We start from the raw sequence: 222,302 nt of genomic DNA, 5'->3' as shown, positions 1-222,302 counted from the left end.
GCAAGAGAGAGATCGAGAGAGCAAGAGAGAGATCGAGAGAGCAAGAGAGAGATCGAGAGAGCAAGAGAGAGATCGAGAGAGCAAGAGAGAGATCGAGAGAACAAGAGAGAGATCGAAAGAGCAAGAGAGAGATCGAGAGAGCAAGAGAGAGATCGAGAGAGCAAGAGAGAGATCGAGAGAGCAAGAGAGAGATCGAGAGAGCAAGAGAGAGATCGAGAGAGCAAGAGAGAGATCGAGAGAGCAAGAGAGAGATCGAGAGAGCAAGAGAGAGATCGAGAGAGCAGGAGAGAGATCGAGAGAGCAAGAGAGAGATCGAGAGAGCAAGAGAGAGATCGAGAGAGCAAGAGAGAGATCGAGAGAGCAAGAGAGAGATCGAGAGAGCAAGAGAGAGATCGAGAGAGCAAGAGAGAGATCGAGAGAGCAAGAGAGAGATCGAGAGAGCAAGAGAGAGATCGAGAGAGCAAGAGAGAGATCGAGAGAGCAAGAGAGAGATCGAGAGAGCAAGAGAGAGATCGAGAGAGCAAGAGAGAGATCGAGAGAGCAAGAGAGAGATCGAGAGAGCAAGAGAGAGATCGAGAGAGCAAGAGAGAGATCGAGAGAGCAAGAGAGAGATCGAGAGAGCAAGAGAGAGATCGAGAGAGCAAGAGAGAGATCGAGAGAGCAAGAGAGAGATCGAGAGAGCAAGAGAGAGATCGAGAGAGCAAGAGAGAGATCGAGAGAGCAAGAGAGAGATCGAGAGAGCAAGAGAGAGATCGAGAGAGCAAGAGAGAGATCGAGAGAGCAAGAGAGAGATCGAGAGAGCAAGAGAGAGATCGAGAGAGCAAGAGAGAGATCGAGAGAGCAAGAGAGAGATCGAGAGAGCAAGAGAGAGATCGAGAGAGCAAGAGAGAGATCGAGAGAGCAAGAGAGAGATCGAGAGAGCAAGAGAGAGATCGAGAGAGCAAGAGAGAGATCGAGAGAGCAAGAGAGAGATCGAGAGAGCAAGAGAGAGATCGAGAGAGCAAGAGAGAGATCGAGAGAGCAAGAGAGAGATCGAGAGAGCAAGAGAGAGATCGAGAGAGCAAGAGAGAGATCGAGAGAGCAAGAGAGAGATCGAGAGAGCAAGAGAGAGATCGAGAGAGCAAGAGAGAGATCGAGAGAGCAAGAGAGAGATCGAGAGAGCAAGAGAGAGATCGAGAGAGCAAGAGAGAGATCGAGAGAGCAAGAGAGAGATCGAGAGAGCAAGAGAGAGATCGAGAGAGCAAGAGAGAGATCGAGAGAGCAAGAGAGAGATCGAGAGAGCAAGAGAGAGATCGAGAGAGCAAGAGAGAGATCGAGAGAGCAAGAGAGAGATCGAGAGAGCAAGAGAGAGATCGAGAGAGCGAGAGAGATCGAGAGAGCAAGAGAGAGATCGAGAGAAAGAGAGAGATCGAGAGAAAGAGAGAGCGAGAGAAAGAGAGAGCGAGAGAAAGAGAGAGCGAGAGAAAGAGAGAGCGAGAGAAAGAGAGAGCGAGAGAAAGAGAGAGCGAGCGAAAGAGAGAGCGAGAGAAAGAGAGAGCGAGAGAAAGAGAGAGCGAGAGAAAGAGAGAGCGAGAGAAAGAGAGAGCGAGAGAAAGAGAGAGAGAAAGAAAGAAAGAGAGAGAGAGAGAGAGAAAGAGAGAGAGAGAGAGAGAAAGAAAGAGAGAGAGAGAGAAAGAAAGAGAGAGAGAGAAAGAGAGGGGGGGTTCTTTCAGAACACAGCAGTAACTGTAAGTTTAGTTTCTCCCCTTAAGCACATGGCTGTATCAATCAACCGAATCAAAACCCTACTCTGAAACATCAGGGGAATAACCATATAAACAAAAAAGCATTCATTCAAATTAAAACAAACACATCCCTAACTAAAGGGCCTATTCCTGTGTTGTAATTTTCTTTGTCCTAAAATCAATCATTCGCCTGCATTGTGAGCTGCCTGATGCTCAGACAAATCTGCATCGTGTAAAACAGAGCTGAATTTTAAACATACCAAACAAGAAACATGATATAAATACATCTGTTAAAGACACAGTATCATCACAAGAGTTAAAACATTTTGGTCATGCTTGGTCCTCTGCTCTTTGTGATTTTTATTAATGACTTAGAGGAGGGGGCTGAAGGGTGGATCAGTAAATTTGCTGATGACACCAAGATTGGTGGAGTAGTGGATGAGGTGGAGGGGTGTTGTAGGCTGCAAAGAGACATAGATAGGATGCAAAGCTGGGCTGAAAAATGGCAAATGGAGTTTAACCCTGATAAATGTGAGGTGATTCATTTTGGTAGGACTAATTTAAATGTGGATTACAGGGTCAAAGGTAGGGTTCTGAAGACTGTGGAGGAACAGAGAGATCTTGGGGTCCATATCCACAGATCTCTAAAGGTTGCCAGTCAAGTGGATAGAGCTGTGAAGAAGGCATATAGTGTGTTAGCTTTTATTAACAGGGGGTTGGAGTTTAAGAGCCGTGGGGTTATGCTGCAACTGTACAGGACCTTCGTGAGACCGCATTTGGAATATTGCGTGCAGTTCTGGTCACCTCACTCTAAGAAGGATGTGGAAGCGCTGGAAAGAGTGCAGAGGAGATTTACCAGGATGCTGCCTGGTTTGGAGTGTCGGTCTTATGAGGAAAGGTTGAGGGAGCTGGGGCTGTTCTCTCTGGAGCGGAGGAGATTGAGGGGAGACTTAATAGAGGTTTATAAAATGATGAAGGGGATAGATCGAGTGAACGTTCAAAGACTATTTCCTCGGGTGGATGGAGCTATTACGAGGGGGCATAACTATAGGGTTCATGGTGGGAGATATAGAAAGGATATCAGAGGTAGGTTCTTCACGCAGAGAGTGGTTGGGGTGTGGAATGGACGGCCTGCAGTGATAGTGGAGTCAGACACTTTAGGAACATTTAAGCGGTTATTGGATAGGCACATGGAGCACACCAGGATGGTAGGGAGTGGGATAGCTTGATCTTGGTTTCAGATGAAGGTCGGCACAACATCGTGGGCCGAAGGGCCTGTTCTGTGCTGTACTGTTCTATGTTCTATGTTCTATTTTTTATATTAAAAACAGTACTAGTATTTCAGACCTGATATTCATGACTTTATTCTGCATCTCCTGGTTTATCTTCAGATCGTCAGAAGGCCCTGCCTCTCTCTGAATTGGTTCCGTTGTTAGACCCATCACCCAGCCTAAGAACCAAACATATAAATAGCAAATAACAACACAACAGACATTAGCTATTAAAATAATAATCCTGGTGCAAACATCCACAAACAAACTCAAGCTCAAATTTATCAAACATAAAACAGCCACTGATAAGAATTCTAGGGTTCAGTTCAAAATATAAAATCTATCATTTTTTATAAATGTATTTGGCAGGTAGTTGCTCCAGTACTGCAACTACTGATTTATCTGGGGAAAAAAAATAGACTTCCAAGAGGCAATACACATAGGTGTGTTAGATAGGTCTATTTCTCTTGGTCAATTTTACCTTTTCATTTGATCAAAGTAAGGACATGCTGAACTAAAAAGAAACATTACAAATCAGATATTGTGCATTACTTCAGGATGAATTTAGCCCACCAAGCTTCTCCTAAGGTTTCCTCACCCCAGCTTGGACTCACATTTTTCTAATTTATTCCTCATTTCCTCACCAAATCCATCTTGCCCCTGAGACCCACACTTCCAACTCTATTCTCACTAAACTGCTGACCACTCACCTTCACTTCCTGTTCACCATGCTAGCTGATATTGTAAATTATTCCAACTTCCTAAAATCAGCTTTTATCACCCCTTACTCAAAAACACACTTCCAGTTCCTCTGCAATATAAACTATTGTTAGGGTGCTGGACCAGAACCCCAAGCTACCTTAGGGTGCCAGACTACACCCCAACAATTTTTCTATTTTGGCATAAATGTGAAGATAAGATGGTTCACTCCAGGAGTAATTCCACTGACAAATTAGGGATCTTTTATGGCAAAACAAATTTTATTTAATAACACAGTTTAAATATAACAAATGAAGCAGCTTAACTATTAACAGTTGAACAATATTTAAAAATGTAAAGGAAACAACTTTAATTTCTAACTTATCACTGTTTCAGTTCCAAATAAGCAACATGCCTCTTACAGACTTAAATGCTACTTAAAATACAGTTAGCAACCATAAGTATACTTGCTATAATGAGTGTAGACAGTCTTAAAGCTTTCAGAGAGAAAAAGAGTAATTCCAAGCCAGAACTGCAATTCTAAACTGCAGAAGCCTCTTTCACTCTGCTACAGACGCAGGACTGCATATAAACCACATCATCGCATGACTGTTAATCACTCTAATCATAAATCCAGGGGAACCTAAGTAAACAAAAATCCATTAACTACTTAAAATAAACACTTGCAAGGCTGAAATGTGTAATCATCCTGCTCTCCCAGCATCTGAGATGCATTCTATCCAAACATACCGACTACCTGTAGAATAAAGCTGAATTTTTAAACATTCTTAAACATAAAAAAACTATATCAATTGCACTATCATCACAGTAATATTGCACACCCAATTTCCAATTCCTCTCCAAAGTACTTGAATGTGTGATTGCCTCCTAATCCATGCTTAAACATCTACAAAAAGATTTTACCTTAGCATAAAGCTGAAATGGCCCTTACCAAAGTCATAAATTGCATCCTCTTGGACTGTGATATATTATCCCGTTTCATCATTCTGAACCTGTTTAAAGCATTTGACAAAACTATCCAGTTTCCTCCTCCAACATATTTCCTACATTTTCAAGCTAAGTTGGTATTGTCCTTGCTGGATTTCATTCTTTCCAATTCAGTTGTAGTTACAAAATATCCTACAATAGTTTCTCCCCTCACCCTACAGTATTATCTTTAGAGTTTCACAAGAATTGATCCTTGGCCCATTCATACTTCTCATCTGCATTTTGCCACTTGGTGACATCAGGAAGTCAGGATTCACATATATACTGATATATCTCACTGATTCTATTCTACCTCATTACCTCCTTGCAACCTATCCACTGCCTCTATGTTGTCATACTTTTTATTCAACATCCAGTTCTGCATGAGCCAAAAATAATATTGTTTACATTTAAACAATATTAGAAACACTGAACCCTGCAAGCTCCATTCCTTAACCACCAATTCCACATTTCCCTGGGCACGATCTCAGGCACAACCTAACTCATACTTAGTCACAATTACCATTCACCACTGTGCTCACTGGCACAAAGCCCACTAGCGGATTGATTGAGAAGTTCTCATCCTTTAATTAAAGGCCCTTAATGCCCTTCATCCATCCAAATGTGTAGCCTGCCCAGCTATATAATCCTCCTGAGAATTCTGCATTCACCCACTCAGGCCATTATATTTCACCCACTTCCCTAACACTGGTGACAGTGCCTTCAACTATCTAAACCAAAACTCTGGAATTCCTGTCTAAGCCGCTTCACTTCTCTCTACTTTAAAACCTAGATCTTTGATCAAGTGAACAGTCAATCATGTCCTAATTTAGTCACCTCTCCTCCTTTAGTTCAATGTCAATTTTTGTCAGATTACAATTCTGCGAAGCACCTTGGTATGTTTTATTGCAACAAAGACACAATACGAATATTGTTGTTGTTTATATTCTCATCATTTAAAACTTTAAAAGTTTATTTTGGAAATAATATTTGTGCCAAAAAAGACGGGTATTATTAGTTGCTCGTTTAATTTCTATTATTGCCAAACTTCTTGACAATCTTAACCAGGAAGAAACCTATCCAAATAAAACCTATACAGCTAAAAAAATAAACTATTCCTCAATTTCCTTTTCTTTAGGCAAAGAGTTATCTGAAGGTGCAGTTCTACAATTGATGACTATATCATGACCATTCTTCATACATTGATTTAATCAGAGTATCAGCAGACTATTTCATCATTAGAGATATCATTACAAATCACAATCCTGTCTTAGCATCAGCTATGAGGAGAGGTTGGAGAAACTTGATTTGTTCTCACTGGAGCGACAGAGGTTGAGGGGAAACCTGATAGAAGTCTACAAGATTATGAGAGGCATGGACAGAGTGGATAGTCAGAAGCTTTTTCCCAGGGTGGAAGAGTCAATTACTAGGGGGCATAGGTTTAAGGTGCGAGGCAGATTTTTTTTTACACAAAGTGGTGGGTGCCTGGAACGCGTTGCCGTGGGAGGTAGTGGAAGCGGATACAGTAGTGACTTTTAAGGGGTGTCTTGACAAGTACATGAATGAGATGGGAATAGAGGGATATGGTCCCTGGAAGGGTAGGGGGTTTTAGGTAAGTCAGGCAGCATGGTCGGTGCAGGCTTGGAGAGCTGAAGGGCCTGTTCCTGCACGCGCACGCGCACACGCACACGCGCACACACACACGCGCACACACACACGCGCACACACACACACGCGCGCAATCAGGAATGGGAAGCACAGCTGATACCTCATAGACCAGGTAGAATGAAGCCAACTGTGCTATTGCTCCATTGAAAATGACTTCAACCATCAAAATCTGATAAGTTTCGGATCTATGGTTCAGTACCACTTTAGCTAAAGCATTTGGACACTGAATCACTGAAGTAGTTCCACAGATTAATTTTTGTTTCATTAAAGTATAGCAAATTCTAAAAATGGAAAACAGTTAATTTATTTTCTTACCTGTATATGTGGCAGTCAAAACTTCATCATATCCCTCTTTTCCAACACAGCCTCCTTGAATGGAGGTGATGCTTTCAGACAAAGTCTAGAATGCACACAAAAACATTTAAATATCCATAAATATTTGAACTTACAGCTTTTTATTTCCTCAAATAAATACAAAAATATATTTTTTACAGTTTAGAAGCTGTTCTCTTCAGGATTAGTTATCCATTTCCCCTTCCACGGAAATGGTCAGCAAACAACCCATTTCAATGTCTCTAAATGTTAATGAAAAGGAGTAGCTTGAACATAATTCCATTTGTCACATTCCCTCCCAACAGCTAGGGAAATTGGCGTGCAGCTACAAAGCATCAGTGACTGAGGGGCTGGACACTGAATCCAGTGGCAAGGGTGAACAATTGACCCGCCTTGTCCTTTCAGGTTTCTTTAGTATTGCTGCATCAGCACTCATCCAGACAAGTGGCGAATATATCAGTACATGCCTAATTTGAGCCTTATAGCTGGTGAAGAGGTTTTCGGGATCAAGAAGTGAGGCACCCACATCTTCTGATGATGTTCCCCAGGTCACACAATACAGATTGTAAGCTCATAGGTTGGGGAACAGTAAAGCAATGAACTGAACTCCTGTGAACCAGAAATGTGAAAGCAGCAGCTGACAAGGTGGTGTCAACCACCTTTCTACATCTCCTGGGTTCTTGCATTACTTTCCATTTTGTCAGTTTCTCTTGCTACTATTTCTATCCAAGTTTCACCAAATTATTCTTTCAGTTACTCTGTCTCTCAGCATCTCATATTTAATGTATTTCATTATGTCTCCCATTTTCACGTTAACTCCACTTCAGCTACTTAATTATCATATTTTCCATTTCTCACGTCATTCCATCACATGAGCAAGAGTGGGAACATGTGAAAGTGTGCATTTTTGCTCCCACCTTTGTATTGTTCCTTTTTAAATGCTGTTCATCTTTAAATTCTTCCAATTTTGATGAAAGGTCTACACATTAATCATGAACTTATCTGTTCTCTAACACTGATGCTAACTGACCTTCCGGGCGTGTCCAGCAATTTTTGCTTTATTTTCACAATTCCAACATTTCAGTTTTGCTTTTGGTTTATATCATCTTTTAATCTGCATTACAGTACTTTACTATACTTGCAGTACACAAAACTCAGGAAACTCATGAAATGAACACAAACTTGGTTATCTAGTGAATCTTTTACATAAACATTGAATGTTATGTAGTAAGCAATCCAAGTTGAAATCTAACCAATAAGAATAATTAGTAAGAAGCAGCCACAATGATTTTAAGTTTATGACTCATTAAAATAGTATTATAGTGATGCTTTTTTGTATTGTTCAGTGTAATCCAAGATGAGTATTTATCCTCATCCTACAAAGCTCCTTGAAAAAAATATACTTTCACATTATTCCTGATTTTAGATCTCTCCAAAGTTCACATCGGCTTTATCTAGCACCTATCTGTAATAAAGCACCAGTTGTTTAATGTGATGTGCACTCCAAATTTAACTTTGCCCTTTGTTCTGGGTAGGATCTCACAAAGCACACATAAATCATCAACGTCAAGTTGAGATCCATGTTACAGTGCATTCAAAATTAAATGCATCTTGTCATCCCAAACCTAGGCAATGGCCTAGTGCTATTATCGCTAGACTATTAATCCAGAAACCCCAGGTTCGAATCCCGCCACAGCAGATGGTGGAATTCAAATTCTACAAAAATATCTGGAATTAAGAATCTACTGATGACCATGAAACCATTGTCGATTGTCAGAAAAACCCATCTGGTTCTCTAATGTCCTTCAGGGAAGGAAATCTGCCATCCTTACCCAGTCTGGCCTACCTGTGAATCCAGAGCCACAGCAATGTGGTTGACTCTCAGCTGCCCTCTGAAATGGCCTACCAAGCTACACAGCTCAAGGGCAACAAAGGGTGGGCAATAAATACTGTAAGAAGTCTCACAACACCAGGTTAAAGTCCAACAGGTTTATTTGGCAGCACAAGCTTTCGGAGTCTCAGGCTCCTTCTTTCAGGTGAGTCACTCCGAAAGCTTGTGCTGCCAAATAACCCTGTTGGACTTTAATCTGGTGTTGTGAGACTTCTTCCTGTGCTTACCCCAGTCCAATGCCGACATCTCCACATAATAAATACTGGCCAGCCAATGACACAGTAAGGAGTCTCACAACACAGGTTAAAGTCCAACAGGTTTATTTGGTAGCAAATGCCACCAGCTTTTGGAGCGCTGCTCCTTCATCAGGTGAGACTCACCTGATGAAGGAACAGCACTCCGAAAGCTAGTGGCTTTTGCTACCAAATAAACCTGTTGGACTTTAACCTGGTGTTGTGAGACTTCTTACTGTATTTACCCCAGTCCAATGCTGACATCTCCACATCATAGCCAGTGACACCCATGTTCCACAAATTAACAAAAAAAAGTTAAGATTTTTTTTCTTTTTTTTGCATAGGAAATAGGAGCTGAAGACCATATGGCCCCTTGAACTTAATCTGCCATTCAATGATCATGGCTGATCCACAGCCTCAATTTCACTTTCCCGCCTGCTCCCCATATCTCTGTAGATTCCCCGAGACACCAAAAATCTATCCATCTTCACCTTAAATATATTCAACAGTAAGAGCATCACAAACTTCTGAGTCATACAATTCCAAAAGATTCACAATCCTTTTGAGTAAACAAGTTTCTCCTCATCTCAGTCCAAAATGATTAGCCCCTTACTCTGAAACTCTACAACTCTGCCTGTGTTCTAGATGCCCAGCCAGGGAAGCAACTTTCAGTTAAACATTTTCAAGAAGCTCAACAGTGATGTTCCCTCAGGGTCATTACCAGGAGCAAGGCTTTACTTGATAATACATCAAATGCTACAGGCCCTGAATCATCACAATTGTTGTACTGATGACCTGTGTTCCAGAACTAGCCACGCCCCTAGCCAAGCTAATCCAGTACAGCTACATCATTGACATCTACCCACAATTTGACATTGCCCGGTTGGCCTGTCCACAAAAACTTATCCACTTGCCTGGGTAAGTATAGCTCCAACAACACTCTAGAAGCTCAACACCATCCAGAACAAAACAGTCCACTTGATTTTCAACCCATCCAAATATTCACTCCCTCCACCACCTGTGCACATGGTAGTGGTGTATACCATCTACAAGATGTACTGCAGCAACTTCCCAAGGTTCATTCAACAGCACTTTTTAAATCTGTGACCTCTACTACCTTGAAAAAGGAGGTTGCAGGTACATGAGAACATCAGCACCTGTAAATTCCAACACAACATTGTGACTTAGAAATATATCACTAAGAGGGTGGCTAGCCACCATGTTCTCAAGGATAATTAGGAATGCTGCCAGAGATGCTCACATCCCATGAATGATCAAAACAGACAAGCCGATGGAATGGGCGGATTAAATTTAACACTCTGAAATTATACATTTAGGTAGGAAGAAGAAGGAGGAATAGAAAGAGTGTTCAGGAAGAGTGACCTGGGAATATATGTGTACAAATCATTGTAGGTAACTTGAGAAAGTTTACAACGGCATACAGGATTCTGGGCTTTATAAATGGAGGCAGGGGTACAAAAGAAAGGAAATTACAATTAACTTTTATGTTGACTCGGCCTCAACTGGAGTATTTTGTCCAATTCTGGGTACAGTACTTTAGAAAGAATGTGAAGGCTTGAGAAAGGTTGCAGAAAAGACCAATAAAAAAAATGGTTCCCGGGATGAAGGACTTCAATTTCCTGGTTAGATTGGCGATGTTGAGGTTGTCCTCCTTAGAGAAGAGAAGATCGAGAGGAGATTTGATGGAGCTGTTCAAAATCATGAAATGTTCGGACAGAGTAGAAAGAGAGAAACTGTTCCCATTGACAGAAGGGTTGAAAACCAGAAGAAATTTATAAAGTTTATTTATTAGTGTCACAAGTAGGCTTACATTAACACTGCAATGAAGTTACTGTGGAAATACCATAGTCACCACACTCCGGTGCCCAATCAGGTACACCGAGGGAGAATTTAGTATGGCCAATGTACCTAACCAGTACATTTTCCGGACTGTGGTAGGGAACAGGAGCATCCAGAGGAATGTGCAGACTCCGCACAAACAGTGACCCAAGCCGGGAATTGAACCCGGGTCCCTGGCTCTGTGAGGCAGCAGTGCTAACCACTGTGGTTGGCAAAATAATCAATGGTTACATGAGAAAAACCTTCCTTTTTTAATGCAGAGTGAGTAGCTATGAATGGCGATGCAGAGTTTGAAGGGATGGGGGAAACAGATTTAATCGTGGCTTACAAGATAATTGGATAAGTACTAGAAGGAAATATAAATTGCAGGGCTAAGGGGTAAAGGTTGAGGTGTGGGGCTAGCTAAATTGCTCTTGCACAGGTTCAATGTGCCACAAGCCCGTCTTCTGTGCTATAACTATTTATGATTCTGTAAATGTGCAGCACAAGGATTGCATAGATTAGAGAAGAATATTAATTTTGCATTATCCACTCTTTCAACTGTTAATATTTCACACTTGCATTAATCATTGTCAGTGGACTCTGTCCACAGTTATATACACCTTTTGGGATGTCATGACATTTGCTCCGTATTAGGAATTGTTGACAAATTACATCATAGGTTTATAGTTCTCTCATATAACCCACCTCCCGATACTGTCATTTAAGTACAGTGGAACCCCGATTTTACGCGCCCCGATTTAGCGCGAAATCGGATATAACACGATGAATCATTGGACCCTTTTTTTTTTGCTCTTTCCGGTTTAGTGATTTAGCGCGACCCCGATAACATTCGCGATAACATTTTATGGACCCCAACCATCGTGTTAAAACGGGGCTGCAATGTAATACAATGGCTGTCATAGGAAATAGTCTTTTTAATTTAGCTGGCCAAAGTTATCATGGAAATCTGGTGCCCTAAATACACCAAAAGAATGAAAACAATATTCATGGCAAAGACCGAGAGAAAAATTTGCAGTAACAAGGGACAAAGGCAGAAAGAAAAGATAAAAACAGTACCAGAGAAAGACCGTGTAATGAAAAGAATGACTATATCAATGGACAATTCCATTTCAAAACAGGAATTTATGTGTGTAAATTCATTCTTTACATTTTGGAGTTCATTTATCTATATCCAGTATCCTTTTTATTTTCTCAAGGAATGAAGACTTACATGTTCAAAGCGAAGGACAGGCTCATTGTTGTTATCAAACCCATAGATTTCCACTATTCCATCATCACGGCCAACAAGTAGTTCTTTGACTCCATCTCCCAGAATATCATAGTAGTCAACACACAGAGCACCTACAGTCCATACAAAAAAAAGTCAATTTTTCTCCCTTGCAGAATTATTCTTTGCAATTTACCAATTATACACACAATTCTGCTTCCCAATTCTGTTTCAAGTATCACACCATTCTGATATTGTAATCCCTTCAAGAACCTAATTAGGATCCTCGAATTTTATACTTAACACACTGTGGAAGCACATTCCCACCAAATACTGCAATAGTTCAGGAAGGTCCATCACTACACCTTTTCCAGGCAACTACAAATCCAGGCTTTGCCATGATTGTCCACATTTTAACAAGTAATTTTAAAAATATGGACCTGAGATCTGATGTATTTACCCAACTACACAATAAGCTGGACAGGTCAGCCAGAAATTCCCCATACTGGGCCATTTTTCAGGAGGCAGATAGGGCGGGGTGATGACAACTGTCTTCAAGCTGGTAGACAGCTTGTTAAAATAGTTGAAAGGTCTATTAAGGTTGATCAGAGGCCAACTAGAATTTTTTAGTCTCCCTGCAGTATCCAGAGGCCAGACATGCCTGGAGGCAGCCTCCCAGCGACCATGGAATGGTGAGGGCAGCGCACCAGGACCAATTTAAGGACCCCCCACCCCCACAGCCGCCATACCTACATGGTCACAGCTGCAGTCACAATGGTGTCCAGTAGCTATAGCTATTTCTGTACAAAGTGCTGAGAAGGCACGTCCGCTCATCATTTCCTGCATTTTCAGATTGCAGCTCTTTCAGTGCTGGAGAGTATACCATTGGCTCTTCAGCATCAGGCGTGGAAATTTGGCATGTCAGTCATGACTCTCACCAATTTTTACAGATGCACCATAAAAAGCATCATTTCTGGATGTATCACAGCTTAGTATGGCTCCTGCTCTGACCAAGACCGCAAGAAACTACAAAGCATTGTGAATGTAGCACAGTCCATCATGCAAACCAGGCTCCCATTCATTGACTCCATCTATACTTCCCGTTGCTTCGGAAAAGCAGCCAGCATAACCAAGACCCCACACACCCCAGACATACTCTCTTTCGTCAGGAAACAGATACAAAAGTTTGAGATCACATACCAACCAACTCAATGGGACTGAATCCCCCAGTGACTGTCAGCATTTGTTGTATATCAGACTTTTGAATGGACCTATCATATATTAAGCTGATCTTTCTCTATACCCCAGCTGTGACAATAACACTGCATTCTGCATCACCTTCTTTCCTTCTCCCCTATGTACTCTATGAACAGTACGCTTTGACTACATAGAAACAATACTTTTCACTGTATCCCAACACATGTGACAATAATAAATCAAATATTGTCTTTAATTTTTTATTCATTTGTGGGACATCGTTGGCTGGCCAGCATTTAGTGCCAATCCCTAATTGCCCTTGAGAAGGTGGTGGTGAGCCGTCTTCTTGAATCACTGCAGTCCATGTGCCATGGTTTGACCCACAATGCCATTGGGGAGGGAATTCCAGGATTTTGACCCAGCAACTGCGAAGGGACAGCGATAAAGTTTATTTATTAATCACAAGTAAGGCTTACATTAACATTGCAATGAAGTTACCGTGAAATTCCCCTACTCGCCACAGTCCAGCGCCTGTTCGGGTCAATGTACCTAACCAGCACGTCTTTCAGAATGTGGGAGGAAACCAGAGTACCCGGAGGAAACCCACGTAGACACGGGGAGAACGTGCAAACTCCACACAGTGACCCAAACGGGATTCAAAAGGTCCCTGGCGCTGTGAAGCAGCAGTGCTAACCACTGTGCCACTATGCAGCCCCCAAGTCAGGACGGTGAGTGGCTTGGAGGGGAACTTGCAATGGCAAGAAAGCTCCCTAGTCATTAATTGGCCATGCTTTTGAAAATCAGGTGAATACTTATCACACAATGCGGAGTTAGTACCTGGATTTGATTCCGACCTCAAAATCCTGACCCCCATTGAACCTGAAACAACTTTGGCTATATTGGCATGAAGCTCATCCAGCTATTTAAAATACAAAAAAAAGATAAAGATGGAAGGAAAAACAATACTGAAAGGAACCCTTTAAAGAGCTGATGAAATGATTTGAAGCATACATGCCTAATGCTGGGCACTTCTTGCCTAATATTGAAATTAAATACATATTTATAAGATATCTAATTGCTTTATCCCAGTTTTAACCCTAATATTCCTAACAGTCTCCACACTTGATTTGAAGTATCTTTGGTTCCCTTGTCGAATCTCAAGTGATGGAAGATGTACTATATGCCAATAATGCAACCACTTCCCTTTCAGGGAAAAAATAACAATTAAAACAAAATGTTTTAACAATACAAAGCAGTCCTTGCCTCCTCTTTTTTTCTCATTGGAGATTTCCCAACGATGCAATGAAGAGCTTTTTGTGATCTGGACTAGTCCTAACTTCCCATCAGATGTTCCATACAGTAGGTCCTCCCCAGAGTCTCCTAAACAAATGGAATAATAAGTCAATATTACAGTTTACTGTCCTTCAAACATAACAATATTTACAAAGAAAACTGATTTAGTCAAAATAAACACTTCAATGGAACAATTAAAACAGATACTGTTGGGAGAAAATACACAACTTGACTATTCTGGTCAAAGACACAACATGAATAATGATCATATTGCCACAAAAAGTAATTACTGGACACTAATTGAAAGTATTTTCCTCTGCTGTCCACATACAAAATGTTTCCTGCTGGATATTATCCATTACGATTGGAGACTAAATGGTAATTAGAGAAAAATGAGGACAGATCATTTGAGCTCATGACACTCACATTGCTTTATTTACGGCATGAATTTAGGAATTCTGCACTTGGGAACATCCTATGTATAAATGCAAGTTATTTCATACAACATTATTTAGTTGAATATTATGTAGGGAGAAGCCATGGCTAAGGCCATAGTTCTGCCAGTCTTCTCAAGTAGCTGGCAAAGGACTTCGGTAATATATGTGCATACTGTATGTAAAGCACCATATAGTGAATTTGAGTAAAAACAACCAGTTACTGCGGCTGCTATTGGAAATTATTAAAGTACAATGATCATGCCTGATCTTGCAATTTACACCCCAACTGTACCACTGCTGCAAGATAAACCATAGTAATAATCGTACAAAACACCAAAATCATACTTGCCCCCATTTCCATTATGTAATGCCAGGACCTTGGGTGCTCCAGATACCTCCACTTCATACAACAGGTCAGATCCCTGGTAAAATATATCAAGACTATCAAATATGCTAACCATGATGTAATCAGAGACAATTTTAAATGTCATAAATGCACCAGCTTCTATTTCCACAGATCAATAAAAAAATGAAAATGGAACAAACTGTAATTTGCCAATGCTCGAGAATCAAAAAGATTAAAATCCTAGAACTGAAAAATACTTAGTCACTGAACCATAGGGGTTTACATCAAATAAGGCCATTCAACCTCCAATATTGATTTTTATTCAAGCAATCCAAAACTAATCCCATATGCCAACCTTCCCCTATAACCCAGTGGCCGGAATTTTTCCAGCTCACAGAATGGAATTCTCCGTTGGGCTCAGGCGGGATTTTACGAGCCTCGCCCAAGCGAGGTTGTAAAATCCATCCAGTATCCTTCTCAATTCAAATATTCAGGGTAACTCTTATTTTTCCTTCAGTATTTTTCCATTATTCATCTGCATCCAAGCTATGCCCCTATCATTTAACTATTTTTTAATTTTATCTAACAGCTTTCTCGAAGGTCAACCCACAGAAAGCAACTGGCCCGGATGAGGTACCCAGACGAGCACTCAGAACCTGCACGGTTCAGCTGGCGGGGGTATTCGCAGACATCGTCAACCTCTCTTTGCAACAATCTGAGGGTCTCTATCGGCTTTAAGAATATGACCATCATCCTGGTATCTAAGAAAAACCAAGCAGCGTGCCTCAATGACCATCATCCGGTGACTCTGACGTCCATCATTATGAAGTGCTTCGAAAGGCTAGTCATGGCACACATCAATTCCAGCCTCCCGGACTGCCTGGATCCACAACAGTTCGCCTTTCACCGCAACAGGTCTACAGCAGACGCCATCTCCCTGACCCTGCACTCAACTCTGGAACACCTAGATAACAAAGACACCTATGTCAGACTCCTATTTATTGACTACAGCTCAGCCTTCAACACCATTATTCCTACAAAACTCAGCTCCAAACTCCGTGGCCTGGGCCTCAGCTCCTCGCTCTGTGACTGGATCCTGAACTTCCTAACTCACAGACCACAATCAGTAAGGAAAGGCAGCAACACCTCCTCCACAATCATCCTCAACACCGGTGCCCCACAAGGCTGTGTTCTCAGCCCCCTACTATACTCCTTATACACCTATGACTGTGTGGCCAAATTCCCCTCCAATTCGATTTTCAAGTTTGCTGACAACACCACCATAATGGGTCGGATCTCAAACAATGACGAGACAAAGTACAGGAATGAGATAGAGAATTTGGTGAACTGGTGTGGTGACAGTAATCTCTCCCTCAATGTCAACAAAGCGAAGGAGATTGTCATCGACTTCAGGAAGCGTAGAGGAGAACATGCCCCTGTCTACATCAACAGGGATGAAGTAGAAAGGGTCAAGAGGTTCATGTTTTTAGGTGTCCAGATCACCAACAACTTGTCCTGGTCCCCCAATGCCAACACTATAGTTAAGAAAGCTCACCAATGTCTCTACTTTCTCAGAAGACTAAGGAAATTTGGCATGTCAGGTTTGCCTCTCACCAACTTTTACAGATGCACCATAGAAAGCATTCTTTCTGGTGTTGTATCACAGCTTGGTTTGGCTCCTGCTCTGCCCAAGACCACAAGAAACTACAAAAGGTCGTGAATGTAGCGCAATCTATCATGCAAACCAGCCTTCCATCCATTGACTCTGTCTACACTTTCCGCTGCCTTGGCAAAGCAGCCAACATATTTAAGCACCCCACGCACCCCGGACGTTCTCTCTTCCACCTTCCTCCGTCGAGAAAAAGATACAAAAGTCTGAGGTCACGTACCAACCGACTCAAGAACAACTGCCTCCCTGCTGCCATCAGACTTTTGAATGGACCTACCTTGCATTAAGTTGATCTTTCTCTACACCCTAGCTATGACTGTAACACTACATTCTGCACTCATTTCTTTCTCTATGAACGGTATGCTTTGTCTGTATAGCGCGCAAGAAACAATACTTTTCACTGTATGCTAATACATGTGACAATAATAAATCTAATCAAAAATCATTTGTCTAAACTCAATTCTACAAGAATGCAGTTACATATCACAACACCAATTCTTATTTACTTGGCTCAGGTAGTCTGTCCTACGCAGAAATATCTCCAACATGTATTGTTCATACTCTCTCTGCAGCTCTACACTAGTTAACCCATTAAACCCTTTTAGTTATAAAACAATATTGATCTGTTACATTACACACTATTCTACATCCTCATTGCCGAGTCACCTTGCTTGACAAACAAATAAATCCTAACTATTTTCTTTCAAAGCCTGGTCAAAGATTGTTCTCACAGCTTTCCATATACATGACATGCTTTCCATGACAAAAAACAGAGAGTAGGAAGTACCAGTCATTCTTAGGTTGGAAGGCTGTGACTAGTGGTGTACTGCAAAGTTCAGTGCCTGGGCCCCAGCTATTCACAATCGATACCAATGATGTGGGGACCAAATGTAATATTTCCAAGTTTGCTTATGACACAAAACTTGGTGGAACACAAATATAAGTTATGAGAAGATCTCAGAGAGGCTTCAAGGAGGTTTAGACAAGCTTCGTGAGTGAGCAAGAACATGGCAGATGGATTATTATGTGGAAAAAAGTGAAGTTATCCACTTTGGGAGGAAAAAAACAGAAATGCAGAATATTTCTTAGATGGTTAGAGATTGAAAAGTACTGATGTTCAAAGGAACCTGGGCGTCCTTGTTCATAAGTCACTGAAAGCTATCATGCAGATGCAGCAAGGAATTAAGAAGGCAAATGGCATTTTGCTCTTTATTGCAAGAGGCATAGTGATTAACACTGCTGCCTCACAGCACCAGAGACTCGGATTCAATTCCAGCCTTGGGTGACTGTCTGTGTTGAGTTTGCACATTCTCCCCATGTCTGTGTGGGTTTCCTCCGGGTGCTCCAGTTTCCTCCCACAGTCCAAAGATGTGTGGGTTAGGTGGATTGGCCATGTTAAATTGCCACTTAGTGTCCAAAGATGAGTAGGTTAGGGGGATTAGAAGGCTAAATGCATGGGGTCATGGGAATCAGGTGGGGGTTGGAGCAGGTAAGATGCACTGATGGACAATCGGTGCAGACTCAATAGGCCGAATGGCCTCCTTCTGCACTATAGGGATTCTATGATTGGAGTACAGGAGTAAAGACGGCTTGTTGCAATTGTATAGAGCCTTGGCGAGGCCGCACCTGCCGTACTCCTTACCCAAGGAAGGATATTCTTGCCATACAGGAAGTTAACAAAGTTTCACCAGACTGATTCCTAGGACAGCTGGATTATCTTATGGAAGAAAGATTAAGGAGACTGGGTGTATTTTCTGTCATGGAAAACACGGAAATCATGTCACGTATGTTTGAATAACAAGTGATCTCACTGAAGCTGTTACAAGACCAGATTTACCTTTCCGTCGGACAACTTTCAGCATGCCCTGGGAATTTCAGCACATGCGCAGGCCAGGCTGATCATATGACCCAAGAGTAGAACACCACAATCGGAGAAGAGTCGTCAACAGAAGATAGAGAGACGTCCCAAAGTGAGACTCAGACCCCAAGTACAGTAAGAGCTCGCATTTAAAGAGAAATAACCAAGGTAGGAGCTACCAGGGGGTGGAGCAAAGGAAGAAGGGGCTCAAAGCAGAAAAAAGCTGCAATTAGCACACTATTGAGGGTATGGGGGAAGCCCTGGAGATCGAAGAAGGAAGAAGGTTGGTAATTCTATGCTGCGGGCCGTTAGGGCAGTTAGCATGACATCTGTTGTAGGGAAATTGATGGAATCCACTATTAAGGAAGTTACAGCATGGCAATTAGAAAATCTCAATGCAAAGGGAAATCATGTTTGACCAATTCTTTGAAGTAGTCGCATTCTGTTCAGCACAGCTTAAGAGCTGAAATTATGTTTGGTTGTTGGTGCTGGAGTGCAACTTGGCAATCCAGAGGAATGGAGTCTTGGAAGATGAGATTGAAATCCTGCAAAGTGCACAGTTATTGAAGTGGTCCAAGACAGAGGGACTATTGGAGGGAATCCAGAGATCTTTGAAGACTGGAATCCCTTGAGAGGGGGATATAGGGATAGTGTGAGAAAATGGCGTTGACGTAGGTCAGCCATGATCTAGCTAAATGGTGGAGCAGGTTCAATGGGCCAAATAGCATTTCCTATTCTTATTTGTTACGTTCATATGTAAAATGTGACTTTCGGTTTTATCATCCTGTGTTCATGCAGGGAGGGAAGATCTGCTAAGAATATCCATGTTATATGTCCAGGACCAGAGACTTCTCAATTTAATGTGTGTAGAGTTCATCATTTGCCAAGGCATGCTAACAAATTGCTTATCATTTATAGAATCATAGAATACCTACAGTGCAGAAGGCGGCCATTCAGCCCATCGAGGCTGCACCGACCACAATCCTACCCAGCCCCTATCCCCGTAACCCCACAAATTTACCCTGCTAGTCCCCCTGACACTAAGTGGAAATTTAGCATGGCCAATCAACCTAACCTGCACATCTTTGGACTGTGGGAGGAAACCGGAGCACCCGGAGGAAACACACGCCGACACGGGGAGAATGTACAAACTCCACACAGACAGTAACTCAAGCCGGGAATCAAACCCAGGTCCCTCATGCTGTGAGGCAGCAGTGCTAACCACTGTGCCACCTTGCTGCCCATTTATAATTGTTGATGAAATAATTTCAAAGCTTAACTCATTATGATTTTACCAATCACTCTTCTCAATGCTTTTTATCTAAACTTATATGAATATGTTAAAAACTGAACATTTAAAAGTAACTATTTTTCCAAATCCAAACTGTGAAAAAAGGTCAAAAATTATACAATAACAAATCTGTCATATTACCTTTAAAACTCTGAGTACCCGGTCTTGGCAGGCTAATATCGGTGTAATATGATCTACTTTTTCCACTGGTAAGCAGATTATATCATTGATCTTGTCACTAGACAGGTAGTAGTCCTGATCTTTACAATCACAGTAGTGATTATAGATATAATTGGCACATAAGAAAAGGTCTGCACCAGACACATACCTGTAAAGAATCAATATGCAGTGAGAATTTTTTGAATATTCTAAAGTGAAAAGGCAATACAACATGAACAAACACTTTTTCAGTAGAACAAATTAAACAAAACACCATATTCTGTATACTGGTAGTCTTCTGTTTCATAGAAGATGAGTGATGGTCAACTCTGTGTTAAGCATTGCCTAGTGCAGCTCAGGCGCCTGACACTGGCATGGGAGTTTCTGCTGCACAGGAAGACAGTGAGCTCACAAAGCACAGGATTCACAGGCCTCTGTTTTCGCTGGGCCCTCTTCGCGGCCAGCTGAGCTTTCAGTTTCTTTTCCATTAATGCATTGCTTTTGATTTTCCAAAATGCCCTAGGTTCTGGAAAGGTCTCATCAGATTGGAAATAGTGAATTTGATTTCTCTATTCAAGAAAAAGAGACAGAAAGCAGAGAAATACAGGCCAATTAGCATGACATCCGTTGTAGGGAAATTGATGGAATCTACTATGAAGGAAGTTACAGCAGGGCAATTAGAAAATCTCGGTGCAATCAAGCAGAGTCAACATGGCTTTGTGAACAAGAAATCATGTTTGACCAATTTGTCAGAGTTCTTTGAGGAAGTAACAAGCAATATGTATAAAGGAGAACCAGATTTCCAGAAGGCATTAGACAAGATGCCACATCAAAGGTTACTATATATGGTTCATAATATGGGTAACATATTATCATGGATAGCTAACAAAAAGCAGGGAATAGGGATAAACATATCTTTTTAGGGTTGGCAAGATGCGATGAGTGGACTGCCACAGGGATCAGTGCTGGGGCCTTAACTATTACAATTCATATAAATGACTTGGACGAAGGGACCAAATGTATGATTGCTAAATTTGCTATTAACACAAATAGGTAGATAGGTAGGAAAGTAAATTGTGAGGAGGGCAGAAGGAGTTTACAAAGGGACCTAGATAAGTTGAGTGCATGGGCAAAAAATTGACAGATGGAATATAATGTTGGAAAATGTGAACTTGTCTACTTTGGCAGGAAGAACAGAAAAGCACCATATTATTTAAATAGAGAGATATTGCAGAACTGAGAGATAGAGAGATCTGGGTGTCTTGGTACAACAAACGGGACAAATTAGTATGAAAGTACAGCAAGTGATTAGGAAGGCAAATGGAATGCTGTTGTTTATTGCAAGAGTAATGAAATATTAAAGTGGGAATGTTTTGCTACGATTGTACATGAGTATAGGGTGCTGGCGAGACCACATTTACAGTACTGTGCACAGTTCTGGTCTCCTTATTTAAGAAAGGATATAAATGCATTAGAAACAGTTCAGAGAAAGTTCACTCAACTGATCTTATGAAGAAAGATTGGACTATCTCGGCTTGTATCTGTTGGAGTTTAGAAGATTGAGAAGTGATCTTATTGAAACATGAGAGATCCTGAGGGATCTTGACAGGGTGGATGCTGAATGGATTTTACCCCTTGTGCGAGAAACTGGAACTAGGAGACACAGTTTTTTTTTTAAGAAAGGGTCGCCCATTCAAGATGAAGGTAAGAGGAAACGGTTCCTCTCAGAGGTCATAAATCTCTGGAACTCTCCTCCTCAGAGCCTGGAAGCAGGATCAACAAATATTTTTAAGGCAGAGGTGGATAGGTTCTTGACTAAACAAGGGAGTCAAAGGTTATTGGTGTTAGGCAGAGTGTGCAGTTGAGGCCACAATCAGATCATACACTATCTTATTGAATGGCAGAGCAGGCTCAAGGTGTCAAATAGTCTACCCATGCTCCTATTTGTTTAAATACCCCTCCAAACATTCAGGCTCCAGAGGTCACAGCCATCGGCGGCTGTCTCTCAGTTGTTAGTGTCAATGTCCGCCATTTGCATATCTTGCTTACAGGTGTCCAATGAACATTGTCAAGACAGCCCAGATATTGTTTGCTTAATAATGAGTGTATGGAATCAGCACACTCCAGGACCTCTGAATTGGTGACCTTGTCCTGCCAAGAGATGCCGAGGATATGTCCAAGATTGTGAAGGTGGAAACTGTTTAACCTTTTCGCTTGTCAAGCACATTGTCCAGGTCTCACCAGTGTGGAGGAATGCACTGAGGATGCAGGCTTGATAGACCCGCAGTTTGGTGTTCTCAAGTCAGGTTACTGTTGTTCCACACTCCTACTCAGCTTGGACATGACAGCTACAGCTTTGTCTATTGATTTCAGCAAGTGACAGATCATAGATCATAGAATCCTACAGCACAGAAGGAGGCCATTCAGCCCATCGAGTCTGCACCGACCATGAACCCACTCAAGCCCTATCCCATAATCCCATGCATTTACCCTAGCTAGTCCCCCTGACACTAAAGGGCAATTTATCATGGCCAATCCACCTAACCCAAACATCTTTGGACTGTGGAAGAAAACCGGAGCACCCAGAGAAAACCCATGCAGACACGGAGCGAACGTGCAAACTCCTCAGACAGTGACCCAAGCCAGGAATTGAACTCGGGTCCCTGGTGCTACGAGGCAGCAGTGCTAACCACTGTGCCACCATGCCGTAGAGTCTAGATGTGTGGAGCCTAGATATGTGAAGCTATCAGCAATCTTCAGTTTAATGTTGTTAATGCTGATAGATGGCATACATATATTCATTACATATCTTCAAATGTAAATCCCTGAGTAAAGTACGTGGCTGCAAGATAAAACAGTATTTCACACTTCTTCTAAAACAGAATGGAGGGCAATTAGTGCTTTCCTCAAAAGCATCATGTGGGGAAATTGTTGGTGGAGAGGAAGAGCACATATTCCATTAACACTTGGACAACAATCACTGAAATGCTGTGTGGAACAGCAAGCAGTAAATCTGGAGAAGGATGCCTTACTTCTGAACAAAAGAAGATGGGCACAATTCATGGATGACTTACATAGCTCGAATGATTTCTGTAAGGTTAGTTTCAAATGACAGGAACTGCTTTCCCTTCTTAGTGAAGCCTCGCACCTCTGAGCCAACACTTATAAAGATTTTCTCCTGTGGAGTACCAATGGCTCCTCCTAGCTCCAATCTGGAAACTTTTTGTCCTGGTAAGGTCTTGAACACTGGCTGTGTACAAGTGAAATTACATATTTGACTTCCACCAACACAAAAGATTTTTGCAACTTACATTAAAGCACATTAGCATTTCACTTCTTGGGGACAGTTTCAAACAAAATTTACATTATAAGCTATTTTAATGAAATTACCTATAGTAAAAAAGCAGATTAGTTGAACAACATGTGCCCCACAACAGCAATGAAATTATAGGTGTGCTATAGTACACAATCACTCCTCATGCTGAAGTAAAGAAACTTTGTCACCGGTTCCAATTGAAAGAATTCTATCCCAATCAGAGTCTTTCATGTTTCATCCAAAGATAACTTCACTGACTCCAAGTAATCAAAATAAAAGTCTACATGATGGCCATGTTACAAACATCATTTAACCTAAAAAAAATCTACTGTAAATTAACATTATCAATTATAATGGGGGAATTTTAACCCCCCCCAGAAAAAGTGGTGGGCTTGGGATCAGGGTTAATTCTGACCCTAAACTACCCACTTCCAGTTTTTATATTTTATTTCAAAATATTAGAATGAATCCACATTTTAATTCACTATTTGAAATTCAACCCTGGCCAGCCGTGCCACACCCCAATGTTTGTGCATTCTAATCAAAATGAAAGAAAAAAATCAGCTGGTTTAATTTTTCAACTGAGTGGAGAAACTGGGGTTATACATGGGGTCATTACATGGGGATGGATGGAGCTTAGTGAGAATCTTTGTTTTGAGTTTATTTCTGTGAATTCAGTTAAGACCTAGCCATCAGGCAAGACTGGTTGAGAAAAGCACCTAAGAGACTAGCTTAGCTTCAGATTTTATGTAATTATAGCTCAAAAGGTAAAATAAAATTGAGTGGCTGATATTCAGTACAAGAACAAAGCTGGAAAGGGGAAAAATGACTGGAAGATTTGTTTAACTAGAAGCTAAAGGAAGAAATCTACTGTAATCCTCAAAAAAGGCAGTTAACCTTGTTGCAATTGGAGTTGTGGAAGTAATCAGCTTGGTTGCATTTTGAAATTGTCTGGAAACCAAAAGTGACTTCCAATGTTTTAAGCCACTGCACAGGAGTCGCAGGAAAACCCATGTTGGAGCTGTGGAATCCAGAGTTATTGAGGTTGGTAAAGAAGCTGGAGGGTCGCTTAGCCAAAAGCTAATGAAAAGACCCCCATGAAATTTTGTACCTTGACTAATAGCTGGAGCATTAAAGAGAAATCAGAGTGAATTCTGGACAGCGGTGATATACCTTTGGGTCAATCCCTGGAAGTGAACGAACCTTAAAGATTTCATAAGATAAGGGAACTCTTGAGGGGAGTTAAAAAAAACAGAACTGAATTTATAGCATAAGCTGTAATGTTAAGTTAACAGAGCTTACTTTGTTTAATTCTGATATACAATCAATTTTGTTTAAAACTGTGAAATCTTGTGGCATAGCTCTGTCAGTTAATTGCTGGTTGTTTGGATTTCTTCTTTAAATGTTAATGGTCTCTAACCAGATCAGAACAGTTAGTGAAGAGTAATGACTCAAGGTTCGACAAACAGAGGGCACAGATGAAGGTGTTTGGGAAAAGAACCAGAGACAACATTGTGTGTGTTATAAAATGAGAGGTTAAGATTTAGAGTGTATTGCCTGATAGGTGATGGATAAGGATTCAGTAATAGTCTTCAGAAGGGAATTGGATAAATACTTGAAAGAGAAAACAATTACAGGAATATATAGGGAAAACACTGAGAATAACTGGATTGCTCTTCGAAAGAGCCAGTATGGACTCAGTAGGTTGAATAGCCTTCTTCACTGTACCATTTATGCTTCTATGCAAAGGCATCTTTGAATTAACAGAAATATTCTTTATCTCCAACATTTTTTATTTTTATTAAACTGATTTTTTTTAAACTGCATTTTACATTTTATCCAGTCATATTATAATTGGGAGAATGCCAGGCTTGGCACAGATACAATGTTAATTTCAAATGTCCAATTTCTCAATGCCACAATCTCGCTCCCAAAATATTGAAAAAATACTGTAAATCGTAACCTTGAGCTGATACTTACAACTGCCTCTCCCTTTTTAATACCGAAACAAGTAACCACTCCATCATGATCTGCAATTACCACCTAAATGTTCAAAGCATAAAAACATTTCAAAAAACTAAATAGTATCGAAGATGTTCAAAACAACTGTATAAAAATAAACATAAAAGTTCTAGCAAAGTGCAGAAATGCTGGCATAAAATTTAAGGCGGCCAGGAAGGCTAAAGTTTTGATTTTCAATAATATCACAACATACAATAAATTTATCTTTGCTGAGAAAGCTTGGTCAAGGATAGGACTTTTTTTTTTCTCCTCTTCTTCTTTCTTCCACACTTTTGCCTGGAACTAGAAAAACAAATGATCATTTTGATAGGTAGGAATTAACCTTTTGGATTGCTCTGCGTCCTGATGCAGGTAGAAGCCGCATAGTCTTTTGGGAAGTCACTCCCACCTAGGATAAAATAAAAGGGAAGAGGAATTACAGCACTATCACAATAAAGACATGCTAATTATCTAATCTATGAATCTTACTCTAGGATGGTCAAAGGAAAACAAAAAGTCAAACTATGGTAGTGTACTAAGAATCTTATATTGAAATTTAGGACAACAGTGCACTGAATGAAGATCAAGGATACTACCTTGGCCTACAACACTCTACTAAACTCTCACAAGCCCATTATAGACATGGATGTCCTGTTGCCTTATTCTAATTCACTCAATCAAAAAGAAGCATTCTTCTGAAGTGATTCCAAAGTTTTTTCATCCAGTCCAAGGGCGGAACGGTGGCACACTGGTTAGCACTGCTGCCTCACAGCACCAGGGACCTGGGTTCCAATTCCGGCCTTGGATCGTTGTCTGTGTGGAGTTTGCACATTCTCCCCATATCTGCGTGGGTTTCCTTCGGGTGCTCCGGTTTCCTCCCACAGTCCAAAAATGTGCGGGTTAGGTGGATTGGCTATGCTAAATTGTCCATTAGTGTCAGGGGGATCAGCAGAATAAATACGTGTGGTTATGGGGATAGGGCCTGGGTGGAATTGTTGTTGGTGTAGGCTCGATGGGCCAAATGGTCTTGTTCTGCACTGTAGGGATTCTATGATTCCATGAATATCCTCACTGAAATGTCCATGTCATGTATTCATCATTATGTGTGAAGAACATCCTGGCACACATCCAATTTGCACTATCAGCACAGTAATAAGACCATAAGACATAGGAGCAAAATTAGGCCATTCAGCCCATCGAGTTTGCTCCACCATTCAATCATGGGTGATAAGTTTCTCAACCCCATTCTCTCACCTTTTCCCCAGGCCTTTGATGCCCTTAGCAATCAAGAACCTATCCATCTCTGTCTTAAATATACTCGAAGACCTGGCCTCCACAGCCTTCTGTGGCAATGAATTCCATAGACTCACCACCCTCTGGCTGAAGAAATTCCTCCTCATCTCAGTTCTAAAGGGTCATCCCTTTACCCTGAGGCTGTGCCCTCGGATCCTAGTCTCGCCAACAAATGGAAACATCTTTCCTATGTCCACTCTATCCAGGCCTGTCAGTTTTCTGTAAGTTTCAATGAGATCCCCTCTTCATCTTTCTAAACTCCATCGAGTACAGACCCAGAGTCGTCAAACTCTTCTCATATATAATTGCAACTTTTGTAAGTAGGAAGTTAAAATAGTCCATGTATGTGAGAAATTTAATGGTTGGTTTAACCACAATGTTGACAAACATAACTACAGTTTCAAATTTATACCACTTAGTGCACAGTGGCTAGCACTGCTGTTTCACAGCACCAGGGACCTGGGTTCAATTTCCAGCTTGGGTCACTGTCTGTGAGGCGTCTGCATGTTTTCCCAGTGTCTGCGTGGGTTTCCTCCGGGTGCTCCAGTTTCCTCCCACAGTCCGAAAGACATACTGGTTAAGGCGCATTGGCCATGATAAATTCCCCCTCAGTGTACCCGAACAGGCGAGTAGGGGATTTTCACAGTAACTTCATTGCAGTGTTAATGTGAGCCTGCTTCTGATGCTAACACATAAACTTTAAAGTTTGACCGTTTTATCAAGTGGACACAAGAGGATATCTATATATAAGTGATAGCAAACTTCAACATTCATATTTGAGTAATGGCTAATGGATATCGCTCAGGAACAGGAACTTCAACTGTCCAAAGTCAGTGAAGCCAATTACAGTGACATTGTCATCCTGGCATGATCATGTCAGTTCAGACTAGGGATCACATTATCAGGAATTAATTTACCCAAAGCCAAAGGGAGGTAGCTTCAAACAGACTTTTTAAGAATAACCCAGCTGAAGGTCTACGCTTGAACTTGTTTACAAGACTCTGTTCTATTGGGAATATACTGGCTGGTTTGTTTCTAACCCCCAGATGACGGAGTTAATTCTCATTTACTGGATTTAAACCGTCCGATTTATAAAACAAAAAAGCCCGGTGATGGCGGAGTCCACTCTCCCACCTGCAGGTAGTCGACGCGGTTTAGGTTTAACTCCATGGCCGCCGCGGTCTCCTGTGGAAAATCGGGCGGAGCGAGGGCCGGATCGGCGTTAAAACGCCAGTAAAGAGTCAGCACCGCGCACAGAACTCATGGCCGAAGCTGCTGGACATTCAGCGGGCCGGAGAGAGGGAAGGAGCCGTCAAAACTAACAGCTGGTTTATTAATTTAAACCCGAGCCCAAACCAGGCCCCGCCAATCCCGTTACTAAGGAGACTTTAAGCGCCTCCTAACACCGCACACCATTGGCTTCCGATAACCGCACCGGCGTTGAAGCTCAGCGCCCATTGGCAGCTGGAGGAGCCAGACTCTCTCCCTGGACTGAGACATCCTTTCATCTGTATAGCGCCTCTCACAGCTACCAGCCCCCTCAATGTGCTTTACAGCTAATCAAATGTCGTCGCTGTTATAATGTAGGAAGTATAGGAGCCAAAATATGCCAAGATTCAAGATCGAGGAAATTTGGGCGCAAATAATTCATTCTGTATAATCTTTTGCATCCTCGCCCTTCCCCCCTTTATGGAGAGTGCACATCTCCTGTATTCAACAGGTTGTGAATTTACATCTAAAAATTTTGGTGTTGAAGCCGTCATTGCATTAATAATTGAAAAGCTTCCATGATAATATATATTTTTAATCTGCAGTAACTGATTTGCATAAATTGTCTCAGACTTTAATGTTCATATAAAGAGAGGGAATATGGTTTAAATTCCACACATTCCTTAGCCACATTGTTTAGGCTGGTTTCTGTTTACTTTTGATTGTTGTTACCTTCTGGTGTGAATGGTATAAATTTTGGTATAAATATCTGATGGCAAAATTGGCATAAATGTCAATTTAAACACTATTATGTTTCTCAGTAACAGTTCGTAAACATGTTTGCGACACAATTCATCTTTCTCCTGGTTAAGCAAAAAATAATCTATTTATTGTAATAAATTTGACATCACTTTAAACTGTTCAATAATTGAAAGCTGACTCCACATTGGTAACAGTGATGGTTTTTAGTGAATCACGACTGAGACTAAATATTCAGAGTACTCGAGCAGCAGTTTACAAGGACAGTGGGTGTAGGGGAGGGGTAGCACCACTAACAACTGCTCTGTTCAGAGTGGCTCGTCCTGTATTGGTCCTCACCTTCACACGGCTCTCACCAGTAGACCTAAGTAGTAGTTGGCACACGACAGCTGTTTTGACAGTGATACCACTGGTCTCCGGACGAGATCCACTAATTTGTAAATTCCCGAACAAGACCCCAATTTTGTTAAGCTCCGGGGTGAAGAGGAATGAGCTGGCTTCCCTTCTTTATTCAACCCCCTTGGTTAGTCACAACAAGGTTAATTTAAATTGGGATCCCTTCCCTTCCTGGATACCATTTCCCAGTTCAAATGTATTATTTTTTAGATGGAGCCAATTTAACCAAGCTTTTTTGAGTCAAAGAAAGAATAAGTTTAATAGTTTATAAACACCTGAGAAAAATAATAATAATGCAACACACACACACACAGATCAGAACTGAGAAGTTAAGAGTCCAAATATAAGTTAAAGAGAGTATACAAATCAGTGCTTGGCTTGACTGTGAAGCATCAATGATAGTACACTTAAACAGCCATTAAGTTGGGTGATTCCAGTAGAGGTGACTTTGGTAGTTTAATAGTTAGTTTGGAGACACTGCATTCTGCAGGGTGGCTGAAAAGCTGTCCTATTTCCTTCAGCGTGTGGCTTTTATTGAACCACGCTCACAGCAACAGGAAGAGATCCTTCACCTGCTTGTCTCCACAGGGGTGACTGGCTGCTGTGTCTTCTTGTTTCAGTGTCACTCACACATTGGCACACCAGCACTCGAACACGCACAGATCAGGCGTGCAGCTAGTTTTTGATCCATCACAGTGTGTATTCCTGAAAGGGAAGCACTATGACTCACAACCACAGTCCATGTACTTTTCATCTCACATGATTCATACATTCCAAGTTATAAATCAACAGGAGATGGGGTTTGGATATCTGCTAAGATGTGCAATCAGTCTTTTGACTTCACAATCACAGGAGATTAAAGTTCAGCCTTCTGCATTTTTCCTATCTTCCTTTCAAATCTCTGTTTGAAGAAGTCCAGGACATATTTTTCAGGTGTAACATTCCATGTTCTCTCAGGATTAGTCAGTCAAATATAATCCACATAGGAATTTTCCAGAAAGTGTTCACTGCACATTATAAGCAATCTTTTGCTCACTGTCTTTGAACGGAAGATCTAGGAGCAGGAGTACACTAAGGAAGAATTTAGCATGGCCAATGCACCTAACCAGCACGTCTTTCAGACTGTGGGACAAAACCGGAGCACCCGGAGGAAATCCACAGAGACACGGGGAGAATGTGCAACCTCCGCACTGACAGTCATCCAAGTTGGGAATCGAACTGGGTCCCTGGCACTGACGGAGCAGTGCCTCTTGTATTTCTTTAAAAATCACATCTTCCTTTAAAAGTTCAATGTGCCCACAAGCAGCTTGTAATTCAAGGCTGTAATTCACTGCTGCAACAATGGATAGGCCAAACCACGTGAGACAAGCTCTCTGGTATCCTACCCCGGTGACTTAGCAACTTATCTACCCTTGCACGCAAAAACTGATTCCAGTGGACAATGGTCTTGAAGGCAGTTCAGTGCAGTGTTGTGGAACACAAAGTTTGACAAAACACTGAAGATATCCTGGTCAACCGTTGCATTGGGATCTGTCTCTAGCAATCTAGACTCGCCTTGCCACTGGACCAAGATGGGTCAGGACGAGAGAATGAAACTTATGATGTACACCTTACTACAATCCAATTCACATGCAAGTCATGTTCATAATCTTTTATCAGTCATCCATCATCTATCTGTTACAAGACCTATGGCAATGGGTGAGTAATGTAGCAGCAAGTGTGGATTCACTGAAAGCTGCAGCCATGAACCTGTACCCAGGTGGCTCAGGTCATTTTTCACCATAATAAAGTGAAGGGAGGTGAGCAATGTGGTCTTGAAATATAAGGAAGAGGCTAGACAAAGTTCCTTAAAAATTGTCTGCTTTACCTCTTTTGCCATGAACCATTTCATCCATATGAGTGTTAATGATTGTGCTTAATGATGGTGCTTAAACTCCCCCTATATGGCAACAGACAAGCAAATCTCATTTTGTATGCTCCAACATGACCAAACCTGATGAAAGCAAGAGTAAATTTGATGATGTCCTCAAGTCCTTGAATACTACTGTGCTAAAGTCAGACACACTCATCAATCTTGGTGACTTCCACACAAGTGTTAATGCAGATCACCAGGAAAGGAATAATTGAAAAGAATGGGGTTGGTAGTTGTAACAACAATGTTCTCCTCTTTTTGAAGATGTGTGCTGAGCATTAGCTCTTAATCACCCACGCAGTTTCTTACAACAAGACGTCTTGGATATGCATTCTATGCATCGGTACCTAATCGATTATCACTAGGCAGAGGGAGAAACAGGATATGCATGTAATGAAAGCAAGTGCCATGTTGACTGGTGGAGTAACCATTATCTTATAAGTTCAAAATTAAACACCCCTTAAAGACCCTCAGGGAAGTTGCAGAAATATCCCAAGGCTCAAACAGGCAGCCATGAAGGAATCTCTCTCAGAGAAACTTGTTTAGTAAAATTGGGCACTCATTGCATAGTGTCATAATGATGGAGGAAAATCCCAAATTATGTACAGAAATATGGAACTTTAAATAAGACCTGTGGTTTTAAAAAAGTACATACAGGCCAAAAAGGGCTGAGGATGTAAATTCAGTCACTGGCTGAATTGCTGGTGAGTGATATTAAGAGACAGACAATGGAACCACTGGCTTGCTTTAACCTGGTGTTGTTAAACTTCTTACTGTGTTTACCCCAGTCCAACGCCGGCATCTCCACATCTTGGCCATAGGAGACAGAGGGTAGTGGTCGAAGGGTCTTTTTCCGGCTGGAGGTCTGTGACCAGTGGTGTTCCGCAGGGCTCTGTACTGGGACCTCTGCTATTTGTGATATATATATAAATGATTTGGAAGAAGGTGTAACTGGTGTAATCAGCAAGTTTGCGGATGACACGAAGATGGCTGGACTTGCGGATAGCGAAGAGCATTGTCGGGCAATACAGCAGGATATAGATAGGCTGGAAAATTGGGCGGAGAGGTGGCAGATGGAGTTTAATCCGGATAAATGTGAAGTGATGCATTTTGGAAGAAATAATGTAGGGAGGAGTTATACAATAAATGGCAGAGTCATCAGGAGTATAGTAACACAGAGGGACCTAGGTGTGCAAGTCCACAAATCCTTGAAGGTGGCAACACAGGTGGAGAAGGTGGTGAAGAAGACATATGGTATGCTTGCCTTTATAGGACGGGGTATAGAGTATAAAAGCTGGAGTCTGATGATGCAGCTGTATAGAACGCTGGTTAGGCCACATTTGGAGCACTGCGTCCAGTTCTGGTCCCCGCACTACCACAAGGACGTGGAGACGTTAGAGAGAGTGCAGAGAAGGTTTACCAGGATGTTGCCTGGTATGGAGGGTCTTAGCTATGAGGAGAGATTGGGTAAACTGGGGTTGTTCTCCCTGGAAAGATGGAAAATGAGGGGAGATCTAATAGAGGTGTACAAGATTATGAAGGGGATAGATAGGGTGAACGGTGGGAAGCTTTTTCCCAGATCAGAAGTGACGTTCACGAGGGGTCACGGGCTCAAGGTGAGAGGGGCGAAGTATAACTCAGATATTAGAGGGATGTTTTTTACACAGAGGGTGGTGGGGGCCTGGAATGCGCTGCCAAGTAGGGTGGTGGAGGCAGGCACGCTGACATCGTTTAAGACTTACCTGGATAGTCACATGAGCAGCCTGGGAATGGAGGGATACAAATGATTGGTCTAGTTGGACCAAGGAGCGGCACAGGCTTGGAGGGCCGAAGGGCCTGTTTCCTGTGCTGTACTGTTCTTTGTTCTTTGATTCCAAACAAAAGCCAAACAGAAACAAACTGCCATCTCCTATAGAGTTCATGGGAACTGATTATCATCTCAGCAGGAATGATATTCTATGTGCAGTGTCCCAGAGTGGTTTGCGGATTTTTGCCTTCCAGGAATATACAAAGACTGGGATAAAAGCCAGCTGGAAAACTTGGTCAGTGTTGACTAGTGCTGATGTGTCAGCGTGTGACACAGGAAGAAAGGCCACTGCAGATCCTTGCAAAAGTTTTACAGGTGACTCTCCCTGATTGTTAAAGTGAGTCAAGTCAGAAAATCCAAAAGTGAAAAGGAAACGGCAGCTTCTCAGCTAAACTGCAGAATGCTGGAATTCCAAAATGATCAATTTACCTGCTGAAGTCAGTGCTACTGGCATCACGAATCGCAACGGCTGCATCTACTTTTCATGCACAAGTCAATGACTGATTTGTATATATTTTTTAAACTTATTTTTGGATCTAATTCTAACCTGTGTGAATGTATGTGCATGTACTTTATCATTTTCCTCACATTTAGTAGCTAATAAACTCACTCTATTCTTAACTCAAAAGGTCTGTTAAATTGGCTTCTTTTAAAACATAGATATTGGGCTGGGAAAGGTATCCACAAGGGGAGGGATCCTTTTTAAATTAATCTTGCTGTGACCAACCGAGAGGGTTAAATAAAGGAAAGAAGCCTCCTTAGCCAGGATGACAAACTTGGGGAACCTCAACTAGGGACTGGTCATAACAGCATTGAGGATGGCAGGATAGCCTTCAAGGATTTAGTGAATCCCTGTGCTTTGGAGGCCGTTGACTCTACCTTTCTCAAGCATCACGATTGGTTGAATGAAGCCAGTCAGGTAATCCAGAAACTGCTAGGAAGAGAAACATCACCTCTACAAGGTTTACCTCAATGACAACCATCACAATGCCTACCAAAACATCTAGAGACAGATGCAAGACACTTGGCTGAATCAGAGAGCAAACTAATTTTAGTCATGTGAAGACCACAAATACTGGAAGAGATCCTGCAATGCTTTGAAATCTGTCCACAGGCCCCAGTCTACTGGATCAACACTGCTCACAAAAAAAGCTCAAGTTAGAGAAAGATGGCTGTGTGCTTTAACCACATCCTAAATCATCTTCGTTTAATGAAGAAGCAATCGACGGGCTGCCACAGGTTACCAATCATTCCCTTGATAATTCTCCTATACTATCAAAAACACAAATGCAATCAAACTCCTGTCTGGCAGCAAAGATGTGGAAATGCCGGCATTGGACTGGGGTAAGCACAGTAAGAAGTCTCAACACCAGGTTAAAGTCCAACAGGTTTATTTGGTAGCACAAGCTTTCGGAGCGCTGCTCCTTCTTCAGGGAGTGAGGAGTTGTGTTCACAAACAGGGCATATATAGACACAAACTCAATTTACAAGATAATGGTTGGAATGCGAGTCACTCAACCTAGCAGCAAAGATCCAGAGAGCTGATGTTATCCCAGCTGAGATCTACATGGCTGAAGATCAATGCCTGGTCAAAAAGCTCACTGAACTCTTTTGGTCTATGTGGGAAGAATAAAAAGATGCCTCCATTGTCTACCCATACAAGTGGAAACTTGCCAATCTGGCAACAATTATAGAGGAATCTCACTTTCTCTTCACTGCTGGCAAAATCTAGGCTTCTGAACTACTTAATGCAACATCTGAAAGATCTGCTGCCAAAGTGTCAGTGCAGTTTCAGAAAAGGTCAAGGAACCACAGATATGGTGTTTGCAGTTTGACAGCCCCAGGAGAAATGCCAAGAACAGAGCATGATCCTCCATGCCATGTTGACCTGACCAAGGCCTTTGGCGTAGTCAGCTATGAGGAAAATTTGGCAGCCTGAAAAATTCATCACAAAGGTTTAAAATTTCCATGTTGACATACTTGTGCATATCCTGAGTCTTCTGACGCATTCCCAGTCACTAATGGAGGTAAACAGACTTACGTGCAATACTAACCTTCTTCAGCATGTTTTTCACTGCATTGCTCTCTGATGCCCTCCGTGATGGTGTCTAGGCATCAAAAATCAGATATTGCATGGACACAAAGCTGCTCAATCTGAAACATACTTTGTGATTTCCTGTTTGCCGATACTGTGCAAAGCTGCCAATTCAAAGCTAGACATGCACATGGCAACTTCAGCCTTCTGATCAACATGAAGAAAACTTATGTACCAGCCTGCTCCAGGAAAGACCTTTCTTGAGCCCATGGCTCTAGTTCATGACCAGAACCTGTCAACAGCAGACAAATTCATTTATCTCAGCAGCAAACTCTCTCAAGCTGTCTATTAATGACTAGACAAATGCAAGAATTGCAAAATTAAGTGTAGGCTGGGAGAATGGGCCAAAATTTGGCGAATGGAGTTTAATGTGGATAAATGAGAGGTTAAAGGCAAATTATTATCTATTTGGAAAGCAGATTCAAAGTGCATCAGTGCAGAGGGAGCTGGGTGTCTTGTTCAGAAAGTTGGAATGCAGGTACAGCATGTAATAAAAAAGGCAAATGGAATGTTAGCATTTATTGCCAAAGGACTGGGGTATAAAAGTAGAGAAGTACTGTTGCAATTGTATAGGGTATTGATGAGAGCACATCTGGAGTATTGTATCCAGTTTTGGTCCCCTTATTTGAAGGAGGATGTGCTGGCATTGGAGGTAGTTCAGAGGAGGTTCATCAGATTGATTCCCGGGATAAAAGTGTTGACGTAGGAGGAGAGATTAAACACTTTGGGCTTATACTCACTGGAGTTTAGGAGGGACCTGATCAAGGTATATAAAATACTAAAAGAGATTGATAAAGTAAATGTAGACCAAACATTTCCCCTTGTGGAGCAACTTATGACAAGTGGTAGATTTAAAACTGAGATGAGGAACTACTTTTCGCAGAGGGTGGTGAATTTGTGGAACTCGCTGCCCCATAATACAGTGCAGTCTGAATCATTAAATGATTTCACAAAGGAGATAGATATATTTCTGAATAAAAAATGGGTTATAGGGATATGGGGAACAGGTAGGGTGATGGATTTGAGACCAGGGAGAGATCAGCCATGATCTGATTGAATGGCGGAGCAGGCTCGAAGGGCTGAATTGCCTACTTCTAATTTATATGTTCCTCACATTCAACAGACTTTGGACATCAGTCTGGGAATTAAGCAGAGTAAGTATGGCTCTCCAACTTAAATTCTATAGCGCAACAGTCCTCTCCACTCTATACACGCAAGAATTGGATTGTCTACCACTACAATGCCAAGAAGCTCAACTGCTTTCACTTGAGCCGCCTTCAGAAACTTCTGAAGATCACATACCAGGACAAATTACCAGAGACTGAAGTGCTTACCCAAGCAGGTTTGATTGTATCCATACCATATTAAGACAATGTAGCCAAAATGCTGACACTCAACTACCTAAGCAAAGCCCGAGGGTCACATGTGGCCCATCAGGGTTCTGAGTGCAGTTCATGAGATACTTCGTTGACCATTGCCCATGCGCAGAGTTGCCATATTCCACTAGTTTTTATCTGCATAGCTTTATTCCTACCAGTATAACTGAAGTGATACGTATATACGCAGGGTGGTGGGGGCCTGGAATGCGCTGCCAGGCAAGGTGGTGGAGGCGGACACACTGGGAACGTTTAAGACTTATCTAGACAGCCATATGAACGGAGTGGGAATGGAGGGATACAAAAGAATGGTCTAGTTTGGACCAGGGAGCGGCGCGGGCTTGGAGGGCCGAAGGGCCTGTTCCTGTGCTGTATTGTTCTTTGTTCTTTGTATATAAAGCAAGGGCACATGAAGGTGCATGCTGATTGCCCACATTAGACTGACAGAGCTGTGTGCTTCCTTTGCATCCAATCCCACATAAATATTTATATTGTTTTTGACACTTGAAGTTGATACTAGTTCTCCTAATATATGATTCAACATTTTCGACAACACATTATGAAATATTCAGTATGTATCAAATGTATTAAATCTTGTTCAAGGATCATAGTTAGTGAACATACTCTATTTCAATCTTGCGGCCATTCATGGCCCACATACTATCCTAGGTTACCCATCATTGCTCTTTGGAGATCGAGTCTGGGTGCACTCTTGTGGTGGTCAAAGGAAGCGCTGCAACGACATTCTGAACGACATCCCCAGGGCCTGATGGAATCTATCCAAGGCTGCTCAGGGAGACAAGAGATGAAATCGCTGGGCCTCTGACGCAAATCTTTGTCTCGTCACTGGACGCAGGGGAGGTCCCAGAGGATTGGAGGATAGCTAATGTGGTCCCATTATTTAGGAAGGGTAGGAAGGATAACCCGGGTAATTATAGGCCGGTGAGCTTGACGTCCGTGGTGGGGAAGTTGTTGGAGAAGATTCTTAGAGATAGGATGTATGCGCATTTAGAAAGGAATAAACTCATTAACGATAGTCAGCATGGTTTTGTGAGAGGGAGGTCATGCCTCACTAACCTGGTGGAGTTTTTTGAAGAAGTGACCAGAATGGTTGATGAGGGAAGGGCCGTGGATGTCGTCTATATGGACTTTAGTAAAGCGTTTGACAAAGTCTCTCATGGTAGGCTGGTGAAAAAGGTTGGATCTCATGGGATAAAGGGGGAGGTGGCTAAAGGGTGGAGAACTGGCTTGGTCACGGAAGACAGAGGGTGGTAGTGGAAGGGTCTTTTTCCAGCTGGAGGCCTGTGACTAGTGGTGTTCCGCAGGGCTCTGCATTGGGACCTCTGCTGTTTGTGATTTATAGAAACGATCTGGAAGAAGGTATAACTGGGGTGATCAGTAAGTTTGCGGACGACACAAAATTGGCAGGACTTGCAGATAGTGAGGAGCATTGTCAGAAGCTACAGAAGGATATAGATAGGCTGGAAATTTGGGCAAAGAAATGGCAGATGGAGTTCAATCCTGATAAATGCGAAGTGATGCATTTTGGTAGAAATAATGTAGGGAGGAGCTATACGATAAATGGCAGAACCATAAAGGGTGTAGATACACAGAGGGACCTGGGTGTGCAAGTCCACAAATCCTTGAAGGTGACGTCACAGGTGGAGGTGGTGAAGAAGGCATATGGCATGCTTGCCTTTATAGGACGGGGCATAGAGTATAAAAGTTGGGGTCTGATGTTGCAGATGTATAGAACGTTGGTTCGGCCGCATTTGGAATACTGCGCCCAGTTCTGGTTGCCACACTACCAGAAGGACGTGGAGGCTTTGGAGAGAGTACAGAGGAGGTTTACCAGGATGTTGCCTGGTATGGAGGGGCTGAGTTATGAGGAGAGATTGGGTAAACTGGGGTTGTTCTCCCTGGAAAGACGGAGGATGAGGGGAGACTTAATAGAGGTGTATAAAATTATGAAAGGCATAGATAGGGTGAACGGTGGGAAGCTTTTCCCCAGGTCGGTGATGACGTTCACGAGGGGTCATAGGTTCAAGGTGAAGGGGGGGGGGGGGGAGGTTTAACAGATATCAGAAGGACATATTTTACACAGAGGGTGGTGGGGGCCTGGAATGCGCTGCCAGGCAAGGTGGTGGAGGCGGACACACTGGGAACGTTTAAGACTTATCTAGATAGCCATATGAACGGAGTGGGAATGGAGGGATACAAAAGAATGGTCTAGTTTGGACCAGGGAGCGGCATGGGCTTGGAGGGCCGAAGGCCCTGTTTCCTGTGCTGTATTGTTCTTTGTTCTTTTGTTCTTTGAAGGCTTCAATTAGCAGTGTTGATCTTAGAATCATAGAATTCCTACAGTGCAGAAAGAAGCCATTTGCCCCAATAACAATCCCACCCAGGCCCTATCCCCGTAACCCTATGTATTTACCCTGCTAATTCCCCTGACACCAAGGGCGATTTACAAGGCACAGTGATTAGCACTGCTGTCTCACAGCGTCAGGGACCCCGGTTCGATTCCCAGCTTGGGTCACCGTCTGTGTGGAGTGTTCACGTTCTCCCCATGTCTGCATGGGTTTCCTCTGGGTACTCTGGCTTCCTCCCACAAGTCCGAAAGACATGTTGGTTAGGTGCACTGGCTATGCTAAATTCTCTGTGTATCCAAACAGGCACCGTAATCTGGTGATTAGGAGATTTTCACAGTAACTTCATTGCAAGCCTACTTGTGACACTAATAAATAAACTAAACCAAGGCTAATCAACCTAACCCGCACATCCTTGGAATGTGGGAGGAAAACAGAACACCCAGAGGAAACCCACGCAGACACAGGGAGAACGTGTAAACTCCACCCACACTGACCCAAGGCCTCTCTATGCCGTGTTTGTGAACTAACCTCCATTCATCTGATGAAGGAGCAGCGCTCCAAAAGCTTGTGATTCCAAATAAACCTGTTGGACTTTAACCTGGTGTTCTGAGACTTATTACTCTGACCCAAGGCCTGAATTGAACCCGAGTCCCTAGCGTTGAGGCAGCAATGCTAACCACTGTGTCGCCACTTGACTTTCAAAAGAACCATGGTCATCTTCCTGCCTGCCCCTCCATTACTCTTGACTCCCTTGTAGATCAATAACCCAGCCTCCACTGCTTTCTGCGGAATAGTATTCCAGACTAACAGTCTTCTGAAAATAAATCCCTTGTCTCTGCCTTAAATAAGAGACCCCTGAACCATGCACCCTAGTTCTAGGTTCCTCCATGAAGAGAAACATCCTCTATCTACTCCAAGCCCCGTAAGATCACCTCGTTCTTCTAAACTCCAATGAGCATAGGTCCAAACTGATCAACCTTTCTTCATTAGACACCTTCATCCCAAGTATCTGACAACTTTCTCTGAACTTTCAATGAAAGCACATCCCTCCATACACAGTATACTATGATTCCCACCAATGCTCTGTACAGTTGTAGCAAGAGTTGCCTACTTTTATCCTCCAACCCACTTGCAATAAAGGCCAACATTTCATTTGCTTTCCCAATATCTTGCTAGACCTGCATGTTAACCTTTTGTGATGTGTGTTGAATACCAAATTCCTCTGTACTGTAGTATTCTGTAGCCTGTTTAAACAATATTCTGCTTTTCTTCCTGCTAAAGGGGACAACTTCACATTTTGCCACATCATACTTGATCTACAATTTTTTGTCCACTCATGCAATCCATCCATATCCCTTTGCATCCTATTCAAATTGTTTTCCTATCTATTTTTGTATCATCAGCAAACATAGCTAATGACTCATCTATCCCTACTGTTTCTTGTTAGTTAGCCAATCCTCTTTTCATGCTAATACATCACCCCCAACACCATGAGCTCATATTTTGTGCAGTAATCTTTTATGTAGTACGTTAATGAATTCCTTCTGGAAATCCAGATGCACAAAGGTACCCTTTTACCCCCTCTGCTTGTCACGTCCTCAAAGAACTCCAATAAATTAACAAACACGATTTCCTTTCACAAAACCATGTTGACCCTGCCTGATTGTATTAGCATCTTCTAAATGTTCTGCTACTGCCTCATTAATGAGAATGACCAAATGCCTTGGGTTAAACCCAAATCCTGTGTAGTCCATAACTGCATTCTTGAGCACTCTGTCTCAGAAGATAACCAATAGCCCTGAGCAGTCAAGTCCAAGCCTTTAACACCTACATTATGTCAAACAGTTCACAGTTCTGGGTCTGTGCTATGGAATAGACAATGCAAAACAAATATTTCTGGAATGTTATTTTTAATTAAAAGTTGGCAAGAAATTACAAGCACCTGAAAATACTGCTGTAGAGTAATCCCAGAGTACAGGTAAGCATGCAGATTTACCCCTTTAGGTTCAAGCGATTGTAAACAAAAACTTCATAAGTGTAAACACAAGCGAGTGGTCAGTTTGGCAATGACTCAATTTAGTTATTTAACTGACACCTGAACAAGTTGCTTCCTGACTGTAGCAGGAAGAACCTTATGCCATTTTACATTTTTTTTTCCAATAATGGACCTTAACGTCCTAGAAAAGTTGATCTTAATACAAAATGTCCAATAGCTTTTGAGTTCTTTATCTAAATCCAAGTAATAGCTCTCCCTCAGGTTCAGTTCCTGATCAATAGGTTGTTTCCCACTATAAAATCATATTATCAGACTTAGGAATGTCTTGTACCAGTTAGTCTCAGCAGTTCACTCTTGCCCAAGGGCTTCCTTATCTGTGAGAAACAGCTTGCAATGTTCAGCAGCTTTTACTTTGAAAAGGTTATTTAACATTAAGGTGCTAGTAAAATTTGGTTGAGTTTTGTGCTTTCTCCAGTTATATCAAAACCTGTTTTCATATAACCTTAGCACAAGCCAATGTCAAGTCATCATGTTGTGATGTTAAATGTATGTGCATAAGTTTTTAAAACAGCTGGATCCTGGACTACACCATCAGCTGTCATACAGTCCAAAAACCAGGGACACCTGTTTAAAAACAGAGAATTCATTGCAGTTCTGCTTAAGAGTTCAAATTTAGCAAATCATTGTTTCTTTCTGTCCATTTAAAATTTATTCGTGACCAATGTACACATTTACATTAGTGCGTGATGAACTAAAAAAGCCGTCAGTGGTGAGGTCTGACTCCTTAAGAATTGCATCCAGTGATGTCAGTTCACCTAAATTTAAAATCAAAAAGAATCAAACACCATTTTGCATTTCCCATTCCCTTCCCCCAAAGTTTAAAAACATGCAAGTGTTTATTCTTAGGAATTGAAAATAAACTAAAATGGCAGAAATCATTAGTATTATTAACTTAAAACTGTACAGGGAAGACAGCATTTTAGATTCAATACCAATAGTTTTTAAGCATTTTCTGAAAAGAGCTTTCCAGCACAAACAAATAATTAAACAAACAGTATCACCTCAAATGTCAAAAAAATCTATTTCAAATCATTAATAATTTACGAAACTCAAAATACCACTGTTTGTGTGATATTCTTGACAATTAAGAATTTTACTATGGCCGCAATAAAATTCTGCTTCTTACAATTTTAGAAGTTAGTTAATCTCAATATTTAACAATTTAATTCAGACCAATGCTTTATTAACTAAACACAGATCAGAGAAAATAAAACAAAATGTCATGTGCTTACAAAACACCCAGTAAATGTCATTTGTTCTCTTTCTGCAGCTAGGTTGCCAAATGACTGAACATGCTGAATATAACTAAAGAAATTAATCTTCAGACTGTAAAAAGAGTTTTGCCTCAAAGAGGAAAAAAGCTTTGAAGGGACATAGGCTAATCAACAAAAGAGCTTTGGTAACTTGAGGCAGTAGAAAATTGGTAGGAAGAAGGGCCAAAGAAATCAGAGGTAGTTACCACCCTCCGTGAGGAAAGAGAAAATAATTTCAAAGATTAATTTGTCATGGAGATTCTGAAGATTAAGGCTCATGAGCCACATTTCACAGTAATCATGGGATTCTCCCAAAACAAATTCAGAAATAAATGCCCCATATATACCACAGTATGATTGTTACAGCAATAGGTTTTAAGTTAGCTTAGCATAAACTGGTATTACAGTACCTTGGATGGCAGAGCTACAGAAGGCCTTCCGGTGACATCATGTTGCAAATTATGAGATATCAAAGTATTGATATTATTTTATCAATGTTTGACTCTAAAACAGGAGAGCAAACATTTCTTTCCCTCTTTACACAGAAATCTGGTGTCGCAGATAATTTTAAAGGAATCACAAAGTACAGTTTTTCAAGTCAAATATTTATTGACAAGGCATTTTTTAGTACAAAACACTATTAATGCAGCTGTTATTCATTGTGGTATTGATGAAGTCCAAAGTGCATTGTGTTTCATCTAAGTTGGCTTCCATCTCTCAAAATAATTCGTAAATAATTATTGGTCCTAATCGTCAGACTGTAAAATAAAAACCATAATATAATTCCTGTATACTACTGTTACAATCCCTGTGAGGGAACTGCAAACCAAAATAACCAAATTTACTGAATGGCCCCGAAATGAAGACAATACCAACAAGTTTCCACTTATTGCAGCTTTTACTTTAACATGACTTAGAACCATGCAAATTAAACATGAATTAACAGGAAAATGGTACTTAGAATAAAAAGTAAATCTCACTTTAAATAGTCAATAAAACAAATCTATGTCTCACATAATCACAAACATTGGCCTACAGAATATATGGGATTATGGAGATACACAGTTCCACAATATGTTGTTCTTTATTCACACTAAGTTGGTCAGGTGTCCTGACCAACAAGAGCTTTCACTCCTGGGTTTCAGGATTATGATTATCCTCAGTAAGCCACATTTCTACAAACGTTCTCCCCTTCGGTCACTAGTCCCAATGGTGTAGCTTTTAACAGTTCCTTTTGAACCAACAACACTTCAGTTCACGTTTGACTATGTTCAGGAAAACATACAGCTCTTTAGTTCCTCTGAGCTATTTACCTAACTTTCCAAGTTTTAGACCTTTTTAACTATTTACAAGAGCTTCAGTCTCCTTTTCTGCCAAAGAGAATGATTTTCTTCTTCTCCTTGCAAGAATTCAGTGTGTTCTTTTTGAATCTGCCTGCTTTCTCGGTATCTGCATTATGCATTTAACAGCTCCACCCCCAGCTCCTCCGCTGCATCTCTCCTTTGTATCTGTCTGCCACACAGCTTTGTTCTTGATTTCCTCCCTCTTGGTACTCCTCCCAGGTCAAGGGGCGCCACATCACCTGATCAGTATTTCTTATTTTCCAAGAAAATTACAATTGATACAAACTCTTAAAAGTCCCTTCAAATATTTTTTAAAACTGCTGACTTTAAATAAATTATAAATTTTCCTTACTATATTGCTTCCAGGTCAAAGGTTGTCACAACTAAAGGTGGCAGTGGGCCTTTTAGAGATTTATTGTATTTCATATTAAGAATTCACAACAATATTTTAAAACTTACGAAGTTATGCATTACATGCCCTCAACACCTATCAGCGTAATAAAATTGAAAATATCTTTGATTATTCTTTGCAACACATATTTCAATACCTGTCACAGTACTACAGTCCTGTGCTACTCCATTATTCCAACTTCTTGGGGTTGTTAACAGCAACATAATGGTACAGGACAACAAGGAGGAAAAGGGATACCCCCAGCATGTTGGCAAAGATTGCTAGCTGTACGTCTGTGATCATCCTGCAAGATAAAAAGGTCACATCACTTCGAAAATAAGTGTAAAGAATACAATGTGTGTGCACATTAAATAGCTTCTATTCTGGGATTAATATACATATATTATTGGTGTCAAAGCTGGAGGGGTAAAAATGAATGTGATCATCTCAAAGCTCTTCCAGGTTGAAATCATAGTGCCTATCAAACAGTATTGTGCTTAGTATTAGTGCAAATACTCTTTTGAAAACAATCAACATGCTTTAATTGTTATAAGATCACAAGGGAGGAATAAGAGCAGAGGTAACCTTTGACTCCCTTGGAGATCAGAAAATCTTTAACTCAGTCTTGAATATATTCAATGAACAAACTCTGCTCATCTCTGAGGAAGAGAATTCCAAAGATTGACGACTCACTAGAAAACAAATTCCTCCTCATCTGTGTTAAATTATTTTTAAACTGTGCTGCCTGATTCCTCCACGAAGGGACACTTCCTCACAATACGCTTTGTGCGTTGTACAGAATGGTAACAGCACAGGAAGAGGTCCCAACAAGTCCGTGCCACTTTCCTGTCAGACCAATTAGCTAGTCCAGCCCCTGGTCCTGCAAATTTTCACTATTCAGGTGCTTATCCAATCCCCTTATGAAAACCACATTTGAATCTGCCTCTACTAGTCTTTCAAGCAGTGCATTCTAGATCCTAACCACTAACTAAATAAAAAGACTTTTGCCCATTTTATCTTTAGTTCTTTTGCTAATCTCTTTAAATTTGTCTTCTGGTTCTCAATCCTTCCACCACTGGAACAATTTCTCTCTATCAACTCTATCTAGAACACTCAAGATTTTGAATGCCTATACAAATCTCACAACATCATCTCTAAAGAGAACAACCCATTGCATAAATTCATCGCTTCAAATTAGCATAGGCATGTAAACATTATGCTGTACTGAAATCTTTGCTTTAAAGCAGATTCCATGACCATTATTACATTGTGCAAAATCCTGAAGAAACCGTGCTATCAAACTGGCACTAGTTCTCAACTAACCAGTCCCCCTCCAACCTTTTTCAAATGAAGGTGGAGCTTCTCAGGACAGGTCAGGAGTTCAATATTTTAAAAAACGTGTTCTCAGGACATGGGATAGGCCACATTTATTGCACATCCTTCGTCACCTTCAAAATGAAATAGTGACCTTGTCCATAAATGCAGGTTTTGTGTCGATGCTAGATAAGGAATTTCAGGATTTTAACCTCGTAACCACAAAGTGTCCGTACTGAGAGAGATTTGAGGGGAATTGGGAGATGCGGGTTCAGGGGAGCTATTTTCTGGTGGATATGCCAACTGAACATGGCCACTTCTCTATATGTAAAGTGAAGCAAATTGACTGGATACTGGCATATAGGATGGCAGGAAATAAAGATCCCTTAATTTTCCATTGCTTGCTCTGTGTGGTACCTTTAAGATAGCCACGAATGGGATCCTTGCCTGTGGGCAGCCTATTTGTCCCATGTGGCATATTACACAGAAACATACATAGAAAATAGAAGGAGTAGGCTATTTAGCCCTTCAAGCCTGCTCCACCATTCATTATCATGGCTGATCATCAAATTCAATATTCTAATCCTGCTTTCCCTCCATATCCCTTGATCCCTTTAGCCCCAAGAGTTCCATCTAACTTCTTCTTGAAATCAGACAACTACTTTCTGTAGTAGTGAATTCCACAAATTCACCACTCTCTGGTTGAAGAAAGTTCTCACCACCGTCCTAAAAGGTTTACCCTTCATCTTCAAACCATGACCCCTAGTTCTGGACTCCCCCACCATCAGGAACATTCTTTCTGAATCATCCCCGTCTAATCCTGTTAGAATTTTGTAAGTTTTTAAATTATAAATTCCATATTCCCGGTTTCTGTTCAGCTGCACAGTTTACATGGAATGTTGGTGGAAACCACTGATGGATGTCAAACAAGATTATTCATTTGGCACCTTTGACTCAATATGCTTGTGGCATGAAGTAAGCAGAGAGAAACAAAAATGCATTCTAAGTACAGCCAATGCTGCTTATGTGTCTCCTAGCTTGATGATAAAGGAATGAGGATTGCATCTGATTCATCAAGTTACACATTCACCTTGATATTATGCTGCTGCTGATGGCTCACTGCACCTCATGTGAACTGACCTTGGTTTGTAGATTGGTTTTGTTTAGCACAGTAGTAGCAGCATAATATATGGTATAATGATGGAGGATGTCCTCACTATACCTTCACAATAATGATAAACTGGTCATGCCTATCACAGACATATTGGCAACAAATTAGTGAGAAGAGGTCAGTTCATTCCTTGTGTTATTTCCTTCACTATTATGCAAGCCCAGCCGGGCAGCCATATTCTTATGGATTTGACCAGCTCGGTCAGTAGAGATACCAAGAAATTTGAAATGGACATTTAAGGTCCTTCAACTGTGTCCTTGTTTTCTTCAATGCTTCCTCGGAGTCGTGTTCACCAGACAGCAACACTAAACTGCCAGTGGAGTGGTAATCTGGATGAAATTTTCTTGGCCTTGTTTTGTTAAACCAATACAACATTATGGAGTCCTCAACCAATGTCAAGGATTCCCCATCAAACTATGTACCACTCACCCCATCTCTCATGCCAGTGGAACAGGGATGGTGACAGGGAAGTTGGGCTGTTTGGAAGATGTTAGAGCATTGTATTGCTTAAATATTGTAGCCAGTTCTCATGATTTGAGCACCATTTCCCAGATATAAGTGAAGTCCTCAGGGTTGACTTGGGTGGCCTGAGTCTTATCTTGATGTGATGTCTGGTTGTTGGCAATTGGCCCACCTGACATTTCTCTTAGTAAGCTTCAGTGACAATTACTTAGAATTTAACTTGCTTGCTAATCAGTATGTTGAGACACTCAAATGTAAGCCACAGCAAGGAAGCATTTCCATTCTCTGAGAAGATTAGTGAGACAACATGGTGTTTTGACAATCATTCCGCTTTTTTTCAGGTATTAGCCAATAAATAACATTTAGTGGGATTTAATCTCAATTTCTGAGTTGCTGGTCGAGTAGCAATAATGTAGGCAAAGTTTGGTCTCTGTTGTAGGAGGCTAACTTCTGTCATCACCTCAAACATATTCCTGGAACCAACTGCTTCACTGTCACTGGGTCAAAATCCTGAACTCCTTCCCTAACAGTATCAGTGGGTGCTCCTACTTCAAAACAGTTTAAGACGGCTCATCACAGCCTACTCAAGGGGAAATGGGGATGGGCAATAAATGTTGGCCTAGACAGCAACAGTCACATCCTGTAAATGAAGGAATAAAATAAAACCTTAGGTGGCGTTGTGCACGATTCACAAACCTGCATTGCTGCCATTAAATGTCCACAACTCAAACAAGAGGAGGTAGGGGCCCAGATTAGTTGACCTTCAACTGAACCATCCTGAAGTCCTTGCAAGAGAGCTGGCAGCTTAATATTAAGAAAGCTATGGACTAGTCAGCAAGTCCCACCTGGTTGACTTGGAACCACTACATAACCACTACACACCTCTTGTAACTCCTACAACACAGTGTCTTAAAACTGGCAACTTTGGGACACTTTCTGTGCCAGATGCCAATCTGAGTCAACTGGTTTGGGCCAGGTTTTGGAGCAGCACAGTGGTCAACACTGCTGTCTCACAGTGCCAAGGACCCAGGTTCAATTCCCAGCTTGGGTCACTGTCTGTGTGGAGTTTGCACATTCTCTCCGTGTCTGCATGGGTTTCCTCCAGGTGTTCCAGTTTCCTCCCACAATCCTAAGATGGGCACGTTAGGTGCATTGGCTATGCTAAATTCTCCCTCAGTGTATCCAAACAGGTGCCGCAATGTGGCGACTCGGGGATTTTCACAGTAACTTCATTGCAATGTGAATGTAAGCCTACTTGTGACTAATAAACAAACTTTTTTACTTCTGGTTGGATCAAGGATTACACAGATCACATTGAATGCCAGAAAAGACAGGCATGCCACAGTGCCAATGCAGGGCCCAAGTCATTAAGTTATTTTACCCATCTAATAATAATAATTCATACATGGTAGCTTTAAAAAACTGTCTAATTTTCAGTTAATCAGATTTGAAACACTATCAGTAGCCACATTGAGTTCATCAAATCCTTTTATCATTTTTAACATCTCAATCAACTGTTTATTATTAGTAATTCAGGGAATACAAGTTTACAGAACCTATATAAATTTTAACACTAAGCTCTGGCATGACTCTGATTAAGCTACATTTTACACCCTTCCAAAACCAATACTGAGGTACCATACCCCAAACTGGAAAGCAGTGATCCAGATGCAGGCCTGATCACAACCACCTCATCCCTACCATTGTATGTTCAGTTAACCTTTTTGACCTGCCTACCAGTTTTCAGTGATTTCTGTGGGCGCAGGTGAAAACAATGAAGAACCATCAAGACTCAATCAATGTCTGTGCTCGATTCTTGCAAACCTCACCTACCGAAATCTCACTTCAGAACTTTTCACTAGTTATTACCAAAGCCACAGATTTACACTGCCCAGAGACTGGTGGGACAGAGCCTAATGATTAACACTACATTCTGCACCCTCTATGAACGGTATGCTTTGTCTGTATTGCGCATAAGAAACAATATTTTTCACTGTGTCCCAATACACGTGGCAATAATAAATCAAATCAAAATCCAGAAGCACTGGTATGGGTGCCAGGCTGTGATGGAGAATCTCTGCCCCCATCCAGCAGCTCCTTTCATGGCCCATTTCTACTGCTCAGCGAAACGCTGCAGAAACCACCCTGTCAGGGGGGGCGGAGCAGGACAGGAGTTTTCAAAAACAATACACTGAATTGTCACATATGTCGATCAGCAATTGCCGCCCAGGTCACAGGCTCACCTCCCGGGCGGTGTTGACGATTATCCTCCGTTCCAGGCTCCGGCCTACAGGCCACGTCTCCCCAACAGTGGCATTCTGGGACTCGGCACCATGGCGTAAACACGTCCAACCACGTGCTCCAATGACGCTGAGCACGTGTCAGGAGCGGCGCCGGGAGGAAAGAGATCGGGTCGGCCGGCAGGGAGCGCAAAGTGGGCGGAGCGGGGCGGGGGCGGGAGGGCAAAGTGAGCGGGGCGGGGGGAGTGGAGGCACAACACAGATCATAGTGTAATCTGAGAGAACAAAATAAACGTTGTTTTACAAATTACCGCGCTCTGCTGTTCCCAAGGTAGACACAACGCCGGCATCTCCACATCATGGTTACCAAGGTAGAACCAAATCTTGCCAGGCGTTCATCTGAAGACATCAGACCCATTGTAACTGGGAGCTGACCTGTTAATACAACTGCTCTTGATTCCAGCTTGTGTTCGTCAATTGCATTGGTGGTTCAGTGGTAGAATTCTCGCCTGCCACGCGGGAGGCCCGGGTTCGATTCCCGGCCAATGCAGACTCAATTTTGTTTAGTCCAGCGCAAATTCCAACATCTCTTCATTTTATTTAATTGCATCAAGGATGGAAATAATTTTTTAAAATACATTCCAATTTTAACCGCCTTCCTTGTGCACAAGGGTAACATGACTAGGGATATAATATTTTACATTAATTACTAGTATTTGAAATGTAAGCATATCAAAAAATAAAACAAAACCCCTTTTTATGGCCTTTGGCTTCCCTTGTCCCTGAATGTTTTGTTTCTCTCTGCTGATCTGTCACAAAGAGAAAAAAATGTATGGAAGAAACATGCACAAATAAAATTAACATCTTTACTTTTTTATCTAGCACAAATGTTTGGGAAGCCTTTATGCGAGTCAGTGGATGATGATAACATCAATCAACTAATTTTCCTACCAGTTGTGAGAAGAACATGAATGCAGATAAGATGCACTCATAGGTACAAGACAAAATTATGACAGTGTTATCTCCAAACAGTTAATTTTATTCTAACACATATCCATTTTTAAAATTTACTTAAGACAGGGCAAGACAGGATGATGGTGCTTTTGGCCCCATCACTTACAGCGTTGAGAGCTAATATCACAACTCAGTGCTTGAGTAGATAAATTGACCTTTACTTGCAAAATGTCAACATTTCTATAGTGAATGCTATTACAAGAAACATTTTAATAGGACATGTCTTTAGCTTTTATTTTGTGTATTTTATAACAATGTTTTGTCACCAAAGCATTAAATGCACCATGTGTGGAGAAAATATAACAATAGCTTCTGTGCTGTGACTTTATAACAATAAACCAACAAAACTGTTTCCTAGGTAGTAAAGCCGCTGGATATCAGAATGGCTATGCAAATAAACAATTAACTTTTCTCCCACAAGAAGAATTCTGGGATTTGGGATATTTGCAGATTTGAAAGATGTATAGTGTAAATCAAGCTTTATGTTATTTTCCAATTTTACATATTCAGTGATCTCCATTAAATATTGTTGCATATGATATGCAAAGCATTGATTTTGTGATATAAAATTATGAAGTAAAATTTTATGCCATTTTAATTGGAATCTTGTGATATTTTCTGATTTAGTGTTGGGATTGCATTGATAAATTTCTGTATCAGAATTTCACTAAAACTGGAAACTCTCACTGCATCGAATTATTATGTTTGTATTAAACAAAAACAAAATGACAAATTAGTGGTAGGGCTGTGTTACAGAATATGTTGTGAATTTACGTTTTGAATCCTCCCATAATGAGTTCTGAATTTCAATAGTGCCATCAGGAAAGGTGCACTTCAGCAGGCAAGTGTTTTCCTGCAGATGTGAAATCTGCCAAGTTTCAGCCAACATCAATCTGCTCAACTTTCTCTAAGTGTTTTGGTAAATGGAGTTGGTCAACTCTCTGCCTCACCATTACACCATTGTATTCAGAGATCTGAGATAAATAATGAGATAGAGAGACAAAATACATTTCACAAAATCACAAATATGTTTTTCCAAATAGTAACATATAGCAGTTCAGATGATGCTCATCAACTGTTGAAACTACATGTTCAATTTACACTGATCTCAAAACCTTCATATTGTTATGATCCCCATGGAGACCAATAAAAATGATTTGAATTCTTAGTGTCCATCTTAAAGGAATTGCACAATATGATTTCAAGGTTTAAGATTGAGTTATAAGGAGAGGCTGGATAGACTGGGACTTTTTTCTGTGGAGCGTAGAAGGCTGAGGGGTGATCTTATAGATGTCTATAAAATAATGAGGGGCAGAGATCAGCTAGATTAACACCCTGCCCACCACCTTAAACATTCACTTCCACCACCACCGATGCATAATGGCAGCAATGTGCACCATATGCAAGATGCACTGCAGCAACTTGCCAAACCCACACCTCCAACATCTAGAAGAACAAAGGCAGCAGATGCATGAAAACATACCATCTGCAAGTTTCTCTCCAAGCCCCGCACCATCCTGTCTTGCAACTATACCCTTCACTGTCGCTGGGTCAAAATCCTAGCACTCTCTTCATAACAGTATTGTTGGTGTACCTACTCCAGATGGACTGCACCGGTTCACGAAAATGGTTCACTACCACTTTCTAAAAGACGATTAGGGATGAACGCCAAATGCTGGCTTTGCCAGCAATGTCTACATCTTATGAAATAATAAAATAATATCTAGGAACTTTCTCATCTGTGTAGCTCAGCTACTACTAGATAAACTTGTAAAGCTACTGGGAAGTTCTATTTCTGACAAGCATTTCAACCTCTCCAGTGTCTTTTCATCTAGACACATTAATGCATTAAATCTCAATGCTTTATATCTCCATATACTCCTCTCATAAATATAGAAACTAGGGGATGATGTTATATTGCCATCTGTTCAATGATCTAAATTAAAGCAATATTTTAATGTAACATTAATAATATCATACAAGTACATACTGAAAGTTTGAAAGAAGTAATCGTTCAATTAAAGAGATACAGTATTCATATAAAAGTAGCAAATTTATTTTGTTTAAGAGTCATACATTAACTTCATCATGATGTTTAATTTGCATTTTTATGCTGGATATTTGTAAACAACTGAAAACAGGATTAACCAATTCTTTCAGGCTCATCTTCTGTTATAAAGTATTGGGAATAGTTCAGTAGGTCTTATAAAGGTATTCATAGTCTTATTAGTTCAACAGTAAGCATTTATTAACTACTAGAAACGCTATGCATAAGTACAATAAAGATCCAAGCTAGGAGCTGTCTCCATGCTTGCTTCTACACACAGCTCTGCTCAACATTACACTTGCCCCTAGGTACGGGTCTCTTACACATGTTCTTTTCCATCACTATGTGAATGGTACTGTACACCATCCCACACTAACCCTTTATGTGCCAAACCCTTATACTGGATCTTCCTCATCCAATTTTGATCATGGTGCTCTATCACAGAACCACAAAACTGTTACAGCGCAGAAGAAAACCATTCAGTCCTTCATATCTGCACCAACTCTCCAAATAAGCATAATGACTTGGTGCAACACAAATTCACTGGAATCCTGTTTGATATGTGGAAATACAGTCACAAAGAGAATGGTACTGCAGGATGCGTCCCAGGATGTGTAGTTTAGGGGGATTAGCAGTGTACATATGTGGTGTTATGGGGATAGGGCAGGGGTGTGGACCTGAGTGAGATACTCTGTCAGAGTCGGTGCAGACTTGATAGGCCGAATGGCCTCCTTCTGCACTGTAGGGATTTTATGATTCAGTCACTGTCATTATTCCACATAAACTGACAGAAACAACTGGACACTCTCCATGCACAAAATAACTCAGAACTCCAGAAGCTGCTGTGAGTGATTTCCACACTTCCCCAGAGGGTGCACTATTGAGGTGCTCCCAGATTGCAATCAACAGAAAATCTATGAACTGAAGATAACTTCTACAATTACACTGTTAATCTCACTGTAAAACGCCTTGAAAAATTCTGACTTGTTGAATGAGATGTAACTGTTTTTAATGATGTACTGAATTCATAATTACTGCAAAACACCCTCACTGTTCCTGCGAAGCTAATTTTATATTTGTGAAATAGCAGATTGCTGTATTATGATACAAAAATCCCCATGCTTTTAAAATAATAAGTTTTTAAAAATGTTTGTCTGTATTTTAGCTTAATCTAATTATCATTTATTTTACTATCTGAAAAATTAAATTAAAAATGAAGTGCTTATGACTTGCTGGTTTGATGTGTGTGAATACTTCAGTGTGATTTATTGCTCCCTGCTTACTGACGTCACTGCTGTTGATATAGATGATGTATAGTCCAAGCCCTTGGCGTAGCACCAGATATAACTGCTATTGGGAAAGAGGGAACCATGCCATAGCAATTGCTAGATCTTTATAGGTACCTTTCCCAAGAATCAGCAGTCCGTCCCCATGAGTTAGTTTAGTTAATGTATATAATTTATTTGCTGAGATCACATTGATTGGAAATGAAATAGCAGATGCAACTGATGTTGCTGCAGAGATTTACCAGAATGTTAGCAGGATGAAGAACTTCAGTGAAAGGGAGAGAAACCGGAAATATTTGAACGGTAGCATAGTGGTAATATTGCTGGACTAATAAGCGAGAGGCCTGAACTAGTACTCTGAAGACATGAATTGAAATCCCACTGGGGCAGCTGGTGGAATTTAAATTTAATTAATTAACAAATATTGGAATTAAAAAGCTAGTCCCCAGTAATGGTGACCATAAAACTAGTGGATTGGTGTAAAACCTTATTTGGATCACTGTTGTCACTTAGGAAAGGAAATCAGTCATTCCTACTGATGTTACCTGTGCAAAGAACAAACTGAAATTAAAAGCAGGTGCCTCTGAAACACCTCAATGATTATCATCATTACATCATGTGACTTACTCTTAAAGTAATCATGCAACTACTTAAATATATAACATCCCTCCCCCTTTCTTTCTGTGGTCATGAGAACAAATTACTACGTTGTTATACATGGGATCAGTAATACTCTAGACACTGTACCATGTATCATCAATCATTATACACAGTCAATAGGAAAGTTGATCTGGAGCACATCTATTCCTCTTTGGTTGTATGCGACATTCTGGAATTTGGTTGTCCTAGACCCTATTTAAAACTTAAAATTTTGATCGAGGCATAAACATTTTAAAAGGGATTGATAAAGTAAATGTAGACCAAATGTTTCCTCTTATGGGGCAATCTCAAACAAGAGGTCACAGGTATAGGTTGAGAGGCGGTAGATTTAAAACTGAGATGAGGAGGAACTACTCGCAGAGGGTAGTGAATTTATGGAACTCACTACCCCATAGCGCGGTGCAGTCTGAATCGTTGAATGGTTTTAAGAAGGAGATAGATATATTTCTAATTTAAAAAAGGAAGAGGAGATATGGGGAACAGGTAGGGAGGTGGATTTGAGACCAGGGAGAGATCAGCCATGGTCTGATTGAATGGCAGAGCAGGCGCGAAGGGCTGAATTTGCCTATTTCTGCTCCTAATGCCTAAGTTCCTATGAACTTCAGTGCACACTTCTCTTGGAACTAATTCTGCATTATTCTCGTGTGGTATCATAGCAAAGACACATAGATTGCAGTAAGTCAAGAAGGCGGCACACTGTCACTTTCTTAAGGATGGGCTATAAATACTGAACTTGCAGCAACAGTCCCACCTCATGAACAAATAAAACAAAAATCCAGGCCAACATTATTAGGTTTTTGAGGCAGGCTAACCATCAAAAACAAAATTGTGTATTACAACCAAATCTAATTCCCTAGTTGAATGAGGCTAAGATTTACTTATGCTTTGTATCAGCTGTAGTGCCATGCAGACATTTCCACTCTGCTTGGTGAGGAGGGAACTCGGTTTACGTCTGTTTACATCCATGTCTTATCCCCCATCTACAGGCCTATTCATATTTAATATTTTGTGAGAGTGTAGTGTTACATAGGGGGAAACAATCAGGAGCAAAGTATTTTTTTAAAGTGTTGAGTCATGGACTTTCTGAACATTTTACAAACGTATTTCAGAATTGTGTGACAGTTGGGGGTGGTGGGGGGGGGGGTGGTGGCGGGCGGTGGCATATCTTGGGTTAGTGCAAGTCTGAGTGTGATATCTGCAGCATAATCTTTGCAGAGAGACACTTATTTATTCAAATGGTGTTTCATGGAAACAATTTTCTGTTTCCGTTGTTTTCATTATGTTTTACCTGCCCAGTGGGGAATGTACAATTATAACATTAAGCTGCTTTCTTTGACGTCTTCATGAATGACACCATCTCCGGACCCTATTTTCATCTTTGAGATGGGTATCAGGAATTGGGGAATGGCCCAACCTAGCAACTGGCCTCCTATTCTGCAGTGCCCACCATGCTAATTTTATCTGGCAGAGGCAAGGACAGCCTGGAGGTGGAGACAGAGGCAGGCTGATGCCAAGGTGACCAAAATAAGATGCTCGTTGGCGTTTGCTGGAGATGAGTATGGGGCCCCCTAACCCTCACCCCCTTAGCCCCATTCCCCTCTCACCCTCCCTCACCCTCATATTCCCTTAATCCCTTATTCCCATACTCTGCTCAGCACCCTTCACTCACATACCTACCAATCCACTTATTCAGTATCGACTTTAACCAAGAATTTATGAGCCTTTGAAAAAGATCTGTTAAAATAACCTAACATTACCTGAATGACTGATTTTTAAAAATCCTCTTAAAGGCTTATAAATCTGTCCAAATAAACAAACATCACTTGAACTATATGCATCATGCTCTTTGAAATGTTCATAAATCTGACAAAATAAAACTCACATTCCTCTTGATGGTTGTATCAGTTAACCCTGCTGAGAAGATTCCACTAGAGAAGCATTCATAATGACTTTTCACTGAAAACAACTCTTGCTGTGGAGAATCCAATGGCACCTTTGAACCCAGAAGTTCAGCCATCTGTCAAAGCTTTGAAACAGCTAACCATGTTTAGCTGACCTTCAAGAAAGAGAATAAAGCAATGGGGAAATTTCACACATTCCGTTCTAGATTTTAGTAGTTAACAATGTAGAATAGCATTTTATCCAGTGGATAATGTATTCTAATCCATGTGAAGACTTTTCCAATTTCACAGTCTTGTTCTTTTCCTTGATATTTTGCCAATTGTTACAAGTAACAACTTGGAAACCACATTATTTAGTGTCCTTTTCACCTTTTCAAAACAAAACACTTGAATCAATCACTGTAGTAAAAACAGATCTAGGTTGTGCTACAACATTTCAATATAACAGGGGAAGTAGGCAACACCTTTTGTAATTACCTTTCATATTGTTCTGCTTCCAAATAACGGTTCACCCATGATTCACAACACTTTTCTGGTGCTGATTCATATTATGTACCAAATCCAGCCCTTCTCAGTCACGTTTGTGGAGATTCAGAAATGCCCACTTCTGTGATTGTACTTGTAATATCGGGACGGCTCCTTGGGGGCTCCTGACCCACTCACTTTTCTCATGCCAATGAAAATTGCCAGTGCTGGGAAAGAGGAAGAGAATCTGGGAGTTGGATCCCATTCAGCATTTTTAAAGCCTACTCGATGCCCCACATTAGGACAGGAAAGCCTGTCCCTTTATCTTTGTTGTAATTATAATTGTGCATTCTATAACCTGAAAATGTAGTATACCATGGATTAATATTATCTCTTTTAAGCTCTTCTCTATAAATCCCATGAATCAATGTATTTTCTGAAGCATTGTTAAATTATCCAGCCCACATCTATAAATCGTGTCTTTACATTTATTTAGTTTCTCTTTTATTTTCTGGGAAGGGGAGGGTGGGTTTGTTCATTTTTGTAAGGCTACCAGAAGAATTTTTCCACCTTTGCAGTCAATAATAATACAAGCTATGCTGGTGGAATAGCTTTATTTAGGTAGACTTCCCACTTTTTAGTCCACAATACCTGGCAACGTTATTTTCATCCCATTTTCAGTCATGATGACTCTCACTGGACTCTTCTTCCACCATCTGTTCAGCATTAACTTTAATTTACTTTTCAATTGAGTAGGTTAAATAATAGGTGAAATCAAAGGAAAAACTAAACCTGCTGCTGACCGTCAACATTTTAAAAATCTTTCCCTGTCATTGATGCTATATTCATGTGAAAAACCTCAGTAGCAGAATTCACTGTGAATGCAAAACAAGCCGCAAATGACTAAAATATCAACAAAACATTTACCACCTGTTTTGCAAATTGAGAACCATTTTTCCCATTTTGTTATCAATCCACCCAAGTTTTGGTTAACACTTTCCTCACATTATCCTTTGTGTGATTTCTAGGAGCATTGGACTGATTATAAACAACAATGTTGAACTGCTAGCGCCAGTGCTATACAAACCCCTGCCTGTGAAAATGGCACGCAGAGTGTTTTAGCCACTTTTGCCATTGTGGTGCTGGGAAGGTTGCTAGTGTGGGCGTGTTGTGCATTGGTCGAAAACTTTTTCAGTGGGAACATCGTGATGTTCATCAGCCATTTCAGCTGATACCGTGTCATCTTTGGGTCACCATAAGCACCGGAGACTGGCTCCTGTTAACATTGCTGATGACTCCCCTTCCACCACCCAATCACATAAGGGGAAACAGGTGTGCAATGAGAATTATGCTGCCACCAGAAACATGGTGGAACAGACCATCAGCACTCTTATGCAACATTTCTAGTGTCTTGATTGCTCAGGGTGAGTCCTACAATTCTTGGAACAGGTCTCCAAGTTCATATTGGTCTGCTGCATCCTTCACAAATTCATTATCGTGAGGGTGCAACCATTGCCATTCATGCATTCATAAACCACCTTGACAGCAGGAGGAAGAGGGAGACAAAACCAGGATGTCTTGATCCAGACAGGCTAACCATGAATGCCTATTCAAATTCTGATTCCCTTAGGACTGCATCTTTTTACCACCATTGCTCTGTCATTCCTTACCTTCCCATCCATCTACAACATTCCCTCACAGTTTCCTCTTGATAAGAATCTAGCAGTAAAACCTACCAACAAAAAAAACTTTCCAATAACAAATATAATTGTATAAATGAAAATGAACTATGCACCCTTGAGCATTGTCCTAAAGTGCCTTTCTTGGTCACACCTTTGACTGCTTGAGCACAGAACTACTCAAGAGACTGCAGAATTTGGTGGAAACTGCTGACTTTTACTGCAGATGATCTTGTAGGATACCTCGGAGCAGCTCTGAGCAGTGTGTTTGGACTGCACCATCTCAGCATGGGCAGTAGCATTCTGGGCACCAGCAAGGGCACCGATGGAGTGGTAGCAGTGTGAGCATGAATGCTATCATCTTGAGGGAGGGCAGCAGGGTATGTGCTCTATAGGACCACTGCAACTCCCACTTGGTGGCACCTCAGCAATCAAAATAATTTGTTAGCAGACAAATCACTGGACTGCCCTTGAGAGCTTGCATGCTTTTGGTCCACTGAGATCTGTTGCCATGATGGCAGTGGCAGTCTGAGCCTCCATGACAGCAAGCGTGCACCTCATGACCTCTGAGCTTTCTCTCCAACACTGAAAGATTGTGTGATATCCACCTGTGCTGCGGTGGAAACTCAGACAGTGGCCACTAGACAGCTGGGTCTGCAGAACTGTCACAGATTTGGCCACCACTTCTATGGGTGGAAAGGATAGACTCCAGCACTATGCGAAGCCCCCTGCCATATAGAAGCTGCACTCAGCCATGGTCCTTGACAGTGGCAAGAGGCTTTCTGACAGACCTGCTAATGCACCTAACATGCTCATCAACATTCTGTCAGCTGCCTCATTAAAGTCCCCATCTTAGTCTCGTGTAGCAGGATCTGTGTGTGACTTAGCTCTTTGGTTATTGAATTATTTTCCCTCCGGAATGACCGCAACCCACTCGTGCTCAACGGCTCACCACTTATAGATCCCAATTCTATACAAGCTTTGAAAGTTCACACAGTGCTTTTATCTGAGCAGGTGGTTGTGAGTGTCACATCAAGTGGCAGGTGTTGAGCAGTGGTGGTGGGGTGGGTTTAAGATGCCCTTTGAAGAAACATTCACTGATGAAGAACCTCAAAGACTTCTCTGGTACTTGGCACTCAATTTGTTTAACTTCTACTTGCAGCCAATTGCATGACCAGCAGTCAGCAACAGCTTCCTTCTGATGAACATATCTCCCCTTTCGAGGGACTGGCTGTTCTGAAGAGGTATAGCAAGTTGGAACACATGCTAGCCACGTGCCGTGCTCAGTCCCCTGGTGAGCCAGCCAGAGGCTTGGGTTACTCTTGGCTGAATGGTAAACTCATTGAAACGAGAGGCGATATGAAGTGTGCACGCTGTCTGCCTCCACAGGACAAGGCACAGGCTGTTCACAAAGCACAAACTCCATGCCCGGAAGTGGGAGCTATCAGACTTTCAATTGGGCAGATTTGAGTTTTAATCAAACAAATGCATCCCACTTCTATTCATTCACTTCTCTTTTATTTCTCCAACAGAAATACAAAGGGCTGAATGGTTTGTTACCACGAAGCACAGATATCTTTCTTAGTATTAGGTATTAAATATTTCATCCAGGTCCTTTTCATGCATATGGAGTTACCCAAATATCCCCCAAAACATGGCTTTTTTTATTCATTCACAGGATAAAATCTTCACTGCATTTATTATCCATTCTTGATTGTCTTCCAGAAGATGGTGTGAGCCACCTTCTTGAACTGCTGCAGTCCATGTCGGGAGGTACATCCCCACAGTGTTGCATTTCAGTAAATAACCATTCCAACGCAATTTAATTTAAATATTTTTCATGTTAAGAAGTCTCAAACGTAGGCTGAAATTTTCCAGCTCTCTTCCCCTGCAGGTGAGACATCTCACCATTGGCTGCTAGTGGGATCTTCCGGTCCCACCAAAGTCAATGGCAATTTGCATGGCTCCCCATCCTCCCACCAAGGAACAGGAGTCAACTTTAGCAGGACTGGAAGATCTTGCCGGTGGGAAACGTCTGAAAATCCTGCCCATAGTCAGTACAGATAATAAATGGATGCAGTGAATTTTGTAACCCAGTAGCGGAGTTCCTATTTACCATATGGGCTGATTCCTGGGATCAGTTTTAACTGACTCAAAACACACTCATTACACAGAGTTAAAATCAAGACCCTGGTCAGTTCAATGGCAATTTTAAAATAATTATGCACTTTTGTATTTTATGCTATTGAGCATTAGTATTTGTTCTCTGAAATTTTATTTTATTGCATTAAATATCAACTAAATTGTCCTACTAATATCAGAGAATCATGGGATCCCTACAGTGCAGAAGGAGGCCATTCAGCCCATTGAGGCTGCACCAACAACAATCCCACTCAGGCCCTATCCCCGTAACCCCACATATTTACCCTGCTAGTCCCCCTGACACGAAGGGGAAATTTAGCATGGCCAATCAACCTAAACCACACATCTTTGGAGTGTGGGAGGAAACCAGAGCATCCAGAGGAAATCCACACAGACCAGAATACAGAATCATAGAAACCCTACAGTACAGAAAGAGGCCATTCGGCCCATCGAGTCTGCACCGACCACAATCCCACCCAGGCCCTACCCCCATATCCTGACATATTTACCCACTAATCCCGCTAACCTACGCATCTCAGGACACTAAGAGCAATTTTTAGCATGGCCAATCAACCTAACCCGCACATCTTTGGACTGTGGGAGGAAACCGGAGCACCCAGAGGAAACCCACGCAGACACGAGGAGAATGTGCAAACTCCACACAGACAGTGACCCAAGCCAGGAATCGAACCCAGGTCCCTGGAGCTGTGAAGCAGCAGTGCTAACCACTGTGCTATCATGCCGCCCACGATATGTCCATTTCGAAAGCAGGAAAATTTCACAGATAATTAATTTGGATTATATAAGGCTGATTTTAACCTTCAGTGGTGGCAGAAAACAAAAGACAGTGGATTGGCCAACCTTTCACCCCTGCAAAAATTTCCTTTCTAGCGCTTTCAGCATCTGAATGTTTGTTTAAATTCTGGAGGATGGTTAGAATGGTTGCAGAACAGTAAGAGGCTATTTAGTTCCTTGTGTCCATGTCCTTTTTCCTTAGTCTTGCAAACATTTTCTCCTCAGATATATATTCAGTTCCCTTTGAAAGCTACAAATTAATTTGCCTTTATTGCATTTAGTTATGTTTTAAATTCTTCACCTTAGGGTGTCTTTATTTGATTATAATTTGCAATGTGCCTTTATTGCAATTTAGTGCATTCCAGATTCTAACATCAGGGTAGCGATTCGCCAAAATAAAGTATCGAAATCGCGTGAAAATTGGAGTAAATCCCGATTATTTTTTCAGCGGGATTTTCAAAATGAATCTCCCACACTCTGTGCACTGCAGAGTGCACTAGGTGAATCTCGCGAAAATTCAGGGGGTGGGGCCTATTCCTGCTGGAGAGGCCGGCAGCACCGTGCTGAGCGGGCCATTGAGCATGCACCAATCTGTCAGCGTCAAGAAATACTGAAACTTAAATGCTATCCCACATTGCAAATTATAATCAAATAAAGACACCCTAAGGTGAAGAATTTAAAACATAACTAAATGCAAAATGTTCAACAAATGGTCACTGGTCAAAGCTGCAGGTCTATACTAAAAAAATACTCATTAGCACAAAGGGCCGGCCACTGATGCAAGTCAGGCAGGGATATTTTAGCAGCTGCATTAGACATTAAATGGTAGTAACTATTAAAATAATTTGGATGTTTAAATAAATACTCAGAGCTGAGATCAGCGCATGCGCAGTGGCCCACACTGCCAGCCTGCTGGTCAGCTCAATCCCTGGCCAGCCTTATGACCCCCGCAACACTGGCCCCTCTGACCTCCGGACAGCCCAAATGTTGGCCCAGCGAACATGTATGGGCCAGCCTCGGCCCCCCACCACACACAACACCCACCTAAATCTCCTGCTTCTGCTCCCACTCCCCCACCACACAGCCCCGATCTCCCGATTCTTCACATCCAACAAGCAGCCCCAATCCCCCCCCACCACAGTCCCGACTCCTCCCTCACAGACCTGACCCCCCACCCCCCTCCCCCACTCCAGCAGGCCGGCCCCCTCCCCCACCTCGATGGCCAGTCCTGATCACTGGACTGCCTCCCTCTGCTCATGATCCTTATGCAGAGTGGTAGCGGGCCCCCTCCCCCCCCATCAATTTCCCTTCTAAGTGGAAAGAATCTCTCCACCTCTACCCTATCCAGCCCCTTCATTATCTTATATGTCTCTATAAGATCACCCCTCATCCTTCTAAACTCCAACGAGTACAGACCCAATCTGTTTAATCTCTCCTCATAAGCCACACCCCTCATCTCCGGTATCAACCTGGTGAACCTTCTCTGCACTCCCTCCAAGGCCAATATATCCTTTCGCAAATAAGGGGACCAAAACTGCACACAGTACTCCAGTTGCGGCCTCACCAGTGCCTTGTACAGTTGCAGCAAGACCTCCCTGCTTTTATATTCTATCCCCCTCGCGATAAAGGCCAACATTCCATTTGCCTTCTTGATCACCTGCTGCACCTGCAGACTGAGTTTTTGCGATTCGTGCACAAGGACCCCCAGGTCCCTCTGCACAGTCGCACGATGTAATTTTTCTCCATTTAAATAATATTCCAATTTACTATTATTTCTTCCAAAGTGGATAACCTCACATTTGCTAACGTTATATTCCATCTGCCAGATCCTCGCCCACTCGCTCAGCCTATCCAAATCTCTCTGCAGACTTTCTGCATCCTCCACGCAACTCGCTTTCCCACTCACCTTCGTGTCATCAGCAAACTTGAATACCCTACATTCAGTCCCCTCCTCCAGATCATCTATGTAAATGGTAAACAATTGAGGCCCCAGCACCGATCTCTGCGGCACGCCACTGGTCACCAACTGCCAACCAGAAAAGCACCCATTTATCCCAACTCTCTGCTTCCTGTTAGATAGCCAATCCCCAATCCACGCCAACACCTTACCCCTAACTCCGTGTACCCCAATCTTCTGCAGCAACCTTTTGTGAGGCACCTTATCGAACGCCTTCTGGAAATCTAAAAACACCACATCCACCGGTTCCCCTCTGTCAACCGCACTAGTGACATCTTCATAAAAGTCCAGTAGATTCGTCAAACACGACTTTCCCTTCATGAATCCATGCTGCGTCTGCTTGATCGAACCATTCTTATTCAGGTGCTCTGTTATTTCCTCTTTAATAATGGACTCTAGCATCTTCCCAACTACGGACGTTAAGCTAACCGGCCTGTAGTTACCCGCCTTTTGTCTACTTCCTTTTTTAAACAGCGGCGTAACAGTAGCTGTTTTCCAGTCAGCCGGCACTACCCCAGAGTCCAGCGAGTTTTGATAAATTACTACTAACGCATCTGCTATTACCTCAGCCATTTCTTTCAGTACCCTGGGATGCATTCCATCCGGGCCCGGGGACTTGTCTACCTTCAGTCCTATTAGTCTACCAAGCACCACCTCCTTAGTAACAGTAATTGTATTAAGGACCTCCCCTCCCACCAACTCTCGATCTCTAATATTCGGCAAACTATTTGTGTCTTCCACCGTGAAGACCGACACAAAGAACTTATTTAAAGTCTCAGCCATTTCCTCGTTTTCCACTATTAAATCCCCCCTCTCATCTTCCAAGGGTCCAACATTCACTCTAGCCACTCTATTCCTTTTTATATACTTGTAAAAACTTTTACTATCATTTTTTATATTTTGAGCTAGTTTAGTTTCATAATCTATCTTTCCTTTCTTAATCGTTTTCTTAGTTGTTCTTTGTTTTTCTTTAAAGCTTTCCCAATCCACTAATTCTCCACTATTTTTGGCCACTCTGTACGCATCTGATTTTATTTTAATACTCTCCTTTATTTCCTTCGTTATCCACGTCCGGTTATCCTTTTTCTTACAGTCCTTCTTTATCACCGGAATATATTTTTGCTGAGTACTTAAAAAAATCTCCTTAAAAATCCTCCACTGTTCCTCAGCTGTCCTACCTACCAGTCTGCTCGCCCAGTCTACATTAGCCAATTCCACCCTCATCCTATCGTACTCCCCTCTGTTCAAGCAGAGGACACTGGTTTGGGACCCTACTTTCTCACCCTCCATCTGTATCAGAAATTCCACCATATTATGATCACTCATCCCAAGAGGATCCCAAGAGGATCAATGAGGTGAGTGGGAGTTCTGTTCACAAACTAGCCCTGTTTGTGAACAGAACTCCCACTTACCTGATGAAGGAGCAGCGCTCCAAAAGCTTGTGGCTTGTGCTCCCAAATAAACCTGTTGGACTTTAACCTGGTGTTGTGAGACTTCTTATAATGCTTACCCCAGTCCAATCTCCCATCTCCACATGTAGAAAATCAGTGCAGTGGGCTGGGAGAATCGCCCCCCCCCCCCCCCGACTCCCCAGCTGTGTAAAAAAGCTTTTCCTCTTGTCACCATTAGTTCCTTTGCCAATCACTACAAAATGTGTGTCCTCTGGTTCTCAGTCTTTGTTTTACATTGCTTCTCCTTGTCCTAATGTCCCTGGAATCTAAAGCCTCCTCTGCTCCATATCTTTAAAGGATACGATTTGAAATATTTACCACATTGATACGTGTTCTGTCGTCTTCTGTCATGAGAATTTATGCTCTCTTGGCTCAAGAGTAGGGCTTCCATTAAATTGACTGTATTTGTTGTTTATTTGTATTAGCCTTGAGGCGATGATTATGAATTTCAAGTCCCACTCGAGAGACTTGAGTATCTACCTAGGCTGATAACACAGTGCAGTACTGAGTGAGTGTAATAGCATTACCGTTACTTTGGATCAAATGTTAAACAAAGGCTCCCATTGCTTGCTTGGTGGAAGTAAATGATTCCACAGGATTAGTTGAAGAAGAACAAGGCATATGTCTTGGTCAACATTTATTCCTCAACCGACAGCAGCAAAATAAACATGATTAACTGGTCATTTATCGTTTTGCTGTTGTGTTTCCCAAAATTATAATAGGTCCTATCGTTCAAATGACTAGTTGACTGTGAAGTACTTAAGGATGTCTTGCAATCAAGAAACACGATCCATAATGCAAGTTCTTTCTTTTTCTTTAAGCTTAAGACTACTGTTACATACTAAATTGCCACTGTCAGCTTTCAAACCTGCATTGTCACCTGACTTGTGGCTCCTCTGCTTGTTTAGATTTGAGAATGCCACCCACTGCATTGACGACTTCCCAGAAAATCCTTGAAAGGAATATGAATTGTGTAGAAACTGTACATTTGTTAAAAGTGCAGTACTGGTAGTTTGTGTAGGTTAAAGTACTCCATGGTATCAAGAATCAACAAATGGCTGTAGATTGGACCATTAACATCAATCGGAAGTCCTGTAAATTGCCATGTATTTTCTGTTTTTAAATTATAATAGATACATAACAAGGTGTGTCAGCTTGTGCAACTGTTTTGGAACAGTCATTATTTTGGTGAAACTTGCAAATGTGTCTTAAATTCTGAATTTGAAAATCAGCTCCAACTAGAGTATGGTTCCGTGACAAAACAGAAGTCAATATCTGATGCAGGTATTTAATGATACGGAAAAAGAACTCTAAAAATAAGTTGTCGGATCAAAATTATTTTATTGATTGTTTTTCATTCATGACAGATAGTTATAGATGGTGTGATAGGTTTGAATGAAGAAGATCTTTCAGTTCATTTGATTTCATCATTCCAGAACACCAACTCTACTGTCCTCCCATTTCAGCGTATTTAATAAGTGTTGGCTTCAATCACTTGTCCTGTTGATAGCTATTGATCAAACTTGTAAAGAACACTTCCTGATTTCTGTAATAAACTTGCTCCTCACAACCTTCTTGTCCTGTTTGACATATCTGAAAGTTTTGTTCTGATTTGACCTTATCATCTGAAGTATTCCACTGAGATGTAAGCTATAGTTTATCTCATTTTATATCTCACATTATGTCACATTGCTCTACTCTATACCATCTTTGGATGCCTGGTGATACAACCAGAACTGTGGCATAGCTGGGGTTTCAATAAGTTAACATTAAAAAAAACAATTCTTATAATAGGATAGTATTAATGTAAAAATATGTTTAAAAGTTTGTCTTATTTAACATTTACACAAAGTCAAGTGCTATTTATAAAATGGCACAATTCAACAGGTAAAGGTCTGTCAGTAGTTGACAAAAGCAGGAAGTAAACCACCAGAATGCTTTATTTGTTCATTTCAGATGTCCATAGAACTCAATGGATAAGCACACCAAATTAAGAAATTTCAGGGTTACTGGAACAGTATTGGGTGGCTCGGTGGGACAGTGCGTCACATTGTGTCCGTTTCTCTTTAAATCTGGGCTATCATTGCATCAGTCTGGCTGAATTTTAGCCCATCTCTGCTAAATGTAAGGCTTCTTAGTAAAGTTACTTTGGCCGGCTGCAGTACAGTTTCACTCTCCAAAAAATTAAAAGGACAGTTGATGCTACAAATGTTATTTACGCTGGCACTTCATCGGCTGTGAAGCATTTTGGGATGGCTTACGTACATGAAAGGTGCTATACAAGTGCAAATTCTTTCTTAATAGCAAAGTCACCATTAGATTGACCAGTGTGAGAAATGGAAATATTTTTTGGTGACATAGAGAGCATTTCTTTGAGGTTAGGCTTAAAAGTATATTGTGAGTGGGATAAAAGGAATTCACTATCCATTGTCTGGCTGTATCTGACCTGGTGGGAGTATCTGGTGAAAATAAAGTAAGTACTTTTCAGATTATAATAGAATTCTTATGGGGTTAGTAGACAACACAGCAGACCACCTAACAGTAAAACTGTTTTCTCTCCAGAAAAACGAATAAACAATCTCTAGCAGTCAGAGACCATGATAGGAGACCTTGTGGCACAATGGTAGCATCCCTACCTCTGGACCAGAAGCTCTAGGTTCAAGTCCAATGCCAGGGCTTTTTGGCCACGGGATGAGTATTCATAATGCTGTTCAATGGGCTGATAATCAGCCCGGAAATCCCTGCACTACTTCCCCACTATTCCCCAAAGGAGAAAAAGTGTTTCTTTTTTCATTTGTTCACAGGATCTGGGTATCACTGGCTGGGCTAGCATTTACTGCCCACCCCTAAGGGTATTTAAGAGTCAACCACATTCCTGTGGATTTGGAGTTGCATATAGGCCAGACCAAGTAAGGATGACAGATTTCCTTCCCTTGCAGGGCATTAGTGAACTAGATGGGTTTTAAAGACAATCATGGTCATCATTAGACTTTTAATTCCAGATCTTTACTGAATTCAAATTTCACCATCTGCTATGGTGGGATTCAAACCCGGGCCCCAGAACAGCCAGTATGATGGATATATCTGTCCTCCAGTCATTGCCACACCTACTCAAACAAGTGATTGACAGAACAAGCTCCTAAAGTGGTATATTTACAGGTGCTCAGACCTGAGAATGCAATCCTCTTCAGCAGCTGCCTTCTTCAGATGGAGGAATACTGGGAGAAGAGCTTACATATGAACATATGAAAAAGGAGCAGAGGTAAGACATTCAGCCCGTCGAGCCTGGTTCATGATTCAATAAGATCATGGCTGATTTGTTCGTGTTTCAAGTTCTATATTCCTAGCTACACCCAATGATCCTTGATTCCCTTGCAAAAAAATAATCTATCTACCACTACCTTAAAAATATTGAATGACCCAGGCTCCATTGCCTTCTGAGGCAGACTGTTCCAAAGTTGTACAACCCTCTGAGAGAAAAAAATTCTCCTCATCGCTGTCCTAAAAAGGTGATTCCTAAGTTTAAAACAGTGCCTGTTCTGGACTCACTCACAAGAGGAAACAACAATTCTAACACCTTCCCCATGACAAACATCAAGCTAAGTGGCCTGTGGTTTCATGAGTTATTGAATAGAGGGATCATATTTTCTACATTCCAGTCTTGAACCTTTCCAAAATCTAGTGAATTGTGGAAAATTAACACCAACACATCCAATATATCTTTTAAGACCCGAGAATGAAGTCCATCAGGACCCAGAGACTTGTCGGTCCACAGCTCCATCAGTTTGCTGAGTACAGCTTCTTTAGTGAATGTAATTTCATCAGGTTTGCTTCTCCCTTCCAGCTCCTGATTTACAGCTGTTACCGGAATGTTTTTTGTATCCACTATAGTGAAGCAAAATATTTGTTCATTTAATCTACCATTTCCTTATTATCTACTACTTACTCCCCATTCTAACTGTCTACAGGATGAACACTCACTTTATTTACTATTTTCCTTTTTAAATACCTGTAGAAACTTTTGTCATGAATCTGCCTGGTAACAGCAAGAACAAGAATTTGATAAGGAATGATAGAACATGATCTGCCCAGCAACAGGCAAAACCCTGTCCCGGGATGATGATATGCAACCCTTCCCAGTAACAAGATTAGCAGGCAGAGTTAGGTAAATAGCTCTATCATCAGGAAACAGCTTACTTAGACAACTAAGAGATCAATGGAGATATACAGATGCTAATTTAGAGAGTCACTGAATGTGAGAGATGCAGACAGCTCAAATTAATAGGTGAATCAAAGAGGAACCAGGGTATAATTGAAAACACCTGCAGAAGTATGCAGGCATTGTAACATCTGAGTCAAGAGGCCATTTTAACATCTAAGAAGTCTTGGAGCCATGGTAGTGCAGCAACCTTCACAAATGCAGTTTGAATATTTTCACTCGACCAAGAAAAGATGTTTCCCAGGTTTGATCATCCACTTTGTATTGTGCAGTAACTGTAAGCTGAATTGACTTGTAGATTTAATAAATTTTGATGTTGTCTGGGAATGGAAAAGTCTTAAGGAGTTCAGGGATCACAGATATATATTTTGGACAAAGGGGTAATTTCTATATAAACTGTGTGTGTTTAGTAACTCATGTATTTAATTGTCTTAGAGTATTATAGTCCTATTCATGTATATTTGTCTTTCATTTAATAAATAGTCTTTAGCACATGATGACTGGGCTAGGTATTCTCACTGGGGGTTTCCCCTGACTCCTCAGACCATTCCAAAAACAAAACTATACACCACCACAAACCAGTGTTTCAGGTTGAGACCATTATGTAAAAGCACTCTACTGTGGCCACTTGTGTGTATGTATATAAACAAAAACATAATAAACCAGTTCAGTTAGTCACTAACTATCAGTTGGGCGGCATGGTAGCACAGTGGTTAGCACTGCTGCTTCACAGCTCCAGGGACCTGGATTCGGTTCCCGACTTGGGTCACTGTCTGTGTGGAGTTTGCACATTCTCCTCGTGTCTGCGTGGGTTTCCTCTGGGTGCTCCGCTTTTGTCCCACAGTGCAAAGATGTGCGGGTTAGGTTGATTGGCTATGCTAAAAATTGCCCCTTAGTGTCCCGAGATGCGTAGGTTAGAGGGATTAGCGGGTAAATGTGTAGGGATATGGGGGTAGGGCCTGGGTGGGATTGTGGTCGGTGCAGACCCGATGGGCCAGATGGCCTCTTTCTGCACTGTAGGGTTTCTATTCTATGATCTCAAGATAACGTCAGCATGGTTCGTGATACTCTTGCTTTCCATTTTTACATTTCTAGCTAAATTTCTCTCATATTCTAATTTCTTTCTTTTGATTACCCTTTTAGTTATTCTCTGATGTTCTTTATATTCTGATTAATCATCTGACCTGCCACTCATCTTTGTGCAGTTGTATGCTTTTTTAAGTTGGTTGCTTCTTTAGGTAATCACAAATGGTGGGTACTCCTTTTAGAATTCTTCTTTATAGTAGGAATAAACTTATTTTGAGTATTCTGAAATATCCCCTTAAATGTCTGCCACTGCTTTTCAATGGATCTATCCCCTAACCTCGTATTCCAGTTCACTTCAGCTAGCTCAGTGTTCATGCCCACATAGTTGTCCTGATTTATGTTTTGAAATACTAGTCTTGGCCCCCCTCTTTTCCCTTTCAAACTGGATGTAAAATTCAACATATTGTGGTTGCTGCTACCTGGGGGTACCTTCACTCTGAGGTAATTAATCAATTCTGTCACATTACACAATACCAATTCTAATATAACCTGCTCTCTGGTTTGTTTCAGAATATGCTGCTCTAAGAAAATGTCAAGAAAGCATTCTATGAGCTCCTCTTCAATGCTACTGCTGCCAATCTTATTTTTCCAGTTTATATGTAGATTAAAATCACCCATGATTATACCCATTCCTTTATCACAAACACCCAATATTTCTTCTTGTATACATTGTCCTACATTGTGGTTACTGTTAGGCGGCCTGTAGACCACTCCCAATACTGGTTTCTTCCTTCTACTATTCCTCATCTCCACCAAAATTGACTTTACATCCTGATCTCCTGAGCCAATGTCATCTCTAACTATTGCACCAATGCCATCCTTGATCAACAGTGCTACCTCTCTATCTTTACCTAGCTTCCTATTCTTCTTGAATACCTTAAATCCTCAATATTCAGGATCCAATCCTTGTCATTCTGCAACCACATTTCTGCAAAGGCTATTAGATTGTATTTATTTACTTCAATGTGTGCTATTAATTCATTTACTTTGTTATGAGTGATATGTCCATTCAGATAGAGAGCTTATAGTTTTATCTTTATAACATCTAGTCTTAACTATTGAAGGATTCTTAGGTTCTAGCTCTCTGTCCCTTCCTGCTATGCTATGACCCTCATATCCCATATTATTATTATGGTCTCCTACCTGGAATCTACTCGTCGATCTGCTGCATCTACTCAAGCCTGATCCTTTACCCCCTTGTTTAGTGTAAAGCCCTCTCGATTTCCCCAATTATGCAAGTAACTGCCAGCTCCTGATTTGATGTCAGTGCTTCAAGAACTGGAACCCACTTCTCCCATACCAGTCTTTGAGCCTCGCATTTGTCTCTCTAATCCTATTTGTCCTGTGCCAATGTGCACATAGCTCAGGTAATAATCCAGAGATTACTACCTTTGAGATTCTGCCTCTTTGCTGCCTAGCCTCTCATACTGACAATGCAGAATCTCTTTCCTTGTCCTCCCTATGTCATTGGTACCTGCAGGGATCATGACAACTGGCTCCTCTCCCTCCCATTGCAAGTTGCTCTCCAGTCCTGAGCAGATTTCTCATACCCTGACACCGGGCAGGTAGCACAGCTTCTGGATTCTCGCTCTTTGCAGGAGAGAACAGTGTCAAACTCCCTCACTATATTGTCCCCTAATATGATTACATTCCTATTTGCTTTCCTTGCTTGAATGTCTTCCTGTACCATGGTGCCATGGCCAGCCTGTTCATCCACCGTGGAGACCTTGCTGCTGACTGCTACATTCCTTACCCCAAGAACCGCAAAAGAGTGCTGCAAGAAGTTCCACTTCCTCAGCCAAGCATGCAGAGCAATATATTGTACAACTCTTAATGACCCTCTGGCTTGGGGAAAGCATTCCTGCTTCTGTTACAGTCCCCGTAGAGATTGATAACTTTTAAAAATATTTGAATTCCCAATGACCAACTTGAAGGAATTGCAAGACAGAAATTTCAAGTTTTAAGACTTTTACTGTAAGAAACATACAGAAAGCAATATTGATTAAACATTACTTAGTTAGGCTGCCTTTGCTCTAGTTGATTAGGATTATATTTGCTAGAGTTTAGAAGAATGGACAAGATAGATGTTCTATACGGCGGGGGAGTCCAGAACCAGGGATCACAGTTCAAGGGTAGACCATTTAGGACTGAGACGAGAAGAAATTTCTTCACCTCGAGAGTGGTGAGCCTGTGGAAGTCTCTACCACAGAAATCAGTTGAGGTCAAAACACCGAATGATTTTAAGAAGGAGTTAGATATAGCTCTTGGGGCTAAAGGGATCAAAGGATATGGATAAAAAGCGGGAATAGCTTACCGAATTGGATGATCAGCCATATTATAATGAATGATGGAGCAGGCTCGAAGGATCAAATGGCCTACTCCTGCTCCTATTTTCTATGTTTCCATGTTTCCAAACAACAGATGTGATACTTCCTCCTTTGACATTTAAACACAGCCATAAAACCACATGTTACCGTTATATATTGCTGCCCATTCTCCGCAGAATTGCAGTTTACGCAGGAACCAGTCCAACATCACTTCCAGCTTCCAGCAGGTTTGCTTCTCCCATTTTACAGACTTGTAATGTCAAGTGACCATCAAAAGGTATTTCTCTCAGTTTCTGGTGAAATCTCAAGTTGACTACCAGCATAAAGACAATTCCTGGCGATTCCTTCCTCCAGTCCCACTAGGACACATCTTCCAGAGTCTTTAGATTGCCGTGGGGTGCATCTCTTCGACTAGAGACCTTGTTCCCTCCTGCTTTTGGCCTGTTAGTGCACAGAGAGGCAACACAGTCCTCTGCTGATCACTATCAATCACCTTCTGTTTTTGTATCCTATACAAACTCTGAGAAAGAAAGTCTGTCTACAATTAGCTCAGCTGCTCTTGCCATTGTTTCAGGTGTGAACATTTTGCATCTTGCTTTTGGCGAATCTCACTCTGGGCCACCATCCTCAAGGTAACTAAGCACTCCCCCACTCCCCCTCATTGTGGGACAGAATTCAAAACAGATCACATATATCTCTTTGCTGACCCATTTTACCCTGAATTAAAGAGACAGTCCCAAAATGTGATCATCTTATAAAATCTCAGAAGGTGTAGCGTTCAAACCTGGTTCCATTGAAGTGGTGGGTGGATTCTGAGTTGACATCCAGTGGAATACTTGTACTTGATGGGAATAGGACGGCCAGCCCTCACCATAAGAAATGAGAATAGGAGGAGACCACTCAGTTCTTTGAGACTGCTTAGCCAGTTAAAAAATAATTGTGGCATTAAGTCCACTATCCTGCTAACCCCCATAGCCCTTGACTCCTTTGTAGGTCAAAAATCTCTCTAACTCAGCCTCAAATATATTCAATGACCCAGCTCTCTGTGGAAAAGAATTCCAAAGATTAACGACTCACTAAGAGAAAAACTCCTCCTTATCTCTGTCTTAAATGGGTAACCATTTAATGGTGCCCATAGTTCTAGATTCCCCCAAGAGAGCAAACATCCTCTCAATACCTACCCTGTCAAACCCAACAATATCTACCCTGTCAAACCCAACAATAATCAATAAGACCACCTCTCATTCTTCTAAACTCCAATGAGTACAGTATAAGTCCGACTTGCTCAACCCTTTCATTCCAGGAATCAGCGTAATGAATCTTCCCTGAACTGTGTCCAAGGCAAGTATGTTCTTTTTCTTTAGTTCTCTGCCCAAAGGCAGGTCCAACCCACAGTGTCACAATTTCTACCATGGTTAGAGGCAAGGAAGCAGGCCCCAAAACCACCCCAACTGGAACAAGGGTTGAACACTGTACTGTTGGCACCAGTTTGATTTATATCAGCCAATCACTGCCTCAAGGAGTCTGAATTGCTGTGGCAATATGCACTTTTACATGCATGTTGTAGCTCAGAGCTATTGGCATATGTTGCAAAGAGATGCAAGTTGATATTCAACCTGTTTGGCCACATTATAAATGCACATTTCTTAACCACCAAGTCCTGGAGTGGGACATGCACCCAGAGCTTCTGGCTCAGAGGCAAGGATGCTGCCCACTGTGCCATAAGACTACCCAATGCAAATATAATCCTCCTAAAGTAAGAAAACCAAATGTCTGCATAGTACTTTACATGTGGTCTTACCAATGCCCTGTAGACTGACATCCCTAACTTTATACTCAATCCCCCTTGTAATAAAGGCCAACATTCCCTTTGCCTTCTTAATTACTGCTGGACCTGCATGTCAATGTTTTGTGATTCATGCATAAGGACACCCAAAACCATCTACACTGCAGAATCTGCAGTCTTTCGTCATTTAAATAATATTCTACTTTTCTATTCCTCCTGTCAAAGTAGACAACCTCACATTCTCTCACACTATACTCCACCTGCAAATTATTTTCCCATTCACTTAACTTAACTATATCCCTTTGCAGACTGTGTCCCCTCACAACATGCCTTCCTGTCTATCTTTGTATCATCAGAAAAATTGGCTAGAATCCAGTTTGTTCCTTGATTAAAGTCATAAATATGGATTGTAAATAGTTGAGGCCTCAGCACGGATGCCTGCAGCACTCCTCTAGTTACAGTTTGCCAACCTAAAAATGACACATTTATCCTGATTCTAAGTTTCCTGTAAGTCAGTAAATCTTCTATCCATGCTAATATATAACCCCAGCAACACAAGCTCTTACCTTGTGTTGTAACCTTTTGTCTGACCTTTTGAAATCCAAATACATTACATCGACTTATTCCCCTTTATCCATCCCGTTTGTTACATCCTCAAAATTTGTCAAATACAGTTCTCATTTCATAAAACTGCGTTGACTCTGCCTGATTGTGCTTCTTCTAAATGTCCTGCTACTATTACATTAAAAATAGATTCCAGCATTTCCCCAATGACAGATGTGAGGCCAACTGGCCTTTAGTTTTCTACTTTCCCTTTTCCACCCTTCTTGAATAGAAATATTACATCTGAGGTTTTCTAATCTGTTGGGTCCTTTTGAGGATCTAGGGAACATTGTAAGATTACAACCAATGTATCCACTCTCTCTGCAGCCTCTTCTTTTAAGATGCTAGGATTCAGACCATCAGGTTCAGGGGACTTGTCAGCCTTTAGTCCCAATAGTTTACTTAGTAGAAAGAAGGATTAGAATCAGTGCCTATAGGGAGTGATATACCTGACCTCCTGAGAAGCAAATTTAGATGTCTGCAGACATAATGCAAAAATAAACTTGTTAGAAAACTTTCCAGCCTCCTCCCCCCACCCCCCCTCCCCCACTCCCCCACCAATTCTAAACGTTTAACAACAAAATCAGCCCCAAGAATATCAGCTGAGGCAAGATTCCCATCAACCTGCATTATTACTTGCTATTGCTGTAGCACAAAAGCTGCAGATTATGAAGAGGCTCTTCGAGATCCTCTTAAAAGCATAAGAGAGCCACAGTGCACAAACTGTATCTCATTGTTTCCCTCCCTTTCTCTCCTTTACACAAGCCTTAACATTCATTGACCAACATTGGTCCAGCTTTGCCACCAAGTAGCCTTCACCCTCATGTACCAAACTGTTTAACAATGTATAACATTTGTTACACTGACCTGGAAATAGTGTGAAATATTTAATATAATTATGTACTCTGTATAAAATCAGCTTTTAATCTTCTTGTTTAAATTATTTAAAAAATAAATGGATGGTTCAACATTACATCAAGTCTTCCTTAGTTAAGTTTTGCAGACTAGGGAAAAAATTTTACGTTCACCTGATATCTTCGCAGGTGTTTGTGTGTGGCCTTAGTTGGGAAAGGGTGGGGTGCCTGCCTCACTGGTCCCCTTTCCACCCTCACAAGTCTGTGCCCTTGGGTGCTCCCTCCCTGTCTGGCCTTTCCATCAGAATCCCATCCTCTCTCCTCCACTTCCTGGGCTTCCCTCATCTCTGCCACGAAACCCTAACCCTTAGTTCCACCCTGGTTCTGGGACTTGGAATCTGGGGACTGTATGTAGTCCCAGCAATGTTTGTAGTCCCAGCAATCTGATTGACAGCTCTCTGAGGCTGGATTTTCTCCCGAATGAGGGGTGGAAATCTCACCTTCAGCCAATTAACATTTACATCACTGAGGGACAGCTGGCTTTGGCAGGGAAGTGGCCTTGCCGACTCTTCTTGCCAAGATTTATAGGGCACTAATCCATTTTTCTATAACACATTTCCAGCTAAACCTTCACTGTGTGGCCTGAAGGGAATAAGCTTGCTCATAATCAATGAACAACATTGGTTGTTGATTAGGCCTAATCTGGAATACCATGTACAATGATAAGAACCATTCATTAGGACGGAGATCTTGGAGAAGAGATTTACTAGAATGGAAATGTGGTACTTCATTTATGTGACGACACAAGAGAAGTGAGGGCTGTTCTTAGAGTAGAGAAGTTAAGGGGAAATTTAATAGAGGTGTTAAATTGATACTCTATTGATAGAGTAAATAAGGAGAATCCGTTCCCACTGACTGGAACATCAGTAACCAGAGGAAACCTATTGAAGGTAATTTACAAAAGAACCCCAGGAGCGGGGAGGAGAATTTATTTTAATGCAGTGGTTATCATGATTGGGAATGCACTGTCTGAAAGGGTAGTAGAAGCTGATTGAATAGTAACTTTCAAAATTGAATTGGATATACCCTTGGAAAATAAAACTACTGGGCTATGGGAAAGAACAGAGATTGGAGATGTTTGGGTAGGACTTTCAAAGAGTCAGTGTAGACACCATGGGCCAAATAGCCTCCTACTGTGTTGTCTTATTCCACATCTTGGATGAAATAGTCCTGAATTATTATTGATAATAAATGTCAGTCAGTGAGTGATGTATAAACTTAACCTGTCTGTAATAGCAAATAGTAAATTGCAGACCCTGACAAGTTCTCATGTTAAATACTTCTCTATTGGTATTACAGTTCAGTGACTGCCATATGTTTGGTATAGAACATCATAAAAGAGAGAGTGAACTAAGTAATCTGTAGACTAGCACATAGCTAAATTACATTTGAAATTTCAGTATAAATAAAGTAGCTAACGACCTCTGATGTGATCACAAAATAGTCAAAATGACCTTCAAAGAGCTATAAGTGGGAATACTGTTTGTTTTGTATTCTAGTTCTTTAGTAATGATAGTAACTTCTTATAAAATGCTACAAATTGAATTCTACACAATCCAAAATTCTGTAAATTGTAAAGATAAGGTATTTCTCACTGCTCTACATGAATTACAAGTTTATTATTAGTACAGTAATTACCTATTTTGTACTAGAGATGCTAAATGCTCAATATACTGACTTTCAAATTTATCATTTATAAACATTATTGCATTAAATTGTGCTGTTTCTATACATTGATAAATGCAAAGTCCATTTTCAGTTTAAGTCACTGGTGTTTTTTGTTTTGTCAGACAGGTATTAAGTTTTTCACCAAGTTTTTGAATGAGGAAAGCCAGCTCCTCAGTTGCTTGAGACTTGTCTTCGAGAAGTTCGTATCGAAGGCTGGAGATATCCTGTTTAATTTCTTTTAGTTCACCTGGGAAATAACATGGTAAACATCAGTGAAAACATTAACACCACAGGAATAACCGTAGAACACATATTGATTTAAGATGCTGTGATTTATAAAATATAATTTAAAAAGAGTATGAAATGACATGATAGGAAGTACTGACTAGAAGAAAAAGCTTTTGAAAGTTATATCATTAGAAGCAAATTGACTTCACTCTGTTGCAGTTGGCAGTGATGTATTCTTCATCTTCTAACAATTCCTATTTATTCCTTATCATACCTCCCATCAAATCTACATTTCATTTAAACTGGGAGTAAAAGAATGACTTTGTCTATACATCTGAACGCATCTTTAATATATGTTATGAACACTAAACTTTGCAAGATGCTTATGATCTGAAATGTTCCTTTAAATCAAAAGTGAAACTAAGTTGGCCTCTGGGACAAGCTAAAGTGGTTCCTGGCAATACTGTCATTAGACTTGTGAGAAGCTCTCATGTAACTCAGGTTGCTATGGAAATGAGAGTTAGCGAAAGAAAAAGCAAACATACAAATAATTGGGATATTGATATACAGCTGGTGTTCTGTTGCAGCTGGACAGAAACAAAGACACTCAGAAACTCTTGTGGCAGAAGAAATGAACTTCTCCCAGAAAAAGGGGTGGTCTGTCAGTGGAAAAGTGGATAAGGTAAAAGCAACTCTCTGAAAAAGGCAGTTTTACAGTAGCCAAATAAACTGTTTCATGATGTTTATTCAAAATGTCGGATGAAGAAGTCTCTGGGAATCCATGCTGTTAGGACTGAGGTGACGAGGGGGAGAGAAGACTTGACAAAGTGTGCCTTTCTGGTGAAAATAATATCTAGAAAAATTGGATGGAGTGGAGTGGTTGGCAAAGGCCATTGAAAGATTCAACCCAGCGTGGTGAGGTGTGGTGAAACTTTGCTGCAGAGCTGGAAGAAACCTTACGATTGTTCTTTGTAAAATTTACATTTCTGATTGAAGTATTGTTTGCCTTTTAATTAATGTTTGAATTTTGGTTTGATTGTTACAGTATAAAAGTTTTAAAAAGCAAAGTCTTGTCCATCGGTTTGTTTGGGAAATTCATCACTTTATAAAAATCGGTGCCGACAGGAATCATAACTTCTACCATCCTGTGAAATCATCTTTCAAAGCTACCTACTAAATAATACAGACCATTGGGCAACTACAGGTGTAAATGTGCTTTAGAGTTTACTCACATGGCTACAAGATGCTATGAAATATAAGAGATAAAATATAGCCTTGAAGACAGGAGTTAAAATTTGGAATTAGGGCATTTAATCATGACACTTTGGTTTTTTGACTCCCAAGTCCAAAGCTTTATTTCTTTTAGGACCTTGGTTCAGTGCTAGCACCCTTGTCTCTGCATCAAGATTTCTCTTGGCCTCAAGATTTCTGGAAACTTCAGCACATAAACTAGGCTGAGACTTCCGCTGGCACTATATGAAGAAAAGCAGGAAAGTTCTCCTAATGTCCTGGGAAGATTTTTCTTGCAACAAGATAAGATGGGCATGATATGTTGTCAGAATGTCTGATGAGTGCTTGCCAACAAAGCTCTCCTAAAGAGAGCTAATTGAAAGGAAATGTTGACATGGAAGCTAGAAAAAGCACTTAAAGGAAGATGAGATAACTATGTTCTACATGACATAGTTTCAACAACAGAAGTGCCAACTCCTACGAACAGAATAGAATTTTTCTGGCCACCAGAAAATACTGAGCTTCAGAAGTCCAGAGTCACTAGCACCTCTTCCAGACCAACAATACATGTCTATTGAACTTGGAACAGATCTTTCCATGCTCAAATTGGACAGATTGGTCACCTTGGAAAACTTTGTATCTGAAACTGTCATGATCATCTTCAATTATGAAAGACGAGCAGCGTCCCTCAATCGACACCACTAAAAACAGTTTGAATGATCATTTCTCTCATTGGTGTATGTGGGACTTTACTGCGTACAAATTGACTGCTGTACTTAAAAATAATTCATTTGACCTTTGGGACATCCTGTGGTTGTGAAAGATACTACATAAAAACCAAGTTCTTCCTTCCTTTATAGAACATAGAACAGTACAGCACAGAACAGGCCCTTCGGCCCACGATGTTGTGCCGAGCTTTATCTGAAACCAAGATCAAGCTATCCCACACCCTATCATCCTGGTGTGCTCCATGTGCCTATCCAATAACCGCTTAAATGTTCCTAAAGTGTCTGACTCCACTATCACTGCAGGCAGTCCATTCCACACCCCAACCACACTCTGCGTAAAGAACCTACCTCTGATATCCTTCCTATATCTCCCACCATGAACCCTATAGTTATGCCCCCTTGTAATAGCTCCATTCACCCGAGGAAATAGTCTTTGAACGTTCACTCTATCTATCCCCTTCATCATTTTATAAACCTCTATTAAGTCTCCCCTCAGCCTCCTCCGCTCCAGAGAGAACAGCCCTAGCTCCCGCAACCTTTCCTCATAAGACCTACCCTCCAAACCAGGCAGCATCCTGGTAAATCTCCTTTGCACTCTTTCCAGCGCTTCCACATCCTTCTTATAGTGAGGTGACCAGAACTGCACACAATATTCCAAATGTGGTCTCACCAAGGTCCTGTACAGTTGCAGCATAACCCCACGGCTCTTAAACTCCAACCCCCTGTTAATAAAAACTAACACACTATAGGCCTTCTTCACAGCTCTATCCACTTGAGTGGCAACCTTTAGAGATCTGTGGATATGGACCCCAAGATCTCTCTGTTCCTCCACAGTCTTCAGAACCGTACCTTTGACCCTGTAATCCACATTTAAATTAGTCCTACCAAAATGAATCACCTCACATTTATCAGGGTTAAACTCCATTTGCCATTTTTCAGCCCAGCTTTGCATCCTATCTATGTCTCTTTGCAGCCTACAACAGCCCTCCACCTCATCCACTACTCCACCAATCTTGGTGTCATCAGCAAATTTAATGATCCACCCTCCAGCCCCCTCCTCTAAGTCATTAATAAAAATCACAAAGAGCAGAGGACCAAGCACTGATCCCTGTGGCACTCCGCTAGCAACCTGCCTCCAATCCGAAAATTTTCCATCCACCACCACCCTCTGTCTTCGATCAGATAGCCAGTTACCTATCCAATCGGCCAACTTTCCCTCTATCCCACACCTCCTCACTTTCATCATAAGCCGACCATGGGGGACCTTATCAAACGCCTTACTAAAATCCATGTATATGACATCAACTGCCCTACCTTCATCAACACACTTAGTTACCTCCTCAAAAAATTCAATCAAATTTGTGAGGCACGACTTGCCCTTCACGAATCCGTGCTGATTATCCCGGATTAATCCGCATCTTTCTAAATGGTCGTAAATCCCATCCCTAAGGACCTTTTCCATTAATTTACCAACCACCGAAGTAAGACTAACCGGTCTATAATTACCAGGGCCATTTCTATTCCCTTTCTTAAACAGAGGAACAACATTCGCCACTCTCCAGTCCTCTGGCACCATCCCCGTGGACAGTGAGGACCCAAGGATCAAAGCCAAAGGCTCTGCAATCTCATCCCTTGCCTCCCAAAGAATCCTAGGATATATTTCATCAGGCCCAGGGGACTTATCGACCTTCAGTTTATTCAAAACTGCCAGTACATCCTCCCTCCGAACAACTATTTCCTCCAGCCTATTAGCCTGTAACACCTTCTCTTCCTCAAAAACATGGCCCCTCTCCTTGGTGAACACTGAAGAAAAGTATTCATTCATCACCTCGCCTATCTCTACTGACTCCATACACAAGTTCCCACTACTGTCCTTGACCGGCCCTAACCTCACCCTGGTCATTCTTTTATTCCTCGCATAAGAGTAAAAAGCCTTGGGGTTTTCCTTGATCCGACCCGCCAATGACTTCTCATGTCCCCTCCTCGCTCTCCTAAGCCCCTTTTTCAGCTCATTCCTTGCTAACTTGTAACCCTCAATCGAGCCATCTGAACCTTGTTTCCTCATCCCTACATAAGCTTCCCTCTTCCTTTTCACAAGACATTCCACTTCTTTCGTGAACCATGGTTCCCTCACTCGGCCATTTCCTCCCTGCCTGACAGGGACATACCTATCAAGGACACCCAGTATTTGTTCCTTGAAGAAGTTCCACTTTTCATTAGTGCCTTTCCCTGACAGTTTCTGTTCCCATCTTATGCCCCCTAATTCTTGCCTAATCGATCATAATTACCTCTCCCCCAATTGTAAACCTTGCCCCGCTGTACAGCCCTATCCCTCTCCATTGCAATAACAAAAGACACCGAATTGTGGTCACTATCTCCAAAGTGCTCTCCCACAACCAAATCTAACACTTGGCCCGGTTCATTTCCCAGTACCAAATCCAATGTGGCCTCACCTCTTGTCGGCCTATCCACATATTGTGTCAGGAAACCCTCCTGCACACACTGCACAAAAACTGCCCCATCCGAACTATTTGACCTACAAAGGTTCCAATCAATATTTGGAAAGTTAAAGTCCCCCATGACAACTACCCTGTGACTCCCACACATATCCATAATCTGCTTAGCAATTTCTTCCTCCACATCTCTATTACTATTTGGGGGCCTATAGTAAACTCCTAACAACGTGACACTCCTTTCCTATTTCTAACCTCAGCCCATATTACCTCAGTGTGCAGATCCCCCTCGAAGTGCCTTTCCGCAGCCGTTAAACTATCCTTGATTAACAATGCTACTCCTCCACCTCTTTTACCAGCTTCCCTACACTTACTGAAACATCTATACCCTGGAACGTCCAACAACCATTCCTGTCCTTGTTCTACCCACGTCTCCGTAATGGCCACAACATCGTAGTCCCAAGTACCAATCCACGCCCCAAGTTCATCTACCTTGTTCCGGATGCTCCTTGCATTGAAGTAGACACACTTCAACCCACCTTCCTGTCTACCGGTACCCACCCTTGACCTTGACACCTTCCCCAATACCTCACCACCCTCAACACTGACCTCTGGACTACAACTCCTTTTCCTACTCCCCTGACAAATTAGTTTAAACCCCCCTAAAGAGCCGTATCAAATTTCCGTCTCAGGATATTGGTGCCCCTCTGGTTCAGGTGCACCCCGTCCTGTTTGTACAGGTCCCACCTTCCCCAGAATGTGTTCCAATTATCCACGTATCTGAAACCCTCCCTCCTACACCATCCCTGAAACCACATGTTTAACTGCACTCTCTCCCTGTTCCTCAACTCACTATCACGTGGCACCGGTAACATACCAGAGATGACCACATGTTTTGTCTTGTCTCTCAGCTTCCAGCCCAGCTCCCGAAATTCCTGTTTTAAATCTGCTTCTGTCTATGGCCACCTCTGCGTCCCTCATGATCCTAAGTTCATCCAACTCCAGCTCCAGTTCCCTAACACGGTTTTGGAGGAGCTGCAGATGGGTGCACTTCCCACAGGTGTAATCAGCAGGGACACTGACGTCGTCCCTCACCTCAAACATACTGCAAGAGGAACATTGCACTGCCTGCACACCCATCCCCTCTAGATACCTTGCCAGAAGCAGGTAGAAACAGCAAAAATGAATTAAACTCACCCCTGCTCGCCCTTTCTGGCTAAGCCCTGTGAGCCAAAGCCCTTATAGCTCACACTCTGCTTCCCACACACTCCCCTGCCTGCTCCCGACGCTGCCCGCTGTATACTGCAGCCTACCTTTTATATTTCGCGCACTTAAAAAACCCTTCCCAGACTCCTTAGCAGCCCACTTCCGGTTTTCACTTGAAACTTAAGAAAAATACTACAACAAAAGTAAAGGCCAAAAAAAAACACACTAACTGACTTTATACGGTAACTATTTAAAAAAAAGGTTTTTCTAATTCATAGAGAACTGCTTTTCAATTGGAGAGAAATAAAAGGGCGCTAACACTCTTTTTATATTGTTGTTTCCATGAGTCAGGTCCCTGAGTTTATATTATGACTCTTATCCTTGAGGCAGTCACAGAGCCACCAAAAATAGAGACTTTGATTTGATCTCCCAGATAAGAGAGCCAGATTTAGTTGTCTAAATGTTGTTTATTGACTGAGGCACAATCAAGATCAACTGTGATAAGAACCTAAAAAAAAAGTTAGGTCAAGAAGGCCATTCAGCCCATTGAAGCCTGTCCCTGAATCAATGCTTCTTCCTGAAGTTTCACTCTTCAAGTTTATCAAATCATTGGAACCACTGAAGTGTATTACTTACATCATAGCCATTTTCTGCCAATTTTCTCACTTCTGAAGATAATAACACCTGCTAAGCTATAATTCAATGGATGTCTTTGTTTTCAACCCCTTGTAACAGTTAATAATGTATAAGCTTGGACAATAGTGTTAGGAAGTTATACAACCTTGAACTGCACTGCAGTTTTACTTTTCTGATTCTACAAATATACTTCGCAGTCGGAGTTTAATGATCAAGAGCGGAAACTGCTAATTGATCTTTACTCCTCACTGTCTGGTTTATTGTGAAAAAGTATTGGCAGTGCAGAACATGAGCGTTGCTGAAAAAAGAGACACGTGCCCAAGTTTTTTTGTTTTGCGTTCATCAGAACAGGTGAAAGAATGCCAAATTTCAAAGCGAGTAACAATTTATACTTACTGAGAAAAACAGTGATTTGTTGGCAAATCGACTGATTGATTGAGGCATTGCCATGTGTCAGGAAGTTTTAAATGATCTATGTTTGCGTTCTTGGGTGTTAGAAATAAAGCCTAGATTTAAGTGACATTAATTTAGTAATATTTATATATATATTTATATAAATATATATTTATATTTAGTTATATTTCTTATACATTTCTGTATAAGGGTAAAACTCTAGTTAGATCTATGTTAAACAAAGGTCTTTGGTTTCATTTTAAAATGTGTTCCTGTTGTGTTAAGGGAGTTTGTGGCATGAAAGGTAAACAAGGATTTGGAGAGAGTGAGTTGTTGCTTAGTAACCAGGGGTCACATTCAGGGAAAAGACCTGCGCTAAAATTTTGCTGCCATTTACACTGGTGGGGTCTTATGGTCCTCTGATTTCGCAGGTTTCCCAGCGGCGAGGAGTGTGGAGGACGGAGAATCGTGTGGAGGACGGAGAAGATCTGCAGAGAGATTTGGACAGGCTGAGTGAGTGGGCGAGGATATGGCAAATGGAGTATAACGTTGAGAAATGCGAGGTTATACACTTTGGAGGAAATAATAACAAATGGGATTACTATCTCAATGGAAACAAATTAAAACATGCTACCGTGCAAAGGGACCTGGGGGTCCTTGTGCATGAGACGCAAAAACCCAGTCTGCAGGTACAACAGGTGACCAAGAAGGCAAATGGGATGTTGGCCTATATTGCGAGGGGGATAGAATATAAAAGCAGGGATGTCTTGATGCACCTGTACAGGGCATTGGTGAGGCCGCAGCTGGAATACTGTGTGCAGTATTGGTCCCCTTATATGAGGAAGGATATATTGGCATTGGAAGGAGTGCAGAGAAGGTTCACCAGGTTGATACCGGAGATGAGGGGTTTGGATTATGAGGAGAGGCTGAGGAGATTGGGTTTGTACTCGTTGGAGTTTAGAAGGATGAGGGGGGATCTTATGGAGACTTATAAGATAATGCGGGGGCTGGATAGGGTGGAGGCGGAGAGATTCTTTCCACTTAGTAAGGAAGTTAAAACTAGAGGACACAGCCTCAAAATAAAGGGAGGTCGGTTTAAGACAGAGTTGAGGAGGAACTTCTTCTCCCAGAGGGTGGTGAATCTCTGGAATTCTCTGCCCACTGAGGTGGTGGAGGCTACCTCGCTGAATATGTTTAAAGCGCGGATGGATGGATTCCTGATCGGTAAGGGAATTAAGGGTTATGGGGATCAGGCGGGTAAGTGGTACTGATCCACGTCAGATCAGCCATGATCTTATTGAATGGCGGGGCAGGCTCGAGGGGCTAGATGGCCTACTCCTGCTCCTATTTCTTATGTTCTTATGTTCTTATGTATTCAACGGGAAACTCCATTCCCAATGGCAGGACCATAAGATCCTGCTGCCAACAAGCAGTGCGCCATCTGCCACTGTCGAAAAGCAGAGGAGGGGAGGAAAATCCCACCCCTGGGTTTTTAGTTTAACTGAACCCAGGCAAAAGGAGCTTAGCAGCTCGAGAGAGAACAGCTCTCTTAGCTCTGCCATTATCAAAAGCAGAACAATGGAGTAATAGGCAAGAACGCAAGTCCCAGAAACTAAAGGACAGCTGGCACTAGAAACCAGGGAATAAAAAGAGGAACTTAAGGAAATGAAGTCAAAGGATCAAAGAGGAACTGGAATTAGAACAGGATACTGTTCATTAAAGTTAAAGACAGAACTGGAAAGGGCAGACTGGGTGAAAGTGGCTAGAGAAAAGCCTGATACCTGAAGCAATCATAAGGTTGATGTCCTTATTCCAGACTTTGGAGCAATAGTATTCTGTTAGGAACTGAGTACCTGAGAGATTGTGTGTGGAAGTTTCAACACACATGATAATTCAAGACAAAGGAATGCTGAAAGAAGAGTTGGAAATCCTGGAGGTGATTCCTTGCGGAAAACAGTTGAGGGAAAGCATCGTTTGTAGAAAGATTCTAAGGTGTGTCTTTTGAGGGTGGAGTTTGGAAACCTTTGTGTGACAATCATCTGCGGGAATTTGAGGAGAAATCCACAGATGTCTGGTTGGGTGACATCTACCACTTGGTTTCAAAGTGTAGCCACAGTGAGCTTGTTGGGTTACAGGGACTGTGTGTTATCCTTAACCTCAGTGTACATTTGTGAAGATAAGTGGGAGTCAAACTTTTGATGTGTAATAATTTTTCTTTGTTGTTAAAAGCTAATTGGCAATTCTGTGATTCTGTTCATCCATGTTTTAAAAAAAAAATCCAACTAGTCATAAAAATGACAGGAAGGTTGAGGGTGAGCTGCTGTTTGTGCAAAGCAAATGGCAGAGTCATGTAAATCAATGAGTAAATTATGGAGATTTGCAGTTCATGCCACATTTCTTCTTTCCCTGAGCTTGCTGTCTGATTCATGCATTAAAAACAGCATGTGTTGTGAACTTGCCATTATTTTTCCAGGAAGATTTTTGCCCAATACATTTATTAATGCAAAAAAGGAATTTTAAAACATAGGTAATGCAACACCAATCCCATTTTTTATGCTGTGGGGGTAACAGAGCATGCTGAGAATGCTAGTATCCAGTTCTTCTATAGTCTCCTATGTGAGCTGTGGGATAGAAAGAAATGGATACTTCGCAGGAATATTTGTATTCCATGAACATTTTTCAGATCATTTTACTGGGAAGTGATGGAGTCCCTTTTCCAAGGAAATATATATTGCTCAATAATCTACCTGAATGTTGTTGACCCTTACCTTCATTAACTTCATCATTTTCTTTATCAACTTGTGCTTTCAAGACATACCGTTTAATCAGTCGTTTCATTATTTGCTGTGAAAGACAAGGATATAATTAAAACAAGAGCATCCAAGAACATTCCTAAAAATAGGTGACCTTGTTTATAACAAGAATTGTTGTGTATAAATTACAATGAATACATTTAAATGTTCTGAATCAAGTGTTAATGGGGCTCTATAAATACTACTCACACATAAATACACTACCTGTTTACACTGAAACAATTAGCATCTAAGAACATATGTAAACATGTGAATTGTTTAATTCATCAAAAATCATCTTGTTAATTTGAACATTTTACAGCAGCTATATGGCACACATTGATCCTACTTTCTCCAGAGTGTGTTTATGTTTGGCCAGCACAGATTTGATGAGGTGTTAACAGGGCGACAATTGCAAATTGTTTCATAATGTCACACTTTCTGAAAATCCTGTTGTATTCCTTACAAACCTGGAAAATTTCAACTGTTACATTCGCTGTATTGAATTCAAAATGCATTGCCGGGATTTGATTAGTGAGCGTTAAATCAATTAAGATAATAATTGGGCAAGTTATATAGTGGGATAACATATTGCACCTATGATGGTAACATGGTTACTCCATTTATTGCCCTTTTCAAAAACCCAAATCTCAGCTGTCTCAGTGCAAAAATAAAGCTAATAGCTTGAGGAAGATGTTTTATTCTGGTGCAGGAGGATCACTGAGGTCAAGATATTTTGAGCATTGCGAGACTTGAGTGTGTTAATTCATCACCTTCTAAAATAATCCTGGATCAGTTTGAAGTTGTAATATTTGTCTAGACAGCTTGTTTGTTTAGAACCACTGTGACTTCTGAGATTGCTTGGAATCTGATTATTTTTGTTGGTGGAGGTTTTTCCAGCTTGACAGATTGACAGGTTGCAGAAAAGGTTTACCAGGATGTTGCCTGGTATGGAGAATATTAGCTATGAGGAGAGATTGAGTAAACTAGGGTTGTTCTCCCTGGAAAGACGGAGGTTGAGGGGCGACCTAATAGAAGTTTATAAAATTCTGAAGGGCATAGATAGGGTGAACAGGTGGAAGCTTTTCCCAGGTCAGAAATGACAAACACAAGGGGTCACAAGTTCAAGGTAAGGGGGCAAGGTTCAATACAAATATGTGGGGGACGTATTTTACACAGAGGGTGGTGAGGGCCTGGAATGCACTACCAAGCAAGGTGGTTGAGGCAGACACGCTAGGATCATTTAAGACTTATCTAGATAGCCGCATGAACAGACTGGGAATAGAGGGATACAAACGGATGGTCTAGTTAGGAACACAGGCTAGGTGCAGGCTTGGAGGGCTGAAGGGCCTGTTCCTGTGCTGTCTTGTTCTTTGTTCTTTGACAGCTGATTAGCTCCTCTCCTCATCATCATCCCAGTTCCCCTTCAGATTATTTCAAGGCCAGAAAATATAGTAGAAAATAATTGGCTTTCTTTCTCTCCACGTACTTTTTGAAGATTGTGATGTGTTGATATTTTATATAAAACATGGCATTTGAAGTATGACAGGAAATCAGCAACTTCAATTGCCAGCTTGGCTCATTTGCTAGCACTCTTGACTCTGATGTAAAAGATTGCAGCCTCAAGTCCCACTGCAGGACTTGATCACAAAATGTTTCTGTTCAGCACTGAGGATGGCATATGGATGAGACATTAAACCTGAGTTTTTGGCATTTAAGTTAACCAATTTCATTTGACAACATAGCAACAGTGACCAAGTTCCAAAATTGGGATATAAGGTTTTGTATAAATAGAAGTTTATTTCTTTTTTATAAATGGATAGGTTATTTGTGTGGTACTTAAATCATAGAATCCCTACAGTGAAAAAGGAGGCCATTCAGCGCATTGAGCCTGCACCGACAACAATCCCACCCAGGCCCTATCATTGAACATAAGGTAAGAACATAAGAACTAGGAGCAGGAGTAGGCCATCTGGCCCCTTGAGCCTGCTCCGCCATTCAATAAGATCATGGCTGATCTTTTCGTGGACTCCGCTCCACTTATCCGCCTGCTCACCATAACCCTTAATTCCTTTACTGTCCAAAAATTTATCTATCCTTGCCTTAAAAACATTCAATGAGGTATCTTCAACTGCTTCACTGGGCAGGGAATTCCACAGATTCACAATCCTTTGTGTGAAGAAGTTCCTCCTCAACTCAGTCCTAAATCTGCTTCCCCTTATTTTGAGGCCATGCCCCCTAGTTCTAGTTTCACCCGCCAGTGGAAACAACTTCCCTGCTTCTTTCTTATCCAATCCCTTCCTAATCTTATATGTTTCTATAAGATCTCCCCTCATTCTTCTGAATTCCAATGAGTATAGCCCCAGTCTACTCAGTCTCTCCTCATAAGCCAGAATCAACCTAGTGAATTTCCTCTGCACCCCCTCCAGTGCCAGTATGTCCTTTCTCAAGTAAGGAGACCAAAACTGTACACAGTACTCCAGGTGTGGCCACACCAGCACCTTATACAGCTGCAACATAACCTCACTGTTTTTAAACTTTATCCCTCTAGCAATAAAGGACAAAATTCCATTTGCCTTCTTAATTACCTGCTGCACCTGCAAACCAACTCCTTGGGATTCCTGCACAAGGACAATTGCTGCAATATTTTACCACTTAATTAATAGTCCATTTTGCTGTTATTCCTACCAAAATGGATGACCTCACATTTACCAACATTGTACTCCATCTGCCAGACCCTCGCCCACTCACTTAAACTATCTACATCCCTTTGCAGACTTTCAGCGTCCTCTGCACACTTTGCTCTGCCACCCATCTTAGTGTCATCTGCGAATTTTGACACACTACACTTGGTCCCCAACTCCAAATCATCTATGTAAATCATAAACAATTGCAGTCCCAACACTGATCCCTGAGGCACACCACTAGTCACTAATCGCCAACCAGAAAAACACTCATTTACCCCCACTCTTTGCTTTCTGTTCGTTAACCAATCCTCTATCCGTGCTAATACATTACCCGTAACACTGGCCACCTTTATCTTACGTAGCAGTCTTTGGTGCGGCACCTTGTCAAATGCCTTCTGGAAATCCAGATACACCACATCCACAGGTTCCCCATTGTCCACTGCACAATGTAATGTTCTCAAAGAATTCCACCAAATTAGTCAAACATGACCTTCCCTTCATGAACCCATGCTGCATCTTACCAATGGGACAATTTATATCCAGATGTCTCGCTATTTCTTCCTTGATGATAGATTCAAGCATTTTCCCTACTGCAGAAGTTAAGCTAACCGGCCTATAGTAACCTGCCTTTTGTCTAGCTCCTTTTTTAAACAGTGGCGTCACATTTGCTGTTTTCCAATCAGCGGGAACCACCCCAGAATCCAGCGAAATTTGGTAAATTATCACTAGGGCATTTGCTATTTCTCCCACCATCTCTTTTAGTACCTTGGGATGCATTCCATCAGGACCAGGAAACTTGTCTACCTTTAGCCCCATTAACTTGCCCATCACTACCTCTTTCGTGATAATAATAATTCCTAGGATCTCACCTGCCATAGCCTTCCTGTCATCAATTTTTGGCATAAAGAACAAAGAACAGTACAGCACAGGAAACAGGCCCTTCGGCCCTCCAAGCCTGTGCCGCTCCTTGGTCCAACTAGACCAATCGTTTGTATCCCTCCATTCCCAGGCTGCTCATGTGACTATCCAGGTAAGTCTTAAACTATGTCAGTGTGCCTGCCTCCACCACCCTACTTGGCAGCACATTCCAGGCCCCCACCACCCTCTGTGTAAAAAACGTCCCTCTGATATCTGAGTTATACTTCGCCCCTCTCACCTTGAGCCCGTGACCCCTCGTGATCGTCACCTCCGACCTGGGAAAAAGCTTCCCACTGTTCACCCTATCTATACCCTTCATAATCTTGTACACCTCTATTAGATCTCCCCTCATTCTCCGTCTTTCCAGGGAGAACAACCCCAGTTTACCCAATCTCTCCTCATAGCTAAGACCCTCCATACCAGGCAACATCCTGGTAAACCTTCTCTGCACTCTCTCTAACACCTCCACGTCCTTCTGGTAGTGCGGCGACCAGAACTGGACGCAGTACTCCAAATGTGGCCTAACCAGCGTTCTATACAGCTGCATCATCAGACTCCAGCTTTTATACTCTATACCCCGTCCTATAAAGGCAAGCATACCATATGCCTTCTTCACCACCTTCTCCACCTGTGTTGCCACCTTCAAGGATTTGTGGACTTGCACACCTAGGTCCCTCTGTGTTTCTATACTCCTGATGACTCTGCCATTTATTGTATAACTCCTCCCTACATTATTTCTTCCAAAATGCATCACTTCGCATTTATCCGGATTAAACTCCATCTGCCACCTCTCTGCCCAATTTTCCAACCTATCTATATCCTGCTGTATTGCCCGACAATGCTCTTCGCTATCCGCAAGTCCAGCCATCTTCGTGTCATCCGCAAACTTGCTGATTACACCAGTTACACCTTCTTCCAAATCATTTATATATATCACAAATAGCAGAGGCCCCAGTACAGAGCCCTGCGGAACACCACTGGTCACAGACCTCCAGCCGGAAAAAGATCCTTCGACCACTACCCTCTGTCTCCTATGGCATGTTATTTGTGTCTTCCACTGTGAAGACCGACACAAAATACCTGTTCAAATACCTCAGCCATTTTCTCATTTCCAGTTATTACATCCCCCTTCTCGTCCTCTAAAGGACCAATGTTTACTTTCGCCACTCTTTTTTGTTTTATATATTTGTAGAAACTTTTGCTATCTGTTTTTATTTTCTGAGCTAGTTTACTCTCATAATCCATCTTACTTTTCTTTATAGCTTTTTTCGTGGCTTTCTCCTGACCTTTAAAGATTTCCCAATCCTCTAGGTTCCCATTAATCTTTGCCGCTTTGTATCATTTTCTTTCAATTTGACACCCTCCTTTATTTCCTGAGATATCCATGGCTGATTATCTCTTTTTCTACAGTCCTTCCTTATCACTGGTATATACTTTTGCTGAGCACTGTGAAAGATCACTTTGGAAGTTCTCCACTGTTCCTCAAATTGTCCCACCACAAAGCTTTTGCTCCCAGTCTACCTTAGCCAACTCTTCCCTCATCCCTTTGTAGTCTCCTTTGTTTAAGCACAAGACACTGGTATTGGATTTTACCTTCTCATGCTCCATCTGTATTTTAAATTCAACCATACTGTGATCACTTCTTCCGAGAGGATCCCTAACTGCAAGATCATTAATTATTCCCGTCTCATTACACAGGACCAGATCTAGGATTGCTTGCTCCCTTGTAGGTTCCATTACATACTGTTCAAGGAAGCTATCACGGATACATTCTATGAACTCCTCCTCAAGGCTGCCTTGATGGACCTGGTTTGACCAATTGATATGTAGGTTAAAATCCCCCATGATAATTGCTGTACCATTTTCACATGCATCAGTTATTTCTTTGTTAATTTCTCGCCCCACCACGATGTCATTATTTGGTGGCCTATAGATTATGCCTATCAGTGACTTTTTCTTCTTACTATTTCTAATTTCCACCCAAATTGATCCAACCTTTTTTCCATAGAACCTATATCATCTCTCACTACCGCCCTGATGTCATCCTTAAATATCTGAGCTACACCGCCTCCCTTACCTTCCTGTCGGTCCCTCCGAACAGTTTGATACCCCTGGATATTCAACTCCCAGTCGTGACCATCCTGCAACCGTGTCTCTGTAATGACCACCAAATCATACTCGTTCGCAGTGATTTGTGCTGTCAACTTATTTCCCTTGTTTCGAATGCTACGAGCATTCAGATAAAGTGCCCTTATGCTAGTCTTTGTACCTTCTTTTTGAATTCTAACACTTCCATTAATAACATCTCCTGAGTTCTCCTTCCTTTTAACTTTTTTCCTGATTTTTGATACAGTTGGAACCTTCTCCCTACATTTTGTCATTGCTCCCTCCTTCTCGGACTTTTTACATAGGTTCCCATCCCCCTGGCATATTAGTTTAAACCCTCCCCAACCACTCTAGCAAACACTCCCCCAAGGACATCAGTCCCAGTCCTGCCCAGTTGTAACCTGTCCAATTTGTACAGGTCCCACATCGCCCAGAACCGGTCCCAATGCCACCCCACGGGAATCTGAAACCCTCCCCTGACACCATCTCTTCAACCACATATTTATCCAATATATCCTCTCATTTCTACTCTGACTAGCACGTGGCACCGGTTGTAATCCTGAGATTACTACCTTTGAGGTCCAATTTCTTAATTTTCTTCCTAGCTCCCTGTATTCTGCTTTTAGGACCTCATCCTTTTTTTTAACCTATGTCATTTGTACCATTATGTATCACAACCATTAGCTGCTCGCCCTCCCCCTTCAGAATGTCCTGCAGCCGCTCCGAGACCTCCTTGACCCGAGCACCAGGGAGGCAACATATCATCCTGGAGTCTCGTTTGTGGCCACAGAAACGCCTGTCTATTTCCCTTACAATTGAATCCCCTATAACTATTGCACTGGCACACTTTTTACCCCTCTCCTCTGCAGCAGAACCAACCGTGGTGCAACGAGTTTGGCTGCTGCTGCTTTCCCTAGAGAGGTCATTCCCCTCAACAGTATCCAAAGCGGTATATCTGTTTTGCAGGGGAATGAGAATGGTCACAGGAGATTCCTGCAGTGCCTGTCTATCTCTCTTGCTCTGTCTGGTGGTCACCCATTCCCTTCCTGCCTGCGGAGTCTGAGCCTGCGGTGTGACCAACTCTCTATACGTGCTATCCACGATACTCTCTGACTCGCGGATGCTCCATAGTGTCTCCAGCCGCTGCTCCAGCTCTGAAACTCGAGCTTCCATGAGCTGTAGCTGGAGACACTTCGCGCACATGTGCTGACCCAGGGGACTGGAACTGTCCCCAGCCTGCCACATGGAGCAAGAAGCGCAAACCACGGTTTGGAGCTCTCCTGTCATGTCTTACCCCTTTAAATTAAACTTTTGAAAGATGATTTGTTTCAGATTATATCCAATTCTCTAAGGCCCTTCTTTCCTGCTCCTTTTACTTCCGAGTATAACCCTTTCAAACTATAAACCGCAGAAATTACACAGAAACACGATAGTCGTGTACAACAACTACAATGCCAAGAGCAAAAAGAAAAAATTACACTTACCAATCAGCACTCTCGCTTTAGCCTCTGCTGCCTGTTTCACCTAACTCCCTGTGTTCATCCAACTCCAAAAGCACTCCTCTCAGTCAGGCAGCACTCTTTTTTTATAGGCACAACTTACAAGGCCCTGGAACTGGTTTCAACTAGCTGGACAACCAGTTGTAACCTCATGTATTTACCCCGCTAATCCCTCTGACACTAAGGGGCAATCTGAGCGGCATGGTGGCACAGTGGTTAGCACTGCTGCCTCACAGTGCCAGCGACCCGGGTTCAATTCCGACTGTCTGTGTGGAGTTTACACATTCTCCACACGTCTGCGTGGGTTTCCTCCGGAAGCTCCGGTTTCCTCACTCAGTCCAAAGATGTGCGGGTTAGGTTGATTGGCCATGCTAAATTGACCCTAGTGTCAGGGGGATTAACAGGGTAAATATGTGGGGTTACGGGAATAGGGCCTGGGTGGGATTGTGGTCCGTGCAGACTCAATGAGCCAAATGGCCTCCTTCTGCACTGTAGGGATTCTAAGAGTTAGCATGGCCAGTCCACCTAACCTGCACATCTTTGGCACAAAAACAGAAAATGCTGGAAAACCAGGCCTGACAGCATATGTGGAGAGAGAATAGAGAATAGAGTATTGTCAGAACTGCTGAGATTTTCCAGCATTTTCTGTTTTTCTTTCAGATTCCAGCATACACAGTATTTTGCCTTTATCAGCACATCCTTGGATTGTGGGAGGAAACTGGAGCACTTGGAGGAAACTCTTGCAGACACAGCGAGAATATGCAAACTCCACACGGACAGACATCCAAGGCCGCAATTGAACCCAGGTTCCTGGCACTGTGAGGCAGCAATGCTGAAATGTAGAATACATGGGCAGATCATGCCTTACGAGCCTGGTGGAGTTCTTCGAAAATGTGACTAAACACATTGACGAAGGGAAGGCGGTAGATGTGGTTTATATGGATTTTAGCAAGGCGTTCGATAAGGTCCCCCATGCAAGGCTTCGAGAAAAAGTGAGAGGGCATGGGATCCAAGGGGCTGCTGCCCGGTGGATCCAGAACTGGCTTGCCCAAAGGAGGCAGAGAGTGGGTATAGATGGGTCTTTTTCTAAATGGAGGTCGGTCACCAGTGGTGTGCCCCAGGGATCTGTTCTGGGACCCTTGCTGTTTGTCATTTTCATAAATGACCTGGATGAGGAAGCGGAGGGATGGGTTGGTAAGTTTGCCGACGACACGAAGGTTGGTGGGGTTGTGGATAGTCTAGAGGGATGTCAGAAGTTACAGAGGGACATAGATAGGATGCAAGACTGGGCGGACAAGTGGCAGATGGACTTCAACCCAGATAAAGGCGTCGTGGTCCATTTTGGTAGGTCAAATGGGATGAAGGAGTACAATATAAAGGGAAAGACTCTTAGTACTGTAGAGCATCAGAAGGACCTTGGGGTTCGGGTCCATAGGACTCTAAAATCGGCCCCGCAGGTGGAGGAGGTGGTTAAGAAAGCGTAGGGTGTGCTGGCCTTTATCAATCGAGGGATTGAGTTTAGGAGTCCGGGGATAATGATGCAGCTATATAAGACCCTCGTCAGACCCCACTTGGAGTACTGTGCTCAGTTCTGGTCGCCTCACTATAGGAAGGATGTGGAAAAGATTGAAAGGGTGCAGAGGAGATTTACAAGGATGTTGCCTGGATTGAGTGGCATGCCTTATGAGGATAGGCTGAGGGAGCTCGGTCTTTTCTCCTTGGAGAGACGAAGGATGAGAGGAGACCTAATAGAGGTGTATAAGATATTGAGAGGCATAGATTGGGTGGACTCTCAGAGGCTTTTTGCCAGGGTGGAAATGTCTGCTACGAGAGGACACAGGTTTAAGGTGCTGGGGGGTAGGTACAGGGGAGATCTTAGGGATAAGTTTTTCACACAGAGGGTGGTGGGCGAGCGGAATCGGCTGCCGTCAGTGGTCGTGGAGGCGAACTCAATAGGGTCTTTTAAGAGACTCCTGGATGAGTACATGGAGCTTAATAGGATGGAGGGTTATAGGTAGGTCTAGAAGGTAGGGATGTGTTCGGCACAACTTGTGGGCCGAAGGGCCTGTTTGTGCTGTAGTTTTTCTATGTTTCTATGTTTCTAAATAAATGTCTTAAAATTCTGTGAACAATAGTCCGAATTACTTCACCTCGCATGAGCAAAGAAAATAGGGGTAATTTTAACCCTCCAGGGTGGTTGGAACAATGTTATGGAGTGTTAAGTTGTTAAAAATGGGAAACCTGACCCCAAACCACTACGGGAAAGTGCCTACTTCCATTTCCACTGTTGTGGGTTTGGGTTCAGATGACTAGCTTGTTCCCAAGAGGCAGAACAGTAATTATAATATTAACTTGAGGGTTTGTACTCCAGAATTTATCATCAATTTGGATTTAACGGCAATGGTCCAGGGTTTCTATGGATTTGGAAAACGTGGCAACTCAAGGGAGGTAGGAGTTGCAAGCTACAGTTCCAGTACTGCTCATGGGCCAGAAGAAGAATGAATGCGTCCCCTTTGACCCCCCTCAGGCAATACTGCTGCAAACTGCCTCTGTCTTCATGCTATTCAGCACCCTTCCCTCTCACGATTTCTCCAGTTCCTTAACTCATTCTATGACCCCAATCTTGTCAATTTGTTTTCCATGAAGCCTTGTAGCACAGATTTCCCTGCCCAGCAGCCAGTTAGCCTCACATTCTACTTGGTCATTAAGCAGGAAACAGAGTAAAATAATTCTAATGAGGTCCTGTCAGTAAGAAGAGGTTTTGTGATGCAGTATGTCGCATCTGTTATATTAGTAAGTATTTTCCCTATTCCACATGATGTATGCACAATGAATACCATTCAGCTGCTCATTAAATCATGCTGGAGTTCAGCACACGGCTTCATGCCTTTGCCTAATTGCTCTTTTTTTTTTATACATTGTTCCATCTTCTGTATTGCTCTGTGTGTCAAAGACTGTGTCCTCTTCGGATTTCTGGTGACATCTTTGGCACAAGGCGATATGCTGCAGATTTATATACTCTGTCCTTGAGGAAACGATTGAGTGAAAATGAGTCGTGATTTAAAACAGACCAGGTGGCGCCATCATGTGACTTCCCTAATTTCTTCATTAATTAGTGACTATTTATAGAAGTTAGAGGAAAGCATCTTGTTATATAAAGCGTTCAGTGTAAGTCAAATTCCTTATCAGATCTGGGATAATCTAATCTTATGATGGATACACAAGTACCTGATCACTAGCAGTCTCAGTGAACGAGGTGATAATCTATTTAATGACTAGATTTAATAACTGAGGGCAAGAGAGACTTCACACAGATAGTCATGAGGTATTGAAATTCCCCACTGGGGATTAGTGGCAAAGGCAAAAGCTATCAACATTCAAGATGAGATTGGATACTGTGAAGCAGTTTAAAGGATATGGGAACAGGGTGGACGCTTATGATCAACATTGTTTGTTTGCAAAGTAAACACAGAGAACAGCTATTTGGGCCAAATAGCCTGTTTCAGTTGTAATTTCTCTGTACTTCTGTGCATAGAATTTTCTGAGAAATGAAGCTAATGATCATCATGGTGAAACTGTGCTGTGTCATCCATTACAGAAAGACAGTTGGTTATATGTAACTCGAGGGACTCCATTCCACAAGTGTAGGGTAAAATGAGGAGGCAAGCCTCAATGAACAGAGACTATTGTGTGCAGCCTAATTGTGTGTATGAGTCTTTTTGATCCAATGTTGACGATTAGCAAGGAAACAGGGTTTGATGACTGTATTTTGATTTCTGTCCAGTTCCTGGTACTTCCTTGGGGCACGAGTAAGCAATCAGATGAGGTGATCCATATGTGAAAAGAGACGCTATTTGCAGCTTTCTGACAATAATGACATTTGACAAATTATTTTATATAATGAGATTTATCCATTGTAACCAAATATTTTTGCACACTTAATAATTGTCTATAATGGGTTTCTATTTTGTGCAGGGATGGGAGAACATTAGGAATCTTTCCCAGAGACAACAAAGTAAATACAAGAAAGGACAGCTTTTAAAATTCCAAGCCATCTAGTTCAATTTTCCTGTTATTGCATAGTAACATTTGACATTCAGCAGATTTAACAAATCAGAAATGAAAGCACAGAAAATATTCAGACGTAGCACATACCTGATACCTTGTGGGTTGATTTATAATACTATTGAAACTTTGGGTTTCTGAAATCCTTAAATTTGACTGTGCAAAAAGATTCAGCTGGAAAAACAGAATACAAATCTTTAAAAAGATAGAATCTTGTGGGACAAAAGGAGGCCATTTGGCCCATCACACCTGTGCAGGATGTTTGAAAGAGTTCCACTGACTCACTATCCTTTCAGTTCTTTTTCTCTTTGAGTATATATCCAATTCCCTTTTGGAAACTTCGATTCAATTTACTTTTGTCAGCCTTTCAGGCAGTGCTTTCCTGGTCATCACATTCATTGCATTAAATAATTCTTCTTATCTTCCCCAGTCATCTGTGGAGTCTGTGTCCTCTGGTTACAAACCACCTTGCCAGTGGAAAGAGTTTCTCCACAACTATACTATCAACATTTTTCATAATTTGAACACCTTTATTAAATCTTCTTTGCTCTAAGGGGAACAATTTCAGATTCTCTATTTGTTCCAAATAACTGAAGCTCCCCATTCCTGGTACCAATATAGTAAATCTCCAAGGTGTCCTTCCAAAGGTGTGATGCAGTATTGGGCACATTACTCCATTTTGGATCTAACCAGTGATGGTGGAAAAAGTATGAGTAATCTAAACAATCTTTTCATTGGACAATACAGTGAGTTATTTCACCCCTAGGGATTTTTACAACTGTTCAGCTCCAGTTCTGAGCAATGAGATGAATGTCTATTCTATCTGCTGGGTAAAACAATTGCAATTGAAGGTAATTTAACCAGTATCTCATGCAGATTTTGGCACACGGATGATTGGTACATCATACAAACATCCCCCAAATTTATTGGCAAAGATATCTTTCGTAAAAAAAGTTTTAAAATTTTGAGATAAATACTAACAATCTATTCAAGGACCACCAAATCCTAGCAAAAAAAGTAGGAAACAGTTATATGTTTGCTCTAATGTTGTTTCAAACCGATGGAATGGGAGTGTTTTACACCAGTCTTTTGAGCAAATTCGGCACTGCAATCTTCTGACAATGTCTTTTTCTGACAGCTGGGAGCTTTGCATCGGCAAGGAGGGGCAGAGCCTAAGGACGCTGGGGAGGTCAGTTGCAGAGTACTTGGATGCCATTGCGCAGGGCGTCCCAATCTGACAGCGAACTGGGAGAACCCCCTCCGTCTCCGTCATCGTGCATGCCCCCCTGTCATAGCCCCACCCCTACTCAGGCCCCAACCCCTTGGCACTGCCCTTGGCCAATCGGGCACTGTCAGGGTGCTAGGTAAGCACTGCCAGGATGCCCGATAGGCACTGCCCATGCCCCCAACCACCCAAGGGCTTCAGTGGCCTCTGAACCCCTGGCGTGGCCAAGGTGCCTCGTTCCCGCTACTTCAGAACAGCAGTAAGGCTGGAAGAAGCCATGCGGGAGCAGTTAAGTCCCATTAAGTTTGGTTATTTTGATATAAAAAGGCTTCACACTGCTTCTGGGCATGAAGTCATTCTCGCCGGCAAAACAGGATAGCGAGCCAGGAAGATAGCGTGGGTCGGTAAAAAAACCAATTCACGCATTTGGCGTGAATTGGTTTTTTACCGTCCCATGCTATCTTCCTGGCTTGCTACGCGAATAAACCAGCGCAGCGAGCCAGGAAAACTACTCCCAATGAATAAGTGAGTATTTCATAGAATCCCAGTGCTGAAGAGGCCATTTGGCCCATCGAGTCCACACCATCTCTCCAACAGAGCATTTTACCCAGGATCTTTCCCTGCCCTATCCCTGTAATCCCACACATTTACCATGGCTAATCCCATCCAATGTACACATCCTTGGACACTAAGGGACAATTTAGCATGGCCAATCCACCTAACCCACACATCTTTGGACTGTGGGAGGAAACCAGAGTACCCGGAGGAGACCCACACAGACACTGGGAGAATGTGCAGATTCCACACAGGCAGTCGCCCAAGGCTGGAATTGAACCGGGGTCCCTGGAGCTGTGAGGCAACAGTGCTAATCGCTGTGCCACTGTGCTGCCCAATGTTAGTGATATCTGGCACAGTGCAACTTATTACTATAGCAATCACAGAGATTTTCACCTGGTTTCTTTTAAAGTTTAAAGTTCATTTATTAGTCACAAGTAGGCTTACATTCACACTATAATGTGAAAATTCCTGAGTCGCATATTCCGGTGTCTGTTCAGGTACACTGAGGGAGAATTTAGCATGGCCAATGCACCTAACCTGCACATCTTTGGACTGTGGGAGGAAACCGGAGCACCCGGAGGAAACCCACGCAGACACGGGGGGAATGTGCAAACTCCACACAGACAGTGATCCGAGCCGGGAATCGAACCTGGATCCCTGGCGCTGTGAGGCAGCAGTGCAAACCACTATGCCACCATGCAAGTGGGCGGATGAGAGTGCAGAGGGAAAATCAGTGAGTATAGTGTAAATTGTTTTCTTTCTATCAATTATTCAAAGCAGCAGGTATATAATAATAAAGTCAACTCCTTTTGCATTACAGAGAACCTATGCCTGAGGAATTCTGAACTGGATTTTGGTGAAAAGTCACTTCTACTTAGGCAGGCTCTCGGAGTTGAGGATGACTTGCTTCCACACTAAAAATGAGTTATCAGGTGCATGGGGAGTCCGATGCATGACCAACAGTCTCTGTCATAGGTGGGGCAGACAGTGGTTTAGGAGTGGGTGGGTAGGGTGTCCGAGCTGTCACACGCTTGTTTTGGTGTCAAAGCTTGGCTTCAGCTTGCTCTCAATGATGAAATTAGACATGCTCAATTACTTCCCAAATGCTTTTCCTGGCGGTCTTGGGTCAAAGATTTCAGGTGTCGGTGGAATATTGCACTTTTTCCAAAAGAGCCTTTAAGAGTGTCCTTGAAGCATTTCCTCTGCCCTCCAGGGGCTTGCTTGCTGTGTCGAAGCTCTTGAGTCGGGCGCTTGTTTCAGCGGTCTTGTGCAAGGCAGATGGATGATGTGTTCTGCCCAGCAAAGCCAATCGAGCAGCATCAATGCTTCGACGCTGGGGATGTTGGCCTGAGCAAGAACGCTGACAGTGTGTCTATCCTGCCAATGGATTTGCAGGATCTTGCGGAGGTAGCGCTGGCGGTACTTCTCCAGGTTTGAGGTGCCTATTGTACATAGTCCATGTTTTTGAGCTATATAGGAGAGCAGATATCACTACTGCTCTGTAGATCGTGGGCTCATTGCCAGGTCTGAGGTCCTGGTCTTCAAACACTCTCTTCTTCAGGTAACCGAAGGCTGCACAGGCACACTGTCAATGTCTGCCCTTATTGACAGTAGACTTCCAAGGAATGGAAAATGGTCCACGTTGTCCAAAGCCTCGTCATGGATTTTGGTAATCAGAAGGCAGGCTGGTAGAGGATTTTAGTCTTACAGATGTTTATTGTAAGGCTCAAGATCTCAGTGCATGCCCCAGCCCCGCTCTCTCAGGTACGCATGCACACTCACACACCCCTCTCTCTCTCCCTCACACATATCTCTCTCTCTCCTTCACACACACCCATCTCTCTCTCCCTCACTCACACATCCACCTCCCTCTCCCTTACACCCTTCCCTCTTTCTCTCTCTCCAACCCCTCTCTCTCCCACCCACACTCCCACCTATCCCCTCTCTCTCCCACCCACATCCCCACCTATCTCTCTCCCACTCACACTTCCAAATATCCCTCTCTCTTTTCCAACCACTCACACCCACCTATTCCTCTCTCTCTCACCCACATTCCCCTTCTCCCTTCTTTCCTCCCACATTCTCACCAATCCCTCTCTCTCTCCCACCCACACCCCTACCTATCACTCTCACTCTCTGACCTCTCTCTCTCCCACCCACACTCTCCAGATGAACTGAGAGCCTGGGTTACTGCATGGAATTATGATGTTATTGCAATTACTGAGACATGGTTAAAGGAGTGACAAAACTGGCAGCATAACATTCCAGGATATTGTTGTTTAGACAGGACAGAAGGGGAAACAAAAGGGGTGGGGAGTTGCATTGATTAGGGAGCACATCTCAGCTCTGTTGAGGGAGGACACATTGGAGGGATCTTGTAGTGATGCATAATGGATGGAGCTCAGGAATAGGAAGGGTGAAATCACAATTTTGGGATTGTACTATAGACCTCCCAACAGCCCGTAGGAGACAGAAGAGCAGTTGTGTAGTCAGATACTGAAAAGGTACGAAAAAGCAGGGTAATTGTGGTGGGTGACTTTAACTAGCCCCGTATTGACTGGGACTCCTTTATTTTAAAGACTTTTAAAGGCCAGTTGATTGAAGTGCAGGACAGGCATGCCCCCGCAGAAATGATGGATAGAAATGGCACGTTTCGGAAACTATGGATGACAAAGAAAATTGTAAGTTTAGTCAAAACGAAAAGGGAACCATATGATAGCTCTAAGCATCTAAAAACTGACGAAGCCCTTGGGTATAGTGAAAATAGGAAGGAACTTAAACGCGGAAATAGGAGGGCTAAAAGGGGCCATGAAATGTCTTTAGCAAACAGAGTCAAGGAGAATCCCAAGGCGTTTTATGCATATATTAGGAGCACAAGGATAGCAAGAGAAAGAGTCGGCCCACTGAAGGATAATGGAGGGAAGTTATGCGTGGAGCCACAGGAAGTGGGTGAGATCCTTAATGAGTACTTTGTATCAGTTTTCAACAAGGAGAAGGACATGATAAATGTTGAGGTCAAGGATGGTGTGTGAATGCTCTAGAGAATGTCAGTATATTGTTGGAGGAAGTGTTGGGAATCCTAAATTGCACTAAGGTAGACAAGTCCCTGGGGCTGGATGTGATCTATCCCAGATTATTGCAGGAGGCAAGGAGAGAAATAGCTGGAGCCTTAATAGATATCTTCACATCCTCTTTGACCACAGGCAAGGTTCCAGAAGAATGGAGAATAGGCAATTTTGTTCCCTTCTTTAAGAAAGGAAGCAGGGATAATCCAGGAAATTATAGGCCAGTGACCTGACGTCAGTGGTGGGGAAGCTTTTGGAGAAGATACTGAGGGACAGGATGCACATTTGGAAGAAAATGGAATGGATGTGTAAGTGAGGGAGAGAGATGGGTGTGTGTGAAGGAGAGAGAGAGAGATGTGTGTGAGGGAGAGAAAGAGGGGTGTGTGAGTGTGCATGCGTATCTGAGAGAGCAGGGCTGGGGCATGCACTGTTGCATGGTTTTGTATGGAGAAGATCATGTCTCGCCCTCTTGATAAGAGTTTTTTGAAGAGGTGACAAAGACATGGACACGTTGGCTCGAAGGGCCTGATTCCAATTTGTAAACCTCTATGATAATTGATGAGGGAAGGGCTATGGATGTAGTTTATATGGACTTTGGTAAGGCGTTTGACAAGGTCCAACATGGGATTTGGGGTGGACTGGCTTCATGGATACAGAACTGGCTTGGTTATAGAATGATGTGGAGATGCCGGCGTTGGACTGGGGTAAACACAGTAAGAAGTTTAACAACACCAGGTTAAAGTCCAACAGGTTTATTTGGTAGCAAAAGCCACACAAGCTTTCGAGGCTCTAAGCCCCTTCTTCAGGTGAGTGGGAATTCTGTTCACAAACAGAACTTATAAAGACACAGACTCAATTTACATGAATAATGGTTGGAATGCGAATACTTACAACTAATCCAGTCTTTAAGAAACAAAACAATGGGAGTGGAGAGAGCATCAAGACAGGCTAAAAAGATGTGTATTGTCTCCAGACAAGACAGCCAGTGAAACTCTGCAGGTCCACGCAACTGTGGGAGTTACAAATAGTGTGACATAAACCCAATATCCCGGTTGAGGCCATCCTTGTGTGTGCGGAACTTGGCTATCAGTTTCTGCTCAGCGACTCTGCGCTGTCGTGTGTCGCGAAGGCCGCCTTGGAGAACGCTTACCCGAATATCAGAGGCCGAATGCCCGTGACCACTGAAGTGCTCCCCAACAGGAAGAGAACAGTCTTGCCTGGTGATTGTCGAGCGGTGTTCATTCATCCGTTGTCGCAGCGTCTGCATAGTTTCCCCAATGTACCATGCCTCGGGACATGTCCCGAGGCATGGTACATTGGGGAAACTATGCAGACGCTGCGACAACGGATGAATGAACACCGCTCGACAATCACCAGGCAAGACTGTTCTCTTCCTGTTGGGGAGCACTTCAGCGGTCACGGGCATTCGGCCTCTGATATTCGGGTAAGCGTTCTCCAAGGCGGCCTTCGCGACACACGACAGCGCAGAGTCGCTGAGCAGAAACTGATAGCCAAGTTCCGCACACACAAGGACGGCCTCAACCGGGATATTGGGTTTATGTCACACTATTTGTAACTCCCACAGTTGCGTGGACCTGCAGAGTTTCACTGGCTGTCTTTCTGGAGACAATACACATCTTTTTAGCCTGTCTTGATGCTCTCTCCACTCCCATTGTTTTGTTTCTTAAAGACTGGATTAGTTGTAAGTATTCGCATTCCAACCATTATTCATGTAAATTGAGTCTGTGTCTTTATAAGTTCTGTTTGTGAACAGAATTCCCACTCACCTGAAGAAGGGGCTTAGAGCCTCGAAAGCTTGTGTGGCTTTTGCTACCAAATAAACCTGTTGGACTTTAACCTGGTGTTGTTAAACTTCTTACTTGGTTATAGAAGACAGAGATAGTGGTGGAAGGGTATTTTTCAGAATGGAGATCTGTAGCTCGTGGAGTTCTGCAGGGATCAGTGCTGGGACCTCTGTTGTTTGTAGTATATATACATGGTCTAGAGGAAAATGTGGGCAATCTGATTAGTAAGTTTGTAGATGACACGAAGATTGGTGGAGTTGCTGATAGCGCCAGGGATTGTCAGAGGATACACCAGTATATAGATGGATGGAGACTTGGGCACAGAAATGACAGATGGCGTTTAATCCGGACAAATGCGAGGTGCTGCATTTTGGAGAATCAAATTTAGGTGTGAATTATACTGTAAATGGCAGAACCCTTAGGAACATTAACAAACAAAGGGATTTGGGTGTGCAGGTCCATAGTTCCCTAAAAGTGGCAACACAGGTAGCCAAAGTGATTAAGAAGGCATATGGCAAGCCTGCCTTCATCAGCTGGGTTATTGCATACAAGAGTTGGGAAATCATCTTGCAGCTGTATAAAATCTTGGTTAGGCCACATTTGGAGTATTGCGTGCAGTTCTGGTCACCACACTACCAGAAGGGCGTGGATGCTTTGGAGACAGTTGCCTGAACTCGAGGGTGTTGACTATGAGGAGAGGTTGAATAAACTAGGATTGTTTTCACTGGAAAGATGCAGGTCGGCGGAGACCTGATAGAGGTCTACAAAATTATGAGAGGCATAGACAGGGTGGATAGTCATAGGCTTTTTCCTAGGATGGAAGTGTCAATTACAAGGGGCACAGGTTCAAGGTGTGAGGGGGAAAGTTTAAGAGAGATGTGCAGGGGACGTTTATCATGCAGAGAGTGGTAGGTGCCTGGAATGCGCCGTCAGAGGAGGTGATGGAAGCAGGCACGTTAGCAACATTTAAGAGGCATCTAGATGGGTATATGAATACGGAGGGAATAGGGGGATATGGACCGAGTAAGGGCAGAAGGTTTTTTTTTAAGTTTAGTTCGGGCATCATGATCATCACGGGCTTGGAGGGTCAAAGGGCCTGTTCCTGTGCTGTACTTTTCTTTGTTCCTCTTTTTCACCCACACTCCCACCAATCCCTCTCACTTTTACCCACAATTACCCTCTCTCTCTTTCTCCCATTCACACTCCCACCCCTCTCTCTCTCTCTTGTTCCCTGTTCTCCAGCCTTTGCTCCCCCAGTCTCGGCCTCCATTTCCCGCTCCTTTTCCTAGCATCTGAAATGGCCACCCTTCTGAGCCATAGCTGCGGCCCACCTCACTCCGCCTCCTGGTTGCCTTCACTCTCACCCTGATTTTTTCCACTGACTGACTTTGCCTCCATTTCCAGCTTGTCCAATCAGAGGCCAACTTCTTAGTGCATTGACTGCTAATAGGCTGACTAGTGCACCTAGTGACTCACCTGACGAAGGGGCAGCGCTCCGAAAGCTAGTGGCTTTTGCTACCAAATAAACCTGTTGGACTTTAACTTGGTGTTGTGAGACTTCTTACCGTGTGCACCTATCAACAGCCAACTCAGTGTGAAAACCACCTTCAGCTATTAAAGTGTTGGAGGAAATTTCTAGGTCAGCCACGTTGGGAACACTCCTACATCTGTGTCAGGGATTTGCATCTTCAAATACCGCTCCAGAAAGCTGGCCACATAATATAGGCTAATACTGTATTCAGGCAGTACTGAGGGTGCACTGTAGGAGTTGCTATGTTTCACATGAAACGTTAAACTGAAGTTCCATCTGCCCTCTTGGGTGGGTGTAAAAGATTCCATGGCACTATTTCACCTTGGTTGCTCCCCTTGGTGTCCTGGTCAATATTTACTCTTCAACAATAACTAAAAAACATATGATGCTGTCATTTCCTCATTTCTGTCTGTGGAAGCTTACTGAGCACAAATCTGCTGCTGCATTTCCAACACAAAAACAGTGATGGCATTTTAAAAATACTTTGTTGTGTTTATCAGGTGCACCTCCAATGCACTCACTGTGGGTGAAGGAGGTGGTAGATACCATTAAGCTAGAGAAGCTGAGGTGCACGCTACATGGGTCCACTGCTAGGTTCTATAAGACCTGGCAACCATTTATAGCGCATGTTGGGACGCTGCAGTTGGAGCCGGGTGAATAGATACCCGATGGCCCCTGGGTGCTCCCACAGAACTACCATCCCCACCGATTGGTGGACATGCCCTGGCCCTTAACCTGAGTACGCCCGCCGCCCTGCTGAGGTGTGGGGACCAGCAAGAGAACTTTTCTCTTTCTTCTCTTTTCCCTCTCGCTCTCTTTCTTCTCTCTCCTTCGCTGTCTCTCTCTTTCTCTTTCTTTTCTCCGCTTGCTAGTTTATAGCTTGGGCTGTTTTGGGCACTCAGTTGGTTCTCCAGCGGTATTCCTCTGCCTTTTTGTTTTTATATTATCACCATCATTCCCGGTGAAATTAGATGGGACTCGGGCGGGGTGGGTGCCAGGCCAGGGGTACCGGGGGCTTGTCCCCTGGCCAAGGGGAGCCCTGAGCCCAGTTGCATTGGAATGTACACACGAGCACTGTGTGGATCTGTATCGGGTTTTGTTTGCTATGTAAAATGTAAGAAAACTTTCAATAAACATATTGTAAAAAGTACTTTGTTGACTGTAAAGCACTGTAGGATCCCCGAGCTGGTGAAAGTTATACAAACGCAAGTCTTTTTAAACCCTTTAAATACGTACCCTGGACTTTGAATTCAACATTCCAATTTCTACATCTCTCTTCAGTCTTTTCCTTCTGCATTTGAACAGACCAAAGAGACAGTTTTTGATTCTTAGTATTAAACTGATGCATGATTTTGGAGTGGGCATAAGACTGAATGGAGGGGGCAAGGTTTTCCCGTGGTCAAAGTAGAACAGCCACAGCTTTGAACGAGCAAATTTCCATTCAACATCTGCATCATCCTAGGGGAAAAGAGAAATAAAATAGATGGTCTTCATGACAGTGATAACAAAAATGCCAAAAAAAGTTTTTTAAAATCTCGTTAAGTTCAGATGTCCATTGGAAGCAAATAAAAGTTTATTTATGAAATTATTTAAATATAAAATTGCTGACACTCTTTTCAGTTCTGTTTCCCTCCCCAACATTTATTGTATCTCCATCCCTGCTCAATCACCATCACAGCCTGATCACCACTACTCTGTCCAGTTGCCACTGCTGCTCCGCTGATCACTAGCACTGCTTCCTTAGTTGCCATTCATTCTCCACTCAATTGTTACCTTTCTTCCCAATCACTATCACTGCCCCCCTGACCACTATCGGTCTTCCCCCACAATCTATGATTGCTACTGCTCCTTTGCACCAATCTTCACCCCTCCATCTTCCCATTGTCATATCTGCTCCCCCACCATCCTCAGAGCATCACTGCTGTTCACTATGGTGTCCATAAATCCCCCCAATTGCCATGCTGTGTTACCCCCTCACCCACTTGCCATTGCTCATATTCCCAATTGGCATATCTCCACCTCCACACAATTGCCATCACCCTCCCTGATTGCTGCCACCCCAACCCCTAATCACCATTGCTTTCCCTGATTGACACCACTCTGTCTCCTCCCAATTGCCATTGTACTGTCAACCCCTTCCCAGCCGATCACCACCTCTAATTCCCTGATCACTATCACTCTGTCTCCTTGATTGTTATTACTTCACCCCTGATCAATGCCACTCGCCCAATTCCAATGCACCTGTTCTCTTTTGGTCAGGACGCCTGATACAGTATTGTGACTGCCCGGATGCACTGGTGCTTCCCGCTATTCTAATGAGACATGGAAAATTGAACTGTGCGATCAGGCAGTGGGTTTATACACTCCCCTTTGACTTGTTCAAATCCAGTCCACGTATTGCTGCTCTCCCAAGGTGGCTGAAACAAAGTGAAATTTTTTTTATTCCTTCATGGGATGTGGGCGTCGCTGGCTGGGCCAACATTTATTGCCCAACCCTTTTTGCCTAAGGGCATTTAAGAGTCAACCACATTACTGTGGGTCTGGAGTCACATGTTGGCCCGCCGAGGTAAGGACAGCAGATTTCCTTCCCTGAAGAACATTAGTGAACAAGATGGGTTTATCGACAATCCATTAGACTTTTTAATTCCACATTTCTCATTCAAATTTCACCATCTGCCGTGAATGGATTTGAAACTGTGTCCCCAGAGCATTACCCTGGGTTGAGGGGATCAGGCTACTTAGAACAAAGAACAAAGAAAAGTAAACACACAAACAGGCCCTTTGGCTCTCCAAGCCTGTGCCAATCACGATGCCCTAACTAAACTAAAAAAAAACCTTCTGCCCTTATTTGGTCCATATTCCTCTATTCCTTTCCTATTCATGTACCCATCCAGATGCCTCTTAAATGTTGCTAATATGTCCGCTTCCATCACCTCCTCTGGCAGTGCATTCCAGGCACCTACCACTCACACCTCCCCCGCACATCTCCCTCATACTTTCTCCCTCTCACCTTGAACTTGTGCCCCCTTGTTATTGACACTTCCACCCTGGGAAAAGGCCTCTGACTATCCACCCTCATAATTTTGTAAACAATCTTAGTTTATGCAACCTCTCCTCATAGTCAACACCCTCGAGACCAGTCAACATCCTGGTGAACCTTCTTTGCACTCCCTCCAAAGCTTCCACATCCTTCTGGTAGTGTGACCAGAACTGCATGCAATACTCCAAATGTGGCCTAACACAAAATGGCACTGATATATTTGGAGGTGCTCTTAAAACAGAAGGTAGATACACCATCAGATAGCATTTTGCAATGCTGTCAGGTCTGGGAGTATTTGATATTGATTCTCTGTAAATTGGCAACAAAACCTATTTCCATCTACACTGAGTTACACAAAATGCTGGCTTCGAGGGTGACAGACATAACTGCCCTGATGTTAATAAGGAGCGGGGGAGGATTCAGGAGAGACCTAGATGGCTGAAGAATCCAGCAAGACTCAGAAGGTGATGGCCTTTCTGATTTTAACTAGAGGGCCTCATTAACATAATACAGGGCCATCTCCCTCCTAGCAGATAATCAAATGGACAGTAAGGCCTGTAGGCAGGAAGCTGCAACCAAGCATCCTTGGGGCTATCCCTGGCATTCCGAAGGAGGCATCAGTAATTGGGAGGACTATGGGAAGGTTGACATCAGGAAGGATGGGGGAAAGCTTGGTGATAGAGGAAGGCCAAAAGCTTCCTTGCTGGCCATGTGGCAGGTGAGGGTGCACTCCACTCCCTCCTGATCCACCAATTGTGCAAACAGAGCCAGTTGTGGTGGCACGGTGGCACAGTGGTTAGCACTGCTGCCTCACAGCGCCAGGTACCCAGGTTTGATTCCCAGCTCGGGTCACTGTGTGGAGTTTGCACGTTCTCCTCATGCCTGTGTGGGTTTCCTCCGGGTGCTCCGGTTTCCTCTCACAGTCTGAAAGACGTGCTGGTTAGGTCCATTGACCCAAACAGGCGCCGAAGTGTGGCGATTAGGGGAATTTCACAGTAACTTCACTGCAGATTTCCTTCCCTAAAGGACATTAGTGAATAAGATGGGTTTTTAATTCCAGATTTTTCATTCAAATTTCACCATCTGCCGTGATGGGATTTGAAACTGGGTCCCCACAGCATTACCCTGGGTTGAGGGGATCAGGCTACTTAGAACAAAGAAAAGTAAACACACGAACAGGCCCTTTGGCTCTCCAAGCCTGTGCCGATCATGATGCCCTAACTAAACTTTAAAAAAAAACCTTCTGCCCTTACTTGGTCCATATCCCTCTATTCCTTTCCTATTCATGTATCTACCCAGATGCCTGTAATGTAAGCCTTACATGTGACTAATAAATAAACTTTAGTTATCTTGGGGAGCTGGCAACTCCTGCCTTGATCAGCTGCTGGAAACTGCCTTCTCCACAGTTACTGTTAAGTTTAAGTCACAGCAGCTTGATTTCATCGGGCTGCAACGTTTGTATGTTAATTGCATACATGCCTGTCTTTTAAGGAGTCTTGTCCATGGTCTGATATCTGTACTTTAAAACTTAAAGGGAGAACATCATGCCTTGCAAACCTGATATTTCAACCCCATCCCACAAATGCCTCCCATCTAGATGGTTAACATAGAGATAGAAACGGAAGTTTTAAAGCCTACCTCAATTTCCTGATATGAGCTGTTGATCATGGCAATCAGCATGTTGAGTAGGACCACCACCATAGTGACGTTATATATTCCATATAAAACATACCCAATGTTCTCGATAAATTTGTGGTCATATTTTAGAACAACAGAGGATACTTCAGACAAACCAAAGATTGACCAGAATAGAGTCTTGAAACTTTCTTCAACTCTGAGGGAGGCAATAGTTTTAATTTTATTAGATGCCATTATGACAGGATACTTTATTAAACTGTTAATAATTTTAAATACTGTAAGGTAAGGCCTGATTGTCACACTACATAATTGGCCCACAAAAGTATTTTCTGGATAAAATTGTTTAAAATTTTTTAAAAATTGACTTCCTTTTGTTTTCGACCCATATGTTTGAACATAAAAGTAGAACATTATGTTCACTCAATTATAAATGTCCCCTTAGCTGCACTTTGTTTATTACTCATTCATTAAACTAAAATACAATATTGTATTTTGTATTCTTTTAGAAATGAGTCCTTCACAAGTTCAAAATGTTCCCGCTCACATGGAGACTGTCCCCATTGTTCACTCCAGTTAATATTGAAGTTCCCCCCAGGGTCACTGTGAACACTGAGTCACTGGGCACAGGAAGAGACTATTCAGCCCACTGAATTCATGTTGGCTCTCTGCAAACCAATCCAATCATTTCCTTGCTCTACCCCATAGCTCCACAAGTTCATTTCCCTTAGGTACCGATCCAATTTCCTTTTAAAGTCACTGATTGTTTCTGCTTTCACCACCCTCATAGACAAGGAATTCAAGGTCATTGCCACTTGCCCCATATTCCTCATTTCCTCCCTGCATCTTTTGTCCAAAACCTGAAACTTGTATCCCCTAGTCCTGATTCCATCAACTAATGGGAACAGCTTTTCTCTGGATACCTTATCTAAACCTGTAATAATCTTGTGCACATTTATCAGACCTCCCTCAATTTCCTCTGCTCAAAAGGAACAATCACTGCTTCCCCCACCTAACCTTGGCTCCCATTTATTATCATTTCCCACAAAACTGCAACAACACCCTTTTTGATACTTATTTGTATATTCCTAGTTCTTGCTAATGTTTTCTTTGTACTGTCCTTTAGTTTTGTCCAAACAGATTCAGTACACTTTCAACATTCAGCCCCATTTTTAACAAGTCCCTGTTTCACAGGTAGTCACCCCACATCCTGCCTTAACTTTCTGATCCATCTTAAAGCATACAGAACCCTGCAGATTAACTCCATAGTCTTCATTTCATTTTAAGCAGATTTCCGTCACTCCTATAAATATCTATCTTCTCCCAGTACTTCTTAAAAGTATTATTCTTAAAATTGCTCATGTTCAAATAAGAAAAATATAAGTTGTTGGGTGGAATTTGCCCAAAATATGGCTAAGTGTCAGGTTCTGACTGGAAACCAGTGTGTTTCTCCCCAGAGACACAGCCATGTGTTCACTCCAGGGGTGCGATTTTACCACCTTGCTGCATCTGGTGAACAGCATCGTGAGCCAAGCTAGTGTGCAATGTTAAAAATCTGATTCGCGCCTGGCGTGAAACGTGTTGCAATCTTCTCGCCCCTTCTGAGTAGCACAAACTGCTTGGTGCCCAGAAAGGACACAAGGCCAATTAGCATATTTAAAGTAGTATTTAAATATGCACAGTCCATTCAAATCCCAATGCACAGAATCTTCCGGTTTTTGGGTGAGGTGCCATAATGGCGAGAATCACTACTGGTCTCCCTAGCACAGACCTAGTGCGATGGTCATGCTGGGGGCCCTGGTGGCTATTGAAGCCCCCCACAGGTGGTTGGGGGCATGGCCAGGCAGCACCCATTGGGCAGTACCCACCTGGTGGTGCCCACTGGACACCTGGCAGTGCCCACCATGCACCCCAGCAGTAGCACCTGGGTAGTGGTCACCATGCACTACGGCAGTGCCAGTTGGGCACTGCTAGTGTGCCAAGAGCAGTGCTGGGAGGATGGGGCCTGGGTGGGCCTTTGTCCATACTCCCCACCATAGGTCCCAGTGACATCACACGTGGGTGATGGGCCTGGGTTGACTATGTTAGCGAGTTACTGGTCCAGGCAGGAGGGTGATGACAACTCGCTATGCGGCATGCTGTGACGCTGCCCTGGTGCAGACTCCTACCTGGGCGGTCATCGGGGACTGGAGCAGAGGAGTTCAGACCACGGAGTCCCACTCAGCGATGGGGGCCAGTGGCCTCACAACAGTAACGGTATTTTTGGAAGATCATGGCAGTCAGGGCTGGAACGAATGCTGGGAAGTGGGGATCATGGACTCCAGAGGCCGAAGGGCCTCTCTCATACTGAACAAGGCTCTGAGCCTCAATGTGTATGGTCGGGGTATTGTCATCCCTATGGGAGGCAGATCACAAACAGATTAGTCACAGCTGTGGGGTGCAATAACATTTATTAGTGAATTTGTAAATTGACAGTTACCAAGACCCTAATTAGTGAATGCCTTCACTTGTGCCTCTTGGTGATCCTACCATCTCTTTACCTTATGTGGCCTACTGCTGCATCCAGGTGCCGCCCCCAGGATGCACATCAGAAGTGGAGGTGGTCAACTGTGTTCTGCCACACTACCCCCCCCCCCCCCCAAACCCCCACCCCCGTGGCCTGTGATGCCCTTGGCAGGCGTCCCCTGGGGGGCCAAGACCTGGAGGGGCCCCAGCAGACTTTCAGATGTCACAGATGTAGCATACAACCATGTTCAGCCCGCTGCCTGTGAGATGCACCAGTGTCAGGAAAGGGGGATTTCAAAGGGCTGGGGACAGCCAGAGATTCTTGGGTGGAAGGCCTCGGCATTGGCTCCAGCATGTCCAATCCCTCGGGGTGGTTGTTTTCCCCTAGGACATTCCATGGGTCAGCTGGGCAGCTGGAGTGAGCTCCAGACACCTCTTCATCACCTGGCTCTGGCAGTCCTGCACCATGGTGTGCGAGCCCTCGACAGTGGCCATCTGAGTCTGGACCACGCTCTGGATCCCCTCATCAATAGCCCTCTGAGACTGCACCATGCTTTTGATCCCTTCATTGATAGACTTCTGAGTCTGGCCCAAGTTCTGGAGCCCTTCAGCAATAGCTCTCTGGGACTCAAGGCCAGCAGCCACAGCCCGCTGTGTCTTCAGCATGTTCCCAAGACTCAGCCATGGTCCTCTGAGACTCAGTCATGCCTTGGACTGTGCGGCCCATTCTACCACTCCCTGACCCAGGCTCCCTACTGCAGTCACCACCTTGCAATGTAGGCCTGGGTGGCACAAAATGCTGGTACCACCTCCTGCAACTGAAGGCTGTGGGACTACACCAGATGGCCTTGCAGTTGTTGGAATATTGCTGACACCCACTCCTGTAATTTCCGGCTCTGCTTCTGCCTCTCCAGTAGCTTCAAAACTGATCCCAGCAGCCCGGCACCTGGCTGGGGGCCAGCTGTCTCCTTGGTGTTCACCAGAAAGTGCTCCAGAAGCCTCACCGCTAACATGCCCCACTGAGGTGACTGCATCTGCGCTAGTGGATGCTGTGTGTGATGCCTGTGGCAACTGTAGGTGCTTTCCTTGAAGGTTTCTTCGGAGCTTTTCTCTGAGGTTTCCTTAGACCGTCCCTCCAGGGTATCAATGAGTGTTGCTGTGGGGGGCCCACAGTAGGGGCGTCGACTCCTGAGAGCCTGGCCTCCCTGGGATAATCTCCTGCAAAACAGGACACATAGTTCAGTCAAGGGAGGGGCAAGATTGCAACTTCCTTGAGATGGGTTATGTGAATGAAGGTTTTGTGGATTCTCACTTCTGTGGTGCAAGCCGACTTGGCTGTTGGTCACGGCTCTATCCTCGAGCTCCCGTGACAGGTCTATGGCACGCTCCTCAAATGGAGTGAGAGGATTCAGCTCGGGGAGCCAACCTCCAGTTTCCTCCTGCTCCCTCCAGTTATGGGCCATCTTTTCCTGTGGGGACAAAGGAGAGATTGAAAGCCTGATAACTGGAAGGCCGCGAGTAATCGAGGGTGTTGGGGATGGGGGCAATTAGGTGGCGTATGTCGGGACCGTGTCTCGGCAGGCAGGGATTGTGACGGCGTTTGTGAGAGGGATTGGAAGAAGGTGCCGGGGGTCTGGTGCTGGAAGGCAGTGAGGAAGTAGATCGATGTGGACATTCCAGGCGCGATAGACAGGACTGATGCCAGGACGGAGTGGACACTCACCTTGCTGCCCGAACGAGGTCATTCATTTTCTTCCAGCACTGGCCATCAGTCCTCCATGCCAGTGTGCGGGCACTGACAACTGCTGCCACCACTTTCCAGGCCGCATTGCTGGCCCGACCCCTGGGCCACCGACCGTCTCTGGGGAAAAAGATGGCCCTCCTCTCCTCCACGGTATCCAGCAGCCATCCCAACTCTTCCTCCGTAAATTGTGGAGTTGCTCTACGTGGTGCCATCATCCTGGTGTGACTGACTGTGTGTGCATCATTTGCGTTTAAATGGAGCCCCTCCTGCTTAATGGCGCACAACTGTGGCCATTTTGGGTGAGTCACGCACCTGGAGCCTCAATGATGATGTAATTCATAAGAAGGCTCTTTCATTGCACTCAGTGTTGAAAGATTATGATGCACCCAAGAGACCGGCACAGAACACCCGTTTTTCTCGCTGTTATGACACTTAGAAATCTTTTGGGAAGATTCTGCCCAGCGTCAGGCTCTGAATGAAAACCAGCATGCTTCTCCCAAGAGAAACAGACAGGTTTTCTCTCCAGATCTTATGATGCTTTGTCATTTTAAAGCAGGGGTGTGTGTCTTGTGCCCTCATTGTGAAGGGGGTGGCCTAAAGATGCTGGCAAAGCTGGCTCCACAGTGTTCAGCAGGCGCCCTGATCTCAAATTAATTTCAAAAACTCCCCTGCAATTCACTGGCATCGGGCCTTTGAGGGCCTAATATCAACACCCCCCACCTCATGAAGCAAATCCTTGCTATGGGATTGTCTATAGGTTCGGCCCCTTTAGGCCCCACCCTTTTGGACCCTGTCCCATATAGGGCCTGCTGCTGTAGGCCCCACCTCTTAAAGGCGCTGCCCTCCAGCAGTGCCAACTGCCCTGCCATGTCCCTGACCACCTGGGGGCTCCACTGGACTCCATGCCCCCGGCATTCTCATCACAACTAGTTTCATTTTGAAAGTCTCCTGAGACTTTCCAGCCATAATGGGATTTGCGCCTGCATTGAGTGGGCTTGGAAAATCTCGGCCATTATTTAATATTCTCATTCCCTCTTTGTAATTATTATTAACTGCTCCTACAGTACAATGGTGACTACATTTCAAAAGTACTTCTTTGGTTGTAAAGTGCTCTGAGATAGGGGCGGCACAGTGGCACAAGGGTAGCCCGGTGTCACAGTGGTTAGTACTGCTGCCTCACAGTGCCAGGGTCCCAGGTTCAATTCCAGCCTCGGGTCACTGTCTGTGTGGAGTTTGTACATTCTCCCCGTGTCTGCATGGGTTTCCTCCAGGTGCTCCAGTTTCCTCCCACAGTCCAAAGATGTGTGGGTTAGGTTGATTGGCCATGATAAATTGACCCTTAGTGTCAGGGGGATTAGCAGGGTAAATGTATGGGGTTACAGGAATAGGGCCTGGGTGGGATTGTGGTTGGCGCAGACTCGATGGGCCGAAGGGCCTCCTTCTGTACTGTAGGGATTCTATGATATCCATAATCATGAAAAGCATGATGTAAATGCAAAACATTTTTAAAACCTATAATCTGTTTTGCTCCCCCCCCCAAACACTTTCCTTCTGTATGAGGGATATTTTTCCTTACTCGATTATCTCTCATTGTGACTATAGACTCAGAATTCTCACCCCTGTCTCCATTAAAGCCTTTCTGTAATGAATAGTTAGGAGGTGAACAAAAATGAGGCTGGTTAATTTGCTCTGTTATCCTTTCCCTCCATATTTGGCTTTGTTCAGTACCATCCTGTAATAACAAAGCTGAGATTGAAAGCTTTCAATGTGGGGAATCAAAGGCATAAAATGCCAATTATATGTTGAATGCTGGATACTGATTACCATGACATTTCCTGAGCCCATGTACACAAATCATTAAACACTAGTGCACAGGTACAAAAGGTAATCAAAAAGCTAATGGAATGTTGGCCTTTATTTCAAAAGGGTTGGAGTGCAAAAGAAAGGAGCTTATGCTTCAGTTGTACACAGTCTTGGTCAGTCCCCACCTGGAGTAGTGTGTTTGATTTTGGGAATCAAACCACTGAAAATATACATTGGTCTTAGAAGGGGTACAGCACAGATTTATCCAATTGACACCAGAGTTTGAAGGGTCAAATTATGAGGACTGCCTGCATAAACTTAGCTTAGATTTCCTTAAGTATAGACAATTGAGGGTTATCCAAAGAGGTATTTATAATGATAAAGGGGCTCAATAGGGAATCAGAAGCTATTTCCTTTGGAGGGAGAATAATTAAAGCTAGGCCCTCTAGCAGTGGAATTGGGAAGATTTTTGTTAGGTCAGGGTATTGAGGGATATTGAACAAAAATGTGTAAATGGAATTGAGATCAGGCATAATCTATGGGGAAAAGGGCTGAATGTCCTACTTTAAGAAACTCAGACAAATTGTAGTGTTCACTTGCCAGCCTGCCTAAAATCAGCTGTGTGGTAGATTTGGGGTCTTTCTTGTCTGTGGTTAGACTGAACTGATTTATATAAATTAGGACCAGGGACTGAAACACATATCACATGTCAGGAAATATTTGATTTCTCAGAGGGTCACTGACCTTTGGAACATATTATCAGTTGGTTGAGTAAGTGCGGATTTACTACAAGAGTTCAGAAGAAAGCTGGACAAATTCCTGACTATTTGTGGCATCACAGAGTATGTAACTCCTAGCTTCTGCTGATTGTATTTTGGGATTATAGGGACACATTTTCAAGATTTTTTCTTCCGAAATGGCCTAGAGAATTTTCTTTTTCTCTTGCCTCTCCCTGATGATTCTGTGGATTGGGGTTGGGAATGGGAAGGTTGAGGGCAAGGTGGGGTGCAGTCATCATGTTGAGTTGCATCATATCAGAATGGGGGGGCTTAATGAATTAGCTTTGTCATTTCGAAGCTTTTCGAGAATAAACTTTAAATTGGCAATTTCACTCAAAAGGTTAATGTAGAATCAGGAATATGCAGGAAAAGTATTTTTTTGGAATTCTAAGTTAGGACATTAAGACATCTTAGGAGCATTTTTAACTATCATGCAGGTAATGGATCACTTAGATCACTCCCCAATCACCCCCTGTCTATTTTGGGAGCTGTGTCTCATGCATTTGGCAAGCTGCTCACCCAAAATGGAGCCCAAAAACTGATCCAGGTGACAGTAAGATTCCTGAGGGTGCGGGACAATCATAAAGGGGCAGTAGCAGTCAAAATTATTCTTGTGGTGGGGAGAGGAACGTTCCAACTCCTGTTATTTTCACAAAGTAAATTTTGGTTTACCTTTATGCTTAGAGCCCAAAGAAGTAGGGGAGATCCTAAATGAATACTTTGCGTCGGTATTCACAAAGGAGAGGGATGTGTTGATTGGGAGTGTCTCGGAGGGGAGTTGACCCGTTAGAGAAAATCTCCATTACAAGGGAGGAAGTGTTAGGTTTTTTAGGGAATATAAAGACTGACAAATCCCCAGGGCCTGATGGAATCTATCCAAGGCTGCTCAGGGAGACGAGAGATGAAATCGCTGGGTCTCTGATGCAAACCTTTGTCTCGTCACTAGACACAGGTGAGGTCCCAGAGGATTGGAGAATAGCTAATGTGGTCCCGTTATTTAAGAAGGGTAGGAAGGATAACCCGAGAAATTATAGGCCGGTGAGCTTGACGTCCGTGGTGGGGAAGTTGTTGGAGAAGATTCTTAGAGATAGGATGTATGCGCATTTAGAAAGGAATAAACTCATTAACGATAGTCAGCATGGTTTTGTGAGAGGGAGGTCATGCCTGACTAACCTGGAGGAGTTTTTTGAAGAAGTGACTAGAATGGTTGACGAGGGGAAGGGCCGTGGATGTCGTCTATATGGACTTTAGTAAAGCGTTTGACAAAGTCCCTCATGTTAGGTTGGTGCAAAAGGTTGGATCTCATGGGATAAAGGGGGAGGTGGCTAGATGGGTGGAGAACTGGCTTGGTCACAGAAGACAGAGGGTGGTAGTGGAAGGGTATTTTTCCAGCTAGATGCCTGTGACTAGTGGTGTTCCGCAGGGCTCTGTATTGGGACCTCTGGTGTTTGTGATTTATATAAACGATCTGGAAGAAGATGTAACTGGGGTGATCAGTAAGTTTGCGGACGACACAAAAATGGCTGGACTTGCAGATAGTGAGGAACATTGTCAGAGGCTACAGAAGGATATAGATAGGCTGGAAATTTGGGCAAAGAAATGGCAGATGGAGTTCAATCCAGATCAATGCGAAGTGATGCATTTTGGTAGAACTAACGTAGGGGACAGCTATACGATAAATGGCAGAACCATAAAGGGTGTAGATACGCAGAGGGACCTGGGTGTGCAAGTCCACAGATCCTTGAAGGTGACGTCACAGATGGAGAAGGTAGTGAATAAGGCATATGGCATGCTTGCCTTTATAGGACGGGGCATAGAGTATAAAAGTTGGGGTCTGATGTTGCGGTTGTATAGAATGTTGGTTCGGCTGCATTTGGAATACTGCGCCCAGTTCTGGTCGCCACACTACCAGAAGGACGTGGAGGCTTTGGAGAGAGTGCAGAGGAGGTTTACCAGGATGTTGCCTGGTATGGAAGGGCTTAGTTATGAGGAGAGATTGGGTAAACTGAGGTTGTTCTCACTGGAAAGACGGAGGATGAGGGGTGACCTAATAGAGGTGTATAAAATTATGAAAGGCATAGATAGGGTGAACGGTGGGAAGCTTTTTCCCAGGTCAGTGGTGACGTTCACGAGGGGCCATAGGTTCAAGGTGAGGAGGGGGGGAGGTTTAACGCGGATATCAGAAGGACGTATTTTATACAGAGGGTGGTGGGGGCCTGGAATGCGCTGCCGGGCAAGGTGGTGGAGGCGAACATACTGGGAACGTTTAAGACTTACCTAGATAGCCACATGAACGGAGTGGGAATGGAGGGATACAAAAGAATGGTCTAGTTTGGACCAGGGAGCGGCGCGGGCTTGGAGGGCCAAAGGGCCTGTTCCTGTGCTGTATTGTTCTTTGTTCTTGAGGCCTCTTTCTTCCTTCTGATCACAGGTTTCACGGAGCAGAACATCCATGGTCCATGCTGTACCCAATAGGGTCTCAAAATTGCACCATATCTAAGTCACCTGCATTGCTTAATGAGGCTGCCACCCAAGTTAGAATGGTGGTAGAGGGGGAACAGACAATGTAAATTCGATTGCCATAAATTCAACCCTGATTTCACCAGGCAGGGGAAATTAAAATGGCTCCTGTTGATAGGATGAAAAGCGATGTGCTTTACTCTACATCTAAGCACATCTGTACATGCCCTTGCAATGCTGACACTGGTGATTTGATTATCACTGATATCTATCATTCTGCCAAGCAAAAGAAACATTCTATTATGAAAAGGGTTCTGTTGATAAGATTTTCTCTTTTAAGTAATCAGATTTATCAGAAGGTCAAAAAGTTGGCAGTATTGAGAGAATCACATTGGCGTAGCAGTTTGGAGCACCTGCAGATTGTAGCACAAAGTAATAAGCAGTACATTCAATTTCCCAACTCTGGTAAGTTTCCACTCACATCAGCATCCCTCTCCATATGTAACAAGTAAAGGGTCAGTGTGGCCTCACCAGAATATCAGAGGGGAAATTCACCCTATCCCTCTTGTACACCTTACAGTAGTTGATTTAGAGTGTCATTGGCGGAGGGCTGAAAACAGATTCTATACCTACCTTTTCAGACACAGTTGGTCAGGGGAAACCAGGAAAGGGAAGGAAACTAGAGGCATGTTATCATGTTATAAAAATACAAAATAAATTAACAAAATTTGTACTTACGTTGTGAAGGCAGGATTTACTTTTGCACCAAGATAGTAAGAATAAAGGATGAACATCCCAATCATGAAAGCAAGAAACACCATAATAAAAATGACCATGAATTTGAATATGTCTTTTACTGTCCTTCCAAGGGAAATTTGTAATGGACCAAAGCTTTCATTTGCAGGCAGGATATAAGCGATTCGTGAAAAGCTAAGGACAACAGCGATTGCATAGAGGCCTTCAGATATGATCTGAGGATCAGAAGGAAGCCATCTATCTCTGGCTAAAAAAGACAAGAGAAAAGTAGTTAGGGGAAGAATTATCAAATGTTATTCTCCTGCTTGAATCATTGTAGAATCCATCCCTTTAAAGAAATCAGAATCATTTCTGCATTACCTCCTAAAAAAACATTCAAAATATATTTATTTTATTTTAAGAATCCTGACTGTAAGTACAGACAAAGTAATGAATGAGTTTAGTAATCACAGAGAAGAATTGTTCAGAAAATGCTGGCGAGGGAAACAGGATTTGTGTTTCAAGTCAATGAACTTTCGTCAGTCCTGGCCAGGCCATCAACACGATTCTCTCTCCACAGACGCTGCCTTACTGACTGAGTGTTTGCTGCATTTTCTGTTTTTTTTATCAGATCTACTTTAGACAAAATAATAGATATACAAAAGAAGGTCACACTGAGCTAAACAGGTTAATAGGAGAGCCATACAGAAGAAGAAAATATATGCAGAATAACGAAGATTAAAGTTTATTCATTTATTAGTGTCATAAGTAGGCTTACATTAAAACTGCAATGAAGTTACTGTGAAAATGCAGAATGGAGTGCTGCAATGGTTTAAAAGCCTGCCAGGTGACCGAGGAGCAAGGAAATTAAAGTGACCTGGTCACTTCAAAATTTGCACAGCTAACAGGCAGGAATGCAGATGTTAATCACAGGACTGCCTGAAATCACTATGCCAGGGATGATCTTCAGGTTTGTCAGGGCTAGAAGGGGCAGTCCAGACACAAAGCCCCATCCTGGTGGAAAGTGGTGCAGCCAACCTCTTGCCCCCCAGCCTGAGCTCACCCAACCCCCTGGACCGTTGAGGGACCCTTCCTCTGCAGCCTTGCAGCAGCAGAGGAGCAAATGGCCTCTAGGCCTATCTCCTTGAGCCCCCTCTGGACCCAAGGGTGTCAGTGCACTGTTGGTACTGTCAAGCCACGTGGCCTTAAGGGAGGCTGAGTAGGGGGTCTGAGGGGGAAAGGGGTCTGAGTGGGATTCGGGTTGGGTCACCTTCATGCCTGCATGGTGTTTGGCAGGGGGGGCGGGTGGAGAGAAGAGTGACCCGTGATTTGAGTGGGGTGGAGGAGGGGAGGATGCCCCTCTTTTCTGAGGAGTTGGTGGTATTCCCCTGGACCCTCGAGGTCCAGCACACCATATCCCCACTTGTGGGTTATTGTAAAGCCTGCCTGGTGCTGTTCCCACTAGCGGGCTGGGTGAATGGCAGGAGGCTGGTAGGTTGACTAATGACATTCAAATCAGCAGGTTGCTGCCCGCTCGGGGCAGGAACCTGATTGGGGCTGGCGGGATGGGTCTGGTGAATCCCAGTAGCCCTCACACCCATCAGGAATCCCGACTTTTGGCCAACACCCCATTCACCGGGACATCGGAATTCCCGCCAGGAGGTCGGCGAATCGCCTTGTTATCTCTATGCCAGGGTCAAGTTCTAGATCGAAGCTTTCAGTTATAGATTTATAAAGTAAGTGATACTCACAGACAATGCATACAATGATACAAGCAATGTAAGAGAACTCACATTAATGTTTCTGTGCAGGGTGAACAACATGCCACCTACTCCCTTCCCAACTTCCCATCATAATGGTGTAGTAATAATGCCCTCAGCCATGGGCCATTCTATCACCTATTTTCCATGACTTTTATCCTTGCTTTGCATTAACCTACATCAGCTCAGCATTCCGGAAACTTGCTGTTTCAATGATCTCAGTGAATGAAAGCTGCGCAAACTTCTTTTATCCAAGTCAATGATAGGCTTACAACACAGTATAAACTTCCTGCCTAATTAAATCTAGGGTTAAGGGTAAAAACTCACCTTATATTACTGAATTTGGAATTATGAGGCCTGGATTTAATCTTGTGGGTGAGAGTTCAAATCCCACCTTGGAAATTTTAAAATTTGAATTCTGTTTTAAAACTCCATAAATAAAAGGCTGGCATCTGTAAAAGTGACCATAAACCTACCAACTTGCCATAACCCCTCACTGGTTCACTAATTCCCCTTAGGGAAGGAAACCTACTGTTATTATTGGCCTCTTTGTGACTTAAGTTCCATGCCAATGTGATTGGAGCTTAGTTGCTCTCTGAACTGGCCTGGCAAGTCATTCAGTTGCATCAAAGCATTGTGGTCCAAAAGGAAGGTCCACCATGACTTTCTCATGACAACTAGAAATGGGCAATAAATGCTGGCCTTGCCAATAATATCCAAAAACGAATTAGGAAAATATATATTCATCTATCATAAGAATCAAGCTACATGAAAAAAACATTTTTACAAGTAGACTTACACCAACCATGGAGAGCCTTAAAGAACCATTTTGATTTTCAATGTTTTCCATATTGGTTGCAGCCATTTCTTCAGAAACTGCTTTTAACCACAAGGTGGAGTATTAAATACAAGATGGAACCTGAATGCAATTTCACACAGCATAGCTAATTTAAAACAGACCCAGATGTATCAAAAGCTCTGTTGTTGTGAACACATCTCAGTATCAGCAATCCATCAGGAAGAAGCAGCTCAAATTCTCAAAGCACACATTTCATTTATCCCACCTGGTACCTCCCCATTACTTGCTGAACCCCTTTGTTTATACTATAGTATATCATCCCTCCAGATATCATGGTCTGGATTTTTGCGTAGGGATAGGGAAACGTAACTTGGGCTCTTTGTTAGCTTCCAAATAGCACACTTGACTTATGACTGAATTTGCCCAGGGTTTTTGTCTTTTCAACAAGTCTGTGATGGGTGTGTTTGCGGATGGGGTGGTGGTGGTGGTCGCATGTGCAGTTTTAGACTCTCAGTGCAGTGTGGGGGAGAGTTGGTGTGGAGGTGGGCTGGTTAGAATGTCTTGGGGACAGCAGCCCAATTCCCAACCAACATCATTCTTATGTCCCCACACCTCACTCCTCACAGCCACAAACCTCCCATGCCCTGTCCATACAGCCTTCATACTTCCCCATGCTGCTTTCATGCCCCTCATAAATCCTTTCATTCATGCCCCCTCACTGCATTAAAACATCTACATTACAATACATCACCTAATAACAACATTTGAAGGTGTCAAAATATTTAACACTTACCTGTCAGAATGTTCCTAACTTCTCAGCAGGCTTCACCCAGTGATCACAAAGTGCCCAAGAAGGAGCCTTGCTTTAACTTCTAACACCCATGTCAGAATGCAAAAATCATATGGGGAAGGAAATTAAAATTCCTGATGGTCCTCACAATGGGGACTCTGACCTCAGAAGAGGTGTGTGTTTTGTACCCAAGGCCTTCCTGACCAATAGAAAGGCAATATGAAAACAGAGCAGTGAAAAAAAAATCAGTCCTTTCAGCTTTCCTGACCTGACTGCCGCCTCCACTAGGAGATGAAAATCCAGCCCCATTTTTCACCTGAACAATCTTAAAACAGGTACTAAAAAAGAAAGCAAACTAGCTTGCTGACTGCTGTAGAAAAAATACATTTTGAAATGAGTTTCTTTGAATTTTGAAAAGATCTTATTCAAGCTTATTTTATTCAAGCCCTTGACAACCATAAAGTTAGATTTATACTAGCCACATATTCAATAAACAATCCTTCTTACAATTATATAAGTTTTCTCTCACTTTATAAGGCTCTAATTAGGTGAAATTTAGAGGGCAGCGGATCTCCATTTCCTGCAGAGGTTGCCAGTTCCATGGAGGTGACTGCCCTATGGCAGTCATACAATCATAGAATCCCTACAGTGCAGAAGGAGGCCATTCAATCCATTGAGCCTGCACTGACAGCAATCCCACCCAGGCCCTATCCCCGTAACCCCATGTATTTACCCTGCCAATCCTCCTAACACTAAGGGGCAATTTTGAACGGCCAATCCACCTAATGTGCACATCTTTGGATTTGGGGGGTGTCATTGGATCTGGATGCTACACGCACCAGAGAAGGGCTCACAAAGACTGCACTTCTGACCCAAATATTGCAGTAAGAGGGGTTTCCCAGCTGTTCCAAGCCAACTTAGCCCTTCTGAATTTTTAGTTTGCATTTATGCCGTTGCAAGCTCCTTCATTTTGAGACACCTTCCCATTCTTAGACCCGTTTCAGCAGTGCCAGATATCCTGGTACTGCAGTCCCTGTTATTGGGCTGGCAATATTAAAAGCCCACCCACCATCCTCAACAAGACAGTCAATGCAGAGACAGCCACTGAGGAGGCTGTCTCCTTGAAAGTAGCTCCACTGGTCTGGTTTCTAGCAAGTGCTCGGGATCCCCATTTGGTCATGACATGGGGTCTCAAAGCCCATGGGATAATCCTGTCCAGTGTTTCAAGTCAACAACTTTTCATCAGAACCTGCTGAAAGGTCATTCATCTGAAATGTTAACTCTATCTCTCTCCACAGATGCTGCCAGACCTACTAAGTTTTTTAAAAATTCATTTACAGGAGGTGGGCATTTATTGCCCATCCCTAGTGGCCCCCCAGAAGATGATGGTGAACTTTGTGCAGTCCCTGAGGTGTAGATACACCTACAGTGCTGTTAGGGAGGGGATTCCAGGATTTTGACGCAGCAACAATTTCAGCATATTCTGTTTTTATTTCAGATTTCCAGCATCTGCAGTATTTTATATTCACAGCACAGATGATTAACTATTTTTATATCAAACATGGAACTAACATGAATCTGTTGGATTTCAGAAAACTGATTATCCCTCCTGTTTATTCTGCCCTTGATTAGCGGAGCTGGGGATTTACAAACAGCTGCCAATAGACAGAAACATCCATTAGCAATTAACCTTTTGTTGACTTCAGCACTTACCAAATTAGACCACTTCTCACTTGGGGTATGTGAGTAAAGTCCTTAAAGGCACAGGCTAGCTTCAACACAACTGCACCCCAGTAGCTAAACATCACATTAAAGAAAAGGCACAATTACTGATGCTGTTAATGAACAAGGGTTCACTCTAAAACAACAAAAAACACATATTTCTTGATATATAAAAAATTATATATTGACATATTTATTTGATACATTAAAGCTAAATAAAACAAATTACTTTTGGTTACATGCAACAGAAGCTCAACAGAAGGAAGTACAACAGAAAATTATTTTGAAGGGATGTGGAAATTGCTTTTGGGCAATAGTAAATGGAAAGGAATTTGGGTGGGGTGTAAAATGAACTACCAATTCACGTCACCTGTTTTGCAATATTGCACAAAACCCACTCACCCAAAAGTAAATACACTGATTATGAAAATAAGGTTTTCAAGCTGAATGCTGAAGGAAAAAGTAAAATAATGCCAACTAATTACAGAATAAAATAGTAAATAACTTTTAATATTTTAAAATAATGTTCAATGCCGTGGACTATCAACTAATGATTATACTATTCCAGATTGTAAGACAGCTAAACCACAACTGTGTATGGTGTATACAGCAGAGCATGTTGCTTCATGCCAGTTTAGCAAATGGAATATCAGGGACAGACAGCATGCTGGGTTTAGAAATAATCTCTTAAATAATAATCTCAAATTGACTATTGATATTTAGTCACACATATAAAGTAACGCTTTGTGAAGTACAATTGAAAATAGCTCTTAAAATATCAAATGAATCAGTAAACAGCTTTTTATACATCAAGAAATAACATGCTTTTGCTTACGTATTTTACAGTTAATTCCTGTTTCTTTACAACATCAGTAACTGTGGCTTTTCTTTCACACAATTTAACACATAAGTATTAGTGTGACAGAGGCAGTAAAGCAACTGATACTGACACTGACAAAGCCAGACATAGAGGACTGTGTGCAGTTTTGGTAATGTAACCTAAGGAATGACAAACTTGCCTGAGAAGGAATGCAGTGAAGGTTCACCAGACTGGTTCCAAAGGTGACGACATTGACCTGTGAGGAGAGGCTGAGTAGACTAGGCCTATAATGCTTGGAGTTTAGAAAATAAGAGGTGATCTAATCGAAACCCATAAAATTCTTAAGGGACTTGACAAGGTAGATGCTGGGGAAAAAAGTTTCTCCTGACTAGGAACTCTAGAACATAGGATCACAGTCTCAGAATAAGGGGTAAAGACATTTAAATCTTTTCACTCAAAGTGTTCTGCACCTTCGGAATCCTCTACTCAAGAGAGCCTTGGATGCTCAGTCATTAGTTATATTTAAGGCAGAGGTTGATAGATTTTTAGAAAATTAAAGGATGGTATGGGAAGGTGGGATTGAAGTAAAAGATTAGCCATGATTTTGTTGGATGGTGGAGCAGGCTTGAAGGCCAAATTGCCTACTCTTGCTCCTCCTTCTTATACTTTTATGTTCTTACAACATTTTTTCCAAATATTGTTCATAACATGATTTCTTTGCTGAATCTGACCAGGTAAAAATATTTTAAATGCAAGACAGTATTTGTACTCTGAGCTTGGCTTACCGAGACCATAACATACAACTGCAATGAATATTGCATTTGATCACGATTGCAAGAGTTATGAGATATAGGAAAGGTTCTACGAGTTAGCTCTCCTGGGTGCTGAACCTTTCTTGGCAGTTGGTAATAGATCCTCATGAACTAGCTCTTGAAAAGTCTGAGGTCAGTTGTCCAATCTGAATTCCTCTTAGGGCTGCCAACCATCCAGGATTGGCCTGCAGTCTCCAGAAATTGAACATCAATCTCCAGGATTCTGCCACGTACAATCCTGGAGAAAAGTCATTGAGACATTAGAAGAGTTTTTTTTGTAATTTTCTTTGAACATTTCACTTTACAAGATATAAAAATATCGAAAATGGGGTGGGGAGAAAGGCTGTTTGGTTGACAGTCAAACATCAGCTAATAAGGGTGGTACGGTAGCAATGCTGCCTCACAGCGCCAGGGGCCCAGTTCAATTCCGGCCTTGGGTGACTGTCTATGTGCAGTTTACACATTCTCCCATGTCTGTGTGAGTTTCCTCCAGGTGCTCCGGTTTCCTCCCACAGTCCAAAGATGTACAGGTTAGGTGGGTTGTTCTAAATTGTTGCTTAATATCAGGGGGATTATCAGTGTAAATATGTGGGGTTACAGGGATAGGGTCTGGATGGGATTATTGTCGGTGCAGGCTCGATGGCCTCCTTTGCACTGTAGGGATTCTATGAATTGGGTATTGAGTCTTTTGGAATTCCAATTGGCATAGGAAAGTAGTGTGCCACAAGGATGGATGCATTGGCCGATTAATGGCTGGAACATTGGGGCACATCAGGAATACAATTTTACAGTTGGCAACTTTAATTCCCCTGGAGTGATGCTGCATGTTGGGAACAGTCATCTTATAAAGAATTGTTTTCAGAGATGAAATACAGATCTGATTAATAAATAAATACATTGCTTGCATTTTCACCAATTATTTTCATTTGTCTGTCACATTGATAAAGATATCTGCACTCCAATTTTCTTCATAACCACAAAGAACTTCCTGAAATTATTACATAATTCAAACTAGATCATCCCCCTTTTTGCATTTGCAGCATCTGTGATTATGTTCCTGTGGCTGCAAAGTATAGTTTTACTTCCCAATCTGAGGATTTTATCAAAGGTTATTTACTCCACGTTATTAAAAACAGCTATTTCAAAACGTGTTTCGAACACAAAGTGAATTGTGAACAGAATATTGCACCATTAACTTTCGGTGTTGCAATATCGTTTTCTTCCTTGCAGCTAACTGCCACAATTCATTCACAACACTTGTTATTTCCTCATTAATGATTCTCAGAATATACATCAGACACTTGCTAAACGTATTTTATTTTATCTAGATTTTTGTTATTTGAAAGACATATGGAACTTATTCTAGAAACTTACTGTTGTGTCATAATTGTAAATCAAACAGATAACTTGGAGATTGGTTGATTGATTTCTGAATTGGTTGACCTGAAATTGTCAAACAGGTAATTGGAAAAATGGATACAGGAGCTTTGGGAGGCCCTGCAATATAAATAGATGTAAAATGGAGTTTTCTTATGTCAGTGAGTCACTGACTGCTTTTTAGTTGAGGCACAAGAAGGAAAACCACCACAACTTTCCGACCAAACTGAAGCATATCAGCAGCTGGTAATAAGGACAATGATGTTGTTGGGAGGCAAATTCACCATCACCAAAGTTAAGGAAGTGATGGGTGGTTGCCTCCTCGTAGCAGATGTAATGTTCAAAAACGTTCCCCTGCGACTAACTAATGAGTACATCCTGGCTCTAAAGAGCGAGCAGCTGACTTTCCTTCAGCTCTCACTGGTGCTGGTCACATCCAGGCTGGTCATTCTGGCTGGTGACTTCAGTTGCATCATCAATGTGTCTGGATGATGTGGCAGGGCCAACAGCAAACTGGACATAGAACATACAACATAGAACAGTACAGCACAGAACAGGCCCTTCGGCCCACGGTGTTGTGCCGAGCTTTATCTGAAACCAAGATCAAGCTATCCCACTCCCTATCATCCTGGTGTGCTCCATGTGCCTATCCAATAACCGCTTAAATGTTCCTAAAATGTCTGACTCCACTATCACTGCAGGCAGTCCATTCAACACCCCAACCACTCTCTGCGTAAAGAACCTACCTCTGATATCCTTCCTATATCTCCCACCATGAACCCTATAGTTATGCCCCCTTGTAATTGCTCCATCCACCCGAGGAAATAGTCTTTGAATGTTCACTCTATCTATCCCCTTCATCATTTTATAAACCTCTATTAAGTCTCCCCTCAGCCTCCTCTGCTCCAGAGAGAACAGCCCTAGCTCCCTCAATCTTTCCTCATAAGACCTACCCTCCAAACCAGGCAGCATCCTGGTAAATCTCCTCTGCACTCTTTCCTGCACTTCCACATCCTTCTTATAGTGAGGTGACCAGAACTGCACACAATATTCCAAATGTGGTCTCACCAAGGTCCTGTACAGTTGCAGCATAACCCCACGGCTCTTAAACTCCAACCCCCTGTTAATAAAAACTAACACACTATAGGCCTTCTTCACAGCTCTATCCACTTGAGTGGCAACCTTTAGAGATCTGTGGATATGGACCCCAAGATCTCTCTGTTCCTCCACAGTCTTCAGAACCGTACCTTTGACCCTGTAATCCACATTTAAATTAGTCCTACCAAAATGAATCACCTCACATTTATCAGGGTTAAACTCCATTTGCCATTTTTCAGCCCAGCTTTGCATCCTATCTATGTCTCTTTGCAGCCTACAACAGCCCTCCACCTCATCCACTACTCCACCAATCTTGGTGTCATCAGCAAATTTACTGATCCACCCTTCAGCCCCCTCCTCTAAGTCATTGATAAAAATCACAAAGAGCAGAGGACCAAGCACTGATCCCTGTGGCACTGCGCTAGCAACCTGCCTCCAGTCCGAACATTTTCCATCCACCACCATCCTCTGTCTTCGATCAGATAGCCAATTACCTATCCAATCGGCCAACTTTCCCTCTATCCCATACCTCCTTACTTTCATCATAAGCCGACCATGGGGGACCTTATCAAACGCCTTACTAAAATCCATGTCGATGACATCAACTGCCCTACCTTCATCAACACACTTAGTTACCTCCTCAAAAAATTCAATCAGATTTGTGAGGCACGACTTGCCCTTCACGAATCCGTGCTGACTATCCCGGATTAATCCGCATCTTTCTAAATGGTCGTAAATCCCATCCCTAAGGACCTTTTCCATCAATTTACCAACCACCGAAGTAAGACTAACCGGTCTATAATTACCAGGGCCATTTCTATTCCCTTTCTTAAACAGAGGAACAACATTCGCCACTCTCCAGTCCTCTGGCACCATCCCCGTGGACAGTGAGGACCCAAGGATCAAAGCCAAAGGCTCTGCAATCTCATCCCTTGCCTCCCAAAGAATCCTAGGATATATTTCATCAGGCCTAGGGAACTTATCGACCTTCAGTTTATTCAAAACTGCCAGTACATCCTCCCTCCGAACATCTATTTCCTCCAGCCTATTAGCCTGTAACACCTTCTCTTCCTCAAAAACATGGCCCCTCTCCTTGGTGAACACTGAAGAAAAGTATTCATTCATCACCTCGCCTATCTCTACTGACTCCATACACAAGTTCCCACTACTGTCCTTGACAGGCCCTAACCTCACCCTGGTCATTCTTTTATTCCTCACATAAGAGTAAAAAGCCTTGGGGTTTTCCTTGATCCGACCCGCCAAGGACTTCTCATGTCCCCTCCTAGCTCTCCTAAGCCCCTTTTTCAGCTCATTCCTTGCTAACTTGTAACCCTCAATCGAGCCAGCTGAACCTTGTTTCCTCATCCCTACATAAGCTTCCCTCTTCCTTTTCACAAGACATTCCACCTCTTTCGTGAACCATGGTTCCCTCACTTGGCCATTTCCTCCCTGCCTGACAGGGACATACCTATCAAGGACACCCAGTATTTGTTCCTTGAAAAAGTTCCACTTTTCATTAATGCCTTTCCCTGACAGTTTCTGTTCCCATCTTATGCCCCCTAATTCTTGCCTAATCGCATCATAATTACCTCTCCCCCAATTGTAAACCTTGCCCTGCCGTACGGCCCTATCCCTCTCCATTGCAATAACAAAAGACACCGAATTGTGGTCACTATCTCCAAAGTGCTCTCCCACAACCAAATCTAACACTTGGCCCGGTTCATTTCCCAGTACCAAATCCAATGTGGCCTCACCTCTTGTCGGCCTATCCACATATTGTGTCAGGAAACCCTCCTGCACACACTGCACAAAAACTGCCCCATCCGAACTATTTGACCTACAAAGGTTCCAATCAATATTTGGAAAGTTAAAGTCCCCCATGACAACTACCCTGTGACCCCCACACATATCCATAACACCACACCTCGACTCCTGATGGTAACGGTAAAATATGACAAGCTGCATGATGTCTTCAGCAACCCTGCAGATAGAGCACAGTGTACAAATACCTAGTCGCAGACAGATGTGTCCATTCAATCCGGGATTAACATCTTGTCCTGAGCATTCATGGTCAGATCCACCAACGTCAAGCCAGTGTTGTTCTCTGACCACTGCCTCCTATTGGCTAACTGTCATTTACAGGAAGACCAGAAGGTTGGCATGGGGACATGGAAGCTGAATATGAAACTGTTGACTCCAGCAAACATTGAGGAACTCAAAGGGGATTACAATGGTCAGAGAACCATGAAATCCCTCTTTGAATGTCGGTCGCACTGGTGGGAAGCAATCAAGGTGAACAACAAGAGCTTTTTCATCCTCAAAGGTGTTCAGAAGGAGAGAGAGAGAGAAAGAAAGAGACAATGTCCCAACTCCAGAAAAACCTGGAAAATCTGCTCCAGCTGCATCTGATGGAGATTGATGTCAAAAGAAGGTCTCCAGGAGGTGAAGAGCCAGTAAGTCTCGCGCTATGCCTTGGAGCAGCCAAGGTCATCCCGGTCTAGAGTCTGCCCTGTGATGCAGAATGAGACATCCTTGTGTTTCTTCTTCCAAAAAGTACAGAGAGTCTGTGATCAGCAGCCTGATGGAAGAAGGTGCATCAGTCTGACATATTGAGAATGAACAAAACCTTTTGTGTCATATTGTATGACATGAGCTCACAGACAGCACGGCCTCCAATCCTTCCTGTCCTCTATCACAGAGGTCTAGGAAAACAGCGAGCTGAAGCGTTTGGACAAATCACTAAATCTGGATAAGCTGACAAAGGCCATCAAGTCCTTTGAAATATAATACTCCTAGATGCAATGGCATCTGTGGGACTCAGTGAGACTGATTGGCCCAGAGCTGCTGGAAGTGTACAAGGATATGCTTCTGGATGGCAGCATGTCAGAATCCATGAGGAAATGCATCATCACTCTCATCTACAAGCAGAAGGGGGGAAGGGAGGAAATTAGAAATTGGTGACACATTTCGCTGTTGAATACGGACAATAAAATTCTGGACAAATCATCACCAATCATGCCAAGTCTACTCTGGAGGCCGTGATCCACCGTGACCTACCTACGCTGCACCTGGCAGGAAGATGTCTGATAGCCTTGCGCTACTCAAGGATCCAATTGCCTATGTGCAGCACAGGGAGGTGGACACCTGTCTCATCAGCCTGGATCAGGAGAAGGCTTTTTACAGAATATTGCACACCTACATGATGAATAGGAACATAGGAATTAGGAGTGAGAGTCGGCAATTCAGCCCACTCCGCCATTCTATATGACCATGGCTGATCTCCATCTCATCCTAACTCCAGTTCCCTGCCTTTTCCCCATAGCTCTTTTTCCCACTTTTGATCAAATATTTATCTATCTCTTTTTTGAATCCATTGATTGATTCTGCATCCACTACACTCTGGGGCAGTGAGTTCCATAGATTCACAACCCTCTGTGAGAAGTAGCTTCTCCTTATCTCGTATTGAACCTCCCCCCCACTTACTCTACAACTATGACCTCTTGTCTTAGACTGTTCTGGAAGGGGGAAACATTTGGTTAATATTTACTTTATCAATCCTGTTGAGTATTTTATACACCTCAATCAAATCCCCCCTCATTCTTCTATACTCCAGCGAATACAAGCCCAAGCTGCTCAACTGCTCTTCATACGACAGCTCCTTCAAACCCAGAATCAATCTAGTGAACCTCTTCTGAACCGCCTCCAGTGCCACCACATCCTTCCTCAAAGGTGACCAAAACTGAACACAATACTGCAAGTGTGATCTCACCAACGCCTGAAACAATTGTAACAATAATTTTCTATTTTTATATTTATTTGCAATAAATGCTAAGATTTCATTTGCCTTCCTTATAACATTCTGCACTTGCATACCTACTTTCTGAGACTCATGCACAAGGACACCCAAATCACTGCACAGATGCCTTTTGAATCTGTTTCCCATTTAAATAGTAATTTCCCCTTCTATTTTTCTGGCCAAAATGGATAACCTCGCATTTATCCACATTAAACTCCATCTGCCAGATTCTGGCCCATTCCCCAAGCCTGTCAATATCCATTTGTAAACTTTTTTATCTTCTCATCACACCCTACTTTCCCACCTATTTTTGTACTGACAGCAAATTTCAAGATGTTCACTCCATCCCTGCTTGTAGATCATTGATATGGATTGTAAATACTTGTGTTCCGAGAACTGAACACTGCGGGATCCCGCAAGTTACAGATCTCCAAATGGAAAAGGACCCATTTATCCCAACCCTCAGCTTTCTGTCAGTCAGCCAATCCTCAATCCAAGCCACTACTCTACCCCCAATCCCTTGGGATCTAACCTTCTAGAACAGTCTCTTGTGTGGAATCTATCAAATGCCTTCTGGAAGTCCAGATAGATCACATCCACAGGATCCCCGTTATCTACCTTGCTGGTTACATCCTCAAATGTGTTCTCTGAAACTGGGAATTGGAGTGGGAATCCGCAATTGGATCCAACCGCTCTACCAAACTTAAGTAGCATAGTTTCAATCAATGGGTGGGAATTAGAAAGCTTTCTGATTAAATTTGGAGTCAGACCGGGCTGCCCTCTCCTCCCCCGTCCTGTCCTTTTGCCAAGTCCCTCAGGACACGAGTATAAAAGGATTGGTCATCACCGACAGCGGAAGAATTCAGTTGAAAGCCTCCATGTATATGGATGATGATGATGCCCCTGCTTGGATCTGCTGTTGGTGCACAAGCTGATGAGCATTTGCAACCAGTTCGAGCTGACTTCAGAAGCCAAGGTAAATCGTGGCAAAAGCAAGATCATGTTCTTTTGGAACTGGACTGACTGATCCTTTGAACTCCTCACCATCAGATCAGACTAGCTGAAAGTGCTGGGGATATGGTTTGGAGAGGCTGGGGCGTGTGCCATAAACTGGGAAGCGCGTAAAGCCAAGGTAAGGCAGAAACAGGACATGTGGGAGCAATGCTTCCGCTCCATTGTGGGTAAGAACCTGGTCATCAGGTGTGAGGGCTCTTGGGGTTGCTGTACATGGTGCAGGTGTGACTCATACCCTGATCCTGCACTACAGTGGTCACTTGAGCCTCTTCTACTTTATCTACATATCAAAGTCACAACTGCACACCTGCTTGAGGAATGTGCCTTTGTAAAAAAAAAAGTCTGGAAAGAGATGCAGCGGTTTCTGTTACTGTTCATCCTGAGCAGCTCTGTAATGCAGGACTCTGTGCTCTATGGGCTGTTCCCAGAGATGCACATCAAGACAAACAGCTGCTGGAGGTTCATCAACTCAGTGAACGATGCACTTTGGTCTGCATGACCGAGTGCTTCAGACTCGTATATCGCAAGGTCCAGGACTATGTGTTGAGGAACGCATTCAAGCTTGGGGCAGCTATTCCAAGGCACAATGGCAAAAGGCCAGTGTGTAAGGTGTTTCAGCTATAGTGCACTGAGGGGCTGGTACCTATGTAAAACACCCCGGACTGTCAGCATATTCTTGATTGTATATTGTAAATGCAACTGTGCTGAAACACCTCAGAGTGCAACATGATCTATGTAGAAAATGTGAATAGCTTTGCACTTTCCTGTTTTGTCAATTTGAAATGTTTGTAATGTTCTTTTAAATATTATACAAATAAAGTATATTTTTGCAAAAAAAACAGAATGGAGGCTAACATTGGAAATTGCAGTTATCTTGGAAATATAATGGGCTGGAGGACATTACAGAGCTAGGGAATGTGACACCATGGAGGAATTTGAAAATAGCGTTCACACTTAACGTCTTGAATTTAGCTCTTCTTTCCATGTGTGGACCAAGACTGTATTATGGTCTGGAGACAAGTGGTTCTGGTGGAACCCAAACTAAACATCAGTGAGCAAGCTATTGCTGAGTAAGTGCTGCTTCATAGCACTGTTGATAACACCTTCCAGTGCTTTGCTGATGCTTGAGAGCAGATTAATGGTGTGATAATTGGTCAGATCGGATTCGTCCTGCTTTTTGTCAGCAGTAAGAAGTTTAACAACACCAGGTTAAAGTCCAACAGGTTTATTTGGTAGCAAAAGCCACACAAGCTTTCGGAGCTGCAAGCCCCTTCTTCAGGTGAGTGGGAATTCTGTTCACAAACAGAGCATATAAAGACACAAACTCAATTTACATGAATAATGGTTGGAATGCGAATACTTACAACTAATCAAGTCTTTAAGAAACAAAACAACGTGAGTGGAGAGAGCATCAAGACAGGCTAAAAAGATGTGTATTGTCTCCAGACAAGACAGCCAGTGAAACTCTGCAGGTCCAGGCAACTGTGGGGGTTACAAATAGTGTGACATGAACCCAATATCCCGGTTGAGGCCGTCCTCGTGTGTGCGGAACTTGGCTATCAGTTTCTGCTCAGCGACTCTGCGCCGTCGTGTGTCACGAAGGCCGCCTTGGAGAACGCTTACCCGAATATCAGAGGCCGAATGCCTGTGACCGCGGTCACGGGCATTCGGCCTCTGATATTCGGGTAAGCGTTCTCCAAGGCGGCCTTCGTGACACACGACGGCGCAGAGTCGCTGAGCAGAAACTGATAGCCAAGTTCCGCACACACGAGGACGGCCTCAACCGGGATATTGGGTTCATGTCACACTATTTGTAACCCCCACAGTTGCCTGGACCTGCAGAGTTTCACTGGCTGTCTTGTCTGGAGACAATACACATCTTTTTAGCCTGTCTTGATGCTCTCTCCACTCACATTGTTTTGTTTCTTAAAGACTTGATTAGTTGTAAGTATTCGCATTCCAACCATTATTCATGTAAATTGAGTTTGTGTCTTTATATGCTCTGTTTGTGAACAGAATTCCCACTCACCTGAAGAAGGGGCTTGCAGCTCCGAAAGCTTGTGTGGCTTTTGCTACCAAATAAACCTGTTGGACTTTAACCTGGTGTTGTTAAACTTCTTACTGTGTTTACCCCAGTCCAACGCCGGCATCTCCACATTTTGTCAGCAGGACATAGCTGGTCAATTTTTCACATTATTAGATAGATGCCAGTGTTGTAAGCATGCAGAACAGTTTGGCTAGAGAGCGCAGCTAGCTCTGCAGCACGTCTTCAGCACAACAGTGGGGATGTTACGGGGCCCATAGACTTTCCTGTGTCCAGTGTTTCTAGATTTCATGCAGAGTGAATCAAATTGACTAAAAACTGGTATCAGTGGGCCTGAAGATCTCAGGAAGAGACTGAGATGGATCATTCACTCAGCACTTCTGATTGAAGATAACTGCAAATGCTTCAGAATTGTCTTTTGCACTGAATTGCTGGGCTCCTCCATCATTCCAGAAGGGGATATTCCTGGAGCCTCCTCATCCCATTAGTTGTTAGTTTACCACCATTCCTGACTGGATGGAGAAAGATGGCAGAGCTTTGATCTGATCCATTGGTTGTGAGATTGCTTAGCTCTGTATATAGTATACTGTTTCCGCTGTTTAGCACACGTTTCCTGTGTTGAAGCTTCACTATGTGGCACCTAATTTATAGGTATGCTTGGCATTGCTACTGGCATGCTCTCCTGTACTCTTCACTTGGGGGTAATGGTAGAGTAAGCAATATGCCAGGCCATGAGGCTGCTGATTATAATTGAATATAATCCTGCTGCTGTTGCTCCTGATGGTCCATGGATGCCCATCTTTGAGCTGTTAGATCTGATTTGAATCTATCCCATTTAGAACAGCAGTAGTGCCACACAATACAGCGGAGGGTATCCTTAGTGTGAAATGTGTATGCATGTGTGTGCGTGTCCTGATCTATTCCATATGATTCCAGTAGTTCTCCTAATTTGGTGCCATCCGCTATCCCACAACCAGTGTGTAAGTTCATCAAATATATTTTGGAATTCTAAGTGCACAATTTGGTAGGGTTTTTTAGGTAGGATTTATCCTTTCTTAACCCATATTGACTGTTGTTTACTAGGCTGTGTTGTACAGATAATCCTTGGATCTACTCCTGATAGTTGATTCCATTAATCTACATGGAATTGAAGTAAGATTGATCAGCCTATACTTGGCTGTATTTGTTTTTTTGTTACACTTCTTGAATGTGGAAACTACATTAGCCTATTTCCAATCTACTGATACCTTCCCACTGCCATTGGCTCCTACATAATGATTGTCAATACTGCACAAATCTACTTCTGAGGTCTGGATTTTTCCCTTCGAGGTGGAAGTCATGAGTTGGGAGATTTCCCAATGTCATAATCCCAGTTCCTGCCCGGCAGTTCTTGCACATGCTGTCTTCATGCTGAAATGATGGGGATGGGCTGGAGTTGAGGCCACCACCTCCAGAAGCAGGCCCAAGATGTGGACACAAGCAGATGGATGCCAAGGCAAGCAGGTTAGAAAATTCCTTAGCCCTCACCCCTTAACCTCAACCCATCCACCTCCATCATCCATGCCCCTTCCATACCCCATATTACCTCTATAATCACCATAACCACTCTCCCAGTATCCACTATGGACAGAACTCATGAGCCTGATAATAACATTGGGAAATCTTTGAGATTCTCATGAAACTGTAAAAATAAACAAAGCCATTTTCTTCACAAACCTTAAAACTTTTAGGAGCTGATAAAACTGTTAATCTAAGAAAAGCTGAGAGTCTCCTTAACAGCCAGATCAACAACCCCTCCTGAGCTGTATCCATTAATGGGGTTTGGAGCTCAACCAAACATTTATAATTAGATTCCATTGCTCAACATTCTGTCAACAACGCCTCAAGAGCTGCATACATTAAAGCCTTGAACTAGTGGAGCAGATGACCATCAGGCAGCATAGTGGCACAGTGGTTAGCACTACTGCCTCACAGTTTCAGGCATCCGGGTTCAATTCTGGCCTTGGGTGACTGGGTCAGTGTGGAGTTTGCACATTCTCCCCATGTCTGCATGGGTTTCCTCTGGGTGCTCTGGTTTCCTCTCACAGTCCAAAGATGTGCAGGTTAGGTGGATTGGCCATGCTAAATTGACCCTTAGTGTCCCAAGATGTGTAGTTTAAATGGATTAGCCATGGTGAATGTTCGGGGTTACAAGAATAGGGTGGGGAAGAGGGCCAGAATAAGATTCTCTTTGGAGAGTTGATGCAGACACGATGGGCCGAATGCCCTCTTCTGCACTGTAGTGATTCTATGATCTGTCCCACTGCTTCAATGGTTTAACAATCAAAGATGTCAGACAACTGTTCTGCTATTTCAAAGGCTCATCAGATAGCTGGGCTGCCAATCAATGTAAAGGTCGAAGCAAAGTGTCCAACTGACACATTGAAATCAGAATACCAATCCTGTTGAATGCAGAAGAGCACATTATTCCGTGGCGAAAGTACTCTAATGAATCTGAACACTTTCCTTCCCTTTTAAGAACAGATACCTATCAATAACTGCATTAAAAATAATTAAATTTTTATATAGCATCAAATTATGATATGTGAGCAAAACCTTTTAAACTTACCAGTCAAAAGATTCCCAACCCCACAACAGGCTTCCCCTTGGTTCCTGACCCCTCTGACTTGACATAATTCACAAACTTCAGAAACACATCTGCCTCGCAAACTCAATGAAATACAAAGTTGAGGTAGGCAGCAATAAGACAGCCCCAAAGTCAGTTTGTATGCGCTTTGAGTCACCATCTGCCACATTTACCGTGCCAGTCAAAATGGCAGCTGGCAGGAATGAGGTCGGGCTTTCATTTACATCTACCCAGTGCGGGCTTGTCCCATGTCAGGATGGCAAAATCTGGCCCCAAGTCTCTCAACACTCTTGGATCTATCTCCAGGGTAGAAAAGCAAAATAACGTGGAATGCTGGAAATCTGAAATAAAACAGCAAATACTGGAAAATGTCAGCAGGACTGGCAGCATCTGTGGAGAAAGAAACGAGTTCACATTTCAGGCGATAACCTTTCGCCATCTCAAGGGACGTAGTTCCTTTCGGGGGGTCACACTTGTTTAAGCCTTTCATTTAACTTATAATGAAGTTCTGAATTTTGCATTATCGGTATTTTTTTTATTTTTCTGCAATCAGAATATTTACTATTTCACTTCCATCCTTTTTTCAAGGCTGTTTCCATCTTTGTTTGCTCTAATCTCTTCTCTGAAAAAGTTGAATTGGTTTTGCATACTTTTGAACTTAACGGGCCTCAATTTGCTCTGACAGTTGGAGTTATTAAATACACAATTGCAGCAGTTCTGTTCATTAGGTTCAGTAGACTGGATGCTAGCTTGTGGCCAAACCCCCAGTATTGGTCTTGGGAGTAAACAAGTGCAGCACACATTAATGTACTCACCTGGTGGGTTTTTTTGGTTGGGAAGTTGCACAAATACGCATATGTACACTGCACAGTCTTAATTTACATATTACCTTCATTTTGCACAATTAAAATAGATGTTAAACTATCTTCATTTGTGCAAAACAATCACAATTTGAAGTGTGAGCAGGAGATAGCTTGTGGCAATAACCAAAGCAGATTGTTTGAGTCGACCCTACAACATTACACATCCCAATGCTAATATTTTGGCTCTTATTGTGCAGAATATCCAGTGATTTCTCTGGGTGTCAGCGATATTCATGAAATGCCAATGATCATGTCAAAATATCTGCATTAATTAGTGTTAATCAATGTTTCGGATGCTGAAAATTATCTAGTACAAATTTGGAGTCTCATTCACTCAGGTTTTAATTGTTGGGAGTTTATGAAAATGTTGAATTTAAAATGAAACTTTTTTTATTTTTTGTCACTTTTTCTCTCGCTCTAATTCAATGTTTCTTTCCCTCTTTTCATTTGTTTTTCTCGATCTAATTTGTCATTGAATTCACTCATTCTATTATACATCTCCTTCTTCATCCTGATGCTGTTAATTTCACAATCCTTCAATTAGAGTGGTTAATGAGATACAGAGTTGATTGTTGTGTTCACTCAGATCTTGGGTGCTTGGCTTCCCTTATGCATCATTTATCAGCTCACACTTTCAGCCCTTTGAACTAACAGCAGATGCTCTAACATTCATTTCTGCAGTAAGATTTGGCCAAATATATGCGGGATTTACTTCAAAATACTACCAAAGTTGCAATGCAGGAAAGGTCCCAAGGAAATTTCTAGTTTTAATAACAATACCAAGTTAGCCAGTACCCAATTAACACCCAAATATCAACCTCACAAAGCTGACATTGTTAATCCAGAGGTTTTACATTACTGGCTTACCTGCATAAACCAAACAAAAGGTTACGGGTTTATGAAACTCAGTTATACAATGTTACCTTACCGTACGTATAGTATTCAACTTCTGGTGGAAGTGTTACAAGCGAAAGATCACTCTCCTCAACATTTTTGTCCACGTACTGCTGTGCTTTAGAAGCTTCCAGAAATGCCAGAAATCTTGCTGTGAATGCAGCTATAAAAATTGATAGCATTCCAAAATCTAAAAGATTCCACATTTGGAAAATGTATTCACGTGGGCCTTCTGTCCAGATTTCCTTACACTCAGTCCACATCATACCTACAAGAGATTTTTAAAAAACATTTAATTTGTATATAGTTCTTTAAAGAAAAGATGAAAAATTTACTGTATACACAGTCCAGAAAGGAAGCTACTTACCCAGTATCCATACCATGATTAGCATTTCCGTCCAAGTAAACATTGTGGTTTTCATTCTGAAGACTTGTTTTGGATAATCCGTAACAGTGACATTGGGTAAGGTTTTGATGCCTTCAAATCTGTCAGAGGCATTAAATACTAGTAAACACAGAAAGATGATGAAGGACGCTGCATGCATCACAAACTTCATGAAGGGACTTCTTAGCATCTTCCCCAGCTAGAAGGAAAAATTAAAATATGTATCTATCCTGTAGATGTAAACTGAGCATCAGTCATTTCACCTCACAGGTTCTTGTTTTCCTCTTTAACGAGCTAGTGTAACTTCTTTTTTTGCTATTGAATTTCACACCAGTGAAGCTATGCACATGCCATTATGGGAAGAAGAATATTTTTTCAAATCCAATTTCTCCCTTTACTTTTTTGATGGTACTGACCCACCTAGGGTTTAATTCCATAGGTTCCAGCACCTTATACCAAGGATGAGTTGAGTACTGGAAGCCGAGTAGCCCTTTGAACCTCCTGTTCTTTCTTGATATCCACACACATCTTTTTCCAGCATAAATCACATTGTTAGTGATCAGGACCAGGAACTAAGTTGTTTTCCTATCCCTAGCTGAAATGACACTATGGCCATCCTTAATGTTGTCCTGAGATTGACTAACTCAGCACAGATCAGAAACTGAAGCTGGGATTTTCCTGATCTATGTAACATAGTTCTACAATAGATAGCAAATTTACCAATTGTATAATTTAGGGTGCATTAATATATTCTCTTAGAATTTAAAACCATTTAAAAAGTCAGGAGACTTGTTATAAGTCCTTACAACACTGCACATTTCAGTCTCTATCTGTCTTTCTACAAACTGTTAAAGTCTTTCTCATGATGGACCAATTGCCCTTGTTATGAAAAGAGTTTAATTGATGCCATGACCTTTTGGACTCCAGCACAGCTAATAGTAATATGGGAAAAAATAATGATTTTGAATGCAATATTTTTGCAGTCTGTATCTTTGTATTGTTGCTGTATTTAATTAAAACATTGGATCTGAAAAATAACATCTAGCATATAATTATTATAGTTTACAAATTGTTCTGAATGTATCCAGCATAGTTTGCAGAACATATGCCTTCTTAAAAGAAAAATATATTTTTACTGTTAGACCAAAGTTATATTAGGGACCGACTTTTTGTTGTCCTTGTAAAAAATGACATGGTTGTGACTGCACCTAGTGTAACAGGTTGTAGTTTGGGGAGAACAATCTTTTGAAGAAAAACAGCAGCAATGAATCATGCACTTGTGAATACAGGTTGGATAAGCTATGAATGAGTTTGAAGTCAGGCTATAAACCCAACATGGACAATCCCCGAACATCCCCTCTATCCAGCGGGGCACCCTACAGTCTTGTCGGCTTCACGGGGAACGAGAAGACTGGCTTTTTCTCCGTTCCCTTGTCCATTAAGTTAGGGACACTCCGGGCACGGTGGAAATGCGTCCTGATGAGTTGGGAACAGGAGGGAAAGGGGATCCTAGGCGCCGATTTTATAGTGGCTCACCAGGTCCTGGTGAACCTGAGGAACCACTGTTTGTGGGGCATAGCAGAGGAGGGAGCTGAAAAGGAGGTAATGATAATAGAGAGGGCACAAGAGAGGGGGGACTCTGTGTGTGGTAAAACCCAAGGAGGGGTATGATTTAGAGGCCCTGATAGAGAATACCCCAGAGGAATATAGGGGGTATGTGAAGAAGAATTTAGCCGCCTTTGCGACCCACAAGCACGATTGCGGGAGGGTCACTGGGACAGAGGTCAGAATAGATGGGGACCCCATGTCCCGACCCCAGAAACAGTATAGTTTCCCCCGGGAAGCGGAGGCAGATTTAGAGGTAGCCCTGAGCTCACTGGTCAGGCAAGGTATTCTGAGGCCAATTGCCACTCACGTGAACTCACCACTCAGGCCGGTGAGGAAGCCAGATAATTCCTGGAGGGCAACAGTGGACTACAGAGTCCTCAATAAAAACATTCCGGCATGCGCCCCAACGGTGGCAGCCGTAGCGGACTTGTTAGGGGAAATCCCAGTGTCGGCCTCTGTTTTTACAGTGTTGGATATTTCCAACGGGTTTTGGTCCATCCCGGTCAGGCAGGAGGACCAATACAAGTTCACGTTCACTTTCAGGGGCCAGCAATATACGTGGAGCTGTCTCCCACATGGGTTTCACAATAGCCCCAGTATTTTCCATCAGTGTATGGCCGAATGTCTGAAGGAACTCAGTGAGCCCCACAGACTGGTCCAGTACGTGGACGACATATTGCTGTTCACAGACAGTAGCGAGGAACATGGCCCCCTGATAGATGAGTTGTTGGGGTTACTCCGTAAGGGAGGATTAAAGGTTAACCCCAAGAAAGCCCAGATCGGGTTGAGGGAGGTCAAGTTCCTAGGTTTAACCCTTATGGCTGGAGAGAGAGGGATAGACGCGGCCAGGATGCAGGCAGTGCAGGAACTCCCAGTCCCGGTGGATGTTAGGGGGGTACGGTCCTTTTTGGGAGTCACAGGCTACTGCCGTGACTTCATTGAAGACTATGCCGCGACTGCAGCGCCTCTGCTCAGGCTGCTGAACAAGGGGGTGGAATGGGAGTGGGATAGCAAGTGTGAGTCGGCATTTGTCCGACTCAAACAGGACTTGCAGAAGGCCCCAGCTCTGGGAGCCATTGACCCCAGGGAGGAATTTTTCCTGGAGGTAGCAGCAGGCAGTGATGGCCTGAGCACTGTACTCCTCCAGGAACGGCATGGCAAGCTTAGGCCTGTGGTGTATTCCTCCCGAGTCCTCACAGAAGTGGAGCAGGCATACTCCACTTGTGAGCGACTGGTAAAACGGGTGCAGGTTTTCATCAGAATGTCACCCATCACTCTCCTGACCCACCATACCCCAACCCAAATGTTACTAGATGGTCGAATTAAAGACGGCACGGTCAGTAGTGCAAGGATCACCCGGTGGACTCTCCTGTTGTCCCAGATGGCTTTATGGGTGAAGGGGCTGAGTGAGCCACAGCTCGCAGCCAACTTAGTATACCCAGGGGAACCACACCATTGTTCCGTAGAGGGGGTATGGGAGGTAGATTTCGGTTTTCGGGCAGGGCTGCATCCCACGGGTAGGGAAATCTATGTAGACGGATCCAGTTCCATATCGGAGGGCACCAGGTTCACGGGTTGCGGGATCTGGGACCCCGAGGCAGAGATAGCCCTGACCCTCAAGCTCCCACACACACTGAGCGCCCAGCAGGCAGAGCTGGCCGCCGTTATGTATGTGGTTACCCATCCCGAGCGTTTCCCCACTCCATACACCATTTGTTCAGATAGCATGTTCACGTGCAACTCATGCACGGTGTACCTAGCTATCTGGTCCCGCCGAGGGTACACCTCGTCGGACGGGAAACCCCTCACCACTAAACCTCTGTTGGAGAGGATCGTGGCTGCTGTAGGGGAGGGCGGGGATAGATACATACATAAAGTAAAGGCCCACTCCAAGACAGAGCCACGAGGTGAGGGGAACCAGAAGGCAGACCTTCTGGCCAGAGAGGGGGCTAGGAACGGGGTAGTGTGGGATCCATATGGGGAAGGACAGGTGGCAGCAGCCAGGGGACAGCCCCGGAGAGGGGATCCAGGAGTGACCTTGGCCCCAGACCTGGCCACAGTTCAGGCACAGGACCCCGAGTTAAAAACCGTTTTAGCAGCCCTAGGCAAACAAGAAAGGGTAGAGGGTCCCTATGGGGAGAAGAACATGACCGTGAAGGAAGGCATGCTCTTCAGAGGGGACCAATGGGTAGTACCTTCCCTTTACAGAAGGGAGTTTTTGAAACTAGCCCATGAGGGTCCAGGGGCAGGACACCCCGGGCCAGAGACAACATGGCAACATGTGGAGATGGCGGGCTGGTGGCCGGGGCTGAGGGAAGACGTTTGCAACTTTTGCGCAAGCTGTCTAGTTTGCGCTGTGAACAACCCAGACACTCCAGAAAAGGAAAGTTTCAATTGGACACGTCAGGAGGGTGGAGGGGCCATGGCAGTCGATCCAAATTGACTACATTGGACCTCTTCCGACCGCTCAAGGGGGTTACAAATACTGCCTGGTACTGGTGGATGTGTTTTCAAAATGGGTGGAGGCCTTCCCCTGCCGAACAGCCACCGCGATAGGCACGGCAAAAATCTTAGTCCGGGAGGTGTTCTCCAGGTGGGGACTCCCACAGTATGTCGAATCGGATCAAGGGAGCCACTTCACAGGGCAGGTGATGCAGTTTACCCTTAAAGTACTGGGCATTAAAGCAAAATGGCACGGAGCCTACAACCCCCAGTCCTCGGGTCCGGTAGAACATTTGAACCGGACTATAAAGGAAAGGCTGCGGAAGGAGACAGGGGATTCACCCATCCGGTGGGTGGAGGTTTTGCCCCTGGTGCTTATGGCGATCTGGGCCAGCCAGTCCAGGAGTACTGGGTACTCTCCCCATGAACTCATGACAGGCCGAGTCATGAGGACTCCCATGCATGTCCTGATCCCAGCCCTGACTGAGGGACAGCTCAGGGGGGTAAGCAGGGACAAATTGGCTAAACAGCTGCTAGAACAGCTGAAGCAGGTTCACTGGCAGGCAGCCAGTAACATGGGGGCCCAGCACCGCAGAAACAGGCTGCTGCTGGAGCCCCGCACAACTCACGAGTGGGCCATAGGAGAGCAGGTGATGGTCCGCAATTTTGCGCAGGTAGGAACCTTTGAGCCACTGTATGCGGGGCCGTACAGTATAGTGGATAAGGCCAGCCCCATGGTATACGCTGTACAGCTTCCCCGAAAGATAAGGTGCTACCACGTAAACCAGTGCAAGCTCTTCGACCCCACCAGGGCCGGTAAGAGCAGTAAGGAAATGAGGAAGGGGGAAGTGAGTGAGGGAGCCCCCATAGAGGTGGAAACGGTAGGGGAAATACCCGACCCCACCGTTACCCAACAGGTGACAACGTGCTGTCCCCGCCTGGCAGCACCAGAAGTAATGACCACTGTGAGGCAGACGGTGATACAAGCACCCAGCCCGGGTAACTTTAAAATACCTGAGCACCCACTCACCGGTCGAGTAAACTGCCTCAGGGAGGCAGAAGTAGTGGAGGCAGAGGAGATGGAGGTGTCGCCTCTGGTTTGGGAACCATTGAGGGGACGTAGGAGCGGTAGGGTCGCCAAGCCCCCGGTAAGGTGGTCTCCCTCACACAAGGCACCTGGGGCCCGATCCCGCAGTAAAAGGGCCCGGGTGAAAGGTGGGATATGTGGAGCACTGCTGAGTGCGGCCACAGGTAGCCCAGTCTCCGCAGGGAGCGGACGGGGATTCCAGAACCCCTTAGGGGAAGGGGAGGCCAGGGGCAGTCAGGTCCCTTGGCCCAAGGAAGTCCGGACCGGACGGTCAGACCAGACGGACGACTGGCCCCAGCATAGTGGAGACCAGTTTTGAGCTGGCCACCCGGAGACGGGTGGCGTTGTAAATAGGTCTATGATTTATAGCTTCTGTTTAGTCGAACTTTTGTGTAGGATCTGGTTAGGGTTGTGTGTGTTTCTACTTGGGGTAACAGTTTAGTGTGGAGGTCGGGAACTTCCACAGTGCGAGATGGACGCAGGGCACTTGGACCCTGGGGAGCCGGGCTGCCAAGTACAGCACCGCAGCCGGCAGTTTTAACTTGGATAGCGACAATTTTAAAGTGGCAGCCGCTAGTGTCAGCCATATGGCACCCTTCCGTTTTAAAAGGTCTCAGGAAGGGTGAACGTACAATGTGGAGGCAAGGAGGTCTTTTGTTCTGTTTTTCAGATGGGTCCAGCTATGTGGATGGTGTTGATGGTGTGTCTGGAGGTGTGCGAGGCCCGCAGAGGAGATACGGAAGAGTCCCTGGTGTACGGGTGCTCTGGGGGCAGGGCACCCCTCGTAACCACTGGACAGGGTAACCCGGTGGCAAATGAACGGGCCCGCTACTCCCACAAAGGGAGGTGGCCTGGGTGGCTGGGGTCGAACTCGACCAGGTACTCCAGCCACCAAAGCTCCACTTACGGGGAAGCCTCTGTGCCCTGTAAAGAAATACAGGTGGCGACTGACCGGGTTAGGGTGACTGAGGGCAGGCGGGTGTGTTTGACTTGCAAGGGGGATGTTTCTTTGGGGAGATGGTGGTGGCTCAGGAAGCTGAGCCCGGACATGAGGGATCGATTCTCGAACTGGGAACGATTAGACAATGACACCTACCGGACCATCACGGGGTCACCGGGAGGGATTACTGTATGTTGGAAGAAGTGGTGGGCTTATGACCAGGGGATATATTTGTGCCTGTGGGGGTCTGCCAAGGGGCATCGATCACTTTTGTGAGGTGGTGGCAGGACCCAGGGAACGGGATAAATTGGGACCGCAGTGGACAGGCATGTGTAACTCCCGGGGAAGGGATGACAGTGAAAGCTACCAAACTGCTGGTTCAGGTAAAGAAGCCCCTACCCACCGCCCAACCGATCGACCCTCACAGCTGTCCGACCACCACCAAGGGGCCCGAGAATGGGTTAGTACTTGTCCCCACTAAGAAGGTGTTGTACCAGGGGGTACATTACGCTGTGGCCTCGGTCGTTCTGAACCTGACCGAAGTACATTTGCCGGCATGGTGTCCTCGTGAAACGGAATTATTGTACCAAGCACTTTTAAAGGATATGTTCCAGAAATTCCATAATCTGGATTTCGGGGACATTGACATAGAAGAGATGTACCGCATCTCCGGGGATTCTTCGGTGGGTTCCGGAAGGCAAAGGCGAGGGGTGGTCAACGACGGTTTTACGGCATCTAACACAGGGACGTCCATAATTAACAGTATGGACAACGTGGAACAGGCCCTGCAGATCAATCAATTAAAGGGGCAGCTAAGAAAAGTTCTGGGGGATGAGAACGCAGTGGTAGGATCGGGGTTACACGAAGAGGTGGCAATGACTCTACACATAAAAGAGATCATAGCACAATTGGAAAATCACACAAAAACTATAAATGCTTTGATTAGAAAGGACCGAAATGCATCCGATCAGGCTGCACAAAATGAGGCGTGTGCACTGTATGGAGCCTGGTTGCTTGGGGAGGGGAGGAGCAACCTGGAGGACCTGAGACAAGGTCGGGTCCCCTCATGGATAAGCAACCAACACCGAGCAGCGCTACACCCTTACAACAACACGGAGTCCTTGTCAGCTTCGTGTGGCCTCCGAGGCCTACCCAGTACCAGTGGATTGCGGGAAATCCAATCACACCATAATGGGGGTGGTCGTGAGAATCCCGGTGACGGCACGACCGGACCCTCTGTACCGAGTGGAGAACGTGGGAGTCGTTTGTGGGGGGGTACGTATTCGATACGGGAAGGTCCCGGCCTATGTCATAGTGAGGGAGCAAGTCGTGACAGGCATTTACCTTTTGGGTTGTCGGAGCCGGGGAGCACAGGTAATCCTGTGTCCCCAGCACATTGACACCGAGGCTAGGCCTCAGTGTGGGTTCAGAACTGTTGGGGCAGAGCCTATAAACTGCACCATGGAGGCGATGGCGGCAGACCATGTCCCTCCACAGGTGGCATATACAGGCAGTGAGACGTACTGTGTCACCACAAGTGCCCAGCGATATCAGCACGGACCACGGCAGTGGTGCCCGGTACCGCACAGCAGCTTCTGCTTTAAACCCAGGGCAGAAGTTCATGTGGCACAACAGCGAATCGCCCATCCCGGAACCTTCCTTGGTTCACCTCTCGGTACAGGAAAATATAATAGACTTGCATAATTATGTGGCCCATTTTGGGTATGATATTCCCCCAGTCAAGGAGAAATTAAGGAAACTGCTGGCGGCAGTGGAGCTGTCACACAAACACTTTTTCTCCTTGGAGCAAAAGACCCAGGATATTGATAGGAAAATAGAAGATATTAGATCCCCGATTGGTGGAACTTAGGCTCTTGGATAGTGATCCCAGCCTGGATCCGTATAGCTTCCCATCTATTAATTGTGTGTCAACTAATTATTGTGTTTTATTTACTATGCGTTAACTGCAAGTTCCGAAAGCGAAGAAAGACTGCGGAGCTGCGGAAGCTATTAAATCGATCAAACCTCCACAGCCAGAACCAAACCTCGCCAGTTTAATAAAAACCGCTACTGTATCCCAATGCTGTGAAGTTTCTGTATATATATATATGCGGTAACCCCTACGTTTGGGGGCCGCTGGTTTATTGCTGTACTTGTTGAATTTAACGTTTTTCCATCCCGCATATTGCAAGGGATTGTTGTAATGTATCTACCTCTATCACCTTTCTCTGTGTTGCTGTATGTAAAAGGGGTGTAGCTCAGATTAAGGGGACTCCTCGGGACACAGAGCTCCACAGGTTAGTAGGGGGTGCTTACAGTCACGAAGGAGGAGAAGTGTTGCCCCTCAATGTTTTATGTCGATACGGTCCGAGCGAGTCTGCACGTATCGAAGGGGCATCTGTAAGTTTTTCGGGCAACACCAACGCATATAAGGACTGTAAAATGCACATTGGCCATTTAAATGGTAGAAGTGGCCACGTTTGGCTGCAGAAACTGGCTGTTTTCTCCCAGCAGGCTCAGCCCTGCCTGCCTCCAGTCGAATTCACAAACAGTCAGGGTCCAGACGGGCTGCTGATTAGATTAACTGAATCACAAAGGGAGCAGATGACGTCACCAGACCAGATCTGCATCGAGATTGGAAGATCAATGCCAGCCACAATGTACCTGGATAAGATACAATAGATATGATAATGGGGCTATCCAGCAGTAAGGAGAAACCCATCTCCATGATGGGAAAGCAATCTGTAAGCCCCGGTAAAGTGATTAGGAACATCGATGGGCCATTCATACTGGACAAGGCAGTCTCAGCCATTTGTGATTTCAATAGACTGTGCTATCACTGAAGCTGATAGCGATCCAGGACCATTGTTCTTGCAATTGCCGGTGGGGGCGGAGTTCACGGGACTTTTGAAATCTGAACTTTAAAAAGTGTGGCTTCACAACCATTCTTTCTCCTTTTTCTCTTCGGACCAGCATGGCAACTCTCTCACCTTCCTGAACCGGGTTTCAGACAGCAGTTTTCCAGCACACAGCCAGCCCAGAAGGTCAAGGTCGGCTCAACTGAGTATTTCCTCGTAATTCGTGAAGTTCCCGAGGGTAAATTAGCAGTGGGGGCTTTTGTGGGAATGGTGGGTGTATGAACCTTTTCATAGTATAAGATATTGCCAACACTGTTTAAAGTTAGAATTTACGTTGTGCCCGTTTAGTTTTGTTCATAGTTATAGAGTATAAGATACCGATATGTTGTTTTCTGGTGTTGATGAGGTTTAATTTTGGTGTTTAATAAAAGATATATGATTTGAAATCGATTGGAGCCCATCTTGCTCTTTCATTTTCTCATCAGCTATCTCTGGTCAGGTCACATTTTAATATCCCTTACCATAATTCCGGAGTCGAGAACCGAGGGTACTCTGGGCGATTCGAACCGGCCCACTCAGGAAAGGCTGCCAGGTAGTGGATAGGCAACAGTTTCCTTTTCTCTCTCTCTTGGGAGTGCTACTCTAGTGAAGTAGGCGCAAGGTGGCTGTTGTTCCATCGGCGAGAGAGAGAATCACTCGGACATTGGTGGGGTTTGGGTAACGGAGAACCAAACCTAAAATAAGCCCGCGAGTGGAGTTAAAAAGAGGGAGCCTGCTACAATACTCTTAAGCATTCTGCCATTTACTGTATATTTCCTATTTGTATTAGACCTTCCAAAATGCATTACCTCAAATTTGTCTGGGTTAAACTCCATCTGCCACCTCTCCGCCCAAGTCTCCAACTGATCTATATCCTGCTGTATCCTCTGACGGTACTCATCGTTATCTGCAGATTCACCAACCCTTGTGTCATCTGCAAACTTACTAATCAATCCAGTTACATTTTGCTCCAAATCATTTATATATATTACAAACAGCACTGATTTATATATATTACAAACTGATCCCTGAGGGACCCCACTTGTCACAGCCCTCTATTCAGAAATGCACCCTTCCACTGCTACCTTTTGTCTTCTTTGTGCGAGTCAGTTTTGTATCCACGTAGCCAGCTCACCTCTGATCCCATGCGACTTCACCTTCTGCACCAGTCTGCCATGAGGGACCTTGTCAAAGGCCTTACTGAAGTCCATGTAGAGAACATCCACTGCCCTACCCTCATCAATCATCTTCATCACTTCCTCAAAAAACTCAATCAAGTTCGTGGGACACTACCTCCCCTTCACAAAACCATGTTGCCTCTCACTAATGCATCCACTTATTCCCAAGTGGCAATAAATCCTGTCTCGAAGAATCCTCTCCAATAATTTCCCGACCACTGATGTAAGGCCTGTAATTACCTGGATTATTCTTGCTACCCTTCTTAAACAAAGGAACAACATTGGCTATTCTCCAATCCTCTGGGACCTCCCCTGTAGCCAGTGAGGATACAAAGATTTCTCTCAAGGCTCCAGCAATTTCCTCCCTTGCCTCTCTCAGTATTCTGGAGTATATCCCATCAGGCCCTGGGGACTTGTCTACCTTAATGTTTCTCAAAAACCCCAATACCTCCTCCTTTTTGACCTCAACATGGCTCAAACTATCTACACATCCTTTCCCAGACTCATCATCTACCAAGTCCTTCTCTTTGGTGAATACTGACGCAAAGTACTCATTTAATACCTCGCCCATTTCCTCTGGCTCCACGCATAGATTCCCTCCCTTGTCCTTGAGTGAGCAAATCCTCTCCCTGCCTACCCTCTTGTTCTTTATATATGTATAAAAAGCCTTAGGATTTTCCTTAATCCTGTTGGCCAAGGCTTTTTCATGACTCCTTTTGATATGATGGGGTAACATTTAACTTCAGTAACATAGGCATCAGCGGTTGGGATGTTTGTTTTAAACCCTGCCCAGTTTATCTTTCCATTTCTTCAAAAGGAAAACTGGATAGAATGAAAATGGGTGGCAATCTCATGTGGTGTGCTGTGAGGTTGCAAATTCCCATTGGTACTAATCACCATACTTCCTATAATGCACAAGCAATCACCTTACAAAGGTTTTACAATGTAAAATCTATTTATTGGATAAATTGTTAGTCCAATAGAATGTGCTTTTCTAAATGGTTCATGATTCTGTTTTATTTGAAGTACAGCCTAACCTTCAGGATCCATTTTAATCACCAAATTGATATGTAGGGTCATGATTAATATTGATGTCCTTTTCTTTTATTCAGCGAATGCTGATAATATGGTCAGGGGCTAATGGATTGAATGAATGTTTGAGCCTGACTCTGAAAAAGCTGAATTGTCGTCAGTACAATTATAATTCAACATCAACTATTTATATTCAAAGAACAAAGAAAATTACAGCACAGGAACAGGCCCTTCGGCCCTCCAAGCCTGCACCGACCATGCTGCCTGACTTAACTAAAACCCCCTACGCTTCCGGGGACCATATCCCTCTATTCCCATCTCATTCATGTACTTGTCAAGACGCCCCTTAAAAGTCACTACCGTATCCGCTTCCACTACCTCCCCCGGCAACGAATTCCAGGCACCCACCACTCTCTGTGTAAAAAATCTGCCTCGTACATCTCTTTTAAAATTTGCCCCTTGCACCTTACACCCATGCCCCCTAGTAATTGACTCTTCCACCCTGGGAAAAAGCTTCTGACTATCCACTCTGTCCATGCCCCTCATAATCTTGTAGACTTCTATCAGAAAATGAGTCTTTCTTCAACTCCATCGTTCCAGTGAGAACAAACCAAGCTTCTCCAACCTCTCCTCATAGCTAATGCCCTCTATACCAGGCAACATCCTGGTAAATCTTTTCTGTACCCTCTCCAAAGCCTCCACATCCTTCTGGTAGTGTGGCGACCAGAATTGAACGCTATATTCCAAGTGCGGCCTCACTAAGGTTCTATAAAGCGTCAACATGACTTGCCAATTTTTAAACTCAATACCCCGGCCGATGAAGGCAAGCATGCCGTATGCCTTTTTGACTACCTTCTCCACCTGCATTGCCACTTTCAGTGACCTGTGTACCTGTACACCCAGATCCCTTTGCCTATCAATACTCCTAAGGGTTCTGCCATTTACTGTATATTTCCTATTTGTATTAGACCTTCCAAAATGCATTACCTCACATTTGTCCGGATTAAACTCCATCTGCCTTCTCTCCGCCCAAGTCTCCAACTGATCTATATCCTGTTGTATCCTCTGATGGTCCTCATCGCTATCCGTAAATCCACCAACCTTTGTGTCCTCCACAAACTTACTAATCAATCCAGTTACATTTTCCTCCAAATCATTTATATAAATTATAAACAGCAAAGGTCCCAGCACTGATCCCTGAGAAACACCACTTGTCACAGCCCTCCATTCAGAAACACACCCTTCCACTGCTACCCTCTGTCTTCTTTGACCGAGCCAGTTTTGTATCCACCTTGCCAGCTCACCTCTGATCCCATGCGACTTCACCTTCTGCACCAGTCTGCCATGAGGGACCTTGTCAAAGGCCTTACTGAAGTCCATGTAGAGAACATCCACTGCCCTACCCTCATCAATCATCTTCGTCACTTCCTCAAAAAACTCGATCAAGTTCGTGAGCCACTACCTCCCCTTCACAAAACCATGTTGCCTCTCACTAATGCATCCACTTATTCCCAAGTGGCAATAAATCCTGTCTCGAAGAATCCTCTCCAATAATTTCCCTACCACTGATGTAAGGCTCACCGGCCTGTAATTACCTGGATTATTCTTGCTACCCTTCTTAAACAAAGGAACAACATTGGCTATTCTCCAATCCTCCCCTGTAGTCATGATGTGGAGATGCCGGCGTTGGACTGGGGTAAACACAGTAAGAGTTTTAACACCAGGTTGAAGTCCTTAAAGGACTTTAACCTGGTGTTGTTAAAACTCTTACTGTACCTCCCCTGTAGCCAGTGAGGATACAAAGATTTCTCTCAAGGCTAGCTGTCATTCATTCATTCAATGATTCTCCCAGGCCGACACACCAAAAGATGCTACCAATCCTAATAGGTTTAAAAACCTATTTTAAAAAATTAATTAAAATGAATGGTATGACAAAGGAAATGAATGTTTATCTGAATTATATAAACTGATGGTTTTAAAATGAGTCTTTCTTTTCAAAATCAGCATGTTTTATTTTGAGAAAAAGAAAATTGGAGATTGATGGAATGATTTACTGTTACAGTAGTGTAGTGGTCATATAACTGGGCTAGTATTCAAGAATCCTAGACTTTTAATTGAGAGAATATGAACATAAATCCCATCATCTCAGTTAGAGAATTTGAACCCGGTTAAAATGTATGGAAAATATGGAAATTAAAATAGTTGGTATTTATAAAAATTACCACAAAGCATTCTTGTTTTTATTTTATATTTCCAACATTTGCAGTTTTCTTTTTATCCAAACAAACTTTATTTTCACCTCTCATTCCTACAATCCTTCATTGAGAGATTGGACATCTTTTCAAGGTTTCTATCTGTGCCATTCAATAGCCAGCTATAAGGAGCTCCATAAGAGTCCTCAGGGCAGCACAATCCATTTTGTCTTGATCTGCCTGTGGAGAAGATCTTGGCAAATGCCAAAGCAAAAAAGATTTCTTGCAGAAGAGGTCTGTACGAGGGCGAAAAGTATTTTAGCACCGAAAAGGAAATAATTGTCATAAATAAGATTCAATGTTTCATTTTCCTTTTGCCACAAGGCATGAAAGCTGTTTGTGGTGTTTCAATTCTATCTTCAATGCTAACTGCAGCTGAAACATGCACAGCTAGGGTTGAAAATGCTTTAAAAACCACTACTACATGTGAAATCAGACTTTTTAATAATGTTTAAGTGAACTGTTTCCCTCTGCAAAAAACTCTCATATTATAATTGATTGTCCTAATAAAGGAGTGACATATGTCCTTGTTATATTTCTTTGCAATGTTTAATAATGTCACCAGGCCATCCTCCTCAACCACCTCTAGTGTCCAGCTCTGTGGGATTTCTCTTTGGGTTGATCCAGTCCTATTTTTCCAAATATCATTAAGCATTTCCAACAATGGATTCTCCCCACACTCTGCATTATCACCATGAGTTCTTCAAGTGTCTATCATAAACTTCAACTTCTCCAAAATGTAAATCTTAACCACCATCACCTCGCCAACTTATATTTTTTCCCTGTTTTAACATATTAAATTTAGGATCTCATCCCATCTTCAACTCCATCATTTGGTCTCATTCCATCAGTGAATGTCCTTCCAGCTTCTTCAGTTTCCTGACTCTGGTCTTTTGAGCATCTCTCCCTCACTTCAGTCTTCAACCTCAGCCCTACCTTCTCAAATTCCCTACGTAAAATATTCTGCAGCTTTAAAAGGTTTTTCAAAACTCAAATTTTGTAACAGAGCTTTCAGTCACCCAATTTTCTTTTTTCCTGCCATGATTTGGAGTCTGTTCCACTAATATTTCCGCTGGAAAGCATATCTTGTATATTAAAAAAGTGATAGAAATCTAAATGATCATTGAGGAGATAGTGAAATAGCAATGTATTAGCTGCAACAATAAAATAAAGAAACAGGAAGGCTTATCAGACTTCAACAAACTAGGAAGGTTGCAAGATTGATCCCTCAGTTTGTGATGAGCTAGTTGGCTTCAGCAAGGGTTGCAATTATAATTCTTTTGAGTGTCCCTGGACTGGGGGTTGAACAAATTCTGCAGGAATGTCTGGTGTAAATAGAGTAACTTGGTGACGGGATTTTCACCTCCGTGGAGTTATTACAATTTCTGTCTTGAATATGCTCAATGATTGAGCTTAAACAACCCTTTGGGAAGGAAATTCCAAAGATTCACCACCCTCTGAGTGAAGAAATTCCTAGTTCTAAACTCACCAGCCAAGGGAAACAACCTACCTACATCTATCCTGTCAAGCCTTGTAAGAACTTTGTAAGTTTTAATGAGATCACCTGTCATTCTTCAAAAATATTTAAGAAGGGAGGGTGAGAGAAAAGAGTTACAGTTTTGTTAATTTGACATCAGTAGTTGGGAAAATGTTAGAATCTATTTTAAATGATGTGGTAACTCGACACTGGAATACAATTGTATGATTGGGCAGAGCTTGTAATAAGTTTGAAGAGCTTGTCGTATGAGGAACGGTTGAGGACTCTGGGTCTGTATTCGTTGAAGTTTAGAAGAATGAAACTTATTGAAACTTACAGGATACTGCGAGGCCTGGATAGAGTGGACATGGAGAGGATGTTTCCACTAATAAGAAAAACTAGAACCAGAGGGCACAACCTGAGGCTAAAGGGACGATCCTTTAAAACAGAGATGAGGAGGAGGAATTTCTTCAGCCAGGCAGTGGTGAATCTGTGGGACTCTTTGCCGCAGAAGGCTGTGGAAGCCAGGTCATTGAGTATCTTTAAGATAGAGATAGATAAATTCTTGGTTAATAAGGGGATCAGGGGTTATGGGGAAAAGGCAGGAGAATGGGGATGAGAAAAATATCAGCCAAGATTGAATGGCTGATATTTTGTATATATAATGTATTTGGATGTTCAGAAGGCTTTTGACAAGGTCCCACATAGGAAGTTAGTAAACAAAATTAGATCACATGGGATTTGGGATAATATATTACGATGGACTGAGAATTGGTTAACAGAAAGAAAACAGAGAATAGGGATAGATGGTCATTCTTAGCAATGGTAGGCTATTACTAGTGGGATACTGCAAGAATCAGTGCTGGAGCCAAAGCTGTTCACAATCTATATCAAAGATTTGAAAGTGGGGACCAAATGTGATCATTCCAAATTTGTTGATATTGTGAGGAGGATGCAAGGAGGCTTCAATGGGACTTGGGCAGGGTAAGTGAATGGGCAAGAACATGGCACATGGAATATAATGTGAATAAGTGTGAAGTTATCCACTTTGGTAGAAAAAACAGAAAGGCAGACTATTTCTTAAATGGTAAGTGTTTCGGAAGTGCGGATGTCCAAAAGGACCTTGGTGTCCTTGTTTGTGAGTCACTTAAAGTCAGCATGCAGATGCAGCAAGCAATTCGTTAGTCATGGCACGAATCAATTCCAGCCTCCCAGACTACCTGGATCCACTGCAGTTTGCCTACCGCCACAACAGATTCACAGCAGATGCCATTTCCCCGGCCCTGCACTCAACCCTGGAACACCTAGATCACAAGGACACCTATATATTGGCTATTTATTGACTGTAGCTCAGCCTTCAACACTATTATTCCCACGAAACTCATCTCCAAGCTCCTTGGCCTGGGCCTCGACACCTCCCTCTGTGACTGGATCCTGAACTTCCTAATTCACAGACCACAGTCAGTAAGGATAAGCAACAACACCTCCTCCACGATGATCCTCAACACCAGTGCCCCTCAAGGCGGGGTTCTCAGCCCCCTACTATACTCCTTATACACCTATGACTGTGTGGCCAAATTCCCCTCCAATTCGACTTCCAAGTTTGCTGACGACACCACCGTAGTGGGTCGAATCTCAAACAGTGACGAGACAGAGTACAGGAATGAGATAGAGAATCTGATGAACTGGTGCCGCAACAATAATCTCTCCTTCAATGTCAACAAAACGAAGGAGATTGTCATCGACTTCAGGAAACGTAAAAGAGAACATGCCCCTGTCTGCATCAACGGGGACGAAATAGAAAGGGTCGAGAGCTTCAAGTTTTTAGGTGTCTAGATCACCAACAACCTGTCCTAGTCCTCCCATGCCGACACTATAGTTAAGAAAGCCCACCAATGCCTCTACTTTCTCAGAAGACTAAGGAAATTTGGCATGTCAACTACGACTCTCACCAACCTTTACAGATGCACCATAAAAAGCATTCTTTCTGGTTGTATCACAACTTGGTATAGCTCCTGCTCTGCCCAAGATCGCACGGATCTACAAAAAGTCGTGAATGTAGCCCAATCCATCACACAAACCAGCCTCCCATCCATTGACTCTGTCTACACTTCCCACTGCCTCGGTAAAGCAGCCAGCATAATTAAGGACCCCACGCACCCTGGACATTCTCTCTTTCACCTTCTCCCTTTGGGAAAAAGATACAAAAGTCCGACATCACATACCAACCGACTCAAGAACAGTTTCTTCCCTGCTGCTGTCAGGCTTTTGAATGGACTTATCTTGCATTAAGTTAATCTTTCTCTACACCCTAGCTATGATTGTAACACTACGTTCTGCACTCTCTTGTTTCCTTCTCAATGAACGGTATGTTTTGTCTGTAAAGCACGCAAGAAACAATACTTTTCACTGTATGTTAATAAATGTGACAATAATAAATCAAATCAACTCAATTAGGAAGGCAACTGATATGTTGGCCTTCATCACAAGGGGATTTGAGTACAGGAGTAAAGATGTTTTGCTGCAAATGTATGGAGTCTTGGTGAGACCACACCAGGAGTGTTGTGTACAGTTTTGATCTCCTTATCTAAGGAAGGATATACTTGCCATATAGGGAGTGCAACAGACGCTCACCAGACTAATCATTGGGATGGTGGGATTGTTTTATGATGGGAGATTGAGGAAACTGGATCTGTACTTAATAGATCTTTGAAGAATGACAGGTGATCTCATTAAAACTTACAAAGTTCTTACAGGGCTTGACAGATAGAAGAAGGTAGGTTATTTCCCTTGGCTGGTGAGTTTAGAACGAGGAATTTCTTCACTCAGAGGATGGTGAATCTTTGGAATTTCCTTCCCAAAGGGTTGTTTAAGCTCAATCATTGGGCATATTCAAGACAGAAATTGTAATAACTCCACGGAGGTGAAAGTCCCGTCACCAACTTACTTTATTTACATCATATATCTGTACACAGCCAGCTCTCCAGTTGCTCCCTGCTGAATGCAGGCTGGGAGTCTGACACACCTGCTTTAAAAAGGGAGCATGAGGCTCCCTGATTTAACCATCAATTAAGACTCATCAGGTAGCTCTTTTGAATACCAACCAAAGAAACTAACTCAAATTAACTTAAGGAAGACTCATCAGGTAGTTCATACTCTAGCAAGGCAACCTCATTAGGTTGGCTGAAGTCATCACAGAAATCAATAGGTTTTTGGTTACCAATGACATCAAGGGATATAGGGATAGCATGGAAAGGTAGCATTGAGGTAGATGATCAGCCATGATCTATTTGAATGGGGGAGAACACTTGATGAGCCAAATGGCCTATGCCTGCTCTGATGTTGCTATGTTCCTTTATAGACTGGATTGGATTTTGGCTCTGATTCCTCCACATGAAGTAACATTCTGATACCTACTACCCATCTTCACACATGAAAAACAATTGCCAGAATGATGTATTGAAAGGCTTCCATCAGTTCAAAATGTACCTCAACAAAATTTGGCATTGTCAAGAATGGAATAGGACATGGGGTGGGGTTTTGACAAACCAGGAAAAAAAATCATGTCCTCGTGTTTAGAAGAAATTTGGACTGAAAACTAATTTTAAAAGAATAACTTGGAGGAGGATGAGCTTAACTTGCCACTGCAGTTGCTTTACGCAGTCTCTCTGCTGACATAGGGTAGAAGTTGAAACAGAGCAAAAGCTCTGCCATTGATTTGAATATAATTAAACATAGTAGCTAATGCTAGTAGCGCAGATTTTGATTCTTTTATCTATTTGACCCACAGATTGTGCTTCTGCTTGTGTCATTTAAGAATAATGTTTTCCAATTATCTTTTGTCTTTTAAACAGAATACTTGAAGATTTTGCTGTGATTCTGTGTGATGTGCTTTCTCATAGTCAATTTTCAAAAATGAAGTGTGGAAAAAGCATCACTGTGACGAATGGGTTCCGAAAACTGAACTGCACAATCTGTGAATTTAAGTTTTATTATGGATACATAGTAAACATAATAATACTTTGAAAAATTACTGTTCCAATTCATGAGAGACATTTTGAAAAATTCAAATTGATTCTAGTATCTCTGCTTCAATTTGTTTCTGAGATGAAAAATAAGCCTATTAATTTTTTAAGCTCAGGTCACTGATTCTGCACAAGCTGAAGCAAACATTTGCAAGCACTAGAACAATTACAGATTTCAGGGAATGAAAGTCAGGAAGTAATGCAGAGTGAGTTATTGCATCGAGGAGGAGCAAGTGGTGGTGCCAGAGGAGCAGCAGGAACTGCTGTCTTACTGGGCTCGTGAATGTCATACCTGTACTTTGAGAAATTAGCAGCTATTCAGCAGGTGTTACAGTATCATTAAGCAGAAAGCAACATTTCCTCCCTTTTAAGAACAAAGATGCCTTTCTTCGGGAAACCGAATCTTATGGCGTGAACAGAGAAGACTGCACTCAATACATAGAGAGCGTGCGCTACTACTTGCGGCAAACAATATTGAGGGAGATGAAAGACATAGGCCGGAATTCTCTAGTCTCGCATACCGCACTACTGCTGCCAGCAAGAATGGAGAATTTGGCACTCAGCCAAATCTCCATTCACTGCAGTGGGACCAGAGAATCCCAGCTGCAGGCAAGGTCGGAGAATTCCAGCCGTAATCTTACTCACAGCATGTAGGGCCCCAATATTCAGCCTAATCAAAAGCCTGACTTATTCAGGTACCCCTGATTCGAAGGCTTTTAATGAACTTTCAGATTTGGTTAAAAACCCACTATGAACCAAAGCCTTTTGTCATACTCAAGAGATATTGTTTTAATGCAACAGGGAGAACCCCTGGGAGCCCATCACAGAGTTTTTGGCCTGATCGCTGAAACTTGCCGAACAATGTGAATTTGGGTCATCTCTGAATGAAATGTTGAGAGACAGATTGGTGTGTGGAATGAACAACCCAATAACCCAAAAAAAGGTTGTTCACAGAACCTTACCTGGACTTAGAGAGCTATTGAAACAGCCTTGTCACTATAATGTGCAGAAAAAAATGCCCAACAGCAACAAGGAATGCCCAAAAATGTTCTCCAGACAGGAAGAGCAACCATGAGTGATAGTAACCATCCCTCCACTGAGGGCACCCGCACAAGAAAGATGTCAGGGTTCCCACGACAACGTCATGGCCCAGCTCGTGTCATTTGCAATGAAGGAAACACAATGATATTCCCCGATGTGGAGGCGATCATACTCTGGAAGGTTGCAAGTGACAATGGTCGGGCAGTCGTAGGTACAGCCAGGCGACTCAGCCAAGGCGCGGTTGTAGGAGTAGACAAAATGTGTTGCTTTGGAAGGAGGCCAGTATCAGCTCATGCCTTGGAGGTACATCCACTGCCTGAGCAAGAAATAATGCAACTCAATGATGACCAAGGTCACCCCAATAAAAATAGGACCGCTGATGAATGGACACTTGTTGAAAATGGAGGTGGACACAGGAGCCACAGTTTCCATTCTTGGGGAGCAGGCATATAGCTACCTCCAAACTGGTATTCAATTTTTGAAAATGGAGAACAGAAAAGCTTGACTAGCCACCTACACAGGTTAACCACTAAGGACAAAGGGCACTACAATGAGCCCACTGAACCGATGGACACCAATCAGCACGACTCCCACTCATTGTGGTGCATGGACAAGGACCGAGCCTAATGTGGAAAGATTGGCTCCAGCAAATGCTTTTAAACTGGTTGGAAATCTTCTGGCTAGCCAAGGGAGGGCTATATAAAGTCATTAGCAGATGCTGAAGTTTTTCAGGAAGGACTCAGGAAAATAAAAGGGGCTCAAGCCATAATTTATGTTGACCCTGATGCCTTGCCCAGATATTACAGAGCAAGATCTGTCCCTTCCTCCCCATTAGAGAAAGTGGAGACCGAACTGGGTGCCTTGAAAACCTGGGTACTATAAGACCCTCTTGGAGATGGCTGTACCTATCATCCCTGTCTTCAAGCCAGATAAATCAGTCTGCATTTGCGGGGATTATAAGTCAACGGTTAACTGGGTCTCTATATTAGACAGGTACCCTATGACCAGAATTGAGGACTTGTACAACAAACTGGCTGGCAGGCAGATGTTCACCAAGCTGGATATGAGCCATGCTTATCTTCAACTCAAACTCGATGAGGCATCCTGGCAATACATTACAATCAATATACACAAGGAAATAAATGAATATACCCGCTTTCCCTTTGGGGTCTCGTTAGTGTGTGCCATACTCCGGTGGGCGATGGAGAACATACTTCAGGGGTTACCTAAAGTAACAATATACTTGGATGACATTCTGGTCACCACAGAACAAGAACATTTAGCGAATCTGGAAGAGGTGCTAAAAAGATTTTCGAAAGCTGGGGTATGCCTAAAGAGAGCAATGTGTGCTTTCAGGCGAAGGCAGTGACCTATTTGGGTTATAGGGTGGATATAAAAGTGTTACCCCCCATAAAAAATAAAGTAAGGGCCATCAACAGGGCACCAGTCCCAAAAAAATAAGTAAATATCCTTCTTTGGAATAGTGAACTACTATGGGAAATTCATTCCGGACTTAGCTACCTGACTGGCTCGCTTGAACGCCCTGCCATAGAAGCACCGAAGAAGGTCCTGGAAGGAACCCCAGGCTGAGGGCTTCAACAATAATTGTTATCAAACCTGTTAGCCCAATCTAACCCCAAGAAGGAACTCATCTTGACATGTGACCTATCCCCTTACAGGATCGTGTGTGCTTTTGTATTGTTGGAAAGATGGATTAGAAAGACCAATAGTTTATTCATCCAGGACCCTTTCAGATGCTGAGTGCAGGTACTGATAAATTGAGAAAGAGGGATTGGCAGTCATCTTTGACATAAAGAGATTTCATCACTTCATCTATGGTAGGCGTTTCAAAATAGTGACAGACCACAAATCTCAACTTGGGTTATTCAGAGAGGAAAAGGCAATCTCCTCTATTGCCTCTGCCTGGATACAGCGTTGGGCTCTACTACTTGCTACTTATGAATACCTTTCAGAGCATCACCGTGGAATCCACATAGCTAATGCTGATGCTTTCAGGTGCTTTCCAGTGTCTGTGAGCCCTACTCCTATACAGGTACTAGAGGATGTTGTGATTACTTTAAATATTTTAGAAACCCTAAAAAGTATCCACAAAGCAGATTAAGACTGGACACGGAGAGATCCAACTTTATCAAGAGTGAGGCACGTGATCCTGAACGGTGAACTCCAAGGGCGAGCCTCAGAAGAGATGAACCTCCACTTGATTAAAAAGGATGAGCTCAGTGCGGAGGACAGTATAATTCTCTGGGTCCTCAGTGGTTGTCCCTCATCCAGGACAACATTTGATATGCAAGGAATTACAAGCTGGTCATCCTGGAATATTAAAAATGAAAATGCTGGCCAGCAGCCATGTTTGGTGGCTCGACTTTGACTCAGATATCACAGACTTAATAAGACAGGGTGATCTATGCTTCCAAAAAGCTTCCTCCTTAAGCCTTTTGCACCCATGGGAGTGGTTGGGCAGGCCATAGGTGAGAGTGCACGTGGACTTTGCAGCGCATTTTATGGGTCCCATGTTCTTGACACTGGTAGATGCACATTGTAAATGGTTAGAGGGGTACACTGTATGAACTCTGCTACCTGGCACACCACAATTGAGAAGCTAAGACAGAATTTCTGTACTCATGGCATACCGGAAGTCTTGGTGTCTGACAACAGAACCACCTTCACCAGTAGCGAATTCTAAAACTTCATGCTTTCTGGTGGCATCAAACATATCAAGATGGCACCTTACCATCCATCCTCAAATGGGCTGGCGGAATGGGCAGTGCAAACTTGTAAAACTGACATGAAGAAACAGCCTGCAGCATCAATAGAGACCGAATTGGCATGCTTTTTCAATTATAGAACCACCCCACATGCTACAACAGGGATCACTCCAACAAAATTACTAATGGGACATCAGCTTCACACGAGACTAAGCCTACTGTTTCCAAACCTAGAGGGGAGGGTGGAGTCTGATCAAGAGATCCAGGAAAGAAATGATGACTCTGCGAAAGTAGAGAGGATATCCAAAGTAAGTGATCAGGTTTATGTGAGGAACTTCGGTGGTGGTCGGGGCTGGGTCTGCAGGATCATAATAGAGAAAATGGACCTACGAGGTGGCGGTCCAGGACAAAGTTGTGAAAAAAACACCTCGATTACCTGAAGAGCTGGGAGTACTCCTTTGAGCAGGCTTTGCTTACAGCTGTAGGGACAGCTGCCAGCAGTACAGGAAACAGCTCGAGGCTATCCCAGAGCTTGCTCTCCTAGATAACGAAGGAACAGACTCAGAAATGGAAGCTGAGGAAGCAGGCGTCCTGAATAGAATGAACCCTGAAGAAGAACCTGCGTCAGTGACACTTGGAATTCAAAATTTCCTCTGAAAACTGAAGTCCCCAGTCACCCTTCTCAATTTGGCACCGCATCCCAGTGTTTTTAAACTGTTGCCAGGTGGAAACAATTCTTTCTAGCAAGGGTACTGGGAGAGCCGTGGGGCGAGGGATGTTAGTGACCATGAAGAACATGGGGCATCATTAACAAATCACCGTGGGCTTCGTGGAGTACGAGTTTCCCTATTGAGCGAGTGGGAGCTCACCCAATGAGAGACAAGTAGTAGGAGTTTAAAACCGGTGTTCGCAGCCTGGTCCGGGGTATTGTGTGTCCAGAGCACTGGTTTGAGTTATTTTAAGCTGTGGACACAGCTGTTTTCTTTATTTCAATATAGCACTGTTATATTGGAGGACTGGCCTTGGCGAGGTTAGGGAAGGTTTGTCTGCGTTGATGAATGTATTGATCACATGTCTGAAATATCTGTGGACAACAAATTGAATGATAGTGCTGTTGATCCTTATATTGGCCTGAAAGGAATCAGAGGGAGAAAAGTTAAGGTTGATGATAGCTTTGACAACATTGGCAGTATTGTCCTGTGCTTGTAGCAAATGATCTCCAAGAAGATCGCGCATCTCGACACAGACATCAAGTTTCTACATCATGACTACCATCGACACCGCAAACAGCCGGCTCCAAGTGGAGAGGATCTCCAAGAAGATCGCGCATATCGACACAGACATCAAGTTTCTACTTTAACCTGGTGTTGTTAAAACTCTTACTTGTAGCAAATGGCATAGATCTGCAATTGCTAAGGTGTGCTAGTCTGTGAATACAATCAATGGCATAATGATTGTGGGTGTGGGTATTTGAGACTTGTGTTAACTGATCTTCCTGCCATTTTTTAAAATCTTGTATCACTTCATCCATTAAATACTATTTTAGCTTATTAAAAGTAATTGCTATTCTTAATTTTAAACTGAGTTAGCAAATGATGTGGGATGCTGTAGCTTGAAGTTGGATGTCATCTTGCTGATGGAGCTTGTGAAAAATTTAATATTTGAAGAGGTTCCCTTAGTTAGGTTCCCTCTTCTCTGAACTCTAGGAAGTGCTTCATATGCAGCCAGCTTTCCAGCAGTTTTGCAGATAATATTCAACTGCTTTAGTGCTAACATTAATATTTCCCACATGTTCTGATAAAACAAGAACTGAAAATAAACCAGACAAGAAGCTGAGGAAAAAACAACTGCCTCATTAAAAGCCAATCTTCTTATGAAACAAATTAACTTAAAGGACAGGAAATTGAGTAAAGAATACTTAAATGTAATTTAAAATAGAATTGATTATTTTAATGAAGCCCTTGCACATTACACTAGCTTAACAGGCTACAGAAAACAGTATGATACGGGATCCATCAAAATCAATTTCCATGCAATTTCTCAGTGGTCCCCATAGCTTGTTCCAGTGACTAGAAAAGTTGCTTCTGTGTCTTCTAAATGTCATTTTTCCCAAGAAAAATGTATTCACATGTTAGGAGAAATTTGGGAATTTTATTGTAGGACTCTGAGGAATATTCAGCTAACATCAATGTTACTGTTTTTTTCCAGTCTATCTTTTCACATCCCCTTGAATATCACAGACTGCAAGCTTCATCACCTCCAAGAAAATTCTCATTCTGAGTCATCTGTATGATTTACAAAGGGGAACTGAAATGTTATTGGAATTTCAACAAAGTCTGAGAAGATTTTTAGAAGGACATGATTGTTTTATGTATGGCATTATACATGGGCATGTATTTTACATACTTTCTAGGTTAATTCTGACTCATAGGTTTGTTCTGCAAAAATAAACAGGAGTGTCGGGTGGGGGTCAGAGTTTCTAAGCATGGTTTTATTTTTTCAGTGGTTTGAAACAATAGGTACAGTCATGCACGTTCTTATAATTGCAGATATAAATTGATAATCATGATATTGTCAGGAACATCATACATATATTTTGTTATATGGAGTGAAAATTCAATTTTAGGACTACAGATCCGGACAAAAAGATCAATAGATCAAGATAATATTTGTGTCAATGATTAACTGAAAACATTAGGAAGTCTCAATTAGAAATAGGTGGATCTTGCTAAATAGAGATTTGGTATGGTCATTTCTTAATTTTAAAAATTCAGATAAATTGGGAGAAAATATTTACTCCATTAATTTGATATTTACCTCTAGATAAAGAACACACATTACAAATTCAGTGATATGCAATTCGGTTGAATTGTACAAAATTTCATCCTGCAAATCATGTGCATTTTAACATATTGGGAATGTTCATCAAATTACCATAATCCAAATGAAAGTCAATTCAACATAAGTAATTTCCTTGTCAGGAAAAGCAATGCATATCTAATGACTGCAAAATGGTATTATGCTGCCAGCAAGATAGAGAATATTATTGAGCTGTAATCATGTAAATTGTAGTATTTTCATTGTATAGAATCGTGGAATGGCTAAGGCACAGTTGAAGGTTGTTCAGATATAATTCCTTCTTCAGAAATTTAAAATGTCATTCACAATGAGACTGTGACATTTTTTTGATTCATTCATTCAAGGGATGAAGGTGTTGCTGGCTAGGCCAGCATTTATTGCCCACCCCTAATTGACCAAGAAATGGTGGTGGTGAGCTGCCTTCTTGAACTGCTGTAGTTCCTCTGGTGTAGGTACATCCATGGTGATGTTAGGGAGAGCGTTCCACGATTTCGACCCAGTGACGGGAAAGAACGGTGATATATTTCCAAGTCAGGGTGATGAGTGACTTGGAGGAGAACTTCCAGGTCTTGGTGTTCTCATGTATTTGCTGACCTTGTCCTTCAAGATGGTAGTGGTCATGGGTTTGGAAGATGCTGTCCAAGGAGCCTTGACGAGTTCCTGCAGTGCATCTTGTAGATGGTACACACTGCTGCCACTGTTCATCAGTGGTGGAGGAAGTGAATGCTTAGGAAGGAATGCCAATTAAGCAGACTGCTTTGTCCTGCATGGTGTTGAGCTTTTTGAGTGCTTTTGGAGCTGCACTTATCCAGGCAAGTGGAGAGTATTCCATCACACTCCTGACTGTGCCTTGTATATTGTGGATAGGCGTTTGGGAGTCAGGAGGTGAATTACTTATCGCCTAGCCTCTGACCTGCTCTTGTAGCCACATTATTTATATGGCTAGTCCAGGTCAGCTTCTGATAGTAACTACCAGGATGATGACAGTGGGAGAACAGTGATTGAATGCCAAGGGGCAATAGTTAGATTCTCTCTTGTTGAAGATGGTCAATGCCTGGAACTTGTGTGACGTGAATGTTATTTGCCACTTTCAGCCCAAGCGGACTTAAATAATAGGCTGATGAGCTGTCCAGAGGCACTGACAAACAATGGGTGGGATTTTCTGGCCTTTCACACTGGCGGGACTTCCGGTCCTGCGACAACCTCCCCCACCATGGTGGGTTCCCTGGTGGTAGGATAGGTGATCCACACAAAACACCGTAGATATCGCTGCGACTGAAAGATCCTGTCACCAGCAATGGTGAGCCACCTCCACCGTTGGAAATCATGTCGCAGAGGGTCCACACAATCCCATTCATTTTTTTATTTTAGTCTAGTAATGCAGCATTCCAGAAGACTGTTTGTCTCGAACTGCTTTAATCTTCATATCTTCAACTACTATTCAATATTGTCAGATTTATTCCTGTCACATTTCTACTTGATCTAATACTTATCAGCTCATGACCCTGTAAGTCCGTGACGCATCTTCATGGGGTATTCCTGATTGCATTCTCTTATCTTGGATGACAGTGAATAATGTAGCAGTTATTTTTACACACTGCAAACATTGCAGCATAATTTTTCTATAAAGATATTCTGCTCGGATTTTTATATTCAATTACTTTTGGATACAGTCATGATTTTCTTAAAAATATATGTCTGAATATAATATTATTAAAAAATATACTATTGTCCAGCAAATAAGTCAACCTATTAGGGCACTGAAGAGGCTCGTTAATGCCTTAGTAAAGATACCAATGCCTTAAAATTACTATTTTCAGATATAAATGTACAATTAACTTCATATGAAATTGTTACTGTTTCACTGTTCTACTCATGGGCCCGATTTTACCAAAGCTTGGCGCCCGTTTTCGGGCGCGAAATCGCGGTAAAGCTGGGCGTCGGGCCTTTAACGCGGTGTGCACCCGATTCCTAGCAGAGCGCGGCTTTACCAACACCCGATTCAGGCACGGGCCGTGCCCGGATCAGGCGGCCCGCCAATTTAAATGCATTTGCATGCATTTAAATCGACTTAATGAAGCGCGCGCCCAACTCTACCACCAAATCCCACTTTACCACCATGCGGCCCAATCCGCATCTGCGTTTTTAACGATCTGGTAAATAAAAGTCGGAAGACGGCGCTTCCTCAGTGAGGGTTGGCGAGGAGGTAGGCACGTTGTGTTCGGAGGCTCCCCGGTACTTACGTGTGTCTTGAGTCATGGCCATTCCGCTGTCCCGGGTCCGTGGCATCTCTGCGAGTGTGTGTGTGTGTGTGGGGGGGGGGGGCTGTTGCTGTGCACGAACTCTGATGTCCATGTGGCAGCACGGACCTCGGGTCCTGCACTGCAGCTCATGTCAGGCTGAAGATGTGCACACAGTGCAGATAGCACTGCTGCAGCCTTCCAATGTTACCAGGGGCTGTAATATTCCAGAACATGGATGGGGGGATATACATTTTGAAATATTATCCCAGATTTTTGACTGTCAGGTTTTTAGTCCCTGCGATTATAACTTTGACATTAACTTCCAAAGGGGATTCCCCTAATTCTGTGTAATGTTCAGATGAAAACAAGATGACAAAGGATCCAAGGCTGCTCCAGAGGCAGAGTAGCTGCACCCAACGTTGCCCATGCAAGTCACATTCATAAGTAGGGGCACATCTGCCATGGCATGTGAGAGAAGAGTTGCCAATACAAGCTTCTTTTCACTATGGTTGGTTTCTCAGAGGTAGTAATCTCCTTGAATCTTATTTCCAACCAAGTTCCACCACGGGGACAATTCTGCCAAGTTCACCACAGGACTCTGAACATTTGAGCATCAACAATCCAGTTACAGATCACAAATGTATTATACAGGTCACTACTTGCTCACTAGGACACTGTAGTTTAATTACCTTTCTCATAGATAATTAGGCAGCATAAAGAGGATGCTACATTATTTGCAGTTTGCAAGGTTCTCCCAAGTCTATCCGTCCCCACTTCTCTGCTCTCTCTGCTGTTTTGTATTACGCGCCCGGGCACGCTGCTTCGGATTTTTTTCGAACTGTGCATGCGCAGTTCACAACTCAGATCAGTCCGCCAGCGCTAAGCACCACCGACAGCGTGCATCGGGCCGGAGCCAGCAAAACGCGTATGAGCGCGCTGCAAAGAGGATTCCGGGCTCAGATCCGTATTACGCCCGGATCCCGCCCTTAGGCTCCAATTGGTAAAATCGGGCCCATGGTGTTAACATAAGCAGGTTATAATCTTTATCAAAAGAAACAACATTTCGACCCATCAGTAGAGAATAATTTGAAGAACATTTGGAAAATAAGGAAGGGCAGGTGACAGAAGTGTTAGTGAGGGATCACTTCGGGACCAGTGGCCATAATTCCATTAGGTTTAAGATAGCTATGGAGAACGATAGGTCTGACCCAAAAGTTAAAACTCTAAATTGGGGCAAGGTCAATTTTGATAGTATCAGACAGGAACTTTCAAAGTTAATTGGGGGAGACTGTTGGCAGGCAAAGGGATGGCTGGTAAGTGGGAGGCTTTCAAAAATGTATTAACCACGGTTCAGGGTAAGCACATTTCTCTTAGAGTGAAGGGCAAGGCTGGTAGAAGTAGGGAACCCTGGATGACTCGGGATTTTGAGGCCCAGGTCAAGAAGAAGTAGGAGGCACATAACATGCATAGACAGCCGGGTGCAAGTGGATCCCTTGAAGAGTATAGAGGCTGTAGGAGTAGAGTTGAGAGAGAAATCAGGAGAGCAAAAAGGGAACATGAGATTGCTTTGGCAGATAAGGCAAAGGAGAATCCAAAGAGATTCTATAAATACATAAAGGCCAAAAGAGTAACTAGGGAGAGGGTAGGGCCTCTTAAGGATCAACAAGGTCATCTATATGCGGATCCACAAGAGATGGGTGAGATCCTAAATGAATATTTCTCATCAGTATTTACTGTTGAGAAAGACATGGATGTTAGGGAACTTGGGGACATAAATAATGATGTCTTGAGGAGTGTACATGTAACAGAGAAGGAGGTGCTAGTAGTCTTAAAATGCATCAAGGTAGATAAATCCCCGGGACCTGATGCAGTGTATCCCAGGACATTGTGGGAGGCTAGGGAGGAAATTGCAGGTCCCCTAGCAGAGCTTTTGAATCCCCATCAACAGGCACAGGTGAGGTGCCTGAAGATTGGAGGTTGGCAAATGTTGTGCCTTTGTTTAAAAAGGGCTGCAGGGAAAATCCTGGTGAGCCTCACATCTGTAGTGGGTAAGTTGTTAGAAGGTATTCTGAGAGACAGGATCTACAGGCATTTAGAGAGGCAAGGACTGATTAGAGACAGTCAGCATGGCTTTGTGAGTGGAAAATCATGCCTCACAAATTTGATTGGGTTTTTTGAAGGGGTAACCAAGAAGGTAGATGAGGGCAGTGCAGTTGATGTTGTCTACATGGACTTTAGCAAGGCCTTTGACAAGATACCACATGGTAGGTTGTTGCATAAGGTTAAATCTCACAGGATCCAGGGTCAGGTAGCCAAACGGATACAAACTTGGCTTGATGACAGAAGGCAGAGGATGACTGTAGAGGGTTGTTTTTCAAACTGGAGGCCTGTGACCAGCGGTGTGCCTCAGGGATTGGTGCTGGGTCCACTGATATTTGTCATTTATATTAATGATTTGGATGTGAATTTAGGAGGCATGGTTAGTAAGTTTGCAGATGACACCAAGATTGGTGGCATAGTGGATAGTGAAGAAGATTATCCCGGATTGCAGCGGGATCTTGATCAATTGGGCCAGTGGGCTGATGAATGGCAGATGGAGTTTAAGTTAGATAAATGCGAGGTGATGCATTTTGGTAGATCAAACCAGAGCAGGATGTACTCAGTTAATGGTAGGGCATTGAGGAGTGTTATAGAACAAAGAGATCTAGGAGTACAGCTCCTTGAAAGTGGAGTCACAGGTGGACAGAATAGTGAAGAAGGCATTCAGCATGCTTGGTTTCATTAGTCATAACACTGAATACAGTAGTTGGGTCATCTTGTTGAAGTTATACAAGACATTGGCAATGCCACACTTGGAATACTGTGTACAGTTCTGGTCACCCTATTATGGAAAGGATATTATTAAACTAGAAAGAGTGCAGAAAAAAAAATACTAGGATGCTACCGGGACTTGATAGTTTGAGTTATAAGGAAAGGCTAGATAGACTGGGACTTTTTTCCCTGGAGCGTAGGAGGCTGAGGGGTCTATAAAATAATGAGGGGCATAGATCAGCTAGATGGTCAATATCTTTTCCCAAATGTAGGGGAGTCTAAAATTAGAGGGCATAGGTTTAAGGTGAGAGGGGAGAGATACAAAAGGATCCAGAGGGGCAATTTTTTCACAGAGGGTGGTGAGTTTCTGGAACAAGCTGCCAGAGGTAGTAGTAGAGGCGGGTACAATTTTGTCTTTTAAAAAGCATTTAGACAGTTACATGGGTAAGATGGGTATAGTGGGATATGGGCCAAACGCAGGCAATTGGCACTAAGCTTAGTGGTTAAAAAAAAGGGGCGGCATGGACAAGTTGGGCCGAAGGGCCTGTTTCCATGCTGTAAACCTCTATGACTCTATGACCTGATTTTATGTTTCTGTAGCCATTTTTAAGGATTACAGATTGACAGATTAGGTATTGAAGTCACTCGTTCTGTTTTCAGTGACAATGATGTCCAAGCAACCATTCAGCAAGTATGTAGATCAAGATGCTATACACCAAATAGAAACTTCAATTTAGATCTTCCCCAAGCTATACCAACAGATTCACTTTTAAATCTATTTATTTTAAAATGATGCAAGTGATAGACTAAAATCATTCTTTTCTTAAAGAACTAGGCCTTAAAATCACACTATCAGATACTAGTCATGTTCAGTTCAGCCCAATGTCTTTATCTGGAATTGATTTGTGTGTTATAAAAAATAAATTGATTGGTGCCTTGGGTAAAATGTTGGAAAGAGGAACTTGAGAAAATCAGATTAAAGTGTTTATACATGTAATAAATTTGATGTTTCTTTGGACTGCCTGATCAATAGTTTGAAACTAACGTCATGTTGCTAATAGTTAAGATTTTTATTGAAAGCCTAATGGAGATGTAATGCATTACAATATTCGAGGAACAGTTTACAAAGTGCATTTGAGAAAGAGATTACTCAATTTTGTCCTTTGGGCAACTCACTCCTCACATCTTCCACTCACATAGGTATCTATACACCTATCTGGTGTCTTTCCTGGATCTACTAACCTGAGAATGACTCAAACTCACTAGGATATAATCCAAAAATTGGAACTGCAGAGAAATCCATCCAATCATAGGCATAGCAAACTCTATGTTCAAACACAGGTCTCCTTTATCTGCTTTTCAGCCTTTATACAAGCTTTTTCTGTCCTTGTCTCTGTTTGCATGGTTGATGATGTAACCCAGGACAACAAGAGTTCTAATTGTAAATAAAACCTAGATTTTAACATTCTTTCTTCCATTCTAACAGATGTATAATAAACCTACATTGATAGACTATAGACTAGCAAACATTATTAAACTGACATCTAGCAAAGCTTAATGAACAAAAAGAGTAAAAGGAAACTATATATGATTACATTTCAACAATTGACAAAAGCTTATGCTATATTTCATTGTATGATTTCAGGAGCCTATTTATTTCCTTTTCAATGACAACACTGCATACCTTGCTGCATGGTGCAATCCAATAGCCAATTGAAAGAAATGGGAGCCCAAGTGCAATGACAAGCACCACGAGGCATTTCATAGCTATTGACTGTTCCCGTAATCCTGAGAGGTTTTCATACCATATTGTGAGTAGTTGCTGTTGGCAATTGGGATGGGCAACAAACTGTAAGAAACAAAGAATCATTCATCAGAACAAGTCCTGTAACATATAGATGGATGGGTTGAGTAACATTTTCTTCATTCCTACATTCTTCTGTTCTCATTCATTTAATTTATGTTAACATTTTTCCATAATAGAAGTCCAGTTATGCACAATAAGCAATGTGACTTAAGCCTTTGGTAGCATTCCCTCCTCTGAGTCAGAAGGTGCAGAGTTCAAAACCCAATGCAGATAATCTTGATGAGTGGAGGCCAGATCTGGAGGTTGACCTCCAAAAGGATAATCATATCCAGTGGGTGGCTATCCCTCATTGTGAGAGCACACAAACAATCACACAGCTTATTATGGCCAAGGAATGAATCAGATGTTGGTTCAGGGCATTCAGTTCAGCAACAGCATGGTTGAGAACCAACGTTTGAAATGGTTTCTCGCTCACAGACGAGAGCATCTGGCCAATGCACTCTGTGTTTGGACACCAAGGAGTTAGAATCTACTCATGGGCGGCACGGTAGCACAGTGGTTAGCACTGCTGCTTCACAGCTCCAGGGACCTGGGTTCGATTCCCATCTTGGGCCACTGTCTGTGTGGAGTTTGCACATTCTCCTCATGTCTGCGTGGGTTTCCTCCGGGTGCTCCGGTTTCCTCCCACAGTCCAAAGATGTGCGGGTTAGGTTGATTGGCCATGCTAAAATTTCCCCCTAGTGTCCTGAGATGCGTAGGTTAGAGGGATTAGTGGGTAAATATGTAAGGATATGGGAGTATGGCCTGGGTGGGATTGTGGTTGGTGCAGATTCGATGGGCCAAATGGCCTCTTTCTGCACTGTTGGGTTTCTATGATCAATTGTCTCTGTGTCATTAAGTGCTTGTGATCTCAGCTATTCTACCAAGGCGGAGGGTTAGTGTGTAGAAGAAAGCAATCCGCTTGTGTCGGGGGTCGGGAGTGGGGGTGGGGGGAGCTATTAGTGAGTGAGTCACTGACGGTCATCTTCAAAGACTTCCTGATGGCTGGTTAACAAAAACAGTTGCGGTAATTTTCAACATCTCAAAATGTGCGTGGGATCAGCAATACCCATCGAAGAATATAGTCACGAATTTCCAACCATTTTCAGGTCTGGGCCTCGTTTCAATATTAGCAAACTGCATATGCCAAATGGGTACTGCAGCTTGATGGTTTCAAGTGGCAGAAAATCATACAACTTCTGCACAAAATGGCAGACAGGTAGCGTTTGTTCATGAGGGCTACTGCCAAAGGGCCAAACCCCAGAAAACCATAAAATGTAATTTCCTGAGTAGCCTGCAGTGTTCTCTTTAAGGACCACTAGTCAGTCTGCTCAACACCAAGAACAACTGGCACCACCCATGCTCCAGCCATTTGTACATTAAAATGGCAATGGGGATTCTACAACTTGGAACCTATTTAAAGACCTGCCTGAAAATTGAATCAGGTGGGAAAATCAACAGCAAAGGTGCGACCAGATTTTACTCTGCCAGCTGTCCATTCCTTGATAGTTGAACCCCTTTCTCCCCAGTATTCATGGTGCTCAAGAGGAGATTGCTTTATAATTCTCTCATTTGGGAAATGAGTGCTTTGAAGTAACTTGAAGGGGAGGGAAGGGGGTAAAATTCAGAAGGAGAGTGATTATTTTCAGTATGTTTTGTGTTAGAGAAAACTATATTTTTTACAAAGGGAATGAACTATAGTTGTCACAGTAAAATGGCAAACGTCCAACAGTTATTATTAGCAGTCAGTGGGTACCTTTCTCGTAAGGGTAAAAGACTATTATAGATGCTGCAGCCCTGGAATACAATGGGATACCAACCTATTGTTCTGTTATGGGTTATCTGAAATTTATTTCTACTATTTTAGTGAAGCTTTGACAACATTGAATCAGATCCTAGACTTCTTAGAAGGGGATCAGCCACAGAGGAAACACCATTGTGGCTACCCAACTCGAGCTCTGCTTAAAACTGTAGCAGGACACATTTAATGCAATAGGACCCCAGTTTGCTTAATAGATGAGACTTTAGCAGGCTTTCTCATTTGCCTGCAAAAAAACCCCATGGTTAATACTGGACAAGTAATCTGCTTAATTTAACTGCTCAATCGCCTGGTTAAAATTAAAACACCCAATCTGTTGCAGGATAATAATATACATCTGATATCTGAAATTCTTCCACCCACAATGAAGAAAGGAACTTGTTTAAAAGGACCAGAAAGTGTCCCACATGGAAGTCACAGCCTCTCCTGCCTCTTACTCCCTCCTTCCCTTTTTCAAAACCCTTCCAAGACCCTCCACTCCATCACTTATCTGGAAATCGACAGTTGGTGAAGGGCCTCCAGATCCTTCCCTGTCAGTATCCTTTTTATAAACATTCTGGGTGGGGAAATTAGTGATTCACCATTTCAAAGCCATGAAGTCAGTGCAAACAAAACCCACTGCTGATTAATCTCGAGCAAACCTAACTTCAGAGAATTACAGAATTGTTACAGCGCAAAAGGAAGCCATTTGACTATTCATGTCTGCACTGGCTGTCTGAATGAGCAAGTCACTTAGTGCCATTCTCCCACTTTCTCCCCGTAACCCTGTACATTCTTCCCTTTCAGATAACTCTCTAATTCCCTTTAGAATGCCTCGATTGAACCTGCCTCCACCATATTCTCAGGCAGAGCATTCCAGACTTTAACCATTCACTGTGCGATAAAATTTTTCCTCATGTCATTTTTGCTTCTTTTGCCAATTAATTTAAATCTGTGCCCTCTCCTTCTCGATCCTTTCACGAACGGGAACAATTTCTCCCTTTCTACACTGTCCAGACCCCTCATGGGTTTGAATGCCTCTTTCATGTTTCCTGCCTTCTTTTTTCTAAGCAAAACAGTCTTAACTTCTCCAATCTATCTTCCTAACTGAATTTCCTCATCCCTGGAACCAACCTTGTGAATCTTTGCTGCACTCTCTCCCAAATGCCTTCATATCCTTTCTTAAATGCAGTGCCCAGATCCATGTATGCAAAACTTCAGCTGAGGCTGAACTAATGTCTTATACAAGTTCAACATAACCTTCTCGTTTTGCACTCGGTGACCCTATTAATTCTGTATGGTTCATTCACCTCTCGCAACCTGTCTTGCTATCTTAAATGACTTTTGTACATATGCACCCAGGTCCCTCTGCTCCTGCACCCCCTTTAGTGTTGTACCCTTTATTTTACATTCTCTCCAAGTTCTTCCTACCAAAGTAAATCACGAGGGAACATTATTAATTACAATTATAATTATGACCAAATGCCAAGATTTTAAAGGAAAATGTACCTTTTTGACTTCATATTTAATGGCAAGTTTGACACGGGTTAACCCTGCTCTTTGATTGTGGTGTCCTTCATCTTGCCCAGCTTCCAGATCACCATTCAGAATAGCTTCAACTTCTTCACTGTCTCGGCACAGGTCAAGAACACCAACAACAAAGTCTTTGCATTGCATAGATAACTTGCGGTAGTCATTCTAAACAAAAACAATAAAAATACATCTCAAGAAATGCAGACAGCAGTTATTCTGATTGTGGAGTACTGAAAAGCAAATTTGCTTTAAAAAGTTATATTTTTCCTCTCGTTTTGAAAAATAATTTCCACTCTTTTGATTCCTCCATGCCACAAGCAATCTCCCAACCAAGAAATAGTAATGAGGGAATGCAATCCTGTAATGGGAAGCACTAAACTCTCCTTAGTCATCTCATCTAAAGATGTTCCCATGACATGAATGAGAAGTGTCTCACGTCAATTCAACACAAGTTTATAATAGTCTGACTGAGGTGAGCAACTCACTACGAACACAATTAGAGGCATAAAATCACACATCTATGAACCAGGGGCACAGTCCATTAATATACCAAATATTTCAGTTGCGCAGGCTGGTTTGTGACATTGAAAAGAAGCAGGAATATAATCACATGTATTTCATAGTCACTATTTTGGGGTAGATGATAATTTTATTCATGTAATTACAGTCATAGCTTTTCTTGTGTGTGCAAAATATTAATTTCTCATAATGTCATGCAATGCTAAACCTAAACATCAAATACAAGTGAATTCTATAGGAAAAATTAATTAAATGGAGTGAAGATATTTGGAAATGTCCAGGTTTTGGTTTGTTTTGCTCCTGCAATATTACGTTTGAGCTCAGCAAGCAATCAAGTTCAAATTTCTCTTTAAAATCCAATTGCTTATCTTCTCCTCTTCCGAGCAATCAGAACAAGTTTGGACTTTCTCAATAATCCAAGATTCTTTAACCATTGCAGTATAAATAGCAGCGATACTGTTCAGTTCAATATTCAGTAACTTTACAACCCTGTTGTGACTTGTCCTTATGTGATTTGTGTAAGAGTTTTCCTCATGCTTTGGTGTTGTGTATTGGGGAGGCAATGGCCTAATGGTATTATCGCTAAACCATTAATCCAGAAACTCAGCTAATGTTCTGGGGACTCGGGTTCAAATCAGTAAAAAATATCTGGAATTAAGACTCTGCTGATGACCACGAAACCATTATTGATTGTCGGAAAAACTCATCTGGTTCATTAATATCCTTTAGGGAAGGAAGTCTGCTGTCCTTACCTGGTCTGGACTACATGTGACTCCACAGCCATGGCAATACCCTCTGAACAAGGACAACCAGGGATGGGCAATAAATGCTGGCCCAGCCAGCGAAGCCCATGTCCCATGACTGAATTTTAAAAAATCAGAGACCCATCTACGTCAGTGGAACAGGGCAGGTTGGCAACCCACCATGTTTATGTTTACAACTTGCCAACACCATTCTGGAAGTGAGCATTTCAGAACCTCTGCAATTTTGAGAGGGGCGGCTATGTTTTAGTAGCCTTTCTAAATCACATTTGTAGAATGAAGGCATGAACCTGGATTGGAGGTGGGAACAGTATAAATGGTGTGGAAAATGGTTTGTCATGAGTTATATCTATGTTTACCGAAGTAAATGATGGTAGAACTGTGATTGTAAGTGATCAGTAAATAATGAGTTGTTGGTTTTGAAAGTGAAGGAATAGCATTGTAGAAGTGGAAACACGTTCAGATGCATTTGTATAGGTTATCCACTGGATAAAATGCATTTTGTGTTGTACAATATTGAAACGCTAGCCCATTGTGAAACCCAGAGCCAATTGTGTGAACTCTCGTTGGTGTTGGATTCATTCTTTGAGAACAGCTGAGCCATTTGTTTGGCAGTTTGAAAGCTTTGGCAGATGTGTGAGTTTTTGATTGCCTTTAAAGGCACAAATGTATTCTATACTGTAGAGTTTGTTTAAACAGATGTCTTTCTAAGTACAAATGAGTTCAGAAGAGCAGCATTTGTTTAACAGCTAACAGTCTAGGGAATGAGAGTTTGTTTGATTGATTTGTGAACTTCTGAAGCAGATAAAGGTTTTTTAAGTACATATTCAAGTTATGTTTATTTGTTTTAACAGATTTAGCAGCTTTGCAATATCTTGCAAATGTTATTATTGCGCTCGTGAGTTTTCTTTACAGTGAAGACCAGGTAAGTGGGTTAGAGGGGATGAGGGAGGAGTTTGATGAGGTGAAGGGAATGAAATAGGGTGAAGGGTAGTTAGGGTGGTGAAGAGGAGCAGAGAGGCTAGGGGTTAAGGGGGGCTTTACACTGGGCTGACGTCTCTGATAACGGAGACAGGCCTTTTAAGATATTGAGATACCATTATAGGTTATCAACTTCTTCCTTATGTCCTTTTGAAGCAAGTAGTTACATTTTTCCTCATGTCTATATTTATAATTGAAATATTTTTCTTATACCCTTTACCAGGGTGCCATTACCTATAGAAAAATCTAATAATGTTTCCCCTATGACTGAAAACATTCATGTATAATATAATTTAATGTGCCACTGTGCGTGATCTAATTGTGAGTTTCCATTTTTATTTAGCATTCTCATGACACATCTCCCACGCCAGCATCAGCATCAGCTCACCTCCATCTCCACCTTGGGTGCCCGACTCCGGGCCATCCCACCCTCCAGGAGATAAAACTCCTGCCTGTAGGCACTGTCAGGGCAAAGGAAGGATTGTGACACCAGGAAAATTCCTGACTCCTGACTCATCCCTCCATGGTGAAAATCCAGCCTTCAGTGTTGCTGTACCACCCGGAAAATTATTTCACTACATTGGGATCATAAATATTTTGGCATGGGAGATGTGTCGTGAGAATGCTAAATAAAAATGGAAACTCACAATTAGATTACGCACAGTGGCACATTAAATTATATTATAAATTAATGTTTTCAGTCATAGGGGAAACATTATTAGATTTTTCTATAGGTAATGGCACCCTGGTAAAGGGTATAAGAAAAATATTTCAATTATAAATATAGACGGCGGCACGGTAGCACAGTGGTTAGCACTGCTGCTTCACAGCTCCAGGGTCCCGGGTTCGATTCCCGGCTCGGGTCACTGTCTGTGTGGAGTTTGCACATTCTCCTCGTGTTTGCGTGGGTTTCCTCCGGGTGCTCCGGTTTCCTCCCACAGTCCAAAGATGTGCGGGTTAGGTTGATTGGCCAGGTTAAAATTGCCCCTGAGATGCTTAGGTTAGAGGGATTAGCGGGTAAATATGTGGGGGGTAGGGCCTGGGTGGGATTGTGGTCGGTGCAGACTTGATGGGCCGAATGGCCTCCTTCTGCACTGTAGGGTTTCTATGATTTCTATGAGACATGAGGAAAAATGTAACTACTTGCTTCAAAAGGACATAAGGAAGAAGTTGATAACCTATAATGATATCTCAATATCTCTGGATGATACTGCATTAATAAATAACACCTCTTGAGGAAGTGTGTAGACACAGGTATGATTTCTCTCAATTCCCTTGAGTTCCCAATTTTAATCAAGTTGTAACTGTGGCAAGTTACCGAATTGGAGCTTGGCACATCTCCACTGGAACAGCGGAAAGGTCAGAAAGAGATTTGTCATTAGTCCCTTTCATCTACCACCTCGTTACAAGAGCAAAGTAAGTGTAAGCCTAGGAGTAGCTCACCTAATCTTTCTGTTGATGGCTGGAGCAGTAAGAAAGAAAGAATAAACAACAAAAAAACTAGGGAAACATATAACCATGATATAGCAGCTGAATAATGATATAACAACACAGGCTCAAAACACCTTAGCTCCCAGCCTATTTCTCATCTACCTGCTGCCCCTTGGTGGCATCATCCAAAAGCATATGTCAGTTTTCACATCTACGCTGACAACACCCAGCTCTACCTCACCCACGTGTCTCAATACCTCCAATGTTGCAAAACAGCAGATGTCTAATCTCACATCCAGTACTGGATGAGCAAAAATTTCCTCCAATTACATATTGGGAAGGCTGAAGCCATTGGCCGATTTCTCTGGCCATTCACATCAATGGGATTCTCTGGTCCCACTGCAGTGAATGGAGAGTTGGCTGAGCGTCAAATTTTCCATCCTCGCTTGCAGCGGCAGGAAGACGGGAATGTCCGGAGAATTCCAGCCATTGTTTTTGTTTCCAGCTCCAAACTCTGTTATCCAGTGATTGACTTTCTCCCTCCCCAAGTAACTATCTGAGATTACGTTCAGAACCTTAATGCCATATTTGATCCGGAGATGAGCTTCCAACCACACTTTCCTGACATTTCTAAGATCACCTATTTCTACCTCCACAACATTACCCAACTTCGCCCCTTCACAGCTCAACTATTGTTGAAATTCTCATTCATGACTTTGTTACAAGGAACAAAGAACAATACAGCACAGGAACAGGCCCTTCAGCCCTCCAAGCCTGCACCGATCATGCGTTCCTAACTAGACCATCTGTTTGTATTCCTCTATTCCCAGTCTGTTCATGTGGCTTTCTAGATAAGTCTTAAATGATCCTAGCGTGTCTGCCTCAACCACCTTGCTTGGTAGTGCATTCCAGGCCCCACCACCCTCTGTGTAAAATACGTCCCCCGCATATCCGTATCGAACCTTGCCCCCCCTTACCTTGAACTTGTGACCCCTTGTGTTTGTCATTTCTGACCTGGGAAAAATCTTCCATCTGTTCACCCTATCTATGCCCTTCATAATTTTATAAACTTCTATTAGGTCGCCCCTCAACCAACGATCCTAGTTTACTCAATCTCACCTCATAGCTAATACCCTCCATACCAGGCAACATCCTGGTAAACCTTTTCTGCACTCTCTCCAAAGCCTCAACGTCCTTCTGGTAGTGTGACGACCAGAACTGGACGCAGTATTCCAGATGTGGCCTAACCAACGTTCTATATAACTGCAACATCATATGCCAATTTTTATACTCTATGCCCCGTCCAATAAAGGCAAGCATGCCATATGCCTTCTTCACCACCTTTTCCACCTGTGCTGCCACCTTTAAGGATCTGTGGACTTGCACACCCAGATCCCTCTGTGTGTCTATACTCCTGATGGTTCTGCCATTTATTGTATAGCTCCCCCTGCATTAGATCTACCAAAATGCATCACTTCGCATTTATCTGGATTAAATTCCATCTGCCATTTCTCCGCTCAATTTTCCAGCCTATCTATATCCTGCTGTATTCTCTGACAATGTTCATCACTATCCGCAACTCCAGCAATCTTTGTGTCGTCCGCAAACTTATTAATCAGACCAGCTACATCTTCTTCCAAATCATTTATATATATCACAAACATCAGAGGTCCCAGTACAGAGCCCTGCAGAACACCATTAGTCATAGACCTCCAATCAGAAAAAGACCCCTCCACTGCTACCCTCTGTCTTCTATGGCCAAGCCAGTTCTGTACCCATCTAGCTAGTTCACCTTTGATCCCGTGAGATTTAACCTTTTGCACCAGCCTGCCATGAGGGACCTTGTCAAATGCTTCACTAAAATCCATGTAGAGGACATCCACGGCCCTTCCCTCGTCAATCATTTTTGTCACCTCCTCAAAAAACTCAACCAAATTTGTGAGGCATGACCTCCCTCGTACAAAACCATGTTGTCTATCGCTAATGAGACTAATTACCTCTAGCCTTAACTGTTCCAACACACCTCGGGCTGGTTTCACATATTTTATCCTCTGTAAACTTGAAGTCAGCCAAAATGCTGCTCCCACGAGTTCTGTTCACCTATCATCCCTGTCTCTGCTGGTCAAACAACATCTTGATTTTAAAGTTCTTACCTTTGTTTTCAAATCCCTCCGTGGCTTATCCTCTCCCCATCTCTTTGATCTCTTCCAGTCCCGCAATCTTCTGAGGCATCTGTGCTCATCTAATTCTGGCCTCTTCTGTATTCCTGATATGGGTGCTGCACCTTCAGTTGGCTAGGCCTTAAGCTCTGGAATTTCTTCCCCAAAATTTTCTGCTCCTCTACCTCACTTTTCTCTTTAAAGCCTACCTCATTGACAAGGCTTTTGGTCATCTGGCCTAATATTGGTCTTGGTGTCATACTTCTTATGAAGAGCTTTGGGACATTTGACTACATTAAAAGCACTATATTAATATATGGTGTTGCTGGTTGTTTTTTCAATATTGTACTATTTTAAGTCTCTAATTCCCTCTTTACACTTGTCTGAGGAGACTTGCGATCTCTGAACAAAAGGAGTTTCCAGAAGTTACTTTGTCTTTGTGAGCTTTCCCGCATCTGTAGAACACACATACAAGTCGGCAATAGAATTGCGCTGTGGAACACTCGCACCGATTTTATTTCAATTTTAAAAATTACATAAGAGATAATGATTTAAAACAGGACATAATAAAATGTGGCTCTGTGCAAAGAGAGTTCCTAAACTCAGCTAAGGCGTTATGGAAGGTGCTGAGTCCAGTCAATATCCTGCTTTAATATGGAAATGGGGGGCGGAAGGTTAATGGGAGTGCCACTTTCAGTCACTCTTGCTCATTTTCTGGCAGTCTGTTAGTGAGAGGTCTTGGGCTAGATCTTCAGTCTACTCTTTCATTTGATTTATGGATTATGGCATGGAGTGACCTGAAAGAGGGGATGGAGAAAGAATATAATATAACTTCAAAAAAAATGTTAACGCTCACCGATGATGTCACCTTGTGTGGACCCTTTACCAACTCAATTTTCTTGTTTTTAAGCTAGAAAAAAGATAATGAAGAGGCTTTAACATCCTAATGAGAGCCCAACAACACTGAATAGGTGTAGTTACAATGTTAATAGCTTGTTATAATTCAATATAATTTTTGTCATCCCTATGTTTCCAGTCTCCAAGCTCCTGCTAGAAATGTGTGAGAACATGACCCAGCTGTTACACAAAATTGATAAAACAATGAAATAAATTTAGAAATGTCAATTGCCCTCACATCTGTTATGACTGAGAAAAACTGAAAGAGAAAATCTACACAGGCTTGAAGATCAAAAAATGGTCTATAGAAATTGACTTCACACTCATAAACATCAGTAAAACGTATACTTAGATAAATATAAAGCTATTTGTCGAGTAGGCATCCAAAATATTTAGGAAACATAAATCCGACTTGAAAGAATCAAAAATGCCAAATGTCTGTCAAGCTGAGTTCCCAAGTAACTATATCTTGTTACCAATACCAATTTGCTCAAATTACAGACTGGAAAAATCACCAATTACTAATCATAAAGCGGGCAGGAAAACCAGCAATTGAAAACTACGAACCAACACACACACTTGCGTTGTGTCACTGTATCATGGCATTATAGACACATTGCCATTTTCTGAATCTGTATTAATTGAACTTATGAACTTAGCAACTCGCACAGTCGAGTTCAACTTTAATGACACTACATATGCCCAAATAGATGATGCAGCCATGGGATTCCCTCTAGAGTAAGAAGTCTCACAACACCAGGTTAAAGTTCAACAGGTTTATTTGGTAGCACAAGCTTTCGGAGCGCTGCCCCTTCATCAGGTGAGTGAGATTTCAATTCACAAACAGGGCATATAAAGACACAAACTCAATTAAATTGTGAATTGAAATCCCACTCACCTAATGAAGGGGCAGCGCTCCGAAAGCTAGTGGCTTGTGCTACCAAATAAACCTGTTGGATTTTAACCTGGTGTTGTGATACTTCTTACTGTGTTTACCCCAGTCCAACGCCAGCATCACCACATCATTCCCTCTAGATCCAGCATTTGCGAACATTTTTATTTGTTTCCATGAGAAAAACATTTTTGATGGAATGAGCCCTAACCTCCTACCCCATGCATATTATTAATATGTAGACGGTACATTCATGATCTTTCAATCTGTATCCATGTATTTAATATGCCCTATACTGTGCTCAAATTCACTTTAGAAATGGAGCAGTCTATCTGCTCTCCTTTGTTGGTGTGTTACTTGAGAAATCTGTTAATGTATTCTTCATTACTGTCTACCACAAGCCGACCTTCACTGGGATTCGGATAGCTCCAGGGGCTATAACATTGGCCTTATCAGCAATCTGATAAATAAGTTACTCTTTTGCAAGTTGAGCCATTTGCTCATCTTGCAAGCTCAATGCAGAAATCAAGTGCATCAAAGCTATCCTGCAGAACAATGACTATCCTGATCAGATCATTATTCGCTATGTATCACGCAAACTTGCCAATGGGCTAAAGGCCACCAATTTTGACCAGAAAAGTGTTCGGTCTACCTCAAATTATCCTGGAAAGGCAGAGTATCTCAAAAATGTGAAGAACAAGTGAAACATGCCATTTCAACTGGTACTATGCAGTAACTTTGCGAGTGTTACTTTCCACCAATGCGATGCTGCCATCAGCGAAAAAGATGTTCTGTCCACCTATGTCTCCTCATCCTTTGCAATCTATCTTTAGCCTTTGACACAGCTGACCACACTATGTTCCTCCAATGCCTGTCCTCGTCATTCAGGTATGTGGAAATGACCTTGCTTGCTTCCATTCTTACCTATCGAATCTTGGCCAGGTAATCATTTGCAATAGCTTCTATTCCAAGTGCTGTACCATTACCTCTGGAGTCCTTCAATAATCTATCCCAGGCCCCCTTCACACCCTACTCCTCAGCAATAGCATCTAAAAATACATCAGATTCCATACATACAGCTACAACAAGGTGCCCCCCCCCCCCCCAGGTAATTCAAAAAAGGTGCAAGGTGTAAACATATTCCTTTTGTTTGCAGGGAATGGATCCCTGTGTACAAATATATGTTGCGTCCAGCCAGCGTAAATGAACGATGCTACAAACTAAATTGATTTTCTTAAATTGGTTGTTAGTGTAACTATTAGCACACACAAGATTGTTCAGCAAGTCTGCCGAATTGCGAAATCACATCTAACAGTAGACATTTTGTTTTGGGTCTCTGATTTGCCACACTACATGTCCAGCACCAATGATTAGATGAGCAGGAATTTCCTCCTAATTAATATTGGGAAGTCTGAAGCTATCATCTTTGTTCTGTGGCCATCATTTCGAGCCCTGAATATCTAAAGTTGAGCCAGACCTTTTGCAATCTTGGACTGTAGTGATCCTGAGATGGACTTCCAATTGTATATGCACTCCGTCATCAAGATTCCTACTTGCACCTCCATCATAACATTTGGCTCTTAATTTTTTCACCTCATTTCCTGCAGAAAACCTCATCCATGCCTTTGTTTCCAATGTTTTCCTGGCCAGCCTTGCATCTTTCACCCTACATAACCTGTGTTCATCCAAAACTTCACCTCCTACATCTTAACTCAGGTCATGTATCATTTAGAATCATGAGCTTTCGGAGTGCTGCTCCTTTATCAGGTGAGTGGATTCACCCTTTGGTGAGGGTGGTGCTAATGAATCACCTGCCTGTTCTACACTCCACCCATTTTTATTCCACAGAGGTTTTAAGAGCAATTTTTGACTTTGGACTGAAAGTCCAAATTTTATAACAATGTCACTGTACAACCATTGCTCCTTTCCATGTATTGAAAAAAAATTATTCTATTTATTTTTGCAATTGCAATGTACATATAAAACCCTCAAAATAAAATCCTGGCAAAAGTGTTTTGTTGAAGATTCCATGCCCAACATTTCTATTTTTAGATTTTTAGTTCCTGCTTTGTTTATCCAGCATTTTAAAAATTCTCATTTCAGATTGATTTTCGATATACCAACATACAAATTCAGAGCAGAAGTAGGCCACTCGGCTCTTTGAGCCTGTTCTGCCATTCAATAAGATGGTGGCTGATCTGATTTCAACCTCAACTCCACATTCCCGTCTATTCCAATAACCTTTCACCCCATTGCTTTTCAAGAATTGATCTATCTCTGCCTTAAAAATATTCAAAAACTTTGCTTCCACCGCCTGGAAGAGAGTTCCAAAGACTCTCAACCCTCTGAGAGAAAATAAATCTTATCTCTGTCCTAAATGGATGACCCCTTATTTTTAAATGATGACCTCTAGTACTAGATTCTCCCACAAGAGGAAACATCCTCTCCAATTCGACCCTATCAAGACCACTAAGGATCCTATATGTTTCAATTAATTTCCCTCTTATTATTCTAAGCTCCAGCTGATACAAGCCTAAACTGTCCAATCTTTCCTCATAAGACAACCCACCCTTTTCTGGTATTAGCTTAGTAAAGGGTGGTGGGCGAGTGGAATCGGCTGCCGTCAGTGGTGGTGGAGGCGAACTCAATAGGGTCTTTTAAGAGACTCCTGGATGAGTACATGGAGCGTAATAGGATGGAGGGTTATAGATAGGTCTAGAAGGCAGGGATGTGTTCGGCACAACTTGTGGGCCGAAGGGCCTGTTCGTGCTGTAGTTTTTTCTATGTTTCTAAATCTTCTCTGAACTGCTGCCAATGCATTTACATCTTTTAAATAAGGAGACCAGTACTGTGCACAGTACTCCAGATGTGGTGTCACCAATGTCCTGTACAACTGAAGGATAACCTTCTTACTTTTGTATTCAATTTTGTGCACAATAAGTAATAACATTCTATCAGTTTTGTTAATTACTTGTTGTACCTGCATACTATTCTTTTGTGCTTCATGCAGTAGGTTATCTAGATTCCTCTGCATCCCAGAACTCTGCAATTTCTCACCATTTAGATAATGTGACCAGTATTTTCCCAAAAAATTCTAAGTCCCCGATTTGTGGGAAAATGGGACTAACTCCCACTGTTTTTACAGCATGATTTCTAGAGCGAAACTCAGACACTCTGTGCATTACAGGTTGCCTCAGCGGGATTCCCACTGGAAAGCGGGAGGGGGTGGGCCTATTCTCACCTGAGAGGCTGGCAGCATAGTATTGAGTGGACCACTGTGCATACACCGATCTGTCAGCATGGAGATTGGCCTCCCGATCGCTGGTCAGTCCTGCAAACCCTCCATTACTGGCCTTCCGATGCCCACCCCCTAATCACTGGCCTCCCAGATTATTATTTTCGATATACCAACATACAAATTCAGAGCAGAAGTAGGCCACTCGGCTCTTTGAGCCTGTTCTGCCATTCAATAAGATGGTGGCTGATCTGATTATTGGAATAGACGGGAATAATTGTATATGCACTCCGTTATCAAGATTCCTACTTGCACCTCCATCATAACATTTGGCTCTTAATTTTTTCACCTCATTTCCTGCAGAAAACCTCATCCATGCCTTTGTTTCCAATGTTTTCCTGGCCAGCCTTGCATCTTTCACCCTACATAACCTGTGTTCATCCAAAACTCCACCTCCTACATCTTAACTCAGGTCATGTATCATTTAGAATCATGAGCTTTCGGAGTGCTGCTCCTTTATCAGGTGAGTGGACTCACCCTTTGGTGAGGGTGGTGCTAATGAATCACCTGCCTGTTCTACACTCCACTCACTCCCGATCGCTGGTCAGTCCTGCAACCCCTCCATTACTGGCCTTCCGATGCCCACCCCCTAATCACTGGCCTCCCAGATTATTATTTTCGATATACCAACATACAAATTCAGAGCAGAAGTAGGCCACTCGGCTCTTTGAGCCTGTTCTGCCATTCAATAAGATGGTGGCTGATCTGATTATTGGAATAGACGGGAATAATTGTATATGACATAGAGTCCCTGGGCCAGACTCTATGTCCCCCCCACCTCCCACCCCATCCAATGGCAAACTCCCTGACCCCCTGCCCAGCCAGCCCTGATCTTCTGATTCCCTCCCCCACCGGCAGCCCCGATCCCTCCCCGACAGTCCCGACCGCCCTCCCCAGACAGTCCTGACACCTCAGCAGCCCCGACCCCTACGTCCCACCCAGATGACCAGCCCCAATTACCGTCCTTGCTTCCTCTGCCTGCGATCCCTGTGCAGGGTGGCAGTGGGTTTCCCCACCCCCACTGATTGCCCACCCAATAGGCCTCACTCCCAATAGGCCCTGCCCAAATAGGCCCCATCCCTTGGCACTGCCCGATGCCCAGGTGCCCCTTGGGCAGTACCAGTTTGCCGCCAAGGTGCCAGGCTAGCACTGCCCAAGGAGCATCCCCCTTTACACCTGACCTCATGGGGGGGCCTCATTGGGCTCTGCTCCCTCCAGCGGGGTCAAGCCACCTGTTCCCCAGTAGTGAGAAGCAGTTGTAAACCCCGCTGGAGTGAATCACACCCGGTGAGGGTGAGTGAGACGCTAGCAGGCTCGAAGACTTCAGTCCCGGAACCGCTAATGAAATTTAAATCCCAATTTCCACGTGGTAGTGAGCTCCACCCCAATTTCCGGCACGGGGCTGTTTACTCTGGAAATGGGGAGAATCGCCCCTATGCTTCTCTTTTATTTTTCCTGCCAAAATGGACAACTTTACACTTTTCCACATTACTCTACATTTGCCAGGTCTTTGTCCGCTCAGTTAACCCTTTGTAGCCTCCTCTTTACATCTTAGTATCCTATCTATCTTTCTGTCATTCGCAAATTTAGCAACACATCTTCAGTTCCTTATCCTAGTCATATATTGACAGTTGCTTCAACTTTGACTTACGAAGTGTCTGAGGAAATTGTTGAAACCCCTTGCTAATCTCATCTTAATGAAATGTTCAAGGTTCTTCTTAAATTGATTTGCCAATAAATTATTGGCATTGTGCACGTGGTGATGAAATCTCTGATGAATGCTAAACAGAGTCAATTTAACAAATCAGTTAAAAAAGTGAGATGGTATTTCATTTTAACTTGAGTGAACAGTTTAATGTATTGCCTTTTTCCATTAAACTTTCACTGGAAGGATCAATGATATCCTCCCACTTAACCTTGTTTTTGTCTGAGCTATTCTCGTGATATACTGTATCCCATGCTCACACCATTTCCTGAGAAAGTGCTGAGTTTAGCTCTTTTTTTCTGCACAAATATAGTATTGAAAATAATGGTTCTGAAGAATTGACAACAGAGTTTTATTAAGGGCTAATGTAAAAGTTGATAAGTCAAATGCAGTGTTGAAGTCAAGGACAATCACTCTCACCTCAACTTATGAATTCAACTCTTTTTCCTGTGTTTGGGTCAAGGTTGTAATGAAGTGCAGGACCTAGTGATCCTGGAAGAACCCAAATTGATCATTAATCAGCAGATCATTGCTAAGCAAATGGCACTTGATAGACAGCTCTGTCAGTGACATCTTACATACTTTGCTGATGATTCAGAGTCGACTGATGAGCCAGAAATTGGTTGGACTGGAATTATACTGCTTTTTGTGAACAAGACATACCTGGGTATAAGAATATAAGAAGTAGGAGCAGGAGTCAGCCATTTGGCCTCTTGAGCCTGCTCCACCATTCAAAATTATGGCTGATCTGATTTTGGCCTTAATTCCCATTTTCCTGTCAACTGCCAATACCATTGACTCCCTTGTAGATCAAAAATCTCTCTAACTCAGCCATGACTATATTCAATAAGCCAGCTTCCAATGCTCTCTGGGTTACAGAATTCCAAAGATTAACAACCATTTGGGTGAAGAAATTCTTCCTCATCGCCAGCTTAAACAGAAGACCTCATTTTTTTGAAACTGTGTCCCTAGTTCTAGATTCCCCCACGAATGGATACAGCATCTAACCTGTCACACCCTCTCAATATTTGATATGTTTCAATAAGATCACCTCTCATTCTTCTAAAGGGTATAGGACCAACATGTTCAACCTTTCCTCAAAGGACAATCCTTCCATCCCAGGGATCAACCCAGTGAGCTTTCTCTGAACAACCTCCAATATAGGTACAGTAAAACTTACGTTATCGGGCATGCTCTGGGAATGAGTCGTGTCAGTTAATCAAAACTGCTGATTAACAGGGAGTCAATGGGTTATTTAATAAGTCAAGCTTATCAAAATCAAATGTCGCCCAATTGCATTTTAGAAAGCTGACTACACAATACCAGAAAAGGGATCAGAATTTGGGACACATAGCAGTGACTTTGAAACATCAGCCAGCAGACAAGCTGGCTGCACTGTAAATGTACTTCTGATTCAGGTATTGAGAGCAATGATAAAAGATTAATATTTCTACATTTCACTGCAGTCAAAACCTGGTAGAAACACATTGCTTAATCTAAGGAGCTTCACATTCAGAAATGGAGAAGATTTTGTTCTATCTCCACCCATCTCAGGACAAACTAGTAACATTGTGTATTGCATTCGTAATTCTGCCTTATCAGTATGATCCTAATTGGCTCCCATTTTACTGAGAAGGCTGTTCAATAAATACATCAAGGAAGTATCCCTGACTCCCCATGTTCCCTGTGCACCATTATTAGTTGCTGTTGTTTCAGCTAGCATGTCTTGCATAACACCTTCCCAAAACTTGCCTTGGGCTTCTCCTGCTTTTGAAAGCCTCCTGGAAAATCATCTCCTTGGCTATGCTTTCAATGACAACTGTATTTTGTTTAGCCCTGTTTCCCTTCTGCCTGGTGTAGCCTTTCTGGAAAGCACTCTGAGGCTCTGTTTGCAACATATGGAGCAAGAAGGAGTATCCAATACCTCTACTGGAAGCTTGGCTAGCCACACCGGGGTGACGTATTTTACACAGAGGGTGGTGGGGGCCTGGAATGCGCTGCCAGGCAAGGTGGTGGAGGCGGACACACTCGGAACATTTAAGACTTATCTAGATAGCCACATGAACGGAGTGGGAATGGAGGGATACAAAAGAATGGTCTAGTTTGGACCAGGGAGCGGCGCGGGCTTGGAGGGCTGAAGGGCCTGTTCCTGTGCTGTATTGTTCTTTGTTCTTTGACCCAACAGTGCTCAGAAACCTTCCGGTTCCAGATAATTTCTGAATGTCTTCCAGTGCAAATAGAATGGGCCAAATGACCTTCTCCTGCACCATAACAATTCTGTGATTCTGCAGTTGGTAAAGTAATGATTTGCTTTGGGAATATCAGAAATTCCAGTATTCCAGTTAATAGAACATTCTGGTTGGTTGAATGCCATATAAGACCAAGGGCGGAATTCACCCAAAAACTAAGTGTCATGACAGTGAGAATAATGGAGTGATCCACGCCAGTTTCTCAAGCATGCTCTGTACCACACCACAATCCTCCCAAGTCACTTTTCTGGTGAGTTTTTCATTGGTCGGCAGGGGGGGGGGGCTGCATGACACCCCCCTTCATAACCCCTCAGCATAGCCCCCCCAACATAGTCCCCCAGCACAACCCCTTCATCGTAATCCTCTTGCGTAAATGCATCATAGTCCTCCTGCATAACCCTTTCGACATAGCTCCCCTGCATAACCCTCCCATCATAGACCCACGCAGGCCCCACCCCTTGGCACTGCTCCGGCCCACTTGTGGTGCTCACCTGGCACATTGACAATGCCCAAACAGCACCACCAGAGTATCTGGTAGCCACTGCTGGGGTGTCCGATAGCCACCGCCAGTGTGCCAGGTGGGCACTGCCTGATGAGCTCCACTCGGCCATTCACATGACGACCCAGGGACTTCAATATCTCGCACCTTCTGCCATTTCTAATAGATATCACAATTAAATTGATAAATTGAATTGATTTAAGATTGTCATCTGTGGTGCTTGGGACCTCAGAAGGAGCCAAAGTAGGTGATCCACTTGGCACTTCTGACTGAAGATGTGCATTTGCTTCATTGTTGTCTTTTGCACTGATGTACATCACTGAGAATGGGAATGCTTGTGAAGCCTCCCTCCTGCACTATCTCTCCAGCCTTTGACATACTCAGCTTACTATCTTCCTATTTCTATTTTCACCAGCATGTGGCACCAGGGGTCTGTTTCCTAGCTCCCTAAAATCTGTCTCCACGACCTCATCCCTCTTTTTATCTATGTCATTGGTGTACATGGAGCATGATCTTTGGCTGTTCACCCTGCCCCCTCAGAATACTCTGCAGCAGCTCAGTGACATCCTTGACCAGGGAGGCAACATACCATCCTGGAGTTGGATCTGCAGTTTCAGAAATCTGTCTGTTCCCCTAACTATTGAATCTCCGATAACTCTTGCTTCCCTGATCTTCCTCCTCTATACCAGCATAGCTGAGCCAATAATGATGCTGTAGCCTGGGCTTTGGCTACATTTCCAAGAGGAACTTCAGAACCAAATGCCCTTGGGAGTCTCCAAAACCACCATATTTAACTTCGTGCACAGTAAGAATTTCAGTTGTGCAACCATATAAATTATGAAATAGTTTCAATATAAACACTAGTTATCTTTGGTTTCTATTAGATAATTTTATCTGTTCCCCCACTCAGGGCATGTTTGATAAGCTTAGGAGTGGTAGCTGTTGTCATTTAATATTGAGGATATGGAAGAGTCCTATTCTTATCTTGCTCCAAAACTTCCTTTGTCTCTCACTTATTTATTGGTCTAACATAATGAATCTTTCCAGTTTCTGGTCCATTATAAAGTTCAAGTATTCCTCTACAACAGAACATGTTTAAGCAATGGAGGACTGAGTTGAAAAACTTGGACTGAGTTGAGCCAGGGACATTCAAATCTATATGAAATACCTTCTGAATACACCATGGTTAGCACTGCTACCTCGCAGCGCCAGGGCACCATGGTTAGCACTGCTACCTCGCAGCGCCAGGGATCTGGGTTCGATTCCCAGCTTGGGTCACTGTCTGTGAGGAGTTTGCACATTTTCCTCTTGTCTGCGGTGTTTCCTCCAGTTTCCTCCCACAGTCTGAAAGACGTGCTGGTTAGGTGCATTGACCATGCTAAATTCTCCCTCAGTGTACCCGAACAGGCGCTGGAATGTGGCAACTAGGAGATTTTCAAAGTAACTTCATTGCAGTGTTAATGTAAACCTACTTGTGACACTAATAAATATATTTAAACTTAAATTATTAAAGAAGTTGTTTCTGAATCAGGAACTTGTGCTTCTGACAGTACAACCATGGCTTGACCCACTAATCATTTTGAAGTTCCATAATTCCGTTTCCCTGCTGATCATTTTCATGCACAAACCTTGCCTCTGCATCTATTAGCATCTTTGATCTTTTACTTAAACGATGAATTCCCTCAACACTTTGCAGAACTACATGATGTTATGCACAAAGATTGCTTTTGCCATGCTTTAGTTTTAGCACCCTTTTAAACATTTTTCCACACTAACACTTAAGTTGCTACTTTCAGGTCTCAATCTTCCTCACAGCTCCAATCCCATAACCTTGCGTATTCTGAAAATACAAGTTATTTTTAATAATTCCTGACAGCAAGCAACTTTACCCTTACCCAATTTTTTACACATTTCTAGGATTCCTTCTGGCCAAATGTACATTCTTTAATCAATATTATCTTCAGTTGTATTTGAAAATCAGGACCTATAAATCATATGGTCGGAAGAATGTTCTGATTCTTGTTCAACTCATTACTATTTGCTTTATGGTTATTTACTGCAAAGCATCAGTGACACGCCAAATAACAAACTTCAATTATTTCCAACCATCACAATAATCAGTTTTACATGGTCTGTAGTTCAAAGTCTCCTAGGAGATTTGCCTGCTCCTATTATTCAATCCTGAATGATATTCCTATTCTTGCTACTATTAACATATTTCCACCCCTCTACCCCTTCATACCTTGGAGCAGACCCTCAAAAGATGTCCTTGCCTCAATTAAGGCCCTTAAGTAGCTAATTAGTCACCACTTAAGGGTTGTTTCCCACCCAGCCAGTTCGATCTTAGTGAGAAGGGGGTTGGAGCACCTACATCAGGAGCCCCTTTCTGGCCTAGGGCACCCCTCACTTAAGGCTCGGTGACCTCCGAACTTTCCTCACCCCAACTCTAGCCTACACTTTGAAACCCCAATTGCCCTGCTTGTGACCCCCCCCTCAGGTTTTCGCTACCCTCCCAGCCCTTTCACTTACCTGGGTTTCCGGTTTGTGGGACTTGTCTCAGGTTGGTTGGTTGGTGCAGTTCTTCTTCCAGCTACTGCAGCGCTGTTGCTGGAAAGATTGGAGAACTGCTGGACAATCTCATTGGCCGGCAGCTCTCATAGGTGGGAAGTCCCCCAATTAACACTCATTGGAGCATAAATTGGCATCGGGCAGTTGGAGTCAGCAGGTACGTGTTCCTCACTGACTCTTTGTGCTCCTGCCATCCTAAATATTCAGACCATGGTTTTGACAGGGATGCAAAATGGACAATATTGGATCAGTGGCTCATTATACACCTTGTCCAATTTTCCTTGACATTTCTACACTTCCTCCTTTGATTGTGTTCTTTCTTCTATCTGATATACCATCGTTTTTCTACCATGGCATCCATTCCATTTTTGAACTTAATTTTTCTGAACATGTTCTAAAGACCCTCTCATTTGCTTTGCAAATTTATTTAACATTCCTCCTTTAATTTAGACCACCCAGAGAATCAAGATCCAGAATTAAATCTGAGCAATTTAAAGTGAGACTTGATTAACTCCCTGATTTAGTATATGGTGTTCTATAAGTGCTCTCTATCCCAATATTTTCAGCAGGGCTTGTTAACCTGCCTTATGAAGACACATTATTGTCTGCTGTAGATACTATCTAATCGAGATGTCATATTATGTTAAACTCTTTTATTCCTCACACAATCTTATGATAATGTCATCAGCATAAGTCTCCTTCTTCATTCCACCATTTCTTTAGTATTGTCACTCAATAAGAGTATCCGCCCACTGCAGGAAGGGGTTGCTCACACCACTTGGCAAGGCCACAAGTTAAACACTGGCAACCTGGCTGAGGGCTTGGATGGTGTATGTTCCCTCCTAATGGGCATTCAGTGCCTTATGGAGGACTCTCTCAGAAGCAAGGGGTACAGCCGCTTCTACCACCTCAGCCTCTTATACCATCTCATCCTCCCAATTGCCACCCTCTCCCCCTCATGGGACCTTCCTGACTGGCAGTTGTGAAGCCCTGGTTATCCTGTCTTCATCAGTGTTCCTCATTGGGGACTGATTGAAATCACAGCAGTGACACAACTCCTGCTGGAACTGAAGAGCTGCTGACCAGCTGATTGAGCAGTAACTGTTGGAGATGGAATATTTTCCCACATGGGCCAGAAGCTGCCACTTCAAGTAGTCAACCACCTCATGACTGTAAACTCTGTTGGGCCAGTGAAGGTAGGTTCTCCTCCAACTTTTCACCCACCACCTCTGTATAAAATTCCAGCCAATACTTCAGCAATAAAACTCTCTCTTCATACCTAAATAGCTTTACTACGGCAATGTTATGCTGCAATCATGCTTACATCCCTATTTACTAGGGTAGATTTTGATATCAATAACTTTTTAGGTTTTGGTTTTAATTTCCTTTACACTACTACACGAAGTCAAAATCCACCCCACTTTAAGTTGTGTTGCACAACCAAAAGACCCCCATATTTACACTGTGTGCTGTGCATGTACCTGGGCCATAATAAAATCAGCTGGAAAGGAGTTATGTGCATGAATGCTTGGACAACTTGCCGAGATCTGTTCACTGCTTATTTTCAATGTGTGAAAAGTGCAGAGTGGATGTACTTCCCTTATAACAGTAATAATATTCAATCCAAAGCTTTTGTTATTTCTACTGTGTTTTGGTTACTGTAAATGATATACACACTATAACCATTGAAGAGTCATTGTCATATAGTCATTAGTCTTAATTGGCAGAGTAGACTGAGATTTACTGAGTGGCTGGGTTATAAATGACCATGAGGATAGAATCCAGGTTGTGACGCTGATGCTGATGTGTATTATTAGTGCCTATTAACATTGTTAATAGGCACCAATGTGATGTGGTGTGACTGAACTACTGTTGTGCTGAGTTGCTAATCTGGAATCTGATAGTAGCATTGAACAGATTTCAAAGAATTTCTCCTAGTTTAGATTTAAGTGGTACATAATATTCTTAGTTTGGAATATTTCTATATATATTCTCTATACGTTCCCGGGCAGTCCATGACCACATGGCCATTTTTCAGGTGCAAGTTGACATTGAGCTCGGGTTATACAGCAGCTAATGCAAAGTAAGGCTGGTTTGAGTTGACCTCCTTGGTGGGGGGCGTTTTGGTACTCAACAGCTTTTGTATGTGAAAGCAAATTACTGCAGCTGCTGGTATCTGAAACAAAAACAGAAAATGCTGGAAAATCTCAGCAGGCTTGACTGCACCTGTGGAGAGAGAACAGAGCCAACGTTTCGAGTCTGGATAACCCTTTCTCCAGACTCAAAACTTTGGCTCTCTCTCCACAGATACTGTCAAACGTGCTGACATTTTCTGTTTTTGTTGTGGTTTTTGTATGTAGCTGTGTTTAGATCAAGACCTGACATCCCAGTTTGGCAGTCACTTTCATATTAATTTATGCACAAAATCACTTTACACTGATAATGTCAGTACATGACAAAATTTGCTTTAGCATCACAATACATTGGGTGATCAGAAAAGTTGTTCCATGGGGACTGTAATTTTCCAAGATCCCAAGATGATAGGTTACAGGTTAATTAATGCAATACCCATGTTCTCTCATTTAATCTATACAGCTTTTACAAAACTGAAGGAAATGATATGTTTGGACATACATTTAAGAAATCATTAAACTTACCTTAAATTCTTTTTCAATATTTGCCAACTTGGCTAGTTCGTTACTAAGCTCTAGTGCCGTATGTACTGGATCCTCACTAGACAAAGACAAATAGGCAGGGCTTGCTAACCCTTTGTACGCATTGATCCTTGATCTGGAATGACTAAATGAATCGTGCTTTTGTTTCTCCACACATTCATTGCATTTACAGAAATAGTCGTGAGGTTTCTCAATCCGTGCTCCTTTCATCAACAGCATGTGCACCACCTCATATTTCTGGCAGTGGGCAGCCAGAATGATTGGGGTGATGTCTGGAGAAAATCTTGTACCATCTTCATCGTAGGCATAAAAATCATCATCCTGCATTTCTTGTTCACATGGGCTAAGGGTCAGGCGATTACTGGGCTCAAATCCAGAGTGATTCAAAATTGCTTCCACAATTCGTATATACCCCTTACTGATAGCAAGTAATAATGCATCTCCGATTCGAGCCAGATTATCCCTCTTCAGAAGGAGCTCAGTTACTTCCAAATGTTCATTTCCAACCGCTAGCTGAAGGGCATTCTGGCCCATGTAATCAACACAATTAACATTCAGTGACTTGCTTTCCTCCAGCATTCGCCGAACAACAGGTATATTGCCATATTCAGCTGCATCCAAAAAGCGTTCCTCTTCTGGAGTTAGGCTCGTGCCCCTGTCATTGAACATGAATGCCGGACCACGAATGGCTTGTCTCCTTCCCTTCTCCCGCAGCACTGTCATTCTCCGCTGCATTACAGATGGGTTACTTATACTTCGCCTGAGAGAGAGCACAGTAAACTAAGGTGAGATGTGAAACATTTCTGCAGTCATACATTCAGAGCTACTGAATATTTGCCGTTCTATTGAAATCAATTTATATTAGCTTTTAACCTCTCCAAAGGACCCAGCTAAAGACTACTTTTGCTGGTAGGCTAGTAGTAATTATGATTTTCTTATGCTGGATACTTCAATGAAATCAAAAGAAACTATATTTGGAGTTACAAGAGTGGATAGGAAAAGATTGATGTACTGACAGGTGGGACAGTAGCCGGAGAACTCAAATTGACAATAACTGACAAAGTCAGGCAAAATGGGGAGCACTTTATGATCTGGAACACAGAGTTGGAAAGGATGGTACAAGCGCATTCAATCATTACTTTCAAAAGGAACTGGATGTACACTCAAAAGGAAAATAGGTAGTGTTATGGGGACAGGGCTAGGAAGTGGGATTTATCAGATAGCTCTGTAAAAGAGCCCAGCACAGGAAGATGGGCCGAATGACCTCTTTCTGTGCTGTATGATTCTAGAGACAGATGTTTTCTTCCAGTGCACTAGAACAACTTACACTTATAGAGCATGGCAAAACTTAACATGGCACTTCATAGGAGGTGGGAACTCCTCTTGCTGTCTGTGGGTCTAGATTGGGAAAATATATTTGAGTTCAATTTATCAATTATGTAAGGGCCTTTCAGTTGACAGTAGTCTTAGGGTAATTAAAGATAACGTGAAGCAACTTCAGTTATAATTAAGTGAGAATTTTTTTATTCTGGAAGATATATATGTTGCATCTAAATAAATAATGGCCTTGCCAGTAACAATCTGGTTTGTGCTGAAATTGCTTAGTTCTTTGCATCACATGACAATCCAGTATTGGGCCTTGGTCTTACCAGCCAGCCAGTGCACTGTAGACACTTACAGACAATTGAAAGGTAAAGTGGAATGGAAGATCAGGTTTCTGGAATGGCAGCAATGGCCTTCAGGTAAGTGATTAAAGGCAACTAGGAAGGGTTGCATATAGGAAGTGGGTTAATTGGATCGGGAGCTAATGGCAACCGATGACTTGGGGGACAATCGATGGAGTATTGGCCAAAAAAGGGTAGAGGTGGACAGCACCAGCCCATGCTCTTTTAATGTGACATGGGTGGGAGCACTCCCACTCTCCCTGGTCCACATTCAGGTAAGGATATCTTAAAATTTAGCCTGCTGGTCATGGTCTAGCAGACAATTTATTTAAGAACCATCTGTTAGGCTAAATAAGCCTAATTTCCCTCAGTGCAATTGGTATGCACAACCTTAGGGCAGTCCAATCCTGCTGTGGGGGCCACAATCAAGTGTTGATATTAAATATATCTAAACCGTGTTTAAGGAATGAGAAATTCTTGTTGATTATTTGGACTGTACCAATAAGGTGGATTGCAAATTTCCAGTTCATACAAAATGCTCCCCATTTTGCCTGGGGCTTTGTCAATTACCATCAATTTGAGTACTCATTATATGTGAGGCTTAGAAGGCCATTTAACACCTGAAAACTGGGTGCTATGCAACAAAATTCCTTGGCCAAGATATTTACAGTGTCAATTTTGGTCTTAAGAGCCCTTCTAATGCTATCCTGTAATATTTTTCTGCTATAGAATATTCTTCTGCAATTTTTAATTCTCATTGGCATTCCTTTTCATCTGAAATAATCAGATATGTTCTGGTTCAGACAATGAGCCTTAATGCACTGCAGTGGCCATTTGGCACTGAATGTTCTAAGTTGGAATGTTGTGTTTCTTGATCCTGCAGTGGTCAATATGCAAAACAATTTTCTCAAAAATATTTACAATACACAACAACAAGCATAGCAGCAGATCAAGAGTAGATAATTAAAAATTCAAATTGCTTGTTGATTTCTGCAGGAACATCAACCTAATTTATTTCTCCATTCAATTATATCCAGCAAGAAATTACTGAAAGCTATAAATAGGAATAAATTTAAAATTATCTATACTAGCAACACAAACATTGAATAAAACATAAGCTGCATCTTTATGGTGACAATTTGTATACATTTTGTTACAAATTGAGGTTTCATAGGCTAGTTATGTTTTAAACTGTCTCTTTTAATTCAAGATAAAATGGAGTAATGGAGAGGAACTTCCTACTCGTTCTGCTCAGCAATAATCATAGAATAGAATCCCTACAGTACAGAAGGTGGCCATTTGGCCCATCTATTCTGTACCAACCACAATCCCACCCAGGCACTATTTCTGTAACCCCGTAAATTTACCCTGCTAATCCCCCTGACACTAGAGACAAGTTTAGCATGTTCAATCAACTAACCCACACATTTTGGACTGTGGGAGGAAACCGGAGCACCCGGAGGAAACTCACGCAGACACAGTGCAAACGCCACACAGAGTGACCAAGGCCGGAATCAAACCTGCGTCCCTGGCGCTGTGAGGTGCCATGGGGAAAGGGACCTAGGTCAGAGCCTATTGAGAGCAGACATCAAATTCTTAACACCTGGAGACAAAGGCAGAAGCAACTCGTCCCCCTGCTGCCAGACTTACTGGCTCAGAGACCCTGCTCAGAGGGAGAGTCTCAGAGAGAGAGTCTCAGAGAGAGGAACAGGAAAACAGCAGCTAATATAAACAGCAGAAGAAAAGGTGCTTGCTGTTAGCCACCAGGCAGGGTGCTAGTTGGAGCTTATCCTCTGGTCAAAGAGATAAGGCCTATGGAAATTTCAGGACACTGATAGATTCACCCTGATGTGGGTGGGAGAAAAAATAGCTGGAGTGGACCATGCTATTGGAAGTCAGCTTGCAGATTCTCAGAACGCTGAGGGATGGACACTGGATGATGTGAGTCAGAGAGGCAAGTCTGTTAGATGCTGGGATTATTACAGAATCATAGAATCCCTACAGTGTAGAAAGAAGCTATTTGGCCCATCAAATCAAAGAGCATCCTACCCAGAATCACCCCCCACTTTATCCCCGTAACCCCATGCATTTACCTCGCTATTCTCCCTAACCTACACATCTTTGGACTGTGGGAGGAAACTAGAAGACCTGGAGGAAACCCATGCATACACAATGAGAACATGCAAACCCCACGTAGGTAGTCACTCAAGGCTGGAATTGAACCCGGGACCTTGGTGCTGTGAGGTAGCAGTGCTAACCACTGCGCCACCGTGCTGCCTTAACTTAACGTTTGAGTGGTTCCTGCAAAGGTGGAGAGTGTGACATAACATATAAAAACAGCATGGGTCTTCATACATGTAATTAACAACAGACAACATTGAAGCTTAGGCAGCAAAATTTGTAATTACTTTTTGCACATTTTGTTCTTTAACTCCCTTTCCATTTATTTCATTTTCTCTCTTTTTTTTATATTTGAAATTGATTTTCTGCCACTTAGTCCTGGTCTAATACTTCACTTGATGTTTTTTGTGAATCTTGGACAGGAAAATCTGTTTCCATTTCTATAATGTGTACTATATATAGAAATACAATAGAATGTAACATGAAGATGAATTGGCAATAGATATTAATATTATAAAGTCTTCCAGCATTTGTTCGTTAACTATTGAACTGGCAGCAATGGTCACAGTTCCTTTACTTTTGTAAATATGTGCTCCCCATTGATTTTAATAGAGGTGGTGCTATAAAAATTAACTGCACAAAGTTCCAGGAAATTATAGCCTGGTGCAAGTAGCGGTGAAAATCACTTACTTGATAGTTTCCTGGAAATTTTGTGCCATTAAACAAGCTCCACAATATAGATGTACCATTACAATGATGTAATTGTTGAATAAATTCAAGGTCAATGTGTTCCTTTAGTCTTTAACTCTGATTTAAGATAATTACTTCAGCAAATAGCTCTTGCACGTTTATGAGGGAGATTCTTGCTACTAAATTTTTTTTGAAAATCTAAATGGAGACAGTCATTACCTTTAACATGAAAAGAATGAAAAAATACCATCGGGGAAATTAATTTTGAGATGCTACTAATATGTTGTAGCAAATTAACATTTCAATTAAACTGATATCATAAATTCCTTCAATTAACTTGTAAATGCAACTTCCTATCATTATTAAGTCAGTGACCAAGCTAAAAAAAAGGATTTAAAATGAAAACCAAGAAAAATGAAGTTAGTTAATTATTTTTATGCAGAGATTTCTTTTAGAGGAAGTAATAATGAGATTTATTTTCAGGCTTAGGTTTCACAGGTTTAGGTTTGCTTCAATTACAGCCCAATGCTTGGCTCAATTGATATCACTTTCTCCTCTGAGGTGGAAGGTTGTCTATTCAAAGTACATACCAGAAGTTTGGGATCATGAGCAAATCTAACATATTAGTGTGGTATCGCATTGTTCAATGTGCTGTCTAAAGGATGGGGCGTTAAACCATGGCCTGAGCTGCTTGATCTTATAGCATCATTATATTTTTATTCCAGTTATTTTATTGAGTTCAAGACCTTAAATAACTCTCATAATTGAGCTCCCACTCTCCAATATCAGGATAATTCATAGTTCAGTGTCAGACAAAAATTCTACATCTGTGTTTTAGCTCACTGTTTATACAGCCTGTTGACGTCACCTCCTTCAGTTTTGGAGAACATTAACATTACTCTAAACTGTGACAGGCTAAATTGACAAACAGAATGACTAAACTTTATGAAATGGATAAATGAACAGTAATAATGTCATACAGTCGTTATGGACTTAATTATGTTTTCTCAAAATGAAATGAGTGCTCCACTGTGACTAATAGGAGGCCAAACAGCGGAAGTCTACTCATTGGGAAAGTTCACCCCATTAAGTGCTGAAATAACTAGAACTTATAGATCTTTCAACTTAGCCCAAGTTATTTTAACACAATTTGCAGTGTATTTCTATTCCCAAGAAATCACCCCATTTTGCTTATTCAACGCTTTGCATTTAACATGTCATTCGGAGCAAATGTACCTTCTGTTAGTTTTTTTCCCTTCGAAGTCAATTCACAACAAAACTCTCCATAGAGTGGACTTGTCTGCTCAGTACAATATTGTGCTCTGAAGTGGCCAACGCTCCATCATGCTACTTCAAACTACACATGTGTATCCTGTTCTTTCTTTTTCTTTTAGGTAAGATGAGATACTTCTCTTATAAATTGTTATATAGTATAACTGAGCAATGAAAGATGCTTATTCAAAGTAAAAGTTTGATTATGTTTAAAATGTTCTGGACAAATGTTAATTTATGATCCACACTGACTTTACTGATATGGTTATTTTGGTATCAACAAATGTTTACACTCATTAGATTATATGGTGCTAGGCTTACCATTGGAGCTTGGATTATTTAACTCAATTATAACACTGCAATGTGTTTGTATTATTGTATCTGATTAGCTATTTAATTTGCTTGTACTTACCTGAGAAATTGCACCATTGTGTATTAAATCAAAGGACATTCACTTACGGGGAATTAGCTCAAATGGTAGAGCGCTTGCTTTGTATGTGAGAGTTAGTGGGATCAATGCCCACATTCTCCACTCTGATTTTGTGGGCGGCACGGTGGCACAGTGGTTAGCACTGCTGCCTCATAGGGCCAGAGACCCAGATTTGATTCCCAGCTTGGGTCACTGTTTGTGTGGAGTTTGCACGTTCTCCCTGTGTCTGTGTGGGTTTTCTCCTTGTGCTCTGGTTTCCTCCCACAGTTCAAAGGTGTGCTGGTTAGGTGAATTGGCCATGCTAAATTCTCCCTCAGTGTACCCGAACAGGCGCCGAAGTGTGGTGACTAGGGGATTTTCACAGTAACTTCACTGCAGTGTTAATGTAAGCCTACTTGTGACTAATAAATGAACTTTAACTTTACTTTAGCTTCAAACTACACAGTTCTTGTTTTCGGCAAATATGAAACATCATCACCCCACTCCTTCCAACACTATCTACCAGTCTTTCTTTCTAAGTGTACCCACCTCACATTTGTCTGTATGAAATTACATCTGCCATTGTTTTCCAATTCATTGATTAATGCCTGATGCGCGTCAATAAGCACATGGAACCAAGGCTTCGGTATTGAAGGCTTTAATAAAGTAACAAGGGAACTACTAACACGAATACACCAGTTCAGACTGAAGGGGTCCTGCCGGAGCAGGGGGTCTTATACCTTGCCACCGGAGGCGGGACCCCACTGGAATGTGCCATGATAACTCTTATAACAGGTAAACACCCTAACCCAACAACATAGTACAACCCCCACAGTAACAACACCCTAGCCCAACAGTAACATAGTAACAAACCCCAGTGGTGAACCAACGATGGTTCACCACATTCACCCCTCCTTTAAGAACAAAAGGTGGCGGGGTGGACGAAAAACAGGTCATATAAACAGACAATAACAGAAAAATCACAGGATTCACAAGTCCAGACGGTCTGGAGGACCGCACCGACGCTGCGATCTCCTCAACACCGGTTGCGAAACCGGAGCAGGTGCCGATCTCTTCAACACCGGTTGCGAAACCGGAGCAGGTGCTTGTGGTGGCGCTCTTTCCAAAGCAACGTCTGGCTGTCCCTTCAAGGACTCCCGGGCCGGCCGGCCCTGGTGAGGCGATGGTGCTGGGGATCCTGGAACGTTTGGTGGTAGTGGTGGTGGTGATGATGATGGTGGCGCCGATCTCCGAGTCTCAGGCAAGCTGTACATGGGAGTAAAAGTGTTATGCACTGGTCCCGGTGCTGACCGCGCCACGTCTGGGGAAGTAATGAGGAGTAGTGGATTCGTGACTGGGGGAATAGGAGCGACAGGAGTTGCTACGTCCCCTGCGGGCGCCAGGTCTCTAATGGAGACAGTGTCCTCTCGCCCGTCAGGATATGCCACATAGGCATACTGAGGGTTGGCGTGGAGGAGTTGGACCGGTTCGACCAAGGGGTCGGACTTGCGAGCCCTCACATGGCGCCGCAGAAGGACGGGTCCTGGGTACGTCAACCAGGCTGGCAATGAGGTCCCCGAGGACGACTTCCGAGGGAATGAGAACATCCTCTCGTGGGGAGTAGCATTGGTTGCCGTACACAGGAGGGAGCGGATAGAATGGAGCGCATTTGGAAGGACCTCCTGCCAACGGGAGACTGGAAGGCCCCTGGATTTCAGTGCCAGTAGGACAGCCTTCCAGACTGTAGCATTCTCCCTTTCCACCTGTCCGTTACCCCTAGGGTTGTAGCTCGTGGTTCTACTAGAGGCAATCCCGAATGAGAGCAGGAATTGCCTCAAGTCGTTGCTCATGAACGACGAGCCCCTGTCGCTATGAATGTAGCAGGGGTACCCGAACAGGGTAAAAAGTTCACTGAAAACCTTAATGACGGTGGCAGTTGACGTGTCCGCACAGGGGAAAACAAACGGAAACCGGGAATACTCGTCTATTATATTGGGAAAATAGACATTCCGGTCCGTTGAGGGATGGGGGCCCTTAAAATCCACACTCAGCCTCTCAAAAGGGCGAGTGGCCTTGACCAATTGTGCCCGGTCTGGTCGATAAAAGTGTGGTTTGCATTCTGCGCAAATCCGACAGCTTCTAGTCACTGACCTGACATCCTCCACCGAGTAGGGCAGGTTGCGGGCTTTGATGAAGCGGTAGAGTCTGGTGACTCCAGGATGACACAGATCATTGTGGAGAGCCTTCAAGCGGTCCTCCTGCATGATGGCGCATGTTCCGCGCGAGAGGGCATCCGAGGGCTCATTGAGCTTCCCTGGACGATACATAATATCGTAATTATAGGTGGAGAGCTCAATTCTCCACCGCAAGATCTTATCGTTCTTGATCTTGCCCCTCTGCGTGTTACTGAACATAAACGCCACGGATCGTTGATCCGTGATCAGGGTGAACCGCTTACCTGCCAGGTAATGGCGCCAGTGTCTGACTGCCTCCACAATGGCCTGAGCCTCCTTTTCCACCGCTGAGTGCCGAATTTCTGGGCCTTGAAGGGTGCGGGAAAAGAACGCGACGGGCCTGCCTGCCTGGTTTAGTGTGGCGGCTAGGGCGAAGTCAGATGCATCACTCTCCACCTGGAAAGGGATGGATTCATCCACCGCGTGCATCGTGGCTTTCGAGATGTCGCTCTTCAAAACCTTGAAGGCCAATTGGGCCTCCGGCGTAAGTGGGAAGGTCGTGGACTTAATGAGCGGACGAGCTTTGTCCGCGTAGTTGGGGACCCACTGTGCATAATATGAAAAAAACCCGAGGCATCTCCTCAGTGCTTTCGTGCTAGCGGGCAAGGGAAGTTCAGTGAGTGGGCGCATACGGTCTGGATCAGGGCCAATGACCCCGTTTTCCACCACGTATCCGAGGATGGCTAACCTACGCGTACGGAATACGCACTTCTCCCTGTTATAGGTCAGATTCAGGCGAGATGCAGTGCGCAGAAAGTGTTGGAGATTCATGTCGTGGTCCTGCTGGTCATGGCCGCAGATGGTGACGTTATCCAGGTACGGGAAGGTAGCCCGCAACCCGTTCTGGTCCACCATTCGGTCCATAGCACGCTGGAAGACCGAGACCCCATTGGTGACACCAAATGGAACCCTGAGGAATTGGTATAGACGACCATCCGCCTCAAAAGCCGTATATTGTCGGTCCTCTGGGCGGATGGGGAGTTGATGGTAGGCGGACTTAAGGTCTATGGTAGAAAACACTCGGTACTGCGCAATCTGATTGACCATATCAGAAATGCGCGGGAGAGGATACGCATCCAGCTGCGTGTATCTATTAATGGTCTGACTATAGTCGATGACCATCCGAGGTTTGTTCCCGCTTTTGACTACCACGACCTGCGCTCTCCACGGACTAGCACTGGCCTGTATGATCCCTTCCTTGAGGAGCCGCTGAACCTCAGATCTAATAAAGATCCGGTCCTCAGCGCTGTAACGCCTACTTTTAGTAGCGATGGGCTTGCAGCCAGGTACCAGATTTTTAAAAAGGGATGGTGTCGTGATCTTCAGGGTGGATAAATTGCACGCGGGGCGCTTTGGGCAATTTGGAGGCTGCGGCTGATTCCCTACTGCCAGTGAAGGGAGTGGCCCACCGTACTGTAGGATCACACTCTTCATGTGGACCATAAAGTTTAGTCCGAGGAGAATTGGCGCGCAAAGGTGAGGTAGCACAAGGAGCCTGTATTGCTCGTAAATTGTGCCCTGTACCTCAAGAGTTACCATACATCGTCCTTGGATCGGTACAGACCGGGACCGTGATGCCATGGAAATTGTCTGTTTGGCAGGGAGAATCCGGAGTCCACACCTTTTAGCAGTTTCAGGGTGTATGAAACTTTCGGTGCTTCCACTGTCAAACAGACAATTCACAGTTCTGCCACTAACCTTTACCTCCATCATAGAATGTTCCAGTCTGTAATGCCTGGTCTGATCCAGAGAGATCGACGCCACCGTTGGCCCCTGGGCGTCACTGCATGCTGCCGATGTGGATACTGAGGACCCCTGCTGGTCGCTGCTGCATGCTGCCGATGCGGATGCTGAGGACCCCTGCTGGTCGTCGTGGACCATGATGGCCGCCCCCATGAATCGCATGTGGGCGAGGGCGCCAAGCGCAGCGACTCCTGGTGGTCTTCCTCCTCCTCTGTCTGCCACGATGCCGCCGTCCTGAGATCGCACGTGGTCGGACCTCGTGGGTACTGCGACGCCGAAAGAGATGGTCTCCGTTCTGGAGGGTTACAAGCTGCACTGCCGTTTTTAGGTTTGGACCTGCAGACTTTGCCGTAGTGGCCTTTTTTACCGCACTGGCTGCAGATTGCCGTTCTTGCCGGACACTGTTGCCATGGATGCTTGGCCCCTCCACAAAAATAGCATCGCTGGCCACCTGGAGCTGCCGCCGTCGTCGAATCGATCTGGGAGCGCGGGTTCGCGGGGCGAGGAGGGAGCAGAGCTTGCTCCAACCACGTTGACTGCACGTGGTCCTCGGGGTACAGCGCCAAGCTCTTCGACGCCGCCTCCAACCTCACGGCCATCCCCATTGCCTGGGTCAAGTTGAGTTTCCCCTTTTCTAGCAATTTAAGCCTGATGTACGAGGACCCTACCCCTGCTACGAACGCGTCTCGGGCGAGGTCGTACATATACTGTTCGGCGGAGACGTCCTTACAGTCGCAACCCCTGGCAAGCTGCAGGAGCTCATTGGCATAATCCTCCATGGTTTCGCCCGACTGCCGACGTCGTGTAGCGAGGAGGTAACGAGCATGTATCTCGTTGGGTGGCATAGTGTATCTTTTCTTTAGGAGCTCGACGGCACCCTGGTAAGTGGGAGCTGCACGAATGGCTAGGTAAATCGTGTCGCTTACCCTTGCGTGGAGGACCTGGAGTCTATCACTGTCCGTAGTGATAGCTAGCGAGGCTGCCAGGTAGTCCTCAAAGCACTTCCACCAATGGTCGAATGTGTTAGCTGCACCGACCGCACGTGGGTCCAGTGTCAGACGATCCGGTTTTAGAATCTGTTCCATACTCTCTGTTTTTTTTCTTCTTGTTGCACAGTTGTGAGTTTTCTGTTTACTTTATTAAATTGATGCGCGTCAATAAGCACATGGAACCAAGGCTTCGGTATTGAAGGCTTTAATAAAGTAACAAGGGAACTACTAACACGAATACACCAGTTCAGACTGAAGGGGTCCTGCCGGAGCAGGGGGTCTTATACCTTGCCACCGGAGGCGGGACCCCACTGGAATGTGCCATGATAACTCTTATAACAGGTAAACACCCTAACCCAACAACATAGTACAACCCCCACAGTAACAACACCCTAGCCCAACAGTAACATAGTAACAAACCCCAGTGGTGAACCAACGATGGTTCACCACAATGCCTGAATGGTCTTCACAGAATCAATAGTTTTTTCTAATTTGCAACAACAACAAATTTGACCAATTTGGATTGAAAATTTAAATGCAAGCCTTCAATGCAAGTTTGATATTAGGCCCCTAAGAGACAGAATGCAAAGAGTAGAGGTGAACAGTGTTTTTTAGCATGAAGGTAGTATTCTAACCACTGTGCTTTTTGATAGATATTAATAACCATCTGGGTATTGAGGGTATAATTTCAAACTTTGTTGATGACACAAAACTTAGAAATGTAGTAAACCGCGAGGAGGTTAATTGCAAATTTCAGGAGGTGACAAACTAGTGAAATGGGCAGGCAGATGAAAAAATAACTTGAACACAGAGAAATGTGAAATATTGAATTTTGGAATGAAAATTGAGGAGAGGCAAATGAATGAAATGACACAATTTAAAGTGGGTGCGGGAACAGAGAGATCTTGGAGTACAGAAATCTTTGAGGATGATCAAGACAAGTTGGTAAAAGTACCTGGGATTCTTGACTTTATAAATAGAGGCGTAGGCTCCAGCATTAGGGTGGCACAGTGGGCTCAGTAATTAACACTGCTGCCTCACAATGCCAGGGACCCGGGTCCACTTATGGCCTTGGGTGACTGTGTGGAGTTTGCACTTTCTCCCTGTGTCGGGATGGGTTATTTCCGAGTGCTCTGGTTTCCTCCCACAGTAAGAAGTTTAACAACACCAGGTTAAAGTCCAACAGGTTTATTTGGTAGCAAAAGCCACACAAGCTTTCGAAGCTCTAAGCCCCTTCTTCAGGTGAGTGGGAATTCTGTTCACAAACAGAGTTTATAAAGACACAGACTCAATTTACATGAATAATGGTTGGAATGCGAATACTTACAACTAATCAAGTCTTTAAGAAACAAAACAATGGGAGTGGAGAGAGCATCAAGACAGGCTAAAAAGATGTGTATTGTCTCCAGACAAGACAGCCAGTGAAACTCTGCAGGTCCACGCAACTGTGGGCGTTACAAATAGTGTGACATGAACCCAATATCCCGGTTGAGGCCATCCGCGTGTGTGCGGAACTTGGCTATCAGTTTCTGCTCAGCGACTCTGCGCTGTCGTGTGTCGCGAAGGCCGCCTTGGAGAACACTTACCCGAATATCAGAGGCCGAATGCCCGTGACCGCTGAAGTGGAGCACTTCAGCGGTCACGGGCATTCGGCCTCTGATATTCGGGTAAGCGTTCTCCAAGGCGGCCTTCGCGACACACGACAGCGCAGAGTCGCTGAGCAGAAACTGATAGCCAAGTTCCGCACACACGCGGACGGCCTCAACCGGGATATTGGGTTCATGTCACACTATTTGTAACGCCCACAGTTGCGTGGACCTGCAGAGTTTCACTGGCTGTCTTGTCTGGAGACAATACACATCTTTTTAGCCTGTCTTGATGCTCTCTCCACTCCCATTGTTTTGTTTCTTAAAGACTGGATTAGTTGTAAGTATTCGCATTCCAACCATTATTCATGTAAATTGAGTCTGTGTCTTTATATGCTCTGTTTGTGAACAGAATTCCCACTCACCTGAAGAAGGGGCTTAGAGCTTCGAAAGCTTGTGTGGCTTTTGCTACCAAATAAACCTGTTGGACTTTAACCTGGTGTTGTTAAACTTCTTACTGTGTTTACCCCAGTCCAACGCCGGCATCTCCACATCATTCCTCCCACAGTACAAAGATGTGCAGGTTAGGTGGATTCGCCATGCTAAGTTGACTCTTTGGGGGTGATCTTATGAAAAAAATTCTAAGGCAAGAGTGAGCATGAAAATGGGAGAGTTTCTGATCCGATTTTTGGGCGGGTCCAAATCTGCCATCTTATGCACTTACAGCAGAAAAAACACTCAAAAATAATTTCTTGCCTGTAGGGGAGAGGCAGGGTTTAAATCGCCTGAAAACTGGCTGAGAGCAGCAGAGGACGCCATTGCACATGTGCATGTCACAGAGTCTCTGCTGCGCTCAGCTTGCCTCCATGGCCTAAACACAGCAGCCCCCTAGCTACTGCAGAGGCCTGTCGCCTATCGCAACCAACCCACCTGGGAAGATTGATCCCCACGACCTCCCCCCGCCCCCCCCCCACCCCACCCGGCCCGGACCAATTGACCCCTGTGACCTCCCCCTCCCGGACTGATCACCCACTGCCTCCCACCACCGAGCACCACTGCAGAGTGGCAGCAGGCCCCCCTCCGTCCCCTCACCGTACTCATATGCAGAATAGCAACATGGCACCCCCCCCCCCTCCCTCCCACCACCAACCTCAAATCTGGAGTGCATAGTGGCCCGTGCCCCTCACCACCGATAGCCCGCCCCTGGTCTGGACCCACCCCCCACTAGGCATCGCCTCCTTGCCAGTGCCTCGTGAGCAGTGCCACGGTGCCATGCTGGCAGTGCCAGCCTATCACTGTCCAAGGGACACACCCCCTTTCCCCAAATCTCCTGGGGGGCCTCAATGGCGTTGTTCTCGGTAGTAATGAGGAGCAGGAAAGAAGGGCCCTAGAGAATTGGATATAATCTGAAACAAAACATCTTTCAAAAGTTTAATTTAAAGGGATAAGACATGACAGGAGAGCTCCAAGCCGTGGTTTGTTCCTCTTGCTTCATGTGGCAGGCTGGGGACAGTTCCAGTCCCCTGGGTCAGCACATGTGCAGGAAGTGTCTCCAGCTACAGCTCCTGGAAACTCGGGTTTCAGAGCTGGAGCGACGGCTGGAGACACTGTGGAACATCCACGAGTCAGAGAGTATCGTGGATAGCACGTATAGAGAGGTGGTCACACCGCAGGCTCAGACTCCGCAGGCAGGAAGAGAATGGGTGACCACCAGACAGAGCAAGAGAGATAGGCAGGTAGTGCAGGAATGTCCTGTGACCATTTGCCTGCAAAACAGATATACCGCTTTGGATACTGTTGAGGGGAATTACCTCTCTGGGGAAAGCAGCAGCAGCCAAACTCGTTGCACCACGGTTGGTTCTGCTGCAGAGGGGAGTGGTAAAAAGTGTGCCAGTGCAGTAGTTATAGGGGACTCAATTGTAAGAGGGATAGACAGGCGTTTCTGTGGCCGCAAACGTGATTGCAGGATGGTTTGTTGCCTCCCTGGTGCTGGGGTCAAGGATGTCTCGGAGCGGCTGCAGGACATTCTGAAGGGGGAGGGCGAACAGCCAGTAGTCGTAGTACATGTTGGTACAAACGACATAGGTAAAAAAAGGGATGAGGTCCTAAAAGCAGAATACAGGGAGCTAGGAAGAAAATTAAGAAATCGGACTTCAATGGTAGTAATCTCAGGATTACTACTGGTACCACGTGCCAGTCAGAGTAGAAATGACAGGATATATCGGATAAATACGTGGCTAAAGAGATGGTGTCAGGGGGAGGGTTTCAGATTCCTGGGGCATTGGGACCAATTCTGGAGAGGTGGGACCTATACAAATTGGACGGGTTACACCTGGGCAGGACTGGGACAGATGTCCTTGGGGTAGTGTTTTCTAGAACGGTTGGGAAGGGTTTAAACTAATATGCCAGGGGGGTGGGAACCTATGTAAGGAATCGGAGAGGGAGGGAGCAAGGTCAAAAACAAAAGGTAGAAAAGGGAATAAGAAATGAGATAGGCAGAGAAACCAAGGACAAAGTTCAAATAGGGCTATAGAGAAAAATACTGGGATCAAGACAAACAATGTTAAAAAGACAAGGTGAAAGGCTCTGTACCTCAATGCGCGGAACATTTGCAATAAAGTGAATGAACTAATCACGCAGATAAATATAAACGGTTACGATATAATTGGGATTCCGGAAACATGGCTGCAGGGTGACCAGGGATGGGAATTGAATGTCCCAGGTATTCAATATTTAGGAAGGACATGCATAAAGGAAAAGGTAGTGGAGAGGCACTGCTGGTTAAAGGGGAAATTAACACAATAGTGAGAAAGGATATTGGCTCTGACAACATGGAGTCTGTATGGGTAGAGTTGAGAAATACCAAGGGCCAAAAAACATTAGTGGGTGTCATATATAGACCCCCAAACTGCAGTGGTGATTTTGGAAATGGCATTAAGCATGAAATTAGTGATGCATGTGATAAGGCAATATCGGTGATCATGGGTGATTTTAATCTGCACATAGATTGGGCAAATCAAATTAGCCACAATGCTGTAGAGGAGGAATTCTTGGAGTGTGTACAGGATAGTTTTCTTGACCAATATGTGGAGGAACCAACTAGAGAGCAGGCCATCTTAGACTGGGTACTGTGTAATGAGAAGGGAATCATTGCCAATCTAGCTATATGAGACCCCTTGGGGATGAGCGACCATAACATAATAGAATTTTTTATCAAGATGGAGACTGAAGTGGTTGATTCAAAGACTAAGGTGCTGAATCTTAATAAAGGAAACTATGAGGATATGAGGTGTGAGTTGACCTTGATAGATGGGGGAGAGTTACTTAAAGGGATGACAGTGGATAGACAATGGCAAACATTCAAGGAATGCATGAGGGAACTGCAGCAACCATTTATTCCTCTCTGGCACAAAAGCAAAATGGGCAAGAGGTTCGATCCATGGCTTACAAAGGAAATTAGAGAGAGTATCCGATCTAAGGAAGAAGCATACAAATTGACCAAGAAAAATAATAGGTCTGAGGATTGGGAGCAGTTTAGAATTTAGCAAAGAAGCACCAAGGGATTGATTAAGAAGTGGAAAAAACAGTACAAAAGTAAGCTTGCTGGGAACATAAAGACTGATACTAAGAGTTTCTATAGATATGTGAAGAGAAAGAGGTTGGTGAAGACAAATGTAAGTTCCTACAGACAGAAACGGAGGAATGTATAATAGGGGACAAAGAAATGGCCGAGCAACTGAATACATACTTTGGTTCTGTCTTCACAAAAGAGGACACAAATCAAATGCCAGAAATATTGGAGAATGCAAGATTTAGTGAGAGGGAAGAACTGAGGGAGATCAATATTAGTAGAGAAATGGTACTGGGAAAGTTGATGGGATTGAAGGTGGCTAAATCCCCAGAGCCTGATAATCTACATCCCAGAGTACTTAAGGAAGTGGCTCTAGAAATAGTGGGTGCATTGGGGGTCATCTTCCAGGATTCTATAGACTCTAGCACAGTATCTGCAGATTGGAGGGTAGCGAATGTCACTCCAATATTCAAAAAGGGAGGTAGAGAGAAAACAGGGAATTATAGACCAGTAAGCTTAACATCGGTAGTGGGAAAAATTCTCCAATCCATTATCAAGAACTTTATAGCAGAGCATTTAGAAACAGTGGCAGGATCAGACAGAGTCAGCATGGATTTATGAAGGGGAAATCATGCTTGACAAATCTGTTGGAATTCTTTGAAGATATAACGAGTAGAGTTGACAAGTGGGAACCAGTAGATGTGGTATATTTGGACTTTCAGAAAGCATTTGACAAATTCCTGCACAAGAGATTATCATGCAACATTAAAGTGCATGGAATTGGAGGAAGTGTATTGAGATGGATAGAAAACTGTTGGCAGAGAGAAAACAAAGGGTAGTAATTAATGGGTGCTTTTCAAATTGGCAGGCAGTAACAAGTGAGGTGCCACAGGGATCGGTGCTGGGACCCCAGCTATTCACAATATACATTAATGATTTGGATGAGGGAACAAAATGTAACATCTCAAAGTTTGCAGATGATACCAAGTTGGGTGGGAGGGTGAACTGTGACGAGGATGCAGAGATCCTTCAAAATGATCTGGACAGGTTGGGTGAGTGGGCGAATCAATGGCAGATGCAATATAATTTGGATAAGTGTGAGGTTATTCACTTCGCAAGCAAAAACACGAAGGCAGATTATTACCTGAATGGCTGTAAATTGGGAGAGGGGAGTGTGCAGAGGGACCTGGGTGTCCTTGTGCACCAGTCACTGAAGGTAAGCATGCAGGTGCAGCAGGTGGTAAAGAAGGCAAATGGCATGTTAGCCTTCATTGCGAGAGGTTTCGAGTACAGGAGCAGGGATGTGTCGCAACTATACAGGGCCTTGGTGAGGCCACACCTAGAGTATTGTGCGCAGTTTTGGTCTCCTTTTCTGAGGAAGGATGTTCTTGCTCTCAATGGAGTGCAGCGAAGGTTTACCAGGCTGATTCAAGAGATGGCGGGACTGATGTATGAGGAGAGATTGACTAGGTTAGGATTGTTTTCGCTGGAGTTCAGATGAATGAGGGGGGATGTCATAGAGACTTATAAAATTCTAACAGGTCTAGACAGGATAGGTGCAGGGAGGATGTTCCCAATGATTGGGGATCACAGTCTGAGGATTCAGGGTAGACCATTTAGGACTGAGGTGAGGAGGCATTTCTTCACCCAAAGAGTGGTGAGCCTATGGAATTCATTACCACAGGAAGTAGTTGATGCCAAAACATTGAATGCATTCAAGAGGTGGCTGGATATAGCACTTGGGGCAAGTGGGATCAAAGATTATGGGGAAAAAGTAGGATTAGGCTATTGAGTTGAATGATCAGCCATGATCTTAATGAATGGCAGAGCAGGCTCGAAGGGCCAAATGGCCTCCTCCTGCTCCTATCTTCTATGTTTCTACCGGCGAGGCCATCACATCTGGTCCCTGTTGAAGGGGAACAGCTGTGACTCTCGCCAGAGAGAACCTCTCCTGGCAAGGCCACACAGACAAGTGAACCCGGACAATTGCGTCTCAAGATCACTAATCACATGATAAATATATGTAAACTCAACTGAAATAATTCATTCAGCTTTGTGCCGGAAATGGGCATGAGGCTGATCACGCCAGATATCCGGTGCTGATAAGATTGCGAGAGGCAAGAAATCGGGCGCGATCCTGATTTCTCGGCTCTCTCACAATCTTACCAGCTTGCCCCGCCCTTCGGCCAGCACGGCGCAATGGTAAGATCACCCCTTTAGTGTCCAAAGATGTGTAGGTTAGTGGAATTAGAAGGGTAAACTTGTGGGGCTGTGGGAGAATAGGACGGGAGTGGGCCTGGGTAAGATGCTCTTTTGGAGAGTTGTTTCAGACTCGATGGGCTGAATGGCTTCCTTTTGTACTGTAGGCATTCTATGATTAACCAGGAACTGAGGAGGTGCAGTGACTCTGCAATCAACCAAGGATCCTGGTCAAGCTAAACTGCAGGATTCATTACACGATTGTGGTGTCATCCTTCCCCTGGCAACTGGCCAAGTGGATATCCTGGCTTGAAGGAGGCAACAGATCAAAGACCATGAGGACAGTCCCTGCCACTCCAAAGACAGGATCATCCTCAGGTTCATGATCAGGAGGAAGTAGAGAGCTGGAGATCGGGAAGGAGAGATGCAGGAGACTTGCAATCAGGAGGGGAGAAGACACATGATCAAGGATATGGGGGACAGGAAGGGGTTTCCATGGTTGCCCATGGTTTCTTACAGAGGACTGGAGGAATGTTCTTTTCTATCCAGGTCCATGAGAAAAAATAAATTTCATAACTACCTGCTGGACCTCTTCTGGTCTAGAATTCAGCTCCCTCAATGATTTGTCTGACACAGCAGCTGACACTGCCCACTCACTATTAGACCTTCTCAATATTTCATTACATAGTATTCCATTAGTATTCCATTCACCTGCTCAAAAGGGCAGGTTAATATATGGACACATCAGGGATGGAATGGGATTGGTGAGGTAGGTAATTCCTGTTATTTTAACTGTACCCTCACACCAAATTTTGGGTTGAAGAAAGATCCACATTTTCCTTCTGAGGTTCTTCCTGGTCCATCAGAAAACCTGAAAAATTAAATTTGAAATATTCCTGCTAGCCCTTTCTGGCCAGGGTCTAAGTCTCTGCACACTAATTGGGAGCAGGCAAAATTGGGGTCCAAGTACAAAAGCAAGGGCTTATGCTAAATCATTATAAATCACCAGAAAGGCCTCAGCTGAAGGACTGTGTCAAAACTATCAAGAGGTTTTGTATCAAAATCATGAATTGCTATTTGTTCAAGCATAAATCAATGTAGATAGGCAGTTAGTTTATAGAAACAAAGGAACAGGAGCTGGAATAGGTTACTTAGCCCCTAGAGCCTGTTCTGCCATTCGATGAGATCATAACTGATCCATGACCTAACCCCACATACCTACTTTTCCCTCATATCCCTTAGTACATTGCTTAACAAAAATCTATCAACCTCAGTTTCAAATTTACAATTGACCTAACATCAATTTCTGTGAGCAGAAGAGAGTTCCAAATTCCTACTAGCCATTGTATGTAGAAGTGGTTCCTAATTTCACTCCATATAGATCCAGGCCTAATTCTTAGTGCCTGATATTTCTAGACTCTCCTACCAGCAGAAACTGTTTCTTTGGACAGAATTCTCCCTTTTTGAGATTAAGGGGGGGGAATTCACTGGTCCCATTCGCTGCTGACAGGAAGCCCGACGTCCCACTGGATCAGGCATCAGAGATAAAATGGGATAGCTACCGGGCGACAAACCCATCACGATTCACCTGGCCCACCTCGCTGACCTCAATCAGGTTCCCACCCAGACAATTATGCAAATCCGCTGATGTGTTACATTCACCCCGAAGTCTCTTGTGAACTGAGGACTGCTTTGTATGTGTCACTCTTTAGCAATCAGGATTTAGATTGGTATAATTCAACTCTGGATTGAAAGGCCTGATAGGATGTTGGTGGACAGTGTTTTAATGAGTATTCATGAGACGCAAATGTTTTCACATCACCAGCCAAAGAGACCAACCCACCATTAACCCACCAATGGGAGAATTGCAACATGATTTTATGCCAGTGGGATCTAACGTTTTGGTTCCCACTAGATTCTCTGCTCCCAGCCGCCACCAAATCCACCATGATTGGGATAGGAGAATTCCGCCCTTTACATCTACACTGGGTGCGATTCTCAGGGTCTGTTTGCTGTGAGTACAAATTCCATTATGGTGCTAACACTCATGAGAAATCATTTAAATGTAATTTTATGGTTTAAGGCTGTTGCTTTTGGGATCGTTAGATGTTCCCCATGATGTCACGCCAGCGGGAATCACTACTGGTTTTTGAAAATGCAAACCAGTCATGCTGACCACAACGGGACTGTGGAGGTGAATATATCCCCCGGGTGGTGAGGGACATGGCAGCAGGGCACAGCCCCCTGGCATCCCAGCAGTACCAACTTGGCAGTGCCAGGACAGGCCCCATTGTGGAGGGGGGTGGTTCTCATGTGTGGTGAAGGGCCCAATAGACGATGGTTGGGGATTGTGTCTGCATTGAGGATGGGAGAGGTGGAAATTATGAAGGGGGTCCTGATGTCCATGGAAGCGGGAAAGGGGCATTTAACTTTACTTTCAGAGATCTCTGAATCCCAGGTTTGCTGGTGAGATTAGCCCTCCCCAACCCCACACTTGGCTGAGTGATCCTCACCAGCATTTTAAAATTGCATTGAGTGCTGTTTGATCAGGCTACAAAAGGCAGCTGTGAAACCAGCAAGTTTCACACATTCCTTCTCAACTGATCCATCACTCTGTGCAATTTTGGGAAAATTCCACCTGCTGTTTCCCTTAATATCGTCTAAACATCAATCATATCATTCCTAAACGTACATTACAGAGAATACAATACTAGTTTGTGTATTCTCTTCTCATAATACAATTGTTGGAGTCCAGGTATCATTCTGATAACCTACACTGCATTACCTCCAAGGCCAATATATTCTTAAAATATATGGTGTCCTGAATTGCTCACAATATTTTAGATGTCATTTTATATTCTAGTTCTCTAGATATAAAGGCCAGCATTCCGTTTATCTTTTTGATTATTTTCCATACCTACTCATGATATTTTGATCTATGTAGGTGGCTTTGGAGGTGAGACTGGAAGGGAAATAGGAAACGTTCACAAACGGTCAATGACCTCATGCGTTCCGACCCTCGGGAGATCGTGCCTGGCAAGTTGTCAAAATAATTAGCAATTAAGAGGCAAATTAGAGGGCAGATTGAATTCTGCCAGGGTCTTTCTGATGTCTGAACTGTCTCTCACTGTTGTACTGAGCCCAACAGGTTAGTGGAGGCACCATTTCAGCAGCAGGCCTGGTGGCCAATCCTAATGACAAGTTGTGCAGGAAAGGCTGCACCTGGGCCCAAACAGCTCCATCCACCAGCTTCCCTTCATAGCTGCCTACCAGCTTTAGCTCTTGCCATTTTAAAATCTGATGCATATCTCCAAGACACCTTCATACTCTCCTTGCTATCTGAACAGCATTCCACATCTCCCAGTGGGGCTGTTGACCTTCTAGAGCTGGAGGTCTTCTAATTGGGTCTTCAGCCTCAGGAACCCACCCACTGTTTTTAATCAAATAGGCAAGATTGTGCAGCCAGGTGCGATTCACAGATCATCGGGGTCGGGATCTGCATTTGTCCCAGATGGAAGAACATTTTGAAAGGATTATGATTCTGTCCTCTGTCTTCTGATGCTCAGCCAATTTCTTAATCAGGGGCCGGGGGGAGGGGCCTACTGGTGTTTGGGGCCTATTAGGGGGCGATTGGTGCGGAGGGGACCCATTGTCACTCTGCAAAAGGATCAGTGGGGGTGGGAGGAAGTGAGGGTGATTGGGGCTGGCCATCGGGCTAGGAGGGGTGGTTGGGACTGTCGGGGTGGGGTGGAGGGGGAGAGTCAGGGAGATCGGGGCTTGCTGGAGGAGGTGGGGGTGGGAGACTACGACCTAGAGGCTGGCCAGCAATTGGGAAGATCAGCGATCAGAAGGCCGGCAATGGGGACACGGGTTGCAAACTTTAAATTAGTTTAAGCTTGTGAAGGGATGTGGAAAGGACACTGGCTAGGAGACAAATAATTTAAACTGCAAGATGTTGATGGCATGAATTGGGAGTTGAGGTTGCAGAAACCAAAAGGAATGTCTTCTGTTTTGACAGCAGCATGCAAATAAAAAGGAAATAGTTGAGTGACGTGTGCAATTTCCCAATAAAAAGTAACGGTTGTCAAATCAAGAGGATTCAAAGATTTTAGGGCATTGGAATTGTTCTCATCTACTTCCTTTCAAAGTCTGAGATTGTAAAACTGATTAGCAAATTTATTTATTCTCTAACTGGTCAGATCTTTTTATAAAAGCAATATTACTACATCTGAAAACGCTTTACAAAAGCTTTCTAAAAATCTGGTGAACTGGTGCTCAACAATAATCTCTCCCTCAATGTCAACAAAATGAAGGAGATTGTCATCAACTTCAGGAAGCATAAAGGAGAACATGCCCTGTCTACATCAACGGGAGCGAAGTAGAAAAGATCGAGAGCTTCAAGTTTTTAGGTGTCCAAATCACCAACTGCACATGCGCCGACTAGTCAGATCGCTAAAAGATAGTAGGAATTACACCCGTTTTTCCGCACATTGGGAACTTAGAATTTTTTGGGAGAATCCCGGCCCAGATGTTAGGCTAACTTGTCTATAATTAGATGTTAGGCTAACCTGTCTATAATTCCTTGGTTTACCTCTCTTATCTTCCTTAAATAGTTGAGTGACATGTGCAATTTCCCAATAAAAAGTAACGGTTGTCAAATCAAGAGGATTCAAAGATTTTAGGGCATTGGAATTGTTCTCACCTACTTCCTTTCAAAGTTTGAGATTGTAAACCTGATTAGCAATTTATTTATTCTCTAACTGGTCAGATCTTTTTATAAAAGCAATATTACTACATCTGAAAATGCTTTACAAAAGCTTTCTAAAAATTCTACCTGTTAACCCTGCACACATTTTAAAGCAGAGAAGGAGGAGAGAAATGAATAAAGATGGCAGGACTGCCACCAGGAACCATCAACAACATTAAAATTAAGAAGCTTAGTGTCAGAGGAGTGGAGGGAGTTTGCAGGAATTTGAAAATTAGACCAAAAGTTCACCCCCTAGGACACAAGGTCCACTAACAAATTGGACAAGATGGCAAGTGGGGACACGGGTTGCAAACTTTAAATTAGTTTAAGCTTGTGAAGGGGTGTGGAAAGGACACTGGCTAGGAGACAAATAATTTAAACTGCAAGATGTTGATGGCATGAATTGGGAGTTGAGGTTGCAGAAACCAAAAGGAATGTCTTCTGTTTTGACAGCAGCATGCAAATAAAAAGGATGCTGGCCTGTAACCTCCTGGCTCTCCCACGTCAGATTTCCGGGGTACTCCAAAATTGCATTGGAGAAACCCTCTGGGAAGTTCCCAAATAAGGGTTTATGTGAAAACTGTCCAAAAGCACTAACATCCCCTGGATAATTGCACTGGAGAGGGAACCATATGACAAAGCAATTTTAATTACCAAGTTCGGATGGTCCTGCCAGTGTTACAGTACAGTTACTCTGAAAGATTACTACTATACTCCTTGTACACCTATGACTGTGGCCAAATTCCCCTCCAATTCAAATTTCAAGTTTGCTGACGACACCACTGTAGTGGGTCTGATCTCAAACAATGATGAGACAGAGTACAGGAATGAGGTAGAGAATCTGGTGAACTGGTGCTCAAAAATAATCTCTCCCTCAATGTCAACAAAATGAAGGAGATTGTCATCGACTTCAGGAAGCATAAAGGAGAACATCCCCTGTCTACATCAACGGGAACGAAGTAGAAAAGATCGAGAGCTTCAAGTTTTTAGATGTCCAAATCACCAACAACCTGTCCTGGTGCCCCCATGCCGACACTATAGTTAAGAAAGCCCACCAACGCCTCTACTTTCTCAGAAGACTAAGGAAATTTGGCATGTCAGCTACGACTCTCTCCAACTTTTACAGATACACCATA

General features: G+C 43.1%; 3 protein-coding genes and 1 non-coding gene across 7 annotated transcripts in view; 1 reads left to right on the top strand and 3 right to left on the bottom strand.

Annotated features, from left to right (window-relative positions):
• Positions 1 to 28,130, bottom strand: part of bbs7 (Bardet-Biedl syndrome 7) — a 64,387-nt gene extending 36,257 nt beyond the window's left edge. The window contains exons 1-10 of one of the 3 annotated variants that reach the window (XM_078211441.1): positions 27,871 to 28,130; positions 25,787 to 25,852; positions 25,423 to 25,485; positions 23,201 to 23,376; positions 20,109 to 20,295; positions 15,153 to 15,225; positions 14,337 to 14,453; positions 11,880 to 12,010; positions 6,665 to 6,749; positions 3,072 to 3,174 (exon numbers count right to left, since the gene is read on the bottom strand). In XM_078211441.1, coding sequence (XP_078067567.1) covers positions 3,072 to 3,174; positions 6,665 to 6,749; positions 11,880 to 12,010; positions 14,337 to 14,453; positions 15,153 to 15,225; positions 20,109 to 20,295; positions 23,201 to 23,376; positions 25,423 to 25,485; positions 25,787 to 25,852; positions 27,871 to 27,906 — 1,037 coding nt within the window. In that variant the 5' untranslated portion in view covers positions 27,907 to 28,130. Of the gene's footprint in view, positions 1 to 3,071; positions 3,175 to 6,664; positions 6,750 to 11,879; positions 12,011 to 14,336; positions 14,454 to 15,152; positions 15,226 to 20,108; positions 20,296 to 23,200; positions 23,377 to 25,422; positions 25,486 to 25,657; positions 25,853 to 27,870 lie in introns of all 3 variants that reach the window. The other 2 variants (XM_078211452.1, XM_078211463.1) reach the window with 2 other exon arrangements.
• A 14,427-nt stretch (positions 28,131 to 42,557) lies between these two features.
• Positions 42,558 to 49,027, bottom strand: LOC144492838 (dolichyl-diphosphooligosaccharide--protein glycosyltransferase subunit 4). Of its 2 annotated transcripts, XR_013497646.1 has the most exons (3): positions 48,893 to 49,027; positions 43,860 to 44,006; positions 42,558 to 42,726 (listed from the first exon to the last, which is right to left on the bottom strand). XR_013497646.1 is itself a non-coding variant. In XM_078211347.1 (2 exons), the coding sequence occupies exon 1, from the start codon at positions 44,003 to 44,005 to the stop codon at positions 43,892 to 43,894; it is 114 nt and encodes a 37-aa protein (XP_078067473.1). In that variant the 5' UTR covers position 44,006; the 3' UTR covers positions 42,558 to 42,726; positions 43,860 to 43,891. The 2 variants fall into 2 exon arrangements, 1 of the variants encoding a protein (XP_078067473.1); XM_078211347.1 differs by lacking the exon at positions 48,893 to 49,027.
• Positions 49,028 to 49,368: 341 nt separating this feature from the next.
• Positions 49,369 to 49,439, top strand: trnag-gcc (transfer RNA glycine (anticodon GCC)). The gene has a single exon. It is a non-coding gene; the product is annotated as a tRNA-Gly (tRNA).
• A 27,542-nt stretch (positions 49,440 to 76,981) lies between these two features.
• Positions 76,982 to 198,676, bottom strand: LOC144506104 (short transient receptor potential channel 3). Its single transcript, XM_078231957.1, has 11 exons — positions 197,924 to 198,676; positions 177,287 to 177,475; positions 173,818 to 173,982; positions 141,498 to 141,714; positions 141,165 to 141,398; positions 120,719 to 120,983; positions 110,693 to 110,888; positions 107,251 to 107,472; positions 97,921 to 98,004; positions 86,532 to 86,607; positions 76,982 to 77,136 (listed from the first exon to the last, which is right to left on the bottom strand). The coding sequence occupies exons 1-11, from the start codon at positions 198,674 to 198,676 to the stop codon at positions 76,982 to 76,984; spliced, it is 2,556 nt and encodes an 851-aa protein (XP_078088083.1).
• Between the last annotated feature and the right edge of the window lie 23,626 nt (positions 198,677 to 222,302).

This window comes from Mustelus asterias, chromosome 1 (assembly GCF_964213995.1).
Source record: "Mustelus asterias chromosome 1, sMusAst1.hap1.1, whole genome shotgun sequence".
NCBI classification, from domain to species: domain Eukaryota; kingdom Metazoa; phylum Chordata; class Chondrichthyes; order Carcharhiniformes; family Triakidae; genus Mustelus; species Mustelus asterias.
Note: the sequence above shows the minus strand (reverse complement) of the source record. Positions and strands in the feature narration are given on the sequence as shown.

Excerpts from the sequence above, each read along its gene's own strand:
- LOC144492838 (XM_078211347.1), bottom strand. The coding sequence starts at position 44,005 with ATGATCACAGACGTACAGCTAGCAATCTTTGCCAACATGCTGGGGGTA.
- LOC144506104 (XM_078231957.1), bottom strand. The coding sequence starts at position 198,676 with ATGCAGCGGAGAATGACAGTGCTGCGGGAGAAGGGAAGGAGACAAGCC. Across the intron at positions 107,473-110,692 it reads GCTCATATCAGGAAATTGAG|GATGATGCAGATGTTGAATG; the intron begins GTAGGCTTTAAA and ends CTTTTCCCCTAG. Across the intron at positions 86,608-97,920 it reads ATCAACCCACAAGGTATCAG|CAAATAATGAAACGACTGAT; the intron begins GTATGTGCTACG and ends TGTCTTTCACAG.